Source organism: Serinus canaria, chromosome 1A, assembly GCF_022539315.1.
Source record: "Serinus canaria isolate serCan28SL12 chromosome 1A, serCan2020, whole genome shotgun sequence".
In the NCBI taxonomy this organism is placed as follows: Eukaryota; Metazoa; Chordata; class Aves; order Passeriformes; family Fringillidae; genus Serinus; species Serinus canaria.
Window position 1 is genome coordinate 47,519,214 of NC_066314.1, and position 241,654 is coordinate 47,760,867.

The 241,654-nt window shown below is 45.7% G+C and overlaps 10 protein-coding genes and 1 long non-coding RNA gene across 18 annotated transcripts; 5 read left to right on the forward strand and 6 right to left on the reverse strand.

The window, feature by feature from the left end:
• The first annotated feature begins 2,796 nt into the window (after positions 1-2,796).
• TCF20 (transcription factor 20) lies at positions 2,797-132,813 on the forward strand. Of its 6 annotated transcripts, none has more exons than XM_050982276.1 (6): positions 2,797-2,980; positions 14,476-14,586; positions 85,752-91,373; positions 117,818-117,911; positions 124,581-124,630; positions 131,468-132,813. In XM_050982276.1, exons 3-6 carry the CDS (start codon positions 85,788-85,790, stop codon positions 131,483-131,485), a joined length of 5,748 nt encoding a protein of 1,915 aa, XP_050838233.1. In that variant the 5' UTR covers positions 2,797-2,980; positions 14,476-14,586; positions 85,752-85,787; the 3' UTR covers positions 131,486-132,813. The 6 variants fall into 6 exon arrangements, with proteins under 6 accessions (XP_050838233.1, XP_050838242.1, XP_050838245.1 ...); XM_050982292.1 differs by lacking the exons at positions 2,797-2,980; positions 14,476-14,586 and adding an exon at positions 85,022-85,235 and having other exon boundaries at positions 85,752-85,971; positions 86,248-91,373; XM_050982298.1 differs by lacking the exons at positions 2,797-2,980; positions 14,476-14,586 and adding an exon at positions 85,022-85,235 and having other exon boundaries at positions 85,752-85,971; positions 86,505-91,373.
• A 9,500-nt stretch (positions 132,814-142,313) lies between these two features.
• LOC127059092 (uncharacterized) lies at positions 142,314-156,362 on the reverse strand. The gene is made up of 3 exons (XR_007776536.1): positions 154,072-156,362; positions 145,274-145,357; positions 142,314-143,829 (listed from the first exon to the last, which is right to left on the reverse strand). It is a non-coding gene; the product is annotated as an uncharacterized LOC127059092 (long non-coding RNA).
• On the forward strand, positions 152,654-163,827 carry LOC103813311 (cytochrome P450 2D14). Its single transcript, XM_009086562.4, has 9 exons — positions 152,654-153,069; positions 156,712-156,883; positions 157,605-157,757; positions 158,363-158,523; positions 158,661-158,834; positions 160,629-160,770; positions 161,333-161,520; positions 162,410-162,551; positions 162,679-163,827. The coding sequence occupies exons 1-9, from the start codon at positions 152,857-152,859 to the stop codon at positions 162,855-162,857; spliced, it is 1,524 nt and encodes a 507-aa protein (XP_009084810.1). The 5' UTR covers positions 152,654-152,856; the 3' UTR covers positions 162,858-163,827.
• Positions 163,828-164,418: 591 nt separating this feature from the next.
• Positions 164,419-166,736, forward strand: NDUFA6 (NADH:ubiquinone oxidoreductase subunit A6). The gene is made up of 3 exons (XM_009086561.4): positions 164,419-164,603; positions 164,778-164,893; positions 166,116-166,736. The coding sequence occupies exons 1-3, from the start codon at positions 164,477-164,479 to the stop codon at positions 166,245-166,247; spliced, it is 375 nt and encodes a 124-aa protein (XP_009084809.1). The 5' UTR covers positions 164,419-164,476; the 3' UTR covers positions 166,248-166,736.
• Positions 166,737-168,246: 1,510 nt separating this feature from the next.
• On the reverse strand, positions 168,247-170,820 carry SMDT1 (single-pass membrane protein with aspartate rich tail 1). Its single transcript, XM_050970246.1, has 3 exons — positions 170,603-170,820; positions 169,906-170,046; positions 168,247-168,540 (listed from the first exon to the last, which is right to left on the reverse strand). The coding sequence occupies exons 1-2, from the start codon at positions 170,756-170,758 to the stop codon at positions 169,909-169,911; spliced, it is 294 nt and encodes a 97-aa protein (XP_050826203.1). The 5' UTR covers positions 170,759-170,820; the 3' UTR covers positions 168,247-168,540; positions 169,906-169,908.
• A 217-nt stretch (positions 170,821-171,037) lies between these two features.
• On the reverse strand, positions 171,038-177,795 carry PHETA2 (PH domain containing endocytic trafficking adaptor 2). Of its 2 annotated transcripts, none has more exons than XM_030237763.2 (3): positions 177,770-177,795; positions 176,262-176,357; positions 171,038-175,744 (listed from the first exon to the last, which is right to left on the reverse strand). In XM_030237763.2, the coding sequence occupies exon 3, from the start codon at positions 175,734-175,736 to the stop codon at positions 174,936-174,938; it is 801 nt and encodes a 266-aa protein (XP_030093623.2). In that variant the 5' UTR covers positions 175,737-175,744; positions 176,262-176,357; positions 177,770-177,795; the 3' UTR covers positions 171,038-174,935. The 2 variants fall into 2 exon arrangements, with proteins under 2 accessions (XP_030093623.2, XP_030093622.2); XM_030237762.2 differs by lacking the exon at positions 177,770-177,795 and adding an exon at positions 177,331-177,762.
• A 6-nt stretch (positions 177,796-177,801) lies between these two features.
• Positions 177,802-182,963, forward strand: NAGA (alpha-N-acetylgalactosaminidase). Its single transcript, XM_009086558.4, has 8 exons — positions 177,802-178,056; positions 178,410-178,584; positions 178,730-178,907; positions 179,187-179,281; positions 179,951-180,112; positions 180,587-180,784; positions 180,988-181,131; positions 181,391-182,963. The coding sequence occupies exons 1-8, from the start codon at positions 177,899-177,901 to the stop codon at positions 181,571-181,573; spliced, it is 1,293 nt and encodes a 430-aa protein (XP_009084806.2). The 5' UTR covers positions 177,802-177,898; the 3' UTR covers positions 181,574-182,963.
• A 637-nt stretch (positions 182,964-183,600) lies between these two features.
• Positions 183,601-193,427, reverse strand: WBP2NL (WBP2 N-terminal like). Its single transcript, XM_030237761.2, has 8 exons — positions 193,303-193,427; positions 190,199-190,307; positions 189,519-189,654; positions 187,937-188,029; positions 186,970-187,149; positions 186,439-186,567; positions 186,028-186,104; positions 183,601-185,145 (listed from the first exon to the last, which is right to left on the reverse strand). Exons 1-8 carry the CDS (start codon positions 193,359-193,361, stop codon positions 185,098-185,100), a joined length of 831 nt encoding a protein of 276 aa, XP_030093621.1. The 5' UTR covers positions 193,362-193,427; the 3' UTR covers positions 183,601-185,097.
• A 1,280-nt stretch (positions 193,428-194,707) lies between these two features.
• Positions 194,708-209,377, reverse strand: SEPTIN3 (septin 3). The gene is made up of 10 exons (XM_050969912.1): positions 209,041-209,377; positions 202,207-202,398; positions 201,824-201,952; positions 201,022-201,103; positions 200,507-200,644; positions 200,024-200,141; positions 199,488-199,583; positions 198,560-198,659; positions 198,027-198,078; positions 194,708-196,781 (listed from the first exon to the last, which is right to left on the reverse strand). The coding sequence occupies exons 1-10, from the start codon at positions 209,375-209,377 to the stop codon at positions 196,646-196,648; spliced, it is 1,380 nt and encodes a 459-aa protein (XP_050825869.1). The 3' UTR covers positions 194,708-196,645.
• A 3,978-nt stretch (positions 209,378-213,355) lies between these two features.
• On the reverse strand, positions 213,356-213,562 carry SMIM45 (small integral membrane protein 45). Its single transcript, XM_050970241.1, has one exon. The coding sequence runs from the start codon at positions 213,560-213,562 to the stop codon at positions 213,356-213,358; it is 207 nt and encodes a 68-aa protein (XP_050826198.1).
• A 9,840-nt stretch (positions 213,563-223,402) lies between these two features.
• CENPM (centromere protein M) lies at positions 223,403-230,414 on the forward strand. Of its 2 annotated transcripts, XM_018910414.3 has the most exons (6): positions 223,403-223,534; positions 223,747-223,826; positions 226,351-226,449; positions 227,488-227,567; positions 228,609-228,700; positions 229,433-230,414. In XM_018910414.3, the coding sequence occupies exons 1-6, from the start codon at positions 223,478-223,480 to the stop codon at positions 229,556-229,558; spliced, it is 534 nt and encodes a 177-aa protein (XP_018765959.2). In that variant the 5' UTR covers positions 223,403-223,477; the 3' UTR covers positions 229,559-230,414. The 2 variants fall into 2 exon arrangements, with proteins under 2 accessions (XP_018765959.2, XP_050825996.1); XM_050970039.1 differs by lacking the exons at positions 223,403-223,534; positions 223,747-223,826 and adding an exon at positions 224,040-224,290.
• The last annotated feature ends 11,240 nt before the right edge of the window (positions 230,415-241,654 follow it).

Consider the following 241,654-nt stretch of genomic DNA (forward strand, 5'->3'; position numbering starts at 1 on the left):
TATCTATCACAGAAACTGCCATTGTCCTCATTTTCTATGGTATAAACACAAAGCAACATGAATAGAGGAAAGGGGATGAAACCATCATGAAACCAAAACTTTGCTCCATGCATAATTTTCTTCCTGCGGAGAAAACAACAACAAAAAAAACCAACAAAAAACCCCACCCCCAAACAAACAAAAAAACAAACAAAAAGTAAACAATCCCTTCATATGACAGAAGGTAGTCAGATCAGGTAGTGCAGTCCTAGAAGGTACTTGAATATTATGTTTATGGAAGCAGTGTAAGAAGTGATACAGAAGGGAATACATTTTATCATATTCTACTTCATAGATAAGAGAATATGGAAGAATCAGTTAAGGCAAAACATTAAAATGGTATTGTAGCCATGATGGTCTAAAGATCCTAGGGAAGCAAGGTTTGTGGTGAAAGGTAATATCTTGTATTAGATCAACTGATAGAGCTAGAAAAAGCAAACAGCTATTGGGCTCAGGGTCTTTTTATCAGATCTGACAGAAAACAGCAATATTCAAGCTAGCTACAGGTTAGATGCAATTGCTCTTAGTTTAATCTAATTATATTAATCAATTTGACTGCTTGAGAAAAAAAAAAGGAGCACCAAAGAAGTGGAAAGGGGTGTAAACAGCCGTGACTGACAGGCTGCTGGTTTTCTCATGGACCTCTAGCGAAAAAGGGCTGTTTGTGCTGGTGACAAAGGAGAGGTCAGCAGGGAGGCTGTAACAGGCTAGGCTGGCAACATCTCCCTTAAATCCATAGCTTTATTATCGAGGGATTATAAGTTTTAATGCCAAGCTTTAGCTTTTGGGAAGGTTTTGGTCTCCTTTGGGGTAAGGATTGAGGCATTCATGTTGTTGCTGTCTGACAAATACTCTCCTGATGTCCTTTGCTGGCTGGCTGTATGTGCTTGTTGTAAAACAGCAATTATTTAGTTTCATTCACATGGTTTCTGTGGGGGTATCTCATGTGCTGGATGAAATGGTGAACTGTAGAGATTTGGGACAAGAACATGCAAGAACAAAGAATTTGGGCAGATTTCCTTTTGCTGTGGAGGAAGGGCATTGATTATGCTGTCTGTGAGGTGGTACTGACATATTTCATATTTGATGCTCTGGTGGTATCTGGTTCTATTTCTTGTGTTTGCATCTGTGGATTTGCTTCCTGTAATGAGTTGCAAAAGGGAGAGCCTGAAGGTTAGCAGGAGAGACACGGGGGAAGAAACACCCTTTCAGAGCCAGTAGTTTAAGAGATTATTTTATCAGTGGATTTTACCACGGAGTATTGTCATCAGCAGGAGCACATGGTTGCAGGGGAGAATGCTATAGCAGAGACTAAAATAAAAAGCAGAAAAACAGATTGGCAGAGAGCTATTGTGGTTAGAGACTTTGCCAATCCCTGTTAATTTTGGTAGCATTAGACGAGCACCAAATAAACCTTAGTTCCTGGAAAAGTTATTTTCCTGAATTGCTGTAGTTGCCACTGTATCTTTATTGTAGTAAATTTGTGTCTATTTTATGGAAGAGTGACCTTCCTGTATAAAGCAGATCACCGGTGTTCCCCTCAGAGCAGGTGTAACACTATGTGCAGGACTGACTGAATCTCACAGCCTTTTGTTGTGTTGCGAATGGCTGCTGATCTTATTGCATCTGCTGTATAGAGCAAGTTTGGTGGTCTGTAGGTTCTTGTGTATGTGCTGGCTTTTGTGGTGCCATTTTTAATATCAGCTGTGGTGTCTAGGAAGGTGATTCCCATGGAATAGCAATCTTGGGATGGCAAGGAAGCTACTCATTGAATTGGTGGTTGTGTTTGATGAGGGAATCTGAGGTTTTCTGAGCTGTCTGCATTTTTGATAGAAATGTCACCTGTGTTTCCTCTATAAGGCCTGGCTTGGTGGTGTTTGCTTTTCAGTCTTGGATTCTGAAGAAAAATGGCATATTGAGGTTTTAAAGACCTGCAGGAAGGTAATCTCTCTCTGCCCCCTACTTAGAGTTTGGCAAAAAAAAGGAGATGATTAAATACTCTCTGGAGAAGAAAGCTGGATGCTTGCTGCATGATGGAGCAGACACAAACATTTCGAATGGTTCAAAACCAAAAATACTGAATGTAAAAAAAAAAACAAAACAAAAAAAAAACCTTTAAGTGCTGTTAAATACAAAGACCCCAGCTATTGGTAAGTGCCTGACCACAGGATCATGGTCATGGTCAAAGTCTTCTGGGGCAGCGCCATGGTCTGTTTCTTGTAGCCGACTCCTAGGGTTTGCCTGTTTAGCAATCTCAAAGGCAGGATGCTGATCTGATCCAGTACTGCTATTTCTCAGATCTCTTCTCGAGAAAACGAGGGGTTTTCCTCTCTTTCGTTGCGAGCCCCAACTAGAAAGCACATAATTACGTTTTTATTTACTTTCCTTACTGCAGCGGCAGGCCCGGGCCTGTCATCAGGGCCCCAGGCGCATCGCCAGCAGCTTCAGGAGGGGAACAAACGCCCTGCTCGGGGCTCCGTGTTACCACTCGCAGAGCGGGGCTCTGGCGCGGGGGGCAGGACGGCCCGCAGGGTAGCGCCCGCCGGCCCCGCCGCCTCCCGCTCCAGGCAGGCAGCGCTCCGCTCCGCTGCCAGAGCCCTCCGCGCCCTCCTCCGCGCCCGGCCCCGCCGCCGAGCCCGCCCCGCCGCCGGCTCCTCCTCCCCTGCCGCCGCCGCTCCGCCAGCAGGCAGTCGGGCCTGAGACCCGCTCCCGGCTGCGGGGCCTGCGCTGAGCGCCGGCGGCGGGCGGGCAGGGGAGAGCAGCGGGGGGGGGCGGGGGGCAGCGGAGACCGAGCCCGCCGCGTCACATGAGCTGACAGGACCCGCTCCCGTTCCCGTTCCCCTCCGCGCAACAAAGGCTCGGGAGCTCCTGTGCCCGCCGCGGGACGGGGCGGGGCGGGACGGGGCTGCCATGGGACCCTGAGGGCCGCCGGCCCACACAGGTAAGCGGCGGTGAGGGGGGGTGTGTGTGGGTGTGGGTGGGGAGCGCGGCGTGCGCGGCGTTTGCTGGGGGTGTTATTTGCTTTCCACACCCTCTCTCCGCCGCCTTCCCTCGTGTGAAGGGCGGGCGGGGGCTCTGGCAGCCGGGCAGTTCCCGCGCGTGGGGGTTCTGTCCTTCTCCTAAGTCTCCGGTTACTTCATGTTATTTCATTTTTTACGGCAGTCAAACAGTTAAAACTCTGGGGGTTTGTGCGTTGCCGCCCCCCTCCTACCCCTCTTCTTCCCCATCTCCCTCCCCTCCCCCCCTTATGGACCTCCACGTCGTGACCTTTCTGGCTGTTAAGGATAATATTAAGGTGATCTTTATTTTTGTTAAAGCGCTGTCCTGCTTACGAGCGTCCTTTCCCAAGGCAGGTCACTCCTGGGGCGGCAGGCGGCCCCCCGCCCCCGGTACTTGCCCACTGGGACAGCGGCTGGAAGTTGTTGACAGCGGCGGGCGCGCACGTGTGCCCCACGCTCCTCGAGCCGCCGAGGTTTAGGGCTGGAAACTCCCGCTGGAAGCCCGGGCATCCGCACCGCAGGGGGAAAATACCCCAGCAAGGCTGGCGGCTGCAGCCTCTGCTTGTTTGGGAAGCCTTCTACCTGGCTGGTGGGGCTTGAAATGGTCCCGGGGGCATAGATGTCTGGCTGTGGGTGGGTGAAGGCTGTCCTGGGGATGTTGGCTGGGGGTGCAGGAGCGGCTTGCAGGGAGTTGGCACGGTGGCACGGGAGATGGGAATGAGAAGTTGTGGACAGCCTGGGCAGGGTTCTTGGCCCCTCTATTGTGTGTGTGGTTCAGTGTGATGCTGCTGAAGTGAACAGTGTGAGGGAGGGTGAGCGGGTTTTTTGTCTAGTTTTGGTTGTTGTTTAAGTGGGGGTTTATTTTGGTTGTTGTTTTATTGTTGTTGTTGGTTTTTAAAAAATTATTTTTGGCTTGTGACCCAGTATGCTGTGAAAAGAAAATAATCTCTCCTGAGCATGGTTAGCATCTTCCTTCACGTGCCGAGTGACCAGTGGCTTGAGTTTTAGTGGAGGCGCCCCTAAACCCTGGCTCTGTCCAACTGGGAGTGTCCCTGGGAAGGAGTCTTCCTCTGTGTGGTTGTCTTGGCTTGTGTGGATGGAGAAGAAAACGCATTTCCCTTCCAAAGGGAGATGCTTGGCCAGCCTTTATAATTGTGTTAAATCTCTTCAAGTCAAAATTAAACGTAAATAGAACTACGAAGTGGGGAGGTACAAGCCACCTGCTGCCCTCTATGTGCCAGGTGCTGTTTAGGGCAGGAACAGTTTCTGGCAAAGCCGTTTGCGCTTGGGTGTTATTGCAGGACTGTGGTTCAAGCAGGAGGAAACTGTTGGCATGCCAGGGAAGGTGCTGGGCAGTGAGGAAGCCAAGGGTGTGTAGCATCTTCCAGTGCAGCTGATGTGTCCTGAGTTGTTTCACAGCTCCTGTCGCTGCAGGGTTTGGAAAGAAATGGGGTGCATGAGCAAAGTTGGGCTACTGTTGTTAGCCTTGACTGTTCAAAAACCATGAATTAGCCCACATATGCTACCCCCAGCCTAGCATTTTTAAGGAATTGGTGCCCTTCAGGGTGAACCAGACTTGCAAGTTTATGCCTATCTTCATGCAGACTTGGACCTGGAGTTTATTTTTAATGGAAGCAAAACATCTTAAGCAGTGTGACTTCAGTTAAAGCAGCAAATGTTCCAAAACTGGGCAAAACTGTGAAAACAGAGAATACTAATTTTAATTGTGCATTTTTCCACAACTCCTTCTTTTCCCAGGATTTCTGTCCCAACTCTCCTCACTTTGTGGGTGTTTCTTGGTCACAGTGGAAAACAGAAGGTAACTTGTCAATAGATGGTTCAAGTTGGGCTGCTGAGGGTTGAGAATATGACTAGTTTTTAATGTAACTAACTAGCTGTGTCACAAGGGTCTGATCTGAGACCCTGAGAGTTTGTTTCATGTGGGTCATTAACTGCTGTTGGAAGACCAAATAATTGTGGCTGATAACTTGTGTCTTCATGGAATAGGAGAAAAGGTTGGCTTTTTCTCTAGCGTGGATGGGAGGTTTGAAGTGAAAGTTAGTTCATCTGTCCCTTCCCTTTAAAAGAATGTACAGCACATTTTTGAAACTGAGTCATCAGGTACAGTTTATTTCAAGTATTTTAAGCTGTTATGAATTTGATGCACTTTGGCCACATGCTTACTGGAAGTTGTTAGACAGTCTTGCTCAGATTTGCCCTGGCTGGACTCAAAAAGGTGATGAGGGGGTTTCCTTGCTGCAGCCCTTTTAGATCTGAGCAGAGCAGAAGTATCTTAAAAGGGGTGGAATATTTTGGTGTCCTGTGCTCCAGACAGACTGGGAAGGGAGTGTGCAAGGCTCTTGTCCACCAGCCAAGCGTGGATGTGCTGTCAGCCTCCCACTGATAAACCAGAGTTACTTTTTGACTCTCTCTGAGCCATGCTTCTTGAGTGGTGTAGCACAGGATTGGGCACATGGTGTGTGGAGGGCAAATTCTCTCCAAAGTCACTTTGTCATGGAAGTCATAACAAGGATGCATAGATCCAGGAATGATTATTAGTGTCTGATGACCTGACCAGGATTGTGTGGTGACACTGAGTAATAGATAAAAGGTTTTATGTCCCATAAATTTTGTTCTAGCTTCAGGGTAAACTGCAAGGCTTTTGAAAATGTTTGAATTTGAGGACTGTCTGGTAACTGCAAATAGGTGCAAGCATTAGTTGCTTGAAACAAGTCCTTAAAAATAAGAACAGACACAGATGAAGGCTATAGGTAGGAAAGTGGAAGAAGAGCTAATTGCTATTTTTCGGTGTATTTTTCAAATCACGTTTAATCCTGCATATATGATTCTGTGGGTGACCCAGCAGCTCCAGCAGTTTATTCATTTATTTAAAATGGCTTTGTAGTTCACCTTGAAAACCACTTCCTGCCATATGGTTATATTATTTCCCTATGCCACATTTTTTGCTAATTATCAAGACCATTTGCTTTAAAATAGGTGTTTTTAATTTCACAGCCTTGTCTGCCTCTCCTGCTTGATCCTGCCTGGGAGTCAAGAGGCCGTGTCTGTTCATTCTCCATGGCAACAGGCTGTGATTTACTTATTTCAATTTAATTAAAAAGCAGATATCAAATTCTGGGCATTTTATATGTTTCTTATCTTAGAAAAATATCTGTGGATCTCCACAACAGATCTACCAGTCTCAAAAGTAAAATTCTTGACCTAAGCCACTAGTTTCTTTCTCAGTCCACCCTTTTGGAAGCGTTTAGAAGAGGGGGCAGTGCTGTAACCTGTCCTCAGGTGAAGGCATTTGTATGCAGGCTGGAAATAAAGGCCTAAGTCCTAAATTAGGTTTTCAAGCTCTGTGATTGTACAAATACTAATTTGTGTTAGGGATAAGGAAACATGGGCAAGGACAGGCAGTTGCTGGCTAAAGAGGGGATTAGGGTCAAGAAAGGACCTTGGGGATGGATGGAGGAGCATGGTGAATTTACTAACCTACAGGTGTTACGTTTGGTAGAAAATGGATGGAGTGGAAGCAGTGTATTTAACTGCCAAAATTAACACTCCTTTTTGCCTTCAATACCAGCACACCAATTCTTCATAGGATTATTTTCCCTTGAAGGGCCTGTTGAGATGACTCAGCCTTTGGAGTACCTGCATGCCAGTGGTGGTTGCTTCCTAGGAGAAGCTGTGCCTGCTGAATTGTATAACTAGACTCAGGTGCTATTTCTGAGCTGTGATAATGTGTGGAAGAAGACAAGTTGGCTGTGCATTTTTATGAAGCCTTAAGGAGCAGTTATCATCAGAAGAGTGCCTGCACAAAACTGCACCTTTGGATTTTTTTTTTCCCCTTTAGTGTTGCTACTCCCAATGCTTTTTCACAGTCATGGCTGGCAGCTATAACAACAGACACTGGTTCTTGCTGCTCCTAGCCCTGCCAAAGCCCGTGAGGCTATGTCAGATAACACTGGACTCTCTCCTGGCTTGCTTATCTGTATTGATTAAAATTACGTCCAGAGTTTGTAGCAGCAGATTCCTGGTGACCATGCACCAGCTGGGAAGAGAGCCTCTCTGAGTCCTGAGGTGAGCAGTTAAGCAATATTTACTGGTAAAGCGAGCATGTTTGGTCTGTGAGTGGTATATCTGAAATCTCATAATGCTGTTCCTAATAATAAGAGAATAAACCCAAGCAAAACCTCAAAGCAAGCTTTTGTTTGTTACTGTGTTTAAGCAGATACAGTCAAAGAATTTATATCCAACTGGCAACATTCTTAATCCTTTATTACTAGTTTTACTAGAGTACAGTCATGATCCATATTCTTTAAGAGTGCATCTGTTCCTCTTGCTTATCCAGCTTTGAAGTAGACCTTGCTGATATTAATTTCTGTATAGCCTGTAACCTCGTCTATAAAATGAAGGGAATACTTCATACAGGCAGCTGTGAAGTTACATTTATTGTCTGTAAATTGCTTCTAGTAATTGAACAGAGGAGGTGGAGAGAAATAAAGACAGTGGAGTTAATATGGGCTTGTGTTTTTTTTTTTTTTTTAATAAAAGAAAAGCATAATTTTTGTTCATCTGATGATGTAGAAGCTAATGGGAAAAGAAAAATTCACCCTGAAACTAACTGTTAAGTTTGTAATGAAAACAGATATTTCTTTAACATAGTGATGAAGGCAGCCATCTTGTTTGATAATTATAAAGTCCAATTTAAAAATAGGGAAAATTATTATTGGAAATCTTGCAGTACCTCTTGTATTTCTGTCTAGTTGGGGTCTGCTCAGTTTAAGTGTTGTTTTTCATTTGTATGGCTGCCTTCATAAATGCTGCTGGTGTGGACACCAGGTAAAAGTTGGTAAATAGGTAAAACTACCTGTTCTAAGAGTATTAGCAAACACCTCTCTTGCAGGCTTTTTAGCTAGGCCACTTGTTTTGTGCTGACCAGTATCCTTATTGGATGAAACTGCAGTTTCATGTGCGTTAGGATGGATTTTCTTGCTGTGGCTGACCCAATCTAACCACTTGCTCCTTCTAAGAGGGGTGATCATAGCTTGCTCCTGGCTCTGTGGCCATATTCCTTGCCTTGTGGATACAGTTTGTTCAGCTTTTGGAAAGCTGACTTGCCCAAAACCGTAAAAAAAGTGAATTGTTTTCTCCTGGGACAGAGAGCTGAACCTGTTCACCAGGTTCAGGCTCGTATCAGAGCTGCCGCTAAGGAGGGGCAAGATTTGTTTTGCCAGCAGTGAAAGGTAAGGAATGAAAGAAAGGTGAAAATGGGCCCCCTCTTTTTTGGCAACAGTGACCAATTAGCCTGCTTCAGTTGTAATGTGAAGCCTCACCCTCAGCTTTCATTTTCAGATCCCTCCCTTTCCCCCTGCACCTCTTCTGTCCCTCAGATATGCTCATGTGCTTCCAGATGCTGACTTCATTCCTAAGCAGTATTTTCAAAAGGAGAAGAAAGGGAAAAGGTTGAGTTTCACTGCCTCTACAATTGGAGACATACTGTAGTTCCTGAGAGCCCATTGCTGGGAGCCTAAGAATAATTATTATTATTAGGCTCATGTATTATTATTAACAAGCTCAAAAAATAGTAGTTGTAATCATTCTTTATGAGAGGGCAAAAGGAAACTGCCTGGTGGGATAGCTGTAGGCCAAGTTTGTAAAAGAGCTTCTTCCCCAAACCTGGTGATGGTGGCTATTTGGATCAAGACCCTGGAGCTGGTGGGACCAGGTGGTCTGGGGTAAATGACAATGAGAGGAGACATCTGGAGAATTTTCTGCATGCCATGGTGAGCCAGGCCTGGAGCTGGGTACCATGGCACCAGGAGGAAGTCTCTCCTTCTCCAAACTGTGGCTTGCAGTTGTTCCAGGTGCTACTTCCTAACTGATTTTCACACACTAGCAGGAATTGTCCTTTGAGAGACATTGCTGTGGTGTTGTAGAATAGCGCTGTCTTGCTCCAGGGATGTGATGAAGCCTGGGGTGAGATGAAGCTCAGGCTCCATGTGAACTGGCCAAGGCATACTTTGCTTCTGCTGACTGGCAGGGCTGGTGTTTCTGCCTTGGCTGTGCCAGGGATGTTTTGGTGTATGTGCATTAGCCCATGCTGGCTGCGGGGAGGACGTGTGTCCTACGAGACAAGTGCCCAAGCACCTGCTTAGCAGGGGCACAGTGCAGGCTGGGGTGTGCATTTGGAGATGAGATGGAGGCATCTGTTGGCCTACAGCAAATGCCCTATGGAGCTCCTTGGCTAAAGGAGCAGAAACAGTGCCTGCCTGGTGAATTTTCTGCAACATGAAGGTGGAGATGATGTCAGTGAAGAGCAGTGTCCCAGAGGCAGCAGGATGCAGTGAGCCTGTGCATGTGTGGACTCACCCAGCAGCTGTACTTGGCAGGAGGGGCAGGTTGCAATTGGTGTGGTGCACAAATTAGAAATGTTTGTGCAGCCATTTTCAAATAAGGAAAGTCATAGGGAGGGATGAGAGAATTCGCTCCAACTTTGAGAGTTAGAGATTTGTTTCATGCTGTACTGTAGTTGGGCTGAGTTTTTGAAGCATTTTAACCTAAATTCTTCTCATTGGTTGCCAAAGACGTGGCAAAAGAAAGGTTATTGTAGCGTTGTGTCGTGTTGAATGGTAAGATTATACACTGCCTGGCTGTTACAGTGGTTTTGTGTTCCAAGGATGGAGTGAATAAAGGAAAGAATCAGTGCATTGATATTAAATAATGATGCCACTGGATATGGTGAGTACAAAGTGTCTTTGTTTTCAAGGCTGTGTTTGGGTTTTTTTAAAAACTGACACATTTATAAGCCAGCTGCAATATTTTTTTAAAGACACATTTGTAAGAGTGGGAGCAATATAGAAAATGCTGGAAGTAATCTCATTGAGAGATATGGTTTTTTTCCATTCCTTTGCACATGCATGCAGCCTCTGGGGAAGATGTTAGTGAAGGAGCTTGGATAATCGGGGTCTTCTCTGGAGCTGCATTGTTCTGATTGGTGTAGTGGGTATTAGCTGGGGAATGTGTACAGATGCACGAGCTGATGGGCTGTCTGGGGTTTCATCTCTGCAGTCTCCCTTTTTTTCACTCCTCCTGGATAGAGATATGTATCCTGGCAGATTTGTCTTCCACCTACATCTCTTTCTCTTCTCATGTAAATACTTGCTGATTTTTTTTTTAATTGTTGTTCTACTGTGCTTGTAATGGGTAACTTTTCTCCTCATGGTGATGGGTGTTCATGTAAGCCACTCTCTTACTGGATTTCCTGATCACTTTGCTGAATTTTCATGCAATCTGCCCTGTCTAGGGGCAGCTTATCTGCTCTTGTGATGGTTGCTCTAATAAAGATCCAGGTATTGTAGCTGACTCCAGCAATGCTCCAGCTGCCCTTTGGAGTGCAAAGGAATGCAGTTTAAAAGCAGCCTTTTTGGGGTCCTGTTTGTCCTCAGACCTGAAATGCTGAGAGCACTTAGAGTTCCCATGTAGGACTGTAGTAATTAAATAGTACTGGAGGGAGAGGGAGTAGCAGAGCATGTGATGGTCATTTCAGATAGATTAACAAAGAGGGGCTATTACAGTGCCAGCAGAAGACATCCTAATCTGGAAGTTCCTAGCCAGCAAATATTTTAAAAAGCTATTCCAGAGAGTAAGAGGGAAGCCTGAGAGGTCTGTGCTATAATTAATTGCCCAGATACCACTGGAGGAGCAGTTTGAAGAAGGGAACTCATATGGGAGCCGGGTGTGGTGTAGAGGGGGAAATGGGAATTTCCTGACTTTTGTTTGCAAAGATCAAGCATAGAAGAAATTTTAGACAAAATAGGTGCAAAGAAGGACTATAATTAATAGGTAATTCCTTTTTTTTTTTTTTTTTTGCACTGCATGCTCCTGGCTAGTGTTACTTGAACATCAATAGAAGCAGTACAGAGCATGCTTGAGAACTGGAGACATTAAGCAGAAAGAGAGAGCGAATCTGATTAGCTTTGCTTTTCGAGCATTAAGCAGAAAGACGGGCTGAAATGTGATTGCAAACAGATAATAGCAGCAGGCTCCTGAGGCACCACCACAACCCAGCATATGGGGTGATGGATCTAGCCATGCCATAGAACTGTTTCTTGTAATAGAAGCTGCTTGTTTTTATGTTGCGGTTGCTGTTGTACTTTCTAATTATCCTATTCATCGCTGTCTGCCATTTTGAGCCTGGCCACGTGGGATGGCTCAGCCCCCTGGAATGTGTGCCCTGTGGAGCACTTCTGCCCTGAATAGTAACAGGAGCTCTGGTAGCCAAAGGGTGAGAGGGAAGAGGTGCCAAGGCTCAAGAGTCCTATCTATTTCCTCTTTTATTTCCAAGAATAAGGGAAGTAACAGCTGCTGCTTTTGCCATGATGGAAAAGATGAGTGCTGATGTTGTGTGCAAATCTCCTAACTTCCCTCTGCATGTCCAGGTATCGGGGCTTTTTGGGAGAAGGTTTCTAGTGACCTGTAAAAAGGGGCATCTATCAGTTCTACTTATAATTAATAAATAGAAGCTGGCCTTGCTACACCAGTCGCTTTTTTGGCACAGTAACAGAGATCCTGGAGCCACTTCCAGTCTGAGGCCTCTCTTCTACACAAAGCAAATGCAGCAGAGAAAGCAGGCAGAGTCTGGGCTGGTGCGAGCTGGAATTGGAGCTGGCGACAGAGCAGCCAACACCCGTGCCTTGTCTTGTGGTGATCCTTTCCCCAACACTGCCTGATTTCCCTTCTTTCTACCCAAGGCTTTCAATGATGGAAAGTCTAAGAAAGCATTTCCAAAACTGGTACGGACTGGGGAAATATAGCTAGAATGGGAAGAGCAGACCTCTCCTTAAAATGTCTGAACAAAGCACAGGAGCAAGAAGCTCACATGTGTATGTGTATATATGTGTGTGTGTGTGTGTGTATCTATGTATTTTAATGCTAGAAGGAGTGGGTCAGACTAGTGCTTCTGTGACCTTTTCTCAGCCGTGGCTTGCCTTTCCTGTGTGCTGCCTCTCCTTGCCTGTCAGGGGACTTCCACTTCCTTCCTGCTGACCTGCAGGGCTGCAGGCAGCCTCCCTACCCTTGTGGCAGCTCCCAGCTCTGGCTCTGAGCCCAGGCTAATAATCTTGACATATTTTACTGCCTTGTGCTCTGCTCTGTGCCTTGCTGTAGGGGAGACAGTGTGTGAGGTTGTGGTTTGCATGACTTTAAGCATTGTGCTGGCCCTGGGGAAACCCAAACCTCGTAATAAGCACCGGCTGAGCCTCTGGTAGAGCCTGGCTTTGCTCAGCAAGGCCCCTTGCTTCCTACTTGCAGGTGACCAGCTAGCACAGATGTCATCCAAACACACCTTCCAACTGTCTCTGGCTGTCCGGATGATTGCCAGCAGTATGGGGTTTGTGTGGAAGTAGGAGGTGTTGATAGCCAGGAAAGGAAAAATTCATCAGGTACCAGAGAGAGGTAATGAAGATCTCCTCTCACCACTCTCCCCACGCATCAAAGCACTCTTAAAAAAAATAGAGCACTCATCTTTGACCCCCATTAATGACTGGCTTGGTCTGTGTAAGAGTTTTATGAGTCTGTTGATGCTCCCACAGAGTTTAATTATTTAGAGCATGAGGTGGAGGTTTGTGCTTTCACTGCTGATGGTGCAGGGTTCAGGCCCTCCTGGCGAGCAGGGGGCTGGTTACAAAGGCAGGCTGGCTGGGAATGCAGCCACTGGCTCTGAGGAGAACAAGCTGCAGCTGTGTGGTCCTTGTGCAGGCTGGGCAAAGCAGCGTATCCTTCTCATTGTGCGAGTTCCACGTGACCTGCCATGTGGAATTCAAGGTCTGTGTCCTTATCATCAGGGCACTTAATGGTCTGGACCTGAGACACCTGAAGTGTCTACCTGAAGCTGGGTGGACATACCTGTGGCAGATCCTGCTTGTTGCTGAGACCCCAGTCAGTGCTAGAGGAGTGAGTGTGAGACTTTAGCAGCAATATCTGATTTATCAGCCCGGGGCTACAGGCCTTTTCTGTTCCCTGTAGTAGCAAGCCTTTTCCTGCCTCTTTTCTTGACCAGCATCTCCTCTTCTCCCCAGATTGTGCTTTACACTCTAGCAAGAGGTTTTCCTACTGTAAAATCCCATCTTCAACCTGCTACTTCCTTCCTTTTGCAGTATATCAGCTTGTTCTTGCCTTTTCTGCTTTTGCTTGTTCTTGCCTTTTCTGCTTTTCTTCACCCAGCACTTCTCTGCTGGTAATCCTCCTGAGACTTGGGAACACAGAACAGATATAAGGAACAACCAATGAACAGCAGGGTGTCCGAAGACCTTTGTGCAGCTCGTGTTCCCAAACAGGCAGCTGGTCAGCTAGACTGGCAGATTTTCCTGATGTCCTGCTGACCATTCAGCCAGGTTTCCACTTCTAGTGGGAAGGTACCTGTCTCCAGGTTCAATTGAATGCGATGTGGGCTGGTCTGATGTGTGGGCTGGTCTGAGGTGTGGGCTGGCCAGCTGGAAGGGTCAGATGCTCACCTTCTGTCTGCTTCTGGAATGGGTAAATTCCTTTAGAATTGTGCCACCTCTTATGTTTGTGGGTCCTTAGGGCTTGCAGTTCTCATCAGCACTGAAATGAAACAGCGACTGTTTGTTGCAAGACTGTAAGTGGAGGCTAATTTCAGAGCAAAAGTGATTAGTATTGGTGGATCTGGGTTTGGCTGATTGCCAAATAAATTTATGGGCAGACTGGGAAGCCTTGGTTGATGTGGAAGTTTCACATGACATTGCTCGTACCATTCAGTATCAATATTATACTGAATATAATATTATACTGATATACTGAAAATGCCTATGATGGCAGACACCAAGCCAGTGGGTCAGCTGGTGCTGCTGCTGAAGGCTGAGATCACTGTGTGTGCTGGGGCTCACTGTTGTGTTTTGCTGCCATTTCTTACCCCCTGAGCCCAGGGACACTTGAACCTTCTTCCCACATCTGTTCTCCCGCTGTGTCCTCGTATGTGCTTGATCTCCTATTTTCTGCTGTAGCAAGGGCCTGTGTAGGCTCTTGGTTGCATGCCAATGGGCTTTTCATGCTATCCCTATTTACCCTGGTTTATCTCTTCCCACTCCTTTCCCTATTCCTATTTCATTTCCTTTGGTATGGGATTAATGTTCCAGGTTGTGTTGAGAGACTGGATTGAGCTGAGATGACAGAAAGAGGGTGGAATGCAAAAAGGGGCTTTTGCTGGTAGATGTGAGTTTCTGTCTGCAAAAAGGGGCTTTTGCTGGTACATGTGAGTTTCTGTCATCAACTCAGTCTTCAATCTGTTGATTATTGGGGATCTAGCTAAATCAGCTGAATCTGCTAGACAAACGTGAGGTGCTCTGTGTCCTGTGTCCATATTCTACTTTGTTTTTCTGTTTTTCTTTTTTTTTTCCCTGAAAATTAATAGGATTCTACCCATTGATGATTAAAACAACGCCTGGAGTTTTGGAATGGATCAGATGCGTCAATCAAATGTTACCACATTGCACCCAAAGAGAGGAATGCCATCCAGCTGGGGGTAGGGTCTGTTTTTTTTTTGTCCCCATCAGTGTCTAGAGTTACTGGAAACCTTTCTGGGTTTTTAAATGTGAGAACTTCTAATAGAAAGTACTAGTTTAAAAATTAATTGCTTCATTGTGTGAAAACTTGACTGGGTTTGTTTTTGTTTTTTTTCTTGTTGGTATGGAGCAAAGTTGTGCCTCTTTATATTCAAAATGTTATTAATAGTGTTGAGGCTTTGCAGGCTTTGGTAAAGAAAACATTTCAGTAACTGCTTCAGATATTTTGGGAGGGAAATTTCATGTTTTAAATGAAAAGTGAATGTATTCTGATTACTAAGAGAGATGAAAATAATTTAACTTTTTTTCAGAAATGCCAAAGTTCAGGTTATTTGTCCTAGTTTTTAAATTAATGTAAAACAGACTAATACCCCTGCATAAACTGTTCCCCTTGCAACAGGGGAGAGGAGGGAATATGTCATTAGGAAGCTGCATGTCTCTGTGTACTGCCTGTGGTGATGTGGCTACTGTGGCAGCAGGTACTGCATGAGACCTGGAATGAAATGAAAGCTTGGTGGGAATGTGAATCTGGAACCTTGCATGGGTGTAAAGCACAGGTTGTAATCCAAGAAATAAACTGAAGTAGCTTTTTGGCTCCCTTCCAGTTGGTAGAGCATGGCTTCCCATTGTCTTCTAGCTGGTATGCCAGTTGGCTGTTCCAGCAGAGAGGTTGCAGAAACAGAACATTTACCTGGCTGTCAGAAGTGGGATGGGCTTTCCAGGTCAGGCGTGAGAAGATGTGTGTATTGGGATCTGTGTCTGGAAGTAATGCTGTTCCAGTGTTGCTCACTTGAAATCTGACATTTCTTATGCTTCACATCAATTTCCTGTTCTTGTTAAAATTGCTTTTGCTTTAAAAATAAGGGTCTTAAAGCTGAGGGGTTTGACAGAGTGTGCTGCAGAGTGATTCTTTTCTCCTCTGTAAGTTTCCTGAATGAATGATTTTGAAGTTAAGTAGTATTTCCCTGCAGAGTGTGCCTCTGTTAAGTCTTTAGACTGTTGCAGCAACAGTGAGACTACTAGTGCAATGTTAATAATTTATATGTGTTCCTCATTTTGGACCTTTGTCAGTCATTTCAGCCTTGGGAGGCTGGAAGAGATGAGAAAAGTATATGTAAGTTTTGCTGCTGTTCCCTCTGCATGTGTTCTCAAGGTAGGCAGAGGATTTGGGTCTTCAGAGCATCTGAACCTGGAACCTTTCAGCAGTGCTGAATTCACAGAAGTAATACCAGAAAATAGCATAATGGTGTTTCATTTCAGTCATTTCTGCATAGGGTTGTACTGCTTTTGTTGGACAAGTGTGGCTCAGATGTTTGTGAGCTTTCCTTGGCTGCAGAAAGTGAATGGAAGGTAAATTTTTTAATGGGTTCCTCCTGTGGGATGAGCCCCTGCCAGGGTTTTGCTGCATGTCCATAATCAACCCCAAATGCATCTGTGCTGCTGAAGCTGCATGTAGCTTTCTTCAAAACTGGGCTTTGTGTCCTTTAATCGCTCCCTTACTCCCTTCTTAAGGGAGGGAGATAGTCAGCTAGTTTGTGTGTTTCCAGAGTAGGTCTTGCTTGAAGGGAGAAGCAGAATATTGAGCCAAAGAAAAGGGGCCTTCAGAAACAAGGCTGCTGAGAGGATGTCAGCAGAGAACTCAACTGGTTTAAAGATAAAGTGTTGCTGAATTCTGCTCTGCAGTTTTCTGTTGCAGGTTTGTGCTTGGCATTAGAATTTACCTGAGCACCTTCCAGCCTGGCTGGAGACCAGGTACTTCTTCAAATCTAGTTGGAAGCATGGCAGTGCGTTTCAGGGGGCTTTGGAGGGCCAGTGGTGTAGAGTGCATGAATGAGTTGAGGTGTTTCAGCAAGCCTGTGTTCTTGCAGGCAGATACTGAGCAGTGTGAGTCAGATTAGTCCACTTAAGTGGTATTTAGCAAGCAGGTAAGTAATTTGCAGGAAGTTGGAGAGTTTGCTCCCATTTGTTACTCATGGTCCAAAATGGTTGATTCACCTCATGCAATGAGAGATCCACAGGTTTTGTACTGCTGGGTCATGGATGGATGGATGGGTGGATGGATGGATTGAACTGTTGAGGAGAAAACAATGTTCTGCAAGGAATCTGTATCTAAAGCTTCAAATGGGTTTCTAGAATTGTTTTTGGGGGAAAACTGATTTTTTTTCCAGTTTCTTCAGAACTGGATTACACTGTTTCAAATGTAGTTTTTGACTGTCTTGGCTTGGAAGAAAGTTTGGCTCAAAAATGACTCTGTGTGCAGAAGGATCTGCAGAAAGATGAATGAGTAAGAAGAAACTTGGTCTTATTGTTTTATGTTGCACTCACTAAAATGACTTTTCATTTGAGAGTGAGTTTTTCACTATGCTTTGTACCTTTGTATTTCAAACATACTCTTTTCCTGGATTCTCTGTCCTATTAAATCTTCCTAAGAGCTTGTATGTACAAGCTTGAAGAAAACAGGATGCAACTGACTTAAGATTTCTTGATCTTAAGTTTTAATACTTAAATTGAATAACTAAGTGGGTTGGCTGCTGTGGAATGGTTATAGTTCAGGAAGAATCTATGATGCCTTGTTGGACTTCTGATGCCTCAGTTGCAGCAATGAGAATATATTTTCCTTTTTCTCTTTTTTGGACTGATAAGCCAGGAGCCTTATTCCTGGCTCTGCACTTGTGTGCTTCATCTAGTGTACATATGCATTTGGAACAAAAGACTGCAAAGCAGCACTGGTTTGTTCCGCAAAACAGGGAATTGGGAAGCTGAGTTGAAAGATTTCCTTTAGTCTTTTTCCTTTTTTTTTTTTTTTTTTTTTGGCCCCCTCTCCCTCCTCTTTACAAGAAGTTACTTTAAATAGAGAGCTGTTCTGCAGGTTGCAACTAGAGTTCTATAATAAGATCTCTGTTCGCTCTCCCTACTTTTTCACATGCAAAGTTGTGGCTGTAATTATATGACAGCTGCCCTCTTGGCTGACATGCAGCAGATTGAACTGGGGATCTCCAGAGCTGAAAGTGTGAGCTGCTACTCTCTGAGCTAAAGCTCTATAGCTGGAGGCTGTAATGATCTATATCCTTCATGACTGAGTGTAGAAGGGAGCTGCAAAAAGCACTTGCTGAGTTATGGTGCATACAGGGTACTTACTGTGTACATGGTCGATTCCCAGGTGTACTGGAAGCTTTTTTTGAGTGGTTTGTGGTAATTGTACAAACTGTTGTCAACTTGTGGCTGCTTTAAAATGATGATCTGCTTTGAAGCCTTTCTGCCTTAAAAAACTTTACTAGCCTGTTAGACACAGACATTTGTTGGTGTATGTGTAAGTTGTGCTGAGCTCGAGGTGCCCTGATATTACTGAAGTTCTTCAACTCCCTTGCAATATAAGTAATTATTACCAATATTGAATGCAGTATGAAAAACTCTACTCTGCCAATGGTGTTCAGACAAGTTTGCTTTGCTATTACAATAGGTTTTTCTCAGATGGTACCATGGGAGCTTTGTAAAAGGGAAGGAAGGAGAAACTGGAATTACTGGAATCTCTCCTGTTTCCTCAGGACCAGGAAAATCTGAGCAGTGCCAAAATTTGTTAGGCTGAGGAAAAATTAGGAGAAGCAGAACCATATGGAGCTTCATGAGTGGTGTCAGCCCTGGGTAGCTTCTGCAACCAGTGTTGTGGGAGAGGGGAAGTGTGTTTCAAGTTAAGACATCAGTTTTGAACTTTGTCAAACATTAATTTTTGAACCCTTAACTCCTCTTTTACCCACATCCCCAAACAAAAAAAACACCCCAAAAACTCAAAACCCCTCAAAAACCGTAACAACAACAAACCAAATAGGAGATAGGCATCTACTAGCTTTAAATATGGCAAAGTAAGCATTCCTATTGATCTGCACAGTTCAAAACCAAGTTGATCATTTCACATTCAAAAAAATAGAAAAAAAGAAATATATAAGGGGTACAATGAAACATTGAAGTATAAACTGAGACAATCTTTCAGATCTCAAACACTTAAGATAGTGCCAGTCCAGTGTGTCAGAAACTTACTTGATACTGTATTTGTTATCAACAGGGACATTATCTGCGGTAAATTAAGATAATCTCTGTATATATTAGGCCATATCCTATAACACAGGTCTGACCATACTCAATCATAGTTTAGTAAACACCCTCCATCGTAGTTGCACTCTTCACTGCCTTTCTTTTATTATTTCATGCAGATAGAGTTAATATAAAGATGCCTGTAGCATGGCCTAAGAAATTCTTATTTCCTCACCTCTCATTCCTGTCCTGTGCCACCATCATCCCATTGGTTTTGGGGGTGCAGCCGTTGGCAGGACGGTGCTGTAGCATACATTAGTTACCTCCTGTGGGTTAGAGACCCCAATCCTCCAAATACGTGAAATGTCCCAGGCTACAGTGATGTAGTCCATGGTGCTGCCATGCAAGCAGCAGTATCAGCAGAACTGGGGAGGAGGTGTTTTGCAGGAGGGGCAGAGGAAATTTCTAAAGTTTGTGTTACTCCTGAGGCATCTTACGAGACTTTCCGCATCAGTCAGTCGCAGCGGTCTTAGGGCTTGATTGCCTATTGCCTGTCCCATCACTCCTTACAGAGAAGTGGGATGAGGATTCTTCCACTTCCCATGGGAGCCTGTTCCACAACCTAATAGACTTTTCTGTCAGGAAACGTTTCTTAATTGGGCATAAATCATGGGTGTCAGACTGCTGGTCCCTAGGATGACCTTAGCCTACATCAATACCAGTGCCTTCCTTGCATGTGCTGCCTAGAGCCTTCTTCTCCTCCTGCTCTGGCATGTATTGTAGGCCTATTTCAACTGTAGGCAGCTGTACCTTGGCTCAGACTCCACTGTCCTTAGTACTGCTGTTGGAGGCTGTTGCAGAAGTTGAGATCTGGGACCCCACGTCAAGGACCTGACTTGTGATCTGAGACGGACTTGTCATTTGAGTCCATTTTCAAGAATCCAGGCTGCTGGCAAGTAAGGAAATACACACTGAAGCTGCATTCATGTGTGTCTCTACCTTGGATACAGCCAAGTCCAAGGAATCTGTTTCAGCACAGCTATCCCATGACCTAATTGTGTTGCTGTCAAATCCAAAAGTGTGGATAAAACTCCACTATTTTCCTGCAATCAGCTTAAAGCAGGGCTTTTGATTTCCTTTACATGACAGAGTTTGTGTTGCCTATGTTGAAGCAGCAAGGAAGAGCAACCCAGCCAAGGTGTTTGTCTGTGAGGCTGTGGAAATACCAACCATGAGGCTCAGCAATGTAGACTCTGTATGCAGTGCATCCAATTTGGCAGCTGTGGGTGAAGAGTCTGCCTTGCTAGCTCCTCAAGGAGGGGCTCTTCCAAGGCTGGTGGCACTTAGGCCAGGTTGTGGTGGCTGGCTGTGGGCAGATGGACAGGTTTCCTGGGCAGAACAGCATGCACTCAGTGTCACAGCCCTGGTATGCGCTGTAGTATAGAGGTACTAGAAGACTTCACTCCACAGCATGTGGCTGTTGTTTTACCCATGTGGTCTTCACAAAAAATATTTGATACTTTTCAGGTCTCTTCTCTTTGTTGATGAACCTCCTCACTTTCTTGCATTGCCTTTACAAGGTGGGATGATTAGGGCACATTTCAGTACTGCAGAGGCAAATGTATCTTTGACTTGCATTGTATCATTATGAAATTGACACTATTTTCTAGTTGGTTTCTAGTATACTTGGTGCTCCTATCTTCTTCTATAATTTTGGTAGACCTTTTTATGTGATGTCTTTTTAAAGAATGGATATAGTTACTCCAGAACCAGGGAGTGTATGAACCGTTTGGACAATGACCCATTAAACTGTTCACATCCAGAATGGTTGTGACACCAGAGATGTGAAGTAAAAGCTACTTAGTGTTTCTCCTGATCTCCTCCTCTGTAGCCAACATGGACCCTCTATATCCTCATCCTGCCTCTGTGTCCTCCAGTTCATGTCCTGGCTCCCTTCTGCTCCTCACCGCTCTGCCAGTGAGTTATTTCTCTGGTATCCCCACACAGTTCTTACTCCTCACCAGCTGTGGGTTCCTATCTTCCTTGATCCTCAGAGGTCTTTGTCCACCTTTCCAAATGGTGCTTTGCCATTGTTGGTTCTTCTGCAAGCTCTGCCTTTCCTAGCTGTACTGCCTACTACACAAGGGAGAGCTTTTTGCTTTTCCCCATTCCCATGGGAGAAATAAAACTTCTTTCTCGTCTAGAGGTGCATAAAACATGGCCACACTGTCACCAGTTTTTTGGTTAGTTTGTGTCCTCTTTGACTCAGCTCACCTCTTCCCTGTTAACCATGTATGAACTATCCCTCTTCCCGTGGGGTTTGCATGCAGTGTCTTGCTCCCCTGGGTCTCAGTGTCATGCCTGTTAAATCTGAGGGCGTTGTTTTACTAGGGTTGTTTTCAGCAGTTCCTGCTGCTGCTTCTCAGCTACTTGCTCAACTATGCCAGTGCAGCTGAACGTGCTGCTGCACATTGAACTGGATCAGGGAATTGATCTGGATTAAAGTAGCCAAGGTGGAGAGGAAAGCTGCTTAACCCAGCGATTTGCTCAAAGAAATACTTGAAAAACTACCGTTTAAGAGCACTTTGACTTGATAGCCCTTTGACTAACAACCCCCTGGTACAGAAATCCCTTGTTTAAATGTAGAGTTGCTGCCTCCGCCCTTCAAACCCTCCTCCCGAGCTATTAAACACCAGTGGCCACCTGCTTCAGGCTTAGAGCAGCTGCTGCAGGTTAAGATGTGCTGTGCAGCCGCTCCAGCATGCATGGGACATGATGCTGTTTGGAAGGGATGAGGACCCCCTGAAGTAAAAATGGACACGTGTCAAAGTGTGCAAAATCATCCTTTCATGGAACATCACAGACTGAGATAAAGCTTTGTGCTTTTTTTATCATGATTGCTGGTCTGGTTTCACCCTGAGCCTTTTTAATGTTCCGGAATGTTGCTGTGTCAGTAAGTGTGGGAAATACAGCATACCTTGATGCTGCCTCGAAATATTGAAAATGCTTCCCTCTGCCCTTCTCTGTGGGACACATTTAACCTGCCCCATCCCTCCCGAGCTGCTAGAGTGGAGCCCTGTCTGGTGGCTGTGCTCCTGCTCTTCCCCTTGGCTTTCCCATACCCTTCCCTGCCTGATCCGTTCATGTGCTCCCAACTTCATGCTGTCCAGGGTTTAATTTTTGTTTAAGATCTTCGTTTCTTTAATGACAGCAGGAACCGAAGGCTGTTCTCTGTGGGGGCTGTGGTGCGCGGCTGCGCTTGAGGTAATGAGACTTGATGAAAACCTCTTGTTACTGTGGCAAGATTTCTTCCTTCTCTGTGTTTCAGAACAAGGGGAGGGGGAGGAGGAAAAGAAAAAGTGACAGACCCTGCTGGGTATGTTAATATATTTTTAATGGCTTCCATGTGGCTAGCTGAGGACTTATTTGTCCAGCCTGCGAGAAAAGGGTGGCAGCACGTTATTCTTGTGCACCTTTGAGCTTAGCTGGGAGTTGAAATGGGAGAGAGGGAGGATTGAGTGAAAATTTCACAGAAATCCTGTTGATAAAAATGAAATCTGCTGGAGATGGAGGGGATTGGCAGGGAGAGAAAGATTGGATCCCAGATACCTCCTCCCCTCCCCCTCCCCAAATCTTCCTTTTTTTTCTGGAATATTCCACTGTCTGCAATCATCAAGAGAGCTACTGTCTCAGATTATGGTATTTCTACCAGTGGTGAGGGGCGAGATTTTTCTGAAATAATTGCTGTATTTCTGCAGAGAAATATTTTTGAGAAACAAAAGGGTTTACGCTGTGGTGGCAGGCTGGGGAAGGGAGGGGGCTGGCAGGGATGCAGGGTGGGTGCTGGGCATTTTCCCCTTCCAGCCTTAATATGCCAGTTAAGCTGCAGGCAGAATGAGTCTGGTGGTCCGAGCTGGCTGCCTGGGGCAGTGAGGGGTATTGCTGCTTTCCTGTTCCAAAGGCATGCAAAGCACTGCTGGGATTGAGGGGCAGTCAGGCTGGGGCAGCTGTGGGTTCTGGGGGTCAGGAGCCAGCTGCCTGGGGCAGTAGGTCAGAGCAGAGATGTGCTTGATGGAGCTGTGAGGAGGGTGAGAGCTGCCGGTGAAACATGAATGCTGCATAGCCCTGGTGAGAGGGGGAGAGAGCAAACAGCGAGGAGCCCTGGCACTTCATGTGTGCTGGTTAGGTGGAACTGCCAGGAGAGTATGGCACTCGTGACACATTGGCAGATTGGCTGGAAGGGCTTTGGTATGGTCAGGTACAATGGATTGAGTCCACACCCAGCCGACTCCTGGTGCAGGAGGGTTGGGGGAGCAGTGACATCTCTCTCTGTCCTTGTGTTCTCATTCTTACAAAATCCCAGTCAAGGGTGATGTAACCCCAGGGCAGGAAGGACTGAAAATCAGGTAGACAGCAAACTAGTGTTTTCCCTGCTGGCAGCAACTTGTTGCTCCTCAAGAAACAGCTACTGTGCCAGCTCTGTATCTCCCCTGTATTCAGTGACAAGCTCATCTCTCAGTGTCCACTTACAGGAGATCTGTAGTAAAGAAGCCAATACATGTGAGGCATCTCTTGTCAAAGCCATAAAGGCATGCTAGCATCTCTTGAGGCAGGTGCATGGCTGGGGTCACTTCTGGGAAGATGTCAGGAAGCAATTTTCTTGAGTCACTGCCCAGTCCTGGAGTAATGTGTGTGAATTGGCAGCAGCCCTTGCCTGGCTTCTTGTTTCCGAGTGGCTGGAAAACGTCCCACAGCAGACATGCCTCTTCTTGGTGGCAACTTCTCTGGGTGTTCCCCAGGCAGCACCTCTACAGGGTCAAAGCTGTATTTTTTGGGGGAAAATTAAGAATTTGATGTCTATTTAATTTTAGAGCCAAGAAATAGTGCTAGACTGGCAACTCTTGGGATATCCTTTGTAGCCTGCCCCTGCCAACGTACCAGATTGCTGACTCCCAGCCAAACTGGCCCCTCTGATTCTTAAGTCTCACAAAAACAGTTTGTGGGAGATTTCTCTGAGGATACTGTAAGTTTCTTTGTGTTGCAGAAGACTGGAAGCACATATGGTGAGTTACTGATATCTGTCTGAAAGGACAACAACTTGTTAGTCTGCCCTGACCCAATTGCTTGGCTAATCTGACCATACCCTTATTTAGATTGAAATTAACTTTCAGCTGATTTAGTGAAAATAGGTTTAGCAGTGAAGCAGGCAAATCAGGGATACATTTGCATTCTGTATAAATCTGTCCATACGGCTGTTTTATGTCATTTTACCCATCCACTTGAAGTGCTTCAGCTTGCCTCTCCTGTGTGCCCCTCTGCAGGCAAGACCTAGTTTTTGATGAGTGTCCACTGCTTTCTTAACCCACTTTTCCAGCTGGGCTGAAGTTGCTGATGGCATCATCACTTACCCAGGAGCATGAGTGAATGCGAATTGGCATCAAATAAAACCCAGGGACCCACCAGCCTCCCAGGCCTGTAAAATCTGGGTTGTTGGAGTCCTACTTTGCTTGAGTAGCCAACAATAATAGTTGGCTAATATATTGATATATTATTATTTTTACTCAAACCTCTTCCACTGATAGTATGCTTATAAAAAAAACCAGTGGAAGGATTTTGTTTCTGTCCTTGAGTGTGCTTCCTAGTGTTAGGTCTAGATTGGTTTTACAGATGACCCAAAGGAAATGTTAGTTCTAAACTAGGCTTGTACCAGTTTATCTCCCCCATTCACCCCATCACAATGGCTTTAAAAAATGGTACTGTCATCAAGCCTGATGTATCTAAGGCTGCAATAAAGAGTAATGTGTGCTCTGTGTTTTAATTTTTTGGAGGCCTGAGAGAACTGCTACTGAGGTATAATGGATGTTTCTGTGAGCTCTAATATTTTAATTGTAGGTAAGAGAATTTTGCCTTTCTGCAGCTTAAAACAACTCAATAAATACAAGTCTTGGTATAGAGAGTAGCAAAATCAAGTGAAGACCATCCTGAATTTGTTGTGAGTTGAGTAAAATCCCATTCCTTTTTAACAACACAGCTTTCAGTTTCTCACTGTTCAGGAGATATAATTTTCTTGGCCCACTGATTCTCATAGTCTTTCAGTCTAGAAAAATCTTTTATTGCTGGATGGGCAAGATGGGTGAGGTAAAGGAAATGGCAAGAATTTTTGTCTTGACATTTTTATGTTGTATATTTTAAAAAATACAATTGCCGAACTGCAAAAAAAAAAAAAAAAAAAAAAATCACCAACTCATATGCACGTCTATTTTTAATTTTAAAGATTATTGTAAGGTGGCCTCCAACAATCTTTGCCACAGGCCTCTAGCTGTACCATACCCTCTTCTAGGATCTGGTTTTTGTAGGCACAAGGCTGTGCAGCATGGCCTTCCTGTTTCCTAGGTGTTTACTGAGGACACTGGTTCCCATAAAATGAGGCCATTGGGGAAGGTCTCAGAAGATCATGGAGTGTCTTGCTCGTGTTGCATGCATGTAAAAATTGGGTGTGTTATTTCCTGAGGGGGAAGGAGGGGTGAAAGGCCTTGAATTCCCTTATGCAGGAAGGTGCACACACAAGGCTGGGGGAAGGCAGCTGATGGAGGTGCCCGTCAGGCTAGTGAGGATGCCCCAGGGAAGTGGCAGTGAGGTTTGTTCATTAATTCAGTAACACTTCACCCCGAGCTCACCCCCTTGCCTTTCCCCTCACTTCCTTAGCCCTTCCCCCTCCTTGGGAGTCTGCATTGGGGGAATTGGGAATTACATCCTGTGAACTGCACCCAGCAGCTCGTGGTGGCAGTTGCGGCTGCTGCTAAATCAGCCATCTGAGCACCTGCTGTCTCCTGCTAAGGCAACTGAGCAGCCAGCTATTTGTTGTTAAAGTGACATTGTCAAAATAAAAATCCTGTTTTAACCAGGCTCTTCCTTGCATTTCTGAATAAAGCACTGGATTATTGAATTAAATGTAAGAAATTGCATTGGTCTCCCATTTTTAGCCAGAGGGGATGGCCTTGAGCATCAGGTATGAATTACCTACACACCCTGCAACCACAACTTCATGTGCTGAGGTCGATAAATTGACTTCCATGCAGCTTATTAGGTGGGGCTCTTTCAGATGTGACCTTATGAAAACCTTGAGTCCTCTCTGGATGATGGCAATCCCATGACTGTTTCCTGAAGTATAGGGGAGGGTGTTGTTGCAGTGTCCTTGACAAAATATCTTTCTTCCCCAGAACACCTGCCAAGAGAGGCATGGGCCAGTCCTTCACTGAGCTTTAGACATTACTGCAGCGTGTTGCTGAGTGAACAGATTCTTCTGAGGGGCATCAAAGGCAGATACTGGCCTCATGCTAGTGTAAGGGCTAAGGCTCTTCCCTGTACAGGTAGTTGTGTACTGCACTTGATTACGATGTTTTGTTGGTGAGATTCCTGTTTTTCATTAAAGAAAACCAACCTAGCTTTCTCAAGCCAGCTGTTGTATTATTTCATAACCTCAGACTGTTTTCTTCCCTGCTTCTGACCTATTAGTTCATTTTTGCAGTGCTTCAGAGCTGCTTCCTTCTCTGTCTCCTCTTGAACTTCCTACCCCCCATTCTTCATGTGCTTGGCCACATACCAGCATTGAAACGCCTGTGTGCTCAGATGGGAGTTTAAAACTACTGTGAGATATTAAATATGTGGAAGATGAGACTCACTTGCCACAGACACACAGGAAGGAGAAAGGAGTGACCCAGCATCCCAGGCTGAGGTGTGTGCTCTTCTCTCCCCTGCCTCTTAGCCTCCTGAGAAAGTCGAAGGTTTCTGCTAGAGCATCAGATCTCTACTCTTGCTTATCTTCAAGTGCTCTTTCCTGGTTCTTTTCATCCTTGCTCAGATCATCTTGGGTGGCATAAAGCAGAGAACCTTTGTTCCTGGTATGGGCTCTTTTGTTAGGAGGGAGAGAGGAGCACTGTAGTTTGGGCACTGTCCCTGGCTTTGGTTCCCCTGTTCAGATGCTCTGCTGTCTACAAAATGGGGCTGCTGCAGCCCACAGGGCTGGGGGATGTGCCTGCTTAGAGACTGCAAAGCACTCAGCAGAGGGAGAAAGGAAGTCTGTGGATCGACAGCTGCAGAGCTGCCCCTGCCCTGCAGTAGCAAAGTGGAATTGGCACCTTGGGCTTTGCTGGGAAACAAGAGGGCGAGAGCTAATAAAAGATCAGTTTCTAATCTTCTGTTTTGGGGGAAATGCTGAGCAGCAGTAGAAGTGCTGGAGCTGCTGATCTACAGATTGCTGTGGCTTGGCTTAGTCTCGTTTCACATTATAATGATTTTCTATGAGCTTGTGTGTGTGTGTTTGTGTTAATGAAGGCTTTGGTTCAGTACAAGCTGTTACCACTGGACTACAATTTCTTGGTTTTTTTTCACAAGTAAGTGAATTTTCCCAATGTCCTACCTCTCTGTATGCACACACGCGCACATGTGCGTGCATTTGGGGATTGTTCAGGATGGAAAGTGCAGTGGAAATGTAAAATACTATAATTATGTGCAGTGTTCATTTCTATTTTTGCTCTGCAGTCAGCTTGGCAAGGGGAACTCTGTGTCTGGGCAGTCTCATATCTCATCTGATCTATTTGTCTGTGTTTTTTTGCATTGTGGTTTACAGCCCTGCAATTGAAACCTTTAAGATTACCTAAAGATGAAATGAGAGTGTGCTTCCACTGAGATTTGTAAAGGCCATTTCTTCTAGTGCAAAATAATGGGCCTAAATGAGTTGACAGTGCTCCTTTTAAATCCACCACTCGGTTCCTGAGGGGGCGGGGGCGAGGACGTAATGTATAGGTCTTACAGGAATAAAGGCAGTGTTTTGTGCTCCCCTGCGGCTCTGCAGCAGTAGCTCACTGACTGACCCTATTAGCAGAGCTGTGCTGTCAGCACGGGCCAGTCTGCTGTATGCACGGGGAGCTGAGCTCAACAAATAGCACTGACTTAGGGGTTCTGACCGGGCTATGGCAGACACTGCCACACGGGGAAGGGAAGGGATGGTCCCTCATAGCTCAGTTGTAAAAAAATAGCCGAGTCTCTCCTTCTCTCTGGTTCATTTGAAGGTGCAGCTGTGGGAGTGACAGGTCTGAGGAGTTCCAGTACAGGCAGTGCCTTGCAGTGGTGTAGAAGAGCAGGTGGGGCTACCAGAGGGTTGCATTTCCCTCTGAGCCACAGCTGAGCCCATGCACCAGCATTGCTCTTGAAGAGGCTGCAAAGAGAACTGGAAACTCTTACGGATGAGAGGTAGAGACGAGGTCTTGATCAATTGATTGTTAAAGATCCCACTCCACTTCTCATGAGATGAGGACAGTAACCTCAGTGTCCTGGCCAAATTCCAGTTCATTACTTTCTGCCTGTCTAAAATGTCCCCTTTCCCTCCTCCTGCCGTTTATCCTGGAGAAGTTATCATTTGCTTCCTTTCCTAATGACTCACGGGTAATACTGCTGGCACACAACTGATGCTTTATTTCATCCTGGTGATGAGGGAGTGATCCCTGCGGTTTGGGGTCTTTGGGCTGGAAGAGGTGCTATGGAAACACAAAGATGTTTGGAGCGTACACATACATACAAAGGCACTGTTGGCTACTGTTCCCTTCAGCTGCTGTTTCGGAACAGGTAAACAGGTTTTCCAGCTGCATCTTCCAGCTGAATCCAAATCACAAGCATGTGTGTGACTTCAGTGTGTGTGTGTGTGTGTGTGTGTGTGTGTGTGTGCGCGTGTGCGCACAAGCCTGTCTCTTCCCCCCCTCCCCTTTCGTCTTGGAACAAGAAGAATGTGTCGAGCCCTCTGGCTGCAATCCAGGACTCTCCGTGGAACTATAAATCGACCCGTCAGGGAGGGGGAAAGAGATTAACGTTGGCCGTCTTCATTAGTGAGTCCCCAGAGGAAACCGGGTCTGCCATGAGCCGTGAATGAGACCAGCTGAGAGAGGAGGGGGAGAGCTTGTGGTTTTTATCACTGCCTCCAGAGACCCTGGAGAAGTGGAGGAAAAGAGTGTGATAGGGATGGGAGGATGTAAAATGAAGGAAGCTGGAGCTTTCCAGCGCATCGCTCGCTCCCTCATTGGTGGGCAGGTAGCTGTTTGCTGCTGCTCCACGCCAATCCCTGACCCGTGAGCCCATGTGTGTGGCTGGAGTACTTGGCATGCTAATTGGGAGCAGAAAGGACCGAGCCCAGTGGCAGTGCAATGCCCTGCCATGCTAAACAAGTGCCTGTAATTGCATTCAAGGTACTTTCATTATGTCAGATTTTTCACAGAACCAGAAAAGTGCATTTATCATGAGCAGCATAATTCTTCCTGGGCATTGTTTTGGGGGGGGTGTGTGTGCTTAATTCCCTGCCCCCTCTGCCTCACAGAAAGATGAAAGTAATTTTTGCCTTTTTTTAATTCTCAGTTGCACACAGATTTTTACAAATAGCTTCTTTGAGCTTCAAACAACAATCTCTTTCTTCCTCGTAGTGTTTATTGTGTATGTTTTCACCGCAGGCTCATGCAAACACATGCATGCACTAATGCACACGTGTGCTAATTGTTGTTTTTCCAGGCTGACAGAGGATATGGAGGCTGCAACTGCAGCTGGTAGTGTTTCAGGATCCCTTTTAAAGTCCCTGAGAGCCTGGATTCTGGTGATGCTCCTACCAGTAAAATCTGGTTTAAGCTGGTAGTTGTCTTCCCCCCCCCCGCTTCTTGCAGTGAGTGACGCAGGCTCAACAGCTCCAGATAGGGATGCTCTTTTTTCACCGAGCAGTTATCACACATCGTGGCAACACCAGCTATGCATGCACACTGGGCTACCAGGGTGCCTAGCTGTGACCTGAGGGGACCAGGGAGAGGGAGGCTTCCTGTCTGTGCCCATGTGGTCTGTGTCACCTCTGCAGCATGACAAGGGAACCAATTAGTGTCAGTTGCGGTGGCAGTTCTTACTGATGGGGACACAGACCTGGCTAAGATGTGCACTGAGACATCATACATCTTCTCACTCTGCCTCCCTGTGGGTCTCTGGGGTGGGGAGGTCACACTTGGGAGCAAAGGAGCTCCTGGGAAATACAGCCAGTGACTGCAGCCACTCTGGTTTCTGGAGGTTTAGGTGATCTTCGCGGTTGATTGGCATTACCAATCTGCATGGCAGAAATCTCTGCTAAAACTTACTGTTCTCTTCTCCCTGTCCTCTCACTGTTGTCTTTTTGTTCTCTTGCTGTTTTCCCCTTAAGACATCTGAGTGCCCTCAATACCAGCACAGCTTCCCATGTTTGCTTTACCCTTTGTAAAATATGGTGCAAGGCTTAGCTTTTGCTTTCACACATGCCACAAGAGGTTAGACACCTTTGGTGTGGAATTTGTCAGCTTCTTGAAATTCCTTTTTAACTAGCCTTTGCAACACAACTGTGACTTGGACTTCTAGTCAGTTAGTATTTACTAAGCTAAGTGATGCTCCTTGGTAGTAAGTAAAAGTAATGCCATATTTCTGATATTGATAGATCTTTTAAAAAATATTTTGTTAGGACCAACCCATAGCCTGTAGTCCCTAGCTTCAGGCGTTCATAGGCAGAACTGGACAAACAGATAATGGTTCAAATAGAAATGTGGACAGGAAGGAGAGCAGAAAGCTGGAGCAGAGGAGCTGCTGTTTACATGAAAGTAGAGCACTCCTGGTGCTAAAAATTGGTATTTCAGGTGAGTCAGCCCCAGACTTTGTCTAAAAGCCAGGAATCCTGCTGCTTCCTAGTTCCCTTTTACAGCTCTCACTGTTCCAGCTGAGGAGCACGCACTGATGTTTTGCCATACCTTGGAAGGAGAAGAAATAAATGATGATGAGTAGAAGGGTAACTGCACTATGGTGTGTCTTAACACACCACCAGCTATGGTGTCGCTAATGATCAAGCTGATGGATGAGTTATTTACTTCATGATCTGGAGGGAAGAAACCACCTTTGCTGATGCCCACCTCTGAGCATTGTGAGGGCTCTGCATCAAGAATAGTATGTCATCTGCAGGAGCAAAAGCCTGCTTTTCCTTGTGCAGCTGGATGCCCTTTGGAAAGCTCCGGTTCAAGCCTGATCCTTCTTAGCTTGTGGTATGGCCTGAGGTGTTTCAATCTGTGAGGCAACCTGCTGCCAGCTGAGATAGAGGTCTCTGCTCCTGTGGGACCTCTGTCCCAGTGGAAGAGTGAAGGAGGCACGAGGGGAATGCAGTCTGCTGTGGGGGAAAAGTGCTGCAGTAGATTAAAGCAGCTGCTGAGGGACTCCTCCAGTGAAGCTTGAAATCAGATTGTTTGACAGACATCGTGTTAGAAGCACCTGGCTGGTTCTGTTTGCCCCACAGCTCCCTACCTCAGAGAGAAAACAAGGATTTTCACTGCTCCAGAATTGCTTTACTCTTTCCTCTTCCCTTCCTTTGCTATGCCCCAGAGGGTAGATTGCCTGCCTGCAGTGAGCCACGGGTGTCTGCTGGAGGTGGAGGGTGGTAAAAGGGTTTGGGAACCACTTGCCCCAATGGCATCCCCTTGTCTGAGAGATAGAGAGCCTATGGAGACATGGGTTGGTTTAGTGTGATTTTATTTTTTTCCCCAGCTCTGATTTTTGTTCTGCCTCATTTGCATATTGTGTTTTTTTTTTTCCCCAAGCCTCTGCATCTCCTTTTTGCTTTTTTTTTTTTTAAATTATCTTCTCTCTGCTAAAGATTGCTCCCTAACTCTCAAATGTCCCTCCCCCACCTCACTCCCCCCCCCCATCCCCCCTGCATTTTTCTTTCATCCTTTGTTCTTGATTGCTTGTGCCTGGGAGCAAAGAAAGGAAGAGGAAAGGATACCATCTTTCTGTGAAATACAGGAGAGAGAAATAGGCAGGCAAGCAAAGTTGTCAGCTTGAGAGAGTGAGATTGAATCCATCTCAGGAACACGTTGCACACCTTGAACACAGGACTGACCTTCTTCATTATGCTTGCCATGCCATGCCGTGTGGCTCTGGTCCTGCCAGCCCTGGATGGGACTCCCCTGCAGAAATGTTGCTTTTGGCATCTGCTGCCCCAGAGGGGCAAAAACCCGCCTGCTGTGTCTGTGCTGGTTGCTAACAGGGTCCCGTGCATGGTCCGCTCCTGGTCCTGCTGTGACTCTGCCGTGTCTTTCTCGCACAGGAGTGTAGGGGTAATCATCTGAAATGTGTGTGCATGCTGGCTGATGCATCACATCTTCTCTCTCTTTCCATCTCCTCTCCCCCTGCATCAGCAGCGCTGCCATAATCTCTCAAAATCAACAGGCCATTACAGTCTGATGTAACTCAATGAGTACTCTGAGACAGAAATCCTGCAGTGTACTTAAAAACCCTAATGCAGAAACACAGCGCTGTCTTGCATTCTCCTTCCACTTAGTTTCCTGGTTTCTAATGTAAAATGAGCATTGTTTCTATGTCTGCACATAGGGTTTTTTAGCAGAGCTAGGCTTCAACCAGTTTTTTATTCCCTTTCAGCTCCCAGACTCTCAAATATAGAATCTGATCTTCCCCCCCCCCCTCCAAACTTCTCAATTTTTCATTATCTTTTAGGAGCAATGACTTCCAGCTTGTGCCTTGGGAGAGTGGAGGTCACAGAGGTCTCACAGAGGCTCTCAGTTTCACCTGCCTTTGCCTGTCTGGCCTGTCCCTCAGTGGAACGTGCACTTTTGTTGATCAGACCCCCTGGGTGGGCCATTCAGGTAAAGATGGGCCATGCTGGGTTTTGCACAGCAGAAGGGTCATTCCTTAGTAGAAGAGCTTTATGTTAAATGTAGCCTTATATTTCAATCCTCCTTCTTAGTCCCCTCCCCTGGGTTTTTGTTGTAACCCCCATTTCTGCCCCAGAGAACTGTTGATCTTTAATCCTTATTGGGGAGGGCCATCTACTTTCCTGATATTTCTAGGGTATTCATGTTTTTTGTAGGACTCTTATGCATCTGAGACCTAGGTTGCAGGCTGATGCAGTGGGGTAACACAAACTTCAATGTCAAATACCACAGAACTGGATTTTTCATTATTTTGGTTATATAAGATAAACATAAATGATGGATGAAAATGAGTGAGGTGTTGGCTGGATAGACCATGTCTGCTGTCAGTGGTTCTTCCAAGCCTCTTACCATGGCATCTTGCTGGCTCATCATTGTGTGGGGTGTCACGGTTCATGTGCTGCTGCGTGATTTGCTTTATGCCCATGGTAAAGTGCCAGAGACACTGTCCCACTGTTGGACCCACTGACCCATTTGGTCTGATACCCTGTCTTGGGCACTGGAGCTGGCTTGGAGCTGGCTGTGATGCCAGAGCTGATGCCAGGTGTCCGCGGAAAGTGAAGAACTACTCCAGTGTGGGTCATTTGGAGAAATGACCCTAAGAGAGAAGCTGCTGCTTTATGTCTCTGTCAGCTGGCTTTCATACACTTGGAAATGTGAGCGTCTGCACTAGTTTATAAGTGATTTTGTGCCAGATACCACTGTGGATATCTTTGTTATCTTTGCAAAAGTCTAATTGAATTAAGATACTGGCTAGTCTGTCTTCTGGACTGTCAAAGGAACTCCATGTGCTTCTATCCTGTGACTGCAGAGACTTCAATTTGGCAATTTGCATCACCTCCTGGGTGGTGCCTGCATCTAAGAAATTTCACTTGTCGTCCATGTCTAAGTATCCAGGGAGCCTCCTGCCAGAACTGCAGGCGCTGGAGACAAAAATGCGGGATCCCTCTGTTCATACTTACCCCATCCATCCAGCTAATGTGCTTTACAGCTTATCATCTACTGGTTCCAGTCAAAGCATTACAGCTGCTCGGGCAGCTTGAGCTTCCCTTTTCCTTTACTTTCTCTTTACCCCATACCTTGCACTCCTCTTGAGACATCAGCTTATTTTCTGGCTTGCTATAAGATCTCTTCTCTGGTACAAAAAGCTCCTGTACAGCTGTGTGACTTTGGAAGGCACTTGCTGACCATTTTGTCATTTCTCTTTCATGTGGCTCATGTAATCTGAAAACACTCCATTTTCCCTCTCTTTGCTCCTCTTAGTGTTTCTCTTTTCCTTGGATTGTAGACATGAGCACTTGAGCCAGTTGGGGATATTGATTAAATGTGGGGTTTTTTTCTCTTTTGGAAAGTGTTAGTTTAAACACTAGTAAGTGTCTGTCTAAGATGCAGCATTTCATACAAGTTTCACAGGGAAAGGAATGTGGTGTTGTCTGGCTGCCCAGAATATCCCCAAGCCTGCCAGCACAAAGGCTGTCCTCTGAGCTAGAGCAAAGCCTTTGCTCCTGATGGGATAGGGTGGTGGACAGAGAGGTTTTTTCATGGCTCTTTTATGAAATAGATCCTGCTTCCCAGTGACACCCAGAGACAGCAAGTGGGGAAGTGGCTTTGGAAACTGGCTTTCTCACCAGCAGCCAGGATCCTGCTGTGAGGATGTCGAGGAGAGGCTTCTCCATAAGACTCCTTCATGCTGTTCTGTGAGGAGTGGGAGGAGAAGCTTGTTTTGGTTTGTGTTTTGTTTCCTTAAAGCTTTGAAAAGGTGTGTCGCCTGCTGCAGTGTAATTAAGGCATTCTTACGTATGTTTGACTTTGAAAGCTGGTTTGTTGTAAGCTGTTCCTGGAAAATGCCTTCAAAAAATGTTGTAAGGTGAAAGGGCGAGATTGGGTGTCAAGTTATGAACCAGGTACTTGTTGATATGATGCCCTAAACAGTTGTTGCTCAAGCTGCAGGTTTGTATTAAGTGGTCCTGGCAGTGGTGTGGCTGCAGTATCATTTAGAACATGTGCAGTTCAGGGAAAGGAGAGAAGATAGGTCATCCCACTGGAGGGAAGGTCCTGGATGAGGACTCAACTTACTGTGGTTCAAACCAAGCCTGCATCTGCTGATGTTGTTTAGCTTCTCTGCACCTCCAGAGGAGGATGTGCTGGAGAGCTTCCCTTTGTAAACTCTGGCTGTGGGCATCTGATGAGGAAGGCAGGAATTAGGCTTGAACCCTTTCTGACTGAGCAGGGGGAAGGGAAGAAGATGGAATGAAAGCAAGCTTGCACTTCCTCGGTGCTGTTCACCATTTGGAGTTGAAATCTATGGCCCGGAGATGGAGCAGTACTGGCATTTGGGTTCAGAAGGGCATGGCTTTGTGATAGGCTAGATGGGATAGATAGAGAGATAGAGATCAGCACAGTTACCGAATGGAATGGTCCCAGTTGTCTCCCGCATTCCTTGTTACTGCTGCAAGTATGCTGTGGTAAAGTAGCCAAGTAAAGACAACGTTTTTCAGCCAGATCTAGTCAGGGGAATGTGCTGGGGGAAGAGAGGCAGGAGGGGCTTCTTTGCCCCCTCAGCATAAGAAGCAGAAGACTTGGATTGTCTTGACGTGTTATCTGACAACTTGTTTTCAGCTAATTTAGCTAACTCGTCTGCTTCCTGGCATTGCCCTCTCCTGTTATCCCCATTTAATAGTACTTCCCAGCTTTATGAGGGTGTGATAAGGCTATTGCAGGCTGAGAAGTGATCCGATGAAACGCGTGTATGTGTATACATGTGCGAGAGGGAGAGAGACCTAAGAATAATTTCTGCTGTCAAAACCTCTGCGGGGAAAGAAATGGCATTGGCAAGGGCTGCTGACAGGTGGGAACGGGATGCCTTGGCACGGTCAGGTCCGTGCAGAGCTTTCCAACCCTGCCGGCCCGTTGTGTTGTGCTGACTGTGCGTGACTCAGCCGAGCGCTCGCCTCGGTGGCATTTCGCAGTTTGTCTGTAACACAATAGCACTGGAGCACTGCCGCCCATCAATTCTGAAACTAAAGGGGGTGGCAGCAATGGGCAGAAACCTATTGATTGCTCTGTAAATCAGAAGGCTAAAGGAAAAAGCCCGATTCCCAGGAAAATTGCAGGTCTCTCACCTGCTGCGGGCAGAAGAGTCTTTCTGCCACCTCTTCTGGGCATGTGCAATATTAGTACTTAACTCTCGAGTATACAGGGACCATTGAAAGTCTGGAGTCTAAGATCAGTGCTAGTTCTTTCCACGTTTTGTGCAGGCAGATGATGGGATTTCAGCAGGGCTGGATTAGGTCAAATAATGGTGCTAGAGGGTTCACCCTTGCTTATAAAGGAATCCCAAAGAGAAACGGGATAAGTGAACTATTGGAACTTGTGTGAGCCGGTGTAGAAGAGCCAGAACTTGATGCCTCTGCTTTTTGGATTGATGCCTGTTTTTGCAGCAGAAAACAAAGATCTGTGACATAGAATTATCCCTCTTGCTTTTGCCAGCAGTGGGTTCTGCCCCAGAGATGCCTGGCTTTGGGAATGGTAAACAGAAGAATTTAGCTGGTGTAATGTCTGTGAAAGGAAACAGCTCGAGGAGGAGCAAAGGTATTGGTCAGAGGTGGGATATGACTGGGTTAATGTGGGACAGAGACAAATGTCAGTGCCAGGGTGGAAGAATGCATGCAGTGGAGTTAGAGATTTGGGGGAGATGATGAATTGATGGGCAGAAGATGGACAGATGGAAAGAGATTTTGGAAGGGGTCCCAAAATTGCCCCATTTAATACATTTGGGAGAGTTATCGTTCTGCTCATCAGGCATATGTTTTGGGAATGGGCCAGGGGAGTTTTCAACAGAATCAAAATCACAATCTCAGCTTTCTTTTCTTTAAAAAAAACCACCCAAAACCAAAACACAAAACAACCAAAAAAACCCAAACCCAACCAAAAAACCTGTTGGGAAAAGAAAGAAAAGAAACAAAAAACCCATCAACCAAAAAAAATTCAGCAAACCAGACTCATTATTTTGGGGTCATTCATTAAGAAGCTTTTTAGAAATAAATAAAAATCTGTTTACTGTTAATATCTCTTAGTTTCTTATGCAAGTATAACCAGGAGTTTCACATAGATTCAGGACAGATGTAGAGGTAACTTGGGAAAAGTGGAATGACAGGAAATTATGTTGGTCACAACTGAAATGTTCAGCACAACCAAAGCACTTGAGCTAGTGAACCTTTTTTACAGCACATGTTGCCCCTGTGCCACAGACTGTTAATTTTCTCTTACCTGGAGCAGATGGAGAAAACCTCTGGGGATGGGATTTTTCTCTTGTGACTGGAGAAAAGTCTCTGTGCACTCTGGAGAGAGAAGAGTCACACGTCTTGCTTTCCTGTGTCTGGGTTAGCAGGAAAGTTCCATGAGGATCATGGCTATACTGGATCCATGTTTGCTTAAGGTGCTGAGGGATGCTGAGGTCAGACAAGCTTTCTCTGCTGCAGTGGGGAACTGCTATAATAACTGCTCTTTCTGCTGTTATGGGCCACACAAGGATATTTATTAGGCTAATGAGCAAATTATAATTCAAAGCTTTAGGATGAACAAAAAAAGAAATGTATGTTAGCTCCCAACTGGTAATGGTTATAGGATCAGAGTCACAGAATTCTTGAATTTCTAAGTTTTCCCAAGTGACCAGTGCTTGGATGAGATGCAGCTATATATGAGTATGTGGTTATATCCTTAAAGGTAGAAATGTATGTATGCATCATGGTCATAATACAGAAAATGAGGAAAAAAGCAACCTTAACTAATTTCCTGCCTTTTTAAATGTCAATTCCCATTCATAAAGCACAGAGAAAGGGGTAGTTTTGTTTCCTAAGGAGATATTTTTCTTCTCCCTACTGAAAGAAAATGAAGAAAGCTTTGGTCATGCATTTAAATGCAGCTGAGTTTGGTTTGTGGTGCAGAGGTCTAAGTGTGCATTAGGACATGACCTGCCTAGTGTACCTAGTGTACACTAGTACCTGCCTAGTGTATCACCTCTGTATACAGAGAGGAGGTTTTGTGTAGATTGTATTGACCTGTTATCCAAAGGCAGTTTTGGATTACAGTTTATCTGGGCTGGTTTCAAATCCTCAAGGAGAAATACTTTTTAATCATTCAAGCTGGATGCTGCCCGAGTTTTGGAATCTTGCAAATATGTTGGCATTTATGTAATAAACACAAACTTTAAGAGTGTTTCTTTTCCTTGAGGAACTCTTGACTTCATAAGCTTTTATTGTGAGCTGGTTGTTAGGGCTGAGAATTTGCCACTGACTCCCTCTCCCCACCCCAAAACAAACAAATAAATAGAACCATATGTAGTTGACTTCATCCTCCAAACAGGCTCTTTGGCTACTTCCCTGTGAAATCAGCAGGGTTGTTTTTGTTTTTTTTTTTTCCTTCAAGTTTTGAGACATGCCAGACCGCTGAGGCTATGGGGAGAAGGAAGATGTTAGCCCTAGTGATGACTCTTAAGTCAGCTGTCAGCTCAGTCCGGAGTATCGGTCATTTTCCCATTGCTAAAGTCACTGCAACATGCTTTTCTTGCCTTGTTCCCTGTGTGAAATGAGTTACTGTAGCAAAAGGGTTTTAAAGACATTCTTTGTTGTTTGGGTTGAGTTTTTTTTTTTTTTGGTGGTTGTTTGGTTTAGTTGGTTTTTTTTTTGTTGTTGTTGTTCAAAATAGAAACATTTAATCATCTTTTTAATCCTAGCTTCAATGTACAGCCAAACAACATTTTTTTTTTTTTAGTGGCTGTTTCTGGTTTAGGCTTGACATAAATCTATTTCAATTGGCCAGTGCTGTGATGCAATTCAGATTATGAAGTGGCCAGGTACAGATCAGCCTGATTCTGCATTTTATTCCGTGTGATACTACTGACTTGCCATGTGGCCTTTGCTCACTCACTTGTAAATTTACATCTTTTATTTCATTTTCTTTGAAATCAGAGTAGCTCCTGCTTGTTTAATATAGTTGATTTTGGTAGAAGAATCTTAATATTAGAGAAGAGGGAGCACACCTGGTGACTTAGCAGAATTAGGATGAAGAGCATGAAGGGGCAGAAAGGGACCAGTGACAGAAAAAAAGGGAAGTTTAAACTGAGAGGTACTGGCAGGAGGCTGGTGTGGAGCTGCAGGAATGGGAAGAATTATTCAAAAAGTGAGAGGAAAGGAGATGCTGCAGATCAAAGAAGGAAAGGAAGTGGAACTTAAATGAAACCAGTGATTGGAGAAACGTGGGTTAAGTCAAGGAGTTGGAAGAAAGGAAAGGGATGGAATAAGGAAAAGGGTTTGTTCAGATCACAAGCTTTGTAGATCATCTGATTTGTACCTTTCAGACACTACCCTTATGTTTCTAAACGTAGGGCAAAATGAGGCTTGTTTTTTTTTGTTTGGTTTTTTTTTTTTTTTTAAACCTCTGAATCTGGATTATCACATTAAATAATTTGGAGTAGGAAGATCTCTAAAGTTTGCTCTTCGAGGTCACAGTGGTTTCTGATAGCACCCTCCTTTCCCTAGAAAATAGTCCCTCAAACTGTTGTGTTAATGGCTTGGCACAGTCCCTGCCAATTTGTCCTGCTGGCTTTCAAATTATTGTCCTGTGTCGTAGAGGACAACTTCTAACATGTAAAGCATTTAAAAAATCAACAAAAAGTAGCTACAGAGAGTTTGTTGTCTGTGGATTTTTTGTCTTTCTTTCCTGTTTAGAGAGTAATGTGCCTGATTTAAAACTGTGCCCAGTAAAGCCTTTAGCTTTGTTTGATTGTTCTCAGTGGTGGTTGTTCCCTTTTCCCTGCTGCCAAGTCTGTGTGTGAGGAAGGACTGGTGAGGAGAAGGGATGCAGCAGTGATGGTTTGTGGTGACTTGTTTCTGGAAATAAGAGCGGGATGGCCCATGCAGGGCTGAAACAGGGCAGGGTGGGGGGCTGGGGAGTGCTGCTGTTCCTATTGTTCTGCCAGACTGCGTGATTCAGCCACAAAGCAGCTGGTTCTCAAAATTAATGTTTAAAACTTCCCATTTTGAAAAATACTGGTTTAAAATATAATGAAACACAATAAAAACATTAAGACTGATACTTTGAAACTACCTGAAGGCAGATGGATCGCTTGAAAATTCTCCCAGTAAAAATATTTCTATTTTCTCTCAATGAAACAGTATGTTAAAGTGTAACCTTGGGTCTTGAATAAGCTTCTGCAGTGACTAATTAGGCAGTGGAAAAGCAGAAAAATCACCTCACCTCTGACCGCAGCACTACTTAAGAAAGTTGTGGAAAATATGGGCAACCACTGCAATCCTGAATTGTAAGAAGAGGTGGAGATGGAGCAGCTGCCTTCCCCAGGGCTCTGGTAGGTGCTGCATTGACTAGCAGCACCCATAACCACTCCTGCTAAGATTAATAAGGAGGAGAGACTTGTTCCTTAATGCACAATCATCACTCGTGGGAGCCAGGGGAGACTTTCTGGGTATTCTGGTGCAGCCCATCCCCACTGGCACAGAATGGGGCAGGTGCCCTGCCCTGTCAGGGCCATTGGAGGACACAGGGGACTGTAGTGTCCTGGGCAGGATGGACCAAAGGCGCTGCCAGATGTGGCAGCTCCTGAGTTAAGCTTTATCTCCTCCTTCACTGAGGGCTCATCTCCTTCAAATGGTGACAGCACTGTGAAATCTTTCAGGAGCCACGTTTCCTTGAAAGTTGGGATGGCAGGGGAAGAAGCAGGGAAAAAGGTTGTGTTTTTTTTCAAATCTTGTTTAGGCTTTTGTTTGCCTGGGTTTTTTCCCCATGGAGAGTGTCCAGCTCTCTGTTTCAGGCTGGTTTTCGTCTTTGAGAAATTCCTGTGAAACAATCAGACGATTTGAGGGTGTGTGAGATGCTTCTGTATTTTGAGTCCTAATCACTTAGGTGAAAAAGAATAAGTAAATTATATATTGAACTGCTAACTGGTGCTGAGGCCTGGTGGTTTCCATGGCAACAGGGCTGGAAATAGCTGCCTGTGACGTCACCAGCAGGCACAGGTAGATCCGAATCCTGTTGTTGCTGTTTCCTCCTGAAGAAGTGAGTGTGGCAGGCACAAACACCTTGACATTGCAATTAACATATGCAAATATCCATGCCACCCTGGTGGTGCCTGTCCATCACCAGGGTGCATCGAGCTCCCTGTGGGCACAGCAGAAGTATCTGGGCCCTCTTGCAGGTACTGAGCGGGACCAGATCCCCCCACCCCACACCTCTCTGCATTGGCCACACTGGGGTGCAGAGCCGCAGCGTGAGACTTTTCAGCCCCATGTCCAGGTTAAGGGGCTCAGGTCTTCTCCTCCAGTGGCTGGTGATGCCCCAGTTACCCAAGCTGCTCCTCTAATTCATCTTGCAGCTGCAGTATTGCATGTGAGAGGGGAGAGATTTCTAAACAGCTCGGACACCATTTCTTCTTTCTGGAGATGGATAGAAGACCCGGTAGGTTTAGGTTTGGTTTTGGTTTAGTTGTTTTTGTTTGGTTTGGGGTTTTTTTGGTAATTTGGTTGTTGTAGGTTTCGATTTTGCTGTTTTCTGGAGGATTTGGCTTTATTTTCCCTTTCTCTTTTATCTTTGAGATGCCAGGAATGTAAACTCTGATCTTTTCTGGCATTGCTGAAGGACAAGTGGGAGGTGTAAATGAATCTATGAATGTGAATGTTTAAAATGTTAATTAAAGGGGTGAATGTGGTGAATCTTTAACAAAGGCCTTTTCTACTTAAAATATTAATTACTTGCTGAAGTAAATACATCTTAAGCAAAACAAACAACCAGTCTGATTCAGCAGGGTTATTTGATTATCCTGGCAAAGTCAAGAATGGAGGTTCTGCCTGAAGCCTTTCACTGCACTGTAGGTACAGGAGTGTCACGGTCCTGTGTGACAGGGACTGACCCACGCTGGAGCCTGGTTAGACACAAGAAAGGTGGATGTGAAGAGTTAGTTGCAGTTTAGCTGTGGAATTAAGTATCCTTTAGCCAGCAGCAACCCCCCCTCACCCCACTAATCTGATTACCTAGCTCCACGCATGGTCAAAATCCAGTGGATGTGATACTTCCTTCCATGTGTTTTCTGGTGTTTGTGTTCAATTTCGTTTTAGCTGTCCCGAGTGATTGCATTTCCAATGTTTTCCTGAGAAAACAAGACCGTATGTCTCCTGTTAAGGTGACCTGTCCTCTTTTTCCCCATGCAGCAGCAGTCAGGTTGTGTTGAATACTCAGGTGGCACTGAATGATCCTCTTTTTAGTTTGTGCTTCTCAGAGCTTTGTAGGCAGTTTGGGTCCTGGCTCATTGGTCATTGCTTAGCGAGATCTCCTCTTTAGTCTTTGTGTTTTTAAATAATTTCTGCTTCTTGATAATCCACTTGTTGCTTTTCTGCAACCTTCTATTTTGTCTTGAAGTTTTTTTGAGCAGGTTTAGCCCAGAGTTAAATACTAGCTTCCTGGTATGGTTGCAACCAAAATAATTTGAGGATTGTCAGCTCTAGAGATTGCTAATAATACAGTAAGCACATGCAGCAAGTACAGCTATTTGCTTCCAGCAGTGCCCACCTGTACACAGAAGAGGCTCTGTCACAACAGTCTTCTCCAGGAGACTGTGTGCTGCATCTCCTGTGCCTGTGTCACTGCAATGGCTCTGAGTACCAAACAGTGATGATTCAGGTGTGATGGCTGGTTCTCTCAGGAAGGGTCTCATGTTGTCTCTTCCCTGTGGTAAAAACAGATGCCCTCTGGACCATGGTTTCCATGTAGATGTAAACGCTTATCTGTCATGCAAGCATAAAAACATGCAGAGTTTATAAAGAGAAAAATGACATGGGGCAATGCACAGGCTGTTTTACTGGGTGCTGCGGTTTGCAGGGTGTTGTTTGCAGATAGGGCTCTGCAGCGACTGCCTGTTATGCTTCACAGGCCATCAATGACCTGTGGACACAGTTTAGGTGATGCTGTTCTAGGGCCTTATCTATACTAGAAAAAGGAAGACAAATGATGCGTAGTTTATCGTTTTGTTGTAAAGCTAAATGGCATTGTGGAAGGGTTTGTGGTGTTCTTTAATGTCAGGAGCTGATTCTTGCATGTGCTGCAGCTGTGCTTCTGCTGCCAGAGGTGAAATAACTGTCCTGATTTCATCAGTGTAGATGCAGATAAATGTAGTTGGAGCTACAGAAGACTCCTGCCTTTATAATGTAATTCTTTTCGGAAGCATCTCCAAGTGTTACTAGCTCCTTTTTTCTTGCTTTAATGGACTTTAAGCCATTCATATTATTATGGCTTCCAAGGGTTTTTTTCTTCTATCTTGGTTTGTAGACAGTGCCCCAAGAAGTGAATAGATATGACTATGAAAAATATGAAGATCTCCAAAACCTTCCCGACAGAAGGGAAACCTTACAAGGCATTCCACTGCTGGAGTCTTGAGTTAGCTGTGCTACCACTAGTGATGAGGTAGAGGAGTTTGAGATCACCTGTGGCTTGTTAGAGGCAACATCAGAATTTAGAACTGAACACCTAGTGCTCAGGGTTTTTCAAACAGTCATGAGAACCTGGTCTTTGTTTAGACACCTTAGTCTTAGCTGAGCATTTAAAAGATGCCTTTCCTACTTAGACATGCAGTGATTATATATGGTATGCTTGAAGGACTACAATCAGCATTTATGGTACCTGCTACTATGAACACTTGTAGTGCTCCTCACGGTTTCTAACACCTTCTGTCTTTCATGCATATGTCTTTCAGAAAATGAAACCTTGGGACAAAAATCAGCGCACTTTTGTCATATAGCCATATTGATAGGACAAGAAAGAATGGCACTGCTCAGTGTTCCCATCAGAGGAGCAAGCAAATGCATCTGTCAGGAAGGATTTAGTGATGGGTGTTAAGATAATGAGCTACAGGGAGGTAGACTATGACTTTTCACTCTTTGCTTGCCGTCTCTACCTTTCTCCTTTACAAGGAGAGTTTACAAGGTCTTCAGGAAAAGGAAAAGCTGTTACTGTTGCTGATTGCTCAACTCTTCCAGAGTTCTTGATCTCTGCAGATGCTGCGTGTAATACCCCTGCAGTGGTATTGCTTGGGAAGGGTGAAAACCTCCCCAAGATAGGGGTTTATTGTCTTTAAACCTGAGGCTTGCTCAGGTTTTGGTGGCTGCAGTCTCCAAAATTAGATGGTTTGTGTTTGGATTTAGGATATCCTCAATTGGGCCTACTGGGGAGAAACTGCTGTTTATGCACTCTAAAGTAACCACTTTGTCTTTCATCTGCCACAGGGTGGATGGAAGGGGAAAGAGGACCTCATGCAGGGCTCAGGAGTGAGGGGTGGGTGGGAGATGATCTTCAGGGAATCAGTCTGGTGGCTGGAAGGAGTTGGGCCTCATTTAAAATGGCTGCTGCCGCATTCGAGGGGCCATTTTAAGTGCCTGTTATCCTACTCTTGCTTAGGGCTGTAATTTGAATGAATGTGAAGCCAACAAAAATGTTAGATTCCAATACAAATCTGTTCTGATTTGGGGATTCATCTGAGTCCCAACAATGTGTAAAGTACTGCGGGATGAGAGGTGATACATTGTGGAAATGTAAGATATGAATTTTATATTTATTACTGACTTGGCAGGGTGCTTTTCACATCACCATTCTGGTACAATTTTGATTAGATTTTTATGCTGAGCATCAGAGAAACACTGCTTGTGTGTACGTAATTCTCTTTGCCTATTGTGCATCCCTTCTCTGATAAGGAGAACTGTGTGCTGATGAGACAGGGTTGACAGTCATTGCACTGTAACTATCCAGTGCAGACAGTGCCAGTTAAAACTTCCTCTGCCAGTGTGGTGGATGTGTTGACACGGAGCAGAGTGCCACTCGCAGTGGGAGAACAGGTAAGTTTCTGTCTTGCCCAGCTGACCTCTGCAAGAGTTTGTAAGGGTGATGGTAGCCTCTGTCATCTTGCTGCGTATGGTGGAACCTGTTCAGTGGTCCTCAGTCCATGTGTTGATCTCATTTGTGATAAATTGTTGTCTTGTAATGGATTTTGTTTACTCCCAGCATGTTCTGGCTCTGAGCTGGCATTGAAAGCAGGTAAAATTCATCTGCAGATGGAGTGCTGTATGTTCTCTCACAGGTATTCATTTGCTTTAGATGGGAAAGCATCAGCATGGGAAATACCCTTTTCTGTAGACTACCTTACAGAGTTAGAGTTCTGGGGCAGAGGTAAATCTGATGTGTATATTTATATTTAGTTATTTATGCAACTCTTGTCTTTTGTATAGAGCTTTTTACAAGCACTGGTGCATGTATTTCACCTTGCTTTGTGTCAAAAGTAGTAGCGTCCCCATTTTATAGCTTAATAAAGAGCTGTGTTGTGTGTTTGAGATGGTGCATTAAAACTGGGAATTAAACCTAGACCTCTCAGATTCTTGGTTCAGTGTCCAATACTCAGGAAGAATGAGGAAAAAGGCAGGATGATTTTTGTGCTTATTTAAAGATACAGTTACATTTTTTTGTGTTGAATTGGCCTGTGGAGATGAACACCTTCATTTTTCATTAGAATAATTGTCTTGAGAAGGGGTTTAGAAGGATAAAAGTGTAGGGTTTTTTTTGCATCTTCACTGCAAACTGCATTGCAACTGTAGTGCAGGAATGTGCTTGGTTTGTGGCATTTGGTGGAATCAATCTTTGACTCTGTGTGATAATGGCAGAGTAAAACATATGAACAGATGATCGTCAGCAAGTTTATTTACCACAGTAAGATTATAAATTATCACCTGGGCTATAGTAGTTTGACTCTGTGATCTTTCTTCATTGCAGTAAGTACTAAAACGTTTGCCTAAACTATCAGGACGTTGCTTGATTCAGTGTTACTGTGCCTCAGCTGGCAAATGGTAACTTGTTAATTGTGGTAATTCAGTTGCTTGTTTCTGTGTTGGTAGCTCTTGAACTGATGTTGGTGGGTAACCATTGTCAGTGGAAGGCAAGTGAAAGGAAATTCGCCTGGGATTTACCTGGATGTAATCACTGTTCTCTGGATAGTCTGGATAGAAGCAGATCTGCTTGTGGAGCTGATGGCAAAAAGAAATGGGAAAAGTTTTGTCTGTGTCTATTTTACCGGCCTACTGAAATAAATCTGTCACCCTCATCTGAGCTGTGAATTTTTATATTCAGAGTTTTGGCTGCAAATGGGCAAAGCTGAAGGTGGTGTTATATAGGTTAGTATTTTATTCCCTATCCTCCCACAGCTGGAAGACTGACTTTGTGGAAAAGGTGGCGAACCTTCCCCTTGTTGAGAACCAAGCTGGGCTTTTGGGTAGCCACGTGTCAGTCCACAGCTTCACGTTATCCAACAGTGATGCGTGAAGTCAGGTGGCTCCAGCCTATGCAAAATGAACTTGTGATCTGTGCCCAGCCCTTGGGCTGCAGATCTTCTACCCAAGCTCTGAAACTTTAAAATAGCTCACATTCAGGGTCTGCCTCTCCACTGAAACCTCACTTTCAGTGTAAAACCACTGGGCACTTACGCTCCCTGATGCAAGGAAGCTGGCATGCAGTACGCTGGGGTGTGAGTTTATGGCTCCCCTGCTGTTCTTGACTCTTCTGTGTGGGCATTTTTCATATGCAGTTAAGAGCTGGGCTGCTTCCTCCGGCAGTGTTGAGTAAGAGTGGCTACAGCGTGAGTCGCTGTGTGCAGTGCCCAGTGTGCCGTCCGCTCGGAGCCCAGCTTATCGCTCCCTTCCCAGGGTGAACAAGCCCTTGGGAAACGTTTGGATTTTACAGGAGGCCATGCGGGCTCAGAGCAGGAGCAAGGTGATGGGGTGGGACTGTGGAGCTGTGAGACCAGCAGGGATGCACGTGCCATACCAGACACAGCTGGAACGTGTTGGGCTTAAGTGTGCCCTGGTCAAGGCAGGAACATCAGAGATGCGAGTGGAGAGTGTCTGTGTGGGGATGGGGACAACGTTCTGCAGAGCCAGAACCCAGGGGAGCCTGCGGAGCACGCTGGGGGCAGGTCGTACGGGTGGGACCTTGCCTCTCCCCTGCCTTTGCCCCACGCTGGCCTTGGCAGAGCCCACGGGGAGGCCGGCGGTGCTCGTCGGAGGAAGGAGGGGAGCAAATGCTTCCCGCGGTGGAGCAGGAGCGGGCAGCTGAGCAGCCTCACCTCTGCCCCACTGGCTCTCACCGGCCCTTCCTGGCTGCCTGCCGCCTCTCTCCAGCTGCCCGCCCCCCGCCCGCTGGCAGGCAGCGCATCCCCTGCCGGGGCTGGGAGCAGGGAGGAGAGGGGTGGGCTGCTGAGAGGGCCAGCTCCCCCGGGCCCCCGATCCGGCCCAGCAGAGCGGCGGGCTGCTCCCCGGCTCCCCGTGTCAAGCGCGTGTTTGAGCTTGTGCTAGACTCCTGGACACCTTCCCGGTGAGTTTTCCAGAGAATGACTACAGATGAAATGCAATTAGACACAGATGGAGGGGGGGTGGGGGAGGGGTGGGAGATGAGCCGAGTTTGAAAATGGGGGGAGGGGAACGATTGATTGCGAGGCCGTGAGGCAGGACCGGCATGTGCGGGAGAGATGAGTGCGAGGATCAAGGGTCCCCGCTGGGAATCGCTCTCTGGGCTGGGGCCGGGAACCTGAGGAGGTCTCTGTGCTCTCAGCTGCTGCTGCCGCCGCTGTTGTGGTTGCTGGAGAGCCAGAGGGAAGCAGCAGGCGTGTCTCAGGGATGATTAATCATGTATGGCAGCAGTGAGGAAGGAGGACGCGGTGTGCACACGGAGACCAGCACCTCCCCTAGCCCTGCGCGCCTTTGGCTCGCTGACAGCGATCTCTTCTGCTCGGAAAACCAGTCCCAGAGGAGGGCAGCCAGAGGGGGACCGTGTTTCGCCTGAGCCAAGAGACCTCTCCTTACCCAGCCCATCCTCCGGGAACTTTAAGACTTTAGAAACTTAAATCTCCTGGGTCTGGAGAAGAATGAAAAATAATGTGAATGCAGGGAGTTGAACTAGTCCAGGTGGGAGGAGAGACAGACCTGACTGAAGGTTTAATTAGTGAGGAGAATGGAAAAAATAAAAGTAGGTTTGGCAACAGCGGGCTGCAAGTGCTTCCCAGTTGGAGAGGTGGAGACAGGGCACAGACCAGTCCAGATTGTTGCTCTTTGCCTCGGGACTTGTCAGCCGCCTCTCCTTCCACACCCTGACAATACCTGAAGGGGAAAAAAACCCCAACAAATAAAAATATAATTTGGCTTTCTTTTGGGGAAAATGCTTGGGGAAAGCATTTGGTTTTAAATCTCCAGGATCTGACTTTTATTGCTGTAAAGAAAAGCTTAAGAAATAGGAACCTGCCTTTTTTTTTCTGTGTGTGTGTATATGGGTTTTTTTGTGAGGTCAGAGCCCCACACCAGGTGAGAATATCAAAAAATTCCAGAGAAGGAGACATGGCTAAACCAGCACCACTGGCAGGCCTACAGCTTTTTACCAGGCTCCCCAGTCCAATGGCTATTACCCGCAGTGGTCTGCACACACACCTTCCCCTTTTAACTTCTCCTGCAAGTAGGTGAAAGTGTCCCCATTTCTCTACATCCCTCATCAAAGATAAGGCAGTATCTCTATAATTTACAGTCCCTTTAACCTTAAGATGCCCCTTTCACAGTCTGTAACACTTCGTTTTGAGAGCTTTGTGCTGAAGGAAGGTGTTCGTATTATCCTACCCCTGTTTCCCTCTGCTCAAGATTTACTCAGACATCTTTAACTACAGTGCTGTCTTCTGTCACTGAGGTGGGGTCACTGAACTAATTTTTGTAAGGCTGCTTGGACTCACTACCTTTATGTTTGCCCCTACAAGATTGCTAGAGTGTTATTGAATGCTTATAAAGAGCTCCACGTTTTCCATGTGCCACTTCCTCATGCAATGCAGAGCTGTGACCAGAATCTAGAATGTACCAATTTCTTTATTTTCCTCCTTTTTTTCCTAATTGTTCTAAATATAGCTAAGTAGTATTTCACAAAGCTAAATATCATCACAAAATAAGAGAGGGGTAGGGCATAGATTGTTCAGAGGTGGGACTAAAAATGTGTCTCTCCAGACAGAGTTAAGTTTGTTATGAAATGTGTGCTGCAGAGCTACAGAAAGCAATGCTACTGTTGGGGAGATTGGAGGTACCTTTGTGTGGTTGTTTTGGGATCCCTGGATTAAAAATAAGAAAGGTAATGTAGTTTTTCAAGCAGAATTGAAACATGTTGGTGGCATCAGAAGCCAACAAACCGAGAGCCGGAATAAATACTTAATGCTCCTCCCTGTGAGACCTCTGCTCACAGCCAGTAGTCATGGAAAACAGGACAAAACAGATGTGGATGCCCGAGCAAGTGAATAGTACTGCTTCATTCATTGCTGTTTTGAAGTGAGATGTTTTCCTCTCCTCACCAATTTACCAAGCTTCTTTTGTGGTTTCAGTGGCCTGGGACAGTGGTGGGAAGAAGGTGCTGGAAGCAGCTGGTATGTTGCACCTACACCAGCCCAGTAGGTCTGATTTTGGGATCTGGGCAGAGATCCTCTGCTGAGAATGTGTGGAGGGGTGTCTCTGTCTTGGCTGAAGGGTCCTTCTGCTTGTATTGAAGGGATGGATTGAGAACAGGTGGAAGAGCAGGAGGGTGTCCACAGGCTGGTACAATACAGCTCCATTTGGAACTTTTCCTGAAACGTTTTCTCCAAGGGTGAGCAGCAAAGGGTGGGGCAGCTGGTGGTCTGTGGCATCTTCTGTGTCCACCAAGGGGCTGAAGGGAGTGGGGGTCATGCTGAGGCTTACCCCACAGTAAATGTAGTTTAAGAGAGAGGAGGAAAAGCAGGGACAAAAGGATGCAAACCAGGAACAAGAGGATAAATTTTGTTCACTCAGCTGGTGGATGGGCAACAAGAGGGATGTGTTGCTAATTAAAGTGAACTATTGATTGCATTTGGGCAGAGATGATTCTGTGGAGGGGAGTAGCATCCACCTTTGAACTGCTGGACCATCCAGGGGTTATTCAGTCCTTTTCCAGTTCGGGGACCATTTTGGTGAGCCCTCCAGATTTGTGTTGCCTTCCAGCAACAGTGCTGGTGGCATTGGCAGGATCCTTGGCTCCCTGGGGACTGAAGCTTGCAAGAGAGGGTGGGCAGGACTCCCCCATCTCAGCTGGCACCTTGGGAGCCACCTGGTCCCCTCCCCTGCCAGAGGATGCTTTCTGACTGTGTAAGGGGAGCTTTTGGAGGAACCAGGGGCTGGCTGCCAGGCTTCCTTTAATTCCCCCAGCTGGCAAACAGGAGGCCTGTGTCGGTTGCCGGGGCAATGGCGGGAAGCTGTGTTAGTTTAATGAAGCATTGGGAAGGCTGCTGTTTATTTCAGGGGAGCAGGGGCTCTCTCGTCTGCCAGGATGCTCTGCCGGGATGGAGGGGCAGCTGCCAAAGGACTCCTAGGTCACGACTGCCATGCTCTTCCCCTCAACTGCTGCCCTCAGCCCTTCCCGAGGTACAGAGGCCAGCATCAGGGCCATCCCTCAGCACAGCATGTCTGTCTCCTCCCCTTCCACTCGAGCTCAGCATTTTCAGTGCCATGCTCTCAAACTTATCCTCCTCCAAAAGTGCCTGCTGTTTCCCAGGGAAGACCCCCCCCAGTCCCACTGGTGTGTTGAGGACCCAGTGCTCACCTTAGGCAGGGTGCCTCCCTCCCTGGATGTCCCTTGCCATTCATTGCCTGCCTGGGGTACATTGGGGTGTTGAACTTACTTCTTTATTTAAGCAAATGAAGACTTGAAGCATCAACGTCTTCATAGTAAAGGTGACCTACAAAGGAGGGAGGAGAAGAATGAAGAGGGGAGAACGGGGAAAGTGCCTTGCGTTATGCCCCTTTTCTAGTGTCTCTTTTTGATTTAAATGGGATCTAATGGGGGGCTTGGGCTTTTTTATCCTTCTTTGCTTCTTCTCTTCCCAGCGTGTTATTTCAAATACAAAAGGATTTCTGGTCTTGTTTAACCTCTAGGGGGGAGGGGGAATTCGATGCACAACTTGAACACTAATAGGCTTATGACTATTCAGATAAAACTTAATTAACCGAGTGTTTAAAAAAATAAGCCTTATTCAGACCTGTTAAAAATCAAGAGAGTGTAAATGGGTGTGAGCAAACAAATACTAGGTGGAGAGGTTGTCTGAAAGTTCAGTAAGCCGTGTCCATTTAATAAAAGGCTAAGAAAAAGCCTCAGGCCACAGACCGATGAATTTTCACACAAAAAATGGTGAAATAAGACTATTGTCTTGCAAAGGGAAAAAAAAAGGCCTTTTCAAATGTGAAAAGAGAGATGTATCTGGTGAAGATACACGAACAGAAATGCACCTGATTTTTTCTTTTTCCTTTTCTCCCCTCCCCCCCTTTTTTCTGGCTCCCATTTAAAATACCGTATAAACGAATGCTGTCCTGGATGATGCTTCCTGAGCTGGTGTAGCAAAGCATACTCTTGTCCTGCAGGAGCTGCTTTCCACACCGGTCCTTGCAGGACCAAGTCCCCTTCTCCCCAAGCACAGTGGCATATAAGGTGTGCCCGTGCCCAGGGTGGCAGTGTTCCTGGTGGTAGGTGTTTACAGGCTGCTGTGCCAGCCCTGCCATGTGGCTGGAAGCCCACATCAGCCCCAACTTTCGGATGCCCTGTTGCTAGCCTCCCTCTCTGGCCCGTTTCTCCCTGTATGTGCGAGTCTCATGCCCTGTGGATGCCTGGTAATTAAAAAACCGTGGAGGGGGATATTACTGAGTTAACAGTAGTTATTTGTGAGGCTGCTGGAGGGGGGGGAGAGAGATCTATCCCCAGGGAAAGCTGCACTGACGAGGGGTGGGGGGGAGCAGGAGGGAGGAGGAAGTGGGGGCGAGATTGGCAGGTGACTGCCAGCTCCGAGGAGATGACAGCGGCAGCAGCTCCGCCAGTCCCACTTGAACACTGCACTGCAGGTACTGGGTTAATGGGTGGGAAGTGGTGAAGAAGAATATCAGGGTGGGTGGCTGGAGGGGAGGGTGTTGGCATGGGGGAGTTGATTTCTGTTAAACGCCAAGATAGAGATGACACTCTATATACATGTAATCATTAGACTTCATTCCCAAGAATATTTTCCTTCATATAATTTTTTTAAATGCAGAGAAAGCTTTCCCGAAACCTGACAGTATTCTACCTACAATCACTTTCCCCATGCCAAATACTACCATGCTCTACAAAAATGGTCTGAAATGCTGTACTATTTTTCACCATTTCATTTGGGTTATTTGTAGTGAAATTTTAATTTTTAAGGTGCTACGAATAGGCTCCTAAGTCCCACATCATCTCCATGTAACAAGGCCTTTTTACTGAATGTGAGACTGCATTACAATCTAAACCTCACAATTTTCTTGTTTGATGACACTGACTATCCAACTAGAAAATTCATGTATCCTCCTTTTGCAGGACTGGCAGGTTAGACCTAGACTGAAGTCCTGATTGACATCTGCAGACAGCATTCTTGCTCATGCTATCTCTCTCTCTGTCTCTGTCTCTCTGTCTCTCTCTCTCTCTCTCTCTCTCTCTCTCTCTCTCTCTCTCTCTCTTTCCCCTGTCCTCATGCTCTCTTTTCCCCCCCTCTGTTCCTTTTCAGAGGGCAAAACATCTGTTTGCCAAGGGCTGAGGACACACACTGCACAGGGAGATAAAAGCAAAGAGCCCTCATCCCATGTAAGAGTTCATAGATCTGTAACTCAGGGGGCTGGCGACAGGGTTTGACAAGGGTTGAAATCCTTCTGTCTTTCTCCCTTCTTGTATATTTGAGTTTGAAAAACAAACCACCTGGGGTTATCTCAGGTGTGCAATATTGGGGATTTAGATGTCAGCTTCACTATCAGCTTCATTCTTTGTGCACAAAGGGAGAAAGAGGATCACAGATTTGCACCTAAACTACAGACAGTGATGCCAGCGCCTTGATTTATCACAGTGGAGGAAACCCGTGCCTCTCCCTGCCCACTACAGCAAAGTTAAGCCCCAAGGGCCTTACACAGACAATGCCTCAGTTGGAGTCCTGTCCTTTCTCTCTCTGCAGCAGAGCCAAATTTAAGGAGTTGGATGAGAGTTTAAGGAGAATGTATGATTGTAGACCTGCATGGTACCGATAGCAAGAAGAAGAAGCTTCAAAAATGTTGCTATCCTTTTCTCTCCAAGCAACAACAGCCCCCTGTAAAATATTTAGCCATAAAGATATGACTTTTCTTTTTGACCTGCCATGATTGTGGAGAGGGCCACCACCTGTGCACCTGTGGTGTTACAGATTTTAGTCCAGAGGCTAGGTTCTCAGCTGTGAGAACAGCTGATGGGCTGGTATGAACACCCAGTTTAACCTATGACTCGGATATCATACTGGTTCGCTTATCAAAAATACCAGCAACAAAAGGGGCAAAACCCCTTTTGATTTTCCAGGAGTGACATAAGTACACTGATTTACATTACATGGAGATACTTATTTTGAGTGCTTAACAAAGAAAATCATGCCCATGACATCTTCTTGTCAAGCAAGTAATCCTACTAAATGGAAGCATGGCCAGCACCATCCATTTTTGAGGTCTCTTCTGTGTGGTAATTTCCAGAGTCCTGGTATGGCCAGTTTTAGGGAACTGTTTTAATCTGGTGACTACCTGCAGTCTTTGCTGAGCAGCACTGGAAGCACTGGGCATTTAGCAGCTTTGAAAATTACATCATAGGCATCTTAAATGTACTTCTCAAGTGTGCATTGTTTTTCAAGCTTAGCTGGCCTTTTGGCCATATATATAGATCATACATACTCTGACTTGCTTATCAGAGATGGCAGTTACTTGAATGCAAAGAAAAATTCTATGTTTCTCTCCTACCTTCACCTTCCCCTTTCCTGTGTGGAAATGAGGATCTTGGGGATGCCTTGAGCTGGACCATGAACCCCCTGACCTGTCAGTTTTGCTAGGGATAGAAGGGACTTGCTATGTAAAGTGCTACAGCCTGCTATATTTTCACTCTAACTAGTGTGTGGCAGCAAGAGTTGAGATGCATGCAGCCTTGATTAGGGGTAAGGGGGGCTGGGGGAAGACACCAGCAGAAGAAACTGCTAGTTCAGAGCTCACAGTTAACAGGACTGAGATTCTGAGCAAGTCTCAGGGTGGTGGGAATGGGTAACACAAAGCCAGCACTGGGAGCTCATTTTAATTTCAACCATCTTGTGCGTGTGTAGTTGGCTGTCTTTGTTTAAAGAACTTGGCCTTCAGGTAGATTTTATTTGGATGGCTTGCTTATCCAAAGAACATTAATGACTTTCCTTGAGGAGTTGCAGCCAGTACCTTTGCACCCTGGTTCTCCTCTAGCCCTGTTTTCTCTTTTCCATAATCTCCCGGTGCCCGGCAGCAAGCCTTTAGGGTACATGCGCAAGCAAAAGGAGCTCGAGTTGGGGAATTAATATTCCTGGAACATAACACCAGCAGCATGCACACGCTGAGGAGAATATTAGAGCTATTAGCGGTGGGAGTTTGGAGTGCATGCAATATCTAGATGGAGAATTCAGTGTGATTAATCTGCCTCTAAGCAGCAGCCTCCGGGCTCTGGGAATTCTGTGGCACGTTTGAAATCAGAACTTTTTTTAATTACCTTTCCGCATCAACAAAACAATTGCAGTTGTGTGAAAATAAGCCCATTCAGTCCCTGCCCTGTCTCTGTTCTCTTTTTTTTTTTTCCTTTTTGGATGAGGCATGCTGCCGGAGCCCTGAGTATTCACAGTCCCGGCAGCTCTGACAGCATTTTGCACAAGTGAAGAGGGACTTAACCTGGGAGGCTTGGCCAGCCTCCAAGTCAGGTAATTGCATCGTGGGCCAAGCTGGAGCAAGCCCATGCTAGTCAGTGTGTATGTGTTAGATTCCTTGCTCTTTCCCCCTTCTTTTTTCCTCTTCCCAGCAAATGCCTGTGCCTCCCTTTCTCCCCCATTCACCTCCTCACCTTTCATCCTGGCATGATGGCAGCCATGTTGCCTCCCTGCCACGGGCAGGTTGAGAGAGATTCCCCGAGAGAGGAGGAGTGGGATAAACATGGAGGTTTCCTCTTGTGCAGTCAGCAGGGTGGAAAAAAATAGATAAAATAAATGAAAGGAGTTGATATAAAAATGGTACTAAAGTTGTGGCCAAACAAGAAGCAAGATATGCTGAAAGATATGAGATTGAATTGGGACCTCCTTGCTTGCAATTCATACCTTTTCCCTCCCTCTCATGAGCCGAGGTAGGAGATTTTATTCCATCCATTGCAGCCTGGTTTATTGCTGTACTGGCATGGAGACACTGTAAAACAACAGGGGAAATCTTCCCTAACACTATGGCTCTGCCAGGGCTGGGATGATGCCCTAAGGCACTGGGATTCAGAGTTGATGAGGGAACAGAGGCTTTGGCCATGGAACAACTCCAACCTGGAAGACCATCTTCTGGATGCCTGGATTTTGTGCTGGAAACACATAGAGCTGCTGGGGTACAAAAGTTTCCGACAAGTGTCTTGGGTTTCCAATGCTGCTGCCTGCCCTCTGGGGCACCACAGGCACTCGTGGGGTGCTCCCACCATCCAGCAGTGGCAAGTTGGGAATGTATTTGCCAGCTGGTGCATGGCAGGGATCTGGATTGCTTCCTCCTCACTTCTCGCTTGCTCCACATACAGATTTCCCTCCTGCCTCACTGGCAGGTTGCAGAAAGAGCAGGCTACTACGATGGTAGTGCTGTTTTCTCCTCCCTTTCAGGTCGACACGGTGATGGGAATTGCTTTGTAGGTCTTGATGAGGGCAGGGATGGAGGTTGGAGGGAGGAGCGGACACACTGTGAGGATCACAAGCTGTCTTCCTTTTGGCTCTGCAGTTCCAATAACTTCATAAATATAACGTCTGTAATTAGCACAGTTTAATTTTTTAAGATTTATATTTAATTTCACTTGGCTGTGGCTGTGCCCTTGACTTATTCCTCTGAATTCTTGGCCTTCAGGTGTGATTAGCACAGTGTGTTTGAGCTGTCTTGCTTCAAAAGGTGAAAAAAAATCAATTTTAAACACAAATAACAGATTTTTATTTTTTTGGGTTTATTTACTGACATGTTTGAGGTGGTGTTAAATTTTGAGAAATTGATGTTAAAAAAATTACACCAGCTGAATAAACAAAAAAAAAAAAAAGCCCCAAAACATACAACTTTCCAGGTCACATTATGCCAATAGCTACTTAATAAGCCTTTTTTTTCTTCTAGGCTTCATTTCAGAAATGACTACAGAAGTCTTATATCATCAGCTTTTGCTCCCAGAGCAACATCCGAGCATTGCATTGTATTGGGAGTACATCAAAGTCTCCTGGCCTTTCTTTCATCTACCCCAGTCTGTCTTCCCTTCCCCAGGGCACCTAAAACCTAAAAATACTCTAGGGAATCAAAAACCTCCCCTCTTTTCCCTATTGCCTTGCTTAGGCCTTACATACAACTCTGTTACCTTTACGCTCACCGCTATTACTCAAATTGTAGTTTAGCAGTGATTTCAGATCCTCGGGTGGGGGAAAAACCCCAAGTGCCCACTGATGAGCCTTACCTCTGCCCGGCCCTCAGGTCCCAGACCTCTGGCACGGAGCTGTGTTCACTCTGCGTGGCCCTGCTTGCCCGGTGGCTCTCAGCGCTGCCTTCCCTGTGTGTCTCAGGCACAACCCACAGCATCTGCCTGTTTCCATCCTTACTCTGCAATCCCCCTCTACCCTGCCCCCCTGAGCCTCTCCTGTGGCCACTGCCACCCCTTGATCTTCACCCCAGCACCTCATCCTGCTCCAGTCCCGGCAGGTCCAGAGGGGCCTCGGCAGGTGGTTCTGTCCCAGAAGGGCTGCTGGTGCTTGTGTTGCGCTGGAGGATGGTGCCTGGACTGGCGCTTGCTGTCTGTCCTGCCCAAGCCACTTTTAAAAGGTATTTCCACTGTGGTCACAAAGTTTATTTGTGAAGAAAAACCACAAAAAACCACCAAATCCACAACAAAAAGGGAGTATGATTTATTAAAAAAAAAAAAAAAAAAAAAGAAGGAAAAAAAAAAGCCATTTTCTTGGCCAGCCATTTCCTGAGTTCCCTTTGTTACTACTGCAGATATGTGTTTGAATAAGAGCCTTTTCCCCTCCCCTCTCCTATTCCTCCCTGTTCTACCCTGCAGTGAAGTCACAATCCGGCGTTTGTGGGCTCTGTGTGATGTCAGAGACTCGGTCTTGTGACTTCACCGGCGGGCTCAAGCAGAAGGTGCAGAAGAGGCTGAGAGAAGAGAAAAAAAGCCCCCTCCTCTCCTCTTCCCTCCCCCCCTCCACCCTCTCGGTTTATAAAACCAGTAGCTGAGATAAATCGGAAGGGGGTGGGGAGAAGCAGCAGGGAAAGCTGAGAAAGATGCCAGAAAGGTACAGTAAATGGGCTTTATCTCTCTCTCCCTCTCCCTGAAAGTTGAGAGTGGAAAATTGCCCTGCAGAGGCCAGCTCTCGCCGACCACGCGCGGCGGCGGCGGTGGCGGCCGTGTGTCTGCGGCGCCCTGTGCGTGTCACCCGCCCCCGCGACGCCGCCGTGCCCACCCGGGCTGCCCGCGGCGGGGAGGGGGGCTGGGGGCGGGCGGGCAGGGCTGGGGGCGCCGGGGGCAGCTGGAGCCCGGCGTGGCTGGGCACGGCGAGCCGCTCGCCTTGTCCCTTTTCAAAGGCCCCAGCTGTTGGCTGCTCGCTGCAGTCTGGCTCCTGCGAGACCGACATAAATGGGTTATGGGGTTTATGCATATGTCGGGGGGGAGGTGTCCCCCCCCCCCCCCCGTTTTCTTCCCCATGTATCTCTCGTTGACGATTTTTTTTTTTTAATTTATTTTGTTTTGGTTTTGGATGTGGTTGTTTTTTTTCCCTTGCTCTGTAGGCTCAGAGTAGCACGGGGGTGAATGGGGAGGGGGCCTGCCATTCCCCGTGATATGTGGGTGCATCAGGAGGGAGAAGGGCAAGGCCTCAGGGTCACATTCTCAAGGGCTGTGAGATATGATTTCTTCTTTAATTTCTTGGGGTTTTTTTAGGGGGGGTGGTTTGGTGATTGTTGTTTTTTTAACTGACAGCTGCACAATAGCAATGTGGGTGCACCAGCAAACAGCAACCTAAAAAATATTTTTAAAAATAAAAATTAAAAAAAGGGGAGGAGGAAAATGGGGGGGGGAAGTGGGGGGTTAGCTTGCCCCTCCCTTCTTTGGTAATTTTTTTTCCCCTGTGTCAAATTTATTGTTCACTTGAGATTTTGGACAAAGACGGGGGCAGTGGGTGGGCTGCTTTGAGTTTTGTGATATAATATGACTGGAGCAAGAGAGTAAAGCGCAGACAATTAAGGATCAGCGCGAGGGCTTTGCTCATTCAGTCTGTTGAGGAAGCCGTCATTTTGTGTTAGTGTGCGTGTCTGGAGGAGGAAGGATAGTGGAGAGTGACAGTGGAAGGATGCCTAATGTTGTGGTGTATTTGTACTTGCTAAGTGCCTGCTCCAGGAAAGGAGGGCTTCAAAAGAAAGGGATGAGCGAAAGGGGGTCCTTCTGAATTTTGCCCTTTGGTGAAGCCACTTCGGACTGGATTCTCACTACTGGGAATGTGATGTTTTGTTGCCTCCGTGAAAGGGGAGGGCTGAGAAACGAAAAGGGCAGGTGTCAGGCAGGCTCCCTGCTGCCACCGCTCTGCCTACGCATCTCACCGCGATCACCCCGATGACCGGTGGCTTCTCTGCTGCTCTGATTCGTGAAGCTCCTGTGAAAAGCACCACGTCCCGACTGTCTGCAGGGCCAGGCTCCTCTCAGGTCCCGGGTCACTTGGGTCCTGCTGCTGCACTTCACTCCTAAAGACCCAGAGCACCTCCTGCCTTTGTAGTTATTTATTTCTTTATTTCAACTACTGGACCCTGGCTGTCCTCTGCCAATATGTTTCAAGGCTGATGAATAGCACCCCCTGCAGTTATAGAGCTGATCTTTTGTAGCACAGATGTATAATTAATTGTGCAGCACTTTTTCAGTCTGAACAGGCAAGTGGATTCTTGGAAGACACCCATGTGCTGCCACCTGCTTCTCAGAACCCCAGCTCTACTGCCCTTGGGGAAGGGACCTGTTGGCCGCAGCTTAAGAGCCTCTGTCCTAGTGGAGTGATGTGAAACAGGATTTGAATCCAGGTCTTTGGTGTAAAAGCCACAACCTCAAACCCAAAGTGCTGCTGCACCCCAAGACTCCTCTCCTCTGCCTCTGCTCCAACGTGAAAGAACTTTTAGGCATTTTTGCATCTCTGTTCCATCACAATGGTGATGTTTAGGGATTTTTTTTCCTTCCTTTTTTTCTCTCAGAGGGAAGTAAGGATTTATAAGTTTGTAAAGCACTTTGAAGATAAAAATCATTGTCTGTGCAGAGTACTGTCTCTTGGCTTGTCTGAGTCACTACCTAGCTTGCCTGGGAAATGAAACCTAGAATCCTTCGACAGGCTGCTTGGAGAATTAAGTCAAAAGAACCATTGAGGCATCCTCCTTTGGACCTCTGGCCCTAGGGAGAGTAGAAGTGGGGGACTGGACACTGCGTGTGAGTCTTGGAGGTGGGGGGTGATGAGTGAAATGCACCCTGCAAAACTGTGGGCAGAGGACATTGGGAATGTGATTTAGCTAAGATTAGGTACAGAAGAGATTTTAAGCCTCATTATTTTGTCTGGGTATGGCAAGATTATCCCCTACGGGGCCTTCCTCAGTTCTTTATCTACACCTGCTTTTAAAAGAGCAGCAAGCAGTGGAGAAAACCCTTTCCTTTGATTTTCTTTTCAGAGGACATCTGTCACCCAGGACTGTAACTGTAGGTGTTCAGGTCAGGGGGAGATGTGCATCACTTCAGCCCCATGCTAGGACATGAAAGGATTAAATCTCTTTCCTAAGCAAAGTGGAAGGTCCTCAGGTGTCTTCTCTCAGGCTCAAAGATTGCAGTGGGAGAAGGAAGCAGGATCCAGCTGGGTAAGAGACCTCATCAAGAAGATAAAAGCATTTAGGGTAAAGGACAGTCTGTCTCCCTGAGTAGGGGAAGTAATCAGTGAGGATGTGCAAGGGTCTCTCAAAAAGCCTTAGGCAGGCAATGTGTGTATCAGAAAAGAATTTCTAGGCAGTGGTGTAGGGACATGAGCTGAAAGCGTTAATTAGTTCCCCCTGCTTCTGTTAATATATTCCCTTTCTTGTAACCACAACTGCTTTTTGTCTTTCTTTCCTGTGTGTTTTTTTTTTTTTTTTTAAACTTGTGTCCCAATGAAAAGGACTGTTAAGGAAATCCCCTACTTATCACCTGAGGCTAGCTGCTAACTTACTGTTTCCCGAGAAGAGATAATGCTAGCTGATTATAAATAGGCTGACTGCCCTTTTTCATCAATATTAGGAGTAAGCCGAAACCTTGATCTTTAGCCTGTGGAATGAATCACACTGCAAGAGTTGTTACTTTTGGAGAAGAGTAGTCATTTCTTCTCTCACATTATGCTCCCTGCTGTGAAAAGGCTTGGCCCTGATGAGGGGATCCTTGAGCTGGGGGTGGGTACCCCAGGGTCTGTGAAATTTCACCCTGGTGAAATGGTTCCTCTCCACCGCCTAATGCTGCTGCTTCTCATTGAAAGTGTCAGTGCTGAGATAGCTTGTTTCTTATTTGGAAGTTTGGGCTATTTCCTAAACTTGCTAAAACCAGTGGAGACTTACTGAGTTGGTAGGTGGACATGAACTGTGCTTGCTGAGGTCTCTGTTCTTGCTTCGGCTGTTCTAAGAAGTGCTGGTCTTATTTTCAGAGCCCTAATGGAACTGACAGTATTTTGTTTAGGTCTAATTACTCACAGCACATTTACAGAAGTTAAATAGGAGACCTTCAGCCCTAATCATCTCTCAGGACAAATGTGAGTGCCAGCAGGATTCCCATCTGCAGAAGATAATTTCAAGAGGAATGATGAGAGCCATCATATGTAAGCAGAGGTTTTGTTAGTTTAAACCTGAATTTAAGTGGGCAACTGTAAGAATTCCTCAAATCTTGAAACAAAACCAAGTTACTTAAGATTTTACTACGAGGCTTGGACTCTCTAAAGATAGATTTGTCCAGCCTTTAAAAATTAAAGACTCATTTTCTTAACTGAGGACAGTTGTGTCTTTGTGTTTATTATCTAATAGCTTTTAAAGCATTTTCATCACTTGGGTTAGGTAATGTGAATGAAAATATGCTACTTTTCCCCATCCCCAAATGTGTCAGTAGTGTTCATAAATAGTGGAATAGGTTGTGTTCAAAGTTGTAAGTTCTATATGTTCTCATGTGCCCTATCCTGATTTGGATTTGAGTGCAACTTTAAAGTAATGCAGGGCACTAAGATAGGACATTAATAACTTCTGAAATGTAGAATTAGAGTGTTTGAGCATTGAATAAACTTAAATGAGTCTCGAGGTACAAAGTAATTAAAATGGTTGTGTTTGAAGTAGGTTTTTTCCCTTCATGTTCTGTTAGCAAGAGGAGATATGTAAGTAAACTGTGGTGGAACTTTAAAAATATTTTCAATAAACCAATCTCTCAGATCAATCAGGACCAGAGAACATCACTGTACCTAACAAAAAAAAAAAAAAAAAAAGCCCAGAAGTTGATTTCTATGACAAGAAGTTAATGAGATTTCCTGCAATGTCTATCTTTAGTGGACCCTTAGGTTTCTACTTCCCAATATAAGTACAGACTTCCTACCAGATGAATGTAGAAGACTCTTGGTTTTGGTCCAGTCTGATGCTTTCTGCGTTGGCCTCTTGCTGCTGCAAGTTCTTCTTATGTGCTGTTTCATGTGCCTGCAATTCTGGAGCGTGGTAGCAGCAAGGTGACTGGAAGAACTAAAGCTGTTCCTTCAGGGACCTTTTTTTTTCTCTCCTGTTGGAACAGCTGAGATTCAACAGCTATTGCATACATCAGGGAGGAAGCCAACAGGGAGCAAAGTAAGAATCAAAACCTTAGTTGCATCTAAAATTTGGAACTATATGTCATGGGGATTTGTGCTTGTTAAGCCTAGAAATTCCCACTTCCCCATAGGCAGAAAAAGCCACCCCAGCAAATGAAACCTCTGTAAAGGGCTAGCAGAACTAAGAGAGAAAAAAAATCCCTTTCTGTAAAACATGTTCAGGCAAGGCAGAGTTGGTTTTATGTAAGATAATTTAAAAAGACAAGTTCTAATATTTGAATTTCTACTTTTATTTAGATATGCTTAGCAATTCAGATAATGAAGATTTATTGATGGACTTTTCTGCCTTGTTGGAGACAGTCTTGCTGGAGAATCACATTTGTATGGCTTTCTGTTTTAATTTCCACCTTTATTACTCTGGGCATCTGCATGGAAATTTGATTGGCTTTTCCTTAAAAGTTCAGCTTCTGTTGTTTCTCGCTTTTTCTGCTGGACTCACATTCTTTTGTCTGCAGCATCACATCACTTTCACAGCAGCTAATTCTATTCTGCCAGAAGCAGCTTTTTGGCAGGAAGCAAAAGGAAGAAGCAGAAGAAGCAGAGGAGGTCTTAAGGTACAAAGATCTTATTTTCATGAATCAGCTCTTTGTAATGGGAAGATGAAAAGGCAGAAGTGTTGCAGTGTTTTAATTTTCTTCTCCTGCTATGATTCACACTACCTACCTTCAGCTGCTTTATCATTCTCCTTCCTTTGAGATGCTCCAAAGTCTTTCAATCCATGTTCTGTTGCAGGAAGGGGCTGTAGGACTTAACAATATTGCTTATGGAGACATTCCCAGTGTCTGGAGGAGAGCACCTTCCAAGTGATGCACCTAAGACACGACCATCAGTAGGCTGAAAAGTCTGTGCTTGTCAAAAATATTTTCCAGCAAGCACAGATCCTTTGATAGTCTTAAGGGGAAAAGTTAAATATCAGTGAATTAATGAGAGGAGAGCACTCTCTGTCTTTGCTGCAGTTCATTGGGAGATGTCTGATACTGCTTCTCCCTTGTGTAGGTTCAGATGTAACACTTTTTATCCGAAGTTAAGTTTAAAAAAAAAATAGGAGGAAGGTATGGGGAATCCTGGGGCTGGGGAGGAAGAGAGGTAGGAAATGTTAATGATTGTAGCCATGCTGATGTCTTTCTTGGAGAAGGAGAAACTGAGCTGCCCTTGCTTTACACTTGCTTAAAGATGTAGCTGTCCCACGGTGAATATAAGTTTCAGTCCCCAGTTGCGTGACCTGTAGGTACCCAATCTTGCTGTCATGTTTTGTATTATCTATCTTCGAGGTAATCACTAATGCCCATTCCCATAGCATCTAAGAGCCTCTAGATGAAAGCTGTAAAAGTGCAGTGGTGAGCCTGTGCATAACATGAAATTGTGTAACAGGGGAATAGATTAGGATAAGGGTAATACTTTGAGAGGATGGGGGCCATGTCTGTGAGAAATCTGTGTGCCTGACTCCGTGGAGGCTTCACCTGCCTAGTGCTGCATCAACAGTGAAACCTTTTGTAAAGAAGAAATCTCTCAGAGGACCCCACCAGCTGCATTCAGAGATCATGTTTGCTCTAACAAACACTGGGGTGCTCGGAGCCTTTCCAGCCTATGTTACCTGCAAATTTGTACTCATTCCCCAGCCTGCATCACTTACTGTCCTTCCCCCCTTCCAGGCAGAGGGAGCTCAGAGGTAGTTGAGGTCAGGAATGGTGTCATCCTTCTGTTCCCCCTCCAAGCTGCTAATGTATGCTTCTGGAGAGCCACACGAACTGAGTAATTACTGAATTACGGCTAGATCAGAAGTGGTGACCTCAAAGACAGAAGGAGACTCTCCATCTCCATTTGTCAGTCCCCCTGGGGTCAGAGGGACAATTTTTCGCTGGGATCTGTGAGGGGGGGAAAGGGAAGTGCAAGGTAAGGCTTACATTAAGGCATAACAGGGGAAAATGTTTGCTTTAGCCATAGCAGCGTTCATGTGCAGTAAGATGCAGCATTGCTTGCGCGTGTGTAATGACAGCAGCACTGCTGGGAGCAGTGGTACTAACCCAGAGGGCTACTCAGGGGACTTTATTTTGCTCAGAATTGCCCACCCATCATAGAGGAGGGTGCCAAGTTTTGAGGCCATTTTACTGCCTTATTTGTGCCTCTATCCTCAAAAGCATTTTGATTAGGGGATGGCAGGGAGGATTTCAGGGAGGATGTAGGTAGGATTTGGAAAGTTTGTACCATGGTGGCTCTGGACAATTATGGCTGAGCTGATTTTCTTACACTAAAAGCAGAGACTTCAATCTTTCTTATGACTGTGATGTAGCACATCTGCTGAATTTATAGCACTTACTCTTGGATGATGGAATGTATTTGCTGGAAATTTACATTCAAACCTGTTTAGTTTGTTGTGTGGATTGTAAAATTGATTCTTTACATGCTTTTGATGGGTTTGGTTTTCTTTGTTTTGTTTTGGTTTTGGGTTGGGGTTTGTTTTTTTTTTGGTTTTTTTTTTTTTTTTGTTTGGTTTGGGATTTTTTGTTTTGTTTTGTTCTTTTGGTTTGGTTTGGTTTGGTTTTTTTGTAACCATTTTTGGCCTTAAATCCCTGGGGTTTTTTCTTCTTTTCAGAATTGAAGGATGAGAGCATATAGATGCAACTGAGGATTTTACCCTGAAGTAAAAAGTCTTGCAGGGATGTTAGATTTCCATCCTGATGGTGTGTTTGGGATTGTAGCCCTAGTAGCATGATGGGGTTATTTTCGTCATTAGCCCTAGAAATGTTTTATATATAACAAATTTTTTTGTGTAACTGACAGTGGTCAAGTAGGTAGATGTCCCTGAATGGCCAAGTCAGAAGGTTGAATTTCTTTCTTCTGGAAAGAACATGAAATGTTCAGTGGCAAAGGAGAACTTGGCAATATGAACAAGGTGTACTAATGACAGTGGTTTTTCATTAGGAGTCTGCAGACAGCCAAAAATTAGTTTCTGAGAGAATTAAATTATCCATTAAGCTCAGTGGGGTTGTACGTTGAAGCCTGATATATTGCTTGGAGAGCTGCAAAGGATATGGCGTCTCTACTTGTGTGATATTTAACTAATACACTTTTGATAATTTTGTTTACATTCTGCACTTAAATTGACCCTGTGTATTACCAGTGATGCCTGCTGTAGTGCAACAGCTGACGATGGTGTGACAATTGCCTGCATTTATAGCATCTTTTAAAACTTCAGTTCATCCTTCAAAATCAGCCATATCGTTTCCAAGCTTTTAAATATTTTAAAAAGCAACTCCTGTTGTATTTCCCTTGTAACACCTACAAAGTAGTCATAACAGAGATGGGAAATGCTGTTCTGCAGCAGACTAGAGATCCAGATATTTAACTCTGTGAACTCACCTATTTTTGGTCCTTTGAGAAATGTTTGATTCGGGAATGGTTGCTGTCCTTGTATTTTTATATGCATTTTTGAGCATTTTACAAAACTTCTGCTATTTATGCTGCAACTTCATTTTAGACATTAGGTAAAAAATACCTTGTTATAACAAGCTTATCTACATAAGGCATGCTGTCATGTTTTTTTATATACCAAAGGGTTTTACCTTAAGGTAAGTTTAGGTTTAGCTTTAGTTAGAGTACTCTAAGCACTCCTACCTTATAAATCTACATAAAGGATTGACCTCAATTGATGCTTCACTTCAAAATCAGAAAACAGATAATGGAAAACCAAATTATAAAAATCTTATCGAGTTCCCCCACCCCATTACAGCTTTTATCACAGTCCTGGATCCCCAGGGGGAATGCTGCTCTAACCAAGCTCTTAGCATGCCGTGGCAGTCAACAAGATTAAGGCTGTTTCTGACGAGAGCAACCTCGCGGTTTGTCAGGGTGAACGTGCTGCCGGAGCCTCTTGTCCAGGCGGAGGAACGATGACCTCCACGTTGTGTGAGCGAGGCAGCGTGCCTGAAACACCACCTGTGAGTGAACAGCCAGTGCCCAGGAGAGCAGGGCCTACAGTGCTGCGAGAGCTTGCAGTGAGGCAGCGCCTGTGTGCTCCAGCTGCAATTTCAGGGAGATGATGCAGAGCGCATCGCAATATTCTCATCTCAGGGAGGCAAGGCATAGATCACAGCAGTAGACTCGCCTCAGAAAGGAGCCAGTGCCTCTCAAGTTCCAAGATGAGTGAGCAGAGCAGCAGGCAAGTCTTTCCTAGATACTCCAGGTGCACGATTGCCTGACCAGCAGCTGGGGAGTCCCTAACACCCACAAATTGTTAACTTGAAAGACAAATAGTAGAAGCACATGTAATCGTTGTCTGCTCTGATTGTTTTCCCCAGACTACTGGCATCATTTTAGGCTTATCTAGACGGAATTTCAGCCAGCCTCCAAATTATTTTTGACAGATAATGCATGGTATGAGATGTGGTGGTTTGTATTTATTTTTCATAAAAAGCGAGTCACCTGTGGAGGAGCCATCAGTGAAGTTGTCAACTGGCTGTGTTTACAACACAGTCCTTCTCAGCAGTTCATTGCCTTTTGGAAGAGCTCTGAGCAGAGGCCTACTCTCGGAATACAGCTTGCTGAGGATCTGAGAAACAAAGCTTGGGAAACAGGGCAGTTATTGAAAGTGTCATATCTGCTCAGTAAAGTTCCTGGCAAAGCAAGTATTAAATGCTGCTTGAGCTTTCTCTGCCCAGCACTTAAGAGCTTCGCAGACTGCCAGCCCTACTGCGTTTTCATGTTCTGAGTGGCAGATGGAGGAAACTGTAATGTCATATAGAGCTTCCTTTGCTGGCATACGGGCTTAAATGAAGGAGGTGATGATTTGACAGGCACTGCATCCTTGCTTTACTGCTGCCACATCCACAGCCTCCTTGCCCTCTCGCTCTCAAACCCAAAACCTCGTGAATTATCTCTCCAGCATAGAAGTGCAAATAGACACCACGGACTCCCAAATGCAAAGCCAGTGGGGACTCGGAGGGCTGGCAGTGCCACTTCTGATGGCCCTGGAGGCTCTGGCGGGCGGGCGGGCTGCGGGGGCAAGAGAGCCCGGGCACCGCCGCCTCCATGTTGTTTCCTGAGATCCCCGCGCCTCCGCTGAGGCACCTCCGATTCGGGGCCCGCCCAGCCCCGCCGTACGGTGCGACTGCCGCCTCGGGGTGTGCTCCAGGGCTCCGGGCTCGGCCGTCGCTGTACGCGCTGCGCCGGAGACAAGTGGGCAAACGGAGCAAAGCCGGTTCTTAAAATGAGCTGGGGGAGGGGGAGGGTGGCGGGGGGAGGGGGGGGGGGCGTTGAGAGGGGAGGTATTGATTTACGAGGAGAGGGAGACGTGAGCTGCCCCGGTGCCTGCCCCGCGGGGCGGAGGGCGGCGCGGAGCCCCGGCCGGCAATCCCAGGGCTCTCCGCAGGGGCGGGGCGGGGTAGCACGCGCACCGGGCGCGCCTCGCCCACGTGCTCCGAGCGCGCGGGACGTGTTGGGGGGGGGGGGGGGGGGAGGGGGGGGCGGCTCCTTTAAGCGGGCGCGCGTGGTGGTGGGAGGGGCGGTGGCTCCCTCACGCGCCCCCCCACCTCCGCGCGCGCGCGGAGGCACGTCCCTGCACGCAGGGGCGCGCGCGCACGCGCTCCCCCTCCTCTCCATCCTTCGCTCTCCCGGCCGGGACCCGCCGCCTCGCGCCGCCGTTCCCGCTGGTGCGCGCGCTGGCTCCACCACCGCCCGCCGCCATTGGCTGCCGGGGGTCAGGTGACCCCGTGTTATTTCCTGTGTGTGTGTGTGAGGTGTGAGTGAGGGGAGGAGGATGGAACCGGACGCCCCCGCGTCCCCGCCCGCCCCCCGGCCCCGCCGCCCGGGCTGCTGAGCCACCCCCGCCCCGCCCGCCCCGCCTGCAGCGGCGGAGGGCGCCGGGCACGGCGGGGGGGGGGGTCTCAGGTAAGGGGAGGCCGTGCTCGCCTGGGCTGTGTCGGTGTGTGGGGGAGGCCTGGGGACGGAGTGTGAGCTCCTGGCGGGGGAAGCCGAGGTCGCCTGGGCGTGTGGGAGGGGATGTGAGGGTCTCATCCGTGAGTTGGAGGGTAAGCGCTTCGTACGAGGGGGCTTGTGAAAGGGCTCCTGGGAAGTTTAACCTTCTCCTTCCCCCCCATTATTGTTTTTTTTTCCTTTAAAGAAAAAAAAATGTTTGTTTACTTGTGTTCGAAGACGCCCTCGTGCTACCTAAGGGGATGCCCAGCTGTTCTCCTGTCCCGGAAGAATGTTTTCTTTTTCAAGAATTGAGAAGGTTTTGTGGTATTTGGTGTTTTCATTGAAGAGATAAACGAGTAAAACTGTTGAAGAAGATGGATGCACAGTGCTCAGATTGTAGTAGGTGGACAGGCTGTGTTGGGAATGCTTGAGGTTTGTAGTGCCTCTCTGCTTTTTGGAGGTTCAACGTAGCTGTTGCTTATCTGCAGAGATAATCAGGATATAATGTGTTTGGGCTGCTGTGAGGATCAGTTTGTCTTTTCTTGATGGTGCTTACCTTGCTGGAAGTTGTGTTTAGGGCTGCAGTTGCAAGTTATTTTTCCTGCCTTGAGGGAAGGAGTAAGAGAAAGTTATGTAACATAAATGTTCTAACCTATGTATCACAGCTGCCTAATGGTACTGGGGCTCTGTTATTAACCTGAAAAGAAGAGCACGACTGTGTGTGAATCAACAAGTGACTGTCTCTCTGGGTAGATTTGGCTCCACCAGAATCCTTTATTTCTTGTGCATACTGTCTTTTCCTTCATTAAAAGGGCAGGTAGTTTGATTAAATTGCAGTTTTGTTTTCTGTACCATTCTGTGGTTTTTAAGTCTTCCTTTGAAAACAAAAAAAAAAGAAGTGGTACACCTGTGAGGGGATTGAGTTTCAGACCTTGCTGTGTTTAGGTTAGCATTCTGAAAGCTATTCATGTCTGTGTCGCTTGTTGCCATCTGTTGCTGCATGCATGGGTAATTCTTTGGAGAGTATGATTTTTAGCTTCCTGACCAATAGATGTGCATGGAGCAGTTGGATCACTGCTGCACAGATTTTATCGAACAATGACATGACTGGATGATGGAGATGCAGCAGCTTCTGGATTAGGTTTGTAGCACATTGGCTGAACTCAATTTGAGAAAAGCTGGTTTCTTTTACATGTTTTCTAGACTTCTTTTGTCAGATAAGCTTGTTTTTTTGAGGCTTAATGGTTATTATGTAGCCTAACCAAGTGCATTTGGTTAAATGTATGTGATAAACAATTTTTAGTACTGTTGAGTTTTAATTTGACTGAAATGTTTCTGGTTAGGTTTTTTTGGGTTTTTTCCTTAAAATAGGGTTCCATGTTATTTCACTTTGAGTTGTTTGAAGCTGTATTATTTAATCTTAATATTAGGTTCCACTGGCATTCAAAAAGACAGCTGCATTAGTATACTGCAGAGAGAATCACTATTAAGAAAAGGGAAGAGATTTATTTGCTCAGTCATCTGTCTCCTGAACTTTGTTAATACTTCAAGGAGAGGAGAATAGCCATTCCTCATTTCTGTAAGTTGCTGGTACATGAAATGCGTGTTGTGTATTCTGGTTAAATTAACAAGTAAGTTACTATGCCATTTGAGTGAAAGCATGACAACACTTTTTATATACTTTCCTATTGTATTCTTTTAAATCTTGTAGTTTTGGGATTGCTTTTGGGCTTTGTGTTGTTAGGTTGAAATGTCTAGGGGGAAGTTCTTGGACTTCAGACTTTTTTGCTGGTTTGGTATTCTTCAGATTACTTAGCTTTAAGTCTGTTAGCATCCTTTCTAGTAGAATTCTGTGTGTTTTGACCTTCAAATCAGTTTTCAGAGGTTTGGGGACTGATGAAACATGGACTTTTGCTGAAACCTATACTTTCCCATACCTTTGCAGCCTGGGGCAGGTTAAGCATGGTCCGTATATGGAAGCTGTAGGAGCAGCTTCATGGTTTGTGACTTTGATAGGAGATCAGGAATTTTGGTTTTGTTGTCGTTTCTTTTCTTTGTTACTACATAAAAATAGCCTGAAGTGAACTTTTATTAAAGGGGTAAATCTGTTTCTATAATGCAGAAATAAGATGTGAAGGTTATTTAAATGAAAGAGAACTTATTTGTATATTAGTTGTAACGGAGAGCTTTTTTAATTGTCAGAAGCTTCCGTAATCTTCAGCTGAAGAAATAAGCTGTTACTAACCTGTTCGCTATATTTTAAAGGGTACTCAGTGTGAGTAAAAATATTCTTAATGGTTCTGTGATTGATACATTTATAAAGTTTGTAGGACAGAGAGTGAAATGTGTAGGATTTTGACGGGTTTTTTCTGTCTCCCACTTCATAATGTGGAAATGTGTGCAAAGACAACCTTTTTGGGCTCTTAGGACAATGTTAAAAAGAAAATAAGTGCACACAGCTTTACTCCCTGTTCAGGTCACATTGGGTACAGCAAAATGGCAGCAATGCTGCTCTTGGAAGGGTCCCTCCATAAGAGTTGCAGGGCACATGTCCTGTTGCTATTTGACAGCTTGGCATGCTACTATCTGGAGTGAGGGCATAATATGTAATAAACTTGAATAATTTCATGCTGCTTCCTTGGCTTCTCTATAATTTGAGATAAGGATATTTAAGAGTTTATAGCTGGCTTATGTATATCTTGCCTTTTGACACAGGGCATGCAAGATCTCCATTTGGGTGGGATAGCTTTTTAATTAAAGCACATGTTTATTTTTTCATACCTTGTTCAGTAATGTTTTATACTTATGAAAGGTTTTACACTCGTGTTTTGGGAACCTGAGTTCTTATAAGTTACAAAGATTTAGTAATGCTTTTGGCAGTGCTGGCTTCTCAGACTTCAGAGTGTGCCTTAACTGGCCGTGTGAGAATTTGTGTTACTTAATCCCGTGGTAGGCCTCTGAAATGGGGAGGATTATGGATGGCAGTTTCTGAAGAGCCAACTAGCTGATTTGTTAGTGGAGACAGAGACCAACCAACTCTTCCCATTCAAGAAATTTAAACTGCAGTTTGATAGAAAAAGATGTTCTTTATTGACTGCTTTTGGTGAAATCTCTTTCAAAATAACATTTTAATTTCTGGTTTAGCTTTTGGACTTCTAAAATCAAAAATAAAGGCAGTCTTAAGTGTTTAAACCCACTTCTAGTGTTGATAATGCTATGTAGAATTTTCTTTATTGTAGAAAAATATTTAGTGTTACTGATAGAGAACACAAACATAGTGTAAGCAGAGGTGTATGCTTCTCTAAAATCATGCAGGAGAGGCTATTCCTGCAGTGGGATCCTGATCAATTCTGTTCCTATCAAACTTTTCTTACTTATAAAAAGGGAAAAAAAAAAAGGTGGTTCAGTTATTCTTATTGCCTTGGTCCCATTCCTGATGGTTCTTGACTAGACTTCAGTCTTGACTGAAGTGGGAAAATTGGAGATGTCTTCAGCCGTGTACAGCACTGCCGGTGTGTCTGTATCGCACTGGTGTCTGGCTGCACCAGTCCTTGATTGTTTCAGCTGAGCCTTTCCACTGGTTCATAAGATAGATATTGATTTGTTTGGGGTCACTTGGCAAAGCATGTGACATTCTTCATTTTGCATGTACATGGGTTTCCTTTCGTTTTAAGAACAGGAAAGGACAAAAATAAAAAGCAAGACCCAAAGACTCAAAAATCAAGACTGACATGTAGTCAGCAGTGGATTCTGTTTGGCCCTGTTGAAGGATAAGATATGCTCTGGGTGTTTTGTGCTTTGCTGCCTGTTTGCCTTTGAAGACAAAAAAAAAGTAGAATTGCATTTTACCAGCTCTTGAACTTCTTGCTGCCTCCATGAACAACAGCACAATCAGTCAGGCTTCCAGTTTTGATTACAAAAGAGCAGTGATCTTGCAGTAAGACTCCTGTTTCTTCTTGCCTCTTACCAGTGCTTCCTCAAGAATGGAGGTAAGCAGTGGTAGCCAAAAGTGCAAGCATCCTCTTGTCAGCTCAGCCTGGTGACAGTGAATATACTTGTGTTTCTTGCAGTGCTTTTGGTATTTCTCTTTTAGCACAGTAACCTGTGATGGTACTGGAAGAGGGGAAAAAACTGTTACCAGGTTCTTTGTCAGGGAGCCCTGGCTTGAGTCCCTTGAGCTTTGACCTGTTCTCCATTTGGGAAGGCCGTTATTTCTTGCCTGAATTGCGATGCAACAAATTGAAAAAATAGAAAAAGCTATGAAAATTATTTTCTTTTCCCCTACCTCTTCATTGCAAGCACACAGCATGCCTGAGTTCATAGCAATAACTGTGTATGGAATTCATTGTGTATTCTGTGCTGGAATATGATGACATTTTGTAGTATTTTACTAATATGAACTCAGTCATCTAATTGCTAGTAAATTGCAAATCCTAAACAGAACCCTCTGATGAGCCCTGATAAGAGCTCAGTACTTAACTAGAAATTGTATAGGGAGCTGCTATGCTGGGAGCTTTAGTACAGTTTATTGGAAGTATTGTTCATATCACTTTCCTCATAAAATTAGATGCTGCAGAGTGTCTTTTTAATAGGTTTTAACTGATCTAAAGACTTAGTATTAGCAAAGCTAACTGAATGGTTTGTGTCCATGTACAGCATCACTTATGACTGGGAAAAACATACCTGAAACTTATTAGCTGAAAGAAAAATATGTGCTGTCATGCTTGCCAAAATAGGCATAAACCTTCGTACACCATAATGAAATGTTGTTAATCAACCTTCAATTCAGTATCTGCAATTTGCTGTTACCTTTGGTCATATGCCTGGATACTCTTGAATTTCCCTGGGATTTCATTTGTTTACAGTGTTTTCTATGAGTAGATGTTCTGGAATAGTGGAAATGTGATTTTAAAGAAATTAACATAAATGGTTATATGATAAATGTAGGGAACGCTGTGTGATTAACATTATGTTTTCTGCTGGAGATACAAAACATCAGGGCAGAAACAGTGTGAGGTTCTTGGAGTGTGTGTCCCCTGACACAAATGATGAGGTGGAAAACTAGGTAAGGCACCTGCTGGACCTGTGGTTTGTGAACAGAGAAGGACTGTTGGATGATATGATGGTCAGAGAACATCCTGGACAGAGCGATCATGCAAGGATAGTTCTCAGTTCTTGGGGAAGTAAGGAGAGGAGTCAGCAGAACTTCCACATTGGACTTCCAGAGAGCAGGGAGTCTGGCCTATTCAGGAACCTAGCTGACAGAGCCCCTTGGAAGGCATTTCATGAAGGGCAGAGGAAGGTTGGGCATTCTTCAAGAAGGAAATCTTAAAAGCACAGGAGCAGGATGTCACCATGTGCTGAAAGATAAGCCAGCAGGGAAGACTGGTCTGTCTGAACAGAGAGCTTTGGCTGGAACTTGGGGAAAATAAAAAAGAGACAATCTTTGAACCAGGGGGCATTAAACTTAGGATGATTACAGGGATGTTGTGAGGTTCCATGGAAAGAAAATTAGAAGTTCAGAACCTAACTAGAACTTAGTCTAGTTGCTACCATGAAAGACAATAAAAATGTTTCTGTGACATGCATTAGCAATAGAAGGAGGGCCAAAGAGAGTCCTTTATTGGATCTGCAGGGAAACAAAGTGACAAAGAATGAGGAAAAGATTGAGGTGCTTAATGCCTTTTTTGCCTTAGTATGTAATAGTAAGGTCAGTTGTTCCCTGGGCATCCAGTCCCCAGAGCTGGAAGACAAGGATGAGAAGAAGAAAGAAGCCCTGTAATCCAAGGGAAAATGGTCAGTGACCCTGCTACACCACTTACGGGTACTGATGGACTTGGCAGAAATGCTCCCTGAGCTGCTTTCCATCAGCGGTCCCAGGTGATTAGAAGTTGGCAAACCTGGTGGCCATTTACAGTAAGGGCTGGAAGGAGGATCTAGGGGACTACAGGTCTGTCAGCGTGACCTCTGTGCCAAGGAATATCGTGGAACAGACCTTAAGTGCCACCATGTGGCATGTATGGTTCAACCAGGTCTAGTCAGCACGTGTTTAAGAAAGTCAAGTCCTACTTGACCAACCTGATCTCCTTCTGCAACAAGGTAACCTGTTTAGTGAAAGAGGGAAAGGCTGAGGATGTTGCCTAGCTGGACCTTAGTGAAGCTTTTGACAGTGTTCCCCCAGCATTCTCCTGGACAAACTGCTCGTGGCCTGCAGGGGTGCCCTGTTTGCTGGGTGAAAACCCGGCTGAATGGCCAGTCTCAGAGTGGTGAGGTATGAAGTTGTATCCCGTTGGCAGCTGGTCATGAGTTGTGTTTCCCAGGGCTCTGTGCTGGAGGCAATCCTGTTTAATGTCTTTATTGATGATCTGGGTGAGGGGATTGAGTGCACCCTCAGTCAGTTTGCAGATGGCACCAAGCTGTGCAGGAGCGTTGATCTGGAGGAGCACAGGAAGGCTCTGCAGAGGGATCTGATCAGACTGGGTTGGTGGACCAAGGCCAATGGTATGAGGTCCAACAAGGCCAAATGCCAGGTCCCGCACTTGGGTTGCAACAGTAGCATGCACTGCAGACTGGGGCTGGAGTGGCTGGAAAGCGGCCCAGTGGATTGACAGCAGCTGAGCACGAGCCAGTGTGTGTGCCCAGGTGGCCAAAAAGGCCAGTCGCAATATGGCTCCTATCAGATATAGTGCGGCCAGCCCCTGTACACTTGTGAGGCACCTTGAATCCTGTGTCCAGCTTTGAGCCCCTCAGTACAAAGAAGGACTTTGAGGGGCTGGAATGCATTCAGAGAAAGGCAGTGGAACTGGTGAAGGGTCTGGAGCAAAATCTTAGGAGGAGCAGCTGGGGGAGCTGGGGTTGTTTAACCTGGAGAAAAGGAGACTCAGGGAAGACCCTTATCACTCTCTACACAACCTGAAAGGCTATTGCCAGGTATAGTTCAGTCTCTTCTCCCAAGTAACAAGCAATAGGACAGGAGGAGATGGCCTCAAGTTGTACCAGGGGACATTTAGATTCAATATTAAGAAATATATTTTACCTGAAGAAGTCAAACATATGAGCAGGTTCTCCAGCAAAGTGGTGGAGTCACCATCCCTGGAGGTATTTAAAAAGATGTGTAGATGTTGTGGTTAAGGACATGGTTTTGTGGTGGCTTTGTCAGTTCTATAAGAGAGGTTGGATTTGATAATCTTAAAGGTCTTCTACAAGCCATTGGATTCCATGATGCTATAAACCATTTCTTTCCCTTTTGTTTCTCATCTTGCATTCAGGGGAAAAAGAACTAATTCAACAGTGTTCTGTAATGTTGTGTAAGTCGGTTTGCCCACTGTAAGTTTTCTGTATTGCTTCATGTGTGGAGGTGGGGGAGTTTTCTCTTCCTTCCCTTATCCACAATTTTAGCCTGAAATACGTACATCTGATTTTCTGATATTCTTGATCCTGACCATACCTTGTGTGTGTTGCTACATAAAATTGGTCTTTTAGATAGGTCTTGATGAGTACAATAATAATAGATACTTAGCAGGCAGTTAATTAAATGGGTTGGGCAAAATTGTTACAGAAGGAGGTAGCAGATTGTATTGCAGGGCATTGCTGAGTGAGTGGCAGATTCTTTTCTGTAGTGTTGGAGAGCGGAAGTAGCAGGAGCATAACTGAGAATTGCTCCTAAGTGACACTTTTTATTTTGCATGAGAAAACTGAACTGTGCTGTTCTTATCTCCCTTCCATCTAAATCACTGCATTTTAATGCAGAAACATCTCATCTCATGTTACTCTGAGAATGCATAAAGAGAACTCTGCTGCAGAATTGTTTGTTTGCCAGCTATAGTAGGGCACTGGTTTTGGTGATGAGCTTGGGGGTCCATTGCTGTGTGGTATTCTGCACCTTTACAGTTCTGACTTCAGCTAATATCATACTTACTTTGGAGAGCAGGGATTCTTGCATTCTGGCCTTTTTTCCTTTTGCTCTGTGTACTTTTCTACATTTGGTGTCTTTCACCTTTTCTGTATTAGGCGTCTCTTGTATTCTGGTTATCAGAGACAAAACTGTGTTCTTGCTTGTGAGTTACTTGGTTGAGTAATTACTTGGTGAATTACTTGAGTACATTTTTATTTTAATGATGGTAGTATCCTGCAGTTGGGATATAGAAATTTGACTTGTCATGTGTTCATTTTGTTTGTTTCCTTGTCTTTTTGCCTTGCAGGAATACAGCTTGTTTTATGTGTGAAAGGTGTAATTTATGGAAAACTAAAGGGGGGTGTATCTGTAGTAGAGCTGCTGAAAATAGCAAGGGGAGGAGAAGAGGTTAATTATATGTATACTCTGCAGCATAGTCAAAAGCCTGTCAAAGCTGGCAGAAGAATAAAACTTCAGTAAACCTGGGTCAAACTCACCAGTGAAAGCACATCTCTTAGCTCAATGAGAAACAGCATTAGGGAGTTCCTGAAAATGGAAGGGAGGAGGATTTAGGAAATAAATGTCTTTGCTTATCCACAGAACCGTAATGTTTATAAAGTCTTTGTTGGTCTCTGTTTACTCATGGAATTTTGGCTCTGTGTGCATTGCCTTTCTGGATTAAGCTAAGGAGTAAGGTCCTTTTGGTCAGTTGGTTAACAGGACTTGAAGAATTAAATCAAGGACAATTCTCAAGGTGAAAGTCATTTAGTTGCCATCTTTCTAGCTGAAACAAGGTAGCAAACTTGATTTTTTCTTAGGCAGTTGGGATGTTTTAGAGCAGAGGTGAAAAAAGATCTAGTCCTCTTTTTACTACATTAGCATTATGAAATGGTTATATATTATCCTTCGTGTATGGTTTATGTTAATTGTACCTCTTTATTTAGCCTCCTCATGAGAGGAGAGAGGTGGAGACAAGAGCAGTGAAGTCTTCTGGTTTTGTTTTTTCCCTCCTCCCTGGTGTACAAGAGGAGTGACAGCAGGAGTGTGAGAACTTAAGTGTAAGAGAATGATGGGACTGGTTCTGAGAGTAGTGGACCATCTAAACTCCCTCTGTCCTACTTTCAAATGTTAACTCTAGCATTGCCAAAAATTATACTCTGAGTGCAGTATCTTTGTTATCCTCCGCTATCAGTATTTACAGAGGCTTTTTTTCTGCTCTGGTTTTGTATTCATCTCTCCTCTTTCTTTTCAACTGCTGACTTCCTTAAGAGTATATCCTCTAGGAAATGACATGGAATACATGCAGTGGAAGCTTTGTCTATCGGCTTTCCAGCTTCTAACAGTCCTGGCACTATCACTGTGGTGATACAGAAATCCTCTGGGGAAGGAGAAGGCTTTAAATCCAGTTGTGAGAAGATCTCTAATTGTAGGTTGTTAATTTCTGTGAACTGCTTATGCTCATTAGAGTTAATTTTGTACCTGTGGTGTTGTCTGACTGCTATTGGCTATTGGCATTCCTTGCCTTTGGCTGTGGCAAACAAACTTGCAAGTGTGGAGTTTGTTGGTTACAGTGGCTTGAGTTTAAAACCTAGATTTTTCAGACTTCTAACTGAGGCATGTTAGAAGTTTAATCACTTTTCTATGTTAACTTTATGCATATAATATTGCTTTTGAAAGGTTTTGACTCAGTGGGGGAGCTGGTGAGAGTGAACCCATTTAAGTGCTTTAGGCCAAGGCTAAGTATAAACCTCAGGACTTGTGAGCTGTTTGCTACAACATTTTTTTATGCTGCCTTCTCTCTATTCTCATCTATCTGTTGGTTATGCCAGTGGAGCTACAGTGGGGATGCATAATGAAGTGGTTCAAGAAACTGGTCCAATCTGAAAATTTCAAAGAACGCCTGCAGGGGTAGGGATGGGTAGATAGGAAGGGGGAGGACCTCCTTAAAAATAGTCCTACCTCTGAAGTAGTCTCTTTGTTGAATTATTTAAATGTATAAAGTTATTTTGTATTAATCTGAACTGTTTCTCCTGTTTCTGTGTAAGTGTGGCTAGTAGTGTAGTCTTAGTCACTCCCTGTTAGTCTCAGAAGACAAAGCTTACTGTAAGAATGTGTCTGCTTCAGTTTGTGGCTTCAACAGTGAGGCAGATGCTGTGGAATCTGAAGTGTGGAAAAATGAGCAAAGGATTTAGAGGACATAGGTTGTAGGAGGCAAGGAGCAATGTTAGGCAAAGAGAAAGTTCTTGTTCTTCTAGTGTGAAAATCTTACAAATGCTTTGAACTTTTTTGTTTTCTTGGGGTTTTTTTTTTTTTTTTTGTTCTCATGTTTGGGAAAAATAAGGTTTCTCTCTGATTTTTTTATCAGTAAACTTGTTGTGGCCTTGACTGTATTTCTTTTAAAGTGTGCCACAGCAGTAGTATTTGCAGACCTTCCACATTCAAATTCCTCTTAAATCTGCATTGATTCAGAGGTATGAAGTGCTGAATTAATAGGAGGAATGATAACCTTGGCTAGTGAAAATTGAAAGTGTTAAAGCAAAATTTTTTTGTCTTACATTAAAGGAACAAAAACTGTCTATAAGATGATTGGAAGATGTAAATTTGAGTACAGCTTTTCTGCAATTGAACAGTAATTCTTTAATTTGTTAGTTTAGGTAGATCAAGGTTCTATTTCTACCTGATTTTAATGTTACTGCCTATAATGCAAATAGGTGGTATTATCTTCAACAATGGTTTTATCATAATCAATGGATATAATTCTTGTGTACAGTGCATAGCCTGTATTGTAATAATACTTGCACATAACTGATACATATTTTATGTCAATTTACTTCATTTGCCTTGAGGAGTTCCCAGGAGTCTTAGTTACAGGCTCATTGCACCAGACATTGTAAAAAAAGAATAAAGATATTTAATTGTATAGACTATGTTGAAGTACGTATTACAGGTACTATTTAATATGACCCTTAAGTATTCATCTTAGCAACTTGTCATCAAGGCTGTGGCTAGAGCTTAGTATGAAAAATTATAGAAGTTGATTAAAAATAATGTGTTAGGATGGCGGGCTTTTATTTCCTTCACTGTATAGTTCTGAGTGTTTTAGATACTAAATAAATTTCTGCACAGAAAGTGGGAGCTTGGGCAGATAGAACCTGACAAGACTGCTTGCACTTTACTGTTTTCCTCTTGCAATTAATAATTGACATCTCCTTTTCATTGTTTTGTAACTGAAAGGTGAAAGTTTAGTGAGAGCTGTGATGCCTCTGCTGAGCTTCGTGTCTTGCATTTCTGAGGAGAAGCAGATCAGAAATGGTTCTTGAAGTGGATGTTCAAATTTTGCTGTACTGCCAGAGCAGATATCATGTGTGACTGCTTGGAGACATAGGGGGTATGGACACAGGTCAATTTGCAATAAGAGGTAGGTAATGAAGTGATGAATTGCCAAAATTTTTGGAGGACTAATGAAGTGGATTAGGATGTGCAATCAGCTATCTGCAGCTTGGAGAAAAAAAGAAAAAAAGAGCTGAGGGTTCATTATTATTTTCATTTTGGTTAGGAAGGGTAGTTCAACTATTGTGTAAAGACCAAGAGCCTTTTAAGTACGAGCTCCTGATTTCAAGTGCCCTTCAGTAGCCACGCCACTTAAAATAGTTCCTGCTGTGTCTGTTTTGCTGGTGCAGATGTTTGTGTAATGATACAGTGAATGGATCTGTAAGGTCAGAAATGGCTTTTCTCCCTCACAGAATTTTCTTGACCGTATCAGTTCCCTGATCTGACTTGCTCGTGAATGGCTATGTTAACACCAGAGAGAAGGCTGGACCTCTTCAGCTGGGCTAGAGAAGACTGATCCTATATGTGGGTCCAAAATTGTTGTTTTAATCTTTGACATAAAATGGAATCTGACTGATTTGCGTAGATTCTTATTAAAATAGCAGTGTCTGTTAAAAATTTAGATGGATAACTTTCAAGAAGAGGTTAGTAGATTTTTGAAAGCTATTTAAGTGCATCTGTTCTGTTGATTGAGGCTGAGAACCAATGGCATAATAATAAAATCAGATACATACCATCAGCCAAAATTCTGCTGAACTTTGATCATTTGTTATATTTCTAGAAATACGTTTTTTCATAGCACTGCAGCTTAAATACTGGCTTACAATAGAAGTTGTTCTTGTCAAATTTCTTCTTTCTTCATGTTTAGGAATATGAATTTAACAGTACACTTCACTAAAAGTGCAAAGCTAAACTGGAGATGGTATTTTAGTTCTTTTCACTTAGTGAGTAAGGAGAACTTGCAGATGCAAAAAAGTCTGTGTATTTCTTGGTGTTACAGAAAGGGTTTTTTACAAAAATGTTTTGAATGTGAGGGAAGAAAGCAGCAGCCAAGTAATAGGCACATGCAAAATTTGATTATTTTTTGTTGTTGTTTGTTTACATGATGCCTTTTATCATAGCAGTTGAATGCTCTGAATATGTCTGCTCACATCTCCCCTGTGAGATCGGAAGGTACACTGACTCAGGCTTACTGTGGTTGGGCTTTTTTGTGGTAACTTAAGGAAATATATGGAAAAAGATGTGAATGTAGATTTTTATCTAGCACAATAATCTCCAGAGCATTCCCCTCTCTCAACTGACAAAGCTCACTGTGCTCCTTCTGCCATGCTCATCTGTTCCTCACCCATTCTGTGAGAACCATTTCCTTAATTGTTTGGATTTAAGCTCAATACATAATGACTTTCTGAAAAGCTGTGCAGACATTTTGGTAAAGAAGGCGTAGTGTGTCTGTGAGATGATGGAAGCTAGTTACAATCCACTTGGCCAAGCTGTAGCTCATTTGAGGAATTTTTTGATAAAAGTTTTCACTAGGAAGGACATAATTAAGTTTTGGTGTCTTGGAGTTTTTTGTTTGTTTGTTTGTTTTTTTGTCAAGACCAGTATTACCACTGATTTGCAATACCTGTTGCTAATACGTGTTATTAATAGGTACTTAAGCATGTGTAACCACTACATATGGTTTCTAAGACATGCTGTGATTTTTTAGAATGATTAAATTTGGTTTCCATTAATGCAGTATTCTGGGTTTAATTTAATTTTTATCTACTTTACAAGATACTTCAGTTTAGCTACTTCCATAGGGTCTGGTGCTCTCTGTGGTAAGTGACTATATCCTGTTTCAGCTTTGAGTGGTGTAGTAAGGTTTGTTTGACAGAATATATGGGGATGGCTTGGTGAGAGCCAGATCTGGCTGTAGTTTTCTCTAGAAGTGTCGTGGTGAATAATACCAGAAACATGACTTTCTGAATGACGTGAGCAGTGAATGTTACTGCATTGACAAACTGGTGACTGAAGGGCTTCTTGAAGGCTTTACTTCTATAGTACTCATAATGTTGAAAACAAATCTTAATTATTCTCCTTTTTCTTCTAAAAAGGCATCAAATGTAGAAGAAGTAAATTATATCTGTTGCTTTGTTAAATGTAGTCTTAGGTTTGATCTTTAAATTCATCTTCTCGTGGCATAGGTGGCTGATTTGCCTTTTCGTAAAAAGTGTTCCTCCAAAACTGAAACAAGGTCAGTCTATTCCCAGCTGTTGATCAGTTGTGCAAGTAATAATTCTGTGCCTGCAGAAATGAGGGTTAGCAACTTGGCCTTGACAAAAGAAATGGTACTCAGTACATGGAAATCCTTTTTTTCTCTATTTCTGGCTGAATTTGGAACACGGGCATTATTTCTTACAAAATATACTCCTGAATTGCTCATACTCAGGTTCTGGCTTTTGAGATTGTTTTGGTTATATGTGTTCTGTGCTAGTTTAAGATTGAATGAGGAAGGACAAATATAGTGATTTTTGCATTTTGTATGAGTTGTGGCAAGAAACGGTTGTAAACTTCTCTGTACAAGTACATCTGTCACTTGCACAGCATTTAGCAAGTGAGTCTATTTTAATCAGAACTGTGGACACTGTAACCCTCCCAACTTTTTTGTGTACATTTTGGCCTATGGAAAATACTGTCTTACTGTTCATCACCTGCCTGTAACTGCATTTTCTTTCCTGATAAGCATGCTAGGAAGTGAGAGGCTTTTGACAGAGCACTGAAGATATATTGCATTTGACTGCTGCCTGAGACTTGTCTACACAGATGGATCGCGGTAGTCAACCCAAATCTAAAGAAAATTTAACGAAGCGGAAAGACCTCACTTATGTCCTACTGAATGAGCTGGTGGTGGTTTCATTTGCTCCTTTATAGGCTTATAGTCAAGAATTAGGCATGTCCACACAGTATTTTGGTTTTTAGTTCAGTTGTTATGAGCTGTCTGTAGTGATGCATTACTGTGTTGTCATCAGTGTTGTGCAGGGAGATCTGGGCAGCTGTCCTGTTATTTGTCCAGTCTTTGATAATCAGGACAGAAAGAGTTGTAAAGATTTATGTGCCTGTAAAAGAAAGCTTAGCATGGTACATTGCAGAAGATAGTCTCACAGGGTAATCTTGATGTGGGAGTTCTGATGAGTTCTGTTAATCAACACTGGTCGGGGGCACTCTGATACACATGCATAGATGCATACATGCTCTTGATTAACATTGGATAATCTTGCGCACAGCGAGGTCACAATGCAGTATCTTCATATTTTGAGGAACCCCTATGTTAACAAATTTTTATGAGGCTGTTTCAAATGATTAAACTGGAGAGGAAATCTGCATTATGCTTAAAAATAAGTTCATATGAAGAAGGTCGGTTGATACAGTGCTTGAAATAACTTCATGTTTCACAAATAAGTCCGAGATTTGGGTAAGAGGACCTATTGCTTCTTCCTGTTCAAGACTTCTGTGTAGTGATTCCGTAAGTGAGGCTGGTTTTTATCAGCCACGCAAGCTTGTAATATGTTTCCTTTGTTCCTGCCAGGTTAAAGGCAAATTTTGATTACTGGGCTGTTGGGGGAGAAATGAATGTGTTGGAGCAAAGTCAAACTGCTTAGCCTAGTCAGTGTAGTCTGCAGTGTCTAGATGGATGTGCTTAGATGGCTCTACAGTTACAGGCTATAAATACTTTAAAGTCATGCAGCTTTACTGAGAGAGCTGCATCCACGTGTAGCACGAGTGTAGGTGTGACGCTGGAGTAGTGAAAGCTGTGCCAGACTCTTACCTTCCCTTTGAATAAACAAAGATGTTGCATCTTGTGTATGTTGGAAAGTACTGTAAATATGTGTAATTTGTGACTATTAACAAAACACTTGTTTGGAGGCAGGACTTTGTCCCTGCTGCCAGGGATTGCATTATGGAGTTTATATGAGGAGGAGTATGTACGAGCTGAAAATGTTTTCTTTAAAGACTTCCAGTAAAAAAAGAATAATAAAACAGATACTTCTTTTACATGTGGATGGGGGTAGACTTTGAAGGCCTTTTCTATCTGAATGTATTTTATTAACAAGACTTGTCCAGGGCATTATTCTCAGTGGTTTTGCTCAGAGTATAGCTCTTAGATATAAGCACTTTACAGGGCTGTTACTATTAAGAAAGGCTATTGCAGAAGTAATTGTAATAGTTCTGTATTTATAGCACATTAATGACAGGAAATGTGCTATATGTCTTAAGTTATCAGTGATGTAATGGGTTGGAGCATGTTCTATCTTTTTCACTCCTGTTATTAATGAAATGCCTTTTTTATTTTTGGCAGTTATTCTACTAGATATGTTATTCAAGTTAGGCTCCTTGTGAGATACTCAAAGCAAGTATTGTCCTGGTGAAAACTTCTTATTTGTTTGTTAGGGTAAATTCCAAGATTGAAAAAAAAATTAAGGAGAAAAATATGTTCTCCCTGTTTTGAGTTAGCTTATATAACTTCTGGACTAAGTAAATGTTACATGATTGCATGAGATTGTGGAGGATAAGAATTTGTGCCTTGGTTGACCTTTACTGTATCTCTGTTTTTAATGGCATTTTACAGCCTCTTGTGCTCTTTCTATTCATTATATTCTCTTTTTTAATAGTGAACAAGTCTTAAGACTGTTTGCCAGCATTGTTAACATACATTAGCTTGAAAAAATAGCAGTTTTCTACTGTTGGTAGAGTTACAGAGAACGAATATCATTCAGCAATTAAAGTTTTCGTATGCTGTAATGCAGAAGAGGCTTCCTGAGATCTTGTCCAGACTATGCAGAGTAAGCTTTGGTCATGTCTTGTTTAAAAGCTGAGTGTGAGATTCTGTGGAAGACTGAGCCTGTGAGAGGATGAAAATGTTGCTTTCATGAAAAGAGGATGGATGCCAAGCACATGGTAGCCAGGGTGTGCACGCAGTCTCCATGGCACGTGAATGTTGCTGATTGCAGAGCCCCACACTGCTTATCTAGAGAAGCTGCTTTTAACGTCTGCCAGTGGCAGTAGATGTTCTCTTACCTTTAGCTTGATAACTTTCTTCGATGTATGTTTTTTTCCCCTTTTTTTCCTCCCCTCATTTTTTTTTGCCTTAACAGCTAGTCACACAAAAAGAGAAAGAAGCTTGCCTTAGGTATTCCAGTTTTAGTCCTACCCCGATAGGGCTGGAGCTTCAAACTAATAAAACATCAAAAGCAATATTTCAGAAAAAGGAGGAGCTTATCCATAATAAACCTGAACTGGACAGATTGGCACAATGTGGCATTCATAGAAGTGTTATTCATGTGATATATTAGTCTTTAAAATGCTAAAAAAGTGGAAGTTCAGCAAAACAGCAGATTTCTCTTATGACACTTAAAATATAAGATTAAAACAGCAGTAAAATTGATTTCCTAGAAGAAGACAGAACTTGAGGTATTAACAATTTGACAGTTCCCTTTTGATTCTAGTAATATTATTATGTGCATCAATGTGCATGAACCAAGGCTATAACACAAAGAAGCCTTGGAGTTAGAGGAAAGGGGCTGCAGAGACACGCAGTGCTGTGGGGTGGTTTTGGGCCTGTGTGTTCTGTAGCCTACACACACAGATAGTAGAAGATGAAAGGCTCCAAGGATAGAGTCTTCTGTAGATAACATACATGTTAGTTAAAAAAAATAACCTTGGTAGGCAGATGGGAAAAGAACTGGATGCCAAATCTTGCCTGCATCTCATTTGTGTGCCTGTTTTTTGGGGGGTTTTTTTGTGAGCTTGTTTATCTACTTGAACAAAACTTAAGTGCAAAGCTAGAAATTAATTCTAAATGGGTTCAGCTGAACATGGCAAACACAAAACATGGCTAAATATGAAAACATAATGCAGGCAAGTTTTCCAGGAAGTCTCCAATCTGAGGAGTTGGGGTTCTGTTTCCTGGAAAAGTGTGAGCATTGTCTTAACATTCTTTTAAAGGAAGGAGTCTGTCCAGGTGGCTTTATCCATACTTTTTTTTCAGGAAGAGAAAATCACAAGGTGTTTCAGACATGAAATGCTTATGTCATCTGCTAGTTTAGGGGGGTTGTTTTGTTTGTTTGGTTTTGGTTTTTTCTTTTTTTGTTTGGCTTTGGTGCTTAAAGGCAGTGTACATGCACATAGTTGTTCATTTCTGTACTTTTCTTAATGCATCTAGTAATGTGACAGGCTTTTATAGAGGGACTAGCCGGGGTCCCCAAACAATTCTGCAGTCGTGGTCCAATCCTTGGTGAGTCATAATTCCACATACTGAATAATATGTTGAAATACAGAGCAGAGCTCTCCTGGAGTTTGTTTGCTTATGAGTTGCTTATGTAAGTGTAGCTAATCATACACGGTATTCCAGAATATATATTCTGACTGGCAAGTGTTTTCAGTTATGTTTCATTCAAGGTAATATAGAAGTCCTGAGGAATGAAGTTGTAGACTGTTTTGCTTAAATAGAATTAACTTGTTTCAGCTTTCCATCCTGTAAAGCAAAGCAGATGGCTGGAGGGGAAAATGCGATGTCTTGTTTTGTGTTGTTTTTCACCTAGGAGTGTCACTGGAATTACTCAGGAACTGAGGATTGAGTATGCTGGTGCCAGTTCTTTCACACACTCACATGGATCCTTACATTGGGTTGGTTTGAGCTTTGGTCAATTGTACCTTGAGTGTTTGCTTATAGAGATCTTCCTGGTGTGAAACAGGGACCTTGGATATCATTCCTGTGGTAAATCCAAGGGTGGTTTGAAAGCATTGCAGGGTTCTTGTCGTGTCTTTAAGCATGGTAGCAAAATACTTGGATTACTCCCAGTATTAGCCATAGGGAATAGTTGGATGGTGAGGATTGCTCTCATTTGCTTTACAAATATTGTTGGAAGTTTCTCTCTTCAGGGGCACAAAAACACAGCCAGCGAGTAAATGATGATGGGGAAATATTAATGCTGGAAGTGCACTCCAACTGGTAGTAGGCTGGTGCTGGCCTGCATTACCTAGAAGGTTAGCAGGTTGCAAGACAAGGGAGTTGAATATTGATATACCAGGAAGTAGAAGAGAAATACTAAATTTTAATTGCTGTTGAAGCAGGGAAATTGAGTGGGATACTGGTGTGACTGAGAAACATACTTTTTTCCCTCTCTTTTTCTCCATATTTAGGAGGGCTTTCGAGCTACTGCTCTGCTGCTGAACAGCATGCAGTCCTTTCGGGAGCAAAGTAGTTATCACGGAAACCAGCAGAGCTACCCGCAGGAAGTGCATACTTCATCCCGACTGGAAGAGTTCAGCCCGCGCCAGCAGGCCCAGATGTTCCAGAGCTTTGGAGGAGGTGCTGGCAGTGGACGTCGTGGAGCAGCAGGAGCCTCTACAGCAATGCCTGGTGAGAGCTCTGGCCATCAGAGCTACCAAGGTTTCAGAAAAGAAGCAGGAGAGTTTTACTATATGGCTGCCAACAAAGATCCAGTGGTATCAGGAGGGCAGCAGCCGCCTCAGCGCAGGCCTTCTGGACCAGTACAGAGCTATGGGCCCCCTCAAGGGAGTAGCTTTGGGAGTCAGTATGGGAGTGAGGGACATGTGGGCCAGTTCCAAACACAGCACTCGACCCTTGGGGGTGTATCCCACTATCAACAGGATTATACTGGTCCTTTTTCTCCAGGGAGTGCCCAGTATCAGCAGCAGGCTTCTAGCCAGCAGCAGCAGGTGCAGCAGCTGAGACAGCAGATCTATCAATCTCATCAGCCTTTACCCCAGGCTTCCAGCCAGTCTGCTTCTAGCACCTCCCACTTGCAGCCAATGCAGCGTCCATCCACCCTGCCTTCCTCTGCTTCAGGCTACCAGTTACGAGTGGGTCAGTTCAGCCAACACTATCAGCCACCTTCGTCATCGTCCTCCTCCTCTTTCCCTTCCCCACAGCGTTTTGGCCAGTCAGGACAGAATTATGACGGAAGCTACAACGTGAATTCTGGGTCGCAGTACGAAGGCCATGCTGTGGGTTCCAATGCACAGGCCTATGGGACCCAGTCAAACTACAGCTTTCAAACTCAACCGATGAAAAGCTTTGAGCAATCTAAGCTGCCCCAAAGTGGGCAGCAGGGGCAGCAGCAACAGCACCCACCTCAGCACGTAATGCAGTATTCAAATGCTGCCACTAAACTCTCTCTTCAAAGTCAAGTGGGACAGTACAGCCAGACTGAAGTTCCTGTAAGGTCACCGATGCAGTTCCACCAAAACTTCAGTCCAATCTCTAATCCATCTCCTGCTGCATCTGTGGTTCAGTCTCCAAGCTGCAGCTCTACCCCTTCTCCACTCATGCCAGGTGGAGAGAATCTCCAGTGTGGGCAAGGCAACATGTCCATGGGTTCTCGAAACCGGATCCTGCAGATGATGCCTCAGCTTAGTCCTACACCATCTATGATGCCAAGCCCCAATGCTCATGCAGGTGGATTCAAGGGGTTTGGACTGGAAGGACTGCAGGAAAAAAGGCTCACAGATCCAGGACTGAGCAGCCTGAGTGCTCTAAGTTCTCAAGTTGCCAATCTGCCCAACACAGTCCAGCACATGTTGCTCTCAGATGCCTTGGCACCTCAGAAAAAAAGTTCCAAAAGATCGTCCTCTTCCAAGAAGGCTGACAGCTGCACCAACTCAGAAGGCTCGTCCCAGGCAGAGGAGCAACTCAAGTCTCCTATGGCAGAGTCCCTGGATGGTGGCTGTTCCAGTAGTTCAGAGGATCATGGGGAAAGGGTGAGACAGCTGAGTGGCCAGAGCACCAGCTCAGACACCACTTACAAAGGGGGTAATTTAGAGAGACCCAACTCCTCACCAGCACAAGGCTCTCAGAATGAGCCATCAAAACTCAGCAGCAGTCCTGCAGCTAGGGAGGATGTGGCCTCCCCTGATGGGAAGGAATCTGTGGTGGCTGTGGAAAATGCCCCAAAAGTGAATGAAAAGGCAGTTGGGGTGATTGTTTCCCGGGAAGCCATGGCAGGAAGAGTAGAAAAGTCAGGTGGACAAGATAAACCTGCACAAGATGATGCTTCCACAGCCCCTCAGGCACCAGCTAGCACTAGTGGAGCCAAAGAAGCTGGGCATGCAGGGACACAGCAAGAAACTCAAGGAGGAGGTAAAGGGAGCAAAAGTGGCGATAACACTAACCATAATGGGGAGGGGAACAGCCAGCCTGGCCATGCAGTTGTTGGGCCAAATTTTCCTGCAAGAACAGAATCTTCCAAGTCTCCTGGCAGTTTAAGATACAGCTACAAGGATAATATAGCACCTGGTATACAGAGAAGTATTGGTGGCTTTCCACAGTATCCGTCTGGTCAAGAAAAGGGGGATTTTTCAGGGCATAGCGAGCGCAAAGGCCGTAATGAGAAGTTTCCTAGCCTCCTTCAAGAGGTTTTACAGGGGTACCACCATCATCCGGACAGAAGGTATTCTAGGAATGCCCAGGAGCATTCTGGGATGGCTGGGAGTTTGGAGGGAGCCATGAGACCCAATGTTTTAATTAGTCAAACCAATGAATTGACCAATAGAGGCCTCTTAAACAAAAACATGGGGTCCCTCCTAGAAGGCCCTCACTGGGGTCCCTGGGATAGGAAGTCTAGCAGTGCAGCTCCAGACATGAAGCAGATAAATTTAGCTGATTACCCTATTGCTAGAAAGTTTGATGTGGAGTCTCAGTCTGCTGCCCATGAGGCAGGAGCCCTCTCAGAGAGGAGATCAGTGATCTGTGACATATCTCCATTAAGGCAACTTGTAAGAGATCCTGGCCCTCACCCCATAGGGCACATGGGTCCTGAGGCCAGAAGTGGAAGGAGTGAACGTCTTGCCCCTGGCTTGAGCCAGTCAGTAATACTCCCTGGTGGTTTAGTATCCATGGAAACAAAGATGAAAGCTCACAGTGGGCAAATAAAGGAAGAAGATTTTGAACAGTCAAAGAGCTCAGCTAGTCTCAACAATAAGAAAACAGGAGACCATTGTCATCCTGCTGGCATCAAGCATGAATCTTTTCGAGGCAATGCCAGCCCTGGAGCTGCAGTCTCGGATGCTGCTCCAGACTACATGCCCCAGCAGGACAACAGATCGACACAGATGAGACGAGGACCTGGCAGAACTGGAAGGGGTAAATCACCCTCTCAATATCAGGATCTTGCTGATAAGCTGAAAATGTCACCAGGCAGAAGCAGAGGCCCAGGGGCAGATCTGCATCACATGAACCCACACATGACACTATCTGAAAGAGTTAGCAGGGGTTCCTTGCATTCTGTCTACCCTCAGAATTCAGAAGGCCCATCTCTGGCTTCGGCTTATCACACGAATGCTAGGCCTCATGCTTTTGGTGACCCTAACCAGAGTCTGAATTCCCAGTATCATTACAAGAGACAGATATACCAGCAACAGCAAGAAGAATACAAAGATTGGGCAAGCAGCGCTGCTCAGGGTGTGATTGCTGCAGCTCAGCACAGACAGGAAGGAGCAAGGAAGAGCCCAAGACAACAGCAATTTTTGGAAAGAGTAAGGAGTCCCTTAAAAAATGACAAGGATGGAATGATGTACCTTCAAGGTAGCTCTTACCATGATACTGGAAGCCAGGAAGCTGGGCGCTGTGTCATGGTGAGTGACAGTACTCAGAGCAAATGCACCGAACTGAAACATGGCAGCCAGAAGTTGCAGCATCATGAATCTGGTTGGGACCTCTCTCGGCAAACTTCTCCTGCCAAAAGCGGTGGCCCTCTTGGAGCAGCCAACCAAAAAAGATTTTGCCCTCAAGAAAGCGATGGGCATCGACGAGAGGAATCTACAGATTTGCCCAAGCCTAGTAATGCTATGCTTAGGCTCCCTGGCCAGGAGGACCAGTCTCCACAAAACCCATTAATTATGAGGAGGAGGGTCCGTTCTTTCATCTCTCCTATCCCTACCAAAAGACAGCCACATGACATGAAGAACAGTGGCAGTGACGATAAAGGGCGACTGATGACTTCAGCAAAAGAAGGAGCTGATAAAACGTACAACTCCTATGCCCATTCATCTCAAAGCCAAGATGCTGGCAAGTCAGTTGCAAAGGGAGATTCCTTCAAGGACCTGCCAAGTCCTGATAATAGGAATTGTCCTGCTGTTTCCCTCACAAGCCCAGCAAAGACCAAAATATTGCCCCCAAGAAAGGGGCGAGGATTAAAACTGGAAGCTATTGTTCAGAAAATTACATCTCCCAATATTAGGAGAAGCGTTTCTACCAACAGTGCTGAAACTGGTCCAGATACTGTCACTCTTGATGACATCCTGTCCCTCAAGAGTGGGCCTGAAGGAGGAAATGTGGCTGGACATGGACCAGAGGCTGAGAAGAGAAAAGGAGAGATACCAGATCAAGTGGGGCCAGCAAGCCAGGATACAAGTGGTGAAAAAACTGTTCCAAGATCTTCAGAAGAGTGGCAAAGCAGTGAGGATGATAAAAACAAAAAAGAGGTCCTTGAAACCGCCAGTATTGGCAAAGAGGGAGCAGGATCCAGTGCAGCACCACCACCTTCTCAGAAGTCAGGTGGTCAGGGAAGGTCTGATGGATCTGTGAGTGGAGCTGGAACTCTGACCTTTTCTGATTCAAAAACAATTTCCCCTTCCAGTGTGTTCATTTCTGAACCAAATCCAAAGTCTGAGGAAAAAGATGGAGAGGTGACAAACATTTCACCCAAGCCAGATGGTTTCCCTCCAAAGGGATATTTCCCCTCTGGAAAGAAAAAAGGGAGGCCAATTGGGAGTGTGAACAAGCAGAAGAAGCAGCAGCAACAGCAGCAGCTGCCTGCCCCTCCGCCTCCCCCACCAGCACCATCACAGCCTGCAGAAGGGGTGGGTGCTGGTGAGCCAAAGCCCAAGAGGCAAAGGAGGGAGAGGCGAAAACCTGCAGCGCAGCCACGGAAGCGGAAGCCTAGACGGGCTGCTCCAATCGTGGAGCCTCAAGAACCAGAGATCAAGCTTAAATATGCTACCCAGTCTGTAGATAAAACTGACTCCAAGAATAAGTCCTTTTTCCCTTATATTCATGTGGTAAACAAGTGTGAATTAGGCGCTGTGTGCACAATCATAAACGCGGAGGAAGAGGAGCAGAACAAACTGGTGAGGGGTCGGAAAGGACAGAGGTCTTCAACACCCCCTCCTAGCAATGCGGAGAGCAAAGTGCTGCCCACCTCAACTTTCATGCTGCAAGGCCCTGTAGTAACGGAGTCTTCTGTCTTGGGGCATCTGGTTTGCTGCCTGTGTGGCAAATGGGCCAGCTATCGTAACATGGGTGACCTCTTTGGTCCTTTCTACCCCCAGGATTACGCAGCTACCTTGCCCAAGAATCCACCTCCAAAGAGGGCCACAGAAATGCAGAGCAAGGTTAAGGTACGGCACAAAAGTGCTTCTAATGGTTCCAAGACAGATACTGAAGAGGAGGAGGAACAGCAACAACAGAAGGAGCAAAGAAGCCTGGCTGCTCATCCCCGCTTTAAGAGGCGACACCGCTCTGAGGACTGTAGCGGAGCCTCTCGGTCACTTTCAAGGGGAGCTTCTTGTAAAAAGGCAACCACTGATGGTGGCAGTGGTGGTGAAAAGACTCCTTTGGACTCAAAACCGTCTATGCCCACTTCAGAAGGTGGCACTGAGCTGGAGTTACAAATTCCTGAACTACCTCTTGACAGCAATGAATTTTGGGTCCATGAGGGTTGTATTCTCTGGGCCAATGGGATCTACCTGGTCTGTGGCAGGCTCTATGGGCTGCAGGAAGCTGTGGAGATTGCGAGAGAGATGGTGAGTACCTAACCTTGCTATACAACATTATTTTCTTTCATTAGTAAATATATACCATTTGGAATACTGTTTTTCCTTGTTCTTCTCTCATGTCTTAAACAGCCATTTTTTATCTTTAATAAATCTCTAGTGATGTCCTTTTGATGGCCTCATTTAGATCTCTGCCGCACCTGATCAGATAAGATTTTTTGGACATTAAAAAGCTGGGTGCCTACTACCTAGTAAAAGTTCTGGATGTCCAAAGGCATTCTCATGACTACAGTGGTCTCTTTGCCCTTCCTTCTTCTATTTTGTTAGATATTTAGTGTTCTCTAGGGCTTTTCTTGGGAGTCATAGAGTGAAAGGACAAGTGGTAGCAGACACGAATTGCAGCAAAGAAAATTCTAGTTCAATTGGCAAAAAAATTCAGTGAGGGTAATCAGACATTGGATTGAGGGACGGGAAATGACAGAAAAGCTGTGGAATGCCCTGGTTTTGGAGATGCAAAATTTGGTTCTGGGCAGAACCCTAAGCATCTTTACATCTCAAGGTGGATCTACCTTTGAAGTTGGCTCTGCTTTCAGCAGGGGCTCTTTCCAGTGTGAGTTACTCTACACTATAATACATATTACACAACTGTAGGAGAATTTGCAGTCCTTACAAAATAAGGTGGATAGAATTACACAAAGGTCTGTAAGCATTGAGTGAAATATGTATGGATGTAGTATTGATGAGTTCAGCATTCACAAATGACACTGATAATTTATTTTCTCCAGAGCGTGAGTATACAATGAGTGAGGAGAAATAGGTAAAATTAAAACAGGGACAAAGGAAAAACTTTATTCACAACTGCCTGATTGTGTATGGACACACTGACTGTTCTTGATTTCCTGAGGCAGAAGCTGGTGCTTTAAAACTACAGTAATGTGCCTTGCTTTGCCATCGTCAGTATCCTGCACTGCTTCTTTTATGGTTATCTTTTTTTTTGTATTGTTCTCTGTCCTGGGTCAGACCATGGAAGAGGCATAGAACTACTTTTTCCTGTTGCCTTCAGGTTCTTCCTTTTCTAAACAGTGTTGGGATCCAGTTTTTATCTTCTTTCCTCTGTATTGTTACATACAGTGTGTTTGTTTCTCCCCATGAGCTTTTTCTCTGCAAGTTTGATTCCTGGCTTCTTCTAAATTTTCACTCAACTGTTCTTTGACAGTAATTACATGCTTCTCTGCCCTAACTTGATTTGGCTTGCATTCTTGTTTCTAGTCTCTCATTAAACATAGTCAGTTAATTTCATTTGGTTTTCATTGAGCCATGCCTGTGTGCTTGTTCTGATGCAACTGCTGAATTTCTTATCTCTGATAATTGCAAGGTTTCTTTCAGGTTCTCCACCACCGTTTGGATTCTACTTGCAATGTGGCCATGCTTTCATTTGTCTGGTAGTTCACCAGTATTTTGAATTTGTATCTCTCCAGCCTGATTTTCCCTTTTTACTGTGTGTAAGGTGTGTCTTTCACTTGGGATTCTGGTTTTCCCAATAGCAAATGCATTTTTTACAAGTTCTTGAACCGCTTGAGTTATCCTCCAGTGATCCTTTTTGTGTCCCTGTTTGTGCAAATGACATAAGCCCAGCTGTGCTATGACATGCTGTGTTGAGAGGCTCTAATCAAACTTGTTCAATAATAGCAGCCCGTTATCCACATTTTTATGTGGGTTTTTGCATGTTGTTTGACGTCTAGTTCTTTCTCTGCATGGAATCTTTGACTTTCTGATTGAATATGCTTTGGCTTACCCTTTAGCACTTTCTTCCAACTGTTACAATCATCTCCTACTTACAAGTAAAAAGTTTTTTTTCCTCTTCTTCTTAACCGTTTCATCTGCCTTTATGGCACGTTACAAAAATATCTCCTTATCTCCCTTGAACTTTGTATTCTTTTCCTCTACCTCTTTCCCTCAATCAGTTGCTCAACTCCTCTGTCTTTTCTTTTCCTTCATAATGCCAGTAGAAATAAGTGCTTCTTTTTAAAAAAAAAAAAAAAAAAAGTACAAAATGCTCGTGGCCTCTGTTGCCTTCGCAGCTACCTCTTAATTTACTTTTTCTTTTTTCATCTCAAAGTTCTCTGAGTGCATTTTTTGGGGCTCTTGTCCTCCACTGCGGCTTCAGTTGTGCTCTACTGCAATTGTAATCAGTGTTTACGGTGATCTTTTCCCAGTTAAGGTTCAGATCCAGTGCCTAATTTTCCATTTTTCAGTCAACTACATTATCACTATCAGCTGTGCTGCTTTTGAAGTGTTGTTCTACCTTTGTTTCCTGCCTGTGTCTTTTGATTACCTCCTTACTTTCCTTTGTATTCTTCAGAGAGGCTGTTTTTCATTACTTCATGGTTTTTTTGTGGGGCTCACTGAAGTTTGCTTGTGCTTTTTTTTAATCCTGGAATAGCATGCTTTTGTGTAGCTTTTGGTAACTCAATCACTTTCTTCCAGAGTCTCGTAGAGCTTCCTTTTTTCTCCAGATTCATGTTATTTTGACACAAACTTAAAAATTGTTCTTGAATTCATAGTGAGTTTTCAAAATCTCACTTTAAAACATGGCTTTTAATCTACATCATCCTTAATCCTTTGTCTGTCATTTTATTCTGATTTTCATGTATCTCAGATTCACAATCTCATTTGATTTTAAAATTATTTCTTCTTAATCCTTCCTATTTAAGGCTGCAAGAAATACTGCTTACTTTTGGTACATGATAAGTAATATGTAGTCTTTCACTGCTCTCCACTATTCTGTCTAGATCCATTTTTTTCTGTTCATAAGACTGAACTTTCAGAGTCAGGGACAATTGTCTTGTGTGCACATTTTGTTTTGTTATAGAGTCATAGAATGACTTGAATTGGAAGTGACCTTAAAGATCAAACCCCCTGCTGTGGGTAGGGACACCTTCCACTATACCAGGCTGCTTAGTGCCCCATCCAGTCTGGCCTTGAACACTTCAAGGAATAGACTGTCCACAGCTGCTCTGAATAACTTGTTCCAATGCCTCACCACCTAAAGAATTTTTTCTTAATATCTAAGTTAAACCTACTCTTAGTTTGAAGCCATTCACCCTTGTCCTGTCACTACACATTGTTGTAAATAGCCTCTCTCTTGTATGTTGCCTTCAGGTACTGGAAGGCCACAATTAAGTCACCCTGAAGCCTTCTCTTTTCCCAGTTCTCTCAGCCTTTCCTTGTAAGGAGAGATGCTCTGTCCCTTTAATCATTTTGGTGGCCTCCTCTGGACTTGCAAAGACTTTTTTGGTCTTTTTGCATAGACCAGAAAAGGTCTATGTCCTTTTTTTGTGCAGAGGACCCTAGAGCTGGATGCAGCACTGCAGGTGGGGTCTCACCAGAGCAGAGCAAAGGGCAGAATCCCCCTCCCTCATCCTGCTGCCCATGCTCCTTTGGATGCAGCCCAGGGTACAATTGGCTTTCTGGGCTGAGTGCACATTGCTGGGTTGTGTCCAGCCTCTTGTCCTCCTGCACTCCCAAGTCCTTCTTGGCAAAGCTGCACTTGATCCCTTCATCCCCCAGCCGGTGTTGATACCAAGGTTTGCCCCAACCCAGGTGCAGCACCTTGCACTGGGTCTTGTTAAGCTTCATGAGATTTCCATGTGCCCACTTTTGAGTCTGTTCAGATCCCTATGGCTGGCATCCCATCCCTCAGGTGAGTGAAGAGCACCAATCAGCTTGGTGTTATCTGCAAGCTTTCTGAGGGTGCACTTGATCCCTTCACCTGTGTCATTAATGAAGACATTAAATAACTCTGGTCCCAGAATAGACCCCTGAGGGACACCACTGGTCACTGATGCCCACTGGGACTCTGAGGTGTTGATCTCTACCCTCTTGGTGCACCTGTCCAACCAATTCCTCATCCATCTAATCTATCAAAACCATCACTCTCCAGTTTGTGGAGAAGGGTGTTGTGTGGACCTGTCAAAAGCCTTAAATTTCAAAAGCATTACCTATAAATCACATCCTCACCCTTTCCTAGGGAGGAAGGAGTCACTCCATCACAGAAAGCCACTAGGTTGGTCAGGCAGGACTTGCCCTTTGGTGAAGCTGTGCTGGCTGTCTGGAATCACCTCCCTGTCCCCTGTGTGCCTTAGCACAGCTTCTAGGAGGATCTGTTCCATGATCTTCCTGGGCACAGAGGTGAGGCTGACAGGTTGCTAGTTCCCAGGGTCTTCCTTTCTGCCCTTTTTACAGATGTGTACAATGTTTCCCTTTTTCCACTCACCTGGGGTTTCACTGACTACCAACTTTTGAAATACCATGGAGCATGGTTTAGGAATTACATCAGCAAACTCTCTCAGGAATCTCAGATACATCTTTTCAGATCCCATAGACTCCTGTACGTTCACATTCCTTGGGTGTTCATTAACCTGATCTTTGCATACAGTGGGAGGAGCACTTGCCTGCCCCAGTCCCCAGCCTGTCATCCATCCACTTGAGAGGTGTGGGAAGAGAGGTTGCCATTGAAGACTGAGGCTAAAAAGTTGCTGAGTACCTTAGCCTTCTCCTCTCTGTTGTTTGCCAGCATTGTTTATGGTAGGGAATACACCTTCTTTGTCCTTCCTTTTCTGGATAACCTACCTATAGAAGACCTTCCTGTTATTCCTTGCATTCCTTTTCAGGCTCAGTTCCAGCTTTGCCTCAGCCTTCCCTAGACTATCCCTGCACAACTGAACTTCATCCCTATACTCTTCCCATGTTACCTGTCCTTGTTTCCACTGCCTCTGTCTTTGTTTCTTTCCCTTTAGTTTGACCAGGAGTTCCCTACTCAGCCATCCAGTTTCTTGCCTTCCTTGCTCAGTTTCTTGCTTCTGGGAATTGCTAGCTCTTGAACTCTATGAAGACTTCCATAAAAATCTGCCAGCTCAGTTCTGCTCCTGTGTTCCTGAGGGCAGTCTCCCAGGGTCCCAGGGTACCCTGTTGACTATCTCCTTGAAGAGCTGGAAATTTGCTTTCCTGAAGTTCAGGGGCTTAACTTTGCTCCTTACCTGACCCGTATCCCTCAGCACTGCAAAATCCACGAATGCATGATTGCTCCAGCCCAAGCTGCCTCCCGTCTTGACATTCCCAATTAGTTCATTTACACTGGTGATCATCAAATCTAGTATCAAGTTCCCTCTGGTAGGGCTGTCACCTGGCTCAAGAAGCTATCTTCCATGCATTGCAGAGTCTCCTGGACTGCCTGCAGTTTACCTTGGTACTTTCCCAGTAGCTGTCAAGGTGGTTGAAGTCCCCCAGTAGGTTTGGAGTGTGTGAGCACGGTGCCTCCTGTAACTGGGGCAGGAAGGCTTTGTCAATAGGCTCCCCTTGGTCAGGCAGCTGTAGCAGACCCTGGCTGCATTGTTCCTTTTGTTGCCTCAGTGTCTGATTTTTTTACCCACAGTCTTTCAGCTTCTTCATGGCTGTTCTTCAGAGACAGCTCTTCACACTCAGTGCGCCTCTTGACATAGAGAGCAATCCCTCCACCTCTCCCTCCTTTCTGTCTCTTCTGAACAGCTCATAGCCATTGATAGTCACATTCCAGTCACACAATTTGTCCCACCAAGTTTCAGTAACGGCAACAAGGTCATAACTGTCCAGCAGCATGGTGGCATCCAGCCCCTCCTTTGGTTTGTTGCCCATTCTGTGTGCTTTGGTGTAAAAGCACCTTAGCCAGGCTGTTGGCTGCATCACCTTCCCAGAAAAACACCCTTTAATTCCTTTGAGATATTTCCCTGCTGGTATCCCTGTTGGCTTCTGTTACCTCAGGAGTCCCTGGCTCACCTCTGTAAGACTCCAGGTGTGCCCCAGTGTGGCCAGCACATTTCAGAGTCAAGGGCAGAGTGCTCTCACTACCACCTTGTTCCTCTAACCTTTGCATCTCATCCCACAGCTTGCCAAAAACAAGCCTAATACTGTCCCCCTCCTGAATCAGAGTTTAAAGCTCTGTATTGTGTCTCATGCAAACACAGTATGCTAACATGATGCTGGGCTCCTCTGTATAACATCCTCAAGTGTAATCCATTTATCACCCCTGTGACATATAATGGAAAAGGTTTTCTTCTAGCATTTTTCTTTTCCTATTGTAGCAAGCTGTTGTGCTGGGTTCTCCTCTGGAAGCCGTGTAACCTCATCCCTTCAGTTCACAGAGGGTTATGTGCAGCACTAAGATGGCCATGGGGTATTCAGAGGTGTGCCTGCCAGAAGCCATCCCCAGGCAGTGGAAAGGCTCTGTTGAGCTCAACTCTCCTGCCCTGCTGCCTGAGGAAAGCCTTCTGGCTCACACAGCTGACTTCCTATGCTTGTTGCATATGCTTTTTCTTTACTACCTCTGTGCTTTGCAAGTGCATTTTCTCTATTTTCCTCTGACATGCAGTTCATTAGTGTTGCTGTCGTGGAAAAGCAGATGTGCAAATCAAGTAGCTGCTTCTTACCAGGAAAAAGTAGAGAGATGTGTGCACAGGCACACAAGAATGTAGCTCTTGGATTTTGTCTAAGGAAGGACATTAGCATATGGTATATGAAGGGTCATGATCCTGGAAGTGAATAATTCATGTATGTAACCCATTCTGTGCAAATTAAATATTCCCATAACTAAAATTACATAAACTGTCTGTGGTACCAACAGGGTAAATATGCACCAATTTAAACTGAATCCATACAATTAAGTGAGTTGAAATATTTTCTTTAGACACCTCGCTCAGTTGCTGTTTATGCAGCACTCTAGTATAGAAATAGGAAACTTAAACCTCTAGTCAAAGGCCCTTGATGTAGGTAGTGATAAAAGTAACCCATCCTGTGTTTCTTCTTCTCACACAAGCTCACCTATTTTTTATCACATGAAAGCTCATTATAGATTTTTTTCCCCTCCTGGACACCTATTTCTCACATGCTGTGCAAGATCAGAAAATAATTTTTCTTGCCAAATTGTTTCTTGTATGAATAAATGTCTGTCTTACTGCAGTTTTTTTTGCAACTGCCCCATAGTCAATCTCAAGAAAGGATTTTTATGTATGTGAAGGTGCTCAAAGATCAAATTGTACCGGATGCTCAAGAAGAATTCCTGAGAAGGTGTTATCTTAAAAAGGTTTATCAAACTGTGAAGTGACTCTCCAGAGCTTTGAGCTTTCCATAAAGTCTGTTTTCACTCTGGACTGAAAATGGTGTGTGTTATTTGCTAAGCAGCAATCAGGTGGTTTCCAAAGTGCTAGAATCTGCCTTTATGGAAGGCAAAAAGGTGTTCCTTTTACTCTGGTCACTCTGCACTGCTTTTTAGTTCTGAGAATGTGATCCAATTAATTGGGCTGCTTCAGATGCAGAATGACTTAATCCTTCTCCTTATTTTGGGCTCATATAAGATACCCCAGCAGATGAGCCTAACTGCCAAGGAGTCTGTCTCCCTCATAAACTGTTAATGCATAGTGATGGTGCTAAGTGGCCTTCTTGCAGTTAGATTTTTTTTTTTTTTTTTTGGTCCAATGCCGAGGAAATCTTGAACTGAGAAAATGCCATCTCCTTAGTGCTAGGTGATCCTGTTGCTTATAAAATGTTTTCTTTCAAATACTTTAGGTGGCCAGAAAGTTTCCTGTTTTGTCAATTTTTTCACCATTTTTCTGTTAATGAGAAGTTAATTTCCATGTAAGATGAAGTATTGGTTACCTTTGGAACTGGAAGAATTATGGAGTCCCTTTGGTAGTTGTCAGCAGTTTTAATGTTCAGAAGAATTGATGGTCTTTATTCTCAGTATTAAATATATGTAGCTGTAAATGAAGAGAAGAACAATGCAGAGAACATTCTTTGTGTTAAGTTGAATCCAAGATAGTTCAGCTATTGTTTTCTAAAAAGCTGTTCACTAGGAAGTGGTATGCTGTTTCTTACAGGGCTTTTTTGTAGGACATGTTTTTTCCCAAGGCAGAGGCTCTGGCCTAGCACATGTGTTACTTCTGGTTAGGGTGGGGGTTTTTGTTTGTTTGTTTGTATTTTTTTTCTTCTTCTACCCCTGCTCTTATCCGGATTGACCTTGCTGAAGATAAATGTAGCTTGTGTTCCTGCTGAGAGTGTTCTGTGAAAGGAAATCTTGTTTATCCCCCTTTTAAATATCTCTTTTAAAAGGAGTAAAAAACTTAATGCTTTTCTTGTCAGTCTCTGCATCTCTCCCAGCTTTAGAAGTGTTTTAATCCTTATACATGGAAAGGAGTCCTTGGAACCTGTTTCCTTTGTTGCTCCTTATTGAAAAGATCATCTTGTATTTCAGTCCGGTAAACTTTGGAGTAACAAATGGGGAAGGGTGAAACCTGCCCATGATCTACAGTGGAGCAGAAGAGTCTGTGTTTTCTCTCGCCAGTCTGTAATTTTGTATGTCCAGCTCTCCATGGATTCTCTTTCAAAGCCTGTTCTTCATGCAAAATGGAGAAATCTGCCTGCTTCATGACTCTTAACAGGCCTGTTTTGAAGGTCTGTTAGACTTTAGTGATGAGAAGTTTAGCACCTAAATGCCTGAAGTCTCTTTCTCTTCAGCTTGATACTAGATATTTGAATTTTTCATGACTATTATGCTGTTAGCCTTGTGCCTCATGTTGCAAGTGTGTCTTTGTTAGTTTTAGAGGTAGGTTTGCATCTTACCCATATTTCGCAGAGAACAGCTCCTGGTTTTGCACAGATAAGTTATTCTTGACTTAAGACTCCTGATAGTTAAATCTTCCACCATATATTATTTTGAAAGGAAATTGCCTTTCTATAATACTTTGTTTACTCTGATGCTTTAATAGAACCATTTTCTTTTGTTTACCTCTACCATTCTGGACCCTAGCTGTAAATTGGGTAAAGAAAAGTGCCTGGAGGGATCACTAGGATTTAATCTATTTATATTCTCAAATTTGGGAAATCAAAGCCTAACAGTAAAGCTCCCACGCTCTGTAAGTAATTGCTTATAAAAGGTTCCTGTCTGCATAGCTAATCAAGTGGCTAAGCCAGGGAATTGGTATGAACTGGGAAATTGTGGCAGGTTAGCTGCCTTTGGCAAAACAAAGCAAAACAGTTTCTAGGCCCAGAAACCTGACTACTGTACTACCATGCAGGTATAAAGGTATCAGTTCATTCTGAATGTCTCATTTGGCACAGATGGGCTCTCTTATCCCTAAGCCAGACCAGGAGGGAGTTGCTGTCATGAGGTGGGATCCTGCTTTATCCTCTTTGTGAGCTGCTTGCTTCCACTACTTCACTTGCACTACATCTACCACCTGTGCATTTGCACACTGGGCTGATTTGTAGCCAGCAAATCCATCAGAAGACTAGCTTGGGGTGCGGGAATCTTTATGCCAGATCAGCCATGTGACTCAGATTACCCTCTGAACCATGTTTGCTGCATCTGACAGGGAGTGTCCTTTCCACTGGTGATGATAACCATTAGATCAGTTCAGCTGTAACATAAAATTGTGCCCAGGTGCCACCAGCACTTGAAAGGGTTTCAGGTCTATGGTACTACTATTTAATAGTGTTTGGAGAAGAATGTTAACATTTTATTCATTGTCTTTCTTTGTAGAGAAGAAAAACATGCAGAACCTAGTAATCTTTTTCTCCCCCAACCTCAAACCCACTCTTCCCCAGCCCCACAAACCAAAGCATGAAACAAAAAAAAAACCCTCCAGTGGAATTCTGTGTTAGGTCAGGGTTCAACTGAAATAATAATCTGTTGCTTCAAAAATAACATGCCTGACAACACACAGGAAGGAACAGTTATATTCCTACACCTGGAGCTGTGTTAGTAGGGACACATTTCAAGAGTAGGAAGAAGTGACACTGCAGCTTTTTAATTTTTCACTGTGAGGAAAGGGAAACCAGTGGCAGATACAAAATTACTGCCAGCAGTGGTTGGAAAAGGGGTGTATTGAGAACATTGTTTGCTTGTTTTTATCTCTGGAAACAGCTTTTACTATGGTTTAGCCCTTCAAATGAAGATTGCCACAGAACCTTGAGGCACTTTCTACAGTTCCCCTAAAGTGGCTGAATTCCTGGTTTTCACTGACAGACTGTGGCCAAATACCTAGTTATCTGAGCTGGAAATGTGCACACTAGCATAATACTCGTTTTCATTCCTCAGGAAATGGCAGCATCTTTAATATTTTTCTGCAGTGTTACAAAAATAAGAAGCATGAAATTTTGGGTGGAGGAGAAATTCTGAAAGACAGCTGAATGATGAACTTCAGATTTGGTTTTCTCAGAAAAGCATTGCCATCTGCTGTGCCACTGAAACTCTGTGCTGTCATGACTCCTGCTCTGTAAGAGTAATCCTCCACAGGGAGGAGAACCTGGGAGGAGCCCCTGTTGTATCTCAGTTCACTGCCTTCCTCTCCTGGGGACCTGGAAGTGTGAATCACTACTGCTGCAGCACTTGGTAGCTTACAGCAGCTCTGTGCATTGGTACCACAAGCCTTAAATGCTAAAAAGCTGAGCAGATAGAATCCACGTGCACATGTCTGATGCAAATGTTTCAATATCTTAAATTATCAGAAGCCAGTAATTACATTTGTGAAATGAAGTTGGTTTTCTTTAGCTTTGCTGGGAGTAGAAGTGAGGTGAATTTCGTGCAGCCTATTGGTGATTATGGACTGAAGATTATAGGAAGCACATTTTAGCACATTTTAGTTGTGATCTTGAGAATAACATTGATGCTGGTAAGAGGAAAGATTCCAGTATTGACCCCTTTATAATGGGGAAGAGAGAAGATGCAGGGAAGTACTTTTTGTGCAACTTTATTAGCAGACTCCTTTGTCATTAATTTATCCCAAAGTTACAGGCATTATGTCTGTGCTTGCATGTGGTTTTATATTTTACTGTTTGTCTAGCATGTGGAGTGAGGAAAGTGGAAAATAGATTTACTGACAATGGAGTGTTGGGAAAGAATAGGATGTTTACCCACTTCCATGAGTTGTAGCCAAGAGCACTGGAAACTTGTATGCAAAAAGCAGCTTGCTCATTCCACAGCTGCCTTTCTGTAAAGCATCAGGGATCCTCATAATTTCTGTACAGTTTTAATTTAAAAATACATTTAAGTAACTTAATTTTGAGGAAGCTCTTCCAAATGTGAATGGAGCCTTCTCTGTGCAGGAGATTTCTAGACAAAGCTTTAGAGCTTTTTGTCTGGCTTATCCACAAGCTCACACAGTCTTTTTTTTGGTAAGATTTCAATTGCCTGTTACCATAGGGGTGCCAAACTCTTACTAAATTTTCAATGGTGAGTGAATGCAATCCATTTATATGTCATTTTAGCTTGAATCTTTTAAGCTGTGCTGGTAAAAAGCTTATTAAGATTCCCCAGAATTTTGGAGGAGAGTTGTTCCATTGTTGGTGTTTTGTTTTGTTAACTTAAAATAAATTTTTTAATTAAAAAATAATTTAAACTTAGAAAAATACTTTAAAAATTAAAATTTAAAACTTTAAACGTTAAAATTTAAAAACATTAAAAAATTTTAAGCCAATTTTTCAAACTTAGACTATTTCCAGATGGATTGTTACTTCAGTTGTATTCCTTTTGCTTTCTTAGAAGAACACTTCTAGCAAATTAGTCCATGCCTCTGTATTTAAAATGGTGTATATTTGTTTACAGTTGGGCAAAAATGCGAACTTAAACGTATTTTTCCTGATTTTTTGAAAAAAAAAATATTTTTTCATAATTCATCTGTCTTATTGATATTGAAAATAAGTCAATTTCTGAAGGTAAGAATTCATTACTTTCCTTTAGATAATATTTAGTAGATTATTAGTTTTGCGTTCTACCTTTCATATGACCTTTTTTAATAAAAAAATCTACAATTTTTTAATTTCATTTTTAAAATAAGCATTAGATTGAATTCTTTGATCACTGAATAAGCAAGAATAATGCTTCAATTATACTGGTGTTTTACTATTCATAATAAAGGAAAGCTCTCCAAGCATGGCAATGCAAACCAAGTTCATAAAAAGTTATCTACACAAGGCTTTTTGCCAGATTAGGATAGGAATTCTGCCGGCAAAATTGGGACACTTACTGATGGTGGTATGAAATTACTTTAAAATCATGAATTCACAGGATGATTTGGGTTGGAAGAGACCTTACAGGAATACTTCCATGAGACCAGGCTGCTCAAAGCCACATCCAGCCTGGCCTTGAAGACTCCAGGGATGTGGGGCATCCAGAGCTTCTCTGTATAGCATCCCAGTGCTTCATCCTCACTGTAAAGAATTTCCTCCTAATACCTGCTTTAAACCTCTCTTCTTAGTTTAAAACCATTCCCCATTGTTCTGTCACTCTCTGTCCATGCTGAAAGTTGCTCACTATCAATTTTATAAGCCCCTTTAGGTGCTGGAAGGGTCTGTAAGGTCTCCCTGAAGCCTTCTCTCCGGACTGAACAACCCCAGCTCTCTCTGTCTTCATAGCAAAGGTGCTCCTGCCCTCTCATCATCTTTGTGGCTTGATAGAAAGCAGGTTTTAAACTTTCTTCTTTTCAAAAGTAGATTTCAATCTGTCCATTAAAAGCCTAGTTATATAACCTCAATATATTTTTTAATTAGAGAAATATGTTCTGAAAGAGGTTAGATTAATTTCCCTAGATTTAGAAAGATGAGTAAAAATAAAACTGAAGTATGATGAGTATTCATATAATAATTTTAGAAACTACAGCAAAATTATAACTAGTTTTTTTGCCTTAAAGAATGTTACTCTACAGAGACAAGAACTGGAGAAAAGAAGCTCTTTCTGTGCAGCACATTGTGCCTGAGGTTATGGAAGGAGCCAGAAGAGTAGTTTGAGTTTTCTGAATCGTAAACCCAACCTTCTTAGCTAATTTATACTATGCTGCTCTTATCCTGTTGTGCTCTGGCTAGCTTGTTGGCAGAGGAAATATTTTTCAAACAATTTTATACACTTAGCTGGACTCTGTGTAGAGGATAGTCTTCATGGATGGAGCACTTTGGCAAAAAGTTATTAATAAGCCTTTATTGTTATGGATTGGATCCCAGCCAGCTGCTTAGTGATTAAAGTTTAATTGCATGATGATTAGTTTTCATTAGTAAGCAATTAGCATTGAACAGCAGTCTTGTATTGCTAAAGCTATGGGTAGGCATAAGTGGCTAGAGCCATGTTGAGGGAGAAGGTCTGTAGCTGAAGATGTGGGCACAGAGCTGTTTGGAATATGGGAATAAGGATTCTGAGGTTAGTTGACCTCATCAGCTTGTTCCTACTGCAGCATTAAGCCAGGAGGCTGGATGGGAGCGGGGAATGGAGCAAATGTCCAGAGGAGCACAGCCTGCACATTGGGCACAGGGGACTGGCTGTGGATTAGCCCGAGTGTAGGGAGTTCACAAAATAATCATCATCCTGAAAAGTCCCTTTGAAGGTCTGAGTTGCTCCAACAGTAACATTGGTTTTAAGAGATTCGTCCCTCTCCTTGCCACAACTAAAACTCCTTTTTCAGAATTCCCCTCTGAATTGGTGAAATTCCTTTTTTTCTTTGATAGCAGCCCTTGATTGTTTTGTGCCACTGTGGGGTAAATTAGGAGAAAGATGAGTGCAGGGCAAGGGCTGGGGGAAGTGAAATGGATGAGGGTAGAGGGAGGTAGGAGTGTAGCAAAAGGTCAAGGCTTCTTTGTGTTAGAGGTACAAATGAGTGAAGAGTAAACCATTTCTGCTTCACTGAGGAATCTGTTGCGAAGATGAAATATGGTGGTAATTTCATCTAGGCTAAATTAGGCTTGTTAGAAGCCATTCTTCTTGTCCACACCTCCCCTTCTCCCAGCAGTAGTACTCTGTGACTGAAGCAAGTTAGGTGGGTGATCTAGGTGGCAAATCCCTCCCTCACCCCATTCACATTTTAATCAGGCTAATTTTTGGCTGGACTGGCTTTTTTGACTTTGTGCCAATATTGATACAGAGAAATGCTAGGCATAGGAGGGGGCTGCAGGCTGTGCAAGAGCAAACTCAGGTCTTAAAATGATTTGGAAGTGGGGAGCCTGGTCAAGATCATGACTTCAGATGAAAAGTTCTTCCAAAATGATATTAGTAATTATGCAAAGTAGTAAATTTTAAAAAAAGAAAAAACAGAAAAGAACAGTTTAAAGACTGTCTAAGGTGCTTCTCAAATGTATGTTCTTATTACTGATGTCAAGTACATCCATCTCATTGTCTACACATAGGAAAAGATGGTTTTCTTTATTATGATGATCCCATGATTCAGAAGCAGGGACTGGATGCTCCCTTCCCCCCCTTGCCTACTTTGCCAGCTGGAGTAGCCTACACCAGACATTTCCTTCCAGTTAAAAGGTCTCAAGTAGCTACAGTTTGTTCTGAGAAATTCTGACAGTGCTCAGTGCGTGGCTTTAATGCTGTAGATCTATTTAAGTTGTCTTCAGACCTGCCATAGGAGGCAAAATACCAGGGTAGGTACCTGGTCTGAAATTCCAGCCCAAGACACAAGGCACTGCTGAGTGGCAAAGCCTTCCCAGGGCTCTGGGTGTTGCAGCTGCACTGTTTACCAGCAGCAGCTCAGGTGGTGACAAAAATAGATTGCATATGCCTTCCTGAGGTCTGGCTGCACAACTGATTGTAACAGAAGTACAGTCAGGTCTTATATCAGCCAGCTGATTGTTGCCTGGGTCATAAGCTTTCCTTCTGTTTGAGAAAATATTAAAAGTTGATGTTAAAATCTGGTTGTGCTGTCTTCATTTACTAGTGATTTTTTCCCCCATTTCTATCTTGCATATTTTCTTTTGATTTGTGCTTACAACTAGGAGACTTAACTCAGCTATATTTCTTTTTCTCATGGCTACTCATTTCACAACATGGTTTTGTTGTTACTTTGCACTAGACTGCTATTAATTGCAGCTTTTCTTGTGCTTCCAAATCCTTTATTCTTACTGAGAACTCACGCTTGCTAAATATCTGAAAGTTATTGATGATTAAAGGCAACTGACCAGCTTCATGAAAGACTTACTGCTAGGGGAGGGGAAGGAGGAGGAGGGCATCCTGGCACGAATCTCTGAAATGGGGACTTTCACTGAAGGATTCTGCGGCTCAATGTGAAGCTTAAAAGGAGAATAAAAAGGTGGGTGGGGATGGGAGGGAAAAGTAAGTTCATGTGCTAGAGTTCAGGTATGAGAACTGTCAACTTTTCTGACTTTGTGCCTGTGCGGTCAGAAATTGCCTGCATGGCCTTGGACAAATCATCTAATTATTCTGTAAAGTAGGCTTTAAGATCACTTAGTTTGTGACCATTAAGGCAAATTGGTAGGGTGCTTTGAAAGTGCAGTATGTGTTTGTCAGATGTTCTCAATTAAATTGGAAGATTAGGGAGCTAATACAATGTTTTGTGGTTTAGTTGCATAGATGTAATGGCAGGAAGATAAATTTAAGTTTGTTCATGTATCATTTAGAGTCAGGTCCAAAAAGATAATAAGAATGTTTTGTAATGTGTTCATTTGCTGTTAGCTTTCTCTTTTCTTGTAAAAGGTTAAAATGCTGAAAATACTAATAGCAATGTACTCATCCCGTATGTTAATTCATTGTTGTATATAATTGTTAAGTTTTTTCTTGGGGAGTGACTCTCCAAGTTAAATTTAATCACTAAAATTTCAGAGTTGACACAGTTCATAATTGATGCTTTCCAGAAAACCAACATTATTTTTTTTGTTTAACATTAACTTTAGGAAATTGTTTAGAAAAATCCAGGGCTCACATTATAGGTACATAAAACTCTTTTACAGTGGTTTTTATGCAGTCTTAAGTCCTGTACTTAAATTTAATTATTCTTCCTTTGAAGTGTTACAGTTTATCCTTGGGAGGTATGAGGATTCTTTAGTGATGCCACATGGTTCCACTTGAAGCAGAAACTTTCAGAGGAAGTTCCTGGGGAACAGGAGTACAAATAGCTACAAATAAATCCAGTTTCCTGGATAAATAGCTATAAGGGTAATGCCAAAAGAAGAATTGTCTATTCTGATGCTGTCTTAACAGAAAAGACTTTAATGTTGACTTACTCTTCTGCTTTTGGGCTGGAGACTTCAGAAGATGAAGGAATAAGTTAGAAGAAGATGTGTTTATGTAAAATAAAAGAAAAACAAAACAAAAATGCCTGAATCCTTTGATTTTTACCTCAGGTGAAAAAAAGATAAAAATTTCCCTTTGATCTTGTCCAGTGATTTTTTTTTTTTAGTAATCTATGGCTCATCCCAGCCCTTTTTTCATAGCATAGATTGATCTATGTTTATAAAACTGAAGGTGTTTCTTGCAAATGAATAATATTATTGCCTTTACCATGATTCAGCAGTGTTCTGAGCCCAGAAGATCTTCATTAGTCCTTTCCCTTCAGATCTCAGGAGAACCCCATCTAATCCTTAGATGGAGGAAGTTTTTCTTTCAGAAGAACCACATTATGTCTGTCCTTTAAAGAAACTACTGACAGTACCTCAGCTGCTGTATAATATCCAGCTGGAATGCCATCTAGGCTTGGACTGCTGCTATTTATATTTTCTGCCTCTTCTAAACTGCTGCTAGCTCATACCATGTTTTCCTGTGTCGTGTCTGTGACAAGCCTACAGACACTCCATGTTCTTATATAAATTCAGTTTAGAATTTATGAACAGTACCTATTATTGCAATGGGCAGTTTAAGCACCACATATATTATTATGGTTTTGGGTTTTTTCTGATGATTATTAAGTAATGAATCAACATATTCCTCTCTAAACCCATTCAAATTTTTGGCCAGTGAATATTACTTTGCATAGAGCACTTTCTATCTGGGGACATTTCATCAATATATGCTAATTGTCTACTTGCCCTCAGCTGTGATTGATGATTTAGTGCTGTGGTTCATAAGATTGTAATTTTTTTTTTTTAATTGATACGTTACTTGAGAGCTTATCACTAAAGAGAGATCTACTGACTTGTAGGCATTTGTCTTTCTGCAAAGCACTGCACCTTTACCTCTTCTCTTGTATTCACCTTCTGCTGCTTTTCCTCAGTGGTAGCAACAGCCACCAGTGACCTCAGGAATACTGGTGTGCCCTTCATTACTCCTTATTGGAGCTCTGCTGCCAACCACTGCTTCTGTGGCTTTCTGGGGGAGCTGTCTTCTTTCTTTAATGGTATTGATTAGTAGTTTCCTTTGCTACCTTTTTTCTAGAGACAAGTTCTTTATTTTCCAGTAAGATAAACATTGTACTTTTTTCACCTCTCCTTGCAGTGAAATGTATTTTGACTGTGCAGCAGTTGTTCTTCAGACCTCAATTTAAGAATTGGTATTCTTAGTACTAAGTGAAGTTTCGATGGAATGCTGTCACAAACATTTGTTGTTCTAAACGGTCATTTTCACATTCCTACTTCTGTCACATTCATCTGCCCACCTCCTATTTTCTTATGCCTCAAGCATAAGATACTCATCATTATTTTATCTGCTTTTATCCTGCTGCTTTTTCTTCTTTCAGTTTCAAGAATTTAAGATTTACTTCCAATCAGTACACCCTGGCTAATTTTATCATTTCCTAAATTAAGTGCTTCACTTTCAAAACCCTGCACATTTACCTTTGTTTTTCTTCATGCATTTCTTCAAAGCCCTTCTTGTCTGGGATTTGTGCTGAATAATTGGATATGCTTAGCCTGCTGCTGAGATGGACTCTGCCCAACGCTGCTGGCTCAGTCTCACCGTTCCTATTTCATCCCTTTGCATCCACCAACGCTTTGTTCTCTGTTACCGAAGTGTCTTGCACAGTGGGGCTCTGTTTATGATGAAGGCTTGCACGGATTATTACAAGTAATGACAAATGGTGTATTTCTGTCCAGCGTTACAAGTCTTTGAGTCATTGACAGGATGGGTTTGTGCTGCACCCTTTTTCCTGTCAGGTTGCATGTATGTAATATCTTGTCAAAATATTTTGCATTTACAGTTTGGTTTTATCAAAAGTATTTATTTTTAAGCCTTTATAAAGATTTTGTTTCTGTTGTATCCACCGCTCCTAATAACCTAGTAATTGTGTCTTTAATGAACCAATCTTTTTTTGTTTGTTTTGAGCCTTTTAGTAAATACTCAGCATCATCTCTTTTTTTCTTTCATTTTTAAAAAAGCTGGCTCTGTTACGCAGTTTGCCTCTTGAAAACCTTGAGTTTATTGCATTTTCTTGTTTATGTCCGGTTTTTTCCTTTTTTATATCACTCCAGACATTGATACTCAAAGCTGTTGCTTTTCTGGTAATTAATTTATCCAAAATCTCTTTAATTATGATAGAGATGTTGCTTCCTTTTAAGGTAACTGCATGCTGTTGTTTTATGCTCTATGTGGTAGGTCTTGCATTTAATAGAAATTCACAATATATGTGGATGTTTCCTGTAATCAGTATCCAAGATGGCTGGGAAATAAATCTAGTACTGGTAGAAAATTCAACTGGAGTAAATGCTCTCTTTCTGACTGTGCTGTTCCCACAACTCCGTGTCCTTATCACATAATCACTGCTTGAAAATTTGAATTTCTTTTTCCTCTTTTAAGTCTGCCTTTCTGTCTTTCAAACCTTTTTGTAACTAAATTGCACTATTGTTGCATGTTTAATTCCCCAAATGAATAGTCAAAATAACATAAACTGTATTATTTTTTCTGCTAGACTTGCATACTTCGGCAAATTCAAATCCCTATACTTGCACGTGGTTTTCTGAAATGTTTCTCTCATTCAGGGTGGCTCTTTGAATCAAAGGAAACAAGATTTACAAATTTCTTGGCTTGTTGGACTTGGTGGTCTATATATTATTTTAATATTCCTTTTAAAATCTGAAATGGCTACGTAGGTTGTACTTAGCCTGTTTAACTGAAATTAAACATGCTTTTGCAGCACCATTTAAAATTACTGGTTTTGTTAACTTTGCTACATCTGTTTTAGTTAGCCACTGGTTGACCCTTGAAGGACCTAACCTCTATTCTGGTTCAGTTATACTGGGTCTTTTTCATTTGGGTTTTTCCTCCTGTTGTGTGGAAGAGGCAGGAAGGGTTCATCCCCCTTCAAGTCGTACTTGGCTCTTCAGCAGTCTCATGTATTCATGCACAGTTAAGCCTTTGATCACTCCACCAAGTGAATGAAACAGGCTTGTAAGGAGTAGTGAACATGAATTTATCACTGTGGTTTGAATTTCAGTCTTTTATATAGTGTACAGTTTAGCTCAACCTTCCTGTTAGGGAGGTAAAACTAAAGAGTCTTAAAAACTTGTAACCAAACAGTATTTTATTTGATGCCTCCATTCTTTTTGATAATCATGCAGGGTGGGGGTTTGTTGTTCATTGTAGAATTTCACAATCATATCTCTTGGTCTTCACAAGAACTGCCTTTCCAGACAGGTGCAGAAGTACCTTCTGTTGTGGTGTCCTGTCTCCAGCAATGGCCATGTATTTACCACTTCACTGCATGTATTCAGACATCTGTAGTAAACTAGGCATGTGCAGAATGATAGTTGCATATTTTCTCCGTCCTTTCAGCAACCACAGCTTTAGAGTTGTAGCTTTGGTATCCCTGTGTTTACCAGGCAGAGGCATACCTATCCTTGATGAACTGGTCTAATCTGTTTTTAAACTTGCCTTTTTTTTTTTCTTTTGCTAGTGCAGCATTCTTTAGCAATGGCTTTTAGTTACTTGAGTGAAAAAAAAAACAGGTTTATGTTACATTTGAACCTGCTCTTCCTTCTTGGAAATGGCTAAGAATCATTCTTTTATGTGCATCGTATTGGATTTTGTAGGTTTCAATCCCCCTTCAGTTCTCTCTTTTCCAAATACTTAGACTTCTCTTAAATACAAGTTCTTTACATTCCTAGTTATCTCTGTAGTCTGTCCATTTTTGTTTCTGATCAGTTGTACTCCTTTCTTAAGAGGGTCACCAGAACCACACACAATATTACCGTGTCAGGCTGCTGCAAGAGTAACAGACAGGCATCGTGAACATTTGAGTTTCATTATAACTGCTTACATTTTGGCTGTCCTTTTTTGTGCTGTGGGGACTGCATGATGTTTCTGTCTAGGATGACTACTAATACTTTCCTATGAGTAGTAAAAGCTACTTTAGAATCTAACATCATGTATGTGCATAGGTGAAAATATTTTTACCTTACACTTAACAATAGTAATTTTCATCTCCATTTTATCCATGGCTGTGAGATGGTTTTGCAGCTTTTTACTATCAGTTTAAGGTCTGACTACCCTGGATAATTTTACAAACTTCACAAGTTTTCCCATCTTACTGTTCACCCCCCTTCTTGAGAGTCTCTATAAGGGCAGTTGAATAGCTTAAGTGTCTGCATAGGACCTTAAAATTATTGCTGGCAAACCATTCTTTGTTAAAACTAAATGTTTATTTCTGTTCTTGTTGCATTCTATTTTTCCTTCTAGTTGAGGGTAATAAAACACTCTGCTCTTATTTTCAAGTGCTTCTGTTCTAGCATAATCAGTTTCACATGTATTGAATAGGATTTTCCATTTTTAAGACATTTTCCAGCTCTTGCATTTCTTGTGGTTTTTTTTTTCTATGCCATCCATTTTGAGCTGCAGCTTCCCTTTGTGCTTCAGCAGCCTGTGCAGCACTGCAGTTCTAACTTTTTATCGTGTTTCCTAATGCACCTTTATTAGTATAGCATTTTCCAGATAATTGATTTGTCTGTTTGCTGAAATCTTGGAATCTAAATTTGTCCTTAGTTTCTTGACTTGAAGACAGCTGTCCAGTTTTACTTCTGAAATATTATCCTTTATTATTTGATTTGCTTGCTACAGGAAGATATCATCATTGGCAAGAGATGCCTTTTTGTGATGCAGGTTTAAAGATTTTTATGTTTTTAATTGTGGGGTTCATTTTACTGATATTCCGTGTCTGGTTTTTTTGATAAGTTAAAATTGTTTGTAAGGAAATGTAAACTAATAGTACTGTGTCCTTTAGTACTGGTTGTTATCTCTAGCCTCATCACATAAACAATTTTTTTTCATTAACCAGTATCTGCACATCAGAGTGGAAGAACTCTTTTCCTCTCCTGTTTCCTGAAAATGTCTTCCCACCTTGCTTTTTTCATCTTGGTCCCTTTTTGCAGAAGTGTTTCAAAATTGCATGTTTCTTTCTCCTGTAGTAAGCAGTATATATATGTATACACACACACACTTATTTATTTTTATTTTTTCTTGTAGCTTTTTGGAATAAGTTGTCTCTTTGTATCCCACTTTCCAGGAAAGAGAATGTGGCTGCCTGCTGTTTCTGTTGCCCTTTCGCCTGGATATTAAATCTGAGCCTCTGCCGAGCCTGCCAACTGTTTAATCAGAAATAGTCAGAAGGCCCTCCTTCCTAATATTGCAGCTGACTCTGAAGTCCTCATTATCTTACATCTGCATTTGTGCAGTGCAATTATACAGAAGCAATTGTTTTCCTAAAAGCTTATAATTTAAACAGGAGAAGGAGAGTATGAAAAATACATATACCATGTAAAGCAAAGACTTGTACCTGTATAATTAATGCCACGTATATTTCACTTCTTGCTTGCTTTGCTTTGTTAGTAACCTTCACTTGCTGCTTTCAATTTTACTCCTTTTATGCATTCTTGATGCTGGTATGGGAGAAGGGGCAAAACAAGGAGATGCCTAGAAAGCAAAGCAAAGGAAAAAGAAAGAAAACAAACCAAAGGAAAAACTGATCACTGGAAGAGAGGAAGCCAAGAGGTCTGAGTTATAGGGGATATAACCACTGATCAAGAAGGGATGCTTCGTATTACAGACAGCAGAAAATATGATCCTGTTGTGAATGTCCTGGTGTAAACTGGTTTGGTAATTGTTCAGCAAGGAAGATGGCTGAGGAGTCGTCTGGAAACACCTTACATTAGTGTTACAAGCAATTAATTTCTGCTTCTAAGCAGCTGTTCCTGCTCCTGCCCAGAATATTTTGGAAGGGCTAGTTAGCAGTTTCCATCCTCCCACCAGCAAAACCCATGTCCACTGTAGGATTCCAGTACTAAGAAGTACTTTATCTAAGGACAAAGATACTATCTCTGTCAGTGCAGAGCCAAAGTGAGGAAGTGAGTGCTTTACTTGAGCAGCTTGAGGCTCTGGTTTTCACAAGGCTAAGAGCTTTGTGCTTGTTTAGGAGGAGGAAGGTAGGTAGCTCAGAATATCTTTATGTTACAGCACTTCCATGGAGTTGGGTACAAATCTGAAGGAAGCAAAAAAGGTACTCAAAAGCGTACTCTTATTACATATAGCAGTGTGGTCTCAGAGGAGTGAAAGAACACAGATTGCAAGAGGGAAAAAGCCAAGCATAAAGCAAAAGAAATATAGTTGGTAGATGCTGTAGCATTTTAAGTGAATCAGAGCTGTTCTGCTGCCCCTGTGGTAGCTGTCCCTCAGCTGTTCATACTTCCAGGTTGGCTCTTTCTTCATTTTGGTAGACACAGAATGATGAGCTGTAGCAAGGAAGGAATGGGCTGCTGATAGCTGGGAGAGGTAGAGACAGTGTATCTGGCTTTAATACTATTGATAATTTAGTTCATAGGATGGAGTCTCTTCTAAATGGCACTTTTCAGTCTCTCCAGCCTATTCTAAGTGAGATATATGTGCCTTGTGGTCAGAGATGAATTGTGGAGATAGGACCTATGAATCAGTCTTTGCTGTGTGGTCTCTTTTTTTCCCTCCTTTTTTTTTTTCTTTTTTTTTACATTTAAGCCAAGAGTTGATTAGATGCCTGGCAATGATTACTATCCATTGGCACCTCCCACTGGGAGCACACTCCAAGTACCAGCCTTCAACTCTTTAAAGCAGGGGAGGTTAAGCAGGCTGCTTACTGAGCAAAAGGAATTTCTCTTCCCAGGAGAGCTGGAGTGCTGTTTCCCTGGCTAAGAATGCTATAATTCCTTTACAAGTGACAAGCAGGCTGCTACCATCTGCTGGCGAATGGCTGCAGGATGGTGGAGTTTGGGTGAAAATTTGCTGGTGGACCAAGAGAACAATTAATCCTCATTATGCTGAACTTACACATTTCCTGTAAGAAGTTCTGTGATCTTATTTTGGTGTTAGAATATTTCCTAGTTGTAGTGTACATATTTTTTATTTTGAAGCATAACTACGTGAGATGAGAAATGTAGCTAACCAAAGCTACAGAAAGTACCAGCAGGAAGGAGGTATCTTTTTACCTTTTAAGGCACAGCAGCACTGTTTTGGAAAAGAAGAGTGTGAGACCATCCAGAAATTTTTTAAGCACTTTTTTTTTTTTGTCTTCGTGGAAACACCTGGGTGTGTTTGGAAACCATGTGGCACTACATGATGATAGTCTCTTTCAAAGATAAGGTGATAGACTCGGAAGTTGTTTTAGAACCACACAGCTTTGTAGGGTGTCTGCTTTGTTCAGTCACTCAGGTGTGCCAAGAAGGAAGAACTTGGTAAGAAGAGTGGTTATTGTGAATGTGGTTCCCTCAGCTTCCCCTGAAAGAAGCAGATGGTTGGGGGTCCCGGGAGGTAGAAGAAATGGGGCCATTAGACTGTCAGCGGCTTGTGAAAAGCAGAAGCATCTGCCAGAGTGGAGACTTGTTCAGCAGCAGGGGAGCCAACAGCAGCAGATGATCTCTGCCTTGAGCCGTCAGTGGCATAGTCATCCACTGGGGAATTGCTGTTGTGGGCGTAGCACAGGTAACCTTGGTAAAATCTCTTGTTTGTCTGCCAGACTTAAAAAAAGGGGCAGTGAAGGCTCAATGCACATGCACTGGCATCTTAACTACCCACTTTTACTGTCTGATCACTCCTAAAATCACAAACAATTTTAAAGCATTCCTTACCCATTCTCTGCTGAAAATTTGTCAAAATGCTTGTCATGTTTCAGAATGTGATTTTCAGAATAGTGACATCAACCATGCTGGATGCACCAAAGAGTAAGTTCAAAAGATAAATTACCTTTTGGAAAAGTATCAAAAATTTTGCTAGAGGTCTTGTTTTCTGTTGTATCACACACCATACTCTTTTAAGACATGCCTTTTTAGTGTTAAGAAATAATTTATATAGCTGCAGTTCAATCTCTGCAGCTGTAGTTCTTATGCTCTTATTGACTGCTCTGCACAGGACACAGTGTTCCAGGGGAGAATGACCTTCTGTTGCAACAGTGTGATGGTACGTAAAAGATGAGATAAAGTGGGGAGGGCAGAATGCCTCTGAGGAACAAGACTAGAAATTCATATCTGCATTCAAAAAGAATAGTCAATTTGGGTTCTCTCCTGTTAGAATAATTAATCCCAGTCAGCCACATCTAAAAGCAAGAATAAAGTACACAGGTACAGAGCTCTGTTTCAGAACTCCTCAAGCTGCACTTTGTGAGTACTTGGCATAGGTGAATCTGGGACTGTTGCCAGTACATAATATCTTTCTAGAGTTTACTTCAAAGCCAGGAAAAGACATTTTCTGTGGATGAAGTTTGGTTTTACTCCCATGGGAGAGTGGATTATGTTGCAGTTTGGCTAGTGGTCTGTATATTTTGGTGCACATTTCAGTATTGGTTTAGCCTCTTTTTTTAATCTTTGGAAACTTGCATTGATGTTCTGACAGGCAATAATAAGCTGCTTGTGTGTCTCTTTCTAGGCCTCAGGGATACTTCCCTTGCATCATAAATACTGTAGTAGTTTGTCGTGCTTAGAATATAGACACAATTTAGTAGGAAGTACTGACAATCAGGCTCAGGATGCTTTGGCATACCCATAAAGAGAAGGTGTTACTCAAAATTGCAGTTGTAGATGTCACGAGAACTGACATCTCACAGGCTTTTCTGTTAGTTGCATCTGCTTTGATTTGAAAAGGGCCCGCTGGTTTATGGCTGGAGCTAGTTTTGCTTTCATCTTCATTCAGGCATTTAAATACAAACTATAGTCATCTCTGCATAGCATAGAATAGTAGGAAGAACAATAACTGTCAGATATTCTCAGAGGGTTCGGAAATTCTGTAATCAACGCCCTGTTTACTGTGCCGAGTGAGGAACTTTGCTGTGGCTGTTAGCTTTGGCCATGTCTGTTCTTCAGATCTCCACTGCAGCGTGTGTGCTGATCGGGGATTGAAGACGTGTGGGCCAGGGGATGTGGCTGTGTGTGGAGATGAATGTCCCCGTATGGCGGGAAGGCCGTGCCTGTGTCCGGTGCCAGGTGCGCTGCTGGCTTGGGCAGCTGCTCGGGTGCGGTGCAGGTGCGGTGCAGGTGTGGCTCGCTGGTAGCGACAGTAGAGCAGCGTAGTTTGACACTGGCTTTTCCAGTAGCAGCAGTGATTTTAGATCATGTCATCATCCCTGTGTGCAGGCAGGGACCAAAGGGAACTTCTCACAGCCTGAATTCAAGGTGAATTGTACCAATTATACAGGGCTTTATTATGGTGTTGGTTGTATATAGCAGAATAAACAAAATTCCTGTCTTCTTAAAGTGTGACTCAAAAATTATGGTAGTTCCTCTCTTTGTTTTCTGCCACTAGATTTTTAAATAGTAGCAGTCTCCTAGCATTTGGTGGATTCTACCAGGTATGGCTACATCTTTTTTTAAGGGAGAAATGTCAACCTGTCAGAAATAAGCTTTTATCAGAATCAGATTAGTTAACAAAAATCACTTAGTGTATACATTAAAGAAATAAAACAGCTGTCTGAATGAGATGTGCTCTAGAATTACTTCCTGAGGTCATTTCTTAAGTCATTCAGGATGAAGTAAATGGGTGAGAGACTTTCTTTCTGCTTTCACAATTGTCTGATGTTATGGCCGAATACATCATTGACTAGTTGAGCTAATAGTATTTAAGTAATGAAAATTGAACGTGGTCATCAGATGAGTGTGAGCTACTTTGACAGTAATTGTATGAGCATCCTTGTTGCACTGCAAGTGCACTTTTTGGACATGTGCCATTTCTGTGATGATGAGGTGTTTTCCCATGATGGCATCTTCTCTTGCTCCAGATAAACCTTTTCTGATCACCTGTGAAAAAACATTGAACTTGGCCATGATCATCTTCAACTGCTAGTGATAGTGAGAATGATGTAACCAAATTACATTTATGATGGTGTCTTCTAAATCATTATTTGTCATGCTAATTCTCCTTTTAAAGCTCCTGTAGGTTCAAAACCACTCTTTTTCCTCCTATTTTAATAGTGATGTCAGTGTCAGGTACGAAACACAGGCCAGTAAAACAGATTTGAGAAGTATTTCAAATTGTTTCTGAATGGTTGAACATTTGTATTTCTTGCCTGCTTAGCACAACTGAAAAGCTTATGTTTTACTTGTTTGAAAGATCTTTTTTTGTGTGGTGTAGAAAGATAGAGTTTAACATGATTTATCAACAAAATTGTGCTGGAATAAATATGATTTATCAAATAATTGTGCTGGTTGATAAAATTCCCAGGAAAATACAGGTATTCAGAAAAATGGCTGCAATCTTCATTACTGTTTTTTGGTTTTCCTTTCAGAAATGTTCCCATTGCCAGGAACCAGGAGCCACCTTAGGCTGCTACAACAAAGGCTGCTCCTTCCGATACCATTACCCATGTGCCATCGATGCAGGTAGGAACAAATGACAACTGAATTCCGTAATTACTCAAATCATACTACACAAAATAATTCTGAGGTATTTTACAAATTACTTCCTCTCAGTTTCTCTCCTACTGTGAAGATAAAGTAATGAAAATGGCGAGAAAAGGCATGCAATAAACAGCGTACAGTAATAGGTTGGGACAAGATGGAGCTTGTAATGAAAAAGAATCTGCCTGAAAGAGCAGATTTTGGTTTGGGGGAGTGCAGCTGCAGTAACTGAAATTTGGCTGCAGTGTGAGAACTGATCACTCTTTTCTTGCCAAAAATAGAAACCCTTTGTTAAAAGGATGTAAGTAAGCAGCAACTCCATAGGAGTATAACTTCTTTCAGGGTTATACTCCTATGGGTGCTCCTAGTAAAGATTTCAAGTGTTTGTGTTTGTAGAATCATCAGTACCATTTGCAGCACAACCCTCCTTCTCCCTCCTAAGAAGCACTTCAGCCAGTCTCTTGAGTAGGTCCAATTTCATCCTTCTACAAGCTAATTGTTTGCATGATACTATTTCCAGCTATGAGCCTGGGCTTGTGAGTTTTGTGGGTTTTGTGCAGTAATGACAGTTTTTCATGGAGATAAACTTTGTTCTTGGGTAAAAAAGAATTCAACCTAAGAGTAAATAATACCCCACTTTTCCAGTCCCTTGTAACTCATTTCTGTCATACAAAACTTGGTCTGATAACAAGCAGGAAAGGATTCAAGATTACAACTCTAGACTGGAAAATAATTGCAGGCTTCCTGTTTGTTATTCCAATTCCGCAGCAACCCACTTGTTCACCACCCATTTTATGCTGCCTTCCAAATGTTAGAGTATTTGAAGTAGGAATGCTCATTTCTGTGTTACTGCACTGCACCTCTCACTGTGAAGTCCCACCCTATTGGAGATGTGCATTTTATTCTAATAGGAATGTTATTTTAAAATTAATATTGCAGTGGAATATTCTAGTACCACAGTACTACTATGAGAGAGAGAGTCCTTGACTTCACATGAAAGGAAGATTATTCAGGTTGCAAAAATTACATACTCAAAAAGTACCAGAAATAAGGGTGTCCATGTAATTGTAGTGTTATCTCCCTTAAAGTAATCACCTAATTAAGGGCTGATATGTCTTTTCCTAAGGCCCTACCTCAGCCTGTAGGATGGAGAGGTACTCATTCATGAACATACGTTGTCCTTACTGGATCTCTGTCATGCTGCAGATGATTCCTTCTCAGTTCTGAAGGTAGAACTGGGAGATTGCCTGTGATGTTCATCTCTGTCATGCCTGAGAGTTTCGTGAACATTAATAAACTTGCTTTTGTACAGTGTGTTTGAGACACACAATCACCAATCAGATTCACATTCATGTTGCGTTTAGTATATATTTGTTTCTGATTTGTGACTTGCCCTTTTCAGTACCATGAAAAAACAAAAATTATAGTGAATGTTCCAAATAATTTGAGGGCTTAATTTAAATTCACGTTTTACTAGATACAATATGTAGCATTTTCTGGGTTCTAAATTCTGATATCAAAATTCAGATAATCTCCTTTTTCTTCAGCTATATTTACTCTACCCCACTTCAGCAAATGTAGGATTCTCCAAAATGAGAAATGTACTGAACAGTCATGACTGGTTCCCAAGAGCAGTTGCGTGTCATGCATGGAAGAGGCAGCATCATGTACAAAACCAGTATATAATCATACTATTTAGTCCCATTTAAATGTAACATGTCTGCTATATAATGTGTAGACCTGGGTTAAATTAAACTTAGCTTTTTTTCACTTTTGTCTTGACTTTGCAACCTGTTAGATTTTTTTAGAGTAGCTTTTTGTGTTCAAGTTCCAAGGCTATGCTTACTTCTTTTAATTTTGTTATGAGACATCATGTTGTCATGTGGCCATCTGTTGGAGAGCACAATTCCAAGCTAATTTCCCTCCTTTGAGTAATATGGCAGTAATAAATTGCAAGAACTGTATGGAGATAGGATACTTGGACTGTATATTTCACAAATATATTTAAAAAATAGCAGAGGAGTTAGTAAAACTGGTGAGTCTCTGGTTTCCCTTCAGGAGGAGTATGGTTTAGTGAGAACAAAATACTTCATTGGTGCTTTTTTAATACATTTTCCTATCTATTTCTTCCTTTTCATCTGTATGTCTGATGTATTCTTCTCTTTGACTTCTCATACCAGCCACACGTCTTTTATCTTGCTGGTCTCAGGCCCCTCCTTAAAAATTTCTTGCTCCAGTCTCTTTGTAAGACCCAATTCCTCCTAATTCTTTCTGACTTTTCCTTTTTCCAGTTTTCTAGCTCGCACTCTGGCTTTCTCCTCTCTGCCCTTACTTCACCTCCTCCTCTCCTTTCTTTTTTCTAGCTCCTTATTGTCTCTGGGCTTTGTTACTGCCATTTGGTTCTCCTAACTCAGCTCCTTCTCACACCTCACCCTGCTAGTCCTGGTTTGTTCTTGTATATTGTCCTTTTTATTCTCTGCTTCACCTTTCTATGCCTTTTTCCAATCAGCTCTTTGTCTTAGCCTCCTGCTGGCACTCATCCTTAATTCCCTGCCCCTGACTTTCAGTAGCACTGGTCTTCCTCCTGCTAGCCTCCATTCTTTCTGTATCTTGGCTGCCTTTCTCAGTACTGTTTTCACTTCTACCTGCTGGATTAGTGCTTCCCATTTTGCAGTTTTGAAATGGCCACTTTCTTCTTTTGGGTTGCTTGAGTCTTAGAAGTGTCCCCTCACAGCTTCACTGCTTTTGGGACTGGTGCCTGAATCTGAGGGCAGAGGTTCGTTTACAGGAAAGGCCTGATCACCCCCAAACAGAAGTATATTTGGTGGAATTTTTAAAAGTACCTAGCTACTAAAATCTAATAGGCCTCTTCTAAGGATGTGCACATGAAAATCCCCATATTGCTTTTCAAGGAGTTCTGTTTGCTGGTTTTGTGGTAGCTGGCAAGGGAATGCCTTAGCTGAAGTCCAGGTCCTACTGAAAATCAGGATATTGTAGAGCTTTTCAGAGAAAAAATCCTGGGATGTTTCTCATGGGCGGAATAACTTTTTCCAAGAAAGAGTTTTAAGGAAATCGTTGGGCTGCTTCAACTGAAGTTTTCAACCAAAACAAATAAAAAAGCCCCAGCTTGAAGTAGATTCTCAGCATTTAAAATTTCAGCCTGATGGTGTGACAGTAAAAGACCTTGTTTGCAGTTGGTTTTATCTGTGGGTGTAATCAAGCTGTCTGAATCTACAGACACTCTTCCAATAAATCTGTATAAAGGAAATAAGCAAGCTATGTGGCATAAGATCTGGTTTTCATTTATGACCGAGCAGAAAATGTAGGCTTCCTTGGAAAACAAATCAACATTATTTCTCTTTGCTCAGCCTATAAACGCTTTTTATTGGTTTTGCAGTTCTACTGTCTTTCTGTAGTGAAACTGTACAGGTGCTTCTCAGCTTCCTTGAGCTCAGTGGTAGTTCCATTTTGAAATCAACCATCCTGCTTTGAAGGATGGTGCCACCTTGCTTTATTTAGGATCTGTCACAGATCTCTCTTGAATCCTCAGAAATTTGTGTTAACATTTACAAGGGCTTTCAGGCTTTTGGAATATGTATGACTGTTTTTGTATCTCAGAGAAATAAAGCCAAACAGAAAACACTTGTGGAGTGTTTTTTAGGGTATGTTGAGTCACACACACTTGGTTTGCCTGAATTCCTGGAAGTGACCGTGCCTTAGCTGAGATTAAATACCCGTGTTGTATTTTGAAGCAGTTGCAATGTGAGCCGAAGCGTTTCTGCCTTTGCATCGGTGTGGGTTAGAAGTTGGTCCCAGTCAGTTACTGTGCCTTGTGAAAGGCAGTACGTTTTGGGAAAGGGCTGGAGGCTGCAATGTGTCAAATGGCTCCTTGCAGCACTGAAGGCAGCCCTGAGGTGGGACCTGAGCTCTGCCTCCTGCACCAGTGGTCGGTGTCCAACCCACCCTGGTGAGGGGCCAGGCTCTGCCCTGCTGTTGCTAATGGAGTGCTGTGCAAGGCACGTGGCTTTGTAAGTTGCCAGTTTGTACATATGGATGCTTCTATATAGATAATTCAGGCTGTCTTTTAATTTCCTTTCATAGAAAATAGTCTTTGGCAATATAGGGTGTGAGAGAGCTGAACATTTCTTAGCCGTTTACATAAAAATCAAGATCACTTAAATAATTTTTGTATGGAAATGACTGTAGCTAACATTGTGTTTGGCTTTCATCTGTCCAAATTTATGAAGAGTCGCTGATGTATCAAGATAACTTAGTCCTAGGGATGTCTCCATGGAAACAAGATCTTTGTTTTCTGAAATTTTATATTCTCTCCCTCTGCTTGTTCCTCCCCACCTGGAGTCAAATCCTGATGGTTGCGGCACACTTGTCCCTACAACATATATCGCAGGCAGTACCACTTACAGAAGATTTTTGACTGTAAATTAGGAAAAGATTAACAGGAAAATGAAATGAATTTTCAGAGAACAGAAATCCTGTGTCTTCACAAGTATCATTAAAGATGAGTAACAGGCAGAACACAGAGGGTGAGACAAAAGTATGAAGCTTACAGAAGAATAATTGCTTCTATTAAAAGTGTTTTAGGTTTTCCCTGACTACTTTATGGAGAAAAATCTGTGGAAACAAGGACGAGTCTCAGTTCTTTTCGCTTTCTGCCACAATGAGCTGATCATAGCCCTGTGTCTGCTGACTTCATGACAAATTGTAATCTGTTATATAAAATACTTGGAACTGCTAACCAAAATCCAGGCCAGCTTTGTAATGATGAACAATTTCTGCCTTATTGGTATTCAGCTGATTTTCTGCAGTGTGCTGATGACATTTTTCATAGTTGTCCTTTAACAGAAACAAAAAAAAATTGCTATTAATTGGATCTGCTATTAGTATTTGCAACAAAAATGCTGACCTTAGTAAGAAATAGAGCTCCACACACAGACCAGGCATTAGGTACAAGGTTTCAGGCACTTCTTCCTGATCCTTGTACAATCTTCCTTTCTGATGTACTAGCTAAAGAACTGCATTCATTACCAATGTTGGGTTTCCAACAAAGAAGAAAACTCCATTCTGTTCTAACATACTGTGTATGTTTTTGATGATTGCTCTGTATATTTTTGATGATTGCTGTATTATGCAGCGATAATTCATGCTGTAGTCTAAATGTATGATTCCTGCCCTTATAATGAGAAGACATTTTATTTATTTCCTGTGATTTGCTAATGCTACATTTGAAATTATCTGAGGCAGGATTAAGGGTTTTACTCCCCTTTGCTAAAATCTCTCAAGTAACTTAGCCTCTTGCATGCTGTTTCCCTTTGATTCAGACAGAGGCATTCATGTTGAAACATTAAGCATTCCCTAGCAGAGGGATGCTCTGCCAAAGCTTGGGTATCTAGAAAGCTTTTCCCTCAAGCTTTAGTTCCAGTCTCCTGCTGTCTGCTAAACTCTTCCAGCAGATTGAAACAGCAGGTAGTACTGGTTATGCTACATACTTAAGAGCGTTTTAAATTAGCCCATCTTAGTTACCATTGCACTTCTCTACTTGTGAGCTCCTGGGGTGTGTTGGAGTAGGCAGGAGGTCAGAAGCACCTTGCTCAGTTCTCCAGGGCAGCGTTGCTCAGTCGTGCTGAGGTGGGGATGGGTGCTTGGTCCTGCTCATGAGGTGACAGCCTTGGGTCAGCCTCCGATGCAAGAGGTGATTGGAACCAAGCAGTGTCAGGCGTTCGGGCAGGTTGAGTGGTGACCCTGCAATTCAGGGTGCCCAGGGGAGGCAGCTGAGTGCTGAGGGGAGTGCTGCTTTTTCCTGTGGCTGAAGTTCTGGGAGCTGCCGACTTGCATCACTTAGAGGCATAGTCTGGGAGGGGGGATGTGAGGAGAAGCAATCCGTACTCTGGCAGTGCTGCTAAGTAAGTGCTCTGCAAATGGCAGTGTTGCTTAATTTGTTCCTAAATAAGCAGTTCCATATAGGTGCCTTACTTTACATAATATGTTTAAATAATTAACTGAACTGTTTTTTAGATCATAAAAACTTCACATATGAGATTCATGAAAGCAGATCTAACGGCAGCCTGAGTGACCAGACTACCAGACATAGGGTCACAGTGTAAATTTACCACCAGGACTTGAGATTGCAAGTAAACTGTATACACCCATACCTAGAGACACACACCCCTGCTCTCCCTGATGCTGGCAGGGCCTTGGGGTAAGGGTGAAAGGCAGCATTTGTACTATGAAATGCAGGGATTGTGTGTTCAGATTGGATGAATGTGTCCATCTTCTGTGTGCTAAAGTGAAGAAGGCTGGAATAGCTGAAGGGGGGGTTGGGATACAGGATTTGTAGGCTTGCTGTTGTCATTCTTACTGCATACAGATCATTGGGAATATCGAGGTTGCTTGGTAATCCAAGCAACATTTTCACCACTCGGGGTGTTCAGTTACTTCGTTTGTTAAAACTTTGGGGGTGGAAGGAATGAACCTGCTAATAAAACACAGATCAGGTAATGTTGACAAAGTATTCCTAGAAGAGATCTTTGAATGAAAAATGTGTACCTGTGAGGCAAGATTAACACATGTGATGTATTATTCAAGTTGGTTTTCATTAAAAAAATAATACATTGCTGTCTTCTCCTCTTTTAGATTGTTTACTAAACGAAGAGAATTTCTCAGTGAGGTGCCCCAAGCACAAGGTAAGAATCCTCTCCTGGATTATACCTGGGTCTCTTGTTGCCCTCTTCTGGTTTCTAAATTTGGATTAGTAATTTTATTATCTGGATAATGTCTGTAGTCAGAGATGCTTTTAGTTCAATTGTTCTGTGATATATACTTGTGGTATATTCTGGGGGCAAACATCAACTCAAGAAGACTACCAGTTTAAGAAGATAAAATTTCTGTTCCATCTGGTCAGCGTTTCTTTGGGTCCTTGATGACTTTTCAGAAAGTTCAGCTTCATTTCCTGAATTCTGTGATAGAATCAGTATGTTGCTTCCTATTCCTGTTTGAATGTTTCATTGAACTGTCGGGTTTTCTCCTTCGATTTACTGAGGATGCAAGGAAAAAGAAAAATGACTTTATGAAAAAGTTCTCCTGGTTTTTGGAACCATCAGTTTACCAGTAGTAACTGGACTGAGTCCAGCCACTCAGCCTTCAGTGGATCTGTGGGGTTGTTCTGTACATCTTTGGTTCATCAGAATACCCCTGTGCTCCTTCTGCCCAGGGTCTGGGCGTCCTTAATGATTGTCCCCAGAGCCTACAAACACAGTGGTGCAAAGAGCTGTCTGCATGGCAAGAGAGGACAAGGTAGACAACACATACTCTCTTGTAGCATAAGTAATGGGACACAGTGCTGGGAATACCCCTCCCAGCCCTTAAGGGAGGATACACCCCTGGGAGGCTGTAGATACCAGTCTTCCAGTTTTAAATGGTCAGAGAGTATCCGGAAAGAAACCCCAGCTGTTCATGTTGCCACTTGAATACAACAGAAATTGGGCAAGAGTTGGGATGGCTTGTGCTGAAAAGGAAATGATAATAGGGAAGAATTGTGTTGCTTTCTAGCAGGGATTAGTCTCCATCTAGTTCTTGTCTTCAGATCCCTGCCTAGAATTAGACTGACATCTGGTGGTCTTTTGTTTTCAGAGCTTATTCTTAATCTGTCTTTTCTAAACATACAGGAATTAGCCTCATGTTCCTTTCTGGATGTTCTACCACAAAATGATGTATTTATACACACGTATTTAAAATGCACTGGAAGATTCAGTGCACATTCAGGCTCTTATCCAGAATTGGCCTACTTTTCATTATATAAAAGAAAATAAATTATTCTGCAACAACTGTGGAATAATGTTGACAATGTACAGCAGGCTTAAATTAATACAGTAATGCTACAAGAACCTGCAGATCTTGCCAAACAAAAACGGGAAAGATGAGCTCCCCTTTCTGTGTAATATAACTGCCTAAGTGCCACCCTCTGCTCAACTTTGGATACTTGACTAAAGATAATTGGAGCATGTCCTGGGTTTGGATGGGATTGTCATTTTGGTACTTAGTTGCCAGCTGGGGTTAAACTATTACAGAGGGTTGTGTATTTTTGGAGGCTGTTTTATTTTTGCTGCCTGTTGCCTGAAGTATTCCAGGGAAATATAGTGTTACGTAGATGGCTTGGGTCACTGCTGCTCTCTGTGAGCACTTTGCAGTGATGGCGCTCAAACCATGAAAGGAAAGAACTGGTTTAGATTCGGGTAAAGAATCCAGCTTTTCAGAGAAAATTCTGAGAAGGCACATAGATTTCTAAAGTAATCTTGAAAGATGGGAGTGGGACAGCTACCAATGAAGTTCATAACGGTTCTTCGTGAGGCAATAAAATTTTGAATTCTATCCAGAACCATCCCACTGGAGATCACTTTCTTTATTGCATCAAAAACATATCTTCAACACCAGCAGCCTTTGTTTGACACTGAAGTTTGTTGGCTTTTGCTTAGTAGAGACACAAATAATTTCTTTGAAGCCAAGTAGAGTTTGCTTTCTTTCTCTGCCCTCACCGTGTATTTCACTAATCATTACTGGTTTGTTCCCAGTCTTTCTGCAGGGCAGACTATAAAGCTCACTCTGTTCCTTCCATTGTAGTGGCTGTAAAGGGGAATTTCCAGACAGTGACAATGCAGGAACAGGAAGGCTGAAAACCATTGCTCTAGAATGATTGGAGAACAAATTGCATCCATTTTTTTGCATGATATGAATATGAGCAATTGAGAGGAAGAAAGACCTTGAATTAGTCTGTTGAAAGCAATGCTTTTAGGTAACACCAGCTTAGCACTGTTAGCAAATTAGTAACTGTCTCATAGCTCACTCTGCTCTTCTGTAGCTAATGGGTGGAGGAGCTAACTTTATAAATCTCCAGCATTAAGTCCCCCGGTACAGGGCCTCTTATCCTTTGGCAGTCTGTGCCTCACACCGGTAAATACACTTCATCACAGTAAGCAGCTCCTGGAGAGCAAAGGTGCTTCTTGCCTCATTAACTGTGCTTGACACTTAGGGCATAAGCAAGCCGAGTCCAGAGGGGACTGGTCCTGCCTTTCCATGTGCTCCCCAGTGAGCTTTTCCATTTCCTTCTGTCAGGATTGATGCTTCAACCATCCATGTCCTGAATGTGCTACTTATGCAAAATATCAGCTTTTATCACAGGAAAAATGCTGTCTGAAAACTGTCATCTTTTGAAGGGTTCCTCTCACAGATCCAAACTGCTCTGTCTGCATCACAGCAAGTGAGGTTGCAACAGACCTGATGAGGATGCTGAGCCATGAAAGGGTTGGGATACCTCACCTTTTGGTGGCTCAGCCATCTTAGATTGTCTTAAGCCATCTGTTTGGGCAATTTTCAAGTGATGCTTCTCAGCTTGTTCTGCCTTTTTGTGTTAAATTCTGTGTTTCTTAAAATTAACCAGGCTTTCATATCTCAGACTCTGCTTTTGTGAAATTACCTGCTTTTGTCTTGGGGAAAACTCTGTCTGAAAAGTCTATTTCTGGCTCCAATACTGACTTCTCTTTCTCTCTCTCTCTCTCTCACTTCCTGTATGTTCCCTTTCCCTACCCCTGTCTTCTGTTCTCCCTTGTTTTCTTTTTCCTCCTCTGTTTGGCTTGCTGGTTCGTCAGCCCCTCCTTCCTTGCTCTCTTCCCTCCTTGCAGAACAAGATGCTGAAAGGCAGCCTCAGCACAGAGCAGTCGGAGCGGGGGTGAGGGGGGAAGTGTACTCCTGGGAATGGATATAAAAGCAAGCACAGGTGAGTGGGGGAGAGCTTCCAGTTCCACCTGCTGTCTTACATCCAGTGCCTTCCCCATTTCTGTGAGAAATTAAGGTGCTTTTGTATATATTCAGAAAATTGGTAATATGTTTTTCCCTCTGCTACCATCCTGTTATTTTTTTTGTATTTCTGCAACAGTTCCTTCTGTTAAACAATAAAAGGTAAAGCTTGTTAGCTGTTACAACTGCCTGATTACTCTCTCAACTAAATGAGTGGCAGAAATCTTCTTTTGTGTCATGTCCCTAAGGATTTGAAGGTGTTTTTTCTGTGAGTCTCAGAATAGTAAGTAAGCTTCTGTATAAATAAGGTCATTAAGTATCTTACATTCTATATGTAAGGAATAAATAATATTGATGAGTTTAGGATTATTGTAACCCAGGATTCCCATTTTCTGGAAATGTAGATAGATCCAGGGAAAAGTAAATGAGTCTTAGCAGGACCCCACTGTATTTCTTTTGGCCCAGCTTTTTTCTCTATTTTGCAAACAGACATGGGCATAGAAGGTAGAACTGTATCCAGAAGTGGTCACAATTCCATAAGTTTGTAATGTGCCCCAAGTTCCTCACTGCAGTTCTTTCCTGCCTCCTCCTTTGTCTAGGCCCAGCATTACACAGCCAGGTGAGAACTTAGTTGGGAATTCAATTTGTCTGAAACAACTTTTTGCCATGTTAGCATCAGAGCTGGGTCATTTTCCTAATCTGGTTCACTCTGTGGCTGGGAAACACACTAGCACAAGGAGGGAGTAGCACTGAGGTGGGAGTTAGCACCAGGGAATGGGGTGAGGTTGGGATTTCTTACTCAGTTGCAGGTGCGCTGCAGTTCAAAGGGAGCGGGGTGGATTAAAATGAAATAAGTGTTTGGTTTCAAATTAATACTTACTGGCTCCCTGTCCATGAGACTGCAGCCCAAGAAGGTCTCCTGCCTTCATTTCACTATTCAATTGCATTTCTTACTCAAGCTATTTGCTTCTCTGTCTTTTTCTTGCAATCATGCAGGAGAAGTTGCTCTTTCATGTCAGTTCTTGGAACTGCTGATGGTAATCCCTTTCCTTCATTACCATTCCCTTGCTTCCCAGGCACCTCTCCTGACTTAAAATCTTTCCTGGTTTTCAAGTAAAGTAATTGTGAAGTACTTCTAATGGTGTTCTGTGTGAAGGATGAGAGATGAATTGGAAGATTGTGGGGTTTTGGTGCAGTAGCAGAAGATAAGTAGTGTCCCATTTAAACACTTTTTGTAGACTGACTGCTGACTTGCTTTAGCTCAGCTGTGATTGTGACTTTCCATTTTTAATAGCATTCATTCCTGGCTTTGGAGTGTTGTTTTAACAGTTACCATGTAAACAGTGTTTAACAGTATTCAGTATTTGAGTAGCTTTCTCCTTCCATGGTAAAGGTCACTGGGATTCCTTTAAGCTTTTCTCTTTTCCTTAAAATGTAACAGGCAATGCAATTCATAACGTTAAAGCAGGACAAGAGTCCCACAGCCAAAGTGCCTCTTCTGGCTGTTTAACACTAGGGAAGTGATTTTTGGGCCATTCCTTTAAGGTAACAGTGGTGAACATTACTGTGTCCCAGAGACCTTTACACAGCTTTGTTCCCTGCATTATTTTCCAGTGCTAGCTCTTTTTTTATATATCATAGGAATGTCTTGACTGAAGACCTTGCAGGCTGTGGAATCTCTGCACTGTATTCACTGTATACTCTAGATATCTCTCTAAGGCATCATTTCTTTTGAAATCCACTTTTTCCCTCAAATAATTCTTACCAGAAGGTCTTATTTAGCCACCCCCTTTCAATGTTCAGTATATCTTAAAAATTATTCCAACCTGATCTTGCATTTCAGAATAAAAGCCATGCAAATCTAAAAGATCCTTAAAAAAATTGTTATATTACTGTGGTAATTAAAGAATTTCAGGGGAATTCTGTAGCAGTCCAGGTAGTACTGGAACTGTCCTTCTGCTGGCCTTAGTGTAAGATAAAATGGATACTCAACTGTGAGATTACTGGGCTGTTTTAGTCCTGGTTCACTCCCAGGCCTAGCAAGTTAAGAAAAATCCTGCATGTTGGATAACATCCAGGCAAGTCAGTGTATTCTGTCTTCATTGCTTCTCTCTCCCTGAGCCAGTTGCCTCTAGAACATTTGGATCAAGTCCAGATCTGGAGAGTGACTGTGAGAGCAAGTCTGGTGCTCTGGATCCTGTCCAGGAATGAGGCAGGACTCTCTGTGTGTTGAGCCTGTTTCTTCCCTGAGCCAGTGCCTAATGCTCTGGACCAATTCCAGGCATGGGCAAGCTGCAGTTGTACAGGAGCCAGAGACAGCAACACGGCCCTGACACTCCTTCAGCGAGGGCTCACAGTTGCACGGTAATGAAACCACAGAGGGCGGCTGCCGGAGCCCTCGGGGAACCTCCCGCTTTCCTCTTCAGCTGCTGCTCTGTGACCTTGCCTGTCTGCTCTTTGGATGTGCTTGCCTGACTCTACTCACTTGTAGCCTGGCACCCCTGGATGGGGGATATTTGCAGCCAAGAGTTGGGCTTGCTGGGATGTAATCTAATTGGTGTGCTGATGATCAGAGCAGCATTGACTTCTGCATCACACTTAGTTAGGGTTCCTGGAGTTTAATTGCCTGCTATGAACAAACATGGGTGTTACTTTGCTGCCAGGCACACCTCTAATTCCGTTAACTGCTTTCCATATGCATCAGTTCTGGTGCAAGTTCTTTTCCCAAGCTCACTAGCTGGTAGGAAGGGATTTATCTGAGTCATATCTAAGTAACCTTACTAAATAAATAAATTGCTTTTGAGCTCACTTGTGGTATGGGATAAGGGAAGGAAGGAATACATTATTTCAAGCTTTGCTGTCTCTCTACGAAGAGTAACAATGAGAGCCCTAACTTAGAGAAATGAAATTTTAACTTTGTGGTTTCTCTTTCGAGCTGAGCCTCCGCCAACTTAGTAAACTCCTGAAGTTCATTTTCTCACCTCAGAGAATTTCTGGACAGGAAGAACATGTGCCAAGCACTTGCATGTTTCCACATTTGTCTTGCAAGACATCGCAAGCTTAGTCCTTCTATGAACTGTCTCTGTAATACGAAAATTAGACCAAAGAAGCAGCAGAAAGAAATATCACCTGCCCTTCAATTAGTTAAACCACACACAGCTTTACCTTTAGCTGTTGAAATCTGGCAATTTCCCAGGTTTGGTTCCTGGACTCCTGTAATTTTGGTACTAGTTTCACTATCTGCTACATATTCACTGGAAACCACCACTGGATGGTAGCAGCGTAGCCCATAGGGAATATTTGGGTGCAGTCCCTCATGGCATCCCAGGAGCTGTCGCCATGCTGGAACATGCTTGGCCCTCTCTTTCCCAATCTCATGGTCAGTGTGAGGAATGGATGTGAGGTGAGTGAGCTCCTGCCTGGCTGCTGAAGGTAGAGGTGAGTGCTGTGCCATTGTGGTATGGATCATCCTGTCATCCCAGACCTCCTTCAGAACTGGGCTTGATTAATTTTTTTTTTTTCTGGCTGTTAAACAAAGAGTTTCTATCACATGGATTTGCTTTCATGAACTACTCACCATTGTGTATATCTGTTTTCAGTCCACAGAGCTAAAGAGCTCTTGGTGTTGCTGCTGTGGTAGGCTGCTGAGTGGGTTTCTCCAAAGCCTGAGGGGCCTGTTTGCAAACAGAGGGAAGGAACCATGCCAATATTATTTTGACTTTGTTTTTCAGGTTAGGCTGTTGAGATAAAAAGCGGTGGACATTCGTGACTGAATGGAATCTCTCCCACTGTGCAGCCATGCCCCCTCTCGACGTGCCTGCCAATGCCAGCACTTCCTTCATAAATTCTTACATCACTCTCAAGACTGATGACGTCACAGAATCTGACCAAGGAGTCTGAACCAGCTGTTTCCATGGACACAATCTCCATAGTGACAGTGGGGAGGGGAGGGGGAAAAGGAAACAGGTGGGGGGAATTAAAGAGGGAGGGATAAATATATATATATATAAAGATCTATTTTTTAGTCTTGAAAGACTTTGTTTTAAATGAAAGGTGCGCTATATCCCTTTTGATGCTTTTGATTAAGATTTTAAAAACCCCATATAAATTAAAAAAGAAACTTATAGCTGAAGTAAATATTAAATCCAAAATTAAAGCAAGGCATGTGGAGCCTAACATTTTGTGGGAAAGAACAGCAAAACTGGGAGTACTCCAGACAGGGCTTGTCTCTGTTCCTCTTGCTTTCTTTCTCACAACATCTGATGAAATTCAATTTTGAAAGGCAAATAAAATGCTGATGAATTGTTCGTAGGGTGTGGGAGGAAGGCTTGGGTGATGGCAGGTAATTTGGTGTCAGTAGTTGTGTCTGAGGGGTAGGGATGTTTCCATTTTTGAGAAACACTATTAACAATGTAAGCTTGAATAACATCTGCAGACTCTTGGGTCCTGAGACTCATGAAGTAAGAGGTGGCTGCTGCTTGCTAGGTCCCGTACACCTCATTGGTGTGGGAACACTTGTACCACGCAGGGGACGGGAGTATCTGCCCTGTGTGCAACAACGTGACCCCCAGATCATTCCAAGAAGCTGCCTTCTGTTTGCAAGGCAGGTGAGAGGAAGACATGGTTTACCTGCCAGATTGGGGAACGAAAGGAAGTCTGAATGTTGGTGGAGTCAATGTATCTTCAAACTGATTGGGGTAAATCCACTTGGCCCTCTTTTTATTTTTATATTTTTGCTTTTCCTAAGGAAGGAAGAGGGAATGTCAGTGTAACAGCCTACACTATATGGTTATTTGGGGTCGGGGTTTTTTTTTGTTTGTTTGTTTTTTTCCTTTTTTCTTTTCTTTTTAAAATTTTTTTATTATTTTGTAAATTATGTAATTTTAAAACATTTGGGTTTTAGGAACAACAACAAAAAAAATCATGTTTTTTTTCTTATTAAGGCCTTAAGAAAGGGGTTAGTGCATCTTTCAGGGGTCACTCTGCCATGGGAATAAAAATAGCTGTTTCACAAACAGTTTTATATAAAAAAAGCTTAAAAAAACCAAAAAAACTAATAAACTTCATTTTAACCTTGTCTCCTTTTGTTTTGTGCGAACTTGATTTGTTTAAAAGGACAGAGACAGTACTATCTGCTGCTTTTTGGTTTCTTTGCCTTCATCGGTTCTGCCTTCAGTGATGACCTTCTGAACTGGCCCAGCAAGAAGAAGACCACAAAGGCTTTGAAAAACTAAAGCTTAGGATTTGTTTGATGTTCAGAGTTAACAAGCCAATGACTGGATGAATTTTCTGTTTGTGTGAGTTGGTGGTATCTCACCAGGTCACTGACTTCTTTCACTCCTAGGATGGTAGCGTATCCTAGCGATATCAAACAGCGTGTTGTTTACTGGGAAGTCACTAGAGATAGGGATCTAACCAGCATGACTTGGATAAAAAAATGGGGTTGATATTGTGGGGAGGGAAGAACTATTTTAAAAGTTATGTACTGGATGCTTGCTCAACTACTCACATTTTGGAGTATTCAGCACATAAAAATAAAATCTATGATAGCTCATATTAAGATATCTATTTTAACTCTATTTTTAAAAGATCAATTTAAAGATTTGGGAGATAATTTGGCAGTTATTTATTTCTATAAGTTGCTACTCTCACTCATAAATACTTGGAAAGAAAAGGCAGCCTTCTGCTAACTCCTTTCCCAGTAGCAGCTACTGAAGCTAGTATGTCCTTTACATTAAGAAATAGACCTGTTGTGATAAATGTCACTAATGTGTCATGAATTGGTGCTGAAAATATTTAACTGCTGGTGTAGTCAGAAAAAAGTCATTTTTAGCATAGTTAATGTGATTGAGTAAATGACTTCTTTTCAACTGAATAAAAATTGTTTTTTTTTTCATAGTGTCTGTTCTATTCTACATATTCAAAAAAAAAAAAGTCCCTGTTACTGCATTGATTTTATGTTGGTGAAGAGTCAACTCTGTATGTAGCACTGTGACAGCAGAACAGTGTGTGCTGGAACTGCTGAATTTGACACTTTCACTTTGGCTCTTCAGGGTGGTGTCACAGCAGAGGCAGAAGGTTTTTGGGTAGGGGGGAGGGAGCCTTGGAGGTTTTCCATGTGGGAGCTTGTGGCAAGTATGGAGATTCAATGTTTCCTCTTGCACCGCGGCTGGAAAGTAGTGGCAGTTGTGTAGAGCAAATAAAGAAATGGTACCACAGTCAGTTCTGTGGGAAGTGTTTTGCAGTGGGAAGTGCTTAAAATCCTTCGACGCAGCTGTGGCTGAATCCCCCCAGTGCTGTGGTCAGAGGTGAGGGGTGCTCTCCAGTAGAGCAGGATTGTGCTTGGTGGTCGAGTCTTTACAGAAACCAGAGCTGTCGTGATTCTAAAAACGAGCCAGGAGGAATTAAAACTGTGTAATGGCTTCCTGGGAGAGCTTGGAAATTATCCAGAAGAGTCATAAAATCCTGTTGGAAATAAAAATTTCTTTGGCTGAGAAAATACAAAGTGCTGAGTGGATTTTGAAAGCTGTTGTGCAAAACATTTACCTGCTCCATCCTGCAAAAGCAATTAACAGCTTGACATCGTGGATACCCCAAACTGGAAAGAAAGAAAAGGTTTGGAAGTCTTGGCTAATTTAGAATTTGTGGAGCAGAAATGACCTGCAGCAGAACCTTAAAAGAGATTGTGTATAGATGGGAATGGCATCCATTTGGGAATTACCTGTTTGGATGAGGAATGAACTAACGAGAGCTTGGATAAGGCAGCTCATTTTCAAAGTGTTTCTCCGTGCTGACTCCCATCGGGATCTCCTGAAAGAGACTGACACCAACGTGCTGGAATTGGATGTGATGGTTTAGCAGCGCTTCCAGGCTAACCAGAGTGAGTCAGCACTGCTGCATGGGGTCGAAGAAAAGGATGTTTTCACATCAAGAATAGGGCATGGATTCAACATGCAAAGGATGTTTGCTGATATGACAAGGATAAAGGGAGACCTGCAGGAGCTGGTGGAAGCCCTGGGATGTGTACAGAGCAGATCTCCATACCAGGAGCTGCCCATCGGTACATTTGTTGTTTGTATTGCATTTGAAATCCATGCTTGGAAATCCGAGGCACAGACCACCGTGGATCGTGCTGCAGGGGAGAAAGCCATCTCAGCTGCTCCTGCAGAGGGCAGTGGCCAACCTTACTAATCTGTACCACAGAGGAATGAGACAGAGTTTTACTTGGGGTTGTGATATTCTTGAACCTTTTGAATTGCTTAGAACAAGACAAGCTGATGGTGTTCAACAGTATTGAAATAAAAAACATTCAGGGTGCAGGATCTGCTGAAGAATGTTGCACATCTGGTTCATGGAATCCAGCTAATGGCAAGCTAAAGAAAGGCATTTTTGGTGGGACATGCATGTAAAAAGCAAAAAGTTTGTTGAGATATGGGCAACTGAATGACAGCTCTAGAATTCTGACTATTTAATGTGCAGTAATACACATAAAAACATGTATTAGGAAGGATAGTACCTTAAACTGGCACAGTTACAGGGGAACATTTGGGGGCTGATTTGGATATAAACTTTATAAATTGTCATGCCTATTGAGTTATTATGTAAGGAATTTCCTGTGCTGTCCTGAGTGCAGTGGTGTCCTGGATGTGATAGAAATATTTGGTAGAGGGATACAGCATTGGTTTGTCTGATCTAGTCCCTGGCTTGCCAGAATAAATGAAAGAAGCAGTCCTCTATCTCAAAACGTAGAAAATTAAGTGTAAATATACTTTTGGAAGTGGAACAGGATATTTGGATGGTTGAGGGTGAATAATTCACCATTGCTCTGGATTTTTTAAAAATTATTAAAAGCTACATGAAAAAGAACAGAGTACAGATTCAGTTACAGATCTAGAAAACACAAAAATATGGTTTTACTGGCTTTGCTATGAGATGCTGAAAGAGTAGTTGCAATCTTGGCTTTGTGTTAGAAATCCTTGTTGGGAAACAGGAAAAGATTCTTGTCTGGCTGTGAAATTCCAACAAACAAGTTTAGGTTTGGGTTTAGTTTTTTGTTTCAGGTTTTTTAAGATGGAACTCTGGCAGCATGTTACGAGTCAGAGAATTTAGTAAACAAATGTAGAGGACAAAAGTAATTACTAGAAAAGGGGAGACCAGTAACACTCTGGTACTTTCTCCTGGCATTGCTACAGGCCAATGAGAGCTTGGCTAATGCACACCACTGAAAAACTGGCTCCATATGAATATCATGCACTATGAGCTCCCTACCTGACCTGTGCTATTTAGCCAGAAATTACTATGTAAACCTGTGAAGGAGATCATGAGGTTTTTCCATAGATTGCAATGGTCATTGAGATAGTTGCTGTCATCATTCCTACATGTGATTGTTTAATTGTTTGTTCTCCCTGTACTTCTGGTGGAATCCAAAATGTTTACTCTGTCATCCAGAGGGAAAGTGAAGAGAGTGCTGCTTACCAAATCTTTTTGTAGGATTTAATTTCTTAAGTGTATCCCGCTTCCTATTTAGTGTGTTTAGACTGAAGTGGAAGGAAAGCATTTCTTGTTTGCTGGCTTCTTCCACAGGGCAATACTGAGAGCTGAGATTGCTTCTCTTCCCCCTTTATCCTCCAGAGGTTTCTTGCAATTTATTGCTTAACTCAGTTTTAACACTGCGGTTTCAAGGTTTTGACCTTACCTGGCCAGCTTTAGAAATGCTGATATTTCATAGCAGCCCTAGAGAGACTTAACTCCCATCCAAATAATTTGGAAAAGAAAAATAGCCTTCTAGCTCATAGCAAACCCTCTCTGAAAGAAACGCTCCACTCTAGCTGGGCTTCAGGATTCAGCCTGACGTGTTCTCCTCTGCGTGATAAAAACTGCTTGCATGTGCTGCTGACCATGAGCATGTCCAGGTTACCTGCAAATACCACCTGTATGGCATTAGGGGCTTTTGGGTTGTAGCTGCCCCTGCTGACAGCCAAACTTGGGTTTCACAGTAGATTTGGAGGTTGGTGCTCCCTGACTTTGAGATACAGCATGGCAGTGGTTTCCTGAGTTTTATTGAAATAGCTTATTTTCAGTGCCACATCTTTTAGTGGGGAGCAGCAAAGAATGGCAGAGATATTGTTGGGGAAAGAGCTGGGAGGTGTTTACACTGAAAATAAAAATGGTGGTAAAAGGGTAAATTTGCATTGTATAGCGAGAGTCCTCTGAGCTGAAGCCAGTTCATCAAAGAAATGTCACCACTTCTCATGGTTTTATTGAAAAGTGAGAGTCTGTACACTCCACAGCATTTACATGATAAAAACTTCATTGGACTTTCACCCAAGTCCTTGCCCACTGGAACTGGGTTTTCTCTCAGAAGAGAAATGGAATTATTAGATCCTTACAAATTGTAGATTATTTTGAGGACATTACTTTGAAGGCCGTTGGAATTACAGCAACCTGGATTTACTTCTTCCTGTGCATTTCTTCATCACCTTGGATTTGAAATAACGTGCACTAAGACAGATCTCACTGTTCGCATTTGTAGTCAAAAGAAATACAGAAGAGTGAACAAATTACTGTTTAGTGTTGTACTGTGAAATTCAGAATTGGCAGGTGGCAATGGATTTCAAAGAGGCAAGAAAGCACCGTGTTGTAAGCAGAACAAGGTTGAATTTAATGTTACACTCTTGGGTTTTGCTGCTTTGGAAACCAAGGTGAGGAAGCCACTGTATAAAGTGGATGTTTCAGTCTCTCTGTTCTCCTGGTGTCTTGCTGTGGCTGAAACTTCTGAGGAGGAATCACTACCTGTACAGGTGATAGATGGCAAAAATACAACTGCCCATTTGGGAATGAAGGCAAAGAGCTGCACTCTGCAAGAAAATAAGCCAATAAAATAAATATTGCTGATGGAGACTTTTTCTGCAACCAAAAGCAGAGGCCATACAGAATGGCCCAATTTTGTAGCATCTAAACAGGTTTCCAGGGTTGTGTTCGACTCTGCTCCAAGTGGGAATCATTCTTGGCTTTACATGACAGGAGAGTGTGCCAGGAAAAGAAAATTTCCAGAGCTGTGAGATGGAAGTGGGCATTTGCAGCCTTAAAGAGGACATCGAGGTTTGCAGGCTTCATGACTGACTGCAGCTGCACCACTCATTTCTACTAAAACCAGCAGTGTCATGTTGCCACAGGAACACGAAAGACTTAGAAAAGATGCTGCTACAGCAGAAGTGTGAACATTCCTTATGACAGATGTGAAAGATGGACTTAGCAGACATCAAGTTTGTGGTCTGCTGCTTCAGGAGAGGGAAAGAAGGTGCACCTTTTCACTGCAAAGACTTGTTGCTGTCTAAAAGATTAATGGATTAGAAGATGTACAAATTATTATTAGGAACACTGCTAATCAACAGCAGTGACTGCAAGATTGCCAGTAACTGGGAAAAATTCTGCTTTGGAGCACAGCCCTTTGGCCTCCCACACCACCCACACTGCCCACCACCCACATTGGATGGATTCACCTCTGAGCTGGGCACAGTAGTTTTATGACCCAAAGTTCCTCTAGCAAATAAGGAGAGGTGAGAAAACCTTTTACAAGTGGCCCAGTCATGAAAGAGTCATGGAGAAATAAAAGGTCAGTAGAAGTCTAAGAAGGTTTTTTCCTGAGGTTCCTTCTAGGGAATACTATGCCATGAGAGGAGGCCTGAGATCACTGGAAAGGCATTTGAAGGCCTCTCTGGTGGAGGTGGCTATTGCTGATGACCTTTTCTGTGGGAAGCTCTGTGTGTCTGAGTTTTGGAAGAACAGTCCAAGTAGGTACCTTACCAAATCCATTCTGTGCCATTTATTAGACTACAGAGCAACAGGCCCTGAAATTCGCCCTTTAACATAGAAAACCCTTTTTGCATCCAAATGGTTGCTCCAAATAAGGGATCGTCTTTGTTGTGCTTCAAGGGGGACTGTTGGCCAGGCCACCAGGGTTCGTTGGTCCCTCTTCAGAAATGCATCAATATGGTTTTCAACCTCCAGTCAGTGGCATGCCACAGAAACTGGAATACAACAGCTGATGTTAATTTTCTAGGGTTTCACTTGATCTTTTTGAAAGAGCTGCTTGAGGCAGACACCAGAAGTCTTTGCAACCTGTATTTACTATTTTTGCCGAGAGAGAGACACAGACAGAGAATGAGATTTGCCCCTTATTTTTAGCATTTATTTGAGTTACTTGGACTTTAGGAGTAGCTGATCAAAAACCTGAACAACCTTTCCCAGTCTGCAGCTAAGTGTGCAATGCAGGGCTTGGTAGCACTTCTTGTTCCTTACAATGCAAGAGGAAGAACAAGTCAGGGGCTTGCCTGAGCAGCCTCTTCATGTCTGTTAGCCACAACCCCCTACAAAAAAGCCACAGCCTTTTTTTGGCCTTCCTGTGTCTTCACTAGGTGCATTAAGGATATACCAATTTGTAGTTTTTAAGAGCATATGTCCTTACCTTTTTGATATGTAAGCCTGCACATATGTCTGGAAATACATAAGGGTTCAGAAGTGAAGAAAAAATGTTCATTGACCAGCTTGTATGACCTTGGGTGGGAGTGGTAAAAACCACAGCTAAGGTCTGTCATCAGTTCAGGGGGCACTTCAGCAGTGAAAATGTCACAACTCAAAGTGTCCCACAAGGCACTGAACCTCTGTCTGGCAAACAGGCAGTGTACATAAAACAAAAACAAAACCCAAAAAAAAACCCAACAAAAAAAAACCTTTCCATAGAGTAAGCAGGCTTTGTACCTTCAGGCCACAGCTTCCAACGTGCTCATCCTTGAAATGAGCTTCTCACAGCCACACCACACAGCAACTCCTGTATTTCCACTTTGCTTTCACTTCTGTCTCAAGTGACAGCAAGTGTTTGAGCTTGATTTCTGCTGCAGCCTGTTGCAATTGCCAGAGCAGTCAACTATCTCCAGTCATTCTGAAAAGCCTTGTGGCACTGTGATTCAAAGAGACCACGAGGGCTCATAACCGGCGTGAGCAGGTGGAGACACTTTTATTCTGGTTTCCACTGATGGTGGCTATCTGCAAGACTGTCATGGCACCTCTCCATCCTTCACATTACCTGCAGGTGATCTGTGTATGGCACGTCCGTGTTGCTCACAGGCAGCTATGCGTCATCGTTTGTTGTGGTGTGACTCAAGGGTTCTATTTTGGAGTTGTAGCTCAAGCAGGAGCCCTCCCTCTCACCCTGACGTGGAATCAAGGGTATCTGTGGCTGGTCCCTGTCCCTCAGGCAGCACAGAATGCCCCAGTATCTCCAGGCTCATGCAGAGGTTACTGCCTTGGTATCCAGTATCTATTGCAGTGCTGTTACACTTCACCAAATTCTCCAGTTGGATTATTGGCCTATCACATGTCTTCATCATCCAGGCTGGTCTGAAGTCCTGAAATTCTGCCTCTCTCTCTTTCTTTCTCATCTTTCTTGCTCTTTTACAGAATCAGAAGATTTATTTCAGACTCTTAAAACTTTGGGTTTTTTCTTTTCCAAAACTGAAGAAATTTTCTGCCATGTTCGCAAAGGTATACTTACTGTAGATCAAAAAATTAAATAAGAATTCAAACTGTGTCTGTGATCAGGAATCTCATCCAGCAGCCATGACTATTATAGCCAGGACACATATAAACTTTTTATTTGTCATCTGCATTTGTGTTTTAAAGCTCTTCAGAAATCCTGTTATAGAACAGACTGGAAGGCACTTTTCAAGGTCTCTGGTCCAACATGATGGCTTTGTGATGGTCAGCCTCGGAACTATAGCAGTCTGCTCAAGGCTTTGGATAGTCAAATTTTGACTATCTCTGGGCCCATGTTCCTGTGCTGAGCTGTCCTCTTGGAGCAGCAATTCCTTGTATCTAGACACAGTTCTGATTGTTGCAGCTTGTGACTTGCCTCTTGCCCTGTCACTGTGCCATTTGGAGAAGAATCTGACTCCACCCTGCCTATAAAATCAGCGGTTCATGGTGGTATGACAGGTTAGGACAGTCAGGCTGCTTGAATCCCTGAAAATATTTAGCAATAGTTTTAATCCCAAAATCCAGCACACCTGCAGGCCTTTGGTGCAAGTGTCCAGAGGAGCTTGGGGAATTGGGGCAGCAGTGGGTGTTTATTCTGGATCCAGTTCCTGCAGGGAGCTGTGCCTCAATCCCTCCCTCCACAGCCAGGACAGGGGAGTGTAGATCACTGCCTGCCTTCTGAGCATCAAAAACTCGAGTCTTCAAAGCTTTCCTTCTTCTAACTGCAATTCCCTGCTAGTTCCCTGCTTGCTTTTTTCTTACTTGCCAGCAAACCTGACGTTCAGGTGAAGATCAGGGGTCTTCATCCTGACTCCAGCCAAGCCTAGCCTGCTTGAGGGAAGCAGGACCGAAACCTCTTTCCTTCTTAGAGCCCCGAGCTTTTCGCACCCTCCTGCCTCCCTGCTCGCTTGCCCCTTCCTCAATCGCCGCCTCGTCGCAGCCCTCGGTGGTTCTGTCCTTGCCGAGCTCCCGGCCGGCCCAGGGCTGCGGAGGCGGCCTTGAGGGCTGTCTGGTGCTGCCACCTTAAGGCTCTAAATTCGTACTCCACCAAAATCCGTGCCCGCCTTCCCTGGGGACAGAGGGCTGGGAGCTGGGGACCGGCCAGAGGCCGTCTGTAGCAGCTAGACGATGACACAAAGCCCTTACCCCGCTGCCTCCTCCACCAGCTCTCGTGGGAAAGCATAGCGGGCTTTCACGGAAGTTTTTGCCTGCACCTCCTGATTTTGTGGCTTGAGAAAAACCATCCTTTGTAATCTGTAGGGCAGGGTTGCAGCAGATGAGGCAGGAGATGAAAGTTTCTCCCTCAGAGGTTTTTACAGCCGACCTTTTTGTGGGGAGAGAGAGGGCTCGATGCTTGTTTTCATCGGCTCAGCAACAAATTAGAGGTGTGGATGCATCTGTACTTTGAATGCTTTTTGGCAGCAAATTTTGTTGTTATTTGGCTTATTGTGTGATCTGCAGCCTCCCCATTCCCAATGTGCTTCTGGCTGAAAATTCCTGTGCTGTGTGACACTGAGAGGGGGCACCTCTGACCTGAAGCCACTTTTGGAGAGCAACCAGCCAGGGGAAAACAGCGAGATCAGTGGCAGCTCTGACACAGCAGAGACCATGGAATTCAGCTTGGCTGGGGTTGGCAGCTTTTCCCTCTACCGCTGTTCCCTCCAGCAGCACAAGCAGCAAGGTGTGCTTATAGGAACCCATGCGGATTCTGTTTCCACAGCTGGTGGGATCCAAGTGCCACAAAGCTGTCAGCACAGGAGGTGCCCTTCATTACCAAAAGACTTGCACAGGAAAACAGGTAGCCTTAGAAATAGTTGCTATTTTTTAATTCTGAGTGCAAAGGTTATCCCAGGTATTAGGCCTTAGGTGAAAACAAAAAAGTTTTTGATTTTGAAATAGGCAATAAAGCGTCATTAAGTAAATAAAGCAACTGAGGATTTTCATGAAGCCTTTCCCTCTTTCTGGATATGAGCCAATATGTTTTATCCTGGAGTAGCACAAATGAGAAAGGAGCTGCAGAAAGGCTTTAACTCACGTCCATAGTGCCTGTGTTCAGTCCATAGGAGAACTAAGGTTTGTCATCTCCATCTGTGGCATGGCTTTGAAAATTTTCGTGGTTTTGTGGGTTTTTTTTAAACAGCCCAACAGAAAGATTTAAAGTGTTATTACCTCAAAAGCATTCATTTTTCATGGCTAGCCCAGCCCTGCATGTTGCTGGTGCTCAGGGACACCTCATTCTGAGCTGCAGGTGCTGGGCCATGCAGCCATTCCCAGGGAACCTGGGATTCAGCAGTTTCAGGGAGCTGCTGCTTCTGTGCAGGTGGAGAAGCTCCTTATGTCAAGGAGCTTGCTGTTTTGCCATCGGAAGGAAAGGAGCAGCCCCAGCACATCCTGGGATGCATCCTTACCACTCACCTGCTGCATGGCATTGTGATGTCTTTCAGCACCAACCTGGTCTTTTGGTCAGTTTAAAAATCACAAAAATACTTTCTTTCTCAGTTTCCCTTGCAGCCACCATCTTTGATCCTTCCTCCATCTTTGATACCTCCTGAGTAAGAGTGTGAGTATTTTTGTTGACACAAAACCACAATTACAAATGAGCACAGAAAATTGGGCTTGTTACATATGGTTGCCTTGAGAGTGTAGCAAGTACTGTTGGCCAAAGTAACCTGCAGATGACTTGGTGTGGAGCTCCCAAGGAAACTGACAAACTGAAAGCCCAGCAATAAGGTCTTGCATGAACTTCCATCATTTCTAATTTCTATTTCACTCCATATGCTCCCACTGTTACTAATTCATCTGTGAGCACAACTGTGCCAATATTTCAAATTGAAAGTTCTTTGAGGGTTTTCTTTTCCTACAGAAATACAAAATACACATTCTGAGTTCCAATGCACATTTGGATTTGTGGAACATAAACTATCATTGGGAGCATCACACTAAAATCAAACATAAACAACCCCCATTTCACTGTCACAGTACACACAGCAATCTTCTATTTCCAGCACACTGAGAAAAACTTCTAAATGCTGACTTGTATTCAAGTCATTTTTTATCCTGACAGAAAAGGTTTTTTCAAATAAAACCATGAAAAATTGTTAATGAGAAGACACTGCATTATATATGAAAATGACAAACTCTGTTCTCTAGCAAGCATACTATTCTCTCTGAAATTATTAACAGGATTTAGATCATCAAAATTTTATGTTTGAATATTTTCAGTTTAGTGCATTAATATCATCTGATATTAATGATTAATGAGTGAAAAGATAGAGAATTATTGCTGAAGCCTGAAATCTGACTTTCCTATGAAGAGACAGGATCACCCAAGTTTATTCTGCCTGCTCCTGAGAGCCATAAGCACTGGAGAAAAATGCCATTCTCTTTTTAGCCAGATTAGCTTCTATTTTTTTATTTTATTCATAACTGACCAAACTGAGGACCTAACTATGAAAAAGCAGCATCTCTGACTGCCTTTCCAAGGCATGGAAACAGCAGCAAAATGCTTCCTGTGAAAAACTCCCTCTGCCAGAAGAAAAAGATCCTAGCTGGACACTTCCTGCAATAAAAGAGAGTCTTCAGGTTAGCTCCTCATCTATTTTAATCTGTACTTGAGATCATTAGCAACATGTATCTTTGCTTTGTAATCATTCTGGTATCAATGCTCATTAATGCCCTTTGCACCAGGATTTGTAGATTCTTTATCACAACTGGGTAAACAGCTCCATTAAACACATTATGCAAGAGAGGAAATGGGGCCAGCAGCTACTGAGGGTAGCAGCTGAGTGCTACCCTCTAAGGCACAGCCGCTTAGGCTTGGGCTTATGCCTCAGGTTAGGCTAGTGAAAACCACAAGCCCAGACCTTCAGGGATGATTCAACTCCAAAATGCTTGCAAAGTGGAGTGCTTCATGTGATGTCATTGCATTTGATTACAATCACTTCATTTCAGAATTTTGTTTTCTTTAAATTGAATTTAGTTTTATTATAAGTCTACCGTACTCAGATGTTTCACTTTCTTCTCTGATTTCAAGATGTCAATGAGTAGAAATTCAGCAAGATTTGGCCCATTTCCATGCATTTTGTGTCATCCCAGACCATTTTATTGTTTTCACTTTGTTTCAGAATTCTCTTTCTTTTTTAGCACTTCATTTCATCCCTTTCTTCTCCTGTCCATTCATGTCATTCTCTGATTTCAGGATTTCAATCAGTATAATTTTCAATGAGTATAATTTTGGCAAGTTTTGCTTCTTACACTGCACCTTTTGTCCCAAAATTAGGGAAAAAAGGTAAACAAAGAGACAGGAGAAGAAATTGAAGGAATAAAATGCTAAAAAAAGAGAGAAAATTCTGAAACAAATTGAAAGCAATAAAAGTGACTGGGATGACCTGAAATGCAGGGAAATGATGTGAAGCTTGCCCAACAGATCCTCATTGAAACCTTGAAACCAGAGAACAAAATCTAACAAACACCCTGGAAAGGAGATATGATGAAATAAAACTTTTTCTTTTCTGTACAGTGATACTACCTCCAAAGCACAGTTAATACATCTTATTAAACAGTGCAGCCAAAGTTGGGTAGCTAGGCCACCGTTCTAACAGATGGAAGCTCTAGTTTGATTCCCTGTCATGCTGAGGAATTCTTTCAACTTTGTATTCTCACTTGGGGGAAGGAAAGTTCACTATCTACTCAGGCTTTCTAGAGAACGTGGGGCAGAGCCTCTTCTTTCTATATTCTTTTCAAAAAGCAATAGCTCTTACCAAACCTCATCAGGTTCTTAAATCAGCCTCCATTTCCCACATGGTCTGAAATTTTCTAATATAATAAAGTCTTCTCTCTGAAGACTGAAATAAAGTGAAGTCTAGTCTCTAGATATGGAACAGACCAAGCATGAAATAATTATCAAAATTACTGTGTCCATATTAACCTTCACAATACTTGGAATTCGAGACAGTAAAAAGCGAAAGAATCAAAGTACAGTGGAGAACCAAGTACATGCTTACGTGGTAAGGTCAGCATCAGTTATGCCTCCAGACTTAGAACTTTTGATCGCTGTGTCCAAATTCCATTCTGGGTTTCTACTGGACCTGCCTCAAGACATTCCATGTAACATTCCTTTGTTTATTCCCATAAATATAGAAAGGCAGATGTTATTTCATTCTCAAATTCTGCAATGTTCTCTGAAAATAATTTAGTGTATTAAGCCACTTTGAGGTGAGAGAAACTACTTATATTTATATTACACTTCAGAGTATATTTACAAAAACAATATCTTAAAAGCAGAGTGTCATTACTTCTAATACATAAAGCACTGAGTAAACAGCAAAACTTGTAGAATTTAACTGGAAGCTAGTCTCAAGTATTTGCTTGAAAAGTTTAAACAGAAGAAAGATGTATTTAATAGCAGCTTTACTGGTAACATATTTTCAGCATTGCTAAGTTATGATACCTTCCATTTGAGGATGGACATATAAATCACCTACATAATCTAATTTCTGGAGAAATGTAGTTACATTTATCATTATGGTATCTGAGTGCAAAGAACATCCTAAACGCAGGAAAATGATCTGACACAAAATCCACTCTCTGCTGTCCATGTTCCCAGAAATGTATATGGTAGAAGTATTAGCCTTTTTCCATTTGCAGCATGTTGGGTTCATGAACATTGCTTTGGGAAAGTTAGTGCTGGGATACATAGTGCTCTTTCCTTACAAAATACTAATATTTAAACCAGGTATTCAGTATTTCCCAGGCAGTTATGAGAAAGCCCAGCTCTGTGCCCTGGCAAGTCCATGTTGTTCTCCTGGCAACTTCAGAACCCTTAAGCAGAAGAGTCATACCAGGATGACATTAATGGAATAGGAAATTATTTGTGCCCGGCTAATTGAAGCCATAGAAAACACAGAAAAAAGAATCTTAAAATGCATTCTGCATTGATCCAGGTCTCAGAGAAAGTGTCTTCCAACAGCAATCTGCTGGTTTACCAAGCAAGTTTTCTATTGCTGTCTGCATTTTCCATTACACACATGGATCTGTAGGCTTCATATACAAATTTGTAGAGAGGAAAGCTGTTAAAGTTTACCATATTCTGGTACTAAATGACACAATTGAAATATGCACAAATCACAACCAGGGCATCTCCAACTCAAGAAGTTCAAGAAAAATATAAGCAAATGAAATTATTATAAACTGGGCAGTGCCATAACTCAGTGCCACAGGGCAAATCAATGGCAGAAACTAAACCAAGATGCTTTTGTCTGTCTGGCTTCCAAAACATGGATTTAATTACACCATTCTTTCCAAAGGTGTCTGTTGATCTCACACTTTAGAAAAGTAGGATGAGTTATTCTGTGTGGACTTAAATGTATCTCTTATGGGGAAAAAAAATTTACAGGATTTTAGCCAGTAACTGTATCTTGAATTCCCCAGGATGCTCTCATTACAGCAAAGAAAAACCCCAAGGTATCAGTACTAAACCAAAAAAGAAAAGAATAGGAAGATATTCACAGCTCCTGAGAAGCTTAAAAAGCAGGAAACCAAAACCAGCAGCTGAGAGAAATCAACAGCCTATGGTATTGGGGGCGTAAGCCATGTTTTTCTGACAGTTTCACAAGATAGTGTGAATCAAGCAACTGCTGCCAGTCATTTTCTGAATCTTCCCAGAGCTCAGACACATCACAGAGGTTTAATGGAATCTTCAGGAGGCATTTTGGACCAGTGCTGGAACCACAACCTGTGCAAAGCAGCCCCTTGATTCAGAAATTGCATGTGCAATAGCACTATTGGGCTAACTCAGGTTGAAGTAATTCAGTTCTCTCTGTGAGAGAACTGAATTTGGCCATTAAACCTAAGCCAGCTTGCTTTGATCTCTGCTTAACCCCAGTTAACATGATGAGGATGCTGTGGTTAGGGCCCATAACCACAGCTTTGGGCTTACTGAGCTGTGAAGCCATTGCTGGGCAGCGTTACATGTACATGAGAGCTCAGTCCTGGATCATCTCAAGCTCTGTGAAATGTCAAGTCAAAATAAAGCCATTCTGCCCTTATCTTTTTCATTTTTCACCCCTCACTCTCCAAGGCTTTTCTAGGGGTGACTTCATCTCAGTGGCTGCTTTATTCATCCAGATGTTGACGTTTGCAGCAACTGCACAGCTCACTCTGCCAAACTGCTCACAGCATCACTGGAGCCTGTCTCTTTGACATCTTCCAGCACCAGCACAGAGTTGTCCCTCTGAGGTGAAAGATGGGGCCCAAGACATGCTTTGCTTTTGGCGCTAAGTTGAGAGTCATTGTTCTTTCAGGGCAAGGGACATGCATGGTGATGGGATGGCATGAGGGGTAATGACATGGGCAGGGATGGGTGAAACTGCGACTCACTTTAGTGATAAGTGAACTGGTGTGATTGATATAGGAAAAATAGTAGAAAGCCATGGGGAATTTAAGGAAGAAAAGCCTGAAGAACAGATTTCTTTGCAATGTGGGAAGGCTGGCAGTAAGTCATAGTAACAGTAACTATGAAAGACTGGGCTATTTCAGTTCTGCTGACTGCTTTATTATGAACAAGCTGTTAGCACAGTCCATCTTAAGGCTGCAGAAGTACTTCTAATGTTTAAAATCCCCATCTGAAGGCCAAGAAAGTCACAATGAACCAGCTGAGACTAAAATTTCCAGAGTTGGGGTTGTGCTTCAGGCTAAATTTGTTTGGGAACATTCAGCCAAAAGTTTGTTCGTGCCTTTCTAACAGCTGACATCGTTCTTAGAAATCCATTGTTTATCTGACCTTCTCCTAACCCATTAGAAAAATTTCTGGTGCTATTTTCCTGTCTCAGTTAAATGCTTTGAAGCATTACAGGCAAAATTTGGCAAGAGGCAGCTTTCTGTTAGGAAGACACATTGCAGCAGCTCTCTAAAACTGTGCTCAAACTTGGCTTCACTACAAGCACTTGAAAACCCAGTTTGCATGCACCTAAAAGAGCTCTCAGTTTTTCATCTAAAATTCCCCCGAGATGTCTGAGTGGAGCAGGTGCTGGTTATTGCTGCCTGCCAGGTGCTGCTAGGGGCAAATGACAAGTGTGAAGCTGGTCTCTGCCATGCACCCCTTGCCCCTTCCAGCACCAAAATGGCTGGGGGAAGCCATCTGAGTGAAAGCATAACAGGCAAAAGAGACATTGTGTGCTGAAAAAAGGAGGTGGAGGAAGGATCAAAAAAACGTCTGGGACTAGGTGGGAGACCATGGTTTTTTTGCCTTAGAAGAGGCCACCAAAGAGGAAAAGTTTCTGGGATCTTCACCAGCCCCAGCTCTGCTGTAGCCTGGGAGATGGATACCCAGGCAATGAGAGCAGCAGGCTTCACACTAACCAATGTTGTTGCAAGAGACTTTGCTTCTCTAGAAGAAAAAATTGCTGAGGTTGGTGTCCATCTATATCTGAGGTGTTAAGGGGCAAGCAGTCAGCCTGCTGGGATTTGGACAAAAAATTTCTGAAAGCTCATGGAAATATTCATGCTAAGTGACCAGTGCTTCCTGGTTGGCTCCAGACTTGAAGCAAAGAGGGAGGGAAGGAGAAGCGTTTCTTTGGCCATTGGAAGGGTTTCACAGCACCGTTGTGAAGAGAGAAGTATGTAGTGCTGGGTAATTACTGAAACAGGAGGTTTCACAGCCAGGCACTAATCTGGGACCTCCATGACCACGGTGCCAAAGCTGTGGTCCCGCAGGAAGATCTGCAAAAACTGCTTGCAGCCTCAGCCTGGGAGCTGGGCATGTGCTGTGGACAGCTGTGTGTGGCACCTTCTAGACTTTTACACTCAGTTCCAACACTTAGAAGGTCATTTGCCTCCATTGGTGGCATCTCCGAGGGATGTTTTGGGGACAAATGACTACCTGCTCCTCACCCATGCAGGCACTAATGACCACTGTGGAAAAACCCATCTAAACCAGCTTTATGGGCAGGGTGTGAACAGTAGGTGGCAAAATAGACTTTGAAGATATATAAAATGTATATTAAAACCAGGTTAGTAAATGATCATCATCTATTCTGTGCACTGAACAGAGGGAGGGTCCTTCAAAAAGGAAATATAGCATGTAATTATAATTAAATATGATCTTATGGACAACATGGACAAAAAGGTTCAACTAAAAGTGCCTAAAATTTTTTTTTAAATGCCAACTCCTGCATTATCTTGCTTCTGGGTGCTTTGTTTTGCAAGAAGTCTTTTCTTAAAGTTGCCTTTCTGCTTGTATTTCAGTGCCTTCACTCAAAGAATGGTAATGTCTGCATGCAACTTCTCTTATTCCACTTTGCTCATCTCTAAATTGACTGTGCACGGTGAAAGACATACAGCCAGCACAGCTGGGCAGCAGTTAGCTAAAATTAATATGTATGGATTTGGAGGGTTTTTTCCCCGACTTGAAAATTGCTCAAAATATTACTTTATTGAAAAGAAATGCAAATGAACAGCTTTCATTCTTCAGAAGAGTAATGACCCTTTTCTCTTGCTCTCTGTGAGAAAGAGATTTGTTGCCTATTGTTTCTTTGCTGGCTTTGAAAACTGTTCTTTTGCAATTATGAAGCTATAGCACTTGTTCCACTCCTTTGCAGGACTGGCCATCCATGCTACTAGCCAAAAGTGGAGGAGCTGTCAAGTTTGCAATAAAAGGATCATTTACCAAGTGACCTTTTGGAAAGATGTCAATTGGGAAGTCAGTGTCAGTGTAGGGTGTTTTTTCTTAAGCTGCTGCATTTCTCAGGTTGCAGCTTTGTCACTTTATGTTAAGGCTGAGCCACAGGAAGCAGAGTAGCTGGAGAGTTCCTATTCTGATGGCCTTCCAGGGTGGTGTTCATTAGAATTAAATCCACTTCCTGAATTCTGATCAACCATCCTTGTTAGAGCCCACAGGTGAATGACGGGAGTCCAACAGCCTTTGGCTCTAGCCACGGTAAGTAAAACTGAAAGGACCTAGGTGAATATTTTTCAGCTGAAGTTCATAAAGGTCAAGCTCAAAATAAAGTGAAACAGGCAAGGTAGCGTCCTTTTACTGGTGGGGTGATGAGGAAATGTCCACTGACATTCTTGGGCCCACATTTCCCATCTTTTCTGTCATCTGAGCGCATGTGTCAGGAAAATCAATGTGGGAGGAAGCCCTTGATCACCTTTTACCATTCAGCCATCTCCTGCTCAAGCCAGCCCACTGAGTAGAGAACTGTTGCAGCTCTGTCTCCTAGGACCTCACACTAGAGCTGTTTGAAATGTGGAGGGTACTCAAAAGCCAACAAGCTCCCAGGCTATACTGCAAACAGAGTTCAGCTCTGGCAGCTCTCCCAGGCCAGACTTGCCAAGAGTGCTCTCTGTCCCATCAGCCATGTTATCAATAAACTAAACTTTATCAGCCCAAGTATAAACACCTACAGGACATCACTGGTGGTCATCCACCAGCTGGACTCTGTACTGTTGATTCCAATTCTTTCAGCCCCACAATCTGAACAGTCATCCACCCACTTTATCAGCTACTCTGCCAGTCTTTATATAATGGATTTAGCAAAAATGGTACTGTAGAAAATGGTGTTAAAGGCTTTGCAGTGTCCAGAAATAAATCAGACACAGTGATCACATGCTTTGAGGAGGTTGCCCTCAAAGAACAACCAGCTCTCCTGAGCCCCTTCACTCTCCAGGACATCTCCCCTTGGGATTCTCTCAAGGAGATTCCTGGATGAAATGAAACCTGTTCTCCTGCATGTAAGGGCAGGATGCTGTATGTACTGCTGATTTCTTGCAGGATTTAGTTTCACAGTTTCATGGTTGCTGCAGGCAAACTTACCCTTGACCATCATATCCTGAACCAATTCTTCCTGTTTTGTGAACAACAAACCCAGCACAGCATCTTGTCCTGTTGTCTTTTCAATCACCTGTGTCATGAAGCTGTCTTGAGCACACTCAAGAAGCCTCCCAGACTGTGCCTGACCACGCAGCCCTTCAGTTAAGGCACACTGTGAGTTAGCCCTGAGGCCTGTGATTGTGTGGGATGGCTCTATTGACTTTCTCTCCTTTCCCAAGAAGCCTGTAGTGAGTGCCTGGCCCAGCACTGCCCATAGCACTTTGCCAACTTCTCTTTGTCCACAGACACTCAGATGGCCCATCACCTCTCCCATGGGCAAATTCTGGGCATTCCTCTGCACAGCACACAACCCCTCCTCACTGTTTCCAGCCTGTCCTTCCTGAAGACACTGTGCCCATTGGGACGGCTCTCCAGGTGTGTGACCTACCCCAGCATGTCTCTGTAACACAAAAGAAATCACAATTCTGCAGTGGTCTGGGAGCTGGTAAGCCCCCCAACTGTTTCCCATTCTACATGTTTGTTTCTACTTGAGACAAACCCTGAACCCTGAGTCATGATGCTTTCAGAACAGGATTCTGCTGTGGAGACTTGAACAAGATAAGGTCAGCACACAGATAACGAGCATGGAGGTGCCTCACCTGGCAGGGTAAAGGGCATTGGAGGCTCTGGCTTCACACCAGCTCTGCCTGCACAGCACTTGCAGGTGCATTGTCTGCAGCCTGAGCTCTCCACCACTGCTGCAACAACTGTTCCATTAGGAGTCTTTCCTCTGATCACACTGAGATCACAGATCAAGCTGTGATGGGTTTACTGCTTCTTTTTATCTAGAGCTGACAGTCCTAAGAGCAAGGGTTATTGATCTCCAGTGGCAGGGATGCCAGGAGCACACAGCAGGCTGCTTTAGGAAATACTTTGACTAGCTCCATAATTGTGTTGGCATTACCACTGCCCCAAAGGCTGGATATTTGAAGCACCTTGTAATACATGTGACTTCTTCCTGTAGCTGAGCTGTGTTCTACAAAAGCCGAGGTCATTGTGCTGGCTGACACTTGAAGTTTGATAAAAATTTTTAATCCTAGAAACATAAATTATTTTTAAAATCACAGGGGACTGTTTTAAGCTTATTTCTGCAGTAAGTGCTTTCTGTAAGGGAATGTTTGATCTAACATGAACTTTCTCAAGTTCCAGTGGAACCTATCCTTAACCTGCAAACAGAAACCTGTATGATCTGTGTTCAGGAGCTGCTTCTTCCTTGACTTGCCTGTACTAAAAAGAAGGTGACACACATTTAAATAACCTTTTTCCAAATTGCCCCATGAGAATGCAGCAACACTGGTTGCTTGTGAACTTCTCCTTGTCTGTGAGAGAAGACACCCAAACACCCAGGGCTCACCCAGCCCTGCCCCACTGAGGGGATTGCTAGCACCAGCCGCTACTTTCAGCGGCAACAGAGGTCTCTGAGCTCTGGTCTTGAAAGAAAAAGAGGGGGAGGAGGAGGGACGACCCTCATCACCACTCCCCTTGGGCTGAACCGAGCAGAGGAGGAGCTTAGAGATCGAGCCAAGATTCATTTCAAAAGCCAGCAAGTGCTGGGAGAGAGGAGCAGCAGAAAAAGGCAGTGAGGGGAAGAGGAGGAAGCAAGGAGAAAGGGGCAGCTGTCAGGTCAAGAAAGAGAGAGAGGAGAAGAGGAAAGGCAAAAGGAGGCAGTGACAGTCTTGGGTCAAGAAAGGAAGAACAAGGAGTATACAGGCTAAAATGGCATTGCTCCTGTGGCTGGGGTCCCAGCTGTCATCCATCTGGAGTAACATCTCTATACTGGGAGTTTTTCTTACAGTGTTTGCTTTACTGCTTGACTTCATGAAGCGCAGAAAGAAGTGGAGCCGTTACCCGCCGGGCCCAGCCTCGCTGCCATTCCTCGGGACCATGTTCTCTGTCGACTTCCACAACCCCCACCGCTCCTTCAGCCAGGTGAGTGGCAGCCCCTGGGCAAAACCCTCCACATACAATCCGCAGTGGGCCCAGGAGGGGTGGGTCACACCCTGGCATCAGCTACAGGTACATAACACAGAGAACAGGATTTTTCCTTTCCCCTGAAGTTGCTAGATAGAGCTTTAAGACTAACTAGCAAAGAAAGGTAAAAGAATGTAAAAGTATGCACATAGGATGATAAACAGAGCTGGATAAACAGATAATGAGGAATATAGTGGCAAGGTATGTGACAAGAAACAAGAGCACATGATCAAGGAAAAAGTTCAAGGGAAGGTCACCGGTAATATTGAAGCACTCAGCGAGTCTGGCTCCCAGAGACAGCTTTCAATGATCCTCTAGGACTTCCAGTAGGAGGCAGATGTGTACAGGTAAGTCCTAGGGAAAGTGATGTCTATGTAACAGCTGCTATGAATACCTATGATCATGATGGAATAAATACCCTGTCGTAAAGGGTATTTCATGACACTTTTTCTATTAGAGGAGTCCAGTGCTACAATAAAGCACACTTGCTTTCTAATACTTCAAATTATGTTAGAAAGTTTATTGTTGGCCAACTTCAGTATCTCCGCCCTCTCCAAAGTCCAGGATGAAGCAAGTCACTGCTCAAGGACACTGACCTGGCCAGCACAAAGAGATAATCATGCACCAACACTTCCCTACCTCTATCTCCCCATCTCTGTATGAGCTCAGTGGGACACCACTGCTGTGCCCCCAGTGAGAGGTGCTGCTGTAGAGCTGGCTTCCAGCCTGACACGTGGGCAGGCCTGGAGGCAAAGGAGCAGGAGGTTGTGCAAAGAAGGGGAGACAAACAAATATCTGTGGCCTGGGAATGAGGCTGCAGGACTGGCAGGCTTCCCTGGGAGTTACTGAAGAATGCCTGCAGGCATGTGACAGTTTCAATTAAAGAGACCAGCCTGTGGGATTTGCCCCTGCAGCAATGCCCGAAATCTCAGCAGGTTCCTATTCAAAGTCAGGGCTTACCTTTTCTCAAAGGGAAAGCAGGGCTTTGACAGCCTGCAGCAGATAAACCAGGGGTGTTTTGTGTTCAGCTTGAAAACTCTAAAGGCCTCTTTTCTAGTTCAACTGCCTGTCCAAAACCTGCAAGTGGAGAAACTAAATTTAGTATTTGTACGATTTGCTTGCATATAGTCCAAAAGCTTCCCGTTTTCAAATCATATCACATCAGGGTCATGCTAACCACAATCTTGACCAGTAATCATTTTTAGTGATGTATTTCTAGTGCCAGTGAAATGCTAATTCCCTTTTCAACCCTACTGCAAATACAGTATTAAGTACTTCAATTCCCTGCAATGTTACAGTGCAGAAATCAAGAATCTTACCTTTTAAACAAAGAAAAAAAGACAGGAAAAAAAAAAAGTAGAAGAAAATTGTGGGGTTGTTACGGTTTGAGCTTGGTGCAATGCTAGTGCTTTTATGAAAATACTTTTTTTTTGGTATTTACTGTGAGATATGATTAGAGACAGAGCAGAGCAGATTTTAGTTTAAGAATGAAAGGAAAAAAAAACTTATTAACTTGGTATTAACTTAGGACTATACACAGGATGAAAACTTTTAAAATTTTTTCTTTCTCTTATTAGATTTCTAATACATTAAGTAAAACAAAACTTTGGATTTTTAATTCAGTTATTATTTTTTAGATTACTCACTCTCGGTCTATTACTACTCTTCAGATAATTAATTTTTAATTTTTTGAGAAGAGAGGAGTTTTTCTTGCACTACAGACTTTTTCAGGAAACAGTCAAAATTTTTTGTGTTTTTATGTCACATGTGGCACTGCCCAGAGAACATTTGCTATTGTGATATTTTTTTTTCTGTGTCTAGTGCTCTCACTAATGCACATGGACTAGAGTTGCTTCTGGGTTTTTTTTTTTTTAAGGATGCTTTGTCTAGTTTTAAAAAGAGTATAGTCCCTCTCTTTTGGGACACTTGTCTCTCTCAAATTTCACTCTTTGGGGCTGAGGGGTTTCTTGAACAGAGATTATTTTTTTCTTCTTCTCTGAAGATGGAGGGCATTTACTTTTTTCACTTGTCATCTCTGTTTATGCACTCTTTTACATTACTGTACTCTTTTGGCTCTGAGCTATTGTTTCTTTTTAAATGAAGTCTCTGTGTTACAGGAACACAAGTGGTTTTGCTTATGGCTATACAAGAAAAGTCTAGTTAAAGGTTACTCTATTATCTCTTTTCACTTAGGATTCTTCTCAGCTTTTTTCAACATTTTTCACTTGTACGAACTTGTATCACACTTGTTCGTTTTCTGCTATTTCAAATTCTATTTCATCAACTCTAGGATGAATTAGCACTTGCAAGGTTTTTATCATTTACAAGAAGGGTTAAAAGTCTCAGGTTCTGCTGGTTTATGAACTCTTCTGGCTGGCTGCTCTGCTGGGCACTCTTCTTTTTCTTTCACGCTGGCTGCGCTATCACAGGTACAGGTTTTCTTTCTCTCTCTCCCTCCGGGGGAGGGGTGGGGGGATGGCTGCTTGAAGCTTTGCGGTGCTCTTCTATTCTTCGATCTCGCAGAAGCTTCTTTCTTTCTGTCTCCGGCTTGGCTTTCTTCTTCTGGCTGCATGGCCTCCCCTCCCCCCGCCCAGCTTGGAGCTGGTTAGGGGAGGTTTGCTGTCTTTACGAACTGGAACTTAAGAGAGCTTCCCGTGGAAGTTCACAGCTTTTAACTCTCTGTGTTCTCAGAGGCATATCTATGCTCTCAGTGGACAAACTAGGTGCTAATATTTAAATTTGAACACTTACTGGTTTGATTACACTATCTCAAAAGAACTCATACTCTTGCACTGTTTTTAACAATGTGCTTCTGAGCTTTGCTCAGTGCTCCTGACTAGCAGGGGAGTTTTGACCTGCCTTCCCAGGAGTCCATGTCCTGTTGAATGGCTTGCCTACCTGGAGAAGGCTTTGCTCCATGGCCAGCTCCCATGGTGAGTGTATGGCTGACAGGATTACCTGTGCAGCCATCCTGTTTCAGTTTTATGAGGCTCACAGATCACAGCACATGTAGGGTGTGTGCCAGTTACCAGTTGTACTAGATGTGTACACTCCTTTTAGGGAGAAAGTTGACCTGGAACTCCAGTGTGGAATTGCCTTTCCCAGCTATGTTTCTGGAAACCTGGCTCTGGGTAGATCTTTAGGTACAAATGCATCTTTAAACAGAAATTACGTATCACCTTATTATCCGTATTTCCTTCAGCAGAAGTAGACTAACTAAGAACTTACTTATTCTTTCAGATCAAAATAAATAGAAACATTAGGAAATAATTCATTATTGAGCATGCAGTCTTTAAACATCCCCACAAAGGTTCTTGACAAAATTATAAGTACTTGCACAATGGTCATGACAACAGTTTGGCATTGATAGGTGTATTCTAAAGTTTTCCACTTTCAGGGCATTGATCCCTGCTACAACTGCTGCTTGGCACTGTTTGGAGCTGTTGCACTGCAAAGATCAAGGTGAAAGATCAGCTGAAGATCTCTGAATAAAAGTACCTCAAAGTTCACTCAGTAGTAAATGCCCTCAGGAAGGATATGGTGATATTTCTGACGTTACACTCAGCTCATTTTCAGGGACATGCTTTTCTATCCTGGCAGCTCCAGAAGAAGTTTGGAAACATCTTCAGTCTCCAGAACTGCTGGACCAACCTGGTAGTGCTGAATGGGTATAAAACAGTGAAGGAAGCCCTGGTCCACAAATCAGAAGACTTTGCTGACCGGCCGCCCTTTCCAATATATGAACACATAGGCTACGGAGAAAATTCTGAAGGCAAGTCCCATGAAAATGGACATTCCTTGATGGCACTAGCATGAGAAGGACTGAGGCAAGACTTTCCCAGTGCAGTGCACTTTTGTGTGTCCCCCTGGTCAAACTCCTTGCATGTCTGGCACCCTTTGGTGGTGACAAACTTGGATTTGATTAATTGGGGGCTCCCCTTTGTGGTTGTAGTACAGCTCCAGCAAGCACACACTTCTTCAGCTGTGTGAGGACACCAGAAGTGGTACAACCTTTCTTCCAGCTCCCAAAATGCACAAATAAGTGCTTATGGTGCTTATGTAAGACAAAGTGCTTATGCAAAATGGTACATGTAAGTTGTTGCAAAAAACCATGGTGACTTTGATTCAAGACAGAGTATTTTCCTGCATCCTGCCCACATCACATCCTTAGCCCCTGTGTGGTGGCACAAGCTGCTACCCAGTTCACACAAGCTATGGGAACAATGCTGAACAGTTTGGAGGGTTGATTCCTTTATCCTTAGCAGCCTTTTTGCTCCCATTGAATCCCCCTGCACCTTTGTCAGCCATGCACAGGCAGTAGAAGGTGCAGTGATCCATTTCAGAATTACTGTCTGAACAAGCTGCACAAGGTCAGACTGTTTCATCTATCCATACAGACCTGTACCTCCAAACTCACAACTGCTGTTCTCTAGCAAAATTCACTTGATGTACAAGTCAGATATCTGACAGTTCTTGCTCATCTACAATTCCAGGGATTGTTGTAGCAAGATATGGGCACGTCTGGAAGGAGCTAAGGAGATTCGCACTCTCTACACTGAGGAACTTTGGGATGGGAAAGAAATCACTGGAGGAGCACGTGGTAGAGGAAGCTGGATTTCTTTGTTCTGAAATCATGTCTGAAGAAGGTTTGTGACATCCACAAGGATGGGGAAATCACAGAAAAAGGCAATACAGTGATGCAGAGAGAAATAATACTACAGGCACTCCTGTTTGCATGCAGTGCTCTCTTCCTATGCAAATGCAGTGTTTCTAGTCTGTGTGCCCTCCTTGGAGACACTTCTGCTTTACATAGTGGGGCTACTGTAACACTAATCCCTTTGAAACAGTAAACAAATAGGAATTTAGAAATAGAGAGGTAAGATAGAATTATTCCCAGAGCTCAGTAACTCTAACTTGTGAAGTTTCATGGAACATATTGATATTATCACATGCAATAAAGTGCAGCTGAGAGTTCACAGGCTGTCATCCAGACACAGAACACAGTATTAACTATCAAGTCACAGAACAGCCCCGCAGCTCAGTTTTTCTTGGGAGTTTTCTTCTTTAAACCTAGATCAACCAAACAATAATAAGAATGAGATGATCTTCATTTCATAGTGTGATGCTTTGAGTGGTTTGGGGTCTTTTTCTCCTGGTGTCATCAAGGTGGCATTTGTGTATTCTCATGGCTGACGGATGAGGTCCAGCAGTTTGGTGTTGCTGAGCTTCATGGTTTGGTCTCCATTTTCAGGTAAATCTTTTGATATACAAGTTCTCTTAAAAAATGCTGTCTGCAACATGATCTGCCACATTGTCTTTGGAGACCGTTTTGACTACGGTGATGAGACATTCAAGAAGCTGTTACAGCTATTTCAAAATTCCTTGGATGAAGAAACTGGATTCCTGCCTCAGGTAAACCACAAGCTGTAAGAAGCTGCCCTCTATTGCTTGAGAGGATTGTGTTTTCATAATTTTTCTTTTTTTGCATCATGTAATATCTCCATTCTCTCTCTCTCTCTCTCTCTCTCTCTCTGGTTCTCACACCCCAGCTTCTCAACGTGGTGCCCATTTTGGTGCGGATCCCTGGAGTGCCACAGAAAGCCTTTCAAGCACAAAAGGAGTTAATGGACTTCATAGATGTGGCCATAGAAAAGCACAGGAAGACCTGGGACCCTGCTTACACTCGAGATATCACGGATGTGTTTTTAAAGGAAATGGAGAAGGTAAGGTGATACTAGCAGACCCTCTGGGGTCAGAAGGAGTTTCTTTGCCTGTTCTAGCTTGCGAAGCTGACTTTCCTCCTAGAGCTGCACAAAACCTCTTACCAACCAATTTCCTACTTTTTCATTCCAAGTTGTGTCTTGAAAAGAAAGGTATTCTTCATGCCGGAACCTCTTTTATTGTCTAAAGACACCATGTTATCTGCTGATGTTCTTGTTTCTGTTTTCTGTCTTCACACTTCCTTCAGAATCTAGGAACTTCCTTCTTTCCAGCCTACAAAAATATGAAGGCTTCTAAAAGGCAATGATTGATAATTTGCTGAATGTCATAAGTTTGCACCAGGGAACAAGTCAGTATGCAAGATTCTATGTAATGCCAGTGCATCAAAGACTGATGCCTCAAAATCAGTCAAAAACTGGAGCAACAGATTGACTTTTGGTGTCACTGCCCCATCTGTAGCCTGCCTTTAAACCAAGATATGATTTGAAACCAGTGTCTCCTTTGGGATATATATTTTTGAATTGCTTGCTAAGAACTAGATTGTTAGATTCAGAGGAAAGCCTAAATCTGACCTTCACTGAAATTAAAAGGAGTCTTTCCTTGAATTCAGTCAGACACAAAGATATTTGGGTCCGCCTGTCCATCTACCATATGCTTCTGCACATGGATTCAATAAATTTCAAGTGCCAGATGAGCAATATTAGCAAATTCTGCTTGCAAATCAATTCCCCTATTGAAGTCCTCAGGCTGGGCTGCTGCTCTGCATAACAAACCCTGCCATGCTGTGGGGGTCAGGCACCTCCAGCCCATGGGCTGAGAAACGGTGACCCATGACCCACGTTACTCTGCACTGAGCAGTACAGCCTGGGGGTGGGTGCTGCCTCTTGTCACATCTCTCTTCTGTTCACTAACATCACCTGATAGCCAGGCTGATAAATCCCTCTCCTGTGTTAACTTGGGTCAAGTCTGTCCCAAACTCCCTTGTCTGAGATCTTTTATTGGAATAACAGTTGAGTCTTAAATGCATTATTAATTGCTATCCATACTACAACAGCATCTAAATATACAGAATAACTTAACCGAAGCTAGTCCCTAGGAAAGGGAAGTGTAAAGAGGATTAGAAAAGACAAGCAGATGAACTCATGCAGAGAGCTTGTCATATCTCATATGCTAACAAATTTGAGTTCAATTACCATTTGGATGAGGGACCAGTTTTGCTGAAAGTGGTGTTGCAGATTTAGTAGGAAGCAATAATCCTTTAACCTGATAACCCTGATCCTTTTTTTTTTTTTTTTCCAATTGCAGGAAAATACCAGGGCAGGAGCAGCAAGAATCTGTAATGCATAGCTAGAGATAACCCCGTTAAAATAATGCTAATTTTTCATTTGCCACATCAATGCATCTTCCTCTCAACTCTGTGGCTTTTATCATCTGATCAAACCTGAAAAACTGTGTTCCACCTCCTCTGGGGGAAGGTGTTACAATGAGTGGCAAGGGCCTGCTGCCTGTTTGAGTTGAGAGCACAAGTTGTTTACTTCTGTCCTGAAGGTAGGAGTAGCATTCCTCTCTGAGTATATTGGAGTGGTTGAGGACCTTCAAATACAGGAGGTAACAGGGTTACAAAGTATATCAGTCATGCTCAGAATGTTGCTTGTGCTGTGCTCTACTCTCCCAAAAGAAAAAGAGGAACACATGCTAAAAAATGGATCTAGTGCTTCTCAGCACTTCTCTGGAGAGTGCTCTTCTTGCCTAGCAAATACCCCAGCTCCAATCACCCACTTTTTTGCTCTCCACAGGGTAAAGCAGCTGAAGAGAATGGTTTCCACTATAACAACCTTCGTCTGGTGACCCTGGACTTGTTTACAGCTGGTTCTGAGACCACCTCCACCACTATCCACTGGGCATTGCTGTACATGCTTCTCCACCCAGAAATACAAAGTCAGAAACTTAAACTTACAGAAGTATAGCCTCTTCCCTTCAAGACTCCTTTTCCCTCAATGATTTTGCAATGAGGAACAGCTTTGGTGATGGTTGATCTAGCAGAAACACAGGAGAAATAGTTCCCAAACAGCTGTTTTGGCAGGGGGGTAGCCATGATAAAAAGACTGGAGTTTGAAGGGCAAGTTCGCTCTCGCCTTCATTTTGAGGGCTTCACCTGTGGAATGGCCGTGGTCAGTGTACCCCCTTCCAGTATTTGGAATAGATGCTGATTGGTTTAAATTCTCTAATGCTGCTTGACCAGGGACCCTTCAAGCTGCATAGAGGAGGGGTAAGATAGCATATCGAGTGGCAAGGCCTTAATAAGGATACTATGAGCAAAGAACAGTTATACAGAGTCACTAGTGAACTAAAAAATGCCTTCCTTCTGGTTTCTGTTTTAACTGCTTGTACTATTCCCACTCAGTGCTTACAATCTCAAGCAGCCAGACTTCCTTCAGCTTGTACCAGCTACTTCTGGTTATCTAAGGGTCCTCTAATTCTTTATCTCTTCTGCTTTCAGGTAAGGTCCAGGAAGAGATTGATAGAGTGATTGGCAGAGAGAGACCCCCCGCCATGACAGACCAAGCCAGCATGCCTTACACTAATGCTGTGATCCATGAAGTGCAGCGCTGTGGGGATGTTGTTCCTTTAGGGATACCTCACAGGACGTACCGGGACACCGAGTTGCAAGGCTTCTTTATTCCCAAGGTGACCGTGACCAGATAAGCAACATAGCAGCTTCTCCTTGTGCAGATGCCAGGCATGGGGTGGGGATGATCCCGTCCATCCCTGCAGCATTTTACTTCCAGCCCCAATTACAGTCACTGTTGAAGACTAAAATAGGACATTTTGAAATGCTAAATTCAGGCAGACTTTCATAGCTGTGTTCTGGGCTTATACTTGTTCTATGGGAACACAACTGCAGTGGCAGCTCAGTGCAAAGGTTTCCTTTCCTCTCACTGAGCCGTGATGTTCACTGCCTGTCAGAAGAAGCCTAACAGGCTCTCTGGAGGCACTGAACACTAGCTTACTGGCTTTCCTGAGATGGTAGTAGTTAAATTCTACTCTCTGAAGCTACTCAAATGCCATTGGCATTCAGACCAGTTTCGCTGTTACAAGCGGGTGCCCTGCTATCCCAAGTCTGGGATATTTTTGTAATTTTTTTGGACCATCTGGTATCTCCTCTGATTTAGAACCTTGACATGTGAAACAGGAAAGCTTTGCGATTTTCCATGGTCCCTGCAAAAGCTGGGCTTTGAAGTCTGTCAGTCAGCTTTTTCTCTGCAGCTATAAAACAAGTCAGGAGGATCTGAGAAGCAGAGGCTGGTTCCACTGTGTAACCGTGAAACTGGCATTTGCACAGTACAGCCTTTGTAAGGCTACAAATTGCAAAATTTCAGGTGCTTCAGAGTGTAGGGCAGGCACCAAATGCCATTGGAAAAGGGCCCTGTTTTACCTCTGCTTCAAATAAGATGCAGAAGTGGAAATGGGTGCTATTAGTTGGCAGATAGGGAGGGACTAAAGAGGGACCAGCACTGCTCTGTTGTGCCAAGATAATGCTGCTGTTCTCACTTACGTTGTTTCCTCTTGAGTGCAGGGGACGACAGTCATCATTAACTTGTCTTCCGTGCTGAAGGATGAGACGGTCTGGGAGAAGCCAAACGAGTTTTACCCTGAACACTTCCTGGATGCAAAGGGGCAGTTTGTGAAACCAGAGGCCTTCCTGCCCTTCTCAGCAGGTAAATCTGAGGAGAGGATCCAGCTGCAAGTCAGAAGCACAGCTGGAGGGTGATCGGCTCCCCCACAGCAATTCCAGCATCGATTATTGCCCTCTTTGACAGACACTTCCTCCTCCCTCTCTTGCAGGTCGCCGTGCCTGTCTGGGAGAACAGCTGGCCAGGATGGAGCTCTTTCTCGTCTTCACCACTCTCCTGCAGAAATTCACTTTTGTGGTCCCTGAGGACCAGCCCAGGCCACGGGTGGACAGTCACTTTGCACTCACAAACTCTCCACACCCATATCTGCTGCGAGCTCTCCCAAGATAGGTGCACACCACTCCCCAAACTCTGTCAGGAACATTGCAGGTCTAGGCAGGGTCATGCCAGGTTCAATCTCAAGTCTGTGCAGAAGGCCATAGCTGTGTAAGGTAAGGACCAAGATCTTGTTGAGCTTAATTCTAGTTGTGGTTCTTGAATCAGACTGAAGAGAGCTTCAGCTTCAACAACAAGGTGACATTAAAATGTAGTTTCAAAAGTAGTGCTTCTGAAAAATCTTACCATCCAGGACATACATGTCCCCTTCGTTCCTTCCTGTTTATTACACACTTCTGTATGTTAAACAAATATTGCATTGTCTTCATTTCTCGCCTCAAAGAAAGTAAATTTTAATCCTCACAACACTTATGTCACACTATGCCTCCAGTCAGAGTAAATACCAAGGAGTACATAAATAATCCATATGGTGTTTCAGGCACAGAAGAAGGTCATTTGTGAAATAGAGAAATTTCAATAAATACATTTAAAGAGATATCCTGGTGTTTAGATTTACTATCTCCTCCAACTAAAACTTTTTTTTTTGGCATTGTGTAAAGTCAGCTCTTGGGCAGGTTTGGAACTCACCAAGGGATGGAGTTACACTGTTTAAAACCATATGGCCAAAGATTTCAGACCCAACTTTTTCTTCCTGCAAATTCCTGGCAAATTGTTTGCAAGATATAAAGATATGTTGATGTTTAAATTAGGAGTAGCCCACTTACCATATCTAAAGAGACAGTAGCACAAAGGAGCTCCTATGTATAACCACCACTAAAGAAAAATTCAAAAAATCTGAAATCGAGTGCATGTGTGCAGTAGTAATTTTGTGTAATAGTAATTTTGTAGGCTATGAAAGCTATTGAATTATGCAAATACTTACTAACATAATTAAGATCTGAACTTCAGCAGAAATTGCATGTTTACACATTTATGCTTTTCATCGACACAATAACTTGAAAGAATAAAAGTGATGTGAAATCTTTCTCGCCCCTCTTCTTTGTGGTTGCCTCAGTCCTGCTGTGCTTCTGCCCAGACACTCACCTGAGGTTTCTCTCCTCACACCCAGCGCCTGAGTCTTTCAAGATCATTTCAGTGTTACTTTTCTGGTCTGTTCTGTCACTTTTCAGTGACACCGAACGGCATGAGTTCGGATTTATAGGGGCCAGCACATACCCCAGTGTGTTTAAAGAGAACTTTGGAGAGGTCCTGGCACCCGCGTATTTGGATAAAACACGGGTATAGCTAAACTAGGGAGTGTCTTTTCTAGCCTGCAACAGTGACTAAGAGGAAGCCCACTTGCCTGCCCGAACAGAGGCCGCTTGCGGCGTTCCGGAGCAAAGAGAGCAATTGGACCGCTCCGAAACCCAGCCCCAGCGCTGCCCTGAGGGAGAAGCGGGCTCTGAGGGGCGGGGCGAAGCACGACACCAGGAGGCGGGGCCCGGCGTGGCCCCGCCCAGCAGCTGCTGCGCCCCTTGCGGCATGGTGATTGGGTGGTTGGTGTTCCTTCCGACCAATCGAATGGGAGGCAGCCGGCCCGGAAGGCCGGAGTGGCAGCTCGGCCGGCCAATAGGAGAAGTTGCCACGCCCTGTGCGCTCCCTCGGGCGGCGGGGAAGGTGGCGGCGGTGTCAAGATGGCGGTGGCGGGCAAGGGAGTGGTGTCGGCCGCCGTCAAGCCGATCTTCAGCCGGGACCTGGGCGAGGCGAAGCGGCGCGTCCGGGAGCTGTACCGGGCCTGGTACCGCGAGGTGCCCAACACGGGTGGGTGAGGGACGCGGGGACTGCCGCGCGAGCTCAAGGTCGGAACGGCCTTAATGACATTGGTGCAGCAGAACGAGTGAGAGTGTAGCGATTTTTAAGGTTGAGTCGCACGTTGCCGCTGGAACAAGTGCAGAGCGACGTGGGTGACCGCAGTAGGTGTTGTGTTTCTCTTAGTGCACCTGTACCAGCTGGACATCACGGTGAAACAGGGGCGGAACAAGGTGCGGGAGATGTTCATGAAGAACGCCCACGTCACGGACCCACGCGTGATAGACATGCTGGTTATTAAGGTACACACAGTTACTGCTGACTTGTTGAAGCTGCAGAGAACGTGGCTTATTGGTGGTGAGTGTGGTGGAGGAGAGGGACAACTTTGTACCAGCCTGTCTATGGAGTGATTGTCTCTTGCAGTTGCATTGGTAATATCTATGCCAGCAAACCTTGATCAGGTGGCTTTAGAATTCAGCAAGTGTATGTCAAGCAAAGTGATAATTAAAACACTAAGTTTCTTCCTTTTTTTTTTTTTGTTGCTTGGCTTGCTTGCCTTTTTTTTAACAACAGCATTCAAAGGGAAAATAGGTGCTGCTCACTAAATTACTATTAAAAATGAGCTTTCTACCCTCTACAGTACTTCATTGGATTGGAAAATAGTTTTCTTCACTGATTCTGAAACATATATTACAATGTCAGTACTTGGTGGAAAGCTGGTTTTGGGTGGCAGAACACTCCAGCTCTGTAATACATCTGGTGGTGTTACAGGCCTGAGAGACCTGTCTGCTTCAAAGCAATAATCAGCACCACAGGCTTCAAAATGTGTCTGAGCAACAGTAACTCACCTCTGCAGTTCTAATGCATTAGAAAACTTCCAAACAATGACTGCTATGCTCACCTGGTTTGTTTCTTGCATTTCAAGACAATTACTCTGTCTTTACATGGTGAAAAAATCTGGAAACAAAATCTTAGATAGTATGCTAGGTGATAATTCCAGGCAGTCTCATTTTGCTCTGTGATACCATCCTATAAAACCAGTACAAAAGAATGAAATTATGAAGAAGTTGCATGTCTCAGTGGCAGTGATACTGATACAAAGTGATACTGGCAGTGATACTGGTGCAAAGCACCTGGCAGCAGTTAATTTTACAGCTGAAGTGTTGCTGTTCACCCAAATTCAGTAGAGGTGCTGGAAAGTTAGTAATGTTGTGTAGAATTTTATGGGAGGTGCTGGTCAGGAGAGAAACAAAGCAGGTTTTAAGAAGGGGACAGGGTCTCTTGCCTGTTTCACAGGGCTGGGAAGCTGTGCTGCAGAGAAATCCTCTCAAGTCCCAAGGCAGGAAGAGTGTATTCGTGTCACAGTGCAGGTGATACATGCAGGCTGTAGGAGTACAGAACTGTTGATGCAGCTATTATTTTTGTAGGTGTTTTTAAGTTGACGCAAATAACTTCCACAGTACTGTGTGATTAGACTTGGGCTCTAACTGCCAACTAGTCTAAAATTCTTTTGTGTGTGTGCAGGGGAAAATGGAGCTTCAAGAAACCATTCATGTCTGGAAGCAGAGGACTCACGTCATGAGGTACTTCCACGAGACAGAAACCCCGCAACCTAAAGACTTCCTGTCCAAATTCTATGCTGGCCACAATCCCTGAGAAACTGACTCTGTGTCTTCCTGCCGTATATTACAAATAAAGTTCTATACAATAGAAAAAAAAAATCCATACCAAGAGATTCTCTAGCATCTTAGGAGCCTAATGACTAGGTGAATCCATAGCCTGTGCAAGTGATTATGATCTGTTTGAAGAGCTGTAATTTCCTAGTTTTGCCAGTGTGTATTTTCAGTGGATGGCATTTATCCCATCACTTGCCCTGGGCTGTTTGCTGAATGACCACAACACAGCCTGGCTGCTGCTCTTTGTACTTAGCCTGCAGCCCCACATGAAGATGTTAGCTCTGTGAGGAAAAGGGCAGAAATGTTCTTGTGCTTGAGGGATATGTGTATTCATGAAGTGTCTTGCAATTTCATCCTATGATTTTGGTGACCTTGTGTTTTTTACTGGACATTAGTCTCCTTTGTTTCTCACAGAGAAAATATCAAATCCAGTAGGCAAATAAAAAATAAATCCTTGTGCAATAAAACATCAGTGGAGTTCATTTCTCTGCTGTAAAATGAAATTACCTGGAAAAAGGGGATTTGTACTGTTTTCTAGAATAGGAAGGGTCTCGTAAGAGCTTCTGAAGCCTAGCAGGAGATGGTGTCCCATCATCTCCTCATCCACTGAATCAGGAATTACTAGTTCCTTTTTGAGAGGGATAAGGAGAATTTATTCTCTAAGCAGAGAACAGGTTTTGAGCAAGTAACTGGGTGCTGGAGCTCTTCCAGATGTGACCAGCACTGGATATTTGTAATACACTCAAAATTCTTTTTTCCAGCCTAAATAAACATCTTTTTATCCTGTAAGTCCTGGGGCTTTCTTCCCCATGGGGCCTGTAACACAGCACTCCTCAGGGATGTCTACATAGGTACCTTGGGGCTCCAGGGTTTGCATGTTCTTAAGGACAGGGTTGACAAAGTCAGGAGGGGCTCAGGAGGGACAAAGCAGTGAAAAGGATTGTGGCAGCATATAAAACAGAAGTAGGTAGATGTTTGGCTCCCAAGGGCAGATAAACTGGAACAACCACTTCTCAGGTGGCTTTGGGCAATGAGGGGGCAACTCAGATACTAACTGACTCAAGAACCTGACGGCTGCCTTTAGCTGCAGCTCTTGGGGTTACTCAGATTACAGGCTTCCTTTTCTCTCAGTAGCCATGCTGGAGAGTTACTGAGCAAACATTAAAAGCTGTGCCAAAGAATAAGGGAACAAATGTGGTGTTGGAACTATACACTGCTCCCAATTCAACAGCAACACCAATAAGGAAGGAAGAAGTGGGCAGTCAAGAGGCCAGATCTAGAGACCAGAAACCATGAGACACTGGGGCAATGCTGGCTTAAGAAAAATAAACAACTGACCAACCTCTCAAGGTTTCATTCTGAGAGAACAGCTGGTCTGCTGTGACTGTGATACTCTTCCTGTGATGTAACAGCAAAGAGGACCTTTTAAGTCTATTATGCAAGGATTTAAGTGCAATAGCAAACACTTTTATGAAAAGAGGAGTTGAAGTTCATACAGTGAAGAAAACAAATACCTTAGGGCTCTTTCAGAAGGAAGTACTAACTACCTAGGAAGTATTAGATACTTGGAGCCAGTGTTCAGAGATGAAATGCTATAAAACACATGAACAAGTTCATTTGCAACTTGTGATCTCAACCGTTAAACAAAGCCACTGAAAGTTTTAACTCTGTGATGATAATGTGTCTTTCATCTTCAGTGAGGTGAAGTTAATGACCCAGTCCCCATCATATACAGCTGCTAGGCTGTGGAACAGTGCCACTGTCAATGTGCACTCCATTCTTTAACAGGGCTGTGTTGGGGGCTGCTGCCTCCCCTAGGATTCCACGTGTCCTGTAGGTCAGTACTGAGTTACTGAAAGGACTCAAAAGAGAAAAGCATGAGGAGAGCCTCCCTACTGGAACAGACATCCAGAGATAGAAAGGTTAAGACAGAAATGCTAGGACATAGGCAAATAATGTATAAAAACACGGGACCAAAGTTGCACATGTCAATCTCTGGGTCTTTAATTAAGTGTTTCCAATGTTGCTAATTAAAGGCATCCCAAGCAGTCTTTGATGAGGTGAGCATGTGTGTGCAAGGACGCAGGGCCTATCAAGCACTTCCTTCAACCCTGATCTACAGATTTCCAGCATACAGAGATGTGCAGGACACTCACTGGCAAAAGGGGATACAAAGTCCCCTGTCCCCTTTAGGAAGGACAAAACACAGGTGACAGATGTTGGAACCATTGTTTTGTCAATGGCTTTCTCCTTTCTGTTCTTCTATTCCAGTGCTGCAAATAGAAGAACAAGCTGTTAGAGATAGCACTACTGAGCTGCAGTCTGCACCTCCTCCCAAAACTACACAAAATGGGGATTACATAAAGGGAGTTAACAACAGGCCAGTGCACTCTTTGCAATCTTATAAATCTTAGCTTTTAGCTGCACAGTGCATGCTGGAAAACCCCTTATCAACTGGAATACATCCACCAAACTGACTATAAATCTACATTATGTACAACAACTTCTCCAAAACAGTTTCTTTGTTCTATAAAGAATCAAATACACCCAAACTCAAATCTTTACAGGAGAGCAAGCTAAACAGAAAATGGTAGAAAGTGTAGCACAGTGCAGATAAAGGTGCATTATTTCCATTCTTCCTTTCAGCAATGAGTCTGAACGGCCCAACTACTCCAGAGATCAGTGCTGTAACACCCAGCAGACAGTTTGATCTGATAGGTTCTGGAATGCTCTTAAATTGTTCACCTATATCAGAATTTCAGATAGTACATGATTCTGTTTTAAAAGAATCATTCTGTGAGCTAGGAGAAGACTTTTAAACAGTAAAAGTAAACAAGTAGAACAAAATCATGGAATCATTTAGGCTGGAAAAGACCTTCAAGTTCATTGAGTCCCAGTTGCTAACCCAGTACTGCCAAGTCCACTGCTAAACCATGTCCTTAAGTGCCTCATCTACACCTCCTCTAAATACTCCAGGGCATGTGACTCCACCACTTCCCTGGGCAGCCTGCTCCAATGCTGGACAACTGCTTCCCTGAAGAAATGTTTCCTAATATCCAATCTAAACCTCCCCTGGCTATAACCTGAGACTATTTCCTCTTGCCCTGTTGCCTGTTAGTTGGGAAAAGAGACTGAACCCTACCTGGCTCCAGCCTCCTTTCAGGAAGTTATAGAGAGTGATAAGCTCTCCCCTGAGCCTTCTTTTCACCAGGCTAAACAGTCCCAGCTCCCTCAGCCACTCCTCATAACAGGTGTGCTTCAGACTCCTCAGCAGCTCTGCTGTCCTCCTTTGGATGTGTATGTAATGTAGGAACACTGAAGTCTCTCTGTTGTCTGCAGTATGGACCCTCATTGACTACATTTTATTTCTGATTCAGCTGGCAAGATCTAAAACACCATCACTTTTTCCAGTCTCTAAAAAATGCCTGGCGTGGAGATTGCACAGATACCAGTCTGGCCTACTCTGGTACAAAACAAAGAAGTTCATAGCCAAAGGCATATGCCTGTCCATGTGTTTAACTGCAAGTATATCTTTTAAGCTGTTGCTGGCTGTATTTCCTTGTCTGAGATTCTCCTCCCTGCCCCAAGCCAAACGGGAAGCACAAATAATTAGATTGCTGGTGTAGTTAATGACATACCCTTTAATCATCGTCATCGTCATCCTCTGGGACAAAGATATCATGTTCTTCAAGTAAGGCTGCAAAGTTCTTACTGATCTGAGTGCCAACATACAGGAAAGGGATCACGACGCTGAACACTCTGAGGAGGCCGAAGGGCGTCTGCAAGGAGTCGATTGTAAAAAGTGGATCTTTACATGCAAGCAAGTCGCACTTTGGCTGAACCGGCGCACCCGCGGCTCCCCAGGCGCGCGGAGGGCCCGGGAAGCGGCCCGCAGAACGATCTGCGTCCCTAGTGCCAAGCCCCGGTCACCGCACCGCGCTTTATTATCGGATTTATTATAGCGTTACAAACACTCCCGCACCAGCGAGCGGGCAGCCCGGGGCAGGGAACATCCGAGGCTTAGGGAGTAGGAGAAGGTCGCCGGTGACAAAGGACGGCGTGGAGGCGGGTTCTGATCTCCCCCTTGCGCCGCAGCGCCGCCTGGCTCGGGGGGACGCGGGGGACAGGGGCCCAGTGAGCCCCGCACGCGCGGGGGGCCGCTACGACTCCCTCCCGCTGTCGAGCGCTTCCGCATCCCCGCCCGCGGCCCCCCGTTCATTGGTCCCAAGCAATGTCACTCACTGCCACGGCCCCGCCCATAGCAGCTACGCCAGCACCGATTGGCCACAGCTGCCGCCCGTTGCTGCCGCCTTCGCCCGCTCGCCCCTCACTCACCTTAACCGGCTTGGGCAAAATGGCGCCGCTGCGGGTGACGGTGGCGCCCCGGGAGGGCACCAGCGGCATGGCCAGGGCCCGGCCCGGCTCGCCCCAGCCCGCACGCCCCGTGCGAGCCACGGTCGCCGCCAGGAGCCGCCCGGCTGTCGCTGCCATCGTCCCGCCTGCCCCCAGCCGCTGCGCAGCCCAGGCGTCACCTGGGATCTCGCGAGGCTTGTGGATAGGCGGTGAGATTGGCACCGCGCATGCGCGGGCGAGGCCGCGCCCGCCCCGGGTTCTGAGGGCGTTTCTCCGTGGCCCCGGGGGGACGGAGGGAGAGAGGGCGCGGTCGCCTTCCGCCACCTCCCGGTAAGGGGAAAGCTGGGCCGGGCGGGAATGGCCAGGCCCTGCAGACACGCCAGGGAGGCTTCACGGCTCCATTAACAGCGCACGGGCTACAAATCAAACCGGTTTATTCAGCTTCGCGGCATAAAATACAAACTCTAAACAATGTAATGGGATGCGTAATACAAGTTCCGCGTGTAAAACAAACTCTATAAACAATGTAATGCAAAGTATAATACAAGTTCCGCGTGTAAAACAGAGGCGCATGCAAAACCATCTCCTAAAAAAGGGAACACGCCCTACCTAAAATGGAAGCACTTGGAAAGGCAGGAGTAGCTCGTAGTGTTTTCCAGGTAATTGTGCGGAGCGAACACAGGTTTGGTGCTGCTGGTGAAAGATGCCCCCGTGCATTTCAGTGGGGCTTTTTTTCAGCTTCTCTGCAAAGGCAGAGGGAGGTAACACTGAGGGGTTGCTCCCCCAGGCACTATTAGTGCAGTAGCTACTGTAACAAAATGCCTGATCTTGGTCATGATTGTCCACACGGCTAAGAGTGGCCACGGTTAAAACCTTCGGGTTACTCTTCACCTGGACTCAGTGGAAAACAGCACAGTTGCACACAAAAAAAAAAAAGTGCAGAAATTATGTATCACAAGCTCAAATCTGAAATGCCAGCCTCATAAAAATGTAAGGATTTTAGCAGGATTGGGAGCCCTTCCCGGCACAGCTCACAAAGGTCATGTCAGAATTGCCCTTCCTCTTTCAATTTCTTTTAAAATTTAGCACCTTCCTCTCATCGCGTGTGCACTTAAAAAAACTCCTAGAGAAGGATCTTACTTCAGTACTTTAAGAAAAGTACTCATTCAGCTTCGGTGTTCAGCTCCCCCTTTGCCTAGGAACCTGTTTAGACAGACATTCTCTATTTTTAAAAATAAAAAGGGAAAGTGGAGGCAGGAGGTGAAACAGTCCAAACCCGAAACACTGGAGAAAAACCCTGGGTGGCACTCAGCCTTATCTTGCTGCCAGGGATAATGTGCAATGAAAACTCTCTGCCTTTCCTGTAACAACCTCTGCCTGCAGAAAGACAGACAGGCTGCTCCATCAGCCAGCTGAAATCCTAGCCTCCTGCCTGGGGGCTGCTTCGAAGGTACTGCCAGCACAAGCAATTCAGCTGGGCTGGCTCAATAGCCTCCATCTCTGAGGAGGCAGTGCAGCGCTCAGGTGCTCCCTGCCTAATGAAGCAAGTGGCAGTGGTCATTAAAAAACCTGTACTCCTATACAAATTTAGGCAAGGCTCCAACACAGCTGCTACAACAGTGGGATGGTGAAGAAACCGTGATCAAGCCTACCCAAAGCCACGCCGTGCTTTGGAGACCTAGCAAAGGCCAGGCATGGATGGCTGGGCTGAGCAAAAAATGTGGATTGGGATTCAGCCATTTTCTTGTTAGCACTGCAGAATAGAACACAGCATTATTCCAAACACGATCAGATGGAAAGCAGAGTGCAGTGCGGCATTTGCAGGATTTGGGATTTAGCTGGGATATGGGCTAACGCAAAGCTAGGTAGCATGGAAATTGTGCCATTTGAATGGGACAGATTAAAGCATTAAATATAAGCTCTTTAGTAGTGTTACGAGCACAATCCTGGCTTATTAAAACACACTAAGCTTCTTAAAAGTGAAACTGCCCTTAAATGAATAATACTGTCTCAGTTTCAGTTCTGACAGAACTGGCTTTGTTAATTTATCTTCCCTTTCAAGTCACTCCCAATTCTCATGTAGGAACTGCCACTACCTTTTGATTTGTTTTGGAAATTGAGTCTTTACTGTCAATCTGCCTTATGTTAATCTGAGACATCAGAAATATTCTCTCTGTATTACATTAAAAAAATATAAACACAGGAAAATGCTTGAAAAATTTGACCTTGGTCCCAAAATACCCATGCTCAGAGCAAGGAGGCACCAGGTAGTGCAATCTCCTGATGCTGCTGTCCTGGCATGGGAAAAGGGACACATTTGCAGCCAGAAATGCTGCAGAACTTTTCAAGCAGCAAGACAGGGAGGCACAAATGGCCCCTACGTCCAACCAGCTAAGCTGCTGAGGAAGCCAGGGCCTTGCCTCTTGGCCACCTGCTCCCAATTTTTCAGAACTGTTACCACACAAGAGCTGAACAAAAATAATCCTCCCATACTGGAAGACCGTTGCTGTGAAGTAATACAACCACGAACTGAAGAGGACTGGATTGTGTTACTCACAAGTGAAGGTTACATTCTCACTGCCTAAAGTAATTTGTAAGATCTAATTTAAGATTTGATTTCCTCTAATATACCATCAAGCTATAATTAGTCAGGAGGCTGGAAGCTCGTCTCCAAAACTACCAGATACATACTTTAAAAGGCACCAAGAGTTAACAGAATTCATTTGACTTCTGCATTGGCTATCTCTACAGGCTATTGCAAAGTGAGAAGCTGCATGTGTTTAAATCCAGAAAGGTTCCAGCCAGTCTTTGCTTTCCTAGCAAAGCTCTTTAATAAAAAAGGACAATAAAAACAGGTTTAATGTTTTCAGATGGGAAGTATGCAACTAGATAAGGGAGATTTTTAAAGCCCATCCCAAGTCCCTGGACTTGGCACCGACTACTTGTACCGTGTGCCTTGTGGCCAAGGTTTCTGACCTACTGATGGACAAGTCTGTTTCTCTTGTGAAGTGACAGGCATGCCCTCCCTGCAGCCCTCCCAGCCCGCTGGGAGGATAGGATGTGCTGTAGAGATCAGCCAAGCAATGCTGACATGAAATCAGAGGGAAGTGCTGGCAGGCCAGGTGCAGGCTTAGAAGGCAACAACATGTCTTTGACACTGGAGAGGCAAGCCTGGACACTGATAACACCCATAACTCACTCCCACACCTTCACTTCTCCTCCTGAACCAGGCCTCTCTCCCTCCCCACCCTTCAAAGCCTCTCCTCCAACTGCACAGCACTGCCAAGAACTGGGCAGAGCCAAGCACTGAGAGAGGCCCTGCAGGAGTATGGCTCTGGACACCCTCTTAGGCAAGCAGCCCGATGAGCTGACTGAGCCCTCTATGGCACTTTGCAGGGGCTGTGGTCTAAACAAAGGCTGAGAAATTTACTCCTGCCCAGGCAAAGAGGCTTTAGCATCCCTGTATAGAATCAGGGAAACCTTGAGCCAGAGATATTAGCAGGCTTGGTTACCGCTTAACAGAGTCCAGACCAGCCCTGGGGTGCTCCTGGTGTCCTTCTGAGGCTTCAGGCCAAGCTCTCTGTCTCCATTCCAGGCTTGCTGCTGAGTGTGAGCACATAAAGAGACAGCTGCAAGACCATGATATCCACATCCTGAAGGATTTAGCTGAAAGAAGGGTTAGTGCAGATGAAAGTAAAAAAACTGTGCAAAAGCCCCAGCTGCTGGGCCAGCAACAGCTGCAGTTGCTCACACGTCCTGTAGTGAGAGAGGCACAAGGCTGGAGGCACGCGCCAGGGCCAGTGGCCTGTCAGAGGCACTTCATAAGAGCCCAGCCTTATCTGCCGCAAAAGAACAAAGGCAGAAGGACTTTGGCACAAGACCACAGATGGTAATAAACACTGACCAAAAGCAAACTTCCACACTGAGAAACAAAACAACAAAGACAAAAAAAAAGTGGTGAAGGAGAGGTAGGGCCGAAACACCCGGAGCATCCACCATGTCAGGACAGCAAGTGGCCAAGCCTGTTGGCTGAGGTTCATTGCTTATGTGCTGATTTGGGCAGCTCCTATTTCTAGCAGAGAGAGTTTAAGTAAAGGTGGCTCCCCTGGTGTTGCACACTCTCTGTATAAAGCCTCATGGAAATGAAATGTGAGGTTTAGAGATTTGAGTCCCTCCCACGCGAAGCATACACACATTGCACACTCAGCCACTCAGGAGGGCAGGGGTCAAGCAGTGTCACTCACTTCACTCCTCCTGTATACAGGACAGGCTGCCAGGCGTCAGCTGGCCAGTGACTTGTATCCTATGCCCCCAGTCACGGGTGTCCCCTCTTCTGCCTCTCCTGCCACTCCCGTCTCAGCACTGCGATCTCCTGCCCGTACCAGTTGTGCAGCTTGGAGAAGCAGATGGTTTCCGGTGGCACTGGGCTCTCCAGCATGGCTGGTGAGAGGCTAGGTGCTGGGGATCCTGTGGCACTGCTGGCAGCCAAGCGCCGGCGTGGAGGCAGGGGTGGGGGCTTCATTTGCCCCCCATCATGGTCAGAGCAGGTAGCTCCACTGGTGACACAGCCACCACTACTCCATGTGGAGTAGCCATTCTCCAGGGTGGTGGACTTCTCCTGGAGAGGCTGCAAGGCAGGGTTGGAGAGATGCCTCTTCCTGCCAGAGGAGGAGGACCTCCTTGGAGACTTACGGCAAGCAGCCAAGCTCTTGCAGGCCTCCTCCAGCTGCTTCTCCAGCTCCCTCACCACCAGCCGCATGTAGTCGAAGCTGGCCCGTGAGAGTGCCTTCACCCAGGCCTCCATAGCAGCTTGCCCGTCAGCCACCAGCACATAAGCCTTGGCACCAGCGTCATCAAAGCGGATGGCAAAGGCGAACTCCTCAGCAGCCTCGCACAGCTCCACGGTGCAGCCCTCCAGGACCACCAGCCCCAAGGGCTCCCGGCTCTCCCGCTCCTCGAAGTAGAAGAGGAGGTTTCCCTTGAGGACGAACCAGCGGCGCTGGTAGGAGGTGCCATGGTGGTGGTGCCGCTCCACCCGCTTGCGCAGAAAGCCGGTGTGGTCGGCAGGCGAGTCGCAGGTGGCGTAGTGGGCCACGCTCCGCTCATTCAGCTTCATTGCCCCACCTGGGAGCGGAGGAAGAGAGGGGGAAGAGGTTGTCTTGGTGTGAGGAGCATGTCACTGGCCCCACCAGAAGAGACCTGATCCTGCTCCCAGGGAAAAGCAGCCCCCACTGATACAGGACAGTATCCAACCCAGCAGGTACCCTACAAAGGGCAGGCTGGTTCCTCACTGCTGCAAAGAGGAGATCACTACCAGAGCCTCACCACCCAGATACCTGCCTTCCCTGCAAATGCCAACACTGCTGTTTAATTTCTTATTCCACAGATGACCTACTTTGCTGGTTTTTAATGGGGCACATCAAAGAAATTTGCCTCTCTGCCTGCGAGGCACTTATTTTGCTCTCTATTAGAAGGCAGGATGAGGAGAGTGTTTCAGACCCAAGGGCTCTGGAACTTACACTTCTGTCCCCTTTCCCTACTCCCTGTCTCCATGCAGGTCCACCCACCCCCACCAGCCCTCCTGACAGCAGAACTCCCAGCTCCAGCAGGTTCACCAGCAGTGGGGTGCAAGGTGCCGTACCAGCTGTGCGGGTCAGACTGCAAACCCTCGCTGTCTTCCTTGGCCAGGCTGCTCCCTAGCCGAGGGTGTCCGAGGCTTCAGCGTGATGAGCACCATCTTTGGTGGAAGAAAAGGATGAAGAAGAAAGAGTTATGAACCAGAACAGTGTAGGACTGACAGAGCTAAGAGCTGTGTCACTCCCACCTCAGAAATCCAGGGTCCTCAGTGCAGGCAAGCTGCACTGGAGACTGGGATAGCAAAACTGGGGGAACATGCACTTGCTTCAAAGCCTGAGCCCCATCCCAGCTCAGGCCAGCGCTCCTGTGGGTTTGTTTTCTGGCTCCTGGGTTTGTTTTGGGTTTATTAAAAGAAAAACAGAAATGCTTTGCTGAAGCTGTCACTGCCCCATTTGTGGAGGCCCTTTGGCAGCCGACTCAGCAAGTCAAGGAGGACAGAGCCTTGAAGGACAGAGCCAACACAACCTTTGTGGATTGTTCAATTGCAAAAGGATTTCCAACCGCTAAAACTCCACACATAGAAATATGCAGAAAACAAACCACAGTCACCACTCCCAGGACAGATCAGGGCGCTAGGAGCTCCCCACTGCTGAGCAACATCCAGAATCCCTCCCGGAGCCCCTCTCTCCCATCAGTGCTTGTGGGGCACGGCTGAGGACATGGGAGCACGGGTCCCCGCTGAAAAATGCCCAAGACCCCGATCAGACACAAGGAAAGGCTGCTCCCTGGAGGCGCTCTGCCCTGAGGAGCTTCCAGCCTGGCACACAGGCTGCGGACAGCCGGGGCGGCCCGGGCCGGCCCAGACGCCAGGGGGCTGCGGGGGTCCCACGTGTGCCGTGCTGGGCTTTGTGTCTTTGTGTGCGGGCGCACGCCTGTGCGATGGGGCTGCCTGTCTTTGTGGGAGTCTGTGCCCCTCCGTGGGTGAGTTCGTCGTGTGCCTGCGACCCCCGCGGCCCCGCCGCCGCTCCCCCGCCGCCGCCGCCCGGCCCCGGCCCGGCCCCGGCGCCACCTCGCCCTTGCCCAGCGCCTCCTCAGCGACGGCGGGACCCCGGCCCCTGCCCGGCCCGCCTCACCTCCGGCCGCTGCTGCTCGGCGGTGCGGGGCAGCCCGGCCCTGCCGCGGCCGGGCGGGGGAAGGCTCCTGCGGCCGCCGGGGCCGTCCCGCCGCGCCGGCAGCACCGCCCCGCCGGCGGCCAGGGGGAGCGGGGGGGCCGGGGACACCGCAGCCTGACCGGTGCTGCGTCCTCCCGCACCCCTTCGCTCAGCCCGACACCTCTGCGGGGTCGCAACCTGTGGGGGGACCTAAACCCCCCGCTCCCAGAGTCACTGTGGGGTGCAGCAGGCACGGGGGCGACGGTGACAGGATGTCAGCAACCGGGTGCAGCTGCAATGGGCTGGGCGCAGCGCTGATGGGCACCGGCTATGGGGTGCAGCAGCTGTGGGGTGAAGCACAGACAAGGTGCGGCCGGGGAGAGCGATATTAATGGGGCGGCACCGCCTTGGGCTGCAGTACCGGCGGGGCGCGGTGGTGCGGGCTGGAGGGAGGCGTGGGCGGTCAGTCAGCTGATACGGACGGCATCATGTGAGCGGGGCCGGGCCGGGCCGGGCGAGCCGCTCTGTGTTCGGTGTCGCGGCGGCAGCGATGGAGGCCATGGTACTGAGCGGGCTGGCCCTGGCCATGGCGCTGCCCTCCATGGCCCTGGAGAACGGGCTGGCGCGCACTCCCCCCATGGGCTGGATGTCCTGGGAGAGGTTCCGCTGCAACGTGGACTGCCAGGCGGATCCCCTCAACTGCATCAGGTCCGTGGATGGGGCTCGGTCAGGTTGAACTTAAGGCCCGGAATAGCTCTGGCACCGTCTGCGTCCCTGGGACCCCGGGGTGGATGGTGCATGGGAGGCGGGAGGCTCAGACGCCCTGGTACTGGGCCGGAGAGCCCCCAGAGCTGAAGGATGTGGCCAGACTTTTCAGGCAGCTGCCCCCTCGGTACGGTCAATAAACACGGATAGGGTTTAAATGGGAACGCTGGAGACCCTCCTAGGGCCCGGACCAGCCCTCCAGAGCCCCCAGTTAACCCCAAATCCCTCTGCCTGCCTCACCTACTGAGGCACAAAGGTCGCAGGGTCTCAGCCTGCCATGCCTCCTCAATCCACAGCGAGCAGCTCTTCTTCGAGATGGCAGACCGGCTGGCAGAGGACGGCTGGAGAGAGCTGGGCTACGAGTACATCAACATTGATGACTGCTGGTCTGCCAAGCAGCGGGATGCGGCCGGACAGCTGGTTCCCGACCCCAAGAGATTCCCCAGCGGAATTAAGGCTCTGGCTGACTATGTGAGTGCCTGCTGGGGGCCACTGGGGGTCTCTGTCCCCATGCCAGTATGGTGGGACAGCTGGAAAGGAAAAGAGGAGGACTCTGGTACCTGGAAGACACCTTGGATCCCTTCATTTGCTCCTTGCAGCTCTGTTCTCCTCACAGGTCCATGCCAGGGGCCTGAAGCTGGGCATTTATGGTGACCTGGGCATCTTCACCTGTGGGGGCTACCCAGGCACCATGTTGGAAAATGTGAAGCAGGATGCCCAGACCTTTGCAGCGTGGGGTGTGGACATGCTGAAGCTGGATGGATGCTACTCATCTGCAGAGGAGCAGGCAAAGGGTAAAAGTTCACCAGCCTCTGGCATTCCTCTCCCTGCTGCTTGGGTTGGGGCAGCTGGCCCTCTGCAGCAAAACTAGGCCAGCAAGTTCTTCCCTTGTGCCTCCTATTGCAGCTGTTGGGAAAAGAGGCGGGAGTTTGTGTGCCCTGGAGCTGATGTAAGGAGGGAAGCCAGGCTAGCCTGGTATTCCCCTTGCTGGATGGGCTGGGACAAAGGCTGCTACTGGGACGTGGGCTGCGGCCAGCCATCCCCTTCACTGCTTGTCATCTTCTCTCCCTAAGGATACCCAGAAATGGCGAGGGCCTTGAATGCCACAGGCCGCCCCATTGTCTACTCCTGCAGCTGGCCAGCATACCAGGGGGGTCTTCCCCCCAAGGTAAGGGTTTTCCCATCTGTTGGCAAGTTCCCCTGTCCACTGTGCCCTGGAGGAGCTCTTGCTGGAGCACCAGGAGCAGGGTGTTACACCCCACCTAATTTTCCACCCCTGGATGGTGCTGCAGGTCCTAGAGGGAATGTGACCTTCCTGCCAGGCACCCGGGGACACTTGGGGGTCCCAGTATGACTGGTGATGGGAGTTTGTGGGAAAAGGCTCTGGAGTGTGTCCTCTCCACCCTAATCAGATGGTCTGGGGTTGGTCCTGACAATCTTCTGTGAAACAATCTTGTCTGGTTTCAGTGCTTGAAATAGGATAATCTTCCTAGTATATGTTTCTTGAGAATTGGTTGCTCTCACATATTTCCTCTTTCAATTTTTGAGTCAGTCCTGAGCTGCTCTCATTCTTGTAGCTGATAGGTTATTAGATTTCCCCATGGCCTCTGTGATTGTTTTGCCAGACATGCTATAATACTGGGCTGTGCCCAGACATAGTGGAATGACTCTGTCTTGCCTCTTTACCCTTCCCTCCTTGCCCTTCTCCAGATTCCTCTGTCTTTTACACACTTGCTGGAAGTGCAGCCCTCAACAGTTTAACAGTGCTGCCCCTGCCTCCCCCACCTTGCAGAACAGTTCTTTTTTGTCTCCTGACTGACACTGTTCTCCTTGTCAGGTGAACTACACCATCCTGGCAGAGATCTGCAACCTGTGGCGTAACTATGACGACATCCAGGACTCCTGGGACAGTGTCCTTTCCATTGTGGACTGGTTCTTCACCAACCAGGACGTGCTGCAGCCAGCAGCTGGCCCCGGCCACTGGAATGACCCGGATATGGTGCGGCTGGGTGATGGGTGCTCTGACCCTGTCTGGGGATGAGCATCTCCAGGGATCCTCTTCTAGGGACAGGGCAAAGGAAGAGAGCTCCAGGAGCAGGAGCCCTGTTGCTGCAGAGGCAAAGCTGGTGTTGCCCTTGGCTAAGCTGTGGGAAAAACCACAGTGGTTGCAATTAACCCTTCACCACTTGAATTTACCTCGCAAGTTCTTTAGGTGTTCTTGTCCTTCCCTGCACAGTCTGGGGGCAAATAGTGGTGAAACAAAGGGTGTTAAATGAGTGCATTTGAGTGTATGTTGCTAGCAGGGATGAGATCTCCCATGGCAGTGGTGGACTACTTAAGGGGAAGCAAAAGTGTGTGTGAGGTTTCCTTTGTGCATTCCCTCCCAGCAGGAAGCAGCATCACCACGGGTGACAGGCAGACAAGTTTCTAACCTTTTTCTGCTTCTTCCATCTTTTCATCATCTCCCATCCAGCTCATCATTGGAAATTTTGGCCTGAGCTATGAGCAGTCACGCTCCCAAATGGCTTTGTGGACAGTGATGGCAGCCCCGCTCCTCATGTCCACGGATCTCCGCACCATCTCCCCCAGTGCCAAGGAGATCCTGCAGAACCGCCTGATGATCCAGATCAACCAGGACCCCCTGGGAATCCAGGGGCGCAGGATTGTCAAGGTTAGGGGGAAAGCAGATGCATTTGGGAGAGCAGACAGGAGTAGCACAGCACATCAGAATAAGGATGGAGAGGGAAGCAATGCAGAGAAACAGGAGCAAGAGCTGTGGGAGTTGTGGGCCTGCTGGTGTAGCAGCCCCACAGGGCAAAGTCAGAAGTTACATGGTTCCTGAGCTCTGCCTCACCCACCTATCCCCACCCCTAGGAGAAATCCCGGATCGAGGTGTTTCTGCGCCCACTGTCGCGGGCTGCCAGCACCCTTGTGTTCTTCAGCCGGAGGACAGACATGCCCTTCCGCTACACCACCAGCCTGGCCAAGCTCCACTTCCCTGAGGATGCTGTGTATGAGGTGAGCCCCACTGCCACACTGCGTAGCAGGGCAGTCGCATTGCACATGGATCCCCCTCTTCCCATATCTCTGTGTGTTCTGGGGGGGTGAGAGGGAGTACTCTCACTCCATGCCTCTGGGATAAAGGGGCAGCTGCCCACTGGGTCACTCTTCTGTTGCCCACTGCTGTGCCCATTCCCAGAATTCCATGTCCGTGACCACAGCTGGACCCCAAGATGAAAGGTCTGGAATTGCTCGTAGCTCCATCTCTCTCTTTCAGGTACAAGACGTGTATGTCGGGAAGATCATTGGAGCCTTAAGAACAGCAGACAACTTTTCAGTCGTTATTAACCCCTCGGGGGTGGTGATGTGGTATCTCCGTCCCATGGAACTCCCACTACAACCCTGGCATGTTGCCAGACAGCAGGCCCCTGGTGAGGGTTTCCACCCAGCCCTTCTGTGACAGGGCCCAGTGGGTGTGGACCAGTGCCAGGGTGAACTGTGAGACCCCAAGGCACATGGCTCTTCACTGCACAAGTGCCTTTTGCTGGTGAGCCCAGCAATGCTGGGCAGCGACCATCCCCTGGTACCAGCTTGATGATGTCTGCTCCGTCTGCATAAACCAGGAATTCTTGTTACCCACTGCCTAAGGGTGTGCAGAGCGTAGTGCCTCAGTGATTGCAAAGCCTTTTGAGATCCTCCTGTGGAAGATGCCATACAAGCAGAGGTCACCACTACTGAAGTTTGTCAGCTCTGACACCTGAGAACTTCACTGCTTTTGAGCTGGGTACTGATGGATGCTGCAGGGGCTGTTTGAACTACATGTGTAGAAAGGCTTTGGGTGCTTTAGAATCTCCGAGGGCTGTGACATTCCCTTTTCCCCTAGGTGTGTGATGGCATTAACCTTAAGGATCAGACTTGGTCATCTTCTTTCTTTTGCTGTAATCAGCTTCATTTAGAATAAGGACTGCATCCCTCCCACATATCCCCACCAGGACCCAAGAGCTCTTGGAGGCATAATGGCCCTGTGCAGTGAGGCTTTGCTTGCAGGCCTGATCCTGCTGCCATGCTTCCAGAGGCCAGCACTACTGCACCCTAGTGTGCGTGCTAGCACTGTATTAAAGCCCCTCTGGTAGAAGTTTACAGCAGAGCAAAAATCTCCATGAGCCATGCACAACCCCAGGAGCCGTACTGTGGTACACACCAAAAACTGCAGAGCCACAGTACATTGTGTAGGAGTGCTGGCAGGAAGATGCTGATACTCAGCTGAGGTGGTCTTTTGGCTTGGGAGTTGATCACAGGTGCCTCCAAGCTGAAAGCTGCATCTTTTTCTCTAGAAGGAAATTTCTGCTAAAAGGAGGATCAGATCCTACTTCAGCAGGCTGAAAACTCAGCGTGTCTCAGGGAAAGGCTTCTTCTCCCAAGGGCCCTTGCATCCACAGCTCTATCCTGAGGAGGCACCTGCACTAATACACTGGAAATGAGTGTCAGGTCATTCTAAAGCTCTCAACTGCTTCTCCTTCATACAGCAGACTACCTATGGAGGAGTTCTAGGTGACACAAGACTAAGCCTCAGACTAGGGAAATACCACATTTTAGATTATGAAAAAAAATTTTCTATTTCTATTCAGCTGTGGGCAGGTTCCTGGTCATCTATTCACTCTGGTTCCTGAAGGACCAAATGGTTGATTCTGGACCCTTCCAGAAACTTTTCTCTGAGGTGCAGGGTCACGATACTGAACACAATGCTTGCAGTTCTAATAAGGGAGGACTTGCCAACAAAAGAAGGAGCTGGCTTTGTTCTTGGGGAGTGATTAAAGCAGATTGATTGAAATAAAGGGAAGTAGATCATAGACTCTGTTTCATGTGTTGCTAGCTATACCTGCTTAGTTAATGTAGGATTACAGGGTCATTACCTGAAAACAGGAACGACTGTGCTAGGAAATAGAACTGGTTTCCTGTCAGAAACTGCACTGATGCAGAGTAGGAAATGGCTTTCCAGTAGTTACATCATGTTCTGCAGGGTAGCAGGATTCCTTGGCACAACAGTCTATAGCCAAGTGCCATTTTCCTTATTAGGTATTTATTTTTGCTGGAAAAAAAAATGCTGGCAAGGAGCTTCTTTAAAGGCCTCCCCTCTGGTGTAATGTACATAGAAGAGGTGCTATGAATGCAGCTGTAATGAGTAGCAGTGTGGTGACATGGCCCCTGCTACAAGCAGTGATGGGACATGAATTTCTGGATACCAGGGCATAACCGCAGGCGCCAGCCAGCCTTCCACCCTTCCCAGGCAGCAAGGGGATAAGCCCCACCTTCTTCACTGCCCCCAGTTACTTGATTCCAGGTCCAGCTTAGCCACATACCAGGGAGAGAGATGTACTGAGCCACAGGTGACCCAAGGGAACAGCAGCAGTGGCTGTAGTTCATTCCAGCCCTCTGTGCATTATGCAAGAATTAAGGTCAACACACACAGAACACTAAACTGGCAGATAAAGGTATCAACACTCCTGTATTAAAGTGCAATTCAAAAAGTTACAAACATTCATGGTTGATTTCTTTTTTTAAATACAGAGTTGTTAGAATATTTCTAAGTCAGAAAAAGTGTTTATAGATAAGGAAATTTACTTCCCCCCAACGTGGAACTGCTTTAGGAATTCATACTTTTAAGTTGTGCAAACCTGACTTGCAGGAGAGCCGTGCCATACAGGGAAGTAAGAGGGAAAACGCTCCTTCCCCCTCCTTGTGAAGGGAGGGAGGCTGTAGGAAGAAGTACAATCACCCTCTATGTAAAGGATCACAGGGGTCTCCACCAGACTAGAGACTCTTCAGAGCACGTTTAACTGCACTATGTCCTAAGGAAAAAGGAGAGATTGTGGCTGAGCAGCCAGAGTCTTAGCAAGAGAGCCAAGCATTGCTAACTCCCACCCAGAGAGCAGCTCCCAGGCAAGGGCACTGCACCTGTAAGCAACCAGCTGTGGCATTACAGTGCCCACCTGCCCATGCTGCTCAGATGTGGGCACACAGCCTGGCTCCAGCAGCTGAAGGAAAAGATGAAGGCCAGTTTTCCCCTGTGGAGGTAGCACACACCACAAGTTTGCTCAGCAGAGGGAGCCAGGGCTGCAGGACTTGTCTCCTGACAAGGCTACTGCCAGGTCATCTGCCTAATGTAACATATTTTGCTCCAAGGCTGGCAGCCTCCTGTGCAGCACTTGACTCCATTACGGCTGCCTGACACAGGATCATTGCACAGATATGGGGCCTGCTAGGACAGGGAAAAGCCAGACTGATCCTCAGGCCTGCCAGTCTATGAGCTCACTGCCCTGAGGCACACCTTTGTTCGCTTCTTTATTCAATGGCTACAAAGACAGGTTGATGGGACCCATCCCCTTCTTTTTTTCGTAACCAAATGCTTCAGCATCTCATCGAATGCACTTCCCAAGGTCATGACCCCTCAACTGTTAGTCCAGAATGCCACACACTTCCTACACAATACAGCATTTCCATTCCCATCTCACCCGAACTGCCCTAGAATTCAAGGACATTTAACACCTTTCTAGGGCACCGGAGGATCTATGCAGGGAACCTCATAGCTGTCCAAACATTTCCTCCTGGATGGTGCTTCAGAAGTCAAGTCAAGTTTGGTATTCCAAGTTGTTTCACTCCAACAAGATCCCAGAGCCTTCACATTTCAGTCCTAGATTAGCAGTGTGATACAGTTGAATAAGACCATCTCTCTCCTCAAGCCAATGGCAGGGTAAAAGGTTAGTCCTTTGACCCCATGAGATAAAGCAAGTAAGTAGGAAAGTGCTGTTGTCCTGCCTTGTATTGCCACTGACTCAATGTTTAATGAGGGCAGGTGCTCAGCTGCCCAGCACTACATCTATTGCAGAGAAACAGAGATCTAGAGATATGCTAACTTGAGGGTATTAACAGCCAAGTTGTCTTCAGGGAGAGAGAATGTGGGAGGCTGGCTGCAATTTCCTTCTGCTAGTTGTTCTTCTTATCCTCAGGAGGTGCATAAGGAGGTGGCTGATCCTGGAAAGAGATACAGTAGAGTCAACAACCATGCTGTTTTATGACCAGCTCTCTCCAGGCATTCCCAGGCTTGGCTCACCAGAAATGGGTGCCATGCAGTGAGCTACAGACAGAACTAAGTTCTATGGTTTAAGCTGTCATTTCATCATCCTATTCCTCTCTAGTATCAACTGTGTTCCATAACATCAGCTGTCTCCATAACATTTCTAGGAAAAGTCCCCTCAAAACCAGGTAACAAATGGTCTACTGCAAATGGACCATTTAATCTGTTTTAAATGGCATTCTCCCTTTCCAGGGCTTTGTCCCTGTTGAAGCTCGTAACTCTGACCCAGCAGACAGCAAACCCTGGGCTGAGGGCCAGCTTTGCTGCTCCATCAGTCTCCAGCCTGCCAGAGCCAAGCAAGGCAGTGAGGGGCACAGCCAGACTGCCATGTACCAGATGGAGGCTACAGATGACCTACTGGCTGCCACTGACTGAACAGTAAGAGACCTCCCTGTCTCCATGCAGCCCAGAAAGAAAGCAAAACAGAAACCCACATGCCATCATCCTTAAGTGACCTATCCTTCCTTAACTCTCCTGATTTTCAGGCCCAATGGATGCAGAGAGCTCTGTGTCTTCTCTCTGCCCATGCAAGTCTGTTATGCCTTTAGGAGTAAGACAGGAAGTAAATGGCTGTTAAGAGATCAATCTTAAGGCCTTCCTCCTTTCCTGACTGAAAAATTCACCAGTCTTCCTCATGGGAGCCCTCCCTCCCATAAAAATGCATACTTTCTGCGCATGTGCAACATGAAGGTGCACTAGAATTTGTAAGAAAGCAAAGCACCATCTCTACTAGTGCCAGAGGAGGGAGTACGCACATGAAGACCAGGCATGGTACTCACCATGGGCATGTACACGTTGTGTGGGTTGGCAGGGTTGTAATATGCACTGGAAGCCGCTTCCATGGCCTTACTCCCTCCTGGAAAGGAAGGAAAAGAAGCCACCTTAAATATCTGAGACAATGGCCCTAGCCCCAGAGCCTTCTCCCCAGCTTCACCTCTTCCAGGGAGGCAAAAAAGGCCAAGGAGCCAAGAGGAACTTCAGCAAGCTGCGTTAGAACTCAGAGCAGCTCAGGAAAGCTGGCTAGGGCTGACCACAAGCTGTGCAGTGCAAGGCAGAGCAGCTCCCTACAGAAGATGTGGAGCTCTTGCCATGACAGGTTCTCCACCCCATGCTGTGCCCATGCCACCCTCAGCCCAAGCCCCCAGGCACCATTTGCACCCAGACCCTGGCAACCGCCCAGTCCCATTTACCTGGCATTCCTGGGCTCACCGAGGCTGGGGGAGCTGAGGGTGCTGAGGGTCCTGCAGGAGGTGCCCCAGAGTAAGGTGGTGGGGGTGGCATGTACATGGGGTTCATGTTTGGAAGTGGTGGGTAAATACCTGAAAAACACAACACCAGGCTGATTCTCTGGCCCACAGACCACGGGACAGAGAGCTCACAGGCCTGACAGCACATTAGCTGGGACAAGAGCAGCGGTAAGGGAAGCTCTCCAGGCTTGGCAGGGATGCAGACAGCAGGGAATTGATAATTTGCTAATGCCTGTCGTGTCAGCAGGCAATCATTCTCTACCAAGCAGCAGCACAATTTGCAAACCACATTTTCATGCAGCTAGAACTATAGTGACACATGGGTGTGAGCAACAGCACGTGACAGATTTCTGCAAGGACAAGGGTCCTTGATGGAGACAAAACTTCAGCAACCCTCACCATAACCCTCACTGTACCACTGTCATTTCTTCACAGCTAACATCAGAGCCAGCCATCATCACACAGCTTGCAAACCTGGAGTCTGGGCGTAGGGATAGCCCATGGGCTGTGGAGCAGGTCCGTAGGCAGGCGGTGCATAGGGGTAAGGTCCATTCGGGGGCGGAGGCGCCGCGTAGCCCCCAGGGACAGGGGCGTATCCTCCAGGAACAGGGGTGTATCCATAGCCAGGGCTCTGCAGAGGAACCCCACTGGAAGCTAAGGAACACACATTTAGTAAGCCAGACTTCTTTTCTTAAAACTAAATGTAGAGAATAAAATGAAAATAGTCCTGTTAATGCAGCACTGTTTCCCCTTATGTAGATTCACTATATAGTCCTGGCATAGTACTGTGCCTGAAAAGCATTAGTCAGAGTGCTGAAGGAAACCAGCTGCAAAAATACAACCTCACAGGTCCCAGTCCCACCACAGAGCTCCCACTGCTTGAAGGAAAGACCACTCTAAAGCAAGTAGCAGTACAGCGTGTTTTCTTTTTTTTAATATACTTTCTTTCTGAAAACAAGTACATTTTAAAACACACATTTTTTTAAAAACAAAACTTCATCAGGAAAAGAGTTCTTGTTCCTCCATTTGAAAATTTTTAAAAGAAATTGTTTTTTAAAACTTATTTTTCCCCTCTCCAAATGTGCACATTAGCTTTCCCCATCTTACTGCACTAGTTTAGAACTGAGCTGAGAGAGCTAAGTGAAGCAATTTTTCACCATCACATATTTCAACTTTCTTACAGTAGAAACAAGGCTCTATAGAAAAAGGTGGTCCACCTCAGAAGCCCAAACCCCAGAACATTCTGACTGCACAAAGCACTAAGATGAAATGAAGAAAAAGGATTGAAAGGCAAACCAAAAGCTCCCCTGGAAAGAGAAAAAATACTTTGCTGTGGAAGAGGGCCTAGGGTACCCCTCTTCCCATGAAGTTCACAACAAACACAATTTGCTTACTAGCTCAGCCAGCCATGGGGGAACCACAGGATCTGAAAATCCCTTACCACTAGAAGCAGCTTTCAACATCAGCTGTCCAAACTCAATGGCTCCTCCACTGTTGAAAGTCAGTTTAAATGTCCCCTGCCCTTCCCAGCCACCTAGGAGAGAGAATTAGAATTGAATCCAAGCCATAAAAATTGTTTAAACTTCAATTATTATTTTCTTCTTTATGTCAAAACTATTTTGCATTCTATTACAAAAAGGAGTCATGGCACTGCTATCACACATCCCCCAAAATAATATCTCAAGAGGATCAGGAATTCATTGTTGTACCCTTTAAAAGGTATAGTCATGTAGAGGCAGCCTACTCTAGATACAAGGCTGTTTTGTTCTTTCCTGAAGGTTTAATGGAACCTAATAAAGAACAGTGTGAAGATGGAACATTTATTTCACTGAGGATATTAACTAAAAGCCCTCAGATGAAGTTTTATTGATATCCTCAGTGAACTACAGATCAGGATCTGCAGCTCAAGCCAGGATTTAAATGAAGATGCAACATCTTTAATCTCCTTGACACATAGAAGCTCAGATTATTAAATGCTGAGGTATAATAGCAATTTCTCAGGGAAAAAAAAATCAAGTAGACAATGTCTTGCAAGGCAAGTAAGAGTGCTTTGTTTTCCTAAGGGCTTTTTGGGATTTGGTGGGTTTTTTTTGGTGGAAGGTGTTTTTTGGTGTTTTTAACAAAAAATATGTGTCATTTAAATACAAGATTTATCTTCCTTGTCTAAAAATTAAATTAGTATCAAGAGAGATAGTCTCTTGGGGACAAAGTAGAAATAAAGTATAGAAATATAACAAAAGAGTCCATCATGGCTACAGTCATTCCTTTGGAGATTCACCTCTATAAAATTGCTGTCTTAGTATGACTTCAGCCCAAGAAAGTAGGCTGATCCATAATCCCCAGACAGCCCAGTCGCTTTAAAACGTTGTTACAAACAGAAAAAAAAAGAATAAACACTTCAGATACCATGAAAATGCACGTGAAAGGACTGAAGAGGGAAGAAACTGGGACCAAAAGCCACGTTTCCAATCTCTGTTTATCTTTTGCAATTTATGTTTGGTCATAAGCACCTCTGTTAAGTGTTACTGTGGCTTCATAATCAAATTGGGATCAAAGCTAAATCAGTGATGGACAGCAGACTCCCAGATCCATACAAACCATACCCAAGGGGCTCCTGACTTCCCAAAACCCAAAAGTGAATGCTAATTCTAATTCTGTGCATCAATAGCATGGACTGGTGCCTCAGTCATTTACCCACCCTCTCAGGTCATTTTTGACCCTCTCAGGTCAAAGAAAAACAAGCACATCGGGGAAGTGAGTAAACATGATACACAGAGCAAGACAGAAGTTAAAGAATTACACAGAATTCATCTTGGGCAAGTCAGTCCCTGGCCTGAAGGCAGGAAGTAATATGGCAGCAGCACCCTGCAGTGCAGGAGAGGGGAATTAGCCCAGTGTGGACACACCAGCTATACCACCACAGCTACTCTGCCATTCCTGTGCACATAAGCTGGTCTGGTGTTCAGCAAAAATGGCCTTGTGATGCTCGGGAAGAGTTCAGAATGCAAAGCACTGGCACCTACCTCCGGCCTCGGCCTGGATCTGCCCTTTGATGTAATTGGCAGAGAAAACAGGCTGCTCGATGGAGCATCCTTTCACCAAATAGAATGGCATCATGAAGGACAGCATAGGATCCTTGCCCTTGGACACAAAGATCATCTGCAAGACAGCAGGGAACGCTTCTGAATTACTTGAATTCAATAGAGAGAGTGATGATGATGATGGAGCTCTCACCATATCAGCATCCAAAAAGAGGGTAACTTAACCTCTAGTATGAGTATCCATTGAATTATTTCACAGCTTTAACACTGGGGGATCCCCAACAGATTTGATGGCACATGGCTCGCAGACCTGAAGCATGTACAATCCAAAATATTAAACCACTTAAACACACCTGCACATTTACTGAGTTTTACTGTTCTGCTTTTTAAGGATAATCTATGAGGGGAAGTATCATTGACTGACACATTATATGAAATATATTCTCTAGACAGTGATTTCCAGGACTGCACGTGCCTTTGTAGGTGATTTGGACTGTGGTATAGGTATGGACTATCCCATTCCCACCTTTCCTTCTCCTACGTAGTGCTGTCAGTGGTCCCTTCCACAACAAAAATCCCTTCTTCCATCATCAACTAGATTTCTGGTTTAAAGTTTACAAGATCCCTTGAGAAAGAAGCAACACTGCTGGCATCAGACTTACCCTGTAAGGGGTGAGATACAGCATTCCTTTTTTGGTGCCTTTGAAGATTTCAGGCTTGCCTGTCACGTCACTGAAGGAGAGCTCCACATCTTTGCACTGTTTGAGGACACTGCAGGAAGAAATCAGACGGGTTGGAGGGACAAACTTGGTGACAGCTCTGACACATACCCTCATCACACAGAGCAGGGAACAGCACAGCAGAACTCTGAGTATTATCCTGAAGTCCTGCTGTGACCCCCGCTGTTTTGACTTTGAACAGAGAGGGATGATTTATGCGGACTGGAAGAATTCATCCTCTCATCTGAGACAAGCCCTGCTCCTCCTTCAACAAGGGCACCTTTAATATACAGGGCGGTTTCTACCTCCAAAGGTGTCAGACTGAGGAATTCCACTCCACACACAAAGACCCTCAGCCCAAAGATCAGGGCACAGAAAGGGCTGAGGTGTCAGAAACCATCCCCCTGATGCCCCCAACCATCCCCCTGATGTAATGTCAGAGCATTCCTCCCTCCCCAGCCCATGCTCAAATCAAGTCCACTGCACTGGAAAACAGCACTACTGTGACACCACACCCACTGGGCAAACTGAGGAAGTGGCTGCACTGAAACCCTGAGAGCTGACCCTGCCTCACAAGACTCAAGCAAGCTTTTGTAGTAAATAGTACCACACTAAGGAATGAAGCAATGAGTCAGCAAAGTCAGCAATAAAGATATTATTGTTGGAGATCTACGGGAACATTAGCAGAGTTTCCTAATGACACAAACCCAAGAGAGAATTGTAAATGCTGCAGGGTCAGGGGTATAGAAGTTGCATGAAAAAGTAAATATATTTTCAGAAAAAATGAGTCATCTTTGGAAAGCACGTCACTGAGTCTATGGTGCAGATATAAACATACCACATAGTAAGAAAATCTGCAGAATAAACAAAAGAACCTTGAGGGTGATAAACCTTCAGCGTGTTACAGTGGAGAAGACTCCAAGGTGTTTTATGGTGTTTTCAATAGCACGAAAAACAGTGACAAAACCCTAAACCAACACAAGCCTGAATGGGCTGGATCCAAAATAATCCTTATACTTCTCAGCATACTCTAGAAGTCAAATAAAGTCAAGAAACTGTGCAATTATTTGGGGAAGGGAAGAATCTTCAGGGCCACCATATGGAAAAACAACTAAATGCCCTATAGTTTCAGGTAGTTTGCTCTTTAGGGAAGAGAAGAACATTGCAGATGTATAAGAAAAATGCAGCTACCCAAGAATAAAGATGTTGAAAAGTCTAGCTTTGATGAGAAAAAACAACCTGACCAAGAAATTCTACTGGGACACTACTTCATAGCTGAGCTAGATGGAGATTCTCAGACTGGCTGGAAGGGACAGATTTATGAGACAGCAGAGCTTTTTCCATTTCCAAAATGCAAGGGGGAAACATATTCTAAGCTAAACACAACCAACTTTTTGACAGCTTTAGTCTTACCAGAACACTCCCTCAATCACATCTCGTAGCAGCATTTCACATAATTTTGCCTCACTGGGAAGAATTTCTATGCAGTCATTGAAATGTTTACTGCTTTGCAGCTACTCACACAAGCAAACAACATGCAGCCACACCACAGAGAGTAATGAGGCTGCTGAACCAGTCTGCACCTGCATGCCTGTCCAGGGCTGTCATTGGTGGCTGTGCACCCTGTGGAGCCACACTGCCTTCACTTGGGACTGAGCAGCACCTCAAAGAATGTATGGTTTTATGACCTCAAGCCAATGTGAAGGCTTGGAAGGGATTTTAAATATTACCTGGTCCCAACCTCCCTGCCATGGCCAACTTCCACTAGATCAGTTTGCGCAAGGCATTATCCAACCCAGATTTGAACACTGCCAAGGCCACAGCTCATCTGGGCAACCCATTCCAGTGCCCCACCACCCTCAAAGTAAAGAATTTCCTCCTAATGTTTAGCCTAAATTTCCCTTCTTTCAGCTTGTACCCATTGCTCCTTGTCCTAGCACTGCAGTTCTTGATGAAGAGTCCCTCTGTGCCTTCCCTGTAAGTCCTCCTCAGATACTGGAAGGTTGCAGTGAGGTCTCCACACAGCCTTCTCTTCTCCAGGCTGAACAGCCCCAATATTCTCAGCCTGCCTTCATAGAGGAAGTGCGTAATTCCTCTTACCAACTTCGTGGCCTCTTCTGGACTTGCTCCAACAGTTTCATACCCTTCTTATGTTGGGGACCCCAGAGCTGGATGCAGCACTGCAGGTGAGGTCACGCCAGAGTGGAATACAGAGGTAGAATCACCTCCCTTGACCTTCTGCCCATGCTGCTTTTGGTGCAGCCCAGGATTCAAAGGTAGAGAAATCTCCTTTAACATGAGCTCAACATGTCAGAGGACCTTCCTGACTGAAGTATTAGGAGTCAGCTCCAAACTCAACACAAGATAGAGCATATTTTTCGAATGTAATTTTCCTATTGATAACCAGACCCAAACCAACTCCTTTGATCCTTTTACTCTGATCCTTTACTGGGCCTCGGGTTTCTAGGATTTCTCGTGCCAGGATGCTGGGAGCACCCAGCAGGACCGAACTGAAGCCCAAGTCTGCTCAGCTGGTCGGTCAATCCTCGGCTGGGGCGAGGGCAGGCCTCGAGCAGCTGGCTGTGCTTCCATGGAGAGGCACTTCTCCACGCAGAGGAACTCCAAATTCTAGTTCCTTACTTAGGAATTCAAGTGACCAAGACTCCTACCTTAAACAGTCTGCCCCTCTGGCGTCACTAAGTGCATGACCTTAAAAAAACCCAACTCCTTAACTTTTACAATCGATGGTAGCAGCCGTCTTCACCCAGGACGCCCGCTGGAGCAGCTTTAAGGACCTCCGAGCTTCCGCGGTGAAGATGAGGCAGCTGTACGGACTCCAGCCAAGCCTGCTCCCCACTGCCCGCCCCAGCCCGCCCCCGCCCTGCCAGGGAGCCCCTCAGTAACGCAGACCCCAGACCGAGCCGGGCCTACGCGGCCGGGCAGGAAACGGGGGTCGCCCCAGCGGGAGCCTCCCACCAGCGGGCCCCGCCGTCCCGGCCCTGATGAGGGAACAAGGGGCGATGAGGACCCGCCCGGCCCCCCTGTACCTCTCGGCATTGGGGATGACGACACCGCCCTCCTGAGAGTGGTTCCTGTTCAGCGCCATCTTTGCCCCGCCGGCCCCGCCCCTGACCCGGTGACGGCAGTGACGTCACATCCAGCGCGGCCCCGCCCCGGGAACGCGTTCCCGCTGGCCCCGCCCCCCGCGGCGCGCGCGAGGCGGAAGTGAGAGGGAAGCGAGGCGGAAGTGAGGCGGCGCTGCGGCGCTTTAATGGCCGCCGGTGGCGGCGGGGACGCTCTGAGGGCGGCCACGCGTCGGGCCGCACAACGAACCACAGACACTGGTGCCTACACGCAGCCCTGCTCGCTCCTCCGGCTCTTTCTGCTCAGTGCAACCACGCCTGTTCGCTGCCGTGGTTGCCTCGGTGGAAGTTGTCCAGCATTTGCCGTGCTTGGCAAAGTTTTTCTGGGGAACGGCCTTTCTGCTGAGCAGCTCGTGAGCCTCCGAATGCACTGAGCGGGCCTCTCGGGTGTAAGGTTTAGACTCTTCCCCTCTGCAGCATCACTCGGGATATCTCAGGGGAGCGGCTGACTTGCTGTGGTCGTCCTGGAACTCAGCTGGTGGCGCTCGATTCAGACTTTTCCCAGCTTATCCATTCACAGAGGCTTCTTCCCAACAGTATCTCCGTTGTCATGCCATGCGGGATTTTCTTTTTTTTTTTTGTATTTGCCGTTTGTAGACTTCCTGGTAGGTACACGGGAGATTGGTAGGATATTGGCATGAGCAGATGGCATTGAGGAGTACCTGAGTGTGTTTTTCTCACAAGCTTTTACGGATCCTTTTGAAGTAGTCTATGATCCGACAAGAAATTACAGAGCAGGGTGTAAAAACCACGTTATTACAAAGAAATAAAAATTCCTAAATCTATAGAGCAAAACACACAACCTTGTCCTTGAAATCCACATTGCAGGCAAAGGAAAGTCTCTTCTGTTGCGTGGGTCTGCTTTGCTTTCTTTAAGCAGGGCAGCATTGTGTCTCTGCCCTAACCCTTGGCTGGGCCCAAAAGTCATAAAGATTACTATTCTGTAGCCCAGGGTGAAGGTATGGGATGTGGCTTCGTGCTTCAGTGCTGTGAAGAAGCAGAGCCCTGGCAGTGTTTTTGACGAGGTTCATGTCTTTGATATCCTTGGGCCGAGCAGGACCGGCTGTGTGGCAGGATGGGTGGCAGCGTGGCCAGATGGTTTCTGCAGGGGTCCATGGTATGGCTGCTGGCACCAGTGACAAGGCTCCTGCTCCCTGCAGGACCGAGGAGCCTGGTGCACGGGGAAGGCTGCGCAAGGCTGCACGCACACCAGGAGCTGTGAACGTGGGTGGGGAAAGGACTAGGAAGTGCTGGAATGGCCCTCACGTCCTAGTGGTGCTGAGAATGGCTGATTTGTGTGGACAGGTGGCAGTGAGAGTGAAGAGAACCTCTGCTCTGCAGTGACAGCACCAGAGAAAGCCACAAGATGGACATACGCTCCTGACAGTTTTGCTAAGGCTTGGAGAACCCTGTTGCCAGCCCTGGCCCCCATACAGCTCCGTCAACCAACATCAGGTTTGACTGGAGTCCACCTCTGCTGCTCATTTGCTGTTTTCTTCCTCCTCCCTCCAGTGCCAGCCTTTCCAACCCCCGTGCCAAGCCCCCACACTTCCCCTTGCTGGGTGCCAGGCACAACTCTCCTGGACGGGACAGCCCCTGCCAGCCACGTGACAGGCAGAGACAGGGAGACACTGCCAACCTCAGGACATCTCTGGTCTTCTCCCCTCCTTCCTTCTGCCCAGTCAGCCCTGACACTTTTGATCTTGCCCAGGGACACCCAGAAAACGGCTGACACACCAGCTAGACACAAGCATATGGTCTCCAGTGAAGCTGTGCCTCTTTCTGCTCACAGGTCTTTACCTTCCCTCCCCATCCCCTCCAGGGAAAGGTAAAACAACAGCTTCTCCACAGGACACAAAAGCACATTGTTAAGAAGGTGTGAGAGCTTGGGAGAGGGAGGAAACAGCCTGGAGAAGAGGAATATTCAAGTACTTGGAGAAATGAAGGAGAGACTTAAGGATAAAAAACAGAGAAAGTGAGACAGGGAAAGAAAGGAAGGACGAAAGCTATGGAAGGCTAAAAGGGAATGAGGTCAAAAGCACAGGAGTGGAGGAGGACATGGGACCGTAAGAGAGCAGAGGAACAGCACTGCTACAGTAGCAAATGCAGCCATTTCCATGAGGAAAATGGGGAAGAGGTATCTCTTGTGTCCCCACCCTGGCCCAGTGCTTCTCAATCCATGGCTGTTTGTGCTCCTCCAAGATCCCCAAGGTGCTATGCCAAGTGGAGCTGTCCCTGGGAGAGGTCCCAGCAGGGACCCCCTGTGGCACTGTCTTCCCTGTTCTCCACAGCAGAGGGGCCATCTTGTGGGGAAGGGTTTGGCCAGGACCTGCTCAGTGCTGGTGGAGAGAGACCACTGCAGCAGGGGCATGGGGTGACTCCTTGAGCTGGGGTGATCCCAGGACAGATTGGTCTGATCTGCACAGAGTTGAATGCCTGTGACACAAGCATGGCTTTTGACCTTTGTGCTGGGCAAGGTAAATGCACCCTCTGCAGCAGAATCACATTCCTTCCCCCTGGGTTTTGCTTCTTTTGGAAAATATATCCATTTTCCCCAAGTACTTTGATGCTTCTCAAACAGATGATACAGGCCAAGAACTAATTCTGTCTCCTCCCACCAGTCACTTGCTCTGAACCGCAAAATGGGCCCATCTTCTCTCATCTACCCTGTTCCAAGCAGCCATTTCCCCTTGGGAAGCCACAGAAAGAAAAGGGGATTAAATGCCAGGCCACCATGCCCTCAGACCAACCAGCTGCCTTTACATCCATGGAATATCCAAGAGAAATCTCTGCTGACATCTCTTGAAACATGCATGCATTGACTCCACCATCTCTCCCAGAGTCTCTCCTTGCCTTGTGTCCAAGTGATAAAAACCGGACTACAGCATGCCCCACACCTCCCCCCTCCAAAATCCATGCCCCTAGAAATCCTTCCCCCCCAACACTATTTCCCCCAGGCACGATACACAGCTGAGACACAGAAAGGAGAGCAGGGAAGCTGAGGGACAGTCCACTGTGCACAAACAAACCGAGGATGGGGACACTCTGGGAAGGACGGGGGAGATGCCCGTCCCTGTCCGGCACACAGGGAGGCACACGCATGCCCGCACGCACTCACACTTGCATCCTCTCACTCCCACCGAGGAGGTGCCACATGCTGCAGAGACAGGCCTGTGGCTGAGTCAGGGGTAGCAGGGGTGGGTGGTCTAGCCAGAGTCACCGGGTGACCGTGGAGGGGGAGGGTCTTTCACAGGTTACTTTCGTGGTTTTCCTCGGTCTCCGCAGCCATGGGGGGCAGCCCTCCGTTGTCATTCAGCCGTTTGGCCCTGTAGGTCTCATAGTGGATGTTGTGGGTCACTTCTTTTAGGTCCTGAAGGTGGGTCCTGCAGGGGACAAAGTGGGTTGGGAAAGAGGATATGACAGCCAACATCAGCACAGTAAGTATTATTCTTCTGATGATAATTTTATTGCCCAAAATAAATGGAAGATTTTTTCAGTCAGTCAGTCAGTTTAGCTAATTACTGTTACCCCTCTTTCTGCATGGATAGCAGGGGTGCCATCATACACAACTGAAAGCTAGAGCATCGGCATTTGAGAACACACAGGCAGGATGCAGGACATGGGCTGAAATTCCTGGCTGTGCTTGTCAGTGCTCTGCCCTTCTCTCACCTGTGCAACTGGCCCAGCCACTGGCCCTCCTGGTGTGTCAGAGCAAACTGGGGCTTATCTGAAGCAGTGGTGAGGCAAGGAAGCATCAGGAGGTGTATCAGGTTCACTGCAGATCATAAGCTGCAGAACACTGCTGTGAGCATCATCCCTAACCTCCATACACAGCCTGGGGCCTTGGATTGTTATAGGCTTTGTGATGATCATTTGGGTAGGATGTTTTTACTGAAAGACTTTGGAAAAGCACCTCTGCTGCAGAAGGTATTACAAAACAAAAAGAGGAAAGTAGGGTGATGTCAAAGCATTGTACCTGGCCAAATGTCTCAATAGCACCATACCCACAGTGGAATTAGCTACAGGGCTTTGGTTTTGAACTGTGTTTCTCTTATTTTCTTTTTTTTTTGTGTTGTTTTTATAGGGAAGAGAGGTCACCCTGGATCTACATCTCTCCTGCAGAATTTGTGCTAAGGCAACTTCATGAAACAGAGTAGAAATAAGACAGGACAATGAAAGCTAATGAAATATGAAGACTTTCACTTCCAGCTCATATGTTCCAGCACATCCTTCAACCTGGAAGGAAACACAATCTAGGATGTGGTAGTGACCTCTTTATTACTGACCTGTTGTCAGCAGCAAATGAAAGTTTTTGCAACCTTAATGGGATTTTTTTAAACTCCCCTAATGGGATTTTTTGCAATCTTGAGAGGGGTGGTAGTATCCTGCTTTTCTCCAGGCATCCAACTCATACATGAAAACTAGCACCTACCTGACACAGTGGTCATGTCACTAAGAGAGGCACTAGAATATCTACCCCTTAACTCAATCCAACCCTGTACCCCATAAGCTTTCACTGCCTGAAATTTACTTTATTTCCCTTTTAGTAGGGGCTATTTCATTCTGACTGGATCTCAGGAAGACTCCCAGCTCATCAAGAGCAAACTGGTGCATGACCATGACCTTACCTTATGACAAAATCTCGAAGTAGGGCAAATTCACAGTGATTGAGGTTTTCCACTGAAAAGAAAGCATGCAATTGTTACATTTGATTTTTTCAACATCCCCTTTGTGGTTACAGAGCCTGGGAAAGTCACTGCCATGGGGGCAGGTTCCAAGTGGGTAGAACTTGCATACTTCAGAATGGACAGACAGTTGTCTGAATGCCACGCTGTTGAGCATTGAGGAGACTCACTAAGAGATGCTGAGCAGTCACACATGAATTTTCATTTGAAAACCAAGACAACCTCAGGAGCTTAGCTTCACACACCATGGTGTTCAGAGTGCCTCCAGCTTCTGCCAGGTGGTGATAGTGGCACCATATTGACCATGGCAGTTCCCTCCTGGCACAGGTATTTGAGAATTCTCCTTTTGGCTGGTTTCAAGCAGTTTGTCACAAATGGGATGGGAAAGTAGCCACAGGACATGCTATCCGGACCCTTGTCTATTACTGTGATCTGCAGACAATACTTGCAGCTCCCATAAGCAAGAGGTTTTTTACCTTCAATGATTCCCCAAGGTGTTTTCCTGCCCAGGACTCTTTTGCCATTCACTTGGTACTCCTTGTCACTGCCCACTACTGCAAAGGGCATGCTTTCCTGCTGGGGAGAGACACGTGGAAAGATCCATTGAACCCATTCCAGAGACCAGCACCACCATGGTTCCCCATCCACCTTTCCACCTCCCAGCTCAACAAACACAAGGCCTTCTCCAAGGGAAGAGATTCTCCAGAGCAAAACTTCACTGGCTCTCCTTTTCACCCCTCAGTGCTATCCCTAGAATTCTGGACTCTTGCTTTCCAGGTGTCCTTGCACCCCAACAAGCTGTGTGGGTAGCTTGCAGCAATGCCAAGGGCTCTGGAGCTGGGACAGAGCTTTTTTGCACGTTATCTCCAGCATTTCTGAGGAGGGGGATGACCAGAGAAGAAGTACCTTAGCATAACCAACAGAGGGTCTGTCAGCCCAGAGCTGCTCCTATGGATAGTTCAAGGTGAATATTTCTTGACAGATTTGTAATTCTTTACAATAGGGACTCAAATAATCCTTCCCCATAAGCCACATGAACATTTATCAAGTTTAATGGCTGAAATTATACTGAGGAAAGCCAGAAATGGAGTAAGTGTGCAGCTTTCCAGGGAAGAAGGACAGTAGGTAAAGCTATTGGAGACCAGATATCTCTAAGCACAGGGAGAAAATATCTGTTTCCAGAGCACAGAGTGCAGAAGACTCTGTGATCCATAGAGTTGTGCAGCTGTTCATATGTTTACTCTGCTTTACAGACATCCCTGGAAAGAGACTACAATTACCACAGGAATGGAGATTAAAAAGCAGTTTATTTCTTATGTGTGAGGGCAATGATGCTGAAGTGCAGAACAAAATGTGGTGCCCTCCTCATCCACCCTTCCCCTCCCACAATAAAATGTTTCCTACCCTGATTTTGTCGTTCTCTGTTTTATCCTCCAAGTCCTCATCAAATTCTTTCTGGGGATAAAACTCGATCCCATTTACTTCTAGTTCCTTGCGCACCTAATCAGAGAGACATTTTGAAGCAAAAGCAGCACAAACCTGAAAGGAAGGCAGTTGGCAAGGCCAGGCAAACACATCTGGGACATCCTTCCAGTGGGCAGAAGCTGGAGGGATTGTCCCAAGGAAGTGCACAGTAAAGTGAGGACACAAGGCAGCAATGATGAGTCTGTCTTCCCAGCCTCAGTTACTTGTCTGGCTCTCCAGTTCCCATGACAGAACATATCACAAGATGTCACAAAGATACACACATTTCTTCCTTCTCTAACAGATGCCCTCAGAGATATAACCAGCTGCATCTTTAGGACTTAACCCAGCAACCCAGCACTGGACTCTGTGCACATCCTGAGGACTGCACTGCAATCCCAGGAAGGATACCACTCACTTCTCCCACTTCCAAGTCAGGGCAGGGAAGGATCCTATGCAGAAGAGGAGATACTCACTCTTTGTTTGAATTCGGTCTTCTCCTCCAAGGTCATGGTGTCAGCCTTAGCAATAACTGGGATGATGTTCACTACCTTGCTGAGATGTTTCATGAACTCCAGGTCCAAAGGCCGCAAGCTGCAGCCCAAGAAGGAACAAGATGGATCGGGTCACTTTTTACTCTCCTCGCCTTTCATCTTAATGACTATCCAAGCACCAGGGCACAAGTGAACCCTCCCTTGTACATACCCTGCTTGCTGCCACCATGTTCTCATCTCCTTCTTCCCATCCATTCTGTCCTCTCCCAAAAAACACAGTGGCATTTCTCCCACTCTTGTAAGCTTAGACCCTTTCAAGCCCCACAGCACCCAAAGTTAAACTAAACAGTGCCCAGTCCTGCTGGCAGGATCCCTGGATCCATGTCTGAGGTGCAGCAGTGTAGGGTATATATCTGGCGCAGAGGTACCACGGGCTGGAGGAAGGACAAGGGACTGTGTACATACGAGTGCCCCGTAGGGGAGATGAAGTAGAGGCAGCAGTGCACGCGCGTGTCTGGAATTCGCTTCTTCCTTGCAATATTCACCTCCTCTTTCAAAAACTTTTCATATTGCTCATTGATGTATTTCTCAATAGGTTCCCAGCTGTTAAAATGGGAAAGAGAGATGAATAGACATGTACAAATCTCCTCGTGTTCCTGCCTACAGTGTTCCCAGCTCTGACAGCAGCAAAGCACTCTCAGACATTAAAAAAAAAATCCACCTGAAGCACTGTGCCATCAGCACAAATGATTAAGAGTTTCTGTAACTGGCCACAGAAATAAGCACTCAACATGTAATATATGCATAGCCCAAATTACACACACAGACCTGTGGTTTCACAGTCCCACAGCCCCATCATGAGCCCCCGAGTGCAACAGGATCCCAGATGCTTTCAAGGGCCAAGAAGATGACAGCCACTCATATACCATCTTAACTCCAGCCCTTTCTGGGACACAAGGCCTTGACCTTGTAAAACTCACCAGTTCTCATTGTTGATCTGGTCCCCAAATCCTGGTGTGTCAATCACTGTCAGCTTCATTTTGACACCACCTTCTTCAATGACTGGGGGAAAAATTACAAACAATCATACTCCTCCCTGGAAACCTGCTCTATCATGAAACATGTCTTTGTGTCCCACTAGGGAAGAAGAGAGCTCTGCCCCATCCCTGCCCAGCAAGCATAACCAGACCAACTTGTGTCATGCCTCAACAGTTATGACCCTCATTTCCATGTCTGACCCCAAATTTTGGTAATATCTACACAAAAGCCACCTTACTCCACTCTGTCACATGAAAATTAATTTGTGCTCAGTCTTTGTGGCCCACAGATAGTACCTACCCTAAGACAACTTCTCCCCTCTAACGCATCATCCTGAATCTGAGATGAAGCTCAGTGCCCTGCACCACCACAGAGTTGTGCTGATGCTTTGAGAGGAGGTGTGCACTACCATGATGGGACCCAACAATGCAACTTGGGTAGCTTATCAAATGTAACTGTAGGTGAAAATGACTTACAGCAAGGCTTAATCCACAACTGCAGACTAATGTCTTAGGTGATGAAGTCTCTCTATTTGTCTACCCCTCACTTTTGGCTGTGGCATCAGGGGCCTTTCAGTTTAAGAAAACCCTTGTCTGTCTCTGAGGCCATCTAAAACTGTCCTTTAGCTTCCTATGGAGAAAGAGCAGCCAATACCAAAGAACTATTTGTGTAGACTGCTGGGATCTTCTGCAAGGCTATGCTGAGGCATCAGTATTGCTTCCACCCCAGCAGCCTGGCTCTTACCATGCCCAATGGCTTTGATCTCCACTGTCTTGGGGATCTTCTCCTCCCGGTTCCAGCCTGAAGATTTGCGGCTCACCTGGGATTTGAAGAGGGTGTTTACCAGTGTTGACTTTCCCAATCCGCTCTGACCTGAGGATTGCAGAGAGGAAGCTTGTGACATTTGCCACAGCCTGGTGATGACAACAGGCCCAAGGAACAGAGCCAGGCTGGCAGGGAAAAGGGCTGGAGGTGTCTTCTTGCCTTGTGCAGGCTCTGTTTTCCCTCAGAGCAACTTCTGTCTGCTCCCTCATGCCCTCCCCGCAGGGCTTGCTCTCCCACCTGGCCTCAGTCCTTGGGACAGTCCCTGGCTACGGTTCCCAGCTCCTCAGCTGGTCTCTGCCTACCTACAACCATGATGTTGAAGTCGAAACCTGTCTTCATGGTTTTCTTGCGCATCTGCTCAATTATGGTGTCAATACCGATGTAGCCCAGCAAGCTGGTGTTGATGCCCATGGGCTTCATTGGTACGACTGGTTTTTGTCGTGGCTCTGGGACCAGCTCAGACATGGCTGCTTCGTTTTTGCTGTCCACTGGTCCTGCATGGGGACAAAGATTGAAAAATCTTCACTGAGGTGTAACAACAGCCTCCTTGCTGATCTGTCACAGGGGCTGAGGGCAGCACTGAACAGCCGTTTCAAGGGCTCTTGAGGATAACTGATTTTAAAGATTTTAGTGGTAAGGCTTATCATGGAGCAACATCTACTTGAGTTTCCAGCACACTCTTCTATGTCCTATTCCAGACGAGGAGGTAAAGTGGGGTTCATTGAGAATGCAGCACATTGATGGCTCCCTCCAAACAGCAGGAGCAGAGGCAGCAAGGCTGGCTGGGCTGATAATTGCCTGCCCAAAGCTCCAGGTGTGTCTCCTTATTTTCGTCTCCCGGCTCTCAAGAGGATCACCAGTGTTTTGCCCCTCCAAGTTAACCATAAAATTTGCAATGGAACAGACTTAAAAAAATTATTTGTCAAGTCCTGGAACTGAAACAGAGTTTGGGATGTACCATGAGGACTTGTGCGCTTGGCCCTGGCCAGGGGTGGCTGCATTACTGACTGTGGTGCACAGGCTGAGTTCCTCAGAGGAAGACAGTGGTGGAAGTGAAAGCATGGCCATAATCTCTGTGCTTGCCTCCCATCCATAGACCAATGTTTTTTGTCATACTCAAGAAACTAATCATCATGATCAGAAAATTAATTATCTGCATCTTTCCCTCCTCATCTCTGCTTCCTCACGTCTTCCATGTAAAACAATCGGGTAAAAAGAAAACCCCAAGGGCTTTCCAGCCTTCCTGACCCTTTTTTGGGTGATGGCACACATTGCTAGGGGCAGGCCTCACCCATTTATCTCTGTCTCATTAATGAGTAGCTCCCACCCGCTGGGAGGAAGCGGAGGTTGGGAGAGGACAGGGCATGGAAGAAAAGCTCTAATTGGTGGGGAAGGCAGGCGTGAGGGATGAATCTGGAAAGGAAGATGAAGGGGATAGGAATCAAATACCTTTCATATACAAGCCAGCTGCAAACAAGAGGTTCTCCCACTCTAATTACTTGACTCCCCCATGCTTTGTCTCATTAGAGGGTTATTTTTCCAGGACAGAGACAGAATGCATTTTTGCTTGGTAAGTACTTCATTTGTTTTGGATGCCACTTCAGTCCAAGTATCTCACACTAAATTATCCCTTTCCATCATGTTGGCAGATGTTTTTTCTCCACTTATGAGAATCTACTGTCAGCAGAAAAGGACATGAGCAGCTAGGCAGGCAACTGCCATTTGGTGGTGACAGATGCCCCTCTTCACAAGGAAAATGACTCAGAAGTCACTGGACTGGTGAAACTGATGGCACCAATCTGAGGTCCCAGGGACAGCTTAGTCAAGCCAGGCAGAGACAGACTGAGAAGAGGTCAGAGAGATTTTGTTCAAGGACAGGGTTAGGCTGGAGCAGGCTCCATGGCTGAATGGGGACCCTGCCTGGCACTCCCACATAAAAGCTCCGGTGCTGACATAAGGGCTGCTCTACAGAGTGAAGATTTTACATTTTTTATAAGCTGTAATATCCCACTGTCACATGCTAAGGAAAGACATTGTGGAAGGGCCACCCTTGGCAGGGAGAAGGGTGCCTCCACCCAGCTCCTTTTCACTGCTTGGGAAGTCTGAGTTTTCCCCTGTGTGAGACAATGGTAGCACAGCCACTCACGTACAGCACTATGGGTAACATCTGAAGGCTTTTGTGTGACCTCTGTTCCAACTTGCCCACACAGGAGAGGTCAGTGGCAGGATGGCCCCCCTTCTGCTTTTCTCCACTGAGTGAAGGTACCCTGCACTATCATCACCCTCTCCTGAAGCAGCGAGCAGTACCCTGGGGGAACCAGAGCACAAGATGGACCATTGCTTGAGTCAGACTGGCAATTTGGAGCACCTCACGCTGCCAGGCAGCTGCTGGAGGAGGCAGCCTGCCACACCAAGTGCTTCTCAGCTGCAATCCTCTCTCACACCCATCACAACTAGTATGTGCCTTTCCTGCTGACGAAGCATCCCTTGAGGCTCCCGTTGTCTTTTTTCAGCTTTATCAAAGCTGATGTGAGCCAGGAAAGCCCATCTCTCTGGTACAGCACAGGGGGCCAGGCCAGCCAGTTCTCCTGCACCCTACCCTTCATTCATCCTCTCCCAGGCTGCCCACATCACCTGCCCACATCACCAACATCATGGTTGTGTGGCTGTGCCGTGTCCTGTATGCTGCTGCAGCGTTCTCCATAAACACCCCATATAGCCCTGCTGGGCTCCTACCTAGCCCTAAGAGAGGGAGAAGAGAGGGAGAGAAATGGAATGATGAGGGAATTAGGGACAGGGGGCTGTGGCCCCAGTGAGGAACTTGGCTACTGGAGAAATGGGGGCAAATAAACTCCAAAGGTGGAAGGGAACAGGTCAAGATGGGAAGAAAGCCCGACTAAGCAGCTGCAAGGGATGGGTGCAGAACATGGGCCATGTGGGCTGTGACCCTTTCACTGCCTGGGTGGTAGCTTGTCCTCAGGGAAGCTGTTTCCCTCTCCTTTATTCCTTCAACCCTTGTTCTTGGGAGGAGGAAGGAGAGAATTTACTGTCAGCCTCAAGGCTCACTAAAAGGTTTATAATTCATCCCTCAATCTCACCAAGGAAAGCCTTGCCCAGAGTCAGTAGATGTTGCTAACTGCGGTGGACATCATCATACAAGACCATTCCTTTACAAGCTTCACTGTTGGAGCCAGGAGCTTGCAGTGACTAGGGCAGATATTTCAGATTCAGGTTCTTGGGCAGCTATAGAAAACCCTGAGAGCAGGAGAAAGCCACCTGCTTTTCTCCTCTAGGTCACTTGCCTTCTTCTCTCTGTGGGGTTCCTTCCCATACAGCCTCAGGCAGGGGAGCCCCCATTTTGCAAAAATTTGCTTGGGGTTCATCTTTCTGCACATGACTTTTCACCTTTTGCCTCCCACAGATGAATTCAAGGAGCTGAGGAACAGCCTGCTGTGTGTGCAAAACCAGGACCAGAGCTGTTCATGAGACATGAAACGTGCCTGCCCGCTCTCCTGGGAGTGGCTCTGTTTTATGTGCACTAAAGCTAATGGTGGTAGGAACCCCCTTGAGCACACTGAGTGGCTGATCAAGGGGTGGCATTCTGTGTCCTGGGCACATCCCATAGCCCTTGCAGTTGTCTCCTGTAATGAATGTGTGAGAGGGCACTACAGCCAGTACAGCTGATAATGAATAGAGGGCTAGCCAAGGTTAACCACTTACATCTGCTGTTTGCAAGGCCCCCCTTTTCCCTGCTGCTTTGTTCTGTGTGCTGAGAGAAGCTCATTTAAGAGGGCTGTAGCTGGTGATACCCCCCTGCTGCCCAGGTCCAGTACGAGGTGGCCCTGGGCTGGGTTGTTAGGGAATAATATCTGGCTCACAGGAGATGCTCCATGTGACTGGACCAAGGGAATGCACAGCTTTTGAGGCAGGGACAGGCAGAACCAGAATGAGTGCCCAGAGAGGTAGGTCCCCATGGTCCCAGCTAGCTCCTGCTTCTGACACCCACTGATCCACCCCAGAACCTCTTCCAGGAAGGCCGGCATATGTGGCCAGCAGCAGACACCAGTACTGCTCTACCACCCTTCATGCTCTGACGTTCGCAGGAGCTGGTGGGGACAGAGGTGGCCCTGCAGGTCCCTTGGGGGCTCAGGTAGTGGGGACCAACATCTACTATGTCCTGATAACCCAGATACAGTCGCACCCCCTCCCCCTGCCTTCCCATCCTTTGTCTGGCAAGAGGGAGGGAGAGCTGCAAACAGTTCTCACCACAAACCAGCTTCCATCAAGGAAAAGCTATTTAACCCCCACGTAACACATGGATGGCCTTGCTGCAGCTCTCCTCTGGTGTAGCACAAGGTTGTCCCTCTGCAACTGGAGGTAGTGATCCTCACTCACATCTCACCCCAGCTCCTTCCACCCATGCGGTCCTGGACCCACAGTCCCACTCCCTGTAGACATGGAACAGGGAGGAGGGATGGGTTCAAAACCTGAAGGTGGCTGGCAGAAGCAGGCCCTCAAAGGGTGATGCCAGGTTCCTAGGAAAGAAAGCAAGCAGCTGCTTCAGCAGCACAGCCTCCCTGGAGCTCATGGCCATCAGGACTTGCTCCTTGCTTCAGATCTGCAGAGAAGCTGAACTGAGCATCTCTCCACTGGAAAAAAAAACCTTTCCCTCCTCAGTTCCTATGATGACCCCAGGGCATTTCTTTCAGCTCTGCAGGGCAATGGCTGAGCCCTACCAGATGTACTGCCTGACATCAGAGTACAGAACAGAACCATTCTTCTTACCACATCTTTTTGCCTGGCTTGAAGATCATCCCAATCCTCTGGGCTGCTGCATCCTTCCCGACAGCAACCTTTCTTCCCCTCAGCACTCTGCAAAGGGCTTGGGCAAGAGCCCAGTTGCAGTGAAATCTAGGGCAGCGTGTGCCGAAGCCTTTCTGGAGATGCAGAAGCTGGAGGTGAAGGAGCTGGGCACATCCCAACCCAGCCACCACAGCCCCAGCCATGCCCTTGGTGCTGCTCTCCAGCTGTACAATCCTTGTCCCAAGTCCCAGTTCACCCCCTGGGTAGCACAGCTGTATCACAAGGCAAGAGGATGCTGAGTGTCCCTGGACCATGGCAGTCACACCACCACAGCTGCCTGTGCCCCTGCCTGCATGCCTGCTGCCTCCTGTGCAGATGCCCAGGGAGAGGCACAGGACATCCCCACTGCCTGTCACTGGCAAGGGACAAGCCAGGTGCCTACAGCACTTCCCAGCTGGATTATCCCTTCCTTTCAAAGCAGTGCCTGGCTCTTGCTACTCCCCATCAGCACCACGACCAGCCCTGCTCCTTCTCCCTCATACAAGACTGCTGCCACTAAAAGGAAAAAAACAGAGGAAAGACAAAGCCAGGACCGATTTCCCCCACTGCCCTCCGGGGTTATCCCTCCCCCATGCCCAGAGCTGGGCAGCGTGGGGGCACGGCCGAGGATGCCTGCGCAAAAAGCCCCAGCGGTGTCCCTCTGGCGTTACCCAGCCCTGCCAAGCCCGGAGCATCCTACCTTTGAACATGAAGCTTCCTTTGTCTCCGAATCCTCTCCCAAGGGGGTGGGTCTCCCCCCGCTTTTATAGCCTGACGCTGATGAAGCAGCACGGTGGGCTACAAAGCTACACTTGCTTTTACCTTTGTCTTTTTTCCCTGTGTCCTCTTCTCCCCCCTCTCTTTCCCTTCCTTCTCCAGTGGCTATTTCAGCAGAGCGGGGATGCTGGTGCTGCTCCTGCTGCCATCGTCATGTGACCTGAATATTAAACATCTCCGCAAAATCTCCCCCCGCGCACCCTCCCCCGGCTCCATCCCAGGCCCCCGGCTCCATCCCAGGCCCCCGGCAGCCTCCCTAACTTGCGGGGGGGCATGGCCTCGGAGCTGGAGGGGCCGCTGCCGATGGGGCCCCCATGTCCTGGAGGCGCCCTCATTGCACACCCACACCCCACAGGCCTTTTCTTGCCCTTTTCCCTCCCAACTCCCCAGCCTTTTCAGCATCTCTGCTTGTTTAGGGAGGGGCATATTTAACCCTTCACAGCATAGTTCCGGCGGGGCTGAGAAAGGGTGCTCTTTGCCCCTAGGTATTTCGTAGGATCAGGGGACTGCAAAATCTCCTTCTGCTTTCCCAGAGGGAGGAAATTGAGAATGTTTTGGTTCATCAAAAGCGATTTGCCCTTCAGCTTTGCTGTGAAGGTGGGAGAAACCTTTTCTCCTTCAGCACCATGACTGCTGGATGTCAGCCCAAGGCGCATAGGCAGAGGCAGCGCTGTCCCCTCTGCGTGCGTGTGTGCACAAACCTGTGTGTGCCTGCGTGTGGCGAGCAGGGACAGGTCCTCCCACTTGGACCATCCTGTGTTGGGGGACACAGGTCACATACCCGTGTGCTGCGGCAGGCACCTCCATGTGCCCTGTAGATGTGCCTGCGCCTGCAGAGCCGTGTGGATGCCTCTGGCTGCTTGTGTCTTTGGATGGGGATGCCCTTTCCCTGCTTTGCATTTCCTTCTCCTACATCTGTGAGCCCTGGCCCCGACAGGCATTGTGTCCCTGTCATGTTGTGCTGGGGCACCAACATCTGGGAATGCTGTGACCCTCCAGTCAGTGGGATGACAGGAGCACCACGTGTTCCTCCACCACAAAACACCCCCCCTGGGTGGGGGCCAGGCTGTGGGATGCCTGGCAGACTTGGCAAGGGTTTGGGATTCCTCTTTCTGCAGTGCTCTGGGACAAAAAGAAAACTACACTCACTACAGGTTACAGGAACACTTAGAAGTAATTGTTAGCAGTTATCCCGGGCTAGGCTGAGCAGTGGACAGACTGGCTTCCGACAGACAGACAGACAGGCAGGATTCCAGCACCCTGAAAATCTCCTGACACGGCGACCACAGTTGCCTGTCTCCCTGCTGGGTATGAGGCTCACAAGTACACGGGCTGTCCTCGCACCAGCTGCTGCCCACACCCGATTCTAGTGTGGGTCAAGAGGAAATCACTCCAAGGGGATGAAGCCCCCATCCTCCCTGAAGGGTCCTGCCCCATGCTGGGCTCCATGTCATCGCCAAGGGACCCCTTGGTGCCTCCCTCCCTCTCCCCAGCCTATCCCGTCAGCGGAGACCCACCGGAGCGTGGTGGGGCGTAGGACACCCCCATCTTCGCCACCGGCGTGGCCTCGGACCCGTCAGAGCTGCCGTGTAGCTGGGGCCCCTCGGCCGCCACAGGCCGGAGCCGCGGAGGGATTGGGGTGACCGGGGCCGGGCCCCGCAGCCGCTCCCACGGCAGCCCCCCGCCGCCCGCGGCCGCCCGGCGCAGCGTGACCGAGAGGCAGCTCCGCTTGGTGGGGGCAGCCACAGCCAGGGCGCCGTCCCGCCGCCGTGAGGGGCCCGGGATGCGGCTGGGCCCGCTGGGGCTCCCGGGGGCCGACAGGCAGCTGCGAGGAAGGGCGATCTCCTCCTCCATGGCGGTGGGCTGTGGGCTGGAAGCTGAGGTGCGAGGGCAGGGGCCGGGGGGTGCCCGGCCGGGCCGGGGCCCGGGCTGTCCCTGCTGTCAGGGCTGGCTGTGGTGTCTCGGGGTGCAGAGCTCCCTGGGGCTGCTGTCACTCACATGCCTGAGCCCCCACCACCCCTGTCCGGCCAGCCCGCCTCCAGCGGGACAATGGGGCTCTTGTGGCCTGCATGGCTAGCTCCCACGCTGGGTGCCATGGCCGCTCCTGCCCCTACCCAGCACCTTCCTGGCCTCTGCCACCAGCAACCCCATGGCATGGGGCAGCTCCACAGCACCCTGCTCCCATGGCAGGGGTGCAGGAGTGATGCAGACCTGCCAGGTCAGGCCTGTGCTGCCTGCTTCCAAGAACACTGGGTGTGATTAAAAAAAAAATTAAAAATATTTGAATTTTTGAAATGCTTTCCCTTCCTCTCTTAGTTTTTTTCCCCCTCAAATGACATATTCCAGTGCAACAATTTATATCCCACTGCGCAAGTTCAGCGGTCACTTGTTGGGTGTTTGTCCAAGTTGATGCTTCATTCCCTTATTCTGATTTTCTTTTGCTTCTTCATTATCATCATAATTATGATTGTTTCTTAATTTTGCCAGCTTTGTGGCATTTTCAGGGTCAAGAGGGATTCAGCTTGCCACTTTACACCTTCCTTGCTGTAAGAGACTCTGAAGGGCAACACAATAAACAAGGAGGAAAGAAGAAAGGTGTTTTGGTGGGATGGGATGAGAATATGAATGGTTTGGTGGGCAAGTGGGAGCAAAAAAAAGGAGGGACAGGCACTTACAGTGTGGCAGGAACAATGATTGCATGATTTCAGGTGACCAGGGCTGAGGAAAGTGGAAGAGGAATCACCATCCAATGACCCACATCAAGTCATTGGGAATGCTGGTGGAAGGCAGAGCTCAGGACAGTGCGAGTTCTCTCCTTCCTTAAGGGCAAGGAGACAGAAAACATGAAAAAAACCAACCTGATACTGTATAGTATTTCCAGCAATAAGTACCTTCTCTGATTCTTTATGCAGTTTAATTCAGTATCTGTGACTATTTCCTTCTCCCCTGAGGTCTTTCTGGCTGCACAGATCCCACAGAGGAGAAACAATCTCAGTTTTCAGGCAGCATTTGCCTTTAATTATTCCCAGATAGCCTGGCAGTGTAGCTGGCACAGGAGGCAGGTGGATGGAGACCTATCCTGTCGTAAAGGAAACCTCACTGTATACTGCTCCTTGCTGCCTGCCCAGAGCTAGAGGGAGGCAGCTCCCAGGGGGAACAACAGGAAAACAAAGCATCAACCATGCAGTTTGTCACACACTTCCTCTGGGGAAGCCTTTGACACTGCTGACAATAAAGTCCTTCATAGCCATGGAAAATACCTGGCTTAATGCTGATTGTGTCAGGACTGAGCAACACAAAAATTAAGCCAGAGGAGATGAACAATTAGTGTCTCTCTAATCCAGCACTCACCCAGTTGCTGTCTTCTTTTGTTCAGTTTCTATGTTGAGTCACAGGCAGTGGAGCTCAACACAGGCACAGCAGCGTGCAGAGGAGTACACAGAGCAGGGGAGAGGGGACCCCTGTGAGTGCAGACTCCCCTTCCTCCATTTAACTTCTTCCTTACTGCTCCAAGCCCCTCAGCTCCAGTGGAGAGGTTTTTATGGTACCCCACAGCTCAGCTGTGTTCATTTACAGAGCAATCCTACCTATCAGAGAGTTGAGGAGAGGAAGCAAGTTTCCAGGCTGGTGTTTGGAGATATGGCTGTGATGTGCCAGAGGGCAGGGAATATGAGCCATGCAGCCGAGGTTGGCACATCATGCTGTGCAGCCCCTTGTCATTTCCATTTCACAGCCCCAAGTCACAGAAATGTATCTGTTTCAGACCACACTTGCTCTTTTGAGTCTTTGCTTGCCTGGGCAAGTATAACTTTGGGCACAGCAGTAATCCTATTCACTGCATTTCCCTGCTGATTGAGACTCCCCAGTTAGGGTACCTGCATCACAGTCTCTGTCACTTGGCTGAATGGAAGGACTCTTGACTTGTCCTCTGTCTGAAACAGAGCCAGAAAACTCCTGCCAGTGTGCCTGGTTTTGGTGTGGAAAAGAATGATAATGCAATTGCAGTCTGGTAGACAAAATGTCCCAGGAAGACCCAGGATATTTGCAGGATGTCCTGATGCATTCCTTAGAGCTAAAAATTAACTTGGATCCCCAGAGAGTTACTAACTTTCAGGCTGCACCTGTGTTTTGAGCCTTTGCTTGCCAGGTCAAGCAAAACTTTGGGCACAGGAGTAATCCTGCTCACTGCATTTCCCTGCATAAATAACTCACAGCAGCCCAATGAACTCTCCTTCTTTCTTTGGAGATGAAGGAGAAGACTTTCTGCTCCCAAGTTCACAGGTGAGACTGAGTGACACAAACCAGGAGCTGTGGCAGATTTTCTGAGGAATCCCTGGCCTGAGGAACCCCTGCTGCTGAAAGGAGCCATTGGGGACTAGAGCACAGAGCTATAGTAATCAAAGGACACTGGAGATGTGGGTTGCCAGTTACTGGCTGGCCCAGGTGATGGCACAGGATGCACAGACGTGCCCAGAGGATGGTGGCACCACCTAACATACCTGGGATATGCAGGTGTGGGGCACACAGAATCCCTCTGTGTCCAGAACATTCACAGGTAGCACCATTGCACCTACATGCATGCAAAGGGTGGATGTTGGGGTGGGAGGAGAGGAGGAACAACCTCCTGCCACAGTCTCCTTGCTCCCTCAAGCCTCCCTGAACCCCCTGGGCATTGCACTGGGCTGTCAGGGAGAGAGAGGATGGGGATATCCCTCTCAGCCCAAGTGTCACAACTGCATACAGCACTTTGGTGGCTGGTCGTCCCCGTGACAGTGCAGAAAGTCTATAAATATGGGATTTTGTGCCAGACCCACTTTACACTGCTTGGGTCCAGAAAGTAAAGGAGGTACAATTGGCCCATTTAGATGGCAGGCTCAATGTTCCTTCTCAGAGACATGCAGGGGGGAAAAGGCCTGAGGGATGCTTCACAGCTGTCACTGGGAAACAGTTAAGAAAGAGAGCCTATCCAAGGGCTCTGCAGTGCAGTGAACAAGCACAAATAGCTTCACAGACTATCCCCTCCCCTCTCCCTCCATGACAGAGGAGCAGGTGGTCCAGCAGATGAGGAGCAGCTGATGTGGTAAGTCTGGCAGCACCCCTGCATGGAGAGTTGCAGAACTTTCTCAGCTTGACATAAGGACTTGAACCAACCTCTTTAATAAAGACCTTTAATTTCAGTGTGGTGCATCTGGAATGGATGTAGGGATGGATGTTCTCCATCTCCCAAACAGACACAGAAGGGGTGTGCATTTAACAAGGATAAAGGTGTTCAGTCTCTGAGGCTCACTGAGCCCTTGGTCCCTCTGCAGAGAGCTTCAGCAAGTTTACTATCCTAGCATCAAGAGTGCATGCTGGGAAGAGCTCAGCTGAAGCAACAATTTGTATTGAAACCCCATTTATTTTCCCCAAAATATCCCTTGGACTCAGACACACAGTGTTAGATTTAACCTAGGGAAGAGGAGTACAAGGTTCTGTATTCCTTTGCAAAACCTGGTTCCTTTCCCACTGAAGATCCTGTCAAGATGCCAGGCAGCTCAAACTCAAGTGATTAACAAGGGATATTTCATTTGAGTGGTTTGTCAGTCATGGCCACAGGAAGGAGAAGAAGTCCTTGGCTGGCTGTAGAGCTGTGAGCGCATGGGAAGCCCAGCAAAACAAATCCTGACTAAGAAGCAAAGGGGCAGAATGGTGAGTGATGAAATGAGACCCAGATCAGCAGAGAGCAAAGTGATGATCACCCCACTTTTACCAGGGCAGGACTGCCATTCCTATTGAGGCTTGGGGTCTGCTGCCTACCCAGGAGAGATTCCTCTGGCTGCAATGGGCAGCATGTCAGACCTCAGGCACCCCAAAGGCCAGGTTGTCCCGAATCATCAGTGTCTTCCGAAGGTCTCGCTCCATGATTGGCCTCTGTGTTCGCCACTTATGGGCTTCCTGGAGTCCTGGTTCAAAGTAGTAAATGCAAGCTCCAAAGCCCACCAGGATGAGAATGGAGATCATCAGATACACGGGCACAAACCAATCCAAGAAGTGGGGCATGGCTGCCAGAGAAAAGGAGAGAAAGCTCATGCAGTGGGAGCACCCAAAACCTCCTCCTCCTCCACCATGACTGATCATAAGACATCTGCCTCATCAGCAGTGCCCAGTCCCTCCTCACAGCCCTGCTGCACCTGGTTCGTGCTTGTTTGCACATGAAGGCATCTCATCCACTGGGAGAGGTCAACGCTTTTGGGGTCATTGCTGGGACCCCTACTCAGAGCTTCAATCCTACTCCCTCCCCACAGAAGGGGGTGAGCTTTCTTGCCCCCAACCCTGCTGCCAGTGATTAAAGGTAGGCAGAGGGTAAATACAGCTGCTTCTCACCTCCTGCTTGAGGGAAAATCTCCTTCCCCTGACACTCCATTGCCCCTTTGAATTCCCAGTCTGAGCTGCTCTGGCTCAGGATTGAGCCCTCCCTTATTGCACCCCTATTTCAGGTCCTGCTTTGCCAGGGCTCAGGGTCCTTGGTTCAGCACCAGTCTGTGAGCAGACCTGAGATCCCCCCACCACATCAGCCACTGTGCAGTGGGGGCACTCACCGGGAGCAGCCGATCTGCCTTGCCAAGAACCCCTGGCCAGCCGGGTGCGAGGTGAGTCCGGAGCAGCGTTGCCCTGGGGAACACAAAACAACACCACACTGTGTGATTGCTGCTGGCCCAGCACTAAAAATGGGAGAGCAGGAAGGAGCAAACATCTCCTTGTCCAAATGTCAGGGCTGAATATTTCTGGAGGGGTGAACAAACGGCCCCATAACCTGCTGATGCCCTGGCACATTCTCTCCCCACCATTACAGCCCTGCTGATGCCATGCTTAGGGCATGCACCCTAACTTAGGGCCATTTAAATCTGTAATGGCATCACATTTGATTCCATCCCTTATGCCCATCCTTTGGGAGGGAGACAGTAACCCACATTGCAACCCGCAAAGGTATCCAGCCTGTTCAGCCCTGCTGCTTGCTCTGCTCCAAAATGACAGGCAAGGTGTGGATCATGCAGGGACAGAAAAGGGGATCAAAAAGTATTCCACACAAAAAAGCACAGCTACGACTTCACTAGGCACCAGATCTTCTGGGTTTTCACTGTGAATGTGCTGCTTGTTAAAGGTCTTGGTGGATTAAACCTGGCACCCTCACACTTGGGAGAGCACAGTGATGCCAGACTCAGGCACAAAAATGCAGTCCTGAAAGGGGGCTTTCCATAACTCCCACCCCTTAGTGGGAGTGATGAAATGCCCATTGACTTCAGTGGGGACACACTGAAGTGCACCCACATCAAACTCCTGCTTTTCGAGACAGAGATGAAAAACTGTCGCCTCTGACCATGGCCCAAGTCATCCCTCTGCAATAACCATATATCTCCAAATTCCTTGCACAGAGTAGGTTAAGAGGAGGCTGGGGAGAGCTCTGTGCATTTCCATCCTCTTCCTGCTCCTGGCCTATAAGGTTGATGCCTTTTCCATACCAGGGGCTGGGCTTTTCTTTTCAATACCACAGCCATCAGTTGTTCCCAAAGTGCCCAGCAGCATTTATCTTCTGGACACCTCTTGTCCCAGGAGGCCTGTAACAGTAAGTTTTTTGTCACAGGGTAAGATCTGAAACAAGCTGCAATTCTTATTCCCATTAGCAAGAAACTGCAGAAAACGCCTGATTTCCTCCCACTTATTGGCATGGATCTGATCTGGGCACTGCTGCTGCCTCTTCATGGCTGCCTGTGCCTTCCTCAGGTGAACAGCTGCTGAGGAAAGCTCCCACCATAACTTGCAACAACATCACAGAGGTGTTGTGAGGAGCTGTGGGACTTCCCTTAATGCACCTTAGGGGACCTTGTAAGGAATTAGGCACAAACCCCTTCTGCAACAGGAGTTGGTTCTGAAATCTGGGTCAGAAACCCCTCCGCACAGCTTTCCTACACGCTCTGCAAAAGTAGCTCCTTTGCACACCCTGCACCCCCCAGTTGCATCTGCAGACATCCTGGGGATCTCAGGCTGCTGCAAACCCCTTTTTCAGAGGTGTCTCAGCAGCTGCTATCTGTCCCTGGCTGGCAACAGCAATGGGCAGGATTAGGGACACTGTGGAGGTGAGTTCAGTTTGGACCTCCTGGGCTGATGGGAGGAAAGCCAATAACCTCATTCGCTTCCCTGATCATGCACTTTCTAAATGTGTGAGTGAAGCTGCCATCCAAAAAAGCACTGCAATAAAAAGCAGCCCTACACACTTCCCAATTCATCCTTCCTCCATCACTAGTAGAGCCAGCTCCTCGCCAGCAACCTATTCTTCAGTCTACTTGCTATGCAGCCCTATCCTGCTGTGTCCCCACGCTGCTCACCGTCCCCGCCCCCTCAACGAAGGGTCCTCATCATGGCCAAGCCGAGCGCTGGATGCGGTGTCAGAGCCCCCCCTCCAGCCTCTGCAGGGCTGGCCTGCAGAAGCAACTTGCTTTTGTCAGGCAGGTGAGCAGATTTTGGCTGCAAATATTGAAAAGAGGGAGTTTCATTTAAAGATGTCAGCTTTCTGGAGCAGTTCTGCAGATATAAAATGTGCCTTAACCTTGCTGGACCAGTTGATCTTCAGCACCTCATTTGCAGTGGGACATCCATGTCCCCCCAAAGACCTGAAAGAGTCCTGGTCTTACATCCAAAACCATGTCTTATATAGATAAGCTGTCTGACCCCTTTTTAAAACCTGTGCTACACCTCACTCCAGCCTCCTGCCTTCAATGTCACCCATGGATCCCCTACGCCACCTCCCACTGCCCCCGAGGTGCTGTGGGTACACTGTGACAGGAGCCCCAGGGGCCACGTTGTTAGTGGCAGGGCACAAACTGCTTGGGGGAGGCTGGGAGCAGAATTTGGGTACAGAACCTTCCCGTGTGCATGGCTGGGAGCACAACTCATTTTGCAGCATTACAAGCCGTGGGCTCACCTCATCTGCAGGAGTTTCCCCCAAACCTGGGCACCCTGGGGCAGGCTGCAGCTTGGGGCACAGAGCTGCCGATCACTGGGGACCCAGACATGACCTCTCTGCCACGCACCGCATCCCCAACACGCACCGCTACATGCCCTGACACCTGTCACCTACCTTCTTCCACGGGTGCAGGGCGACAGGATGAGACTGCTCCCTCCGGCATCTGCCGGGTCCCAGCCGGGATGAGTCAGGCTCCTTTCCCGGGCAGCCAGTGCCAGAGAGAAGGGACCCCGCGCCGAGAGAGCTGGGCGACAGCAGGAGGCGACAGGCGCGGATGGGCGGGAGGCAGGCAGGGAGGGAGGGATGGCGGGAGCAGCCGCGGCGGGCGGGGGAAGGACAGGCAGGCAGCAGCGTGGCCTCATTGCCCAACGGGACTCCCGGGGGCTTCCCCCACCGCCTCCCCGGCAGTGTCAGCCCTGCTCCAGCCTCCCCGGGGCACCCCACCGCCGGCCTTCCCCCACACACGCAAGAACGACTGCAATGGGCTGCATCCCGGCTCGGGGACGGGGGAGCATTTTAGCAGAGGTCGCTATAGCAACGAGCATCCCCAGCTCCCCCGCACATGGTACCCGGGTCAGAGCCACGAGGGAGCTGCCCGCGGGATGCTCTCCCTCCTCCCGCATCATCCGCAGCCCGGCTGCAGCCCCGGAGGAGGAGAAATGCTGGGGCACACGTGTGTGAGCTAGAGCTGATGGAGATGGACAGAACGCTCAGACTCCACAGATTTACCGGCGTGTGCAGCCCAAGGACTGGGGGCTGGTGGTTTTTCATCAGTGGATGGGAGGCAGAGAGAGAGAGAGAGGTTAGTGGCAAAGGGGGGTTAGTACTACCTCCAGGGCTTTTATGTAAAATTAAAACAATCAACACTTAGACCAAAAGAATCTTCCATCAGGAAACAGAAAAACAATGCTGTCTGAAGTACTATTCTTGCTGTTAGTGAAATACCTTTCTCCTGAAGCCATACCTAGTTCTGTCATTGCTGCTGCTGACAAGAGATGTTTTGTTAAAACATTTTCAGCTCTTCAGCAGCACAAAAATAAGAACATGCAAACTGGTTTTTTTTGTTTTTTTTTTTTTTCTTCATATTGAGGTTATTTTGTTGTTTGGTTTGTTTTTTGTGTTTTTTTTTAAGGGAAATTTTCACCATGACCCAGAAATTGTTTAACACAAAAGAGTTTTAGCAAAATCAATCAACTGGCTCCAGCCCGAAGAAATTCCTGCTCTTCTGCCTGTGCTGTCCAGCTCCACCCACTTAGTTTTTGACACTTACAGCCCTGGAGATGTACCAAGGTGAGTTATTGTGAAGGTTTTCAGGATTAATAGTATCCACTGAAATGTATGAGGCCTGAATTTGTGTCTGCTGCACTCCAGGAGCTGTGAGATTTGAGGTCTCATTCCCAGTAGGTTGTGTTTCAGGCACCAAGGAGTTCATCTTCTCTCCAAGGCAAGCTGTGGATGGTGACAGAGCCCATGCATGCCCACCAGCTCCAAGAGTAATGCATGATAAGGTTCTGTCACCTGGTCTGTGCCAGGGTTTCATCCACCACTTCAGAGACAAGGCTGTGATGGAGCCATGGGAACTGACTGCTATGCTCTGTGATTTCCTCTTCATCCTCTTTAGGTCCTCCTGAGCCTCACTTCTTCTTGATATAACTCCATAACAGCTTAGAAGCATTGAGTATAGGCCTTGCAAGCCCTCCATAGCTAGCAGGATATCCGCATGGAGGATCAGATCCATTAGGTTTAGCTAACTGTTCTTGGTTTGCCCCAGCAAGGTGGGCACTCCAAATAATTGCCAGAGTGGAGCCTGCAATTGTGTCTTAATTTTAACCTTAGTGAAGCTGGGACATGACACCTTGACCATCAACACAGTTAATGCTTCACTAATCCCACTGCAGGGGGTGGAAAACACAAGCCCCACAGCTTTGACCATACTGGGAGAGAAACCTGTGGTTTGGAGAGAAATATTTTTAAAAATAACTTTGGAAGGATATTGTTTATTGCACCCTCAGAGCAAAACTTTAGGGCAGGCAAAGACAGTCCATTTGAGAGGGCAAAAGGAAAACTGCTTTCCAGGTGTGCAAAGAAAATGAGAGGGAAATCAGTGGTTGCTGGCACAAGATAGGAGACTATTAATTTATCCAGGTGACTGGTCAGTGGTGAAGCTGCAGGCACTCAGTAGAGCCTGCCAGGCCAGGTATATTCATGCCACAACGTGTAAGCTCCTCCCATTGTCCCTAGCCAACTGTCCTGAGTCTCTGTCCTAGGTCACCTCAGGGGCACGTCAGAGCCAGTGTGTATTTGCCAGTCTTCAACTTATTCCCAGATTTAAGCTCGGGCTTAATGCCAGCATGCTGCTCATGCAGCCAAAACCCCAGAACAGCAATAGTTTTGACTCATTAGGTAATTTTTTCCTCTGGCTCACTTCCCTGCCATGCAAACACTGCGAGGACAAGGAATGGTGATCATGTCTTTCTGCAGCCACCACCACACCAAAAGGCAAGGTCATGATGTGGCAGCCTCTCTTGCTTCAAGCAGGAATCCCCCCAGATGAGTCCGAAGCACCCTTGGATGCAGCAAGAAAAATCCAGGGGTCTTTTTGCTGCTGGAGCTGGGACACACTTGAAGACCCCCTGCCTCTGACTCAGCTGCTTGCTGCCTGTGACCCGGCTCTCAGGTGCTGTCACAGCCTTTGGTTTCCAACAAGAGCTAAAGCTGTGAGACAGCTGCAGGCATTGATGCTCCAGTGCAGCTCAATCTACATGGAAACACTTCAGCTGCAGTTCAGCTTCCACCTCAGATGAGGCTGCTGTGTGCCACTCAGGTCTTCCAGGCATAAGCTTGTGCATATCATTCTGCCTGGGGCCTTGGGCCTTCCAGCCCCCTTCACCTGGCTAGCAGGAAGCCTCTGAGTGTCTGTGCACACACGGAGCCCCTCAAAGCCAGGATTCATCCCAGGACACCTGCCTACCACCAAGCCTCTGGCTCCCTCCATATCTCTGGGCAACCACAAATTCACCTGCTCTGAAGGTGAACACAGGGTTGGGTTTGATGTAAGAGGGCTACCCAACCAGAGCAGAAATCATGAAACCCTTCTCAAAACCAAAGACAAAAGCCTTGGCTGGAAAAAAATGAGATGGTCAGGCAACCACAGGCACATACTTCCTGCTTGTAGCACGTCTATAAATCACAGCATAAACAATGTACTGAGCTCAGCTTAATCCCAGGCCTGGTTAAATGTTATTCCCGTCTTTCTTAACAAGTTTTCCACTGTTCTTTGGTGTCTTTTAGCCTTTTATCAGTATCTTCTGAGATGACCAGACCCAGATCAATGCCTGTCTTTAAAGCAACACCCATCTCCCAATATTACTCTCCTGATGTAGGTAGAAGCATGGGAGAAGATGGAGTTTATCAAACTTGCCTTCCCCAAGGTCTGCAGTAGAAGACAAAACTTCAGCAAGGGTCACAGAAATGCTTCCCTGCTCAGCTGCAGGAGGTGAGGGAACTGCTGCAGGATGCAGAAGGCACATGGGATGCATGGCAGGGCATCAGTTGGGTATAGTCTAGTGGGAAAGCAGACTAACCCACCTTCTGGGTGCTACTGCAAACTCAGAAAAAAAACCAACCCATTACAGAAGCTTTGCTGAGATGATCAAAAATGAAGGAAATGTGTATAGTGAGTTAAATTAAAGAGTAGAATGAAAAAAGCTGACTTACTTTGGGTCTAAAGGTAGCTGTGAAGAGCCTTTGCCAAAGGAAGCAGAAGTTGCCAGCAACATATGTGAAAATGTCATTAATTTCTCTAATAATCTGCACTTGCTGCAAATGATACAATTTTTGTCTGTTAGTGAGAGAACAAGTGCAATCAAATACACACGAGCTATATTTCGCAGGCTTCCTGGGAGGAATGGTGAGAAGTCAGCCTGGAGCCAGTAATGCATGAGAGGGTGACATCTCCTAGAGCTCCTACTGAATGGGCTGTCAGGAGCTGGAAGCCGTCACTGAGACAGCTGGGACCATGCTGGGGTCAGTGCTCCTCTCTAGACTGTCTCCAAAGCCTGTCTCCTTTGCTTCTCTGGCTGCTCAGAGAGAACCAAGGGAGAAATCAGAGAGAAAATACCTTGAGATGCATCCACTGGATGAATCATACAGCAAATTGGTCGTGGATACATGAGGATGAGGTGTGCTTTTTAACATTCTTTGTACTGGCTGGTGCAGTCCTGCTGCAGGAGCAGCTGCCCCATTCCAAGGGAGCACTCATGTTGGCCAGGCCAAGTCTTGCTGATGTCAATTGTGGTGTTTTGGCAGTGTTAGAACTTCTTCATGTTGATTGCAATACACTTCTACACATTTGTGGAATGGTTTGTGCTACCAGAGCAATGTACAGTGGCCCACAGAGTAAAATCAGGAGCTCTCTGCTTCCGTATCATGCCCTGCTCTTGTCCTTTCTGCTTACACTTTGGGCCAGTGTACTGACACCCATCTCAGCTCTCCTGCACTACTCAGAAGCAGAGATCAACTCATTACTCCCACTTTGCAACTGGAAAGGGGGCAGCAAGGGGTGAAACAACCTGACACAGTTACTCAGGGATATGTAAAATACATCCTGGCTTCCAACACCAACCACATCTCATCCCTCTCCCCTCCTCTCCTTGCCAACCTACAGATCTAGGCAAGAGCTGCAGACACAGTGGCAGACCAGTCTCCACTTCCTTTCAATGTCCTCTACCATGAAAAATAATTTTCTAACTGTGGGATGAGTGATAGCTCATCTGGATCTGCTGAATATCAACGGACACGAGCAGGGTGAAAAGATGGAAGCCTGCAGCAGCAGCAGGGCACAGCAAGCGTGTCCCTGACAAGACATTAGAGCCACCGAGGTCCTTCAGTGTGGCCAGAGAATAGGTAAGAGGGGGCAGAAAGAGGGCAAACACTTTTAGGTGGGTGCCAGAGCTTTTACCATAATTCCATCCCTTCAGCAGCCCAAAAGGAACATTGTTTTATTTGCTCTCTACATCCCCCAAGCCCGGGAGCTGGCTCTTGTTATTTATTGCATCTGCTTGTCTCCCATCTTTAGGACACGTCTGCCCTGAATTCATCCTCCCTTCCCCCCACCAAACTCAAAAACAGCCAGAAATATCTTGTAATCTCTTCTGCTTCACCTGTAATTTGTCTCATGCTGGCAATGAGGGAAACCGTCTGCCTTTGTCAAGATCAAAAACACCACAGTGGCCATGTGATGTCAGCTTTCGTTAACCCTGTCTCTCTCCCCTTTGCGTCCCCTCTCCAGACTGTTGCAGAGTGGCAGATGTGTCTTCATTCTTCTGCAACCTTCTTTCTCCCCTGGCACATCTCCTGCCATTTGGAGGTACCCTGGTTGAAAGGGCAGGGAGAGCCAGCACCAGCAGGCAGCAGAATGGGTTCTGGACCCCCTTCCACACCAAGGTGGAGCCAAACTCAGGGTTGAGGCAAAGATCAGGAGATGCAGCAAGGTGGACAACAGGCCACTGAGGTACACTGGACCTCTGAGGTTTTATATAACTGCATGTCATCCTCCTGCTCTGACCTCAGAATGGGAAAAACTGAGCCTATCTCTGTTACTGCAGGGCTTTTGCCCAGGCCCCTTCCTGCCTGTATCACGGGCAGGGGAGCACTGGGCTGGGGAGAGGCTGACCAGATTGGGAGGTGAGGGGGAAGGCACCCAGGAAGGGGCAGGATGGAGGCTGAGCCTGCTGGAGCCGCTGCAAAACCTCACACAGAATAATTCAGTGCGCAAAGCCAGCTGCTACTGCCACACAGTGTTAGGGAAGTTCCCTTCTCTAGCTTTGTTATCAAGCAGTCTTTATGGTATGAAAGTGTATTAACTACGCTAACATTTTCCCCTCATACTTGGTACTGGTGAGACACAGCTCAAATCCTGTATTCACTTTTGGGGCCCTCACTGCAAGAAAGACATTGGGGTGCTGGAGCATGTCCAGAGAAGGGCAGAGAAGGAACTGATGAAGTGTACAGGGCACAAGTGTTATGAGGAGCAGCTGAGGGAGCTGGGGTTGTTTAGCCTGGAAAAAATGAGGCTCAGGGGAGGCCATATAATTCTCTACAGCTCCCTGAAGGGAGGCTGTAGCCAGGTGGGGGTTGGTCTCTCTTCCCAGGAAACAAGTGGTAGGATAAGTTGCTCCAGGGGTGGTTTCCACTGGATATTAGGAAACACTGCTGCATTGAAAGGGTGGTCAGGAAGTGGAACAGGCTGGCCAAGTATGTGTTAGAGTTACCATCCCTGAAGTGCTTGAAAAGGTGCGGCACACGGGGACATGTCTGTTTTGAATGTGACAATGTTGGGTTAATGGTTGGACTTGATGATCTTAGAAGTCTTCTCAATCTAACGATTCTATGATTCCATGTATTAGTTCACATTATAAATTGCAATGTAAGGAGGCAGTGGAATTTTACTGAAGCCTTTGCTGTTTTTCAGTCTCTCTGATCTCTCTGGTCTCTCTGGCAACCAGCGAAAAGACCCAGGACAGTGGCCTGAAGCAGTGTCAGGGGAGATTTAGGTGGGATATTAGAAAGTTTCTTCACCCAGACGGCGGTCAGGCACAGCAACAGGCTCCCCAGGGAAGTGCTCACAGCACCCAGCCTGACAGAGTTCAAGAAGCGTTTGGACGACGCTGTCAGGCACATGCTGTGACGGCTGAGGCTCCTGGGGCCCGTGCTGGGACTCCTGCGCGGGCACAGGAGCTGGACGCGACGATCCCCGCGTGTCCCTCCCAAGCCGGGCCAGCCCGTGAGGCGATCGCCGCCAGCCCCGCAGCGCCCCCTGCCGCCAGCCGGTAACGGCGCCCGCCCCGCCCGCCCCGCCCCGCAGGCCCGGCCCCTTCGCTCGACGTCGGCGCAAGGCGGAGCGCGGCTGCCGTTTGAATTCCGGCGGGCCGGTGGCGCCGTCTCCCGCGGTGATGGCGGTGCTGCGGCCCTTCGACAAGCTCCCGAAGCTCAACTCCGGCGTCCTCCTGGTAGGTCCGGCGGTGGCGCTGCTCCGCGGCCCGGCCCCGCCGTCCCTTCTCCTTCCCTTTCCGCGGCGCGGCCCCGCTGTGGGCGCCCGCCCATCCCGTGCCCTCCGCCGTGTCGGGCCTTGCCCTTGCGCTGGCCCTGCCCCGCGCGGGGATCGGCTGTCCGGGGCCGGTGTGCAGACGTGCGGCTGAGCGCGCTGTCGCTGTGCCCGCAGTTCGTGGGCTCGGACGAGGAGCTGCAGCGGCGGCTGGCGGAGACGATCCTGCAGGAGAAGAAGGACTTCAACATCAACATGTGAGTGCTGAGGAGCGGGACCACTGCCATCCTGCTCCAAGAGGTGGTAACCAGCGGCCGTGACGCGAATTCACGGAAAACTTCCGCTTCCTATTCCCGATGCCCAGAAATTGGTTAAAAGCGCAGGTTTCGTCCCCGTGGCATGAGTCGGAGCTGTAGAGCACACGGTTCAGAGAGAGACTTCGCTCTTGCGAACGCTAGAGAGCACCACTGCCCAGATGTGAGCGCATCTGCGGCGGGCAAACCCCTCTGTCCTCAGGGCAGGCAGTTTGGGCATGCTTGGAAACGGAAAGGGGGGCGGGGGGAAAGCATTTCCCACGTTCGTGTTCACAGCGCACATACCCTGCCTTTTGCATGTTGCACAGATGTTTAATTACTAAATTGGAAAGGTGTGAGAGGCAACCCATTTTTTTTCCCCCCACCTGAGAGACCGAAATGAAACATCCTGGGACAGAATGGGACAGGTACAATGCTTGCAAGTACTTGCAGGAGAGAAGTGTTTCTGAAAGATGTCCATTGCTTTGGATGCTCTTTGTAGCTGTTTTCTGGTTTGTATGCACACGTGTGCTTTTCCTCCTCAAGCTATTAAGTTGCACTTGGAATTTCAGCTTTAGCCTCATGACATGTCCTGTCTTAAAAGCTTGATTAACTAACTTTTTACAATAAAATGTCCTTGACAGCTCTTTTGCCAAGACCAAATGAGTTTAGTCAGCTCTTCAGAAGGTGTTTGTGTTATTTCTCTGCTGTAATCCATGGCTATGCAGTAAAAGCAACCCAAGCTAATGTTCTGCTGGCTAATTAGAATGACTGTAGTGCTCTGATTGTGGCATCTTGGATGTCTGTGCTAACTAATAGTAAATGAATTATCCCATTTTCTATGTGAAACCTGCAGCCTCTGCTGAGCTGTGGAGTGCCATAACTAGATGGCTGCTGGTACTACAGCTGGGTAACTGCCCAAAGGCACAGCATTGTGTGCTCCTGCTGCAGAGCAAGATACATCCCTGTGTAAATATTGCTAGGAAAGTAAAGCCAGTGGGGTTCTTTCCCCCCCACCCGAGTTACTTTGGGATTGTACATGTTACAAACAAATACAGTATTTAATCTGACAGCTCTATCTGTCAGGTACAGCTGTTAGGTGAAAAGTTACAGGGCTTGGGTTTTTTGGCTCTTGTTGCTGGATGGGGAGGGGGAAGGCTTTTGCGGTGCTTATCTGGAGACTGCTGTCATCATCTAGTCATGTTGGTTTAGATATAACAGAATTCCAAACAATGCAGTGCTTTTCTGGGTCGCTTTTATCTTCCCCCCCAAGGAGATCTGATACTTTCATCAAAGAGTCTCCCTAAATTTCACCTTAAATTAATAAGCTGCTTTGTGTTTCAGTTAATAAGCCGTGTGCCTTTCAAGCTCACTTTGCTAATCTCTTGTGTTAGTTTCAGAATGTTTTAACAAAAACATATCTCCCATAAATAGAAGAAACAAAATACCTTTATTTGGAGACTAGGAAACAAAACTACAAACTACATAGGATTAATAGATGGGAATGTGTGCCATGGTCTGCTGCTGCTGGAGAAAACTGTTAAGTCCTTGAGACTGAATGGCTAGAAGTAATATTCCCCAAGGAGACCAGAATCAATGTTTGTCCCTTGGCTTCCAGAGGGGAAGTGGGTTGTGAAAGTGACTGAACTTCTGGGGTGTTTGTTTGCCCTGTTTAAATTAAGGTGATCTTCCAAAAATGTGGTGCTGATAATGTTCTTCCCTGCCGAAGATCCAGTTATGTACTGCCGAAACCTTTTTTGGTTGGTTGATATGCTTGTTTGGTTTTTGTTGTCCTTAGTTGTTTGTGGTTGTTTGGCTTTTTTAGTGGGCAGAGATGCAAAAATCCCCACCCTAATTAGCAGTGGAAGTACAGTGTAGAAGGGTGCCTGAACTAACCTAATAGCTTCTGACATAGCAAAAGGGTTAAAAGGGAGGGTAATGATACACTAGAAGCTCTTTTTGAGTTATAACTTCATCTATAAAGCTGTCCTAGTGACTAATTTGTGGTTTAAGGTTCTTCTGTACCTGGAAAGGTCTCCTGTGTGAGCATATGAGCAGTATCTCTGGAATGTGACAGAAAAGCACTGATACATTTTAACTGAAACCTGGCAGCAAAATATTCCCATAAAGAATTGGGGTTTGCTTTGTTAGAAAGGACTCTTTGTTACAATTAAATGAAATGTCTTGCCATAGAGATCTGCATGGAGAAAATGTTTTTGTGAGACTTGTTATGCTCTAATAAGCGTCCCATTATAACCAGCCTTGTCTAGCAATTACCATTGTGCCTGTCAGCAACTGTGAGTGGGCCTAAGATATGAGAGTACCACTTAAACAATCACAGTGCCTCTTCAGTGCCCACGGATTTAGTAATTAGCAGGCTTCCTGGTGACTTGCTACAGGGTGAACTGCAGAGGTTGTGTGATTATGGGTGAGTGGGTACTGTCTTGCCAAGCTACTTGGTTAAACTGGCAAATTTGTTATCTTGCAGTCACCTTGCTACATCCCTCCCCTTACCTTCAGAGAGGGATCATCTTCGACCCAGGATAGATCTGGTTGTGTTTATGATTGACATCAAGAGCAAATACAGGTAAGAGAAGGGCAAAAAGATGAGGGGGGGATACTAATATTCTTTCTTGGTTTGATGGCTAAATCTGCATTTTTACTGTATTGGAATTGCTGAATACTGGGTTTCAAACCCAAGACTTGCTGTGGTGGAAGAACTCAGTAATATATACAGTGGCTTTCTGGCCTCCAGCAGTGGATTAGGACTGACCTGCTCAGTCCAATAACATGCCTGTTGTGCACTAAGTTGCCATAGCAGAGAAGGCAGAATTTATTTCTGGATCTGGATGTGTGACAATACAAACGGAGCTTTGGAAAGATGCTGTCTGTAAAATCAGATGGAAGTGCTGGTGGTGCTGTGAAGTTCTGGAATATGCAGAAGTCTGATGTGCACTGGGCAGTGCTGCCCAATAACCAGCAAGTGGCTCTGTCTGTGTCCTCAGTTCACTGATGCTCCCGGTCAAGTGGGATCAGCACTACAGATATCTCTAGGCAAAAGAGAAAGGTCTGCAGGGATTGATCCCTTTTCCATCATCTTGCTCGCCTTTGTAGAAATGATACTTGTTTCCCCAGGCCACAAGTAAAGACTTGCTAAGGCACAGAAGTCAGCATTTTATTGCTTACTTAACTTGTGACTGATGATCCTGGGCTCTCATTTACCAAAAATGACAGGCCCAGCTGCATACTTAGAGCACAGATGGTGCTGCAGAAATGTGTGGGCAAGCGCTTCCTGAAAGAGCCGAAGTGGTGCTGAAGTTTCATTGGATATTAATGAATTCAGATGCTTAGTGTCTGTAAATCATGGAGGACACTGTTCAAACTAACTCTAACTGTTGAGTCTTGAGTAGAAAGGATATGTTATGGGTTATTAAACATCTGTGGGTATTACAGAGGTCTCTGATGTCATGCTTTTAGCATAAAGCAGAACTTTGCGAGCTCACAAATCAGCAGATGTTAACATCATTGTTTTTCTAATTGTGCTTCTGAAAATTATTCCTGTTATCCTTATGCTGCACTGGTTTAACCTCCCTGTCCAACTGGATTGCCTGTACTTTTCTGACAGCTTGAAGAATGTTGAAACTTCCCTAGCTTATGTGGATGCCAGCTACTTCCTGGGGAAAGTGTGCTTTCTTGTTACTGGGGGTATGTATGGCACCTCTTCCTCCTCTTCAAGCAGCACAGCTCTTACTTGGTTTTCTTAAAACAAGGCACTGACTTAATTTGAAACAAACTAAAGAAAACCAGTGGCTTTGTTGCAATTTAGTTCAAATTATTTCTGAACTCCTGTACCTTTTTTATTATTTTCCTAGATTAAAACATGGTTCTCTCATGCTTACTTGCTCTCTCCTTTTTGTTTTTGTCAGTCAGACCTCTCTTCTCTGTCCCTAATCCCTGAATATGATTTGTGTTATTGATATTTTGTGTGTGTGTGTGTGTGTGTGTGTGTGTGTGTGTAACTCCAGAAATCTGTTTTATCTGCTCTTTCAGATCTGTCCTAATGATAATCTCAATGAGCAGTGAGAAGCATATGATACTGTGGTTATAAAGTGAATCTAAATGGATGAGCTACCAAACTATCGAGTATAGTTTTAATGCAACACCTAGTATCCCTGCTGTGTACTGTCTGGCCTTGTTATGCATCTAATCTTTCTGTCTCCCAGTGCTTTCTTGTGTACCCTTCCTGCTTCAGCTCTGAGGAACTGGAGAGGCCAGACTGTACTGCTCAGTCTTGGAATATAGGTGCTGTGTTCCTGGAGTTTGGGTGTCAGGAGGCCTAATTCTGAAGTAGAGGAGTCTTAGCATTGTCTTGTGTTATGGCTGTCTTGATGAAGTGAATTCCTTGGAGACCAGACCACTCTGTGGTACTATATGAGTCAGAAGGACTTCTGGTAAGTGAGTGGAAGCTGATGGTGTGCTGATCCCTTATGCAGAATGTTAATGTTACATGAAGAGTGATGTGGTACTGCTGTTAGTATTATGAAAGACTTCTGTGCTAATTCAGTTTCAAATCTTGTACTGTTCTGTTTGCACTACTCACTGTTGCCTTACCTTCTATTATGCTCCAAAAATTAGCTCAGTCCAATCCTCAGCTCTGGATTGTTCTGTGGATGTGGAATTTCCTAAAACTTTTCTTCGCTGATTGCTGATTATGAGGCTTGTAATGTGGGAAAATGTTTTTTTTAGTTGGCAGGAAGAATGATTGCAGCATTGAGACGAACGCTGTCTGTAAATTAGGAGAAGCCTACTGCAGTCCTGTGCTATTCTGTGAGCTGGAGGTAAGGTGCTTATTTGACATCCCAAGTGATTTCTAATTCCACTGCTCTGTGATTGTTAGAAACATCATTAAATTAGCAACAATAAATACATATGCTGCTGGCCTTCATAAGTGTCAGAGACCAGACTCTGTCTACAAGCAAAGTAGAGGTACAGGAGCCTGTCTGTCCTTGAAATGAGTCTTCTAGTAATTTGGTCCTTCTTGTGCTACTTCAAAACCACATGAAGCCAAGCCTAAGCTAACAAAAACCATCTCTGATATGCAAAGCCTCGGTACTCTTGTTCCTTGCTGCCTTTTCTCTTCCTGGGAGCCCCTGAGCTGTTATTTGCCATGTGACCCCCTTGCCCATGTAATGTTTTGTGTCAGCCAAACTTTGTGGCTTCACTGACGATTTTGCCATCTGATTAGCCACTCTTTCCAATTACCTGCTTGGACTAAAAAGGTGGAGGGAGAGTTTGGCATTCAGCAGCAGCACACTTCACTTTTCTGTGTACTTGTCACTGCATGCTCAGAGACTGTTTCCCTACCAGCAGGTAGAATCTGTGCCTTTGGCAAGCCCTTCAGCATTCCAGCTGGCAACACTGCACCTTCCTTAACATTAGGGAAGTAAATGAGCCTGTTTGGGGTTTTCTGCAGCTAGCCACTTGATGCCTGCTCTGGTTCTTTCTTTTATCAAAGCTTACCGTTGCTTTTCTTTTGTATTGATGAAATAATTTCTCCATTTTATTTCCAGTTGGAAGGTGTTCGAGTTGCTACTGCTCAACGACTTGTGCGGATGTTAGGGATCTGCGCTGGTCACATACCGGGAGTTTCTGCCTTGTCCTTTGTCTCGCTGATGAGGAAGTCTAATGATGATTAGCTTCTCATTGTGATACTTCACACACATTCATCAGGTTTTTTTCATGTCAGGCATTCAAGCTGCTGCAGTTGGAATCACATTGGGAAGCTTTTTTTGAGTGACTGGTCATGGCCACTCATCCAGAACTGTTCCTAGTTGCTTACCTCTCGATAAAAGTTTGATTCCTATTCAGTGGATAACATATAGGGAGGGCAGTTTGAATTGGGGATTCCCATCCATTAGTACCTCTGAATCCCATTTCATGATCAAGTTTGAGTTTTTTTCCACTTGGCCAGTGGCCAGGAGCTATATGTTTTTCTGAGAGAATATTAGAAGAACAGGCTACTGTCTCCAGAGATGAGGCAGCAGGCTCCTTCTTCCAGTTGAAATGCAGCACCTTAGTCTAATGTGAAACCTTGCTGCCAGGTTTTCTGTCCACCAAGAGAAGAATGGGGAAGGAAGGCTGGCCTGCAGCTTCTAGATAGACTGCACTTGGCAGTTAATGATCCAGCTGTGTGAGCATCTGCCCAGCAAAGGACTCACTATTTCCATGTCTGGTCCCTAATTGGGAAGGAAGTGACTAAAGAAGATAAACAATCTAGCACTTTTTCTTCAAGGATCTAAAAGAAAGCTAAAGACTCCACCTGTCAAGCCCAAAGACAACCCCAGTAGTGCAGCCTCTGGGGCTGACCAGAGGTGAAACCCAGCAGCCAGGACCACAGCAGCACACAGAAAACAGGTTGTCTCAGCTGGTTTGGCATAAGCTGTGTATAATCCCTTTACTAACAGGTTCTGACCAGCTGGAAGTTCTGCCTTGTACTTACTGCAAGTCATTAAGGTTTGAGAGTTGTAATTTAATAAAACAAGTAATATGTAATAGTTGTATGCTCTTTATTAGCCATGTGGCATAGGCTCTAAAACCTGCAAACGTTTGCCCTGGCAGGCTGGTCCTTGCTGGCAGCTCCAACTCCCAGTTAGTTGTTTTGCTGCACTCGTGGCTTCAACCATGTGGTGGTGGCAAAAGCTTTTCAAATACAGCCCTTTCTGCTCATTGAGTTGAGCCACCTGCCAGAATACAGTGCTTTTTGAAACCCTGGGATCTTTTTGGTTTCTTACCCAGAAATGAAGCCTAGAGAGAATGTGTTAAGCTCCCCTCTGGTTTAATTTCTTTAATCCCTAATAGTCTGCTTTAATGTTCCTAGGTGCAGAGCTCTAGCTGTGTGCACTGTTTCGGTTAGCTTGTTTCTGACATCTGTCTGTGAGCAGGAAAAGCAGAAAGCAGCACTGCAGGCTTAATCAGCTGTGAGTGTTGGCAGTCCTTGCAAAGACAGCTCAGCAAGGCACAAAGCCTGTATCCTTGCTCAGAGGACACACAAATCCCAGCTCCGGTTGTATTGTTGCTGATGGGGGAGGGCTGGGGTGTTTGTCAGCTGAAACAAAAGGAGCTAAACCATTCAGCTGTGTTATGATGCCCAAAAGGGCTGGACTCTGGCTAAAACCCAAAGGAGAAAGACATGTGCAAACTGTCGTGGCTGTGTAAGGAGGATTGGAAGCTTAATGGGCATGCCCTACTTTCAGCTAGCTTTGCCATCCTGAAGGTACTAACCAGGACTTGGCCACCAGAGAGGGGGAAATCATGCTGAGAAACAAGTTTCTGTGTTGGTTATGCTGTCTCAGCCCTGCTCTTGCTTTGAGTCCCTCAGAATAAAGGAGACCATGGCTTAGAATAGGCTGGTTTCGATTTGCTCTCGATGTGCAGGTGCAGTCTGTGGGAGGAAAGGAAGGGAAGTGGCATAAAATGAGCCACTCTTTTGTGTCCTTTGCAACTCCTATAAGGCAAGGAGAGTTTTCCATACCCTAGGTTGCTCTCCAGTTCACTCTAATAACAGATGGACTCGGGTTAAATCCCTTTGGCCTCAAGAGTAATTTCGCTGTGCTTTTTTAACGAGTGAAATTGAAACTATTTTTGGTCCACCCAAAATGCTTTGGAGTAACCCACATGTGCTACTGTCCACTCCTTTACCTTCAAGCAGGGTTTTTTTTTTTCCACTGTTATGTTTCAGATGTGGTATTTCTTTCCTTCTACTGCTTTCAAAGAAGAAAGACGCTGTTTTTACTTCCTACAGGTGGCTGAATCTCGACTGGTACGCAATAAAATCTAGTTCCTTAAGAGCAGCATCTTGCTTCACCTTGGGGCAAATATTTTTCTTACTCTTAGGAGAAAGTATTTACTAGAACTGGCAGGGGAAGCAGAGCGTATCTAAGAATATGACACTGTGTCTCAGGTCCATCATGTTTTACAACCCAAAGTAGTTGGGACACATCTAAAGCTACATCTTCAACTCAGTAAATACCTCTAGGAGCTGTCAGCTATTAGTTTAGACAGGCCATAACACTGCCCTTACTACCAGAGGAGACAAGGCAGCTGAGGATATCTTTCATGTGGATGGAGTAGGCAGGACTAATGTTTGATAAAAGTCTTGTGAAAGTAGTGCTTGGATTGGGATCAGAGACATGGAAGGCCTGAAGCTCAGGTTCTGTTGTGTTCTAACCTCGTGAAAGAGCTTGCCAAGCTGACTGAAATCTAAACCAGCAGTAACAATTTGAAGTTACTTGCTTTCTCTTCTTCTCTCTTGCTTCAGTTCCCTATCCCTGTGGAGATTTTCAAAGAGGAATCCCCCCTCTCTGTGGTGAAAGTATCTGTGAGCGTTGCTGGTTTGACTGTTTCAGTTTGTGGATGTTTCTGTTTGTCAGTTATGTCAGCAAAATTAGAATGAAAGCAGTTTAATTAGTACAGAAGAGCTCATACCAGTTGCACTGGTGTAAGCTTTGGTTTCACAGTGCTTTTTTTTTTTTTTGGGATGGATCTAAATGAGGTGGTAATATGGTCTCCTCTGCTTATGGCAGGTTGACCCACAGGATTTCATTTTCAATCCAGCCCCTTGAAGGAGATTTTGCATCCTCAGCCTGCTAGCTGAACAGCTCACAGAGGTGATCTGTGAGAGATTTCGGGGCAAATCAGCTTGCTTGGCATTATCTGGTGGGATTACAGCTCTCTGCTGTGCCAGGTTTTCTAAGACTAACTCTGCTGCACCAGCAGCTAAATCAGACCAACTTTTAAGCATGATAAAACATGATATGTTCAGTCTATACCAATGGGAGAGAAAGTCTGCGTACTGATACGGACCTGTAGTAAAAGATCTCTCTGTTCTTGGAATAAAGATCAGAGATACATCCCCAGGGTTGGATTTATCTGTCCCTTCCAAACCTTGAAACTGGTGGTAGAGTTTTAGATTCAAGGCCACCTCTGGTATTTGCTTTGGGGACTGGTTAAAACTGGATGTCTTTGCTTGCCAAGACCTGCAGTCTGAAGGGAGTGGCTGGCTTAGGTCAGCAGTGGTGCTTAGCAGCTGTGGTCAAGCTGCATGAGCTCCTTGGTTGCTCTCATCATGACCACTGGTCACAAGAAGGGGACTCCTGCTCTGCTGCCTGGAGCTGACTGGAAGAGCTGTGGCAGAGGTCAGCTCTGCTCTGCTGCCAAAAGCAAGGAAGAGGCTTCCTCCTGTGGGGTTTTTAACTTGTCTTGATTTTGCAGGAGCCCTGGCTGGTTTCCAGCTGCTCTGTTTCCATTCAGCTGGCCCAGATCCCCTGGCAGTCTTCTCTGCACTCTGAGTGTTCTCCTCTCCCCACCCTAAGCCGGTGTGCAGTGTTGCTGTGGGCTGCTGAACCACGGCCACTTTCCATTCAGTGGCCAGCTGTCCTTCCCTGATGGGGAAAAGTGATTTACATGCAAGAGAAGGCAAGAGCTGGCACAGCCCAGAGGCAGGAGCCAAAACCACTGGATTCATTTCACTTCTGTGGCTGATTTCTTGCACGTCTCTGGGCACGCGAGTGAAAATTCACTGTGTTCTACAGCAGGATCTGCCTCCACTGGGGCTGTGTAACGAGGGCAAATTGACATTACTCTGGAGCTGCAAATCTGGAATGGAGAGGAAACATTCTGAAAAAAACCATTTTTTTCTCCTTTAGAGGAGTCTGACTTTTACCTAAGTTCTGTGGGGGAGGGTTTGGTGGGGCCTGCTGGCTGGGATCAGCTGGTTTTGTGCTGCTTACATGCCTGACTCCACTGCAGGGAGGCTGCCTGAAACTGGCTGCAATCCTTCTCGTAAGGCATTGCGGCATGGTTAGGTTTTGGTGTGAACTGGAACGAAACCACCCTCTGAAACGCTGAAATTCCCTGCACAGTTCAATTATCCTTGAATTGGCCAGCGGGGAAATCAAAGTCTCTGGATCTGTTCCTCGCTGTTAAATATTAATACAGCCGGCGATGCTAGGCAGGAAGGCATCCCCTCGGGTCAGCTCTGTGCGGGAGGGGCTGTCTTGGCTGTGAAGAACCGACCTGCAGGAAAGGTCGGGCACGGGGGACTCTGGAGTGCCGTGACTCGCTCAGACTCCTTGGCAGCTGAGCAGTGTGGGCTCCCAGCCCGTGCTGGGCCAGGCTTCCTTTGCCACAGGCTCTCTGCAAGCCCTGCCACGTGCTGCCGTGTCGCATCCCTCGTTCCCCCGGAGCTCACCGGGTGCTGGGGCACTTTGAGAGGAGCCAGGAAAGGCACGGTGCCCCTGTGCCCCGCCCCGCCGCCTCCTTTGCCGGGGAGCCAGCGGTGTGTGACAGCGAGCCCGTGTTTTACATACGTGCAGGCAGCCTCGCCGCCGGCCCAGGTGCAGCTGCGGGCTGGGTACCACAGCCCCGTGGGCTCTGTGTGTCACGGGAGGGAGCACCGAGCTGGGGCAAGGACAAAAACAACGAGAGAGAACACCTCCCCTTGGGAAACACGGCCCTGGTGTGCAGGTCTGCTCTAGCCTCTGGATCCCAACACCCTCTTGGCACTACGACAAGCTGTGCCAGGGACACCTGAAGCACCTGTGCTCAGGCGTGCTGGAAAAAAAATAAAAAGCCCAGCCAGCATTAAACAAGCTAAGGAGGCTTTCCCCATTTTCTGTCAGTATGGAGTATCGCTTTTCTATCTTCCCATGAAAGCTCTCTGGTCCTGCTTTGTGCTCACTGTGCAGTGACAAGGTGACAGTGCCATGTAGTGACTGGGCCTGCCTTGCTCCTGCCCTATGCTCAGACTGTTGGAACACCCTGGGTGTTTGTTGAGGGCTGGCAGTCCTTGAGGTGCTATTGTTGTCTGCACTGGTCAGCTCAAAGCTCTCCTGAACCTTTGTGCTGTCCTCTCTCCTAGTTTTGACAGCAGCGTGGGCATTGGCCCAGTGTGAATATTCAATTTTTTTCCCCCCACTGCTGGTTTTTTTCCTTGCTCTTCCAGAGATCACAAACATGAAGCCAGGGCTGCATTTGCCTCAGCTCAGTAACAACCTGGGGCTCATGTGGTGGTGGAGTATCTCTCTTTAAAGACAGGTGCCAGAATCAACTAATTAATCCTCATTCCCCTGTGGGACTGAGGAGTGACTCAGTGCCCCGTGCTGTTATGCTGAACAGCAGAGGATCAAAGGCATTGGAGCTGGGGAAGCCCTGGTATAGCACAGTGTCACTCTGTGCCTGCACACCAGGCACCTGTAAAGGCTCAATCTTGTGCACTTATCTCCTGGACTTCTTTTAGCCGTGCAGGGAATTGAAAACTCTGCAGCCTTAGAGACAAGGCTGGAGCTGCCCTCACCTTGCTCTGGAGGGAGTGTTTTCACTACCTGAGGTTGCCTTTTTACCTTTTCATTGCAACCCAACTTGGCCAATTCCCCCTAAGCAATTCTCCCTCCTGACCTACAGGTCCTTCACTGCACTCACTGTGTCTGGCTGGGTGAAAGGCAGGGCAGGGAGGCTCAGGCACTGCTGACATTGAGCTGCAGTGGTGATGCACATCCCTCTCGGGCACTGTGACCCCCAGCATGCTGCATGCCAGGCTGTGCCAGCATGGCTTGGCAGCCCTGAAGAAGTGCAAACAAACCCCTACACCTGGCCTTGGGCTGCCCTGGCATCCATCATGCTGCTGGGTGAGCTGCTCGCAGGGAAGGGAAGGGGAGCTGCTTGCACGCAGATGTTGTGTAATACAGACCTAGTTCAAACACAGGTTTGCAGGCTGGGAAGCGTTTGCCCAGTCTAAGGGGAAGAGGAAGACCCTCTGGGACAAGGGCTGCTGCACTGCATCTTCTGCTCTGTGTTACAAAGGAGATGAAACATGAAGCATGTGCTTTCCTCCAAACCTGGGTCTTGCCCAGGTTGCGTGTGGAGCATCACCTGTGAGAGTCCCCCTGAGTGTGCATGAGCTGTGGTTTGGCTGAGCTCAGCCACTGTATGGGACTAATACATAGTGATGGTGTCCTATAAATTATATAGTCGGCATGTTCACCATCTGCTCTGCACTGAAAGCTGACTGTGATTGAGACCTTCCCCACTTCCCAAAGCTTGACTCTCTTGCCAAGCTTGAAATGTGTGTGTGTATCTCCTGTAAGTGGTTCTGATTGAATCAGGTAAAGAGGGAATTTTTTAAGCAGGCTGCAATGTTCTCTGCGCCCGAAGTGAGAGCTGAAGCAGTGGCCAGCATCCCATTATAAGGCTATGAGTAAAACTGAGTCTGATTTCATGTTAATTAGGTTCTAAAGGGACTGAATCTTGATTGCAGTGGTCATATCAAAGATTTTAAATAGTAATGCAAAAAGCAAAGGAAACCCCACAGTGATTCATATAAGAAGGGGAAATAAAGACAGTCATGGAGGAAGAAAGAGTTTGAGGGGGCCTGAATTGCTCTGCTGCCCAAAAGCAGGAGGGGATTTGAATCAGATTATCCTCATTAGATGTCTCTTTAAAGCATCATCAAGCCAGATGAATGGTCTGGGGGAGAGCTTGCAGGCATGGTGGCTGTGATTATCACCAGGGATTTGCAGTCCTAGTTATCTAGCTTAGAGACAAGATTATTAGGGGGTATAAAGCTGTTCCTGCCCTCAGCCTCTAATGTGCATTTTTAGGCTGGGTGATGGGAAACGCTGTGTTGCTGCACAGCCTCTTGGAAGCCTGCCTGCATCCTCTGGTGGTTCAGCCCTCTGCAGGGATGGCCAAGAGATCTTCCAGGGGGATGGACAGGCAGTCTTCCCTGGGCACTGTGGCAAAGGGCTATACCTCCCATACAGGTGCTTACACTGTGATAGGAAATGAGGAGGGGATCTTGGGAGGGGGGATTTTATCCGCCTGCCTTGGTAGAACCCTTCGCTCCCCACAGCATCTCCTTTCTTGTGACAGCCTGTGCCAAAGCAACTCATCCTCCCTCCAGCTAGAGCCTTGAAGCCCCAAAGGCTCAGAAGCTGGTGTGGCTGTTACAGAGGGAATGCCCATGAGCTGTGAGGAGGGCTTTCCCCTTAAAAGGGAATCAATGGAGATTGCCCACAGGTTCCTTGGAGTTCATCCTCAGGGTGGTGGATATGGCACAGGGCTGCTGGCAGTCACTCTCCACCCCCTCAGCCCTGCAGCTGCAGCAGCAGCTTTTCATCCTCCCCTTTATCTCCCTCCCTACTCTGTGTGTTGCACGCCTGTTTCTTCTCTGGAGTTTGGCAGGATGGCCAAGGCATTGTGCCCAGATGCCAGCCAGGAGAGGAGGTGCACAGGCCAAATCCACCTGTCAGTTCTCTTGTAGCATTGCATCCTTAATACACTCATGGAAATTCATAGCATTACTCTCCACTCAAGCCTGTACAAGTAAAATCACTCTGGCCTTTTTATACCAGGCTGAACCTAAAGGTCTGTGGGAAGCTGGAGGATATTGTAGAGGTGCTGGGCCAAGAATGGCTTTGATTTTTGGCTCTAGAGTCTTCTGCTGGAGGTTCCTGCTTTGAGAGTGCAGTGGTGGGGCTTCCCACTGTGAGTACTGGGGAGATTTGTGCCCCAGCATAAAGGAGGCCTGACCTCAAAAAACCACCTGTGGTTTTTCCTGTGAAAAACCTGAGGTTTTTTCTCTGGCAGCACATCACCCCAGCCACTGGTTTCTGTTTTGGTGCTGGAGGTGCTGCTTGGCCCTGTCATGGCACGTGAACACTCCCTATAAACAGCCACAGGCAAAACTGGTGGGACACCTGCCCCCCGTTCCCAGTTGCCCAAGGGAGACAGAAGAAGATGCCACTGCTCCTCAGGATGGGGGTGGGGGCAGCATCCCGGCTGCAAGGCAGAGTGGGCAGGGAGTTCTAGTACTGATTGTTCACAGTCAGGCAGAAAAGGCAGGCTTGGCTAACGCTGTGTTGCTCATGATGGGGAGGGGTGGGGGGCTTGCAAGAGCCAGGGCAGTGCCAGGGACCCAAACCTCGCTGAGTCCCCCCCACACTCTGCAGAGCAGCAAAAGCAGCCAGTCCAGCAGCTGGAAACACCCCTCACTCCTCCCCACCTGGGAAGATCAAGGCTCAGCCCTTCCAGGCCTGTATCACACAAGGGAGGTTCTTCCCATGTCCTCTGTGCTGCTGTGTCCCTCTTGGGCTCTGTGGATCAGGGAAGGGGAATGGGCAGAGGGAGTTTGAGCACAGGAAGAGTGAGCCCACCCTTCTGTAACCCCAAAGGGTTCTTCAAAGGCAGCCCACTGAGAAGCCTAATTTGGGTGTTCAGCATTATCAAGGTCCCTTTGCAGAGGGAAGGAAGGACACCTAGCCTTTTTTCTTCAGCCTTGCAGACAGGCAGAGCTCCAGTGACATATAAACAAGGAGCAGGGAGACAAATTCCATTCAATAGGTGGGGCACTGCTCCACACCAAACACCCCATGCGGGTGGCTGAGCAGTGTCACAAACCCCCTTGATAGGAAGCAGAGCACCTACAGAGGAATCTGGGATTTAGAGTGACTGTGAATCTCTTGAAACCTTTGGTTTCCCATAACATTCCTAAAATCTTCCCAGATTTTGTCCCTAAGCCCACCTGGCTTTAGGAAGGATCCCAGTGAATTCTGAGAAGAAGGTTTATGCTGGAGATGTGATAAATCTGCTCCTGATAACCATAGTGGTGCTTTTTGGGAAGGGATGTTTCCCACCAGCCAGCGAAGGAGTGTTGGGAAGGGGTGCTGGGATGAAGTGCTGAATGGGCTTTGGGCGTTGGCTCCAGCCAAGGCATTCCACTGGACCATCTGAATGTGGGGCAGGAGTCAGAGATGTTCCCGGGGCACTGGGTGCATCCTGTCCGAGGTTTGCCCTGAGGTAACTGGGTGGGCTCAGTAAACACCTCACAGCTTCTCTGATCGACAAGCCTTTGGGTTTCCGGTGTGCACGAGCACAAGGTGAACTTTCGGGGGATATTTTCTGCTACAGGCGGTTTTGCAAGTGCGTGCGTGAGTCACTTCACCTCCCCCTGACACCTGAGGAACCGCTCACACGAGTCCAGTCACTCATCTGTGCATGAAGCCTCACGGGCCGCTGCCAACCCTCCATGCTCCTGGAGCACCAGCACTGCCTTGTCCCCCACAGGCATCCCAGGGATCTCAGCTGACCTCAGCCAAAGGCAGCCCTGCAGGTGTGGGATGGGAGCAAACGGCACTGGAAATCAAACTGTCCAACTCTGAGATGAAGACATAATTCTTGAATTGCTCATTTGATCTTTTCTGGTTTATTTGTTTAATAAAAGGACTTAGCCAGAGACCCAGGCTCCTGGGGTTTTCATTTCTCTACAGAGGAGATAAGAAAAGCGCATTTCCTTATCCAGTGAGTCATTTTTTCTGCTCTTTAATTATGCATTTGTGCGATTATCAAGCGTATTCAGCTCTGAGATGCAAACAGCTCGAACTACTCACCAAGCTTTAACTTTTGCTATTCCAAAAACGATCAACCACAGTTATGAAGGGTAGGGGAGGCAAAGATGGGGGAGACAAAAAGGGAGACATCTGATGCCCAGAACCCGGGCCGTGCTCATGGGCAGGCCCAGATGTGAGTGGTGCTGGGGCAGCCAGCACTGGTTTTCCCCTTGAGTAAGCATTGTCATGTGTAATTTCAAACATATCCTCTTGGCCCAGGAGGAGGTGGACGAGCTGGCACAAGGGCAGGGAAGACCTGTAGAGCCTGATAAAGAGGGATGAGAAAATGGAGGGGAATAGGGTAACGTCAGTGGCAGCAATGAGGCTGCAACCTCCTTCCATGTAACAGGACCTGGGAGCGCTTCATTCACAGGAGGCCGTGACACCTGCCATCCCTGGGCTCTCCACCGTGCATTTGAAACTTCAAGTTTTCTTTCCATGTACTGAAATGGGATCTGTCATCTCCTGAGCTTTAATGTAAATCTTGCCCTCCATGTTGAAAGCACCATGTAGGTTACTTGGTTTGGGCTTTCCCCAGCGTGCATGTTTGACTGGGCTCACAGAGTTAATCTGTAAGTGTGGTACAGCAGATGCTGGGAACCACTTCTCACCCTGCACTTTAAGCCAAGCAGGGAGGAGAGACAGGAGGAAGAGGGGCACGGTGACAGTCCTGTGGTGGGACCCACAGAAATAGGGGCTAGGGGTCCCTGAGAGATGATTGACATGGGGGAAGTACAGCGGGGACATTTGAGAGGGGAGGAAAACTGGAATGATGGAGAAGCATATCTCTGGGAAAAGGAGACTAGCAGGTGGAAACACCCCAGGGCAAGAGGAACAGCAAAGCCTTTGGAGCAGGGAGGTGGTTTGGGGATAGGTATCCTGACAGAGCACCAGATGTTTTATGGGGATCCTCTGCCTACATGCATGTCCTCAGCCCCACCAGCCTACAAGGCAAGGTATTTTCTTGGCCCTAGACCCTAACTTGCCCTTCTGAGAACTGCCCACTGGAGACAGTGAAGATTCCAGGTGCCCTCTCCTAGCCAGGTCTCCACTGTGGAGCTCAGATGTGGACTGGAGTGAGCCTTGGCTTTTATTTTTCCCCCTGCTGTGGGTCATGGCTCTGCATCACAGCTTTCCATCCCTTCCCACTGCTGGACACTTGACTCTCCAACTCCCATGCCTGCACCCCAGCCCTGGTCCTCACCTGGGGTGTGTGGGAGGCAGAGGGTCAGCTGGAGTGGGATATGGAGAGATGTGCTGCTGCTTGAGCCAGCTCCCCCGGCAGGCACGAGCAGGGCAAGCACAGCCTGCTCACGGCAAGCATCGAGGCAGAGGGTGCTGAGCTCTCTGTGCCTTTGGTGGCTCAGGGCTGTGCCGAGGGAGGAAAGTGCTTGGCATGCTCCCACTCGACTGGGGAGTTTTATTTTGACCAAGATGGAGTGGGAATAACTGAGCCACAGGCATGAGAGTGGCTGGCCTCTCACAGCTCCTCTGGCAGCCATTCCTGCTGGCATGGCACAGGGGTGAGGGAGAAAGCACCTGGCCCACTGGCTGGAAGGGGAAGTGGAATCATGGCAGGTTTGGAACTGGTGGGCAGCGAGTAGGTTTTTTTTGGGACTTTGGCTTGCCTGGAGCCCTGAAGCGTCCACGGTGGGGCTGAGACTGTGTTGGGGCTGCTTTGACATTGCTACAATGCAAACTATCCCCTGGGAATGCTGCTGGCAGGAAGGGAGGTGTGCTGTAGGGCAGCTCCTCCCCTGCAGGGCATGGGGTACCAAAGAACTGCACTTGGACTGAGATCTAGCATGGGGAGCTGGTGACTGCATCCTACTCAGAACTTCAGGAGATGGGATATGGAGCCTGTGGGCTCAGCTTGTCCAACAGTCACTGGTGAGGGGCAGGCACATTCAGGGACCAAGTACTCAGGCCTATCTCAGAGGACCTCAGCTGCCAAGTGGGAGCATCTGGTACTCCATCATCTTGAGCAAGAGCCCCCTTTGGATTTTTTCCTCCTCCCCTCCCAGCCTTGATCCAGGACAGTGGGCAGTAGAGGCCTTACTAGAAGGAGTCCAGCTGCTATAGCTGCTGGAAGGACATGACTCCAGCAGTAAAGCCCTATTAGGGATCTCCTGGGTAGGGCAGGTCACTAGGGTTGCTTCCCTCAGCTGAGAGCCAGCCAACAATTCTGGCTGGCCCCTTTCTTTCCTTTGGAGTGAAGAAAAAGAGTATGTGACTTTTGTTCAGTAGGAATGGAAGAGATCCACCTACAGCACTGAAATCCATCTCCTCAGGTCTCAAGCATCAGGCTTTGATGTGTGGGTATTGGTGGCGGAACATTTCACCTGCTCC

Bases quoted from the DNA above. Each gene is read 5' to 3' on its own strand.
- PHETA2 (XM_030237763.2), bottom strand. From the start codon at position 175,736: ATGAAGCTGAATGAGCGGAGCGTGGCCCACTACGCCACCTGCGACTCG.
- CENPM (XM_018910414.3), top strand. From the start codon at position 223,478: ATGGCGGTGCTGCGGCCCTTCGACAAGCTCCCGAAGCTCAACTCCGGC. The intron at 223,535-223,746 runs GTAGGTCCGGCG...CTGTGCCCGCAG, and splicing joins TCAACTCCGGCGTCCTCCTG to TTCGTGGGCTCGGACGAGGA. The intron at 226,450-227,487 runs GTAAGAGAAGGG...CTTTTCTGACAG, and splicing joins GACATCAAGAGCAAATACAG to CTTGAAGAATGTTGAAACTT.
- SMDT1 (XM_050970246.1), bottom strand. From the start codon at position 170,758: ATGGCAGCGACAGCCGGGCGGCTCCTGGCGGCGACCGTGGCTCGCACG. The intron at 170,047-170,602 runs GTGAGTGAGGGG...GACTCCTTGCAG, and splicing joins TTTTGCCCAAGCCGGTTAAG to ACGCCCTTCGGCCTCCTCAG.
- SMIM45 (XM_050970241.1), bottom strand. From the start codon at position 213,562: ATGCCCCACTTCTTGGATTGGTTTGTGCCCGTGTATCTGATGATCTCC.
- SEPTIN3 (XM_050969912.1), bottom strand. From the start codon at position 209,377: ATGGAGGAGGAGATCGCCCTTCCTCGCAGCTGCCTGTCGGCCCCCGGG. The intron at 200,645-201,021 runs GTGAGTTTTACA...CCATTTTAACAG, and splicing joins CAGATCAACAATGAGAACTG to CTGGGAACCTATTGAGAAAT. The intron at 198,660-199,487 runs GTAGGAAACATT...GTCTCTCCCCAG, and splicing joins CAGAGAACGACAAAATCAGG to CAGGAAAGCATGCCCTTTGC.
- LOC103813311 (XM_009086562.4), top strand. From the start codon at position 152,857: ATGGCATTGCTCCTGTGGCTGGGGTCCCAGCTGTCATCCATCTGGAGT. The intron at 156,884-157,604 runs GCAAGTCCCATG...CTACAATTCCAG, and splicing joins CTACGGAGAAAATTCTGAAG to GGATTGTTGTAGCAAGATAT. The intron at 161,521-162,409 runs GTGACCGTGACC...TCTTGAGTGCAG, and splicing joins AAGGCTTCTTTATTCCCAAG to GGGACGACAGTCATCATTAA.
- TCF20 (XM_050982271.1), top strand. From the start codon at position 85,116: ATGCGATGTCTTGTTTTGTGTTGTTTTTCACCTAGGAGTGTCACTGGA. The intron at 85,236-85,751 runs GTTGGTTTGAGC...CTCCATATTTAG, and splicing joins CACATGGATCCTTACATTGG to GAGGGCTTTCGAGCTACTGC. The intron at 117,912-124,580 runs GTAGGAACAAAT...CTCCTCTTTTAG, and splicing joins CCCATGTGCCATCGATGCAG to ATTGTTTACTAAACGAAGAG.
- NAGA (XM_009086558.4), top strand. From the start codon at position 177,899: ATGGAGGCCATGGTACTGAGCGGGCTGGCCCTGGCCATGGCGCTGCCC. The intron at 180,113-180,586 runs GTGCGGCTGGGT...TCTCCCATCCAG, and splicing joins ACTGGAATGACCCGGATATG to CTCATCATTGGAAATTTTGG. The intron at 180,785-180,987 runs GTTAGGGGGAAA...CCCCACCCCTAG, and splicing joins AGGGGCGCAGGATTGTCAAG to GAGAAATCCCGGATCGAGGT.
- WBP2NL (XM_030237761.2), bottom strand. From the start codon at position 193,361: ATGGCGCTGAACAGGAACCACTCTCAGGAGGGCGGTGTCGTCATCCCC. The intron at 188,030-189,518 runs GTAGGTGCCAGT...TCTCTCTCCTAG, and splicing joins GATCCAGGCCGAGGCCGGAG to GTGGCTGGGAAGGGCAGGGG. The intron at 186,105-186,438 runs GTAAATGGGACT...CTTCCTTTCCAG, and splicing joins GGTGAGCCCAGGAATGCCAG to GAGGGAGTAAGGCCATGGAA.
- NDUFA6 (XM_009086561.4), top strand. From the start codon at position 164,477: ATGGCGGTGGCGGGCAAGGGAGTGGTGTCGGCCGCCGTCAAGCCGATC. The intron at 164,604-164,777 runs GTGGGTGAGGGA...TGTTTCTCTTAG, and splicing joins CCGCGAGGTGCCCAACACGG to TGCACCTGTACCAGCTGGAC. The intron at 164,894-166,115 runs GTACACACAGTT...GTGTGTGTGCAG, and splicing joins TAGACATGCTGGTTATTAAG to GGGAAAATGGAGCTTCAAGA.